Genomic DNA, 272,060 nt, shown 5'->3' on the forward strand with positions numbered 1-272,060 from the left:
GACTGTATAACTTCACTGGCTCTAAATTCTAAACCAGAGGTCGGCAAACTTTTGTCGTTTGCGCGCCAAAATTAAAGGTTGCAAGTCATTGGCGGGCAGCACGTATTTTAGAAAGTTAAAAACCAAAGGAATGGCCAATGAATCCCATTTTTTCAACCAGAAATTTCAAGCAGTGCGCGAAGACTGAACATTTGAATATTTTCAGCGTCATTAAACTATTTGCGCTCAGCATCAACTTTTTTACGTTCTGTTGCCATTTCTCTAATTATAATCAATTATAGGCTCATTAAACGAGTGATTGTGAATTATATACTTGTTAGGGTATAGTATAATTTAGTTTCTCAAAACAAATTTTGTTACGTAAAGAATATATTCGCAATAAAGCTGTTTTGTTAATATCATTCAGTGGAGCGTCGCGGGCCGCGGGCCGTAGTTTGCCGAACCCTGATCTAAACCCTTCAATGAAAGTTTGATCATTTTACTTAGTCTGCCAATATGTGTCCCATCACTGCATGTAGAAATCACTGATACATTTATGAATAGACCGAATTCGATATGAAGGTATCAACTATAATTGGCTTCATAACTGCAAACTCTCCCTTAACAACGAAACATTGCGATAATCCTAAGTGCTGAAAGAGCAACTCAAAAATACGATTTTAGTCCATATATTGCTAGTAGACGGTTTAACAAGTATTTCATGGTTGCCGTAGTATATTAGTTAACTCAAAGTCGAGCAACAATGAACACAATTGAATTGATATGACATGACATTTTAAATTCTCGGGTTGGCCATGGGTTGAGCGATGAGTGTTGCTCGGAAATTTTCTATTCTGAAACCCCTCCCAGCTAGAAAACCATGGCTGCTGCGGCCTTGGTTATAGATATTGTTATATTTGAGCACTACCACATTTCGACACTACCATCGTCAAATTTTATTAGTGATAGTGACGTTAATGCTTCTTCACAGATACAAAATAACCAAGTCAGTTTTTCAAGTGAGCGGATAGCCCATTCAAAGAGTATTTCGTGGTTGTGATATTACCTCGTTTTGTCGGTTTTCGCGTGTTATTTGTTAGATTTAGTTGTGTTTTGGTGACTATAAGTCCTAAACTCGCCAAACCATTCTTGAAATAAGTACCAATAATTTTGCAATGGTAGAGTGTAAAGAAGAAGAATTCAAGAGATCAAAAGTTGGGGAAACATTCGTTACTTAGTTGTTCGCATTGTTATATCTTACTACGTAGATTTTGGGTTCTCAAAGTGCTCCCTACGGAGCCTCAGGACCCGACCTACTACGCTATCTCCCTATCCTCGACCCACTGCCCTATCTCAATCTACTCACCTATACTCGACGCACTGCCCGACCTCCCTCAACTTTCCTATCCTCGACCCACTGCCCTATTTCCCTCAACCTTCCTATCCTCGACCCACTGCTATACCTCCCCAACTTTCGCATCCTCGAACCACCTTCTCGACCTACCCCCCTCAACCTACCTATTTTTAACCACCTACCTATTTTTAACCTACGGTGCTATATTATTCGGTACCTGGCCTATCGGCGCTTTATTCACGACTCGACCGCCACACCGAACTATACTATTTTGCGACCAACTTCCATGGGTTATACTGGTCGTGTATGCCAATGAGATGATTCAATCGTACGTCGACAAAACATGATTCACAGCATTCGTATATGTAGGCTGGAATCTCAAATAGTAAACAATAACCCTAATTGGCAGTTTAAAAATGTTTTACTAATTGGGCTACTGATGGTTTTTTATTGGGAATAACAGTTTTCTAAATTTTAACAAGGCGTTTTATGCCCTTAATAATTGGCCATGTCGTGAGTCTTGTGACAATATGATGCTGATCCGAAATAAGCAATAGTACTCTGGTCCGTATAAAGTATTATTCTTCACATTTTATAGTAAAAGCGATGCGAAAGATTACGTACTGACTGCGTCGTTTGCAACTTCATTAAGTTGCAGATACGATAATCTCAATTTTGGGACTACACGCTGAATTAAAGGGCAGTTGGCAACGTTAGCTACGACAAAACATTTCATGGCTTAAACATAGTTTGGAAGGGATTACACTCGCTGAGCGACTTATATTGTTGACTGTTTTTGACTTTTCAGCCTTCTCAGTCACGTAAAAGAAATTTGTATATACAACAGAATATGGCAGAACATTCGTTGAAAATGAATAAGCGTGCAAATATTTGATTATTTCCTCATCGGTTTGCCCTGAACGGAAACACAGGCGAACTCGAATGAGTTTCTTAAAATGAACTCAGGTATGTCGATATCGAATGGTCTTTTAAGATTTTAAAAATGTCACCTGAAACCCGACGCCATCAGTAGCTTAATTAGTAGCACATTTTTAAGCCACCAATTATGGTTATTGATTACCAATTGAGATTCCAGCCTACATTTACGAATGCCGTCAATCATGTTTTGTCGACGTACGATTGAATCATCTCATTGGCATACTCGACCAGTATAACACATGGAAGTTGGTGGCAATATGGTAGAGTTCATTTTGACGATCGACTGCTGAGTGGTATAGCGTCGTGGGTCGAAGACAAGTAAGTTGAGGGAGGTCGGACAGTGGGTCGAGGGTGGGAAATTTGAGGCAGATAGTGCGGTGGATAGAGGAAAGAAGAGTTGAGGGATATAGGGCAATGAGTCGAGGATAAAGAGGTTGAAGGGGATAGAAAGGTTGGAGAAATGGGACAGTGGGTCGAGGATAGGTCGGTTGTGGGAGATAGGGCGGTGCGTCGAGGATAGGAAGGTTGAAAGAGGTGGAGCAGTTGGCCAAGGCGAGGGAGACAGGGCAGAGGATCGAGAATAGGAAAGTGGAGGGAGATAGGGCAGTGGGTCGAGGATTTGAGTTTGGATGAATGTATAACTTCACTGGCTCTAAAGTCTAAACCAGAGGTCGGCAAACTTTTGTCGTTTGCGCGCCAAAATTAAAGGTTGCAAGTCATTGGCGGGCAGCACGTATTTTAGAAAGTTAAAAACCAAAGGAATGGCCAATGAATCCCATTTTTTCAACCAGAAATTTCAAGCAGTGCGCGAAGACTGATCATTTGAATATTTTCAGCGTCATTAAACTATTTGCGCTCAGCATCAACTTTTTTACGTTCTGTTTCCATTTCTCTAATTATAATCAATTATAGGCTCATTAAACGAGTGATTGTGAATTATATACTTGTTAGGGTATAGTATAATTTAGTTTCTCAAAACAAATTTTGTTACGTAAAGAATATATTTGCAATAAAGTTGTTTTGTTAATATCATTCCGTGGAGCGTCGCGGGCCGCGGGCCGTAGTTTGCCGACCCCTGATCTAAACCCTTCAATGAAAGTTTGATCATTTTACTTAGTCTGCCAATATTTGTCTCATCACTGCATCTAGAAATCACTGATACATTTATGAATAGACCGAATTTGATATGAAGGTATCAACTATAATTGGCTTCATAACTGCAAACTCTCCCTTAACAACGAAACATTGCGATAATCCTAAGTGCTGAAAGAGCAACTCAAAAATACGATTTTAGTCCATATATTGCTAGTAGACGGTTTAACAAGTATTTCATGGTTGCCGTAGTATATTAGTTAACTCAAAGGCGAGCAACAATGAACACAATTGAATTGATATGACATGACATTTTAAATTCTCGGGTTGGCCATGGATTGAGCGATGAGTGTTGCTCGGAAATTTTCTATTCTGAAACCCCTCCCAGCTAGAAAACCATGGCTGCTGCGACCTTGGTTATAGATATTGTTATATTTGAGCACTACCACATTTCGACACTACCATCGTCAAATTTTATTAGTGATAGTGACGTTAATGCTTCTTCACAGATACAAAATAACCAAGTCAGTTTTTCATGTGAGCCCATTCAAAGAGTATTTCGTGGTTGTGATATTACCTCGTTTTAATCGGTTTTCGCGTGTTATTTGTTAGATTTAGTTGTGTTTTGGTGACTATAAGTCCTAAACTCGCCAAACCATTCTTGAAATAAGTACCAATAATTTTGCAATGGTAGAGTGTAAAGAAGAAGAATTCAAGAGATCAAAAGTTGGGGAAACATTCGTTACTTAGTTGTTCGCATTGTTATATCTTACTACGTAGATTTTGGGTTCTCAAAGTGCTCCCTACGGAGCCTCAGTACCCGACCTACTACGCTATCTCCCTATCCTCGACCCACTGCACTATCTCAATCCACTCACCTATACTCGACGCACTGCCCGACCTCCCTCAACTTTCCTATCCTCGACCCACTGCCCTATTTCCCTCAACCTTCCTATCCTCGACCCACTGCTATACCTCCCCAACTTTCGCATCCTCGAACCACCTTCTCGACCTACCCCCCTCAACCTACCTATTTTTAACCTACGGTGCTATATTATTCGGTACCTGGCCTATCGGCGCTTTATTCACGACTCGATCGCCACACCGAACTATACTATTTTGCGACCAACTTCCATGGGTTATACTGGTCGTGTATGCCAATGAGATGATTCAATCGTACGTCGACAAAACATGATTTACAGCATTCGTATATGTAGGCTGGAATCTCAAATAGTAAACAATAACCTTAATTGGCAGTTTAAAAATGTTTTACTAATTGGGCTACTGATGGTTTTTTATTGGGAATAACAGTTTTCTAAATTTTAACAAGGCGTTTTATGCCCTTAATAATTGGCCATGTCGTGAGTCTTGTGACAATATGATGCTGATCCGAAATAAGCAATAGTGCTCTGGTCCGTATAAAGTATTATTCTTTCACATTTTATAGTAAAAGCGATGCGAAAGATTACGTACTGACTGCGTCGTTTGCAACTTCATTAAGTTGCAGATACGATAATCTCAATTTTGGGACTACACGCTGAATTAAAGGGCAGTTGGCAACGTTAGCTACGACAAAACATTTCATGGCTCAAACATAGTTTGGAAGGGATTACACTCGCTGAGCGACTTATATTGTTGACTGTTTTTGACTTTTCAGCCTTCTCAGTCACGTAAAAGAAATTTGTATATACAACAAAATATGGCAGAACATTCGTTGAAAATGAATAAGCGTGCAAATATTTGATTATTTCCTCATCGTTTTGCCCTGCACGGAAACACAGGCGAACTCGAATGAGTTTCTTAAAATGAACTCAGGTATGTCGATATCGAATGGTCTTTTAAGATTTTAAAAATGTCACCTGAAACCCGACGCCATCAGTAGCTTAATTAGTAGCACATTTTTAAGCCACCAATTATGGTTATTGATTACCAATTGAGATTCCAGCCTACATTTACGAATGCCGTCAATCATGTTTTGTCGACGTACGATTGAATCATCTCATTGGCATACTCGACCAGTATAACACATGGAAGTTGGTGGCAATATGGTAGAGTTCATTTTGACGATCGACTGCTGAGTGGTATAGCGTCGTGGGTCAAAGACAAGTAAGTTGAGGGAGGTCGGACAGTGGGTCGAGGGTGGGAAATTTGAGGCAGATAGTGCGGTGGATAGAGGAAAGAAGAGTTGAGGGATATAGGGCAATGAGTCGAGGGTAAAGAGGTTGAAGGGGATAGAAAAGTTGGAGAAATGGGACAGTGGGTCGAGGATAGGTCGGTTGTGGGAGATAGGGCGGTGCGTCGAGGATAGGAAGGTTGAAAGAGGTGGAGCAGTTGGCCGAGGCGAGGAAGACAGGGCAGAGGATCGAGAATAGGAAAGTGGAGGGAGATAGGGCAGTGGGTCGAGGATTTGAGTTTGGATGACTGTATAACTTCACTGGCTCTAAAGTCTAAACCAGAGGTCGGCAAACTTTTGTCGTTTGCGCGCCAAAATTAAAGATTGCAAGTCATTGGCGGGCAGCACGTATTTTAGAAAGTTAAAAACCAAAGGAATGGCCAATGAATCCCATTTTTTCAACCAGAAATTTCAAGCAGTGCGCGAAGACTGATCATTTGAATATTTTCAGCGTCATTAAACTATTTGCGCTCAGCATCAACTTTTTTACGTTCTGTTTCCATTTCTCTAATTATAATCAATTATAGGCTCATTAAACGAGTGATTGTGAATTATATACTTGTTAGGGTATAGTATAATTTAGTTTCTCAAAACAAATTTTGTTACGTAAAGAATAAATTTGCAATAAAGTTGTTTTGTTAATATCATTCCGTGGAGCGTCGCGGGCCGCGGGCCGTAGTTTGCCGACCCCTGATCTAAACCCTCCAATGAAAGTTTGATCATTTTACTTAGTCTGCCAATATTTGTCTCATCACTGCATCTAGAAATCACTGATACATTTATGAATAGACCGAATTTGATATGAAGGTATCAACTATAATTGGCTTCATAACTGCAAACTCTCCCTTAACAACGAAACATTGCGATAATCCTAAGTGCTGAAAGAGCAACTCAAAAATACGATTTTAGTCCATATATTGCTAGTAGACGGTTTAACAAGTATTTCATGGTTGCCGTAGTATATTTGTTAACTCAAAGGCGAGCAACAATGAACACAATTGAATTGATATGACATGACATTTTAAATTCTCGGGTTGGCCATGGATTGAGCGATGAGTGTTGCTCGGAAATTTTCTATTCTGAAACCCCTCCCAGCTAGAAAACCATGGCTGCTGCGACCTTGGTTATAGATATTGTTATATTTGAGCACTACGACATTTCGACACTACCATCGTCAAATTTTATTAGTGATAGTGACGTTAATGCTTCTTCACAGATACAAAATAACCAAGTCAGTTAGTTTTTCAAGTGAGCCCATTCAAAGAGTATTTTGTGGTTGTGATATTACCTCGTTTTAATCGGTTTTCGCGTGTTATTTGTTAGATTTAGTTGTGTTTTGGTGACTATAAGTCCTAAACTCGCCAAACCATTCTTGGTATAAGTACCAATAATTTTGCAATGGTAGAGTGTAAAGAAGAAGAATTCAAGAGATCAAAAGTTGGGGAAACATTCGTTACTTAGTTGTTCGCATTGTTATATCTTACTACGTAGATTTTGGGTTCTCAAAGTGCTCCCTACGGAGCCTCAGGACCCGACCTACTACGCTATCTCCCTATCCTCGACCCACTGCCCTATCTCAATCTACTCACCTATACTCGACCCACTGCCCGACCTCCCTCAACTTTCCTATCCTCGATCCACTGCCCTATTTCCCTCAACCTTCCTATCCTCGACCCACCGCTATACCTCCCCTACTATCGCACCCTCAAACCACCTTCTCAACCTATTTTTGACCTACGGTGCTATATTATTTTTTTTTTTTTTTTTTTTTTTTTCTTTTTTTTTTTTTTGCGGTGCTATATTATTCGGTACCTGGCCTATCGGCGCTTTATTCAAGACTCGATCGCCACACTGAACTATACTATTTTGCGACCAACTTCCATGGGTTATACTGGTCGTGTATGCCAATGAGATGATTCAATCGTACGTCGACAAAACATGATTGACAGCATTCGTATATGTAGGCTGGAATCTCAAATAGTAAACAATAACCTTAATTGGCAGTTTAAAAATGTTTTACTAATTGGGCTACTGATGGTTTTTTGTTGGGAATAACAGTTTTCTAAATTTTAACAAGGCGTTTTATGCCCTTAATAATTGGCCATGTCGTGAGTCTTGTGACAATATGATGCTGATCCGAAATAAGCAATAGTGCTCTGGTCCATATAAAGTATTATTCTTTCACATTTTATAGTAAAAGCGATGCCAAAGATTACGTACTGACTGCGTCGTTTACAACTTCATTAAGTTGCAGATAAGATCATCTCAATTTTGGGACTATACGCTGAATTAAAGGGCAGTTGGCAACGCTAGCTACGACAAAACATTTCATGGCTTAAAAATAGTTTGGAAGGGATTACACTGGCTGAGCGAATTATATTGTTGACTGTTTTCGACTTTTCAGCCTTCTCAGTCACGTAAAAGAAATTTGTATATACAACAGAATATGGCAGAACATTCGTTGAAAATGAATGAGCGTGCAAATATTTGATTATTTCCTCATCGTTTTGCCCTGCACGGAAACACAGGCGAACTCGAATGAGTTTCTTAAAATGAACTCAGGTATGTCGATATCGAATGGTCTTTTAAGATTTTAAAAATGTCACCTCAAACCCGATGCCATCAGTAGCTTAATTAGTAGCACATTTTTAAGCCACCAATTATGGTTATTGATTACCAATTGAGATTCCAGCCTACATTTACGAATGCCGTCAATCATGTTTTGTCGACGTACGATTGAATCATCTCATTGGCATACTCGACTAGTATAACACATGGAAGTTGGTGGCAATATGGTAGAGTTCATTTTGACGATCGACTGCTAAGTGGTATAGCGTCGTGGGTCGAAGACAAGTAAGTTGAGGGAGGTCGGACAGTGGGTCGAGGGTGGGAAATTTGAGGCAGATAGTGCAGTGGATAGAGGAAAGAAAAGTTGAGGGATATAGGGCAATGAGTCGAGGATAAAGACGTTGAAGGGGATAGAAACGTTGGAGAAATGGGACATTGGGTCGAGGATAGGTCGGCTGAGGGAGATAGGGCGGTGGGTCGAGGATAGGAAGGTTGAAAGAGATGGAGCAGTTGGCCGAGGCGAGGGAGACAGGGCAGAGGGTCGAGAATAGGAAAGTGGAGGGAGATAGGGCAGTGGGTCGAGGATTTGAGTTGGGATGACTGTATAACTTCACTGGCTCTAAAGTCTAAACCAGAGATCGGCAAACTTTTGTCGTTTGCGCGCCAAAATTAAAGGTTGCAAGTCATTGGCGGGCAGCACGTATTTTAGAAAGTTAAAAACCAAAGGAATGGCCAATGAATCCCATTTTTTCAACCAGAAATTTCAAGCAGTGCGCGAAGACTGATCATTTGAATATTTTCAGCGTTATTAAACTATTTGCGCTCAGCATCAACTTTTTTACGTTCTGTTGCCATTTCTCTAATTATAATCAATTATAGGCTCATTAAACGAGTGATTGTGAATTATATACCTGTTAGGGTATAGTATAATTTAGTTTCTGAAAACAAATTTTGTTACGTAAAGAATATATTCGCAATAAAGCTGTTTTGTTAATATCATTCAGTGGAGCGTCGCGGGCCGCGGGCCGTAGTTTGCCGACCCCTGATCTAAACCCCTCAATGAAAGTTTGATCATTTTACTTAGTCTGCCAATATGTGTCCCATCACTGCATCTAGAAATCACTGATACATTTATGAATAGACCGAATTCGATATGAAGGTATCAACTATAATTGGCTTCATAACTGCAAACTCTCCCTTAACAACGAAACATTGCGATAATCCTAAGTGCTGAAAGAGCAACTCAAAAACACGATTTCAGTCCATATATTGCTAGTAGACGGTTTAACAAGTATTTCATGGTTGCCGTAGTATATTAGTTAACTCAAAGGCGAGCAACAATGAACACAATTGAATTGATATGACATGACATTCCAAATTCTCGGGTTGGCCATGGATTGAGCGATGAGTGTTGCTCGGAAATTTTCTATTCTGAAACCCCTCCCAGCTAGAAAACCATGGCTGCTGCGACCTTGGTTATAGATATTTTGTATATTTGAGCACTACCACATTTCGACACTACCATCGTCAAATTTTATTAGTGATAGTGACGTTAATGCTTCTTCACAGATACAAAATAACCAATTCAATTTTTCAAGTGAGCGAATAGCCCATTCAAAGAGTATTTCGTGGTTGTGATATTACCTCGTTTTGTCGGTTTTCGCGTGTTATTTGTTAGATTTAGTTGTGTTTTGGTGACTATAAGTCCTAAACTCGCCAAACCATTCTTGAAATAAGTACCAATAATTTTGCAATGGTAGAGTGTAAAGAAGAAGAATTCAAGAGATCAAAAATTGGGGAAACTCTTGTTACTTAGTTGTTCGCATTGTTATATCTTACTACGTAGATTTTGGGTTCTCAAAGTGCTCCCTACGGAGCCTCAGGACCCGACCTACTACGCTATCTCCCTATCCTCGACCCACTGCCCTATCTCAATCTACTCACCTATACTCGACCCACTGCCCGACCTCCCTCAACTTTCCTATCCTCTATCCACTACCCTATTTCCCTCAACCTTCCTATCCTCGACCCACTACGCTATCTCCCTATCCTCGACCCACCGCTATACCTCCCCAACTTTCGCATCCTCAAACCACCTTCTCAGCCTATTTTTGACCTACGGTGCTATATTATTCGGTACCTGGCCTATCGGCGCTTTATTCAAGACTCGATCGCCACACTGAACTATACTATTTTGCGACCAACTTCCATGGGTTATACTGGTCGTGTATGCCAATGAGATGATTCAATCGTACGTCGACAAAACATGATTGACAGCATTCGTATATGTAGGCTGGAATCTCAGATAGTAAACAATAACCCTAATTGGCAGTTTAAAAATGTTTTACTAATCGGGCTACTGATGGTTTTTTGTTGGGAATAACAGTTTTCTAAATTTTAACAAAGCGTTTTATGCCCTTAATAATTGGCCATGTCGTGAGTCTTGTGACAATATGATGCTGATCCGAAATAAGCAATAGTGCTCTGGTCCATATAAAGTATAATTCTCTCACATTTTATAGTAAAAGCGATGCCTAAGATTACGTACTGACTGCGTCGTTTACAACTTCATTAAGTTGCAGAAAAGATAATCTCAATTTTGGGACTATACGCTGAATTAAAGGGCAGTTGGCAACGCTAGCTACGACAAAACATTTCATGGCTTAAAAATAGTTTGGAAGGGATTACACTGGCTGAGCGACTTATATTGTTGACTGTTTTTGACCTTTCAGCCTTCTTAGTCACGTCAAAGAAATTTGTATATACAACAGAATATGGCAGAACATTCGATGAAAATGAATAAGCGTGCAAATATTTGATTATTTCCTCATCGTTTTGCCCTGCACGGAAACACAGGCGAACTCGAATGAGTTTCTTAAAATGAACTCAGGTATGTCGTTATCGAATGGTCTTTTAAGATTTTAAAAATGTCACCTCAAACCCGATGCCATCAGTAGCTTAATTAGTAGCACATTTTTAAGCCACCAATTATGGTTATTGATTACCAATTGAGACTCCAGCCTACATTTACGAATGCCGTCAATCATGTTTTGTCGACGTACGATTGAATCATCTCATTGGCATACTCGACCAGTATAACACATGGAAGTTGGTGGCAATATGGTAGAGTTCATTTTGACGATCGACTGCTGAGTGGTATAGTGTCGTGGGTCGAAGACAAGTAAGTTGAGGGAGGTCGGACAGTGGGTCGAGGGTGGGAAATTGGAAGCAGATAGTGCGGTGGATAGAGGAAAGAAAAGTGGAGGGATATAGGGCAATGAGTCGAGGATAAAGAGGTTGAAGAAGATAGAAAGGTTGGAGAAATGGGACAGTGGGTCGAAGATAGGTCGGTTGAGGGAGATAGGGCGGTGGGTCGAGGATAGGAAGGTTGAAAGAGGTGGAGCAGTTGGCCGAGGCGAGGGAGACAGGGCAGAGGATCGAGAATAGGAAAGTGGAGGGAGATAGGGCAGTGGGTCGAGGATTTGAGTTGGGATGACTGTACAACTTCACTGGCTCTAAAGTCTAAACCAGAGGTCGGCAAACTTTTGTCGTTTGCGCGCCAAAATTAAAGGTTGCAAGTCATTGGCGGGCAGCACGTATTTTAGAAAGTTAAAAACCAAAGGAATGGCCAATGAATCCCATTTTTTCAACCAGAAATTTCAAGCAGTGCGCGAAGACTGATCATTTGAATATTTTCAGCGTCATTAAACTATTTGCGCTCAGCATTAACTTTTTTACGTTCTGTTGCCATTTCTCTAATTATAATCAATTATAGGCTCATTAAACGAGTGATTGTGAATTATATACCTGTTAGGGTATAGTATAATTTAGTTTCTGAAAACAAATTTTGTTACGTAAAGAATATATTCGCAATAAAGCTGTTTTGTTAATATCATTCAGTGGAGCGTCGCGGGCCGCGGGCCGTAGTTTGCCGACCCCTGATCTAAACCCTTCAATGAAAGTTTGATCATTTTACTTAGTCTGCCAATATGTGTCCCATCACTGCATCTAGAAATCACTGATACATTTATGAATAGACCGAATTCGATATGAAGGTATCAACTATAATTGGCTTCATAACTGCAAACTCTCCCTTAACAACGAAACATTGCGATAATCCTAAGTGCTGAAAGAGCAACTCAAAAATACGATTTCAGTCCATATATTGCTAGTAGACGGTTTAACAAGTATTTCATGGTTGCCGTAGTATATTAGTTAACTCAAAGGCGAGCAACAATGAACACAATTGAATTGATATGACATGACATTTCAAATTCTCGGGTTGGCCATGGATTGAGCGATGAGTGTTGCTCGGAAATTTTCTATTCTGAAACCCCTCCCAGCTAGAAAACCATGGCTGCTGCGACCTTGGTTATAGATATTTTGTATATTTGAGCACTACCACATTTCGACACTACCATCGTCAAATTTTATTAGTGATAGTGACGTTAATGCTTCTTCACAGATACAAAATAACCAATTCAGTTTTTCAAGTGAGCGAATAGCCCATTCAAAGAGTATTTCGTGGTTGTGATATTACCTCGTTTTGTCGGTTTTCGCGTGTTATTTGTTAGATTTAGTTGTGTTTTGGTGACTATAAGTCCTAAACTCGCCAAACCATTCTTGAAATAAGTACCAATAATTTTGCAATGGTAGAGTGTAAAGAAGAAGAATTCAAGAGATCAAAAATTGGGGAAACTCTTGTTACTTAGTTGTTCGCATTGTTATATCTTACTACGTAGATTTTGGGTTCTCAAAGTGCTCCCTACGGAGCCTCAGGACCCGACCTACTACGCTATCTCCCTATCCTCGACCCACTGCCCTATCTCAATCTACTCACCTATACTCGACCCACTGCCCGACCTCCCTCAACTTTCCTATCCTCTATCCACTACCCTATTTCCCTCAACCTTCCTATCCTCGACCCACTACGCTATCTCCCTATCCTCGACCCACCGCTATACCTCCCCAACTTTCGCATCCTCAAACCACCTTCTCAGCCTATTTTTGACCTACGGTGCTATATTATTCGGTACCTGGCCTATCGGCGCTTTATTCAAGACTCGATCGCCACACTGAACTATACTATTTTGCGACCAACTTCCATGGGTTATACTGGTCGTGTATGCCAATGAGATGATTCAATCGTACGTCGACAAAACATGATTGACAGCATTCGTATATGTAGGCTGGAATCTCAGATAGTAAACAATAACCCTAATTGGCAGTTTAAAAATGTTTTACTAATCGGGCTACTGATGGTTTTTTGTTGGGAATAACAGTTTTCTAAATTTTAACAAGGCGTTTTATGCCCTTAATAATTGGCCATGTCGTGAGTCTTGTGACAATATGATGCTGATCCGAAATAAGCAATAGTGCTCTGGTCCATATAAAGTATTATTCTTTCACATTTTATAGTAAAAGCGATGCCTAAGATTACGTACTGACTGCGTCGTTTACAACTTCATTAAGTTGCAGAAAAGATAATCTCAATTTTGGGACTATACGCTGAATTAAAGGGCAGTTGGCAACGCTAGCTACGACAAAACATTTCATGGCTTAAAAATAGTTTGGAAGGGATTACACTGGCTGAGCGACTTATATTGTTGACTGTTTTTGACCTTTCAGCCTTCTTAGTCACGTCAAAGAAATTTGTATATACAACAGAATATGGCAGAACATTCGATGAAAATGAATAAGCGTGCAAATATTTGATTATTTCCTCATCGTTTTGCCCTGCACGGAAACACAGGCGAACTCGAATGAGTTTCTTAAAATGAACTCAGGTATGTCGTTATCGAATGGTCTTTTAAGATTTTAAAAATGTCACCTCAAACCCGATGCCATCAGTAGCTTAATTAGTAGCACATTTTTAAGCCACCAATTATGGTTATTGATTACCAATTGAGATTCCAGCCTACATTTACGAATGCCGTCAATCATGTTTTGTCGACGTACGATCGAATCATCTCATTGGCATACTCGACCAGTATAACACATGGAAGTTGGTGGCAATATGGTAGAGTTCATTTTGACGATCGACTGCTGAGTGGTATAGCGTCGTGGGTCGAAGACAAGTAAGTTGAGGGAGGTCGGACAGTGGGTCGAGGGTGGGAAATTGGAAGCAGATAGTGCGGTGGATAGAGGAAAGAAAAGTGGAGGGATATAGGGCAATGAGTCGAGGATAAAGAGGTTGAAGAAGATAGAAAGGTTGGAGAAATGGGACAGTGGGTCGAAGATAGGTCGGTTGAGGGAGATAGGGCGGTGGGTCGAGGATAGGAAGGTTGAAACAGGTGGAGCAGTTGGCCGAGGCGAGGGAGACAGGGCAGAGGATCGAGAATAGGAAAGTGGAGGGAGATAGGGCAGTGGGTCGAGGATTTGAGTTGGGATGACTGTATAACTTCACTGGCTCTAAAGTCTAAACCAGGAGTCGGCAAACTTTTGTCGTTTGCGCGCCAAAATTAAAGGTTGCAAGTCATTGGCGGGCAGCACGTATTTTAGAAAGTTAAAAACCAAAGGAATGGCCAATGAATCCCATTTTTTCAACCAGAAATTTCAAGCAGTGCGCGAAGACTGATCATTTGAATATTTTCAGCGTCATTAAACTATTTGCGCTCAGCATCAACTTTTTTACGTTCTGTTGCCATTTCTCTAATTATAATCAATTATAGGCTCATTAAACGAGTGATTGTGAATTATATACCTGTTAGGGTATAGTATAATTTAGTTTCTGAAAACAAATTTTGTTACGTAAAGAATATATTCGCAAAAAAGCTGTTTTGTTAATATCATTCAGTGGAGCGTCGCGGGCCGCGGGCCGTAGTTTGCCGACCCCTGATCTAAACCCTTCAATGAAAGTTTGATCATTTTACTTAGTCTGCCAATATGTGTCCCATCACTGCATCTAGAAATCACTGATACATTTATGAATAGACCGAATTCGATATGAAGGTATCAACTATAATTGGCTTCATAACTGCAAACTCTCCCTTAACAACGAAACATTGCGATAATCCTAAGTGCTGAAAGAGCAACTCAAAAACACGATTTCAGTCCATATATTGCTAGTAGACGGTTTAACAAGTATTTCATGGTTGCCGTAGTATATTAGTTAACTCAAAGGCGAGCAACAATGAACACAATTGAATTGATATGACATGACATTTCAAATTCTCGGGTTGGCCATGGATTGAGCGATGAGTGTTGCTCGGAAATTTTCTATTCTGAAACCCCTCCCAGCTAGAAAACCATGGCTGCTGCGACTTTGGTTATAGATATTTTGTATATTTGAGCACTACCACATTTCGACACTACCATCGTCAAATTTTATTAGTGATAGTGACGTTAATGCTTCTTCACAGATACAAAATAACCAATTCAGTTTTTCAAGTGAGCGAATAGCCCATTCAAAGAGTATTTCGTGGTTGTGATATTACCTCGTTTTGTCGGTTTTCGCGTGTTATTTGTTAGATTTAGTTGTGTTTTGGTGACTATAAGTCCTAAACTCGCCAAACCATTCTTGAAATAAGTACCAATAATTTTGCAATGGTAGAGTGTAAAGAAGAAGAATTCAAGAGATCAAAAATTGGGGAAACTCTTGTTACTTAGTTGTTCGCATTGTTATATCTTACTACGTAGATTTTGGGTTCTCAAAGTGCTCCCTACGGAGCCTCAGGACCCGACCTACTACGCTATCTCCCTATCCTCGACCCACTGCCCTATCTCAATCTACTCACCTATACTCGACCCACTGCCCGACCTCCCTCAACTTTCCTATCCTCTATCCACTACCCTATTTCCCTCAACCTTCCTATCCTCGACCCACTACGCTATCTCCCTATCCTCGACCCACCGCTATACCTCCCCAACTTTCGCATCCTCAAACCACCTTCTCAGCCTATTTTTGACCTACGGTGCTATATTATTCGGTACCTGGCCTATCGGCGCTTTATTCAAGACTCATCGCCACACTGAACTATACTATTTTGCGACCAACTTCCATGGGTTATACTGGTCGTGTATGCCAATGAGATGATTCAATCGTACGTCGACAAAACATGATTGACAGCATTCGTATATGTAGGCTGGAATCTCAGATAGTAAACAATAACCCTAATTGGCAGTTTAAAAATGTTTTACTAATCGGGCTACTGATGGTTTTTTGTTGGGAATAACAGTTTTCTAAATTTTAACAAGGCGTTTTATGCCCTTAATAATTGGCCATGTCGTGAGTCTTGTGACAATATGATGCTGATCCGAAATAAGCAATAGTGCTCTGGTCCATATAAAGTATTATTCTTTCACATTTTATAGTAAAAGCGATGCCTAAGATTACGTACTGACTGCGTCGTTTACAACTTCATTAAGTTGCAGAAAAGATAATCTCAATTTTGGGACTATACGCTGAATTAAAGGGCAGTTGGCAACGCTAGCTACGACAAAACATTTCATGGCTTAAAAATAGTTTGGAAGGGATTACACTGGCTGAGCGACTTATATTGTTGACTGTTTTTGACCTTTCAGCCTTCTTAGTCACGTCAAAGAAATTTGTATATACAACAGAATATGGCAGAACATTCGATGAAAATGAATAAGCGTGCAAATATTTGATTATTTCCTCATCGTTTTGCCCTGCACGGAAACACAGGCGAACTCGAATGAGTTTCTTAAAATGAACTCAGGTATGTCGTTATCGAATGGTCTTTTAAGATTTTAAAAATGTCACCTCAAACCCGATGCCATCAGTAGCTTAATTAGTAGCACATTTTTGAGCCACCAATTATGGTTATTGATTACCAATTGAGATTCCAGCCTACATTTACGAATGCCGTCAATCATGTTTTGTCGACGTACGATTGAATCATCTCATTGGCATACTCGACCAGTATAACACATGGAAGTTGGTGGCAATATGGTAGAGTTCATTTTGACGATCGACTGCTGAGTGGTATAGCGTCGTGGGTCGAAGACAAGTAAGTTGAGGGAGGTCGGACAGTGGGTCGAGGGTGGGAAATTGGAAGCAGATAGTGCGGTGGATAGAGGAAAGAAAAGTTGAGGGATATAGGGCAATGAGTCGAGGATAAAGAGGTTGAAGAAGATAGAAAGGTTGGATAAATGGGACAGTGGGTCGGAGATGGGTCGGTTGAGGGAGATAGGGCGGTGGGTCGAGGATAGGAAGGCTGAAAGAGGTGGAGCAGTTAGCCGAGGCGAGGGAGACAGGGCAGAGGATCGAGAATAGGAAAGTGGAGGGAGATAGGGCAGTGGGTCGAGGATTTGAGTTGGGATGACTGTATAACTTTACTGGTTCTAAAGTCTAAACCAGAGGTCGGCAAACTTTTGTCGTTTGCGCGCCAAAATTAAAGGTTGCAAGTCATTGGCGGGCAGCACGTATTTTAGAAAGTTAAAAACCAAAGGAATGGCCAATGAATCCCATTTTTTCAACCAGAAATTTCAAGCAGTGCGCGAAGACTGATCATTTGAATATTTTCAGCGTCATTAAACTATTTGCGCTCAGCATCAACTTTTTTACGTTCTGTTGCCATTTCTCTAATTATAATCAATTATAGGCTCATTAAACGAGTGATTGTGAATTATATACCTGTTAGGGTATAGTATAATTTAGTTTTTGAAAACAAATTTTGTTACGTAAAGAATATATTCGCAATAAAGCTGTTTTGTTAATATCATTTAGTGAAGCGTCGCGGGCCGCGGGCCGTAGTTTGCCGACCCCTGATCTAAACCCTTCAATGAAAGTTTGATCATTTTACTTAGTCTGCCAATATGTGTCCCATCACTGCATCTAGAAATCACTGATACATTTATGAATAGACCGAATTCGATATGAAGGTATCAACTATAATTGGCTTCATAACTGCAAACTCTCCCTTAACAACGAAACATTGCGATAATCCTAAGTGCTGAAAGAGCAACTCAAAAACACGATTTCAGTCCATATATTGCTAGTAGACGGTTTAACAAGTATTTCATGGTTGCCGTAGTATATTAGTTAACTCAAAGGCGAGCAACAATGAACACAATTGAATTGATATGACATGACATTTCAAATTCTCGGGTTGGCCATGGATTGAGCGATGAGTGTTGCTCGGAAATTTTCTATTCTGAAACCCCTCCCAGCTAGAAAACCATGGCTGCTGCGACCTTGGTTATAGATATTTTGTATATTTGAGCACTACCACATTTCGACACTACCATCGTCAAATTTTATTAGTGATAGTGACGTTAATGCTTCTTCACAGATACAAAATAACCAATTCAGTTTTTCAAGTGAGCGAATAGCCCATTCAAAGAGTATTTCGTGGTTGTGATATTACCTCGTTTTGTCGGTTTTCGCGTGTTATTTGTTAGATTTAGTTGTGTTTGGTGACTATAAGTCCTAAACTCGTCAAACCATTCTTGAAATAAGTACCAATAATTTTGCAATGGTAGAGTGTAAAGAAGAAGAATTCAAGAGATCAAAAGTTGGGGAAACTTTTGTTACTTAGTTGTTCGCATTGTTATATCTTACTACGTAGATTTTGGGTTCTCAAAGTGCTCCCTACGGAGCGTCAGGACCCGACCTACTACGCTATCTCCCTATCCTTGACCCACTGCCCGACCTCCCTCAACTTTCCTATCCTTTATCCACTACATTATATCCCTCAACCTTCCTATCCTCGACCCACTACGCTATCTCCCTATCCTCGACCCACCGCTATACCTCCCCAACTTTCGCATCCTCAAACCACCTTCTCAGCCTATTTTTGACCTACGGTGCTATATTATTCGGTACCTGGCCTATCGGCGCTTTATTCAAGACTCGATCGCCACACTGAACTATACTATTTTGCGACCAACTTCCATGGGTTATACTGGTCGTGTATGCCAATGAGATGATTCAATCGTACGTCGACAAAACATGATTGACAGCATTCGTATATGTAGGCTGGAATCTCAAATAGTAAACAATAACCCTAATTGGCAGTTTAAAAATGTTTTAATAATCGGGCTACTGATGGTTTTTTTGTTGGGAATAACAGTTTTCTAAATTTTAACAAGGCGTTTTATGCCCTTAATAATTAGCCATGTCGTGAGTCTTGTGACAATATGATGCTGATCCGAAATAAGCAATAGTGCTCTCTGGTCCATATAAAGTATTATTCTTTCACATTTTATAGTAAAAGCGATGCCAAAGATTACGTACTGACTGCGTCGTTTACAACTTCATTAAGTTGCAGAAAAGATAATCTCAATTTTGGGACTATACGCTGAATTAAAGGGCAGTTGGCAACGCTAGCTACGACAAATCATTTCATGGCTTAAAAATAGTTTGGAAGGGATTACACTGGCTGAGCGACTTATATTGTTGACTGTTTTTGACCTTTCAGCCCCCTTAGTCACGTCAAAGAAATTTGTATATACAACAGAATATGGCAGAACATTCGATGAAAATGAATAAGCGTGCAAATATTTGATTATTTCCTCATCGTTTTGCCCTGCACGGAAACACAGGCGAACTCGAATGAGTTTCTTAAAATGAACTCAGGTATGTCGTTATCGAATGGTCTTTTAAGATTTTAAAAATGTCACCTCAAACCCGATGCCATCAGTAGCTTAATTAGTAGCACATTTTTGAGCCACCAATTATGGTTATTGATTACCAATTGAGATTCCAGCCTACATTTACGAATGCCGTCAATCATGTTTTGTCGACGTACGATTGAATCATCTCATTGGCATACTCGACCAGTATAACACATGGAAGTTGGTGGCAATATGGTAGAGTTCATTTTGACGATCGACTGCTGGGTGGTATAGCGTCGTGGGTCGAAGACAAGTAAGTTGAGGGAGGTCGGACAGTGGGTCGAGGTTGGGAAATTGGAAGCAGATAGTGCGGTGGATAGAGGAAAGAAAAGTTGAGGGATATAGGGCAATGAGTCGAGGATAAAGAGGTTGAAGAAGATAGAAAGGTTGGAGAAATGGGACAGTGGGTCGGAGATAGGTCGGTTGAGGGAGATAGGGCGGTGGGTCGAGGATAGGAAGGCTGAAAGAGGTGGAGCAGTTAGCCGAGGCGAAGGAGACAGGCCAGAGGATCGAGAATAGGAAAGTGGAGGGAGATAGGGCAGTGGGTTGAGGATTTAAGTTGGGATGACTGTATAACTTTACTGGTTCTAAAGTCTAAACCAGAGGTCGGCAAACTTTTGTCGTTTGCGCGCCAAAATTAAAGGTTGCAAGTCATTGGCGGGCAGCACGTATTTTAGAAAGTTAAAAACCAAAGGAATGGCCAATGAATCCCATTTTTTCAACCAGAAATTTCAAGCAGTGCGCGAAGACTGATCATTTGAATATTTTCAGCGTCATTAAACTATTTGCGCTCAGCATCAACTTTTTTACGTTCTGTTGCCATTTCTCTAATTATAATCAATTATAGGCTCATTAAACGAGTGATTGTGAATTATATACCTGTTAGGGTATAGTATAATTTAGTTTCTGAAAACAAATTTTGTTACGTAAAGAATATATTCGCAATAAAGCTGTTTTGTTAATATCATTCAGTGGAGCGTCGCGGGCCGCGGGCCGTAGTTTGCCGACCCCTGATCTAAACCCTTCAATGAAAGTTTGATCATTTTACTTAGTCTGCCAATATGTGTCCCATCACTGCATCTAGAAATCACTGATACATTTATGAATAGACCGAATTCGATATGAAGGTATCAACTATAATTGGCTTCATAACTGCAAACTCTCCCTTAACAACGAAACATTGCGATAATCCCAAGTGCTGAAAGAGCAACTCAAAAACACGATTTCAGTCCATATATAGCTAGTAGACGGTTTAACAAGTATTTCATGGTTGCCGTAGTATATTAGTTAACTCAAAGGCGAGCAACAATGAACACAATTGAATTGATATGACATTTTAAATTCTCGGGTTGGCCATGGATTGAGCGATGAGTGTTGCTCGGAAATTTTCTATTCTGAAACCCCTCCCAGCTAGAAAATCATGGCTGCTGCGACCTTGGTTATAGATATTGTTATATTTGAGCACTACCACATTTCGACACTACCATCGTCAAATTTTATTAGTGATAGTGACGTTAATGCTTCTTCACAGATACAAAATACCCAAGTCAGTTTTTCCAGTGAGCGAATAGCCCATTCAAAGAGTATTTCGTGGTTGTGATATTACCTCATTTTGTCGGTTTTCGCGTGTTATTTGTTAGATTTAGTTGTGTTTTGGTGACTATAAGTCCTAAACTCGCCAAACCATTCTTGAAATAAGTACCAATAATTTTGCAATGGTAGAGTGTAAAGAGGAAGAATTCAAGAGATCAAAAGTCGGGGAAACATTCGTTACTTAGTTGTTCGCATTGTTATATCTTGCTACGTAGATCTTGGGTTCTCAAAGTGCTCCCTACGGAGCCTCGGGACTCGACCCACTGCCCTATCTCAATCTACTCACCTATACTCGACCCACTGCCCGACCTCCCTCAACTTTCCTCTCTTCGACCCACTGCCCTATTTCCCTCAACCTTCCTATCCTCGACCCACCGCTATACCTCCCCAACGTTCGCATCCTCGAACCACCTTCTCGACCTACTGCCCTATCCCCCTCAACCTACCTATTTTTGACCTACGGTGCTATACTATTCGGTACCTGGCCTAACGGCGCTTTATTCACGACTCGATCTCCACACTGAACTATACTATTTTGCGACCAACTTCCATGGGTTATATTGGTCGTGTATGCCAATGAGATGATTCAATCGTACGTCGACAAAACATGATTGACAGCACACGTATATGTAGGCTGGAATCTCAAATAGTAAACAATAACCTTAATTGGCAGTTTAAAAATGTTTTACTAATTGGGCGACTGATGGTTTTTTGTTGAGAATAACAGTTTTCTAAATTTTAACAAGTCGTTTTATGCCCTTAAAAATTGGCCATGTCGTGAGTCTTGTGACAATATGATGCTGATCCGAAATAAGCAATAGTGCTCTGGTCCGTATAAAGTATTTTTATTTCACATTTTATAGTGAAAGCGATGCCAAAGATTACGTACTGACTGCGTCGTTTGCAACTTCATTAAGTTGCAGATAAGATAATCTCAATATTAGGACTATACGCTGGATTAAAGGGCAGTTGGCAACGCTAGCTACGACAAAACATTTCATGGCTTAAGAATAGTTTGGAAGGGATTACACTCGCTGAGCGAGTTATATTGTTGACTGTTTTTGACTTTTCAGCCTTCTCAGTCACGTAAAAGAAATTTGTATATACAACAGAATATGGCAGAACATTCGTTGAAAATGAGTAAGCGTGCATATATTTGATTATTTCCTCATCGTTTTGCCTTGCACGGAAATACAGACGAACTCGAATGAGTTTCTGAAAATGAACTGAGGTATGTCGGTATCTAATGTTCTTTTTAGATTTTAAAAACAGTCACCTCAAACCCGATGCCATCAGTAGCTTGATTAGTAGCACATTTTTAAGCCACCAATTATGGTTATTGATTACCAATTGAGATTCCAGCCTACATTTACGAATGCCGTCAATCATGTTTTGTCGACGTACGATTGAATCATCTCATTGGCATACTCGACCAGTATAACGCATGGAAGTTGGTGGCAACATGGTAGAGTTCATTTTGACGATCGACTGCTGAGTGGTATAGCGTCGTGGGTCGAAGACAAGTAAGTTGAGGGAGGTCGGACAGTGGGTCGAGGGTGGCAAATTTGAGGCATATAGTGCAGTGGATAGAGGAAAGAAAAGTTTAGGGATATAGGGCAATGAGTCGAGAATAAAGAGGTTGAAGGCAATAGAAAGGTTGGAGAAATGAGACAGTGGGTCGAGGATAGGTCGGTTGAGAGAGATAGGGCGGTGGGTCGAAGATAGGAAGGTTGAAAGAGGTGGAGCAGTTGGCCGAGGCGAGGGAGACAGGGCAGAGGATCGAGAATAGGAACGTGGAGTGAGATAGGGCAGTGGGTTGAGGATTTGAGTTGGGATGACTGTATAACTTCACTGGCTCTAAAGTCTGAACCAGAGGTCGGCAAACTTTTGTCGTTTGCGCGCCATAATTAAAGATTGCAAGTCATTGGCGGGCAGCACGTATTTTAGAAAGTTAAAAACCAAAAGAATGGCCAATGAATCCCATTTTTTCAACCAGAAATTTCAAGCAGTGCGCGAAGACTAATCATTTGAATATTTTCAGCGTCATTAAACTATTTGCGCTCAGCATCAACTTTTTTACGTTCTGTTGCCATTTCTCTAATTATAATCAATTATAGGCTCATTAAACGAGTGATTGTGAATTATATACTTGTTAGGTTATAGTATAATTTAGTTTCTCAAAACAAATTTTGTTACGTAAAGAATATATTCGCAAAAAAGCTGTTTTGTTAATATCATTCAGTGGAGCGTCGCGGGCCGCGGGCCGTAGTTTGCCGACCCCTGATCGAAACCCTTCAATGAAAGTTTGATCATTTTACTTAGTCTACCAACATTTGTCCAATCACTGCATCTAGAAATCACTGATACATTTATGAATATACCGAATTCGATATGAAGGTATCAACTATAATTGGCTTCATAACTGCAAACTCTCCCTTAACAACGAAACATTGCGATAATCCTAAGTGCTGAAAGAGCAACTCAAAAACACGATTTCAGTCCATATATTGCTAGTAGACGGTTTAACAAGTATTTCATGGTTGCCGTAGTATATTAGTTAACTCAAAGGCGAGCAACAATGAACACAATTGAATTGATATGACATTTTAAATTCTCGGGTTGGCCATGGATTGAGCGATGAGTGTTGCTCGGAAATTTTCTATTCTGAAACCCCTCCCAGCTAGAAAACCATGGCTGCTGCGACCTTGGTTATAGATATTGTTATATTTGAGCACTACCACATTTCGACACTACCATCGTCAAATTTTATTAGTGATAGTGACGTTAATGCTTCTTCACAGATACAAAATACCCAAGTCAGTTTTTCAAGTGAGCGAATAGCCCATTCAAAGAGTATTTCGTGGTTGTGATATTACCTCATTTTGTCGGTTTTCGCGTGTTATTTGTTAGATTTAGTTGTGTTTTGGTGACTATAAGTCCTAAACTCGCCAAACCATTCTTGAAATAAGTACCAATAATTTTGCAATGGTAGAGTGTAAAGAGGAAGAATTCAAGAGATCAAAAGTCGGGGAAACATTCGTTACTTAGTTGTTCGCATTGTTATATCTTGCTACGTAGATCTTGGGTTCTCAAAGTGCTCCCTACGGAGCCTCGGGACTCGACCCACTGCCCTATCTCAATCTACTCACCTATACTCGACCCACTGCCCGACCTCCCTCAACTTTCTTCTCCTCGACCCACTGCCCTATTTCCCTCAACCTTCCTATCCTCGACCCACCGCTATACCTCCCCAACTTTCGCATCCTCGAACCACCTTCTCGACCTACTGCCCTATCCCCCTCAACAAAATTAAAGGGCAGTTGGCAACGCTAGCTACGACAAAACATTTCATGGCTTAAAAATAGTTTGGAAGGGATTACACTGGCTGAGCGAATTATATTGTTGACTGTTTTCGACTTTTCAGCCTTCTCAGTCACGTAAAAGAAATTTGTATATAAAACAGAATATGGCAGAACATTCGTTGAAAATGAATAAGCGTGCAAATATTTGATTATTTCCTCATCGTTTTGCACTGCACGGAAACACAGGCGAACTCGAATGAGTTTCTTAAAATGAACTCAGGTATGTCGATATCGAATGGTCTTTTAAGATTTTAAAAATGTCACCTCAAACCCGATGCCATCAGTAGATTAATTAGTAGCACATTTTTAAGCCACCAATTATGGTTATTGATTACCAATTGAGATTCCAGCCTACATTTACGAATGCCGTCAATCATGTTTTGTCGACGTACGATTGAATCATCTCATTGGCATACTCGACCAGTATAACACATGGAAGTTGGTGGCAATATGGTAGAGTTCATTTTGACGATTGACTGCTGAGTGGTATAGCGTCGTGGGTCGAAGACAAGTAAGTTGAGGGAGGTCGGACAATGGGTCGAGGGTGGGAAATTTGAGGCAGATAGTGCAGTGGATAGAGGAAAGAAAAGTTGAGGGATATAGGGCAATGAGTCGAGGATAAAGAGGTTGAAGGGGATAGAAACGTTGGAGAAATGGGACATTGGGTCGAGGATAGGTCGGCTGAGGGAGATAGGGCGGTGGGTCGAGGATAGGAAGGTTGAAAGAGATGGAGCAGTTGGCCGAGGCGAGGGAGACAGGGCAGAGGATCGAGAATAGGGAAGTGGAGGGAGATAGGGCAGTGGGTCGAGGATTTGAGTTGGGATGACTGTATAACTTCACTGGCTCTAAAGTCTAAACCAGAGGTCGGCAAACTTTTGTCGTTTGCGCGCCAAAATTAAAGGTTGCAAGTCATTGGCGGGCAGCACGTATTTTAGAAAGTTAAAAACCAAAGGAATGGCCAATGAATCCCATTTTTTCAACCAGAAATTTCAAGCAGTGCGCGAAGACTGATCATTTGAATATTTTCAGCGTCATTAAACTATTTGCGCTCAGCATCAACTTTTTTACGTTCTGTTGCCATTTCTCTAATTATAATCAATTATAGGCTCATTAAACGAGTGATTGTGAATTATATACCTGTTAGGGTATAGTATAATTTAGTTTCTGAAAACAAATTTTGTTACGTAAAGAATATATTCGCAATAAAGCTGTTTTGTTAATATCATTCAGTGGAGCGTCGCGGGCCGCGGGCCGTAGTTTGCCGACCCCTGATCTAAACCCTTCAATGAAAGTTTGATCATTTTACTTAGTCTGCCAATATGTGTCCCATCACTGCATCTAGAAATCACTGATACATTTATGAATAGACCGAATTCGATATGAAGGTATCAACTATAATTGGCTTCATAACTGCAAACTCTCCCTTAACAACGAAACATTGCGATAATCCTAAGTGCTGAAAGAGCAACTCAAAAACACGATTTCAGTCCATATATTGCTAGTAGACGGTTTAACAAGTATTTCATGGTTGCCGTAGTATATTAGTTAACTCAAAGGCGAGCAACAATGAACACAATTGAATTGATATGACATGACATTTCAAATTCTCGGGTTGGCCATGGATTGAGCGATGAGTGTTGCTCGGAAATTTTCTATTCTGAAACCCCTCCCAGCTAGAAAACCATGGCTGCTGCGACCTTGGTTATAAATATTTTGTATATTTGAGCACTACCACATTTCGACACTACCATCGTCAAATTTTATTAGTGATAGTGACGTTAATGCTTCTTCACAGATACAAAATAACCAATTCAGTTTTTCAAGTGAGCGAATAGCCCATTCAAAGAGTATTTCGTGGTTGTGATATTACCTCGTTTTGTCGGTTTTCGCGTGTTATTTGTTAGATTTAGTTGTGTTTTGGTGACTATAAGTCCTAAACTCGCCAAACCATTCTTGAAATAAGTACCAATAATTTTGCAATGGTAGAGTGTAACGAAGAAGAATTCAAGAGATCAAAAGTTGGGCAAACTTTTGTTACTTAGTTGTTCGCATTGTTATATCTTACTACGTAGATTTTGGGTTCTCAAAGTGCTCCCTACGGAGCCTCAGGACCCGACCTACTACGCTATCTCCCCATCCTCGACCCACTGCTCTATCTCAATCTACTCACCTATACTCGACCCACTGCCCGACCTCCCTCAACTTTCCTATCCTCGATCCACTGCCCTATTTCCCTCAACCTTCCTATCCTCGACCCACCGCTATACCTCCCCAACTTTCGCACCCTCAAACCACGGTGCTATATTATTCGGTACCTGGCCTATCGGCGCTTTATTCAAGACACGATCGCCACACTGAACTATACTATTTTGCGACCAACTTCCATGGGTTATACTGGTCGTGTATGCCAATGAGATGATTCAATCGTACGTCGACAAAACATAATTGACAGCATTCGTAGATGTAGGCTGGAATCTCAAATAGTAAACAATAACCTTAATTGGCAGTTTAAAAATGTTTTACTAATTGGGCTACTGATGGTTTTTTGTTGGGAATAACAGTTTTCTAAATTTTAACAAGGCGTTTTATGCCTTTTATAATTGGCCATGTCGTGAGTCTTGTGACAATATGATGCTGATCCGAAATAAGCAATAGTGCTCTGGTCCATATAAAGTATTATTCTTTCACATTTTATAGTAAAAGCGATGCCAAAGATTACGTACTGACTGCGTCGTTTACAACTTTATTAAGTTGCAGATAAGATCATCTCAATTTTGGGACTATACGCTGAATTAAAGGGCAGTTGGCAACGCTAGCTACGACAAAACATTTCATGGCTTAAAAATAGTTTGGAAGGGATTACACTGGCTGAGCGAATTATATTGTTGACTGTTTTCGACTTTTCAGCCGTCTCAGTCACGTAAAAGAAATTTGTATATACAACAGAATATGGCAGAACATTCGTTGAAAATGAATAAGCGTGCAAATATTTGATTATTTCCTCATCGTTTTGCCCTGCACAGAAACACAGGCGAACTCGAATGAGTTTCTTAAAATGAACTCAGGTATGTCGATATCGAATGGTCTTTTAAGATTTTAAAAATGTCACCTCAAACCCGATGCCATCAGTAGCTTAATTAGTAGCACATTTTTAAGCCACCAATTATGGTTATTGATTACCAATTGAGATTCCAGCCTTCATTTACGAATGCCGTCAATCATGTTTTGTCGACGTACGATTGAATCATCTCATTGGCATACTCGACCAGTATAACACATGGAAGTTGGTGGCAATATGGTAGAGTTCATTTTGACGATCGACTGCTGAGTGGTATAGCGTCGTGGGTCGAAGACAAGTAAGTTGAGGGAGGTCGGACAGTGGGTCGAAGGTGGGAAATTTGAGGCAGATAGTGCAGTGGATAGAGGAAAGAAAAGTTGAGGGATATAGGGCAGTGAGTCGAGGATAAAGAGGTTGAAGGGGATAGAAACGTTGGAGAAATGGGACATTGGGTCGAGGATAGGTCGGCTGAGGGAGATAGGGCGGTGGGTCGAGGATAGGAAGGTTGAAAGAGATGGAGCAGTTGGCCGAGGCGAGGGAGACAGGGCAGAGGATCGAGAATAGGAAATTGGAGGGAGATAGGGCAGTGGGTCGAGGATTTGAGTTGGGATGACTGTATAACTTCACTGGCTCTAAAGTCTAAACCAGAGGTCGGCAAACTTTTGTCGTTTGCGCGCCAAAATTAAAGGTTGCAAGTCATTGGCGGGCAGCACGTATTTTAGAAAGTTAAAAACCAAAGGAATGGCCAATGAATCCCATTTTTTCAACCAGAAATTTCAAGCAGTGCGCGAAGACTGATCATTTGAATATTTTCAGCGTCATTAAACTATTTGCGCTCAGCATCAACTTTTTTACGTTTTGTTGCCATTTCTCTAATTACAATCAATTATAGGCTCATTAAACGAGTGATTGTGAATTATATACCTGTTAGGGTATAGTATAATTTAGTTTCTGAAAACAAATTTTGTTACGTAAAGAATATATTCGCAATAAAGCTGTTTTGTTAATATCATTCAGTGGAGCGTCGCGGGCCGCGGGCCGTAGTTTGCCGACCCCTGATCTAAACCCTTCAATGAAAGTTTGATCATTTTACTTAGTCTGCCAATATGTGTCCCATCACTGCATCTAGAAATCACTGATACATTTATGAATAGACCGAATTCGATATGAAGGTATCAACTATAATTGGCTTCATAACTGCAAACTCTCCCTTAACAACGAAACATTGCGATAATCCTAAGTGCTGAAAGAGCAACTCAAAAACACGATTTCAGTCCATATATTGCTAGTAGACGGTTTAACAAGTATTTCATGTTTGCCGTAGTATATTAGTTAACTCAAAGGCGAGCAACAATGAACACAATTGAATTGATATGACATGACATTTCAAATTCTCGGGTTGGCCATGGATTGAGCGATGAGTGTTGCTCGGAAATTTTCTATTCTGAAACCCCTCCCAGCTAGAAAACCATGGCTGCTGCGACCTTGGTTATAGATATTTTGTATATTTGAGCACTACCACATTTCGACACTACCATCGTCAAATTTTATTAGTGATAGTGACGTTAATGCTTCTTATCAGATACAAAATAACCAATTCAGTTTTTCAAGTGAGCGAATAGCCCATTCAAACAGTATTTCGTGGTTGTGATATTACCTCGTTTTGTCGGTTTTCGCGTGTTATTTGTTAGATTTAGTTGTGTTTTGGTGACTATAAGTCCTAAACTCGCCAAACCATTCTTGAAATAAGTACCAATAATTTTGCAATGGTAGAGTGTAAAGAAGAAGAATTCAAGAGATCAAAAATTGGGGAAACTCTTGTTACTTAGTTGTTCGCATTGTTATATCTTACTACGTAGATTTTGGGTTCTCAAAGTGCTCCCTACGGAGCCTCAGGACCCGACCTACTACGCTATCTCCCTATCCTCGACTCACTGCCCTATCTCAGTCTACTCACCTATACTCGACCCACTGCCCGACCTCCCTCAACATTCCTATCCTCTATCCACTGCCCGACCTCCCTCAACCTTCCTATCCTCGACCCACTACGCTATCTCCCTATCCTCGACCCACCGCTATACCTCCCCAACTTTCGCATCCTCAAACCACTTTCTCAGCCTATTTTTGACCTACGGTGCTATACTATTCGGTACCTGGCCTATCGGCGCTTTATTCAAGACTCGATCGCCACACTGAACTATACTATTTTGCGACCAACTTCCATGGGTTATACTGGTCGTGTATGCCAATGAGATGATTCAATCGTACGTCGACAAAACATGATTGACAGCATTCGTATATGTAGGCTGGAATCTCAGATAGTAAACAATAACCCTAATTGGCAGTTTAAAAATGTTTTACTAATCGGGCTACTGATGGTTTTTTGTTGGGAATAACAGTTTTCTAAATTTTAACAAGGCGTTTTATGCCCTTAATAATTGGCCATGTCGTGAGTCTTGTGACAATATGATGCTGATCCGAAATAAGCAATAGTGCTCTGGTCCATATAAAGTATTATTCTTTCACATTTTATAGTAAAAGCGATGCCAAAGATTACGTACTGACTGCGTCGTTTACAACTTCATTAAGTTGCAGAAAAGATAATCTCAATTTTGGGACTATACGCTGAATTAAAAGGCAGTTGGCAACGCTAGCTACGACAAAACATTTCATGGCTTAAAAATAGTTTGGAAGGGATTACACTGGCTGAGCGACTTATATTGTTGACTGTTTTTGACCTTTCAGCCTTTTTAGTCACGTCAAAGAAATTTGTATATACAACAGAATATGGCAGAACATTCGATGAAAACGAATAAGCGTGCAAATATTTGATTATTTCCTCATCGTTTTGCCCTGCACGGAAACACAGGCGAACTCGAATGAGTTTCTTAAAATGAACTCAGGTATGTCGTTATCGAATGGTCTTTTAAGATTTTAAAAATGTCACCTCAAACCCGATGCCATCAGTAGCTTAATTAGTAGCACATTTTTAAGCCACCAATTATGGTTATTGATTACCAATTGAGATTCCAGCCTACATTTACGAATGCCGTCAATCATGTTTTGTCGACGTACGATTGAATCATCTCATTGGCATACTCGACCAGATAACACATGGAAGTTGGTGGCAATATGGTAGAGTTCATTGTGACGATCGACTGCTGAGTGGTATAGCGTCGTGGGTCTAAGACAAGTAAGTTTAGGGAGGTCGGACAGTGGGTCGAGGGTGGGAAATTGGAAGCAGATAGTGCGGTGGATAGGGGAAAGAAAATTGGAGGGATATAGGGCAATGAGTCGAGGATAAAGAGGTTGAAGAAGATAGAAAGGTTGGAGAAATGGGACAGTGGGTCGAAGATAGGTCGGTTGAGGGAGATAGGGCGGTGGGTCGAGGATAGGAAGGTTGAAAGAGGTGGAGCAGTTGGCCGAGGCGAGGGAGACAGGGCAGAGGATCGAGAATAGGGAAGTGGAGGGAGATAGGGCAGTGGGTCGAGGATTTGAGTTGGGATGACTGTATAACTTCACTGGCTCTAAAGTCTAAACCAGAGGTCGGCAAACTTTTGTCGTTTGCGCGCCAAAATTAAAGGTTGCAAGTCATTGGCGGGCAGCACGTATTTTAGAAAGTTAAAAACCAAAGGAATGGCCAATGAATCCCATTTTTTCAACCAGAAATTTCAAGCAGTGCGCGAAGACTGATCATTTGAATATTTTCAGCGTCATTAAACTATTTGCGCTCAGCATCAACTTTTTTACGTTCTGTTGCCATTTCTCTAATTATAATCAATTATAGGCTCATTAAACGAGTGATTGTGAATTATATACCTGTTAGGGTATAGTATAATTTAGTTTCTGAAAACAAATTTTGTTACGTAAAGAATATATTCGCAATAAAGCTGTTTTGTTAATATCATTCAGTGGAGCGTCGCGGGCCGCGGGCCGTAGTTTGCCGACCCCTGATCTAAACCCTTCAATGAAAGTTTGATCATTTTACTTAGTCTGCCAATATGTGTCCCATCACTGCATCTAGAAATCACTGATACATTTATGAATAGACCGAATTCGATATGAAGGTATCAACTATAATTGGCTTCATAACTGCAAACTCTCCCTTAACAACGAAACATTGCGATAATCCTAAGTGCTGAAAGAGCAACTCAAAAACACGATTTCAGTCCATATATTGCTAGTAGACGGTTTAACAAGTATTTCATGGTTGCCGTAGTATATTAGTTAACTCAAAGGCGAGCAACAATGAACACAATTGAATTGATATGACATGACATTTAAATTCTCGGGTTGGCCATGGATTGAGCGATGAGTGTTGCTCGGAAATTTTCTATTCTGAAACCCCTCCCAGCTAGAAAACCATGGCTGCTGCGACCTTGGTTATAGATATTTTGTATATTTGAGCACTACCACATTTCGACACTACCATCGTCAAATTTTATTAGTGATAGTGACGTTAATGCTTCTTCACAGATACAAAATAACCAATTCAGTTTTTCAAGTGAGCGAATAGCCCATTCAAAGAGTATTTCGTGGTTGTGATATTACCTCGTTTTGTCGGTTTTCGCGTGTTATTTGTTAGATTTAGTTGTGTTTTGGTGACTATAAGTCCTAAACTCGCCAAACCATTCTTGAAATAAGTACCAATAATTTTGCAATGGTAGAGTGTAAAGAAGAAGAATTCAAGAGATCAAAAATTGGGGAAACTCTTGTTACTTAGTTGTTCGCATTGTTATATCTTACTACGTAGATTTTGGGTTCTCAAAGTGCTCCCTACGGAGCCTCAGGACCCGACCTACTACGCTATCTCCCTATACTCGACCCACTGCCCTATCTCAATCTACTCACCTATACTCGACCCACTGCCCGACCTCCCTCAACTTTCCTATCCTCTATCCACTACCCTATTTCCCTCAACCTTCCTATCCTCGACCCACTACGCTATCTCCCTATCCTCGACCCACCGCTATACCTCCCCAACTTTCGCATCCTCAAACCACCTTCTCAGCCTATTTTTGACCTACGGTGCTATATTATTCGGTACCTGGCCTATCGGCGCTTTATTCAAGACTCGATCGCCACACTGAACTATACTATTTTGCGACCAACTTCCATGGGTCATACTGGTCGTGTATGCCAATGAGATGATTCAATCGTACGTCGACAAAACATGATTGACAGCATTCGTATATGTAGGCTGGAATCTCAGATAGTAAACAATAACCCTAATTGGCAGTTTAAAAATGTTTTACTAATCGGGCTACTGATGGTTTTTTGTTGGGAATAACAGTTTTCTAAATTTTAACAAGGCGTTTTATGCCCTTAATAATTGGCCATGTCGTGAGTCTCGTGACAATATGATGCTGATCCGAAATAAGCAATAGTACTCTGGTCCATATAAAGTATTATTCTTTCACATTTTATAGTAAAAGCGATGCCAAAGATTACGTACTGACTGCGTCGTTTACAACTTCATTAAGTTGCAGAAAAGATAATTTCAATTTTGGGACTATACGCTGAATTAAAGGGCAGTTGGCAACGCTAGCTACGACAAAACATTTCATGGCTTAAAAATAGTTTGGAAGGGATTACACTGGCTGAGCGACTTATATTGTTGACTGTTTTTGACCTTTCAGCCTTCTTAGTCACGTCAAAGAAATTTGTATATACAACAGAATATGGCAGAACATTCGATGAAAATGAATAAGCGTGCAAATATTTGATTATTTCCTCATCGTTTTGCCCTGCACGGAAACACAGGCGAACTCGAATGAGTTTCTTAAAATGAACTCAGGTATGTCGTTATCGAATGGTCTTTTAAGATTTTAAAAATGTCACCTCAAACCCGATGCCATCAGTAGCTTAATTAGTAGCACATTTTTAAGCCACCAATTATGGTTATTGATTACCAATTGAGATTCCAGCCTACATTTACGAATGCCGTCAATCATGTTTTGTCGACGTACGATTGAATCATCTCATTGGCATACTCGACCAGTATAACACATGGAAGTTGGTGGCAATATGGTAGAGTTCATTTTGACGATCGACTGCTGAGTGGTATAGCGTCGTGGGTCTAAGACAAGTAAGTTTAGGGAGGTCGGACAGTGGGTCGAGGGTGGGAAATTGGAAGCAGATAGTGCGGTGGATACAGGAAAGAAAAGTGGAGGGATATAGGGCAATGAGTCGAGGATAAAGAGGTTGAAGAAGATAGAAAGGTTGGAGAAATGGGACAGTGGGTCGAAGATAGGTCGGTTGAGGGAGATAGGGCGGTGGGTCGAGGATAGGAAGGTTGAAAGAGGTGGAGCAGTTGGCCGAGGCGAGGGAGACAGGGCAGAGGATCGAGAATAGGGAAGTGGAGGGAGATAGGGCAGTGGGTCGAGGATTTGAGTTGGGATGACTGTATAACTTCACTGGCTCTAAAGTCTAAACCAGAGGTCGGCAAACTTTTGTCGTTTGCGCGCCAAAATTAAAAGTTGCAAGTCATTGGCGGGCAGCACGTATTTTAGAAAGTTAAAAACCAAAGGAATGGCCAATGAATCCCATTTTTTCAACCAGAAATTTTAAGCAGTGCGCGAAGACTGATCATTCGAATATTTTCAGCGTCATTAAACTATTTGCGCTCAGCATCAACTTTTTTACGTTCTGTTGCCATTTCTCTAATTATAATCAATTATAGGCTCATTAAACGAGTGATTGTGAATTATATACTTGTTAGGTTATAGTATAATTTAGTTTCTCAAAACAAATTTTGTTACGTAAAGAATATATTCGCAAAAAAGCTGTTTTGTTAATATCATTCAGTGGAGCGTCGCGGGCCGCGGGCCGTAGTTTGCCGACCCCTGATCGAAACCCTTCAATGAAAGTTTGATCATTTTACTTAGTCTGCCAATATGTGTCCCATCCCTGCATCTAGAAATCACTGATACATTTATGAATAGACCGAATTCGATATGAAGATATCAACTATAATTGGCTTCATAACTGCAAACTCTCCCTTAACAACGAAACATTGCGATAATCCTAAGTGCTGAAAGAGCAACTCAAAAACACGATTTCAGTCCATATATATCGCTAGTAGACGGTTTAACAAGTATTTCATGGTTGCCGTAGTATATTAGTTAACTCAAAGGCGAGCAACAATGAACACAATTGAATTGATATGACATGACATTTTAAATTCTCGGGTTGGCCATGGATTGAGCGATGAGTGTTGCTCGGAAATTTTCTATTCTGAAACCCCTCCCAACTAGAAAACCATGGCTGCTGCGACCTTGGTTATAGATATTGTTATATTTGAGCACTACCACATTTCGACACTACCATCGTCAAATTTTATTAATGATAGTGACGTTAATGCTTCTTCGCAGATACAAAATTAACCAAGTCAGTTTTTCAAGTGAGCGAATAGCTCGCGGAGCCCTGAGGCTCCGTACGGAGCACTTCTAGCAGTGGGGATCAACGCCCGACAAAAGACTCCTCTTCTCACCCTCATCGGATAGAAATACATCACTCAAACCATACATATAAGCGAAATAACAGCGAATAATGTATAAAGATTGGTTTCACGTGTAGCTTACAGCAAAGCATCCAAAATTCTTCAAAAAACCAATACATTTTTTTTCCGCCTATTAGCGTTTTCATACATAAAATACAATTACAGATCAAGGCTAGAAGTAGAAAAATATCTTCGAGTTGCCGTCTCCCAAATTAAACCTCGATTTGATATGTTGTGTATTATACACAAAGCTTATAATTTGCTGTAGTCATAATAAACGCTATTATTCACAATTTTATGTGATAAGTTTCATATAAATTTGTGCAAGAAAATGCTAGTGTCGACAATAGTCTTAAAATTGATAACTAATTACATGTTTACCAAATGCTTGGATCGCGAGAAGTTAGAATTTTTTTGGGGGGTCGCGCTAAAAAGTAGTTGCGGAGTAGTCTCCTGTTCTAGAGAGAACATGACTTTTGTGCAAAGCGTCCTAGACTACTGTAACTTTCTGGTATAATCATACACGAACAGAAGTTCATGGGTAAACAATGTTTAATAAATTTACTTCATTTTTGTACAAGTATGTGTTCTCGCTGCAATATGGTGCTGCAATGCGTGCTCAGTATCACAATCATTAAAACTATAAAAATATGGTAATTCTGGGAGATAACAAAAATATATTTTAATTGATATTCGATAATATTTAATGTTTGTTTTAATAGATTTCATCTTCAGATTGGTATCTTTCGCTCAAATCATCAGATGAAATATTTTCGAAAGTTGTCAATTGTCAAGTGGTAAAAAATATCACAAATGACCTCGAAGGCATGTGAAATTTCATTTTATGAACTAATATTATTTTGGGTAAGTTACTATGATAATGATATTGTTGAGTTTAATGGGCATTTTAACATCGCATTCCCGCGGCAGCAACATTCTGTTATTAGGGCGCCAAAGCATATCGATTGTGAAGATAAATAAATTTTGAGTGTATCCAGTGAAGGACTGTGCGAAGCACATTAACAAAATTGGATGTTCACCCGCTATTTCTTTTTGAGTAGATAATGAGAAACATTGTTTTAGAAAGCTTAATATAAAATGAATCTAAAGCAGCTTCATAATTTTATTTTGACAAGCAGTCTATTATACGTTATTCATATTTTTAAACATAGATCTGAGCCTAAATAATTCGTGGTCGCAATTTTCAAAACCAAGGAAACAGCAACATATCGAAAAATTCGTGAGTTCTCAGTCGTTAAACACTACCTGATTTATTAGTTGTAAATTGTAACTATTCCTATAAATACAGAAGACGCAGATCATAGAGAAGCCGACTCTCGATTTTCTTCACCCGTCCATGACACAGTAGCTGCGCAGGAAGGTATTGTGTTATTTTCAAAAGGAATTCATCAGAATTTAACGGCGATTATGTTTCACAAACTTATAGATATCATGAGGCATTTCATATAAATACACAAAATATATACATGTTCGAAAGCAGCAGACAGGGGTAGCTGAAGAATGAGATCATGGTTGCAACCGACTATTCAACATACCTCGTTTGTATAGATTGTAATATATTTTAAGGTAATTTGTTTATGATTTGGAAGTGGCAAGCAACGAATTAGCTTTTTTATTCATACACAACCGTAAGTTTATGAAAACGAGTAAAGCATCTTATTTGTAAATTAACTGTTTCAAGTTACAGCAAATGCGTTAACTGAAATCGAAGTAAAACTTTGAAATGTGGTTTTGAGTATTGTGCTGCCAGGGCAATCAGTCATGCACAAGATAACAGCTGCCATTATCATCTACTGCTACATAATATCTGAAATGGTATGCCACTTATTGTTGATCAATTCATACCAATATAAAATATGTGATATTTTAAAATACAATGTCAATAAAAACATAGTTAATATCTTGAGGGGATTCGGTTGATCGGAGTGTATACATCAACACCATATCCATCAGCAAAAGACCTTCTTGACATTAGGAATGCTTTGATTGATTTGAACGTGACATCACGTCTAAATAATTCTCAATGCTCAGATGTTATTGTTGCTTCCGAAATCTCAACAAAATATTGCAACGACACAAATATTACATTGTCTGACTTATAAATATCAACTTATTTTATTATTATAGAACAGGGGTCGGCAACCTGGGTCGGCAACCTTTTGAACTCAGCGTGCCATTTTATAAACAATAAGCACCTTCGCGTGCCAAACATTTTTATTTGTTTGATTTGCATAGTAAACTACCTGATTTGAATAGAAAGCGGGTGAAAAATAAATTTATTTTATAGGATAACGTGAATGGAAATTAGCATACGAGAGATTTCAGCACATGTCATCTCTACCTTCGACCTGTCTTTGCACGACCTAAGTAATAGGTATTAAGGCTGCGGTTAGTTTTGTAGCTAGAAACAATGTGAACGCGAAAATACTAAAGAAGATAAAATTTATTTCATAATTCTTGTTAGGGCTTCATGTAGATCACGCTGAAATGATGAAAATTTTGGCTTCCGTGACCGTGAGGTACCTATAGTTAGCCCGGCGCGCAGCCAGGATTTTCAAACGGGTGAGGGGGTTCAAAATCAGAAATTTCTATTCTCTTCTGAAACAGTCGCCGCGATTACGCGCTCGTGAAAAAAGTCGACCCTTTCAGCGTATATCAACTTTTATGTCGCGTAAAATATTCAATTCATGACAGCTGAGAGAATCTATATATTTATTGTGTCCAACGTAATTCGCAGTTGCGTCTTCTTGCGTCGAAATATAAACATTACTAGTCTAAAATAACTCTCAATCTGTTGACGTATAAAATATAAAATAAATATGCCTAATTGTATATATTTAGTTTCGATGCTTTTTTGAGAGCTTGCGAATCCGTAATCGACGCTGGAAAAATCCGAAGATCTGTAATAAAAAATCCGGTAGAAATTATTGAATACATATAAAGTATATAAGTAATCAAAAATACATATTTATCGATTTTATGTTGTGCGAAGTAATCAAAAATTCTGCTAGTAATTTATTTCATTGAAAATGTCTTGCTTTATCATAATTTTCTTGTCTTCAATTTACCTGCGGTTGCGTTGACAATGTAAGCGAAACATATAATAGAAAAATCCCTAAGTCTGCGACAAAATCTCACGAATGAAAAATTTATTTTGGTACAATGAAAACTGATTGAAGATACTTTGTAATTATCTTATATTATTACCAGGACTCCGGAACAGGTCGCGTTTCCAACCTTATAATATAATTCTTATAATAATATCGCGAAATTTTCCGACGGCAATTTAAAGTGATGGATAAAAAGACAAAATCCACGAACAATTTACTGTGTTTCGATTCTAGTGACGCTATGATCCTCAACGCTGCCCAAGCTTATGTGTGAACACGAAATTTTGCAATTTACAATGCCTAAAAAAGCGTTTTTAGTCTGTTGCGGGCCTCCTACAACAAATTGTTTACGGTTTAATTTTTAGTATTTTATCTTGCCGCTTTTCAATGGAAAAATTCGATTCGTCGCGGATTCACCCCTTTATTTGACTTATGCAACTCACTCAACGCCGATTATTGTATAATAACTCTCAGCAAATCCACAATTCTGGGCGAGTACAGAAAGAAAGTATGTATTATCGTTGTCGTAAAATAATTTTTGTGATTCAGGGAGAGAAAATAAACACCACCTTAAAAGTGTTTATGGCCTAAATAATACGCCACGCTAACAAAAACAATCGGCGATTTTAGCAAAAAGCTGTACGAATTGCCCAAAAGTATCAATTAATATTCAATATTTCACGAATTTTAAAGGACAAAAAGTAACCCGACAGTGGTACAAAAAGTCGCCAGTAGTTGAACGAGTAGTTTCGATTAGCGAAGCGTTTGCGAAAGTAGCCAAATCTGGCAACGCCGCACCGCACATGCTTGTGTACACTGAACTTGGCCTCTGAATCATCGTTTTTTCAAAAGAAGCGAATCTGCCACAAATTACTTGGCGTGCCATGAGAAATCCTCTCGCGTGCCATAATTGGCACGCGTGCCAGGGGTTGTCGACCCCTGTTATAGAACAATGTAGCAAATAAATATTCAGACGTAGGGTATAGTAGATTGTTTCTTTTAGAATAGTAACTTTGCTTTCGAAAGGCCTGGGAAGCGTTATTTTGACCTTTTGTATAATCTGATGCGATCGCTCAATTGTGGAAGTGGAAATAAGTTGAGAGCCAACAAACGAAAGTCGATAACTCGGGAGAGGTAACAAAATTTGTCGCAATACCACAGGAACGCTAATTAATGCTTTACATATTATCAGTAATTCGCTATATCACAATGCGAAACATATTGAACATAATTGCGTTTGGGTCACCGATTTTAATGCTCGTTCGATATACTTTGTTCAGAATAGCCTACTTTCCATATTTCAAAGAATTTGATTCTATTCAATTATCTGGGAATTTTGATTTACATAAAGTCGATCAAGTGCTTTGCTATATTTAAACAGCAATGGTCTAGGTCTAGGTGAAGTATAGGGTCCCATAGTAATCGGGGCAAAATTTGAAAAAATGAATAAATTTAATAAAGCTGCTCTGGCTGATGCTGTTGACAATCTATGTTAGGGTCGTCAAACCCGTGGCCCGCGGGTCACATGAGACCCGCCGAAAGCTTCCGAGTGGCTCGCGTGGTATTATTCGAATCTCAATGTCTTTCACAAATCTGAGCCTGTATTGAAACCTCTAATAAAAAATGTCGTTCAAACGCACGAGAAGCACCACCTAGCTATCGAAAGCTTCTTTTATGTCCATTTATGGTCGGTATTGCTAGTGAGACATGTTTAAATTTATTTTTATCGTCTGCCATGTATTTCAATCTGTTTTCCTGTATTTTTTCTGTGAAGCTAGAAGAGGCAGTTTTATGACCTCAATATTTGACAGCATTCACTTCTACGAGCAATTTTTTTCACAGATGAACCAAGTAAAATCCCCCGTGAGACACTAATTTCTGACAGCCACGTGAAAAATCCGCTCCGCATTTCTACATCGTCCATTACACTTATGATTGACAAACTTGTCGGATAAACGCAGTGCCATACTTCCCATAAATATTTATGTGTGGTTAAAACTTTTGACTTTACTGTATCTTCGTATTTTCGTTGTTTTTATAAATTAGGTGCTTTGTTTCTTTTTTCTTTGAAACTAGAATATAACTACCATGTCAAGTGGACCGCGCAATCATTCGTAAACTAAATGTGGCCCTTCGTCCAAAAAGGTTGGACAACCCTGATCTATGTTATTGGGTTGTGTCTTTATAATTTATGTTACATAAGCTGAGTGAGGACACACTTCAATGGTGAAAAAGTTGATGCACCCCGAAACAAGTTTGAGATCAATCATATTCATAACTCATTTGATATTGGTCATGAAGGTTAAAAACAGTACTGGGAGCACCAGCACAAATGTGGCAACAATACTCCATAATAGACTCCATCTTCAGATTGGTATTGTTCGTTCAAATCATCAAACGAAGTATTTTCGAAAGTTGTCAGGTGATAAAAATTATCACAAAATGACCTCGAAGGCAGTGCAAAATTCTGAGAATTATTAATATTATGGGTGAGTTACTAATCGTCCTAAGCGTTAGGAATACGCTCGCCAACGCATCTCTAATTACTCTGTATGGGTTCGCAGGTTCGAATCCCATGCGGGGATAGTTATGTGCGAGAGGATTGCTGGACTCCTCGCCACCGTAGGGTGATTCACGTAACCGCTGATCGGATACGCCTTCCTCCACCAGCAAGTCCATGGTACCGAAGACAAATAACTAACTAATCCCATATCCGACATGGAATGGTAACCGGACGAGCGGCCATGGTTCGCCATATGGTTTAAGCTTATTTTAAAATACAATGTTAATAATGACATAATCAACATCTCGCAGGGATTCAGTGGATCGAAGTGTACCTACCAACACCATATTCATCGGCAAAATACCTTTATGACATTAGGAATACTTTAATTGATTTGGACGTGACATCGACTCTAAATAATTCTCAATGCTCAGATGTTATGAGTGCTTCCAACTTCTCAACGAAATAATGCAACGACGCAAATATTACATTAACTGACGGTTCTTAGGACTTATAATTATCTACTCATTTTATTATAGAACAATGTAGCAAATAAATATTCAGACATAGGCTATAATAGAATGTTTCTTTTAGAATAGTAACGTAGATTTCGGCAGGCCTGGAACGCATTGTTTTTAACTTTTGTATGGTCTTATGCGATCGCTTCATTGTGGAAGTGGGAAAAAGTTGAAAGCCATCAAATGAAAGTCGAGCACTCGGACGAAGTAACAAAATTTGTCGCAATGCCGCAGAAACACCTATTAATGCTTTACATATTATCAGTGATTCGTTATGTCACAATCCGAAACATATCTACCGTAAATACTTTTGGGTCACCGATTTTATTGTTCATTTGATATATATACTTTGTTTAGAATACTTTCCATATTTACTATTAATTTTGAAGGTAGCTTACCACGGAAAATTTATTTTCGAGAATTGGATTCTATTTAATTATCGAGAACTTTTGGTTTACGAAAGGTCGGCTAAGTTTTCAAGAAATGAGGAATTTTTGAGGAACACTGAGGAAAAGTGTGCGAAATGAACTAGAAAGTGTCTTACTATAAGTAAACAGCAAAGTACTAGATTAAATATCGAGTCCTGTAAGAATCAGAAACAAATTGAAGAAATGGATTTATTTAAAAAACGTTGCCTTGACTGCTGCTGCTGTTAATCATCGAAGTTTTGAGCCAATGTGACTCACCACTTCATTGGTGAGAAAAATGACGCATCCCGAAACAAGTTTGAGACCAGTCATATTTACAACTCTTGATATTGTTCTAAGTTAAATATCGAGTCCTGTAAGAATCAGAAACAAATTGAAGAAATGGATTTATTTAAAAAACGTTGCCCTAACTGATGCTGCTGTTAACCATCGAAGTTTTAAGCCAATGTGACTCAACACTTCATTGGTGAGAAAAATGACGCATCCCGAAACAAGTTTGAGACCAGTCATATTTACAACTCTTGATATTGGTCATGAAGCATAATAACAGCACTGGGAGCGCCAACGCAAATGTTGTAACGATACTCCATACAGCGGCAATTAGGTGAATAGTTCAAGTAAGGCTCTAATTTCCAATCATTGTTCTATTTGGCCTAAAAAAGGGTCTTCACCCCTTTGATTATAATCTGAACCAGACCTTGTAATATCTTTCATCAAATTATGCGAGGAATTGATTTTAAGACCCATCTATAAATATACAACTTTTATTGATATGTCAACAATATATTTTATATAAAAAGATGTCTGACAGGAAACGTTACTAAACTTGAGATATGTGAACATTGACAGCTTTTATCCCGAACTCTTGATCACTCGACTCGAAAAACAGGTGTTTCGTGACAAATTGTGATCAACGATGAGAACAATATCATTCTCACACATATTTTGTTGAGATTAATTCGACTTTTTTGTTGTAAAAAAAGGGATATATTCTTTTTGTTTTTTCCATCTTTGCCAGAAAATGCTGCACTTGTTTTCAACGTTTCATTGAATATACATTCCTTAGTTCTAACAAACCTGGTGGAAGTACAGGCTTCCGTTTCAATAATGATAACAAATCTGGTAATATTGTGTCATTTTAGTAATTGGGATCAATAGAAACTGTAGTTATTTACGCCCAATAACATATTCACGTTCGCACATCAAGATCTTTAGAGCTTCATCGCTTAAAGTGTGTTCCTGACAAATTGAATTGAATATTTTTCTTACGTTTCGAATTTGCCTTTCAAAGTTACCACCCTGATGTGAAGCAAAACATGTTTGAAATATTATAAACATTTAACATTCTTCTGAAGCGAAAAAATCATAAACCAGCTTCTGATTTCAACAATTCATTGCTTGACAAAATTCATGTTCAGCAGATACAAATTTTGAGTCGTTTTCACTTTGAAGTTCTGAGACCTCGCCTCTACAAGAAATAAATCTTCTCATGGCAATTTTAAAAGAATTCATGTTTAAATTTTAAGGAATTTTCACATGCATTGCATGGTTAGTTAGACCAGGGTTCCGCAACTACTTTTTAGCGCGACCCAAATTTTTTTTTCTAATTTTTCGCGACCAATCATTTGGTAAACATGTAATTAGTTATGATTTTAATATTTTTTTAATGATAACTTATTTTCTAATTATGAAATCTTGATTTCTTTCATATATTAATAAAGTAATATATAGTATTATAAAGTATTGAAAATGCCTAAAAAGGCATATGCAATGCCTCTTTACTCTTTATTAGGTAAAGTTACGACTATTATTGACACTATCAATTTTCTTGCACAAAATCATATGAAACTTATCACATAAGTTCGTGAATAATAGCTTTTATTATGACTAATGCGAATTATTAGCTTTGTGTTTTGAACACAACTTATCAATTCGAGGTTCAATTTGGGAGACAGCAACTCGAAGATCTTCTTCTACTTTTAGCCTTGATCTTTATTTGTTTTTTATGTATAAAAACGCAGGAAAAATCTTTTCACATAAGTAGGTAGTTCTAAATGGCAACAGAACATTCATTGCAGCAGCTGATAACTCCGGATATTCTTTTGCAACTGAAATCGAAAATTCAGCCAAACTTCTTTTGCCATCAAATGCCATCAAAATCTTTAATTCTAATTGTTGGTCCAATGTTTTGCTAGCCAGATTTTCCTTATGAAGAATGCAATGCGTAAAATTAATATGAGGCGCAATTTGCAACTTGCTAAAAAAAACTTTGTTTTCCCGCCATGGCCCCAGCCCCATCAGTACAAATGCTAATACACCGCTGGCGCTCCCATGATAATCCATCATTCTGTAGTCTCGTCGCCACTGTTGAGAGTATGTCTTGACCAGTGCATGTTCCAGAAAGCGCCACGCACATAATAACGCCTTTTCAGCCTTCCCATTGGCTATATACCTATTGAACACAATCAACTGCGCTAAACCAGACGTATCCATGGATTCATCCAATTGCAAAGCGTATTTTCCTCCTTTGACTCTATCAATTAGTTGGTACCTAATATCTTGCCCCATTTCGCTGATACGTCGGCGAATGGTATCTACATACATTAATATTTCTTTCATTCCCTTAGTTACCTTGACTCCATTCATACTTTGACTAATTGCAATAGTTTTGATTAGTGGTTCTCCAATGGTGTTTTTTTTTTATCTTTTGCGATTAAATATGCCACTTCATACAATGCTTTTTGAGATTTTTCTAAGATTGTGAGATACTTTGTCATTGTTTTCTTTTCGCCTAACAATTATTTTTCTGATCGGCGGAAAAATGTATTGGTTTGTCAATGAATTCTGGATGCTTCGTTGTAAGATGGCGTTTCAATCTCACTGCTTTCAGGCTCTCGTTGGCAAGAACACCGGAACAAACAACAGATTGAGGACGTGACTCGTCATTTATAAAAATACACGTGAAACCAAGCTTTATAAATTCTTCGCTGTACCTCCGCTTATAAGGATGGTTTGAGTGATGTATTTCTATCCGATGAGGGTGAGGAGATGAGTTTTTTGTCGGGCGTTGATCCCCACTGCTTGAAGACGCAAAGATGTTTGAAGGTGCATGCGGTGTTCTGTTCTCACTTAATTTCTCCGTTGTATTTTCCGCTAGCGTTTTTTTTTGGGGTATTCTTCAGTGACCAGTTTGTCAACATTATTTGTGACTAAAACTACTTTTAAAAGTTCCTAACCCTGCTAAATTTTGAATTTAACCAAAAATATCTGACAATAACAAATGTAACAGCACCCTAACTATTTAATTTAGAATGGATAAATCTTATTATCTGTCCAAACAACACAATTGTCTACCTACGTAGTAGGATAATACCAATTAACAATGCAAACAACTACGTAATGAATGTTTCCCCGACTTTCGATCCCGGCAAAATTCTTCCGCTTTATACTCTACCATTGCAAAATGATTGTTACTTATTTCAATAATGGTTTTGCGAGTTCGCGCCTATAAACCGGTTTATATGTTTCAACCTATCATTTCAATTCAATACATCCAACAACCTTTCATTTAAATGTGCCGGTAGAAAAGTTTGCCTAGTCTATCACATCTATTTCTAGATTAATTTTTGATTACTGCATTTAAAATAAAACTTCGACACAGCAAAATGATTATTGAGTTATTTGATTAGGACTTATATATACCAAAACGCAACTAAAACCTAACAAACAACACGCGGAAACCGCCAAAACTAGGTAATGTTCACAACCACGGATGACTGATGTGCGCTTCTGAAACTTTATTGTAACTTCAAATTTTGTACTTATGCTGATTGGCCAATGTTACGGCAGTAAATAAGGAAGTTTATACTCGGGGAAACATCCATAATTATAATCAGAGATTTATAAAGTTTTTATACATAAATGCGCTACGCAGACGCGATGCTCATATTTATGAAAAATTTAAATTGTTTTGCGACCCAGAGCGGAGGGCTTCGCGACCCAAATTTGGGTCGCGACCCCGTAGTTGCAGACCCCTGAGTTAGACAAGTAAAGAGAACCCAATATCGCCTTACACCACTTCTTTCTTGACAAATAGTAAAAGGTTCGAAAAAAATCCAAAGTCACTTATGAAAATTGCGGCTTATCTGTAGTTATAGTTCCTCGATCAACAGGCAAACCCGACATTTTCAGATATTCAGGACTATGCTGCTTTCTTCCTCACATAACACAATTATTTATAATTTTCTGATAAATGAAGTTTCATATACAATCATTTTTCAAAAAGGGACGTTTGAAACAAACGTTTTTTTTCACCAAACTTTATGATTGTTTATAATCGAAAATTCATAATTCAGCGCTTGGTATGAAAGCACTTCGCTCTGTAATCCACTACGTGGGACATGCATTATTAGTAACACTTACTTGTAGACATTGATCGGTAGGTTGAATGTTCGTCCAGAAATTCACTCTCAAATATGAAGGGCCACCCTGTCTGAATGTCTACAATCGGGAAACTGATATCACGTCTTTGTTGCCCATATTATGCTTTTATCATCTCTCTCGCCATAACAATGTCTTTTACTGATTTATTATATTTTAATTGTAATTTTGATGGATTTTCCGAAATGACCAGGGGCTGGCAATTTCGACAACCATATGACTTTCTCTTTGTACCTTGCTTCTTTGCTGAGCCTTCTGCCACTGGATGGAATTGGTAAATCTGCTTGTTAAATTATTTAGTTTGTTGATCAGCTGATCCGTCAGAGATCCATAACCCGATTTAATTTTTCACCATCAACCATATATATCACTGAAAGACGTATTAGTTTCAGTCTAAATTTCTTCTGCTTGTTTTTTTCGTATATTGAAAAGCATGTTCCATGACAATCCGAGATGAGAGATGGCCTTAGTCCATCATTGTATATATATTACAATTAAATCTTGTGGAAACGCCTGTCATGTAATATTAAAGTTATACGCCCATTCTGAGCTGTTTTCATTTGAGTGCGAGTGATATGGCGCATATATGGAAAATATCGCTCAAAATTATTCGCGAATCGAGATACCGGTAGTTTCGTGATTGCTCTGCTGCAGCGTGCTTCGGACATATGGACGTATTTCAGTATATCCCGATTCCGTTATCAAATGTCATTTATGTGACAAATTTTCACTATTCAATGTGCAAATTCCAATTGGAGATATCATAACGAAAAGTAGCATCAGCTGCGCACTTGTTGAATGAATTGATATACGATTTTGCAATAAAATCGTTAACAACATATTTTGAGCGAAAACTGATTCTGAATTTGACATTGTCAAATTTTCATAATCAGCAATCTTGGTCTTTCAATTATTTTTCACATTTACTGAATCCGTACCATTACAGTTAGTGATATTCTTTTGACTTAAACGCCACATGAGATAAATTGCGATGACTTGATCATTTTAGAAAAAATTGTACATTATAAACATGATTTGTATCTGAGGTGTCAGTTAACGGTTAAAATAAATCGTAACCGTTAACCATCTAAAATTGGTTAATCATTCCCAACCCTTATCCAGTACAAATCATCTTTTCTCAATGCGTCTGATATAATATCCGAATACATTTCTTTACATACCTCCTTTGTCCGCAACTCAGGAGCAAACATTCCTGCTTCCAGTAAATACGATTGAAGCATCTGATGAACGTGCAGGAATGAATGGAAATCTATTTTTACAGCAGTTACATATAGGCCTATAAGCAGGGTTGCCATAAAATCCTTATTTCTAAGATTTATCCTTATTTTGAAGGTCATTGTTTCACATTTTTGTCCTTATTTCTAAGAAACGTCCTTATTTTGACATGTGTCCTTATTTTATGAGTAGAGGTTCTTACACCAGACACTTAGATTCGTTAATTCAAATGATCGATTTGCTAGAAATGATATTTTACAACCTCATTAATTGCTACATGCAGTCATTACGTAATAACATCAAATTAATTGACAAAACAATAGTCTACCGGCCAAAATTAGTTCGTGTAACTTGAATCAAAATACAACTTAAAAGTGAGATGAAACAGATAGTTTCTTAGAATAAAGACCTGCTGGTGCAAATCCTTTCTTGTGTAAAGTAGGTAGACACTGGTTGCACTGACACTAAAACATTTTGTTTATTACGCTTCGTTTTGTCATTATATTTCCCCGATGTCCCTATTTTAGGGTTCATGATGGCAGCCCAGTCTATATGTCATCTTAACTTTCTGACAATATATAGGTATCGCATAGTTCGGTAATATACTGGTATAGTCCAACATAGCTTAAAACCTACAGTGATCAACTGCCTCATTGAAACGGAACACGTTGACAAAGATCATCCGCAACCCGCCTACCTGGCCAACGGCGGATCGTGACGGTAGCCAGTAGAAAGAGAATTTCTTTCAAGAACTCTCAGTATATTTTACGGCTTCGCAAAAACAGGAAACTGAAACGTATTTTAAACGGTCATTTCTTTTTAAAATTACAAAAAAATAAAATTAAACAAACATCCGCGAAAATGAAATTTCAGGCTTTTTTGGACTGCATTTTTTAAATTGAATCCCATACCTGATTTCTCATTATAACCACTGCTGTTTCACTTTGCACTTCCCCATAACAAAATAATAGACAATTATATATTCCGCAATATAGATTGAAATTTACTAAAAGCAATAAAATGATTTTATAGCATGATAATAGAAAGCAGATGAATAGTGTGTTCAAAGACAAGTCAAAATTAGTCTTTAATTAGGCTTGGCCGAAGTAATTTAATTTCAACATAGTGTAATTGATTTCTAAATTATATGATTGTATAATTTTAAAGAACAACGTGAATAGGTTTAACTGCAAAGCGTTTTTTGTGGGAAAGTTTCCAGTCTTTATCGTTCAGATTCTTGAGTATAAAAAGGACTTTACTCTATAAATCTAGAAATAGATTCAATGAATGATAATAACAATAATGGATGAAAAATTAGAGCAAAATCAAATAAAAATATAAAGTGGACACTTAAAATGGAATGTTTAACATTCGGTAAAATAATAAAATAGTAACTAGTTAAATGGCTGAAGTGGTATTCTTACAGAACAAGCATTTAAGCATGAATTATGCATAAAACGTGCTACTATAGCGAAACTCAATATCACACCATACAAGACCGGAATGGGATTAATAAAGCATTTCAAAAGCTACAATCCTGCAAATATTACGATCAAAAAATCAATGTATGGAGTCCCGGAGCTTCAAATGAAACTTTTGAAATTATAAATATCAGAACGAAAAAGAACACATACAATACAAAGAATAACCAAAGCAATTCACAGTTTTCATTAAACCAACTTAGGAAGAAATTGCTCATGCTATTTAACAAAAAGTAGTTCGCAGGATTGGAAATCAAATTTTGCTCTTTGGTTAATATTTACTTATTTAGTCAGTAATGAATCAAAAACTGGGGCGTGTTTAGAAGTTAATCAGCGTTTGGTGAAAATTCATCTGGTCTGACAAATTTCGTCAGTAAATGATCGGTAAACTGTTGTTAGTGAAAGATCGGGCGAAATTCTCGGAAAATTTAGAGCCTTCATAAAGCGTGATAATTTGTAACAGAGTTTGATAATCCGAATGCGATCATAAACGGATTACACCATATTGAGGAGATTTATTTAAAATTCATATATATCTATTTGGTCAAATAGTAGTGTAAATTTAGATAGGCTATTACAAAACCATAGCAATGTAGAAATCTTGGATATAGCAATATGTGTGATGCGGTGTGCTCAGGCGTAAATAAGTTACGTTTAAAAGTAAATAGACGCAAAAATACATTTAATTCATGGAACAGTGAACGTAACAATAGGACAAAATAATAACAATAATGGGAAACAGCATTGGAATTGAGCGGTCTCCATACAACTCTTTTATCTCAAGTTTAGAAGATAAACCCTTTTTCCATCACAAACCAATTGGTATAATCTTTTACCAGTGACCACAAAAAGATTCCATTCTCAAACATTCAAATTTCTTTCCACCAGTTCTTAGTTGCGTCATGATTTATTTACTTTTACGCAGTTCGGTATCTCCCTCTTTGGTACAAAGCAACAGGAAAGCGAAATATTGCATTGAAAGTTTTCTTAATTTGCTCGTTGATGACGATAAAAGCGATGAATTACATTTCACAGGAACTTTATCTACCTAACGCTGGACGTTTCGCTGTTACTGAACATGCTGCAAATGAAAAAAAAACGCGTTTAATTTCTGAAGTCTTGAACTAGACTAGAAAAAACGGGACGATTTAATAGCTTTTATCTACATATAACACATTCAAACTTTGAGCTTGAAAGAGATTTATTTAAACATTAAATTGACGACATAAAAACAGAAGCCATTCCCATTAGCACATACCAAGCCCGAAATATATACCACTGTCTTAACTAATTTTAATAATCGTAAACGGAGCAGTTTTAGAAATAAATCAAAAAAAAATCAGCAATCCAATAATTAAAAATTTGAAGACAAGTACCTTCCAAAAGTAAAGAAGAATTCTTTCATCTCTTTTTGCAACTGGTTATTTCTTTCTTCGGCAGCTAGTCTTCCTCGTTTCTCATTTTTCAATTCTATTTCCGTCATTTGACGTAGTTTTCGCTCTTCAGTAACACTAGAATAAAAATAGCTCGGTCGTTATTTCAAGGTCGGATTATTTTCGAAGCATAACTTTTAAATAATAACTTCCCAGCTACCACCTACAAAAATATCAATTTTCTTATCTTCTTACCATTTCTGCAAATATTCTACGTGTTCCTCGGACGTTTTAAATTCTTTTGGGCTGCTTGATTGCGATTCAGTGTCATATTTTCCTGTCACAGTATCATGTTGTATAGGTGCACTAGTGGTAGTATCTGCGATACTGCTCCTGTAGCTCACGGAGTCTGTTGAATAGAAAAGATACACGATTAAGAATCATCTTCAAGACACGTAAAGCGATGCGTCAAACTTCATAGGTCTGTAATGTTGTTGCGTTTTTCAGAACTTTGCAGGAGTAGAATTCTGTGGGTCCAAATTTTTAGCAGCACAAATTTACCATGTGGAGTCGGATAATTTTTCCGTCCCATCAGATTTCGACGGAAAATATCAATCCGAACATAATCCAAATAAGCTGTTTTAGGATGAATATGTGATTAAGTACTTTGAATCAGACATGCTTAAATAAGTCGTTCAAAGTCGAACTCATTTGGAACTATGCTATATTGCTTATTATACAAAAAATATACTCCGATCTCACAGGTGAAACCGATATGGACTGAAACAACTTCGGATAATTATAAAAATGAAAACCTTCGCAAAGCTCAATGTCGAAAACAAATGTGAGTTGATCTTTAAAGATATACGTTTGAAATGTCAATAAAGGGATAGCTATTTGGACCAGCTTAAAAACGATTAAGAATATGAAAATTCGATTTGTCAATATTGACCACTAATCCACTATCAATTTTTAAATTCGATCTCTCAACATCAACGCAACTATTTCACTCCATTTTAACTAGAGCTATTTTAGATTACTTAAAAATGAATATTGTTGAAATTACTGTCGGTCATCAGACTCATCACGTACCTTCATTTACATTCGAAACGACGCCTGAGTAATGGCCTGGTGAAATTTCAAATTCGCTGGTTGAAGATAATCTTCCGGATTCGGGTCTGAACACAGACGATTGTTGATCACAGTAATTTAACGATGTAGATCGAAGCTCTTGTATATTTCGAATCAATTGCTCTTCCATGAATCGCGTTCGCGCTTCATATTCTCCGCTTTGTTTGTGAAATCGATCCTGTAAATATGAGATGCGTACAGCTCCTTATGCAAGTCTGTAGTAAGTTTTTTAATAACAGGAAAATGCCCAGTTTGGATATATAATTGCCATTACGACATTATACTTCTCAATAAGTACAGTATGGAATAGATTTATTGTATCCTGCCTTGGTAGGGATTCATAATTTATATTCACCACGATACAATAACATAATCTGAGAGTGCGTCAATGTCAAGCTATAATTTTTTCAGATTTGTCGACCAACCTACCTGCAATATTCTATAGTCTTCTTGTAATTCTTCGTACGTTTGTTGACGATCTTGAGTTTGGGATCTAGTACGTTGTCCGGCAGGGTATGGCGGTGGAGGAGGTCTACTCGTTGGCCTCTTGGGGGCGCTGTTGGATCGATAACCTCTCGGATGGTCATTAATACTGGACAACGAACCGTTTCGACTAGACCGAATGGAACGAATTTCGCTTCGGTCGTCCGGTGGCACGGATTCCGTGTTAGATTCCTCGTCTGATGCGTATTTATTATGTAGTTGCTGTGAAGGAGATCCGTTGTTGTGACTGTTTTTCTTCGATCTACGTTTCCGAGCGGGTGGTTTAGGTCCTTTAGGATTGTCAACATCATTCAAAGGTACCCTGCATGTAAAATATTTATGAAGATGAACTTCTCACAGAAAAAACTTCTTCTGAACAGCATTATCAGCAAATAAATAGTGTCCGTAAACAAACGAATACCCATATTCTGAAAATATAGTTGACCTAATATTATTAAGAAATATGGCCCATTCGGCAAGAATAACCTACAACATCGATTATATACCATCGCAATCAAACGGCACAGATCAGTGAAAACACAATCACCTCCATATAAACAAACAATGCAGTTTATGTGTAGCAAATAGATGAATGCTATTTTTTCCTATATCACTCGATGCAGTTAAGGATAGGGCGGGAAAAAAAATATGACTAAACTCACTTCGCATAGCTTGCAACCTCTACCAGTTATAAGCTTGTGCAATGTGTTTGTGTAATACCGAATAAATATAAATCAACCATATATATTTGTAGATTATCGTAACAAAAATATACCTTCGACCGACTTGTCCTTCGTGAACTGATTGCGTTGGAGAATACGGAAAGGTGTCGATATCAAATGAATTGAAAGATTCGGCAATACTGCTTCCAGCTACAGCATTCGTTGATGAACGCGTTGACGACACACCGGGTGACGTCTGATTCACATAAGACGATCTTTGGGATGGCGATGCATTCTAAATTTTATTTTAAAAATTTAGATTTTGACCCAACCAAATGAGGGCATAGCAAACATGCAATGAGTTGAAACAGTATGTAGTACATCTTGAGCAGATATCGAAATTGGAATCACAATTATTAAAGAACGTTGGCCGAAATCAATACCAAGAAACTTTGCGTAATGGCTCATAGCAATTTGATAAGAATAAACGAGCAAGATACTCACAAATTTATGTTCATCACTTCGTCTCCACTCTTTTCGCTTGCCAGCAAACGAACTTGCTTCGGAGGACTGGGTAACATTATCGTAAAATGATTGCCTTCTATCGACATCGTTACTAACACCGGGTCGCAAGGGCTTTGTTGGTTTCATTGGAAGAGCAGGCTTTGAACTTGGTCGATCAACGACACTATGTACCTCTTCATAAATGGCGCTGGCTGGTTTGGGTCTGTTACCCCCGTTTCGGTGTTTAACAGGAGCCAGGTGTGGTGGAGCGATCCTCCTGGACGTATTATCCGGAGTAGGGCCCAAAGATCCGGTCCCGCTGTCATCTGTCACGTGTCTAAGCCCCATCGTTCCGGGCGGTGAAGTCGTGGTTTGCGTTGTCATGGTATTGAAGCCTTCGGTAGAAGTCTGTGCCGTCGTGTCAGTAAAAGCGTTGTGATATCGCGGTGAAGTGATAGGAGATGGCGTCATTACGTTATTGTTACGTAAGTGTCTTGACGCAGCGTCAGCAGCTACGTCGGGAATCGATGATTGCGGCATAATTTCTCTAACTTCACTTGGATCGTCGTCGGGAAAGAAATATCTGAAATTTAGGAAACCGAAGTGAAGAATTTGACATCACTGCATACAATCCGCATGTGCTTTCCACTGGGTTGTATGAGCCGCTAACTTAGCTGTACCTTGAACGGCTGCTAAACGAACAAAAACACTTAAACTTACATATGATTTTGTATAAATTCTGACATGATATATTGAACATATGTTGAATCGGACATCATGGCCATGGGATCTTCTTTCTCGGCTCTCATAATATTAGGTCCAAACATCAGCGCCAAATTGGCGACATCCATTTTATTTCGCTCCGAGTGTTGCTGAACTTCGTCCAAAAATCGACATAGATATCTAAAAGAAAAAAGAAAACCATGAGAAAATAATATATTGTAACAATGAATAGCCAAACCAGAATAACCCACCCAGATGAAATACCTTGTCAAGTTACCTGATTTGACCGGAGACAACCAAGGGTTTTTCCCTAATACGTCGGTTTGAAGAACGCTCTCAATAACAATTAATAAAACTATTATTTATTTAAAAAAATTATACTTCGTTAGATTTTAAGTAAAATATAGGATAGTAAATAACACACCAACTCCAATTTGCATAACCATACTTTGGCAGGTATAAAGAAATCTATTCAGAGACAGACATTTGATATCTATTCCGTCAATAGTACACATTTCCTTTATGGAATGTTTCACACAGTATTCACACACCATAATACCCGATATTCGTCAGTCAACCTTATATCCGATTGTGTACAAGTTCAACAAAGAAATTTTTATGAATGAGAGTGAAATGTGTATAGCGACAAAAGAGCCGGTCTGATGCCCCGCCTTAACCTATTCACCATTGTGAAATTCAAAGTATAGCGACGGTGTTTAATTAAGCGAAAAGACAGTTAAGAGTTTTATCTTACGGTCGTCTAACTATGAGTGTTTCATATCAGCAAAATCCTATGTGATGGTATCCTGGGACAGGTGTTTGGCTACAAACCATAAAAACAGACAATAACACTGATTTAAGCTTTGCGACGCTATTACAAAATCCGGGTAAATAGCCAGGGATAGAGATTATTGTTTTTGTCTAAAAAAAGGAGTTTCCCTCTGGCAATTACCAAACCAACACGACCAATGTGAATCGAAACAAGGATTCATAATAGATGGACAGTTCTGCGAATACATCTTCAAACCATAGGATTTTGAAGTGCAACGCAGCCATATGCCAATAATTATCCATTTCTGGCTCATGATGGGAAATAATATATATATGCCCAAATATCGAAGGTATTTCTGATAGAAACGAAGCTTAGAATAAGGCCAGCGTTCTGTGTGCCAGGAAGAAACTAAAGACGTTATCAGAAACTAAAATTTCCACCAACCCAAATTGAATGAAATTTGATGAAGTGATGTCAGTTTTGCCAAAGAGGTGCTTGGGCAAATATTGTATGACATTGCGTATGAGGGCAAACAAAACGATTCTCTAAGACTAAGTACAGGACTGGCAATTTGAATAATGGGTAATGAATTGAGGTCAATAACATTTTGGTCGTTGCTATGATACGATGGGGTTTGGATTAAGTAGTTGACATAATATATTTGTCATTCTTCGTACATTACTTCAGGTAAAATAATACATTTTCCTAAAATATATATATATATATATTTGAATATCAGCCGTGAAGCTGATATTATCACACGATGGACAGGTCGAAACTGATGAAGTCATCAAAATTTCACCCTTTTTAGCTCACCAAAAACAATGAACAAAAGAACCGTCGGCCCCGTGTCCGTTCCCGACTGCCCGCCGGCAACATAGCCGTCCAAAACGTCTATTTCCGCCACGTCTCGCTCTTTGTTTTAGCCCGTCACCACCAATTTGTATCAATTTTCCAATGGTTCTCCGGAAGACAATGGGAAAGGTAAACCTACACTCTTAATGAAACCTGGTACTCGAAAATTTTTCGGTGCTGGCAAAATTTGCTTTCAAAGGCTGGAACTGTCACAATGCAGGGATTCGATGTAATTTACAAAATCATGCCAAGTTTCGCGCATATCCGTAGTATGGAATAAAAGCTACTAGAATTTTCGCGTAATCCTTGGCCAAGCTTGATGATAAGCTACCTGGTTTGTATCACAACAGATGGAGGGAAGCACAAAAAATTAGTGATTTTACAATCAATGCGACAGCTTTTCAACAGTTCCGTCTGCGATGATACAGAGAGGTTTCAAATTTTTAAATGTTCTATACGTCTAGACAAGGTTTAATTGGTAACGGGAAATTACAACCGTCGCCTGATCATTTTTATCATATGTCTAAATTAGGAGTTATATACCTACGAATACGCATGGTTGATACATATTTATTATTATTCATCTGGTTTAATGGTGGCCCATGGCTATTAATTTATCGTCTCCTAACCGAGCATGCGTTCCTCGGCAACAGCTAAGTGAACGTGTAAATTGGCAAATATCCTCATCAGGAAATAACCGTCGTCTGCGTGGCCAAAAATATCAAGTTGAAACCGGTCTTATACCAAGTTGTCTGAGTTTTATATCCGAAGGCGTAGCTGGTTGGATATAACCAGTGTTTTGAGCATGGAAAGAGATAATCCACCACAGAAGAAACAAAAGCAACATTTAGCAAATGCGATCTTATTTGAAAATTAAAGTATTTGGTCTATCATAACTAGTATGCCAATTGTCATGAAGGCGAGGTGCATAAATATTAGCTCTTTTAAAGTTTCCTGTACAACTTGTGACCAATATTATTGAGGTTAGTTGAAGTTGGGTTACTGTTTTGCAACAAATCTCATATGAAAAAAACACAATTTTCAATTATTTCTCGGTCCACAGCTTACGTGTACAATGTATATAACTAAGAAACTAAACTTTGTTAAAACTTGTATTATAGGGAATGGAATTTTTCAACAGAACGAAAATTTTGCCGTCAGTTTGTCTTTAAAAAACGGAACAAGAATGCCGCGTGACTGAGTGTTAAAGGTACAACAAGATGGAACGATGACAATCTATCGAATTTCCAGCAATGTTTTCAGTACAAGAATTTCACTACGAATTCCAATGAAGTGATTCATATTACACGTATTTACGCTCAGCACAACCTAACCGGAACTTGACGACCATGTTGTAAAATTTAGGCGTTTTCTCATATTTAACGTGAACATATACTAGCCTTGCAAAACAGAGCTGACTTTTGGTTGTGCATAAAAAATAATGGATTTAAGAGACTTTGTATCATCTTATCCGGTATTTGCCGCGGTTGACTTGAATTTCAGCGCCATCAGAGTGAAATCGAATTCTAGATTTTCCATTGAACCAGGACGGTGACCTGATGTTTGATCCGGTTTGGACAATGCGAGGCATCAAGTTAGGGTATACGTTACCGACCCAACTTCAAGAAAGACGAAACAAAATAAAGTTGCACACTTGAAACGACCGCAACTTGGTTATATAAATAGTCTCGGGGTTAAGAACGGCTTTCGCCTTCCTGGTTCCAAGTTACAGTGGTGACAACGATGAAACATATGCATATCGGTATTCTTGAACAATCATCTTCTTGAATATTTTCTATGACCTAGGTTAGAGCAATCGTAATCGCCGGCAAATGAATAAAACTTTTTGAAGTTAAGTCGACTTTTGAATAATTTTGGGAAGTGTAAAATATTTAAATACTCACAGGCATCATTAACATAATTCCTGGAGGAATATGCCTGTCTTCCAATATTAACACGTTGGAAATAACCTTCATCATGTTTCAAAATAAATATCACACTCAGAAAATCACGCACCTCAATAAATCAAAATTCGCTTTTGGTAGCATTTGCAAATTGCTTTTGATCACATCTCGACATTTCAAAACATTCGGTTCTTCCACGTCTTTTACAGAAGTAAAATTCGTTCTTCTGACGGCAGACTGGCTTCCGGGGTTCACGACCTTTGCTGCATCGATCAATGGCGAATATAGATTGAACGGAACTAATGGTTCCGGTAATTCACGCAAAAAGCTCTTCATAAGAGATGTCACAGTGTGTACGTCGGTAGATCTATAAATATGAAACAAAAAATACAATAAATATGTTGTTAAAAAGTGAATTCCCAAAGTACTACAATAGCATTCGTGATCCTAGCAACGACTAAACATTAGCTCATACAGACTATAGAGGGAGTTAAAAATCTTTCTTTTCTTTTAGGTCAAGTTCGAGTCTGAATCTGGTCTTGGTGGGCGATTGATAACTCTGAACTGTGTAAAGAATTACGCCCAATTTTATCAATTTAATGAAATAATAATAATTCATGTCAGATGTTGAAATACAACTTTTTGTAAAGTGACGTAAAATTAGATCATTCACACATTACCGTAATCGGATACCAAATTTGGAAGTTGTGAATGGTTATTTGGATTACACTTAGTAATCGAAAAAACAATTAAACGCAATTAAGCAATAAACCAAGATTGGTTTGGTAAGCCTTTAATTACAAGACCAAGGTGACGTTTGATTTTGAGAAGTGATAAATTCTTCAAAGAGGATCAACTATATTCAATGAAGAAATAATAGGTAGGTTTTGAGGGAATACAAGAAATTTATGATTACTTCGTGCACATTATTTCATTATACCTGTCGGCCCTGCCCTGATGTTTGCGGTTTATTCCATAATATTAGTTTGGCTGGAATTCTAATATTACGTGATGAAGCTGGCGTCGATATTAAAAATTGACACAATGGTGATGAAATAGCAACGTAACTTTCGGAATAAATGTGTTAACACACAAGGGAATTTTTACTGGTTAATACAATGATTATTCATTTTGATTTTCTTTGTCGATTCATTAAGGTAAATAAGCACAAAATGTACTACTTTTAATATGCATGCTTATATGCATGCACCCATTAAGCTGTATTTATTATGACTGAATCAGACGCTCAATAAAAATTCTTATAATTCACAAAAATCTGATTTTGTAGAGAATTTTTAAAACAATTTTGCAAAATTGAAAAATTTTTATTCAGATTTGTGTATTTACTCAAGGTTAGGTTTAAATTGTGCTCGACATTACACCAAATGATCATAAAAATCACTAACTCATCTTTGTGCCATAAAATAAACGAATTTTTTTGTTACTGATTGATTATTCAAAGGTAGAAATTTCTACTCAGTTCATTCTGTATAAATAGGGTTTATATATTCTAATTTTAAATTAGGGGTTGAAAAATGAACAGAAATGTTTCTTCTGCGTCCACTGATACAACGAACAGAAAAAAATGGTTATAACGTTTAAAGGTAAAACGGCATTCTCGTACTTGTCGAAATCGGGTCGTTCTCCCATGTCAAAAGAATCTTGCAGTTCTTTGACTTCGTTAGCTTGTCCTGGTAACCTAAATAATCCTTCTTCGTAAAATCCGCCACTTTGACGAATAAATTCACAGCATTTGATAATAATATATGGAGCCTCTTTTTTAGTTTTCATCCCATTATGAGATTTACTGTCGACTTCTTCTTCATACTGAATTGTCCTCATCAGCTCTTGTCCAAATATACCTGAATTTTTTTCGAGATGACATCAGTTACAGCGAAGTAGTAATCGAGGAATCACTTTTGATAGTAACGTAATTACCGGTATTTAAATAAATTCGATACGATGCCAAAAAATAGCTACTTCACTCTAATTTTGACACCAATTCTGATTTTGATGACTAACGAATAAATCTGTCTAATCAAAATGAATTACTAAAAAAATTCTAGAATACTAAAATATTCGGATATCAATTTAATTGGGAGATTCCGTTTATGGCATTCAAGTAGTCAACAGAAAAGTTTGAGTGTTAGTTGTCAGCGTGAGGAATAAAAAAGTTTGGTGTAAGATACAAGTGCGCATTTGAAAAAAATTGCTAATATTATTTCCTCTCGTAATTTATATTACTAGTGACTACTGATTTGAGTTAAATGACATACCTCCACCAGGGGGACCTTTCATTACTTTTTTCATAACTCTCAGCCACTCTTCCTTATCATTCTGTGTTGTGGTTGACATCATGTAACTGTTATGATTCTTGCTCAAGTTTTCTTTGTCCCCACCTAGAACAGAAGAAAATATTCGTAACAATCGTGAAGCAGTGCATTAGAGCAAATGTAAATAATTTCAGCTACAGAAATAGCCGTGATTATAAACGTACCCGCACAATGGAAACGTGAATTCACATTGTTGAGAATGAAAATAATTTCAATACATTTCACACAATCCGCTACCGCACAATGTATATTCACACATGGTAATGAAAATACACCAAGCCGAAAGCAAAAATTTTTTTGACCATATGTTATATGAATTTCGATTAGGCTTATTAATTTCGGAAACGGTCAGCGTTTATTACAGCATTTTTGAGGAATATTTCCCGTGATCCGGACTAATTTCAGCGTATCCAAAAGTCCAATTGTTCAGATATGAATCATATTATATTATGAGCAATATAAACTTCATTTTGTTACTTCATTTGTACGCGAGGTCACAGTCACAAATACCCTAACTCAACGATGTGAGCTGCTAAATTTTTTACGATAACAAAAGTACAAATATACATTTTACGAGTTTTTATAAGCCTAGCGATGTCGCAGAGCTTCCGAGCAAAGTCCGCAATAAACGTGTAGATCTTTCCACAGTTGTATTTTATAGTGAAACTCCCAGTTTCGACAACAATTAACGAATTCTTTGCTATTATACAACAGATATATATATATATACGTATACATCCCTGAATACTAAGTTCAGGCGATTTTAACATACCAGGTCATATAGGTATGTTGATCGATGCTTCTAATGTACAACAATTATGATATTCAAAATAAGATTTTACCAATGTGGTAGCGTCACTAAAGATAACAAAGTGTTATCTGAAAATGTGGCAATTATCACATTGGGCCCAAAAACGAAATCCTTGTTCCGGTACGATTGCGAGTAATTTTATATAAAAAAAATATGGGTTCAATAGATCTTTTTAAATCTTTGTCCAGCTTCTTTACAGACTCTCAAAGAAGTTACATTGGGTCGTGTTCTATCACAATTATGGCCGTGGTAGCAGCTGGAACCCAGCAGGTCCGAACAAATATACGCAACCCACTTGGCCCCAAACAGAAAAGAAATATAGTGGCTCAAATTCTATGACATGGCAGCACAAAGGATAATAAAATTAACAAAATGGTGAATTCTGATTAATCATGCAATATGGAATGCTATTATATTTTCCGTTGTAGAATAAATCTCTTGAGGTAGGCTTCCCACAATTTTAATGAATCATATTATTGTTATTTAGCCGACCACATCCTTCCCCGAACAAAGTTTTTAAAATAAGTAAAACAAAGTAATCGACGAAGTTCAACATATCGCTTATCTACAAACATGTTTGATATTCTATAAATAATTTATAACACAGGATATAGCAGACCCTTCAAGAGGGTGGAGTATATTTAACCAAATGTGTGGTCGGACGCTCAGATATGGTGTGATGAGCAAACGATGAATAGTCATTACCTGAGTCAGCTTCAGTCATAAAAATCTCCCCTACTCAATACGCCGTTCTCACGGAAAGGCAAGTTCAAATACTAAGAAAGCCCACACCTTGAGTTGCGATCGGAGTAAGCCTTTTAATATGGCAAGCGCACACTATTTTTGTTGTAGGTTAAAAAGAATGGAGACTATATCAATTTTTTTAAATCGAATATTAGTCAATTCATTTTCTAATTTAAATCCCAGATTTATTCTGAATATTAATTATAAATAGATGTAAAAATCATGATCCTTCACGCCCTTTCACGTGTAACACACTTGGGGTCACGCTACAACACCTTATAAAAGTAAGATTCGACTTGAAACGAAAAACACAGCCAATGCGACCAGATTCAATTAATGACTGAGAGAATTGAATGATATCCGTATGATACACATAGCTAAATTTAGATGAATGGCGAAAAGTGCAATAGAAGCGATTTCCTGAGAGACCAATACTTACTATTAAGTACAATGATGAACGAGCGCTTGAAAGATAAAATGATAGGCCGGGAAAACAAACATAACTACTCCCTAATTATGTCAACTATGTGAATGATATATTGTTTTAATTCGTGGGATCTTTCACGCTGGGATTTAAAATTAACTTATAACTAACCACACAGGCTATTATTTAAAAGTACTCCCTTGCCCCGTCACAACTGGTCAGAAACAAATGATATTCAGTTCTAATATAGTAAGTACGGTGCAGTCGGTTAGAACACTAAACAAAAGGCTGCTATCACAATCAAAGTTGGTTCGATATCTTCGTTCACATAAATTTTTCTTTTCATAAATCATCTTTAGATTAGGAAGACCATAGTATTCGTATATATTATACAGAATTTTTAGTCCATTTCCGTTAGTGATAAAACTCAAGATTGTCTTCTTGGGCTTGAAAAACCATGAGCGAAAACGATTATAATCGGTCATCAATTCTGGAAAATTTAAACTAAACAAAACCAGCACGAATAATATGTCACGACACGGGTGCCAATCGGAAGCGTGAAATTGGAACAAAATGCTCGATTCGCTACGGGTAAAACTTAACAGCGAAAATTTAGATCAAACTAACTAATAATGATCGAGTGCGAGACACAGAAAAAGCAGCGAATATAGCATAGCAGCGAATGCCTTTAAAATTTCAAGTCGGTGACCGGTTGTATATTGGTATTATGGACATACGATCTTACATATAGTAATAATATGGTAATACGACATTAGTATATATTTTTATCTGAATTTAATCCATCTTTACGGAGTTATGAATATTCAAAAAAGAGAAGCAAACGCGTTAACTGAAACTTACTGATTGTTTGGGGTTTAAAACATCTGTGGCATCATCACACCGACCTAAACCAAGAGCCAAGTGTGGACATAATCAACATATTTGCTATTTGTAACGCATGTTTTGGTCTCCGAACTCCAAGAATGAGCAATATGCCCTTAAAGTACAACCATTTATACAGGGTTAAGTATGATCATTGGCTAAATTAGACTTGATAAGTTATCCATAATTCACTCAGACAAAGAGAAAAATTTTGAAATAGTTATTAAACAAACATTTGCATCTGGTTCTTCAAATATAATAGGAACGAGCAATTATTACGAAAGCGAACATTCCCAGACAAATGTAAACATTATGAACTGTTAGATAACAAATTGGGGGCAACGCTATATTTCACGGTTCCCGGCTTTGAAATACTATTTCGAAAAATATTTACTCAGTTTGGCCTCGATCGTTTTATTCAATCATACGTGAATGTTAGGAGAATGTTTTAGGAATGATCGTTTTAGGGTTAATATTGGGAAAGCGTAGAAGGTCTGGGAATGTCACAAATAATATTATTTAGGAGGCTGGATTTAACGATGACGTTTTCCACACTTTTGATGAAATATGGGCGGATGAAATATGCTTAGAAGAACCGGGATATTTCAGTGTCGACGTATATCCTATCCATTTTATCACATCACGAATGATAATCTTAGATCTTGAACTAGAAATAATTAATCTGCGATACCAACATTAGTTAAACGAGCCTACTAGTCCACCGCGCCCCCAATATCGGAATTCCTGGGGTTGGCTATATTTATTGCAAGCGTGAATTGCTATAGCTTTAAATCTTAGAATTACTTTCATATAAAATATTTGAAGCGTGCCACAACGCTGTAAAAATGGATCAAGGTATTCCCATCTTTTGACACTGTATGTTGATGGACGAACAGTCGGTTTGCCGCTTGTGTGGTGTTAAAATTTAGACACCCTATATAGCATAGACAGATTCTACGTTCTAAACAAACGTCCCTTATTCATTTTGAAATGCAACCAAAGTTTTTAGTACTACACCCACGTTCGCAAACAATCAATTCAGAATAATTTACGATCTTAACTTTGTCTGACTGAAAGTATTGTATTTCATATAACATGGAACATCGCGGGGTGGTCGACGAGGTAATTAGGCGAATGAGAAGACGTGCGAGTCAAACCAAATACGATTAATTTTAATTTGCAGTTTTAAACCATTGTCATAAAGCAGACATGTCATATATCCCACTAATAAATTCGAAGAATTGTGTGATGCTGATGGAAGCTCAAAGCAGGTACGGTAACCACAAGTGATGTCGACAGACAGATCCCAAGACAAGTGCCCATTTGGGTGGAGAATACTGCTACACAACAGGAATTTTATTCGAAACAATATTTAGTGATTATTATCATATATAAATTCTAAACTTCCAATTTATTACAACTATTATAGGATGTTCATACAATACACTTCCATATGCGCGATATTCAAATTAGGTAAAGTGTACGGAATTTTAACACGCTCTTTGTGCCGACTGATAAGCCCAAGAATTATGTTGGAAATTCCACGTTCGTTTTTACGCCCTTCCTAAATCATAGACAGCAGTTATGTCAATTTTACAACTTATTTAAAGAGTTCAAGGACTAATACGTACTAGATAAATATTTTCGACTTCTAATTTCGATGATATGATAATCATTAATTAGTGTTATGAAGAAGGGTTTGTAAACAAATAGGCACATATTGCGGAGTCACAAACGATGATTCCACCACAGTGTTAGGGCGCGTACCAAGATGTGATGTACGATTTTCATGTCTGTTTTGTGCACATACATTTTTTTCTATATCAATATATTCCGACAAATTCGGTCTCATTCTGGGTTAAATATACACTTAGAGATAAATATATATCCCCAATCGCCTTCTACTCTGAGAGCGATACATTCAATCAAACATAATAATGGTAATTTACTTTTATAATAGAGTCGAGTATGTAAGCATGACAAGGATAAAAAATTCCCTGAAGTTCACAAATCCATCTGTCGTCAGTTGCCCTGGACAAAGTGATCGAAGCCACTCAAAGAGACAGACTGGAAATACAAAATGCAAGACGGTCCCCATGAGATTTAGCCATTGTGTACTGCTATATCTAATGAACTTGAAATGAAATCAAGTACCGAACTTCATTCGCCTATCAGGGTTGTATACCATCATGTTCTACCAAATGGTAAAACAGATAAACGATCAACATCCTGAATTTAGGCAGATGAATCCAAGCCTTTTATTTGGGCGTAATTCGAATTAACTGTTATTTATTTCATCAATGTTGATATATAACACAATTTACCAGCGAAACGAATTCATTCCGATTTTGGGAATATTCGAAATCGAAACCATTTGCTTGCGAGAATACCAGAATATCTAATTCAAGTTAATTGTATTTGAACTTCCATAGTCAGGACCCGATGATTTCTTGTACAAACTGTTTCATCATATGATTCATCCATATGAATCGACGACGAAATCGCCTTTAGTAATATCACCGTCTAAGAATCAAGGAGCCGCCAACGTTATAAAACTAATGCCCCCAAAATAGAAAACTGCCGGCGTTCTGACAGACAGAAATTTCGATTAAGACAAAGCGACGTAATGATCATTTACTTCATATGATAATAATCACTAAAACTCTTTTCACCATGTATCAGTATTACCATTGAATGATAATACAAGAACTTGTGAACCTTGACTAGATATTCAGATAAAGTTTGAAAATTTCAATATGTGGAAAATAATTTTAAAACCATAGATATCGTGCTTATAAAATTTTAAGCCGTAATGTGATATGTTACTTTTGACATTGCTACAGTATCGCGAGTTTGTAAGCTACAAAATGTTAATTGAAATAATTTATTCCTGGAACATACGCAAATCCTAATCAGGCCAATTTGAGAAAGGGCAATTTTAGCAATAAAATATACGACACTTTCTACTATCTTCTCCTCAAAACCAATTTAATTTTACGATGCAGTCGGAAAATGATATATATCAAATCTCTGTAAACTACTGGTTGGCCGCCTCTGAGAACGTGGTCGTGAACTTGTCCCATAAATATGATGCATTGCAGGGTGCGCGTGCCAGCAGGTGTTGTTTCTTTGTATATAAAGTACTAACTAAAATATAAGCATTGAAAGTCGGTACCGTTTTACGGGAATTGGTAAATTGAAATGACCAATATACTTAATACATACTGTTACAAAAAAACTGACAATCTGCGTGTCAACCAGTTTTACAATCACGCTACTTTTTATTCAGCTTTGGCCTGCTAAATTATATTTAGAAATAAAACTGCACGGTGCAGTTTTTAGTAGAATTATAAAGTTTATGGGGAAAGTGACGCGGTTCTTTGTGGTATATAACCATAGGTATATTATATTGCCGGTCACCGAGACAAAGAAATTCTAAAATTTCTGAGAAAATAACATAATACAAGTCGTATACTGCGTTATGTGAAAGGTAGTTTCTTCAAATGAATGAGACCAATAGCAATCGAATATACAAACATTTGGGGCCAAGTTAAGAATGGATATTCCATTCCAATCTGGTAAAGATATTCTCAGCTGCTTCGGTAACTATCCAATCTCAGAATCTTATGGAATTTACTATCCAATAGAAATTGGATACGACAAGATCGGTAGATTATCCCAGTATATTATGTATGCCATAAATCCAATTCGTCACATTACTAATCAGTCTTGTGACAAGGTAATAACTCTTTGTCAGATTATCTAAACTACAGTAATCCTAAAACGCTGAAGTAATTTCAAAAGGGGAAATATCTGTCAACAAACGGCTTAGTTATTTCCTGGGTTGAAAATGGCGGCCCAACATAAATAAACATAGTAGGTGTGTATTTTACTAAAACATAGTGAATGTCGTACGTGCGTTACTTGACCAAGAATAACAAGGATGAATGCGGAAATGGTAAATAGAAGTCGAATTCGTAATTGAATTGATGAACAATGGCAAAAATGCTAAGGAAAACCTTGCGTTCATTTTTCTTAAACCACGGTAAATTGCACATAACTATATCGAGCTGAAAGTTTGCCTGGTCAGTAGGCACGAGTCTTCCTTCACACAGGAGACCATCTGAATACTATCCAGACTTTTTGTTTGGTTAGCGGCCTTTATAACACAAGAAATGAAGTTCGCTAATGTGCACACTTATTCGTTTATTTTCGCGGACGCTATGGTGATAATATCATTATTTATTAAGAAAATCGTGAAACTATTTTGGTTTAAACAGTATTTTTTGAGTTCCAACGGCACAAACTTGACTAAGCTGTCGAGCATTTGGTCTGTAATTACAACTTACGTATATTTAAATCCAAAGGAAACGGTGGAACTCCGCGTGGATTCCTCTTGCCATGTCTAGAAACACATCCTGTACTACCAAATGCCTTAGCTCTGCGTTGACTGAACATGTGTTTCTGACACAGCCCTACATCCGAAGCACGTCGCTGTGCAGCACGTTGTATTCCAGAATTCATTGAAGAACGATTAGACTTGTTCGATATATTGCTCGAAGGGGCCCGACTATATAGTCCATGTTCGACGGGAAATGGAGGCACTCTTCCGCCGCAAAATAATGCAGGGTTGTCGGGGAATGCAGTTTGAAATGTGAACGACGACCGTTTTTCTTCTTTCCGATTGATATCGCCAATGTAGGACTTTTTATTGCGCTTTCGTCGACACTTTGATGGACATATACAAAAACAGCTAGTCTCCTCTACGAAACTGTACAAGCTTGCAATATCACAGTGTTCTGATAATTGTGGAGCACACGGTAAATCGTCATCGATTTCACCCCCTTCACTAGAAAACCCCTTCGATGACGCCACTCCGCGACAGGTCACGTGATATCCATGACACGGACAGCAAATTTTGCCGTTTGTCGCACCCATCGCTAAACAAGCCACAAGTTGTAATGGTAACCAAAGATGCACACAAAATAAACAGTTATTAGCGAGACAGGTCAATTGCAATGATTCCTTTTGCGTACGACTAAATCCCGTACATGACAAGGCAAACTGAACTAAAATACTTTTTAGAGAATGTTGATGCAATACACGATTTAAAAAAATCCACTCTTATCAATGAAATATGATACTAACTGTCTGGCGGTATATTTCGTAAGCGCCCTCCCAGCTCCGGACTACTCAACGCCTATTATATCACTGACTGGCGACAGGACCGACCAGCCTATTTAAATTCGAGCATTCGCTACCTACTTCTTATTAGCTCCAACACTCATCAACCAAGCGCCTCTCACTTTTCGCGACAAAGGCTACTGGACTCGACATTTCTCAACAGGTTACAATACGTTTACGTTGATATTGCACTAGAACACGTAACGTCTTGTTGAAACAAGTACTCTAACAAAGGCAGGCGGCGTTTTTCGCTTGATGGCGTTACACGGGTTGACATAAAACTAACTTTACCGATCAAGGCCAAATATACACGGGCTCTACCCATATACTAACCAGACGGAGGCAACATATTCGACTGATCATCTAACCAAGAATGAAGTTGCACGAGTCACAATTTACGCCAATTGCTTTAATTTTCATTAAATCTTTAAATAAACCTGTATGAACCATTGACCATTAGTATTCGGTTAATGAAGCCGCAGACTAAGATTTTATCTCCAAATGTATTATAATCCGATTTGTATATTCTGTATTTTGCTGTCGCAACAAAAACTGAAATTACAACATGCTGTACCTCAGACACAGACAAATGGGAAATTCCTCGTAAAAGCATAGCTAATATAACAACCATAAGATAAACACCGCTACTATTTCGAATATTAATAACCGGTTTTTAGAATAGGCATGAGCACAATAATTCGCTTATGTATATTTTAAAATCAACTGTCAATAAAGGGTTTGTATTTAACTAGAATTAAACGTTTCGCTTAGACAAACTTGGGCATACAATCTAATCGAGCTATGTATTTGTTGTACCCCACGTGCTAATTGCATTCAACGCACGAAGACACTCCCATGCGTCTATCAAAAGTTACAATATGTCAGCGCAAGGCAAAGCGAGAAATACACCGGAAGATATAATTCAAACCAACAGTTTTTAGGGCGGACCCTAACAAAATAATAATTTGTGATTTTTCAGAAATTGACGATTCAATTTCATAAATGAACTTTTTAATTATAACAGACATTTGACAAATTAAAAACATCACGAAATACTCAATATTACTGCCAACTAATATTACTAAAGGGATACAACATTCAGGCAAGCTGAAATCTACGAATCCTAAGGGCAGGCCGCGACAAACATATAAAAAATTTCCGCGGATATCCAGGAATTTCACGCTAACTGGAGTGGGTCGTAAAATGCGAGACACAATTGCGAAAGTCAAATATACTGCATTGTAAAAACCTAATTGGAACGGCTATTACGATTCATCAGTTCTATCCCACAGGCGATACGTTACCGGCAATTATAAACTCACAATTGGAAACAAAGGCGCAAATTTGCACTAAGTTAATAAATTGGAAAACGATATGTAAATAAACACAATAGGCAGATTCAGTCCTACATTACAAATTCGATTGAGATGTAATCATTTTGCAATCACCCGGCGTCCTACTACAGTACTAATCATTACCGGTACCGCTATATGCTCTTGAGCAACAGGCAGGGGTGTGGCAACATAAATATTTGAACTTAATATGAAAGACCTCATTCTGTAGTGGACCACGATACCTACAACACACCACACGTACCTAAAATTGTTCCACATACCAAATTAAACATCTATTTTTACTGGTCTGGCACAACCACACTAGGTAAGAGGCGAATCCTACTCACGTTTCGGTAATTTATAGGTTACTGAAATTGCTCAGATAATTCAGACATATATACGGTAGCAACCAAGGCGTATCATTAGTCCTATTCTTATGCACGAATCCTTGCCCTGACTCCAAGCTCGATGGCGACCGCACAAAACCTACGGGCAAAATTTACAACACTGCGGCATTCCAAACTCGTCTGTCCTGAGCAGCGTCGCGCGCCACCACTACTGTCGGGTGGCGACTGGCATTTCTATTTGCACAACAACGCGTTTTTTCTAAAGCCGGCAATGCCCGAAGGTTCGGATATAAACTTGAATTGACGGTTGCAAAATGTAATGAAACGTTAAGCACTTTACGTAATCATCAACAGATATACAGTAAAGCTAAAGAAACAGAAATTAGCACATATTTACTCGTTAAGTCTTTTAAAATATCATAATGAAAAAGACCTTCAGACCTACTGATGTTACATTTAAAATAGGAACTATTTCAACTTTCGCTTAAATAAAATAAATCCCGGTATAAGCACTGAAATTTCCATCTCTCGTGAATTCATTTATTTTCTATACTAAACCTATTATTAAAAATTTATTTGTATTTAAAGCGATTTAAACGAAGTCAGACTCGAAAACTCGGAATTTATTCTGAAGCTCCGAGGTAAATTAACCATTCGTTTTCAATTTGCTATCACTTGGAGCGATTTTCTGGTCATAACACGCATCGGTGAGGACAGTAATGACCGTAATTCATCTTGGCAGTTATTGGTTTTGTATCAGGTAAATGGTATATAATATGTATTAATAACCCCCTTTATGCCTCAAAATATCTCCAAAGGTATCGAAGATTTGATAATTATGTTAATCATAGAACTGTAATAGCCGTATTCACATTATTACGAAACAGGTTTCAAATATATTGAGTTTGGAAATATTATATTTCGTAAATTTAATAAGCCGATAGGGTTTGCGATTTTAATTTTTAAGTGTGTCTAATTTTAGAAAAGCGATCAGCCAATGGGAATCAAAAAATATTTATTCAAAGGTCTAAAGCGTACCAGTAGCTAAAATAGTTTAATCCATAGCCACGCCTGCTATGGGACTATGTTGATAATCTCCTATAATGAATATAGTGATGAAAATTATTAATTAAAGTTGTTTCTTGTTGCTAGAAGAGAATTTGTTGTTACATATGTTTCCAACCCAATACCTAACCGTGAACATTTTTAACCCGAATACGATTAAAAAGCCCAAATTGAGTCACGTATTGGGCCTGGGAGTGATAAAAGCGACCGAAAGAGGGATATGGCGTAGAAGAAAGGACAAAGGAAACAATTTGGGAGTTATAAAAACAAAATAGGAATGAAGGCCAAAAGTAGGAAGCGGAGGTAGGCGATGAGAATTTGTATAGATATAGCAGAACGTATCACCAAAACTGAAAGCAAAACAATTGAAACCCTCGAAAATCATTCGCCGGTTGTGGAATGCACGCACTCTCGACTGACGACAAAACTGAGGTTCAAGTGGTGATTTACGGGATAAGTGTACAGTTTGCGCAGCCGAGAAATTGATTTCGGATGTTTATGAGGTTAACAAAATAATAATGATATCTTTCTTTAAAACGGTTAGAACTCGCTGGCCTTTGCTATAAAAATTTGCTCAAAACATGGGAACATGTAATAACTCCGGAATGGATTAAATGAAAATTTCATGCGACCATTGAGAGAGTAGAAGATAAAAACTAACTCGCAAATAGGTATCTACACCACGAAGTCATAATATACTGTTGAATCACAGTTAAGGATTTTAAATTTTGCAATCAGACAACTGCTATACGATACAAAATTCAACTCCGATGGCATGAACCCTTGACTTGATTGAATGACAAACGAGTATTGTGGTTTACGTGGTAGATATTAAGATAAAGCATTTGTTTTAAAATATGAACAGCAGTTAAAAAAACATTACGTGTGACCAAGTATATACCATACATATATATCATTATTACAAATATAAACTACTTTAATATTTTTATTTACAAAGCAGAGAGTCACTCAAGATGAGTGCAAACTCTCCACACCACTGTCCCCCTAAAGGCCTAAACCTACAAGTCTACACGACCAATATGTTTTGGTTCAAAGTATAATATTGACAAGAAAATGTATTTTATTGCTTTTTTTCAAACATTGTCCAGATTGTCTGACATCATGTCAAATGTTGACTTTGTTCTCACATTCTAGTCATAGTTCTTCCTCGCCATTGTTATTACAGTGCGTACGTCACCCTCGAGTTCAAAAGCTCTCTTGTAACCCTTGTTTCCATGAGCAAGTAGGGAAAATCACAGATTAGGTATGCCGTATACCCTCAATCGACCACCGTACAAACCGTAGGCGTCGTTGGTTATTGATAAAAATTAACTGAGGGCATATTTGAGTCACTTGAAAAACGTGGTAAAGAGTCGCGGTTTATATAAGACCCATGCGTTGTTTAATAAAACGGCAGTTTCGATAATTTTCGTATCGGTGGGTAGGGTGACTCACCTTCGAATCGGTTCTTCAGATACTTCAATGGTCTCAATAATTGAAATTGGGATATTTATTTACGCAAAAATTAGTCGAAACACATGTCTGACGCATCAAACAAGTGCAGTTAAGTTATTTTATTTTAAAAATAGAGCAAAATCAACGTGTTGTTTTACTGCGATGGCATTGGTATAGAACACATTTGACTGAATTCATACTAGAGATAATTCATTTACTTTATATTCAGTCCTGGTTAAAATTTGACGTTTTTTCTCTTCATGTCACTTGTATAATGGAAACAGAACATATATAACCCTGAACTGCCTTACCGAACACAACAAATATATGGTAAAATTTCATTTCTTGGTATATATGGATCTGTTTAAAATTATCCGTGCTATAACATAGCTGGCTAAATTTCGGAATATCAATAATACAACAAATATTAATAATTAATTCAAATATAACACCTGCAGGAAAGCATCAAACCACCATTTGCAAAAATCTTGACACCACACTGACCTCAATCCGACTTTAGGGTAGATTAATATTCATGAAATGTGGTCTTATGCCATGATTCTACATGATAACGGAAAACGGAAAATTGACGCAACGTTTAAATTGATTCGATCCATGCTATAGATTGTTGATCATTATTCTTCAATCTAAAATACCTATCCGTTTTTCCTACTTGTTGTGTTATCCACATTGCATGCGGAAAAGTAGTCTGTTGTACGTTAATGGTTACAAGATGCGCTCGATACCAGATATCGTGGTCTTAGAAAACAATTCACCCACAGTTTTAAACTTTTTGGGATTCAAAAAAGCTTGAAATTGTAATACGTGAGGGAGTTACATGATATCACCATTTTTGTTGCCAAAGTAACGCTTGGCTGAAACAAATCCCATAAGTAATCTTCAACTTATCAGCAGAGGTGGAAGTCAAAACAAATCTTTTAGAAGTTTACAACAAATGTAATTTTTCTGTCATCGCTTCTAAATCCACAATATTTTGCTAAGGATTATCTTTTCATGCGCTACCTACAATATAAAAATATCTGCAATTGTATCGGCATATCAAAGTAAACGTAGCATATAGATGTACTTGTTGAAACCACTTTACAATTCAGCACTTTATTCAAAATAGGATGAAGGCTCGTTAAAGAAACGTTATTTTGCAGTTCAAAACTTCATTAGCCTGGTTGAATTACTGTGAAATTTCATAATATTACACTTCTTCCTTGCAGTAAAACCACAAAACAATAATTGAAGTTATCAAATGAAATGTAAACCCATTAAAGGAGCCGACTATATCTTACTATGAATTATGTACTTCCTACACTCTGCAGTGTTTTTAACGGGGTTGTTTTGAAAAAGGTGCTCAATTAGACTTTTGTCGACAGATTGCCGATTTTGTTGTCAACTATTTTGTCGCGTTAGGTGTTTGCGAAATGACAAAAATAAAATAAAGTTGTTTCTGTGGCTGATCGTTCTGTCAATTCTAGTCTAGACAAACTGATAGCAAAAAAGTTTAATTCATTTACTAACTTTGGTAGCATTGTAGGGTTAAAGATCCATGTGAAAAGTCATGCTCACCAATTGTGTAGTAAATTTTGTTAAAAAACGTGAAATTGCCATATGCACACTTCACATATTATGGGATAATTTACTTGTTGGCATACAAATCGTCGGCTTTTTTGACTAAGAAACATAGCATCGGGGCATTAGTGCCGTGTATGAGTTTTACTTCCCAATAATTACATTGTACGTAGCATCTTATTTTTGTCCTTTACATATATTCCGTGGCGTATATCATCCTAATAATCAACCTCTATAGAGAATCGAGATCAGCTTAATTTGGTGCATACTAGGTTGGCAAAGCTGTTGAAATCAGCAATACATTGTAGATTTAGGAATTTATGTAGGCTATGTAGAACGATAATCTTAAGTAGATTCTTGACTACAGGGTGAGTTGCTAAATGTTTCTCCGTGGTAACTATGAATCAATGTCAGTCTGTCCCATTCGGGACTGCACCATGATGTTTCATAATTTCAAATTCGTGCCAGGCCGTGTACGTAGTGAAAGTAATATTATTTAATGCGAGCATATGACCGTGTGGTAATATAATTTAATATTCTCCATAATAGTGTGTCATATCTTTGAAGATTTTTATGGAATATTTGTTCAATTGTCTGACATTCTAGGGAAAGTCAATCCGGTGTAATCAACAAATATGTGTAACTTACACACATTACATAGTATCTTTGCACGCTCAGTATATTCTTAGTCAGACTCCTTTCAGAGCAAGCCGGGAGTAAGAAGAAATTTAGGCGATGGGAGATATATTGTCAAAGTTTAAGGCAATATATACAAACATTTTATCCAACATTATATAAATCAGGTCCCAAATCGGGTGCGTGAATTTTTCAAGTTCTCAGGTTCACAGACAGTAACATTCCAAAATTATATAAAATGATCAAAAGTCAAATTGACCGTCGAATATATATGCAAATTCACAAGCTGCGCACACAAATAACATAAAAACGCAAATAAAGAAGTAAATTTATTCATTACGTAATCATTATGCAGTAAAATAAAACACACAAAGATGAAACGAATTAAACAGATATTGGCGCCGTGTCAAGAATTGATTTGCAGCACTAAAATGGCTCAATTAGGACATATCAGGTACAGGTTTGGACTTGATTATTTACCGACAATGAGATAGTAAAAAACTCATCAAATGAAACTGTACGTTTCACTTACATCCGAATGCAATTGACATACAAGGTTTGGTCCTAATTTTGTTGGTATCCAAGTAACAACAATTCTTCTCTATAAGTGAATCCAAACCGCTTCAATTTGAGTGTGAAAATATGTCAGGGCAATCCAAATATTCCTATTATTGCAACACTAAACATGTCCCGTTAATACAAAGAATGTGGAGAGCCTTATTCGCGGTGGAACGCGTACAAAACGTCCGAGTAAAAATATATATCCCCGAATTTGTTTGATTCGAGTAATCAATGGTATAATATGTAACATACTAGATCAACAGTACGTGTTGTTAAGTCACATTTACTGACAAATTAGCGCAAGGTTTTGCGAATATTTTTGTAAAATTATCTCTTTCCATCACTGCATTTGCCATGCATCCAATACGCGATTAAGCTTAAAGAGACAAAAAAGAAATAGAAATATTCAGTTTTCAAATTATGTCGTAATCTTATATCGGGTTACATTTAATGGAAGACTATTCAATGCCTAAATTGGGACATTGATAGAGATAAAGATTTTCTTTCCAGCTAATGTTGACGAAAACACGATTTTATACCAGGTTCGTTGACCGCGGCAATGACATTCATTTTGAGAGCGATAATAAAAATGAATGTGGGAAATATTTTATATATTATATAGTCTTTCTCCGGTTATAAATATATTGATGATGGAATGCAGATACTGGGAATTGAACTTTACGATCCTCGTTTGTGTCACAATTTATTACGACTACAGAGAAGAACAGCTTAAAAAACACCCTATATGTAAATAGTGAATATTCACAATGTCCAATTAATGATGAGTGTAATCATAAGAAATTATATGAGTATTATTATTATAGGAGTGCTTCCAGATGGTCGCTGATGATTGGAAAGATACGAAAAAAATAAAACCGAGTTTCCCATGTATGTTGTTGCTATGTTACCCTGTCGTTTCCCAAGTTGATGGTCCCGCTCGTCCCTGGCTTTTGGTTCGATCAACAATCAGTGGATTTATTGATTTTAGATGTCTATTTTGGAAAAACAATTTGAATAGCGGATTGAATCTCTTGCATGTGACCTTGAGTTATAATTACCAAACCTTTTCATATTGGAACATTTATCGCTATCAAAAATGAATCCTGCTCTAAAATAGCAATCTACGAATAAAATCAAAATCAAAGAAGATGTCAAAGATAAGCAATTCAAATTCAACGTTTTTGAAAAACAGTGACATTTTTAACTTGGTAAAATTGGGCAACGGAAAGGGTATGCATACTTTATACTCAATACCTATAGCAGACGTCCAAACAAGCCGACAAGTCTCCCAGTTGTAATTCAGTACCAGTATCATATATTTGATTGCAAGTTCAATCGACAAGCATGAACAGTAATAATTATTTAAATTTCGTCTAATTGTATCACAAGGTTTAACGTTGGGTTAGCGTTTAACTAGAAAGTTGTCTGTCTAATCCTTTAATTGTCAAGTTAACTTCCTGTACCTTAATTTAATTGGGATTATCCACCGCAATTTCGGCGACATTTTTATAATCTTTGTTCAAACATGTTTGGAGATAGGCGAATGGTGAAATAGTATCCGATATTTTAGAATAAAAATCTAAAATTAACTTCGATGTGAAATATTTAGAATAGCTGTACTCGAAATGGCTTTGTGTTGGTCAATTTATCCGATAAAACAGTTATTTAAATTGATAAAACAATTCGAAAAGAAAGTTTTTTTTTCAAATTACAATGTAACTTCAAGTTGTTTATATGCCGATGAATGTCTACTCATCATAAATTACTTATTTTTAACACGCGTGCAAAATTTAAAACCACTAGAGGAGATTTTCAATAATATTCAGAAAGACCTTTCAAAATTGTAGAAAAATAACAGAATAAGACAACAGAGTAACATTATAACACTTGTGAGAAAATCACGATACGTTATTATTTATCTACGAGGCAAATAAAATACATTTCTAAAAAATAAAATAGTATTAAGTTGACCGTCTTATCGTTATTCTGTCAAGAAATTAATGAATTTTCTCTAAAATTATGAATCCTATTCGTCACGGTGAATAAAACAAGACTACCGGTAATTACCCCGAACAATTAAATTTCAGGGATAATACGAGACAAAATAAGGCAATTTAGGTAAAGATCGAGCTTGATTTATAGATCTTATCGCGATTGTAAATAAAGGAGTCTTTAATTCGACTTAAACGGCTTACGACCCAAAACACCTGTCAAACATAAGATAATATTTCACGCTTGTCGGCGCTTGTTTTTTCTGCGAAATACGATTCGTTTAATGATTTTGACTTTTCATCGGAAGCTATGATTGTCTCACAAATCATGTGATCAAACTGTCGCCAATTACCTCAATTCCCTATTGCTATGGCAGAAAATTAGAAGTTCTTTATGGAATTGAAATTCGGGCAAGGGTATTGAGAATTGATTCAGGTCGGTTTGAGTTTGCTTTCAAACAATCAATTTGTGTTTTTACCATTATGATTCATCTTTTTACAAACCTGCTAACTCCCTGCGAACAATATTTCCAATTTGCAAGAAAAATTTAAGTTTATACACTTTTCAGCAATATAAGTCACTGATATAAGTTGAAACGATGGAATTACACATAGGAAGAATTTCTGCAATTATGGTAAACAATAGAGCAGAACTAGCATTATAAGCATAATTTCCTATTTTAAAATTTCTAATGAAAATTGTAGCAATTATTTCACATTTTATACAAGGATTGCTTTTTGAAATCTTAAAAGTTCTGGACTAAGAATCGATTCGTTGAGTGTGAATAATTTTCGAGTCACGTACGATATGCTCCGATATAGGCAGAATGATAATTTGTATCCAAGCAAAGAATGTAAACTGTCTGGCAGTTATCAACGTTACAGGTTTCTTAAACGAAATTACCAGCAGAGTAAAGTTGTGGTTTTTAACTTAATCAAGTAGGTGATCGTCTCAACCTCAGAAGTTCAAGTAGGCTATGGTTTACTTTGAAACTGATACCGCGTTCTACCCTCAGAAAGTGTTCGTTGTTCTTTCGTGGTAAACTGGTTTGAACGAACTTGATGATTGCTATTTTGGTGGGCTTTTTATACATTTACTGAGCTTGATAAAAATAGTCTTCCACCCAAACATGTAAAACTTATATGTACATTAGACCCATTCACGTTCATCCAGATACATCACAGCAAAATTTATGACCTTGATCCTATATTGATGTAAAATATGGAATATTCTATTTGCAAAAGATGTTATGAGTGTGTTTTACTACTTTAACCTCTGGTTAGCTAAAGGTTTCTGGTTAGTATTGAGACGACCGCCAAAGTGAAATATTCGAGCACCAAATTTTGGAAACAATGTATTAAAAAATTGTGCGAGACTGTTCAAGGCAAAAAAGAGTCAAGATTGAACTTCATAAACTAGAGTCACTAGACCAACAAGTCTAGCTCAAACGAACAAAAATTAATAAAAAATTATATCACCATACAACGACGCAACACCCACGAACGTATTGTTATCGGTAGAGCAGACATACTAAATTTACATGAATGCCACGTACAATAACACATTATCGCGTATCTAATGATATATTACCCAGACGAGATAATACCCACCTACCGATTCGTAAAAATACCGGTCTACATCTTCCTCAATTTTTTCTAAAATTCAAAATCTGATTAATCTGATCAAGAATGGGCAACTGATATTCTAAGCTCGATTTAACATAACTGGTATCATACACAAAACATCAAAAGACTAATCATCAAAAATTCGACGTCAAGGCCTACAATATGACAATAACTAGACCACCCACAAGCAACCCAACCCTTGTCGTCAGAAAGTGCTGTTTCGATTCCAGTATTCGGCAGCTGTATTTACCCAAATTCCATTCTACGATTACACTTGCCAACTTCTAATGAGATATCGACTATAAAATGTCAAGTTCGCTATTCAACGACCTATCGACGATTATCTTGATGTTGTCATAAGAGCCATAGCCAGCGTTAAAAATGTCGAGGACCATAATAGAGAATGTTTTTAACCAAAATCGGCTCCCGTCGGCCTTTGTGGCGCTTTAAACGTATCGCAATCTGCGCTTTTATGGCCGGGAGAAGCCAAAACCCACAGAAAGGCGGAATGTTATTATTCAGCTTTGAAGGGCCTACATTTTTAGGAAGATTGCACGATAGAAACACCACATGAACACACAAAATTATTAATATGACTGAAGTCTCAAATGCCAGTGAGTCTCAAGATGCGTTGAAGCGCAAAGGAGTAATCAAAACTACTACAGCCATCAATTACTCAAACGAATTGTCAGACTGGTATTAAACATTTCAGATCCAGGCCCGGATAAGTCGACTGTTCAGCTCAACCCCATCCATATCTGGCTATGCCAAACACAGGCGGATATAATACTACTATTCGTGAATGGATGTTTGGGCAATGCCCTATTCGAAGCGATAGTATTCAACACAATTAAAAAATCGGTGTCAATGATTTCTGAAATGATTCCCAATAGAGCATCACGATGGTCTTCATCATCTATTGTACATACCTGACTTGGTATTGCATATCTCAGATACAAATTCAAAACGAAGTGTTAATTGCGTAAGAAATGAATGAAATAACCGTGGGAAAATACTGAGCAAAATGAAACTTTAAATAGCCTAGGGAATGAATATACGTTAGATTTATAAGTTAATTAGTGTGTTTATTCCGTCAAAATTCAAAAACGTTTGTGTTATTCGACTATAAGCATTCTTTTGCAATCGAATCCAAAAATATCTGTCAACGTCAAAAATTTGATTTTGCTTCACGCCAACAATTTATTTGCATTGGAATTTACAGTTAACAAGAATGAATCATAAAATATTGAACAGTTTAGTTTAATGTCGTTGTTCTAAATGTTATATAAAAAGTATATGTAATATGTTGCCTAAAGCAGTGTTCTTCAACCTATTTTTTATCGTGGTATACCTTTCACAAATTTTCAAAAACTTTGTATACCTTACAAAAACCAATGTTTATTTAAGGCTTAAATGAACATTAAATTTTAAGCACATATTGTACTGCAATATCATCATGCAATCTAATAGGCTAGTATCCGCAAGTTATAAATTTGACTGACGGCCTTAGCGTCAACAGGAATAATGTTCAACGTAAATCAAACGAAGTGCATGGCAGCCGAAATCACCAGCCCAGACACGTGACCGCATTATCTATATAATTTGTGATGTAACTTTGTGCTCACGTCGGTTCTTTGCGTTAACGACATTTTATATCTCACGTGCGCAGCGTTTGCATTGTTGTCTCCGCTTGAATATTTTATAATTTATCATATTAGAATCCCTGACTTACGCTGTATACCCTTTATCAGCTGTATACCCAACTCCTGGTCCGGTATACACTTTTTTATAGCGTATACCCGGTTGAAGAGCACTGGCCTAAAGAGTCATTTCAAAACTATTATTTTGTAAAAATAGTCAACAAAATGAAATAAATCAATCTGAACCACAGTATCACGACCGTTTTATACTCCCCATTACAACTTCCATTTTGTCTTTTGCAAAGAACGTGTTTTCATATTGAGACAATTTGGGAGAAGTGTATAGACTGCGAATATGAAATTGCGAATTTTTGATACATGAAGTTGGTCTCAAAATAGAAGGAATTTTGCGTATTCCTTTGCTGCATTTTGCCAATAGTTCAGATAAATATAGCACGCTCCACTGCATTTATGAGTAGAATTTTTGCAAAGTTTTTTGTGCTAATAAAACAAATAATAGTATCACAAAAACATTAAATAAAACAAAGTTTCATTTGCAATTATATTTGGCCAATCGTGGCTCATATATATATTAATACATATGAGTGCGTATTTCCCACACTCCACAATTGTCCAATGCTATATTTATGCAGCATGGGTCAGTCTGTGAATCTATTTGTTCAAGTCATTTCACAAGTGATGGTACGTATTATATATCTTCAAATCGTTCAAACTGGTTTCCTTAGTTGAACAAAGAACCAGCCACAACAGTCCAAGAACAGGTAGCACGCCACCCCCTTACTATTCAGCATCACCAAAACAGATTTACTCATCTGTGACTGATTCATCATTGGTTTGTTAGTTTTACTAGGTCAACCATGCTTGAACAAAATCTACACTTTTATTTACAATTAAACACCTCACGGTACCGGGAACAAAACGCAGCATTGGAAATTAATTATATGATTAAAATTCCTAAATGACCGAAGCATTGTGCGCTGGGAAGTATTGACTCCTGAAAAATGTAATTGTTTGTTGCTCAATTCAAAACAAGTTTATATTCAAGGCTTGCCGTAACGGTGTATAACAATTTAAATGGAGATTCAAAAGTGTCGTTCACAATGATTATAATACTATCGCAACGCAAAAAGAATTTTTTTTTTTCAATCTGGTTAGCGTTAAAATATTTAATCATAACTTATTTATTTATAGCTCGGAACGATTTCAATCTGATATTTTGAGCTACAAATGCTACATATTAATAACAAGAATTTCGGTCGACATTAAAATTAGGTTTACATCGAGATTAACATAACGATTGGCATGGCTTCTCTTCTTTTCAAGTCCAGAACGACCTAGACGTTGACAAAACTTGAAAAGTCAAAAATGTGTTTCAGGAAATGTAACAGATGTTCAAAACTAATTTTCAAATACCAACAATGTGAATTGCGTGAAACTGTTCCGTACATAACAACTTCATCAAGATTTGATCCTTTTCACAGTATGTATTGCTTTGTTTTTGTTCATTTTTGTTATCAATAATATCCGAGAAATATTTATATTGTCAATTACATTCAGTAGTCATACGCTTAAGATTGCAATAACCAAGTCATTACTTAAACCCAGGCCGAGGCCAAGAAACTTACAAAGTTTCATGACCGGTTTTTGTCGATGTGTTTTCTAAATCTAACCATAAATAATTCCGAGTTAAATCCGTAACCATGCTTGTCCGGGTACAAAACCAGAAGGCAATTAACTTTGCAATGCCAGACGGTACCAATTCACAAAAGTGCAAATTATGTGACGTAAAGGACGACGCTATTGTTCAATTTTGCCACAACTATTTGAAAAACGCGTCGCCGGCGACGTTGAGAACTTCTGAGCCCTCTTAACAGAAAATCACATAAATCACGGAGTTGTTGACGTTGAAAATTAACTTTACGATTCAACCAGACAGCTGTTTTGGGGCGATCGAAAGAACCAACGAAGGGTGCTTGGAATATTTGACTCATTGCTGGTATTTGAAAGCAATTAAATGGCTAAGGATTGTGCATATGAGGTATATGAATATAACTGGAGTTGCAATATGACTTTGAAAAGTAAAGTATCAAACACGGGACGAAGACAGAGAGAGAGAGAGATATCCCTTGTATGTGGCGTTCTAAAAGGTAGTAGCGTCAGTGTAACCATATTAGCAAAATATATTAGAAATACGAGAATTTGGACTCCAATTCTGATAATTTTAACGGCAAGTCAGTCTTGCCATCTCAAACAGGATACATCAAAGTGGCTCAATTACGATACTCCATACAGATCGTTGTTCTAAATCGAAAAGAGGACATGATAAAGGGGAATGAAATACGAGAATTTGCAACGCAATAATTTGATTATCAGATAAAAACGTATGCATCATTTTCACATCTTAAATTTGAAATACAGCGATCACACTAGGCATGACAGAATTTTAGATCCCTGGCTTTGCCTCATGCAGTAACATTTATGTAAGTTCGTGGTCAGTAGTGAAATTCTCAACAAATATGTTTTGCTGATAAAAATCTAATGTTTGTTTCCAACTACTTTTTGGAGTTAACAGAAGATTAAGCGAGTCTTTACTATCTGTATATCAACTCATAAATCCGATTAAACACACGCCCTGATCACATAAGAACACATAATCCCAACCAACTGGAATGGTGTCATAAGTTGGAACATTTATCATAACATAATTAAAATCAAGTTCAAAGATGACGTTTATATGACAATGTTGATATTTTCTGGTTTTGATGAGTTTTGCTTTTGACACGTTGCTTTAAATTCTTGACAGATGATACGTTGGGTACGATACAATGATACTTCGTGGTATAGTGGTGACTAAAATATCATACTTTTAATTGTTAAATACACAATGCTCTCAATATTGAAAAATATGACAATGCCCGAATGTTGGTTAGTTTAGCCACTAATTTTGATTTTGAAAAAAGTAAAGGTTTTATTTTGACTTAAAATCATGAAGAATGCTATTTTACAGCGTCTTACATATATATACTGTATAATATATTGAAGTGATACTTTTTAATTTAGTTTGAACTAATTTTTTTCGCATCGTCGATCGCTGCAATCTGCAGTATCATTTTCAAAAGACGTTATTATAATCGGTATCAGTGTTTTCCATCAAATTTATATTCCCAAAACATACCAGTACGTTTTCAAAGACATTTTACTTCAGTTATAGTGTAGGTTCTTATCAAACTTCTTGTATAGGAGTGTTCACAACGCCCACAAAACTCCTCATTGTATGCCGACTTCAAACACCTGGTTTTCGATTAAAGCATTTGTAATACTGAGTTTTGGAAACAAAACACTATTCTGAGAATGGACAACGGTAATGTCGGATTTACAGACACCATTGGGTATTTATACACAAATGATTGCGGGAAATAATGGCTCGTTTAAGCAATGAACTATATACAACAAAGAGCAATTCTTGTCAAGAAAGCAAAAGGAAAACGGATCTTTTTTAATGAAAAATAAATACGAAAAAAATTCTGGTACGTTTGAGTACCCACATGTATTCAATTCAACGGTAATGTTTTGCTTAATTGATCTTACACTGGCGCTATATGACAAAATCAAATGCTGCTGGAGTGGGGTCAAGTTGAAATATTAATATCACAACACGCGTATGATCTTGGATTCAGCCCGTATATCCGCAGGGGTGAGAATTGGATATGTTCGGCCGAAACGCGTATATCTCGGTTCGTCCAACTGCAACGAACATCACTCATCAACTTCCAAACGACAGCATATTCAGAGTGAAATGACAATTTAATACAAATTTTAATTCCCAAATGGTCTCGTATATTGTATAAGCAAATGATTTAGCACCGGCAATTTAACTGGTTTACTGAAAACGATTATACAAAACAATGGAATCTTTCAATACAAAGCACCTTAATCCTCTGCAAATTTGATACATAAAGTGGAAGTTATGCAGTGACAGCTGTGACTCCCGAGGCAGAATTTGTGGTTTAACCAAAACAAAGATCTGACTGCTCGATTTGTTTGAGGTAAAGAAGGCGAAGAATCACGTTTTTCGATTCAAGGATAAGGAGAATATTCCTAAACACTGCAATGTCATTAACACCTAAAATGTGGGTTAAATTTGACTAATTAGGTCTACAAATCAATCACTGTGACATTTGATAGCATATTCTTGACACTATGAGGTACATGTGAATTTTAGAATTGTGAGTTTTAGATTACATAAATGCATCCCATATGTATAACGACATTTTGTAACATATATTAGTGGGGTAATTCAATACGATTAAACAATATTTTTACACGATAAAATATCGAGTTGGAAAGTTATAATATGCTCGAGTGTTTCCCCTAGAATATTCAAAATATGAGTTGAATATTTAATTAAATAATCCTTACTGTTATAGAAAGTGTTGTTGATGCCATGCTCCGCCATCAAGAAAGGGAAATATTTCACAAAAACAACAACAAACCCAATAACAACAATTTCGCAAATTAATCCATAGGCTCAAAAATTTACATTTTATTCATGATATTCGTGCAAATCTACAGTCGTTATGTACAGGAAATATGTAATGGGAAGAAATTCAGAACATCGAACTGAAATCCGCATCTCAATTATTTGATTCCTGATGGTGTTTATACTTACACACACGGAATCGTTTACTACATGGACACGACTTTGAACTTGTGAGTCAAACGTGATTGAACTCACTTTGGCCTTGCACACGTGAGCTACATAATCCGCTGGATTAGGAATTTATATAGGAGTAGTCTTCGTGGTGTATCTCTGTGATGTATCTGTACACAGCTGACGCACAATCTTGTTTTTGGTTGTTGTATTTGATCTACAACTAGTAAGGTCGCATGGGGTTTTTGATTGATAATACTGATACTGGTAAAACGTTTAAAAAAAGTGAAAGGTTAAATCGAATATAAGTTAAAATTTCAATTCCTATATCACTGGTGGTAGTGATGCAATCGAACTGTCTTTTACAAGGATAACGACAATATAGTCTCTGAATTAACTCGGTAGTATAGCAAATTTGTTTGACATTCGATTGATATCTGGACATTAAAATACAAACAACCTTGTAACGTTAAAAATAAGACTGCAAGACAGGGTTTAAATAGATAATATTTTGACAATTTTGAGATTTATCGGCATTGTAGGAAGTGAATGCAACATTCGTGAATATGAAAAGTTGGGGTTATAAGATAATTTTGACGCTTGGTGATAATTGAGTGCAAACTTTGTGCAAACAAGCATCGTTTTTAGCAAGCATTAATATGAAAACTATCCTTGGACGTTTGAAACGAACTTGAAAATATTTTATTTATCGCTCCTGTAATGGAATTTTTCAGAAATCTTTCTTCACAAATATAAAATGCAAACCTCGTTCCATTTATCAAACGAAAAGTATAGTCATCCTCCTGATATTGGCGTAAAATTCAATAACATAACGGTAATTAATTTAAAATGGGCGTGAGAAACTATTTTAAAAATATATTCTATTTTGTTTTAACTGATAAGAGGTAGACAAAATATGGTGGGAAATGATAATGAAATGGAAATATATTGATAAGAGTCATAATTGATACAGTGGTTATTTATATCGAGAATGTAACACATTGGGCATGTGAATTTGGATAATGATGTCAAATGGGAAGAAATCACTTAGTATTTTAAGATAATGTATGCCAGTGATTTTAGTATTATATACTTGATACATAATCGTCTCCTATGCGACGGATATGGTAAAAACGAATACAGCTGCCTTGAGTCTACTTCCTAGTTTAAGTTACGATTTTCTAATACACAAAGTAATAAAGCTATACGAACTTTTCACTAGTACGTTTTCTGGGTACCCCGTCGAAATCGGATGGTATACGAGAATAATTGATGATGTCAGTTCTATTTCATAAGAAAGTTTACCCAAAGCAAGGTAACACGTTCTTACTCAGATATATAATATTAATGGGGTATTGATTTCTGAGTGAATTTACGGGCGACCAACAAAATTCCAAGAGCTAAAGAGACTATAAATTATTACAATGTTAAGGTATTTGTTTGTTCTCAGTCATCACTTATCTGCATACATACTATTAGACGCCAGAAAAATCTATATTTGATTGCTGAAACTCACATATTATTTACCTTTATACTTTCAAGCTAATGTGTATGCCCGCGGTGCTATGTCATGCCATGCGAAAAATATAAACAAGAACGATATAATCCGAACTAGAAGATTACTGGCATCAGACTGTTTGTTTCGAAAACATTCCCAAATCTGCGACAATCACATCAATGTGTATAAAATAATCTAATTAGTCAAGACAAAGAGAAAACTACTTAAGTCAGTGATGGCAATATTGAAAGAATTTTGGAGCTAAGTTCACAGTTTCGCTTGGAAAACAAATCAGTTTTAGCACGACCTTTGTATTTCGTTGGATTAAACACTCTTAAGGTAAATCACTATGATGACAAAACATATTTGTAAAAATATCAACTCAACACTTGCTAGTATCATCGTAATTAACCAAAATTATTTATCCAAAATATAATTGTATACCTCAATTGAACGTTGGCAACGTTTTGAAATCGTGCTCTAACATTGCTATGATAGACTAAAGAGAATCAAACTTTGATGCCAAGAAAAGGTGATGCATATCCCCCATTCGTCAATTGCAATGAATATAATAACACAAATTTGGCAATGTAGGGTGATCGAAAAGTCTCGTTTCGACAATGGTAAGATTACTACATGCAATATCTACTAAAATCTAGTTGAGTAAACGCCTTCATTTATATGTAACTATGTGACATCACACACTATTAAATGATGTCACTCATTTTTTTTGCCTCATCTAGGTATTAGATGACATATGTCTTCGGAGGCTTGGATAAAACAAGACACTCTCCAAATTTTGTTAATGAGAATCATGCTGCTTATTACCTCACTTCAGTAATTTAAAAAATGCCTTTTTAATTAACTGTTTACATTTATCTGACTTCAAGTTTTATGTTTATCATACATTGACAAAAACGTACGCTTAGAGCCTATAGGATTTGTCCGACCCGTCGACGCCTTGCTAAAGATTTGCTGGCGATTTTACTAACCGCAGTTATGTAAATTGATTGTTTTTATTTAGTCGTCAAATATGTTATGGAAACATGCCTATGACGTTACAATTACATTTTTGATCAGAGTAATTAGAATTTTTCAAATATTTGGTATAGCACACCAAATTTCATTTGAGAACCTCTTAATTTTTTAATCTATCATCATATCAGACCTAAAAGGGCGTGTCCTGGGTCAAATCATCTATATTTGTGGATAAGAACGAATGTATAGAGCCAAACCAATTTTCATTTGAATGGCTGTTCCACGGGCTGACTGAAGCTTCCGTGCAAGCAACTCGTTTGATTTTTATAGTAGCTACGGCATATTAAACGCTAAAAGTTCGAAATATATTCATTCATAAATATGAAGAAATATAATAAAAACGAGGCTATAAAAGGGAAGCATAAAAAAAATCCAATTTTGCAAGAACAGTTTTTAAAATATATATATATATATATAAAAGTGTTGTTGCAAATCATGTTGCAGCTCTGGAAGGGCTCCATACGCCCGTTCAGTAGCTTTTATTAAATGAAAATTTTTGAAATCATCATTCCAGGTCAATTAAATTTTGTAGAGCAAACCAAACTTCCTGTCAAAAATGATAAATGCTATATATATGTTTGATTTATTACATTACAATTACAGCTGTTGTGTCATTTCTGTGAAAAACTGAGTATATTTACTAGTTTATTTCCTAGTCGATACGACTTTTACGTGAATCTTCATTCAACTTCTGTTTATTAGATGACACAAACTGACAGGTATCGCCATACGGCTAATTAGACCTGATGGTGTGAATACTACAAAGAGAAATTGGATACGACTGTTTAAAACTAGATTCTCTGACTTTTTACTCTTCACCTATATTATTAATCTACTTTGTGATTCTAGCAAGTAACTAGTCTCAGTCAGTAAAGCAGATGAACAAAAAAAATCATGCAATCGACGTCCGCACCATAAGCTACGAAGAACCGAAAAGATTGCAGTCTTCACAAAAAGGATATCTCCTTATATATATGTGGATGCATGTACTGAACCTTCTTCAGGGTGAACAAAGGGGAAAGCGTGTATAAAAAATGTCATAAACACATAATTGAATTTGGAAATCATTCTGAAGCCACCGGTAGTTCTAGTTGCACAATATTATATGAATGAGAAAAAAACACACCATTTTATGATCATATCTTGTGTATAATCTGAGTGGTACATTTCTTCCCTCAAATAGGTGAACAAATGTTCAAACGGTATTTTTGTGTCAACAACACAGATTAGGGTAACGATGCATACGATACCTAGCACTGCTGTTTCATGGGTCGGCGCATATGGTGGCATAGAGGTCAAACAAGGTCATGAGATCTATCTGATTTGTCGATCAACGATAGATTTAAGTTCTTGATTTGATTGTGGTTTCGAAGTGGTATATTTATATATACGTACGTTGCTTTTATTTCTTCACCAACTATTTGATTTACTTGAAGATTTTAGTGAAACTACAAGATTTTTAAACGTTCTCGATATGCTTTTCAAACAATTCATAACCAAAGTAAACCTCGCTCAGCTGATGGAATAATGAATGGGTATTAGCAGACAGCTGTTTTTGTGATGAAACAAAGCCTTACCCGTAACAGACTAAAGGCGCTCGGGGTCTATGAAGACCTTTACGGAGGTTATAAGTGAAACATTTACCCAAAAACATTACCCATAAAAAGATTGTTAGAGGTCAGCTTACAGACAAGCTCAAGAACATGCAGGCCGTGAAACATGCAAGAATTTCGCTTCCTATAATGTACAATAAACATAATGTTTTTTTGCATATGTGCCTTGCCGCGAGATATCCTATTACCTGATAAAAAAAAATTGCATATATGCAATGGTACATTACAAGTTACGCTTCTTGTTATACAAATATAGTACATGATACTTTTGTTGGATACTCCAAGTATCAATGGCTAGTTAGTTAGTTATACGGGAATGCAGAAACTCAAAATATAATTTTCATGTACAGCTCTAGTGGTGTTGCTCCAAACAAACAAATTTATAATTCACAATAGGCGAGTTATGCATCCTAACCGAGGCTGAAAACAGCATTGCAATTATGCTAAATTTACCTTAACACACAACTTCAAAAGCTGTTTACGATCCATTAAAACTTCTAAGTGCATTTCCGCACAAATATATCAACAAAAAGATGATAATACATTCCATTCATGAATAAGAATGCATATTAGGGCATTATTGTTTTATTTTGCTTTCAAAATAATACGTAATTGCAAAGCTTTTTTTGTAAGTGGAGTGGGAGATATGGATATTTCTCTGAAAGTACACGTTATGAATTATACTTATTAACAATTTTCTTCCTCAGCTACCTGAGAACGCACCATTTATTTTTATGATGTCTGTGCAAAGAAATAATGTAGAGAAACGCCGACTCCATGGCGTACAATAGCACGGTATCAGATGCTGTGCAGCAAAACATCGAGTGTACGTTCACAGCAAATAGTCAAAAAATACGATTATGATATTGGTGCATTCAAGACTTATTGATACCTATCAATTGTGATATTGATATATATCAAACGTGCTTTCTCTCGTCCGGACAAAAGCGCGGCCCGTCCACCGATATCCGAAGCAAATCATGAATACAAATTCCCCCAAACCTTTTTGTAACTGTTAATTACATACTTACAAGAGTCATGAAATGTATTACATAATTGTATGATGCATAGTATAACACTGAGTTTTGTTTTCAAATAATTGGATAATTCGAATATCTCGTTATTCGGTCAATTATTTGCTATTAATTCTTAATATTTATCAAATTGTTCACGCAAACGGGCGTCCAAATTATTGTTATATCTATCTTATCATATTCATTCATTACATTTAATGGTTACGTTTTACTTTTGGTAACAGCATCATGGCAGATATAGCGGAGTGAAGAATCAGGAAACTCGAACATTTAGGCGAGATTGAAGATCAATCCACCTGGAACGATCCATAAACATGACTCACGTATTGGAAACTTTGATAAAGCCGAGACAAGGTTAAAGAAAGCGTTTTTTGAAACAAGAATCGAGCGGGATATTTAACCGAACCTAAATCTACGCAGGCCACAAACAGGCGGGGCGTACCATGATCAGTCAAAACAAGACTTTGTTACAGTGGTATCATATGTACAAACCCATCTGTCCATATTTTTGACTGAATGCTACCGCAACACAAATTAAAAAATGGTATTCTATGCAGTCATATATTCCTAAATGTATAGAAAACCAAATAAATCACACAAATGTAAACTAAGTTTCGTGTGTTTCAGATAAAAGTAAACGTTCTTTTTTATTTCTTCTTCGTGTGAGATTGTCAATCACAAAATCACAAAATCCTCGAGCACCAATATTGATGGAGAATATAAAGCTGCAAATGACATTCCTACCTAATTATAGGATGTTAATTCTTTAATCTGCAAGATTAGTAATTTCCCTATTTCTGTCCAGAATTAAACCAAATTGAGAGTGAGTTTCTTTCCACTTGAAACAAAAACAATCAATACGATTTTGCAAAGTATTCTCTGCAATCTTTTTTTTTTTAATTTTTCTTTGTTATAAAGCATTACATCGCAAAAAAATTAATAACCCAGCGGTTGCAGATAACTTAGTAATTCACGAAATTTAAAGCAGTCCGTAAATAAATCACTTGAGAAAAAACCCCAGCGATACATGCTTTCAGACATAGCATGGAGTATTTCTGACAGGCTCATGCCCCAGTAAAGCCATAGATCGTCAATCACGGTTTAGAGAGAGACATAGCTGCTTATTACCTCACTTCAGTAATTTAAAAAATGCCTTTTTAATTAACTGTTTACATTTATCTGACTTCAAGTTTTATGTTTATCATACATTGACAAAAACGTACGCTTAGAGCCTATAGGATTTGTCCGACCCGTCGACGCCTTGCTAAAGATTTGCTGGCGATTTTACTAACCGCAGTTATGTAAATTGATTGTTTTTATTTAGTCGTCAAATATGTTATGGAAACATGCCTATGACGTTACAATTACATTTTTGATCAGAGTAATTAGAATTTTTCAAATATTTGGTATAGCACACCAAATTTCATTTGAGAACCTCTTAATTTTTTAATCTATCATCATATCAGACCTAAAAGGGCGTGTCCTGGGTCAAATCATCTATATTTGTGGATAAGAACGAATGTATAGAGCCAAACCAATTTTCATTTGAATGGCTGTTCCACGGGCTGACTGAAGCTTCCGTGCAAGCAACTCGTTTGATTTTTATAGTAGCTACGGCATATTAAACGCTAAAAGTTCGAAATATATTCATTCATAAATATGAAGAAATATAATAAAAACGAGGCTATAAAAGGGAAGCATAAAAAAAATCCAATTTTGCAAGAACAGTTTTTAAAATATATATATATATATATAAAAGTGTTGTTGCAAATCATGTTGCAGCTCTGGAAGGGCTCCATACGCCCGTTCAGTAGCTTTTATTAAATGAAAATTTTTGAAATCATCATTCCAGGTCAATTAAATTTTGTAGAGCAAACCAAACTTCCTGTCAAAAATGATAAATGCTATATATATGTTTGATTTATTACATTACAATTACAGCTGTTGTGTCATTTCTGTGAAAAACTGAGTATATTTATACATGCAGCGATACATGCTTTCAGACATAGCATGGAGTATTTCTGACAGGCTCATGCCCCAGTAAAGCCATAGATCGTCAATCACGGTTTAGAGAGAGACATAGTCGGTTTAGGCTTGTCAAAGCATGTATGTTTGTATTTACGAAACTGTCAAATGAGAAATGACTTAAAATTTAATCAAGTATTGTTGCAAGTAAATTGCCGCTTTGTGCAAAAAGGTGCTACGACAATTCACTATAGGATATCATTATCTGAATGTTTTCAAGGTGTATTTTCTTGAGCTTGCGTGGCCTAATGTGTATTTGCTCAGAGATTATAAAGTTTTTAACGTTCATCAAGTACTGATGCCGGCCATCGACTCAACAAATCGAAGGATTTTTATCGATGTACCATGATAGAACGATCGTACATTGTAAAATGAGTCATTTTCGTCGCAGACGACCGTTGTGTAATTTGTGACCGGGCAAACACCCTCTTTAAGTCTACGGAAAATAAAAAGCTGCCTTCTTTAAGCTTGTTGGACTTATTTTATATTAAATAAAAATAAATTGATATCTAAATTGTCCTGAGGTAAGCCGGTCTGTGACGCTACAAAGCCAAACAAAGAAGGTAATATAAACGTTGAAATATGACTCATGTGCAATAAACGCGTGCGAGTAAACTAAGAAAACGCGTATGGGTGATTTATTACCCTTTTTATTATGATAAGCTACTGACAAGTCTAGTCTATCAAAATAATACAATACAATCTACAATCGATGACAACCTAAAGGGTATTCAATATTAGCATTGGTATGTCTATACTATATCATTCATGACCAATAACAGCTACAGTGCAAGGAGTTCACTTTAGAAATTGTATAGAAAGAAATGAACCTTGAAGTCAGTAATAGCCGTTTGTGAGAAAATTGTTTGCACGAATTTTATGTTTGAGCCATTGATCTTTATGTTTATATATAGTTTGTTGGTATAGTATGTATATGACCTTCCTAAGTTTGGTTTTACCGTAAAAATAATTGTTCGATCAAATTGTTTCAAATGGCCATGATACTCATACTTAAAGGCGAGGAACAAGAGCGAGTAATGAAGGTATGACCAGCCTTAATAGTCTACCTTTAACGAGCCTTAGATAATTTTAAAGTTATACCAAAACACTTGAAGTCCATCATATTGAAAAATCGTAGCGATCGTTTTGCCCCCTCGAAGAGTGACTCACGATACTGTACCCGTATTATCGGGAGATAATCTTGATAGAGTCATTATTGATAATACGATCAGGTCGCGACTTGACTAATATTAGTCGATCTCTCGCATTTCATTCAAAAGGATATAAATTAAGGCCAATTTTTGACTAGACGAATAACTTTTTTCATTCATAGCAATAAGCAAAAAACAATGTGCCAGTGGTTAGCGCTTCGTACTTGGCCAGTTGGTGACGCAGGTTAGATATATCTGGCCCAGTCTCAGCTCCGCGATTAGTGAGTAAAGAAATGCGGTATGTAATACGGAACCAAGCAAAACAAAGGCCTTTTAAAAAACAAAAAGCGAAGCGCCTGCTTATCTGAAGCCTCTGCATAAAACAGCATCCCGATTGTTCGATATCAATGTTGAATCGTTTGATCAGTCTATTTCTTTTAATAAACAGAAAACATATTTTTGGGCATCCATTGAATTTTCCACATATTTGGCTATCTTCCCTATATCCCGTGTCGGAGATACTTAATTTTGTGTACGTTTACATTTCTATATATCACATTAACAAAAAATATTCAGACGTATTCAATGCTTTCAACGCCTAGTCAATAAAACTGTAACTTAATATACTTTTATCAACTGTACTACAGTGCTTGCTTTACCAATGTGGAACCGAGGCGTGGAGATTGTGCTGACCATCAGTGATCTTTTACAAGTAATTTACGTTTTAAAACTCTCATTGTTGTATTTTCTGATATTCGTTCCCAATAATCTTCGAACTACGTAGAATAGTCATCCATGACTTAAAACAGTTTCAAACAATTCGCTAACTTCGTTGTTAACCTTTACTCCAGGAGTATTACAATATTACCTAGCCTTGAACTTTACTAGTAACCAATAGACTGCCCCATACATTGCATCGTTATTGAGTATTTCGTTCCTTTTCCCACCCTCAGATTGGAATGATACTGTGCAATCCTATTTTCATGTACATAATCGTAAAACAGATAATGTATCCATAAAAGGATACATCCTATAAAGCAACTATCATGTAGAGAAAATAGAAAATATCTAACCTGGAATAATCTCGAAAAAATATTTATTTGGTTCGTTCATTTTGTTCGGATGATCTACTACTTCGTTTCCTCGGAGTGTAATCGTTCCCTGAAATTAACATAGGCTATGACAAAAATTTCTTTATTCGAAAATTAATTAAAAGGCTGGTCGGGATGTCAAGAGAATAGCTATCCCGTTGTCCATTCCAGGTACAGAATGACTCCAACTCTTGAATGTACTCAGAACAGCCAGTGAAGAGAAAAACAAAAATCGTACCCAAAAACAGTATTTCAACTCAACAGTTTTTTATTAATTAATAAATTATTGTATTGCCTATACACCATGAGACGATTCCACACAGAGAAAAGTACTCGAATAAAACTGGACAAAAATTATAACAAAGCAATAACATCTTACCAGCAATTTGTTTTCTTCTTTATCTTTGTAGTAGAAAAGAACATCTCCGCGCAACACGAACCATCTTTCGTTCCATGTTTTGATCATGCCCCCTTGTTTCTTCAACCAACCGCTCCGCAGCACCCTTTGGTGGCTAGCGTTGAACACTTTATCGTTACCGTAAGCTGATAGTGTCGAGCTGCTGGACTGAGACGAATTTTTCCTTTCGTCATATGCATTTTCGTCTCCGTTGTGTCGATGGTTTCCAGGGCCTACACGGGAATTACTTCGAACGCCGTTTGTTTTTGTTGGGGTTCCCCTGCGAATAAAAAGTGATTGTTTATAAAAATGCATTAAGTATTGAAAAAGTAAGTTCACGATATGTTGAATGCTACTGGATGCTGAAATGCACAAAAAATATGGTTTTTGGATGCTGAAATATATACCCGGGACGTTCGATGGTAGTCCTCAAAAGAGCTGATAAAAATCTTGCATAAAATCGAGGTAAAAACGACTTTGAAAACTTTAAAGCCTAATAAATGAGCAAATATATTTCACAGAATAAATAAACGGATGGTCGTCTCTGTGCCGTCACTATGAAGATTCATAATTTTTTATGAAATTTCTGCTTTAAAAGTTTTATTACTATCTTTGATAGTAAGTTCGGTAACGCTTTCGTTTTAGGCCAGAGCACACCATCTTGTATTTATTACTCAATTACGCTTTGTTTTATAATTGTGGAGGTCATCAGGCTGTAAGTAATTAAAAATAAGTTACATAATTCTACATTTACTAGATGTATAGTATATGCGTTGATCTGCCAAGATATGAAATGTAATAGAAATTTTAAATTTACCATTGGCAAGAAAATGCGAAATTCATCTAACTATAGTTCTTGGGGATTTAGTTTAAACTAGTTCATTAACCTGTTGGGCTATATACTGAAATGTAGTTGAGCATTTCATTAAGGCTTTCTATGCAGCATTACAGCCATTCTTGTCAACCTTGCCGGAACTTTTATAAGCGTGGAATACGTCGGAGATTGTTGAAGAGGACGTTTACGTTTAGTGTATTGATCTGCTTCTAAATTAAGGCGTATCAATGTCCATCTCATAATCACATCATACAGTGAACACCAATACGTACAGTCATTTAACATTTTATACAAGGTTTCAATCTCGCACACCAAATAGTTAAAAAGTACTGTCAACTAATACGCACCCACTAACGAACTATAAGTTATATATAAGTTAATTTTGCGACAGATATGCCAGTAATTTGCACAGATTGACACCTGTAATAATTCAACACCATCAGGAAACAAGATATCGAAAAGGAATTACCAAATGGAAATTCTCGAATAAACATTTCTACCAATTTGTTGATAAATGGAAACCTGTATGTACATTTCTACAGTATATGGACTATAGTACTAATCGGAGACAATGTTTTTTTTTACATGGGTATGAGGGGAGAATGTTCAAACTAACTACAAGTTCGTTATAATATCTATAAATTAGAAACATGTAAGTAATATCACACTTCTTCGACCAGGAAGCAATCCTAAAAGCTATACCAAATTCACATTTACCAATGGCTATAGATATCAATTTCCTGTAACCAATCGTGGTCCAAAGAAGGTTAAATGGTAACAGGCGGAACAATGAATCACGTTTTCAGTTTTGATTTGATCACTCTCTGTTAACATATGCTTAATGTTTCTCATTTGGAAGAACAACAAAAACGAAATTATGTTACTATGACCAATAAAAATTCAACGTTACTGTAATCAATGAATCATTAATCAAATATTTTCGCACCGGAGGGAATTGATTGATTCCTTTGAGCTGCTGTGATCGGATAGCTCCAGTTTCCCTCCAGATAAAAGATACATAGCACTTTTCCGACGATTCTTTTTTACTGAAGTTTTTTTTTCTTCAGCGTCAGAATGTTCTGCTTCATTGTCAGAGCTAGCTTTATTGTAAGATCTCAATTTCACTTGATTTCTCTCTAATTTTGGAGAACGAACTTTTAGAGATTGACGCACAGTGCGTCGAGCGACATCGCGAAATCTAGTTGCCATTTGTACTTCCACGTCAAAGTTATCGTGATATTTAATAAAGCTTGTTTGAAGACAATATATACTGTAATATTGCTCAAACTAAAATCTTTATTACTCTATCAACAATGAGAACGGAAGCTTAAGAAATATCAATAGGTGAGGCAGAGACATTCAAACCTTACAACTCCACTGCACTAAAGTAATGTGTAGCACAATTAATTGCAATAATATTCTTTCCTAATATCATCGAACACAGAGTCCTATATTCTCTGAATTCACAACCATCTGCTGAGTCATTGTCAGCCTTACTTTCCTCAAGCAAATGCAAATTTAATGTATCGATTTGTTACAGCAACGAGAAAGCAATTCTACAATGCAACCACGAAATGGAACGCTGACAAGCTGAACTTCCGGAACGCGTCGACTCAAATCGAGACATAAAAATAATAGCGTGAGGAGAGAGGTATTTCGTACGCTTGGAGTTTAAAATAGAATTCACGCGATCTCGCCACATAAAAACTCGCGACCACGTGTCATATTTTAAAGTGTTATAGGTTTGCAACTTCACCGTCAGGTCCTCGCAACTTTATTCCAATCCTGTCCTTGGATAACGCATTTCAGGCAGTTATTCCTGATCTCATATAGCACTAACAACATAACTTTCTGCACTGCGACACTATGGCTATTAATCATATAGCTGTAGCTCGGGTCAATCGAATTTGGATTAAAACCAAGTTTTACAAATAATCAATAATCATTCGCCTATGAATGTAGTGAAATGCATGGGCACCAGGCCTAATGAAATACCACGGATAAAATTATCTCAGATGCAAAATAAAAAATCGAATTTATTGCAATAGAAACCATCATTTCCGTTCAAAAATTTTATTTTGGTATGATTCATTATGGACAAATTTTAGCTTGACGGTATTTTTCTGTGATGTAACAAATTCATTAAAATGAAATATAAAAAGTTAAATGTGCCATTTTTCATTAAAAGGTCAGGCATTTAATAACAAGTAATAAACTTCTCCATTGGTCATGTTTTGAAAATTCAAAAAATTCGATGGCTTTTTTATTGCTTCAATATAATTTATGCGATAAAAAGATTCTTGACTGTCCCTATCATCGCCAACGTATGCAATTTCAAACATTTGAATAAGCCAGTTTCGTGCAATGTTATACGTCTGGTTGTTCGGTTCTGATTCGGGCCCTGAATTGAATTGTGGTGGGGCCTCTATAACTCTAGTTAAATTTTCCCGAACACACAAATTTCGGTACTCCCGAAGTATGCGCACCAAGATGTCGCACAACCTGAACCCTAACCTGGTACACAACCTGAGTTCAGGTTGTGCGCCATCTTGGTGCGCATACTTCAGGAGGACCCAAATTTCTGTATACTAAATATAGTCCTGCAGCGCAATATGAGTATTTAGCGCTAGAAATTTGATTATATCGACTTTTGATGCTACTTTTAACTTTTAGGAAGTGAATTCGAGTGCTGATGGGATTTGATCCTAAAAGTTAAATCTCTTGCTTACAACTCTGTAATACACACCATTCTTTTAACGACAAATCTACCTTCCGAAAATGTTCTCTTGCATGCATGTTTTGCTCTAAGCTTATTGTTTCCTGAAAATTATACCCGATACGGTTATTACAACGTTTACAAATTACAATGTGAACTGCCTTATGAGCTATTCATAACCTATACGACGGTAATGAAGTGACTTATTACGGGAACTATACACCAATCTTGTAATACTGCAAATGTCTCAGACTACTAAGTCGATATTCAAATAGGCAGAATAGACATTTTCTTTCTCAGTATGCCACAGTGATCCAACATAAAGAATTAAGTTAATGAGCCATTGCGTTGCTGTTGTGACATTTCAATTTCCACTTTCTACGTGATATGGTGACGACAAAAATAGTAAAGGTGGGCACGAGCGGATAGGTAGGCAATGGCGTCATGCGTAGAAGTATAAGGCTTACTTAACATTACGCGAGCCGACTGTAATATAAAAGAATGTAAGATTCATTTATCGATGCCCACATGATTCACAATTGAATTTTGCGACCATTTTTTAATGACCATCTCTGGAACGATGACAAACGGTGCGAGCTTGGTTGTTGCATAGAGTGTCACCGTAACTAATAAGCACAAATCAAACTTGGTTTAGTAATGTTTACATGCGGCCATTTCTACCATTGGCGGATTGTAAGTATTCCAATGATGACGTGTTTTACGTATAAAACGCAAAATTGAAACGAAATATTAATATCGTTCTTTTTGTAAGCCGTATGAAGCAAGATGCACGTTCGCTATGTGTTTTTAAATTAAAAAAACATTTTCAGACTTCTCTAATGTATTTTGAAGGTTAAAGTCCACTTCAATATTATAACATTTTCTTAACAATAACTTTAGAAAACGTATAGATATCGATATTTACAGCTTTATAATATGTTTTCGTCGCGGTATACTCTTCTTGCGTACATGGGAGCTACTGGGCTCGGGAAAGCCAGAATCGTTAGCTTAGTCATTCCCTACCCAGTTTTTAAACCTTACCACAAGGTAAACTAGAGATAAACATGATCTCTAGAAAACGGCAAGAGCTCGAATCGACATCTCCAAATAGTGATAGATGACAGAACACCAAATAGTGATAGGTGACAGAACTCTGACCAACATGCCATAGCTTTTTTAAATCATTACTAAATGCAGCACCAGCAAAACTAGACAGAAGATGGTAATTTATTATGGAGCTGGGAAGTGCGACGAACCACTGTAAACGCTGCATAAAAGTGTCTTCCCCGGATTATCTTGTCCATAGATATAACGCACTTAAAATAGCTTTTGAAACTTGTTCAAATTTATTTTTATTATTATATAAAATTAAAATTTTATATCTCAATTTAGCACTTTCTTTTAAAATTGGTTTTCCGTGCCCTAAGATAATTACATTTGAGTGAATGCATGTGGCCTTGCGTCCAGCATTTTCTTTTAAAATTATTAATCGTGATAAAGTTTAAAAATTAGTTAAAGGTTGATATGAAGTTTCATACGTCATTTATGATTGCCTGTATCATTCATGTTATGTGTGTTGTGATTAAATGTCACTCGCATGGAGCTTACAGTTCCAGTAAGTAATGTTCAGTTATGAAATACCAACATTTTCATTCATTTTACAACAATTAAAAGATGTTTCTGCATAAATTAAGACATGCAATGTAACAAACGATGAAGCTATTGTGAAGATATTCGTCTGCACGTATATTGCATTGAAGATGCAAAAATGATGCACCGTCTCGATCGATTGCTTCAAAGGCGGAAACTCGCAAGAATGACTACACTGACTAGAACACAACAAATCGAATGACGTAAGGCACTTGTAGAGTTATAATAATATGATTGGCACCAGGCTCAACCCTCTACACATGTGTAGGTATAGGAATCCATAAACATTTATTTTCATGACTATATCAATATTAAGACAAATTACTGTTTATCATTTTTAGCAACTTGTATAATCTCGACTTAAATATCATATATTGGTAATGTTAAAATTAATCTTAGTGATTCACAAGACTCTTGAATTATTTAGGAAAGTTATCTTGACTTGCTACATCATCCTTGCATTATATGCATACGATCCACAGGCACAACAGCATAGAATAATGAAAAGTAGTTAGTCTCGTAGAAACCCAATCGATAGAACAAGTTAATGTTAAATGTTTCTGATTTGAAACCCAAACCCGATTCGACTTACAGTAACAATTGGACAACCACATGGACAACGTCGTGAAATAACAATTGATTGATTCTTATTCTTCCGAAAGATAGATTATGTAAATTGAAACTCCAAGTTCACAATCATCATCAATGTAAGGTCAGGGATACAAGGAAATCTCACAACGGACGATTCAAAAACGCGAGTTGGTTGCATAACAACATGGCTGGTTGCTAAGTAGTTCTTAACGGACTTGATGTTATGAGATTGAAATATCACGTGTTTCTATTTAATTTCAATTAAACAAAAAAGCTATTTCGAAAAGTTGAGCATATGCATGATAATTATGTACATCAGCTTGACTGTATATGCTAAATATGTCAAAAAAACTATTAAATATGCATTGATTTCCCTTTTATAAGTTAATTACTTTTATTTTTGAACCGATATTCTGTGTTGTTACATAAAATTAATGCAGTTTTCTATTTGATACAAATCAAAGGCATTTTCAGTTTGTGCTACAATTATTTAAATTGCCTCTATGAAGCCATTATCGCACGCCCTGAGCTTTTGTGTCGCTATGCTAAATTGTTGTTGTTTCCAGTTTTTGTTAGGGTTATTATTGTTATTCTTGTTGTCAAAAATACTTTTCTGGCACTAATGCACCAATTGACTTCAAAGAAATTAGCCAGAGAGCTATAAGTTTATTCCCCCCCCCCCCCCCCCCCCCCACCCGCACAATTTTTCTCAGTCCCACGGGGTACAATATTTCACCTCAAATGCGAACCAACCTTAATATTACTTAAATTACTTTGATACTTGGCTCTAATTTTAGTCATTTGACCTCTGTGTCCATATATTTGAGGAATGTCGTCTTTTTGAATATTAGAATATATCGCGCAATGTCACAAAGTTCAGAATAGTCCATTCAACTAGAGTACAACAAAAATACTGAAACGTTTAAATTAAGTGCAATCGGAACCGTTTCTGATTACAATATCATATTATGTTAATATGTGTGTTAACCGGTTGATACGTGGTTCCCCGTGATGAAATCATCCCAGACCGAAAAATACAAATAAACGAGTTGTAATTTAATAGATGGGGAACTTGAGATTATACAGTTATTTACTTTTCGACTAATCACTATGATTTCAGTTTGGTTGAGTACCAGGAACTATTTAGCAAATTTAAATTTTCAGGTAGCAATATGAATCTAACAAATCGATTCAAATCATGACATAGTAGTATACTCTAATTAACTTCCATTGGAGGCCTGTATACTGATTATTGATTAGCGATTTAAAAAAAATTGTTTTATTGTGTTGTTAGGATTAATTTGGCCAACCCGCTATGCATATTCAAATTGAAAGATATTGAGATAGATTGATATTGAAATATATTGTTTCGCAAAGCAGAGTCATTACATAAACTATTAATTACAGTTTTTGAGATTTGAGAAATACAATAAATTCAAGAAATTACGCGATATAAAATATCTGAAAAGTTACATTACCGACCACCACAACGCAACGATCGCAAACGCGGAACAGCCACAAGGTGCGAAATGTGTGATTTTGATTACGTTTTCACATACAAAAAAACAAATACCATGGAAAAAAATAATAGTCTTCTAGCGACAACAACAATTTCAAAATGAAAAAAATTCTCAGAATCAGCATCCAAATCAGCAAAATAAGACTATACTGTTCAAATCACCTAAATTTGCCAACGCTCAAAGGTTCAATAGCATCAATTATCGGAATAAAAAAGGATTGCTATATTAGGGAGATATATGCACTTGATACTGGTTCATTATTAATTTACGAATTTATGGCATGTGTTAATCTGTAATGTACAGTACTAAGAGCTTCTACCAAATAAACACCTGAGCAATAACTGAAATATTAATTTGTTGAACAAAAATATAGCGCAACGCGTTCGCATACAATGTTTAGAATTTAAATTGTCGATTGCGTCAAAAAAGTTTGTAATTTTTATCGTAGTACATTAGTCTGGAAAACAGAATCGGAACCGCTCCATCAATAAATATGTCAAAGAAGTCGGCCAAGCTCAACGATACACAAGAACCCTTATTCCAGAAAAAAGTTATAAGTTTGTTAATAACTTGAAAGCGATGTAATGGCGTTAAACTGATATGAGAACATCTCCCATAGACGTAATGCAACGTAGCCAGGTTAGAAGTGTTCATTGTTTCACTTGTAGCAATTCGCATTACATGATTGCAATACTATTGTACGTTGTGTTTCTAACCGTGCAATTTGTAAAATAATTACTATTGTAATTCAAATCAGGGGTGTTCAAAGTGCGGCCCGCGGGGCAAATGCGGCCCGTGAGTGAAAATTGTGCGCCCGCGGAGGCAACTGGAGAGCAGTTTAAAATATATTAATATTAAAAGATTTAAAAGCTAAATGAGTTTTGGTTTCAGCCTATCAGTTGATTTTGTCTAAATCTAACCTAGAATGAGATTTGACAGCAAATTATTTGGAAATGAATCTTGGCGTATTTTACTGAAGTCATCTCAACCAAGATACCTTTCCACATTTGAAAAAAGTCACGGCTCCAAATATGGCACTTTTCGGTAACATATTTTTTTCTAAAATGGGCGTCATATCGAATTGCTAGCACTCCCATTTAATTAAGCAAATTTGAATAAAAGTAGTCGGGAAAAGAACCCACCAGCAAATTTCTCACTGAATTTGTTTAAATTGAGTGTGACAATATATTTGAATTACAGACCCCCAATGATGACATGAGATCAATAACAAAAAGACACCATGTTGTGCTTACAAATAATAGAAAGTCAGCGTTAAATGTGGGTGCGTCCCGCGGTTTCACCCGGGTATTGATATTTGGCCCGCCTGCAAAAAAAGGTTGCACACCCTGATTTAAATGATTGCATATGGTGCACATTGCTTCATGTCTTTTTTAATAATCAAATGTAATATTTTAAGTCACAGACGAATTTCATGGTTGACGTGACTGTTTTCCTAATAACAAAATTGGAAACAAAAATCGTTCAATGGATTTAAATTATTCATGAGTCGTATTTTCAAAATTGATCGACGTGATTTTGAAATTCATCGAAGGGAAATATCTCCACCGCCACGAAATCACAACCCAGTTTGCAAACTTGAAACAATTCCACTTTACTAAACTTTACTTTTGGCAGATGCTCGATTTCAGACTATTCTCATACAGTATGCATTGAGAACGGCGTGAACTTTGAAAATCGCCTGGATATTAATATTATCAAAAGGTTTGATAGGTTTCTTCCTGCGGAAGTATTTGTATTTGGCCTTTAGGTAGCTTCGCTGTATTTTACTTAAATGCGGGATTTTAAATGATGGCAATGCCATTTTGTCTTTTTTCTAATTCTGGGTTGAATGTAATATAATCAAGCAATGCAAACTATTAATGAAACTGAATAGGCTAGAATGAAGAACTCAGCTAACCAATTTTGTCTGACCAAACGATTATTTGGACCAAACTGTCTCATCAAACAAAGAATCGAAACATTTGCTTATAACTATTTATCTGTATGTCGGTAATTTTTCCTAGATAATTGTAGGTGATCAAACGAGAAAGAACGTATATCACCGTGAAGATAGTCACATATAGTGTTTAAAGTATAACAAACTACTTACTTTTTAGGACTGACGTCAAAAAGTCCATCACGTTTCGCTTTTATATCTCTGATTTTGTCTTTTTTAAATTGTCGTATTTTGGCATATGCGTTGCTTGCATTGGAAGCGGCTACATCCAGAAATTGAGCGATTTCCTTTTTGGTACTCTTGTCCTCCTGTTCTGCAGATTTTCTTCCGCCTTTATATCTAGTACTCCGAAATCGATTAAATCTTTTCCTTGGACTGCATTCTACTCCCACTAAATTAAGATCACTTTGCACAGATTGTGACAGCATACTTTCCAGTGGTCGACTACTGGACTCATTTTCATCGCTCATTCTACTTTCAATGTTTAATCTTTTGTCAGATAGCTGTCTTCGATAAATTTTACTCGACGATGATAAAATGTGTTTTGAAAGATCTGCATCAGCAGCAGTATCACTAACGAGGTCCTCGTCACCCGACATGTTATGCATTTCCGGACCATCGCTCGCAAATGAGGTATCGTCAAACCACGTTTCTGATGTCATCAATCTCGTACATTCAGCTTCTAGCTCGCTTGAAGACGGACGAGTTTCACCAAAGCGGAGGGGTTGTGCGTCTTTCATTGAATCTGTCGAGTATAGCTGACTGGGCTGATCTGTGTCTGCTATCTCAACTACAATATTTTCATTTACACCATCTATGTTCTCAATATGTGGAGTTGTAATGTCAGTTGGGGACACGGCCTTCTCAGTCATAACAGAGTTTACAATAGATTGTATATCGAACGGTTCACCTAAGTCCAGTTCAGCCATTATTGCTGCTGATGTCCGCGATTTACTCTTTCTTCGGGGCTTAGATGGAGGAATTCTCTTGCCAAATTGTGCTGGTAGATCTGGGAGTTCGTCAGTATTCCGCAGCTTTTTTTGAGATAGCTTCAATTCCTGTATTACAAGTCCCCCGTTGCGAACTGGCGAAATATGAATGTCGTTCCCTGCATCATTGCTGTCCGATATAAGTAAACTACTTCGTGTGCTATCCGGAACTTCGTCTATATGACGCTGTCGGTTATATGCATTAAGCACTGTTTCAAGCAAATTATTGCCACCAGAGGCTTCCATATCCGTTCTACAAACCCCGCAATATTACGCTATTCAAAACAGATAACATATCAAGAACATACGTTAAAATTTTCATCGGTGATCCTAAATGAGTCAGTTATGCGCAATCGACATGTGGCATTCACCCGAAACAAGCTTGATTGACTTTAGTCGTGATTTGACTTGCATGAACGTCACACGCGCATTCAATGCAAGCTCAAAATCCCGAGAAACAAATTTGTACGAAAAACAAGTAATACAGCATGCCTTAAACATAAATATAGCATGCAGTGCTCATGATATATATAGGCCTAGCCATTCCGGACTGGAATGCAACCGTTAATTTGGAATATAATACATAACCATTTCACAAAAGTAGATTTTGTATTCTCAAAAACTTAGGTCTAATCTATACCAAGATATGACGTAAACGGTTTCGAAACAATCGGTAAAAGTCCTTCGCCTCCTCGCCGAAAAGACGTTGTTCGACTTTAAACCTTCTATTAACTATTGGTAGTTTATTGGGGCCTAGAGGTCGTGTACACGGTATCATACTTATTCCCTAAACCCAGCAAAAATGGCGACATCTCCTAATTTGTCATAGATTATCATTTGAAGTTAATTTGGAATGAAGTCGAGTATACGCTGCAGTATATTTATCGCAGCTCGCTTTGCAGTCAGAAAAATTCCTTTGATGAGAAAGGTCGTTGAAATGTAAGGTACGCGACAATTTGGCTACAACTTCCTGAATGATGAATAATAAAAGCAGCAATACACGGCCTAGTTTCGAGTCGAATTGAGACATATGAACGCAAATCTGATGTTTAATTCAACAAATAAACCTAAACCAGTAGGTTACGGAATATATAGTTAAGTGAAGCAAACGTTAGTATGCAAGACATGAAACATATCATTACTCGTCATAGAAGCACTAAAAGTTTTATTGACGTGTACTGAAGGGAAAGGTACGTCTGTTACATCAAAGTCACCAATTTGGTATCATTCAACGATTTGAATTCAGTTTATTCAAAACTGTGATTTCCCCAAATTTTCTGAACGGAATCGAACAATTTTGCTTCTTAGTCACAGCAGGAGTGGAGGCTGGACTAGATCAAGATACTCCGTTAACTACATAATTTTATTTGAAGAAGCAACCACCATAGACGTATACATTGGGTCTGAGAGAATCGAAATTATTTCGACAAAGAATACCTAATTTCGTACTTCATAAGAATTTGACCACTGGAGTGAAAGCTCCTCAACCACCAATATCAACCTACAAGTTACCACTTACCAATGGACAATACTAGCTAATCCTGTCTATTGAACAGTGATATCTTTCACATCGACAATGTTATATCTCATCGGATATGTAAAACCTAAGGCAATGTGTCGCTTATTCATGTGGTCAATATGTTTCGCAATATAAACGTGACTTCCAAATATGGTACATATAAAGCGATTGCATGACGTCGCTAAGCCGGTTGATTACAATAAACTTTCAACTAGTCTATTCAAAGTAGAAAAAGCATAGACTGTTAATACGCGCGAGTCTTATGAGCAATTCTGTGCACAGGTTTGGTGAAATCTTCCACTAACTCGAACTTTGTATCCTATTACTTTCGTCTCACTACTATTACTTTCGTCTCACTACTACTTACTATTACTTACTTGTATCCTACTTACTTTCGCATGCATGGGATTGTCATAAATCCTTCATAAATCTCACTGATTGTCTTAAAACTGACTTCGATATGAGATTCTGTACTTCTATTTTATAACCTCTATTTCTTTTTGAAAATTTTAGAGGGAGTTATTGCAATATTTTATTCTATACTTCGTATATCTGCTTCAAATAAACTCACCAACAACAACCATAAATTTCTTGGCATTGGTATGCTGTGGAGGAAATGAAAATTTCGATTTCACGATTGAAAATGACATATTCTTTTCGTATAAATAATGTGTTTCATGCCAAAACGGCCTAATTGTTTGTTCAGAAAATGATCTGCCTATAATAACTGACTTTCAACTAATTAATGAGTAGGAATTTAAATGTTCTGCAACCTGTCAGTTCAAATGTCGTTTTTTTGTAATCTTATTCCTTAAAATTTTAACATTTTGAAAAAATATTTCCTTGTTTTGATAGCTATAGCTAATATACAATAATATGCTCTCTCGATGAGTGTGTGGGCGTGCGACGCTAAGCAGTAAATTGAATTGTGAAATATGGGTTGAATAAGAGGACGACTGGTAAACACAAGACTATTGAAAGTTCCTGATCAATTGATTAAATTGATTAGCTAAATAAAATAAAAAACATTCTGTAGCATAGAAAAAAAAGCTAAGACGTTGAAATGTGACTATTTTATAATCATATGGCCTATCAGCTGTTGCACTTTCTACCTCCACAAACTTCGTTTCCCCCGTACTATGCTGCTCTTTCTGATTGAGTTTATGATCGAGTATTTGTAGATCTGCAAGCATTCTATCAAACCGGAAACATGCATTACTGCTTTTCTGGCTATTTTAGTCGATCGAAGCAAGCCTATAGATTGTTGTAAAAGCACGTGCAAATGGTGCTCAGACGAATTTGGGAGCGAGGTAGCGAATATCAGATCAATAAACTATCATTTTAGTATAATATAAAAGCGAACAACCGTATGAGGCCATGCGCTCGTGGTTCACAGGGGAATTTTCTGCTTTAATTAATCGGGAAGGAGCCTAGACGGTGAAGCAAAATTACAATAAGCCGGGCAAAATTGCTTTTGTGTGAGTCAAAAAATCTATAGCCGAGTGCATGCAACATGCGGTCGATTTATTACGCGTGCAACTCTCACTGCGTGAAACAGTAACAATATAATACACATAATATTTATATCAATATTTTTTTTTTATTTGACAAGTTTATTTTCATATGATTCCCATCGAGCAGAATAATTCATGTAACAGCATTCATTTCACCTTGTTGTCTTAATCGCCTTTTACCTACATTCTACATAAAAAATAATATATAAGGCGAAAGTATGCTGGAATGTACTAAATGACAAATTCATGTAATAATACTAAAAAATGTATTAGAAAACAGGGATCGTCATGCTATGTTTACTATTCAAATACACTACTACTAAAGACTACTTTTCTGGGATCTGTGCTAAAAAAATACATGAACAGTACGAGAAATAACTATAGCTCAAACACCGACAAATCTGACAATCACAAAAACATTCATCCGCTTCAACGCGGTTGAACTCACGCTTAATAAATATAAAGCGAAATATGAATGATTATATTAATGCTAAAACGGATATAATTCGATAATTTTACTTTTCGTTCATTTTTTAAGTTTTACTTTACCACGTATTCGTACCTCTTTCAATAAAAATATGTAAAGGATTGATAACCTCAAATCTTAATAATCAATACTTTCGACCCGTTCGTAAAATACGGCAAAAAGCATTTTCATTACTGATATTTTCAACTATAGTTTCAAATGCCATTTCCAACAAGATCCGGCAGCCATGAAACGAAGCTAGCTGATCTATCACGAAATCATGACTCAAGTTTCTGCAGGCGAGAGAAGGAGACAAATATTGTGGAAAGTAGAAACTTATTGAGTACCGTCGTATTAACAAAATTCATGCTGCAATCAAATACACACGTAAAACGACGAGTGAACTTCCGAAATGTAAATCAAGTCTGACAGAACCAATAATCCCCTTTCTGCATCAGGACGAAATCAGACATACGCGCTCCTGGACCATTATTGGAGAGCACTTAAATACTCGACAAGGCATGATACTTGTATAAATTAACATTTTCTAAACCGCATGAATAATCACTTTTGTTGTTATCTCTCTCGATTCAATTCAAATTTACTACAATACAAGTTTACCACTACTCTGTACTGCTTTGGAATTTTATTTAATTTACATTATTAATACTTTTCCCTACTTTTCCATCTAATAACTATTTTGATTTTGAAGTTACATTAAATTTCTTATCTTTTTTTCGAACTTTGCGAAGGACATCGCTCGTAGTTCTCTCGAGCTACCTACTGTAGCTACCACCTCAGCAACATTTTCCCAAAGGAATGCAAAAAGGGAAATCAGTAAATCACAATCGTCCATTCCATTAATCTCTGACTAACGCTATGAGCGTAATGCTATTTCTCATTTAAACGTTCATAATGTAATTCAATAACCATCTAAAACACGATAAGATATAAAAAGAAATCGATAAAATCCACTGATGATTAGATTTTTGAATACACGTTTTGATGGTAATGTTGGAAGTAATGAGAGGTCGCATGTGTAATTCAGTAATGCATAGGTAACGGGCGTATAGTGGTACATCCTAGTCTTCGCTTATCAAGAAATTGGCCCTCAAAGCACAACAATCTAGAACTTTTTTGAATTAACAACGTAAGATCAAGACAATTTCCTCAACGTGAAATGACGACCAACTGTTATAGTGAGGCTGCAGACGACATATTGGTAATGGAAAACCATATTTAAACAACCACGTCACTGATGGATATATATATTTATATCTATGGCATTACAATAAAATATATAAAACTACTAGCATTTACCGTTTTGACAAATCATCAGTGGAAGTATTATCACCAGTATAGGAAGTTTGAATGAAAACTAATCAGTAACTTATAGTTGTTAGTTCGACCGGACTTTTCGGATCAGCTTGAGGAACATTGCTTAAACAATACGGCTATGCCGTTTTAGAACATGTGGTCAAACATCTCCAATGATTAATAACTATTTAACTATAATCACCATTTGCCAAAGTTCAGTTCACAGCAATATGTATGGCAGCAGTGTAGTAGCTCATGAAACATATTTTAAGAATGAAAACAAAACAACATATAGTGTATTTACCTCTTGAGTGTGTTCATCTTCTTATTCGGCCCCACGCCACGAGGTGATAATCCACGTTTTATTTAGTAATATTCCCGTTAATATAAAATTTCGCGGTCACAGAATTAAATTTTATAAAAAGAGTATACTTGAAGAAATGTCAATAATACCAAACTGAAAATTAGAAAAGATAAGCATATTACATAATTTTAATGCAATTCAGGCTCCAGGCCCTTAAGTTGGGAAGCCTCCAGTCAAGAAAATGATTGGTGGGGTCGGCAAAAAGAACAACATCTGACAGAACAGTGACCCCATCTTGTCGAAAAATAAAACCCTCTCAATATAAACAATTATATAATATTTTCAGTGTGCTTAATCTATATAAATAAAATATATTTGTGAGTGAATGATATTTCGTTCTGAAACAAACACCCCGAATTCGACGGAAATAATTTTACAGAAAATTCTAATTCGTTCACAACAAAAACAGCTATTAAATTGACTCAAGATACCACCCCTGTTCCCATATTTCCCCTCAAAGGAATGAAGTTCAATAATAGCGACTGAACTATTTCATAGCGTGATTTCATCGTTTATATACACCATCTGTCAACTCTGAAAGAATTTTCAAGTGTACTCATGAACTACTATTCCCTCGGTCTGCGACCATTGAATCATATTTTCCAGTAAAATATATAACAATTATATCCGATTATACCTGTTGATACTCTCATCACAACAATAGACTTCAATGATTGTTCATTAAGGAATGTGTGAAGTTATAATTGTATGAATGAATTCAGCTGGATTAAATTTGTTTGTTGGTCCGCGCAATGCCGCCAATGTGTATCCGCCTTAATAAGAGCTCGAAAATAACCAGCGGAATTACCAGAATTTTGTGTTATTTGAAGAACGAATGCTTGCATGGGAAGTCGCATTATGGCAAACATTGGGTAGAAACGAAGAAGACATCAAACGTAGTCTTGTATAAGGCAGCCGGAATTGTATTTCATTATGATTCAACCAGACGATGTAGCTAATTTTTCAAAACACAGTCAACTATCATGTAACACAGAAATTGCAATAACAAAAACTATATATCTGGTAGATGGCGAAGATACCGATTTTACCGATGGAAGGGCAGATCAGGTATGTTGCATTCTCTAGGGAATTATGCCCTTTTCTACCTAAATAAACGAACAATCGAATGACGCGATGGCTAATGGATTTTACTATCGTATATAAGCAGCCTCCTTGAAGCAGAACGTTTACCAAATCTTTAGAATTATTACACCATCTTAATACTTACAGGCCGACTACGTCGATTAGTTTCTTATCAAAAATCCATTTTCTTTTTCGCGCATCTATAATGTGTCGTCAGACCCAGTGTTGATATATTATCAAAATTTTCGTTACATATATATATATATATAAGTTTCCAATACGACGTGCAGAGATGATTTCATATGGTCAAAATTTTTAATCAAGGACGAGGTTCTACATTTTCTATACCTTCAACAGATAAAATCTGCCATTATCTTGGATACCAGGTTATCGTTGCAATTCCATTATATGGTTGGGGTCTGTTCACAATAATTTCTACTGCCTTTACAGCTGAATTCACTAGATATACACTTCACAATGGCGTGAAGTTAAGTCTCCTTTCAGATCAATTAGGTATCAGAAAAAAGACGAAGTTTCTGATGAAGCAAGCATTGGCTCAATTCTCAGCCAGTTGTCTCGGCGCATAATTTCTGAAAGGCAGCCATATCCCCTATTTCGAATTCTCAATAACTACTTCTCAAAAGCCTACCTTCTCTCAATTCAAAATTGAACACTTTTAATACATTTATTCACACATAAATATAGTAATGAATAATGTTTCTATTGATCATCAGCGCTCGTTCCACGTGCTCATATCAAAACAAATGAAAACTTGTTACAGAAAATAAACTGTACAACAAAGACCAGCCTAGGTTGCTTTGAAATACAACACCATTTCTACACATTTTGTTAGTAGGGTCATTCGTATGAAACAATGGCTTGTATCACGGGTAACTGCTTTGCGTCAAGAATTCTATTCAAACTGCAACGTGGTTAAAATATAGTTTACGATTGTTGGAGTGTCGTGTTTGGGTTCAGTAACATCCTATTCCTTTGTTAGGCGACCCTTGCCTTACATTTGTATTATACTTTCGCCATTACGCGATATGTTGGTTAACACCTTCATTCGTTGCATAGTTCACCGAAATGCTTCGCGCCCGGGCTCCAATATACATACCCACTGGTAATATTGAAAATTTGGCAATATCATTGGCCTAAAACGACCTAATTAAAAATGCATGAGAATGAAAACGTATAGTGAAGCCAAAAAATAATCGTTTCTTGTAACATCATGTTTATCAATATGCAGAGAATCATAACCCCTGTTTTCTTTGACATTCCTATCGCCTTCTTGAGTGTTGCTACAGTGAATATTCATGAGAAAATATCCCGAAGAGAATACCTACCATGAACACTTCTTCAACGTATAGAGTACAGCTGCAGTAGATTATTACAGATAGATTTCAGCATGCATGCATTAAGTCTGATCGGTAATATCCAAACCGGTGAATATATCTGAATCGCGAAACAAAATTGAAGGATTTGAAAATGATCCATACATAAAATAGTTTGTATAACACGTTTATTGTTGCTGTTGAATTTTAAAGTTCCTGCTCATAGAATATGTGCCCTTTATCAATATCCATACAACTGCGGTTTGTTTCCCGATGTGCTAATACAAATAAGATAATAGATATTTTATTCGACTGTCTCCCCAAAAATAAGATCTTCTCACAGCTGCATATGAGTTACATACCATAGAATAGAGTATCCCCCCCCCCCCCCCAAAAAAAAAAAGAATAAATTAAAAAAAAAACAGAACTAAGAACATTTGGAAAAAAGACTATGGGTTCTGTTTTTTGGGGATTCACCCTCTCTTATATCGCGTAGCACTGCTCCTGATATGCAATTCAACCGACATCCAATCCGCAAAGTTGATCTCCTTCATCTCCAGTTACTACTGATCATTAACATGTTTGGGGCCGTTGCATACAGGATGAAATAGGTACATTCAACAACTAGATAGATATGTTTAAAAACTCGACGATCATAGAATTCAGTCTTGATCAAATATATATTATATTTCATGATATCACAGTGATAATTGCAAACAATATAAGCTATCATCTCTACATCCAACCATAATTTTCAACGTCTTATCGTTTGCTTCAATGTGAGACTTGCGAAGCACCACTACAGGTGATGAAAACACTGCTTTAGGTAAAATGTGCTTGGAAATAACGTCGCCATTATGTTGATCTAACACGTAAACGTGGCCGGAAGTTGAAGCAAAAACGATGATGTTCTAAAAAGAATTGATTCCAATATGAGTAGAATGAAATTTACATTTATATCAACTATCGCAGTAATGTCCGATTGACGATTGTTCATCTAAACACACTTGTCGACAAGAACTGTAATAGTTTGCGGTTTGCAAATTCAAATCCAGTGTTTACAACTATATGTCGGAGTGGTGGACTTATTGCCGTTGTAAGGCTTTCGAGCTAAAGCTTTTTCCGCAAAATTTACAAGATACAGATAAGAGGCTTTGGTTTGGAATATATTTGAGCTGTCTTTTATATTCTTCGAGATGAATATGCAGAAAAAAGCAACCCAGAGATGATACAAAAAGAAAAAACTGATTGCAGAATCATGAGAGCATATAAAAAGCCTTAATTAAGTAAGGTACATAATTCAAATTACAAAGGATTACCAAAAGAAGTGATTTACTCAAAAGTATTAAATAAAATCACACCCACCGAGTATCATGAAATAGGAAAAACAAGTGAAACTTAGGATAAATAAGTAAACAAAAAAAGAGAAAAACTAGGAAAGAATCTACTCACTTTTAAAATTTCCTTGAAGTATACAACGAATGGTGTTGAATACACTGGTGATTTGTCAGAAGATCTTGTTGACCAAACAAGAGATCCATCATTTGAGTTGATATTATACAAATAACCGTCATGTGAGCCAACAGCTATCGATCGCCCGTCTTCCGAAAAACATGGGGATGAAAATATTGGACATTCAGTTTGAAAGGACCATAACTGTAAAAGAGTAAATACCTAATTTATAACGACATATATTCTCTTAAGAGAATTGCTCAAAGCATGGCCAAACACCCACTCAGATATATATCAGATTGCTCTCTGAGCGAAGTTAAGGGCGACAACTAAAATCCATGAGCTACTGAGACTATATCATTATGATGTACGCGTCAGTAATTGACGTGGAACTTAAAGCAGTTCAGTTCATTCATGTCAATATAATCAGCAACACAGTCACTCTGTTTGAAAAACAAAGTTGGGAAATCTCAGAAAAACACAGTACATAATACTTCCTGTATAATAAACACATCGACTCAACATTTCGTTCACAGGAAAGAATTTGCCGGTCGGACGCCGAACATATTCGATATTTATTTTTGCATTCGGTCTAGGTCTAGGAGGTTCAATTCGTTCACATGATCACCTATCCTAGATGTTGCCTTTGCATAAATGAACAATTGCAAATATGGTTATCTTGAAGATATTCAATGAATATTAGGAACGATGTAGGTCCAATAATTGAGCCCCGAGGGACTCCAGAAAAAAACTGGATATGTCAGGGAGCGTTTATCATCAAGAACAACGTCGATTTTGCGATAACATGTTATCGAATATGAAAAAAATACATAGTATTTGAGGTACCGGTATATCAACTCGTTTACAGTCAATTCTGTTTCAATAATCTTGCCGTCTGCGGCAAAAACATTTTCAAACTTTTCCACAAACGTTATAAAATTTCTGCACCTAGTCAGTTTTGATGTAAAAGCACTTGGAATATCAGTCAGTACTTGTGTTATAATGATAAAATACAATAAAGCCAGATGGCGCCAACTCCAATGCGTTGGGATATCATATTATTTTTGTCCGGAAAACATAGTATCATTTTATATCTTAACACCCAGTTCATAAATTATTCATATAATACAGTGATAATCTGAAGAGCTCTAATATTCAGTTGAGATAATATTTCAAGATATCAGGGACATAAAAATAAAATTGCAAAACTAGTGATACTTTCAAATCCAGCATACCTTTTCTCCTGTGATTATATCAAAGAAATAAACAATGCAGTCAACACATCCAACACAGACTCCATACTCATTCACAGAAGGTGATGAAAATACAGGTTTCCCAACATTATATTTCCAAATTGACTTCCCATCTACAGCTGAGAGAGACAAAACTTTGCCTCCAAGTGTTGCAATGATGACCACAGCAAATGACTGAAAACACAAATATGTATGTATGTGTGATTATTTGCCTCAAAAAGTTAACAGTATCTGCATAATAATTAAACAGTATAGCAGAGACAGGATACATGTTCAAGACCTCACTGTCTTGAGACACAGTTGTGTGACAAGTATAACAGCAGTTCAGCCTAGAGTCGAAACCTGTTAAGCATCATCATAAGAAGACATTGACTAAGAAATGACCACTGAATAGAACAGATTTTTTGTCTCTGAAAACAACTTTTTAAAGCGAATATTTTATTTTCATTATTTATTATCGTTCTCAGTAAAATTGTACAATGAATTTTCACAATGAAATTGAGAAAGAGAATTTAGTGACATTTATTCAAGTAATTCAAAAAAGTTTGTAAGGCCAAGGTTTTCAGATTAAAACTATTTTTGTACAGAAGTATCCCCGGGATAAGATGCCAGTGGCTTAGAAATAAAACACACAAAAAATTAAATTGATTCACCTGTTTGGGTGCCTGGTATGTAACAGGAGAAGAAAACACAGAACCTCCATCACAATTAATTTTCCATTGACATTTTCTTGTCTGTTTGATATACCAAAACATGAAAATTAATCTTACAAGTCTGTGTTATTTTCTCATTTGAAAGATTTTGATTTTAAAACATGTAATTATATTCATCCATAGACAGTCAAAATATCCAAAGTCTATTCAGTTACCAAATGGAAAACCTATCTGGAACACAATTTACTGTAATAAAAATATTTTATTATAAAATTATTATTATTTTAAGTAAAATATAACTGGCCTGATTATTCCCGAATCAAGCCCAGATCCAGATTATTGTCCAGGAGGCCAAACCTTGTGGTTAGCCAAATTATTAAATTGTGTCAATTTTTTCCCCTGCCAGCCGAATATAAAATCCTATGCTTTATGAATATCTAACAGAATAACATCAAAAATGAGCTAAGACACCGAAAAAAATATAAAGACATACTTCAATATCTAATGAATATAAAAATCCATCATGCGACCCAACATAAACAAATGATGTTCCTTCCAACCAACAAGGAGATGATTTAACATGAGATCCAGTTTGAAATTTCCATGAAATCTGCATTAATAAAAAAAAAACCACAGATTAATACCAATTTGTCATATGCATGTAATTAATGAAAAGTATGAAGCATTGTATCATCTGTTATACTGAATTCCTAAATACCCTTTTAGAACATGTAATGTAACTTCTTTATTACAAAACCATTGAATATTACGGTATATGTGTGGGTGTGATTGCTTGTCTATTACTTCTCATGTCAATTGGTTAGTCAGTGTTGGATTGGTCAAACTCCGTCATATTATTGCGTAGGGTATATTTCTATGCGAGTTATTATTGAAGAACAATTGTACTATAATTTAAATGTAAAGCTTATATTTGGATATAAAGGAAAAATACTATATTTTTGAGCAAAACTCAACAGACCAAAATCAATATTTTCAACACTGATCCAACAAAAGAAATAGAAAATATTTATTCACTATAATCCCAGCAATTAACTTACTTCACCACATAAAGCTTCAAAGAAATAAATGCAACCATCATTACAACCAACACAGACGACTCCTTCATTGTTGACTGGTACTAGACAAGCAGATGATTCTATTCTGTCAGGTAATTCATGATTCCATACGCTGCTGCCAGTTCTCAAAGAAACAGCAGAAAATAAATGGCTGTGAGATCCTGAACATAAATATAACAATAACGTGTGAGATGATTAATAAACAATACAAATTAGAATTTTCTTAACATCAAATAACTTACCCAATTACGCAACAAAATAGGTAGGAATGCTCAAAACGAATAAAATACCCCAATGCATTGTAAAAAAGTTACAGTTGATATAGTAAATATACAGTATTTGAGAAAGGATTTAAAATATTTATATTTGAAGATTAATTTTTATCAACATTTGACATCTGATGATCAGACAAAAAACAGACATTGTTTGATTTATGATATTTTTCAAATCAGTTTTAATAACTATTCTACATTACTAAATTTCATGGATTTACATGAGCTTTCGCAAAATCACCCATTCAAATATTACTTCAGCATGTATTTAGAGGAGCAGATTGTTCATTTTTAACATCCTTGCTAACAAGAAATAAATTCAAGCCTTCAGTAACAGAAAACAGCAAGTTAGTTAATATCACACCTATATAACATATTCCATCCTGATATTTGTAGAAAGAAATTAATGGTGAAGCATCAATGCATTTTCCTGTATCATATTTCCAAACCAATTTCATTTTGTGAAGAACATTATGTTGTGCAGGAAGTGTATTCAATGTTGAAACACTATTCTTGTTTTTAGCAACATGGTATAATCTTCGTCCTCTACCGATAGCAACAACCTCCATTTCTGAACTATTGAGGTGATTTATTGCAGGATTGTTTGTGTCTGTCAATGTTGTTTTCCGTTTTTTAGATTGTGATTCCAAGCAAGAATCCTCTTTATATATTCTGAATTTTTTTGCTAATAATTCAACAAATTCTTTTATTATGTGATTGTGTAGTATAGACATAATATTAGGTTCAACTTTAAAAATAGGAGCTCCAAGAAATGTTTCCAGGCAGTTGAGAAACAAAACTTCAGCAAAAGAATCCCCACCCAGTTGCACAAAACTTTTTTCAGAATACTTCTGAATATTGTCAATTTTGGTCATATCTTTGCGAAGGACTATCGGCAATATTGAAATAACTGCTTCATTTATAATTTCCTTTGTAATGGTTGTGACTTTTTCATGTTGTTTTGCAATATATAATCTTTTCAATTCATTTTCGTCAATTTTTCCATGCAACGTTATTGGAACCATATCAATTGCAATAATTTTGTCTGGCATGAGGAAGGGTTCAAGTTCCAGTGTCAACTTTTGGAAACATTCATATGTCCATCTCTTCATATCTTGAGAACTACTATCAAAAATCATTTTTGACTGACTACTTTTTGAAGTTTTAAGAGGTGAGATGAAAGCAACTATCTGTACCCCTTTTATGTTGTCGCAAATTGGCAATACATGACAAACTGTGCTGTTTACAATGCGACATATTGTTTTAGACATGCTCAACAAGTTCAATTTCTTCCCATTTCTCTTCACCATAGAGTCACATCTTCCAACAAAAGACAATTTCAAAGTTTTGTCATTCTGTATAGTAGCATTAACAATATCTCCAGTGTCTTTGAATTCATGATCTTTTTCACCCAATATATGACAAAATCGATCTTTACCTCCTATAAACAACTTCCCGCAAATTGTTATACCTTTATCTGCACCACTTTGATGGTTAGATTGTTGATATGAATAAGACTTATCGAAATTTGATTCAAAAAGATTGCAATCTGGAGTCTTTGGCGAAGAAATTGTACACAAAACCGTATTTGTTGTTTCATCTCTTACTTCAAAAAATGTTTTCCATAATGGAATTCCTATTGGAATTGCAGAATCATCAGCTGATAAAATATCACTTTCTAAGATTTGATGTATGGATGCCCATGATGAGACTTCAGTAATACCATATATATTAAAAAATTTACATTGAATATTTATTGCATCAGGGTTTATCCATTCTCTCAAACTTTTGCAAGATGGACAAGATTCACCCCCTAAAGTCATATATTTCAAACTTGCGGTTTCACTAAACACAACAGTTCTTAAATCATCAATATGGAATCTTCTCATCAAAGAAGGTGTTGCCTGAAGAATGGTAATCTTCGCTTTTTTGAATAAAACATTTATTAACTCAGAAGGTTGCGATTTGATCATTTCAGAGGGTATTATTAAAGTCGCACAATTCGATAATGTAATGAACATTTCTACTATACTTGCGTCAAACGTTGGAGGTGAAACCATAGCAACTTTACTTGATTTATCGATATGAAACAATTTTGCTAAATGCACAATGTTTGAAACAATGCATTTATGAGGTACTGTGATTATTTTTGGCACACCAGTCGTTCCAGATGTATGAACAATATAAGAAATATTTGACATATTAAGATCAATTCCTCTGATTTGCGAGCTTTCGGCTATCTTAAACAGAATTAAGTGTTTGAGATAAATTTCTGTTGATGCATATTTCATGAAGTCTGTGTTTATTTCGATAAATCTACCAAATTTTTCTTCCACTGTCTTTTGTTGTCTTGAATGTACAATCAAATACTTCATTCCTGCTTTGTTTATCATCCTTGTGAAAAAATCTGTCGAAATCTTCACATCCAGAGGGGCGAAGATACATTGGGTTTTCATGATTCCAAGTATGGAAATAACCAACTCTAAACATGGCTGTACGAATAGTCCAATAACACAATTTGACGAGCAAGTTACAGACTGAAGAATTTGACTCAGTCGGTTGTATGCAATCTTTAATTCTTCATAAGTTATTGACTTCTTTTTAATTTCTTGACTTCCGTTGTTATATTGTTCCACATAGTACTCAACAGCAGTTTGTAAAGGAGAGGTATCAAATAAAAATTCACAAAGGTTCAGAAGACTAACATTGTCTGCAAGCCCGGCATTATAATTTTGCATTTTACTTATACATATAGTCACACTGTGAAACGAAATTTGACAAGCTCAAAACAAAGAAATTGGGAAAAAAAAAGAAGATTTTAAATCACGAAACAAGAATGCTACCAAAGAATAGATCTGACATCATATTTTGACAGTTTTCCCCTTCTCCACAAATAATGATTCAATTAATTGTTCATACAAATCAGAATAAAAATTGAAAGTATTATTGGCAATCAATCCATTCAAATACCTTTTACAGAGCTTTATAGAAGTAGAACTTCGGTTAAACAAAGGAGTGAAACTTATATATTTATTTTTCTAATACCATATCTTTTGAACATTTCTAATTAAAAATTCGGAACTCCTGTAATATGAATCAAGAAGGCGGACACCAGAATGTAGTATGTGTACTAGGTTAAGGTTAGGCCATAATTTCAGATACAAATACTACGGGAGTCACTTGGCTAGTCTCTGAACTGGTAATAAAACTAAAATAAAGAAAATTGGAATAAAAGTATGGCCTAACCCTAACCTGGTACACATACTACGTTCCGGTGCCCGCCATCTTGGTTCACATACTAGGGGAGACCGTAAGTTCTGCTAAAATATAATTGTATTGATTGCATGACAAAATTATGATTAAGTCAAAGTTTGGCATTAGCAAAAATAAATATTAATCGAGAAATCAATACCAAAAATCAGCAATTAGAAATATTCTGAAGAAGTCTGTTTTGGGTAATTGAACTAGTGTTAAAAAATTACACCATCAGCCAGTTTTTGTGATTTCATGATTGATTAACAATAATCAATTCATGAAATAATACATATTTTCTTGTTTCCAATTTTTCATCTTTTGTCGTAAAATGTCTTTCGTAATGTCATTGGAAAATATATGATCGATAGATTCAAACGATAAATTGTAAATATCTTCTGAAGACATTCCACCATTTTGAGCTGCAATGAGATATTCATTTGATAGTGTGGTGCTGAAAACACCCTTGTCATCAGTGCATATAACTACAGGTTGTTTGTCTTTTAACCACTTGTGCATATGATGATGATCTTCAGCATAACTTTCCACTGTCCCACCCTTTACATTCGATGTCAAACAAATTTCAAATGGTATTCTAAAATCAGATAATGAAAATACCTGTAAATGTATGAATGCCTGTAACTTAAACCTAGGGCTGGGAATAGTTATCTGGTAAAGTGTTTTTAAACTTTCAATGATTGCTACAATTAATTTTGACCACTAACTAGCATTATACTCTCCTCTTTCAATATACATTCCCTTAGGAAAAATAATTCGCACATATTTTACCTTGTGGTTTTTCATTAAACATGATATCACTTATCTCTTCGATTTAGGCAAACACCAAGAAAATATAACAACTTGTTAATCATAGTAATATTGTAATGAGTAGTTTATCGTTTCCAAATTGCCTCTCACTCATTAAATATTCAAATTGGTTGGCATTTTTTGTAGTTTATGTGGAAATGCTTTAGAATTGTAACATTAGAGGCCTAATTTTTCCATTACAAAGCACAAATTTAGGCAGTGTCATTTTATGCTGCACCTCTGACATAATAAAAACAGTAGTTAATTTTTTACCTGGTCAAATTTGTGTGGTTAAAGATCAAAGCTTCTCACTGAAATTCTTAGCTTTATATAAAGCACATATCTTTGTACAATCATGACTTTACTACATGTATTTTTATGAGGTGCTTTCATTTTAAACAGTCAACCAATGACATATATGTAAAGAGTTTTGTAAAGTATGTAAAGAAACTTTCCCAATCTCGCATTGCCCATCTACGTATGTATTACCCCCTGGGTGAGGTGCATGGGGTTTTAAACTAGAGGTTTATAACCTGAGATGCCAACTCTTCCAACTACTTTGCTTATCACTATTTTATTGAATTTTCAAATTAGATAAATAATATTTCAAGTAAAGTAAAACCTTCTCTTCAGCACCAAGTTCCTGCATTCTTCATTTTCGTACAAGAAGGTACCATGACCAATGCGATCAGGTGGCAATCCTAAAAGTTTTATATTTTCATCATCAAGTCCATTAATTTCGGCCATATGTAAAGATAATTTCAGTCCTGCTGATTTTGCATCCTCCAATAATGGAAAATAATCTTCTGCATTACCAACATGAGGATCTCCACTCAGATCAATACCTGCAAAATGAATTTCCATAGCGAGAATATTAAATATTGGTACTTCTAGGATAACACTCCTGACATGAAGGAAGAGTGCTTCATTACATATAATAGAAAACTAAAACTAGTATGAAAAAATAAATTCAGTTATCAATTCGCCAATTTAAAAATAAGCAGATGCCATCAGCTGCTTTGATTTGATTTCAATTACCATCACCACCATTACAAGTCTGTAGTTACTCAGGCTTCAACTTCCCACTCTGGAGTTGAAAATTGAAATTATGACTCTGGCTGCGACTCCAATATTCGTAAAAATATTATAAAATGCGATTCAATAGTCCAAATGTGAAACACCCCACATATATTTATAGCTATATTTCTTTGAATTTGAACAGGAAAATTCAGAAAAGTTGCAAGAGTACTAATCCATATGTTTACACTTCTTATGAAGTCTTTCTAGTAACAAAAATTGATTATTCATTTTTTGAGATGGTTAGACCAACCAAAAAAATATGTCGAACACATTATTGCCTCTGTTAATTATCTAAATGGGTATAATCAGTCATGAAATTCATGGGCATGGTTCAAGCTTTAGATTTATTAATGTTGTTAGCATTGCAGGCTAAACCTCACTGGTTCAAATCCAACGCCTGCTACAACTACACCCGGCTTGAAATAAATTGGGTAGGCAATGTCGTACAGGAAAGATTCCGGTTCTTTCAAAAGTAGTAGCTCATTAAATATCGGTGACAGCTTAGTTAGTGCTTAGTTAGTCTTATTATATTATATTATTTATATTCATATTCTATAGCCTCACCTACAACAACATTATTTGACCTATTGAAATATTCTTTTGCCAATTCTAGATTTTCCTTTGCTTCCACCACTCCACGCCTTCTATCGATTGAAACCAGAAATTTTACAATGATGGATTCATTATTTTTTTGTTGATATTCATTAATACCTAAATGAAGTATCATTAATTATTTAGAAATATGTTTAGCTTATTAAAGTGAAGCACAAATAAAAAAAAGGGACTATAGACAAACAGCTTCAGCCAGTATCCTAGGGAAGCTGGTTCAAAAAAAGTACTTTACATGAAAAGGTACTAAGCAAAAACAATGATAATAAGATTCTCCGACGGGGATGGCACCTTGCTAGTCCACAGAGAACAAGAATGATATTTTGCTTACCAGTCAAAATAGCTTCTATATAATTTCTTTTGGTCAATCCAGTTTCTAGATTATTTCGTGGAGTGCTCCTCAATTCTAAATACATCACATTATCTTGTGCAAACTCATCAATCACACTTTTAGTCACTTCTGTAATTATCTGAATTAAATTGCATAAAGGTGAGTAACAGAAATGAACGATGTATTTCATCAATATTAATGTATACTTCATTCAGAATATTGTACATAAATTAGAAGGTGTGAAAATGCTACCTATAAACAAAAAAAATGATTTAAAATATTGATTCAGATCCAGATATTTTATTTTCGTCGTGCATGAAATATTGTACAAAAAAACATGAAAAAATAAATCAATCGAGAGAGAAAAATATAACAAAAATACAATATTTCAACTGCAATAGACGAAGGGCCACGAATGAACTATAAAGGAAGAACGTGCAAGAAACATGTAAGCAGATGACGTCAATAATGAAGGCAGATTTCAAGCAACCACAAGAGGGGAGGAGTTTTGGAATTATGGCTACATACATGAAATTTGGGAAACCGAATCAACCACCGTATTAGAGGTTTGGTAGAGGTAAATCATAACAAGGAAATTTAGAGCATCAAGGCATGCAAAGAATGATGGAAATATCCAATAACAATCAAAACAAATGATATGATAGATTTTCTATGATTAATACCTTGGAAATTTTTGGAAAAACGGTAGAAATGTCAAGAGATTTGATTTGCTGCAATTCATTAGTATTCGGTCTCTTGTTTTTCTATTGATAAACTTAGCAATTATTGGTGATGGTTTCTTTTTATTATTTTTTGATGATCCGTGGCAGTTCGAGATGTTGAATGATTGTAAGGAAACATCAATTTTCGATAATCAGGTTTCCACAGTTTTCACTCGTTGTATATGGTATGCTGCAGAATTGGAGCGACTTTCTTGGTCTTGCTGTCACTCTGTCAATTTCCTCCTCTAGTTCTTCCACTAGAGTTTTCGAATTAGCCACTCTTTTTTGTTTCGATTGCTAATTTGTTGAGCTCACTTTGGTTGGAAGAAAGTTCATCAATCGAAGCTCATAAAATCCTGGCTTTCCTTCATTTCATGGATCTCATTTTTAATTTGACTGAGGGATGTTACTACTGTTTTGATCTCGTTGATTGAGTCTTTCAAAGTTGTTAAAGATTCTTCTAAGCATGCACTGTTGGTGATGGCTTGTGTCGTGTCAAAAGTAGATCTTTCAAGTTGTTTTTCAATATGTTGTTCAATGATGGCAGGAATCTCAAGGCGTTAAGTCTCAAGAACTTAAGACCTCAATACAACCACATACTAAAAATTTTATTCTCACATTATACATTCTCACAAATACACACATTCAAAGTCAGTGTACTTGGTGGACAAAAAATAATTTATACCTAGTTTTTTCTAAGAAATTCAGTTATTTGGTGTTCACTACCCAATAACTGTTTTCATGATCATATTGGCTGCTTTATGTATTGCATCATTTCACATATTTACTAACACACAATTCTGCACTATAATTCATTAGCTCTTGGCAATTTAGTGGAAATATTATTTAAAAAAATAAATACATTAACAATTCCACACGAACAAACTGTAAATAAAAATCTAAAACAATCTAGGGATGGGCACTCCAGAAGATCCAATCCGGAGCATCCGATAACAGGATTCGGTTTCCGCCAGTTCGGCGCCAAGTGTCAATTTCTGTATTTCGGTTCGGGTTTCTAATTTATTAATCGATAACGAGCATTTTTTCTCACTTTCGTTCATTTTTTGCAACCTACGATTTTATCCCAATGAAATGATATAAACCAGCAGCTAGGCGTTATAAAAGTTATAATATTATTTTTGATTAATTTTGTATAATATATATTATGTATAATATTTGTGCATAATTTAAATGCTTTAATGACAGTCCTTCCATGAAAATACAAAGTTATATCGCAATCAAGGCACATTTATTTTTTCACTCCCAATTAATTATATATTTTTGAAAACCACGTCGATGATCCTATCGCCCAAGATCGACACACGTTTGGTTGAGTGCTGTGGTATTTTAGTCAGCGGTAAATCAAAAAAAGTTGCCGCATTTGGTAATAACAGTTAGTTACGGTAATTATATCTGGCCTAACTATTGCGGGGTATTATGCAAACACGTATCGAGTAGGGCCAAGTATCTCACCAGTTTACTATTGAAATATATAATGCATGTTCTAATTTGGAAAATCAGTATTTAGGGATTACATGAATTTTATACAGTTCAAGGAAAAAAAATATTGTTACAATTCTTAAATTTAATTGTCCTGAAAAACGACTGTTTGGTATCCAATGATCAGGACATTTCCAATTAAATACAAAAACAATTTTAGGACATTTACTATTTTCCTTAAATTTCAATTCAGAAATATGTGGAAATCTCACTATTTAAATAAATGAGTATAAAAATAGAATTCGGTATTCGATTAAGGTATTCTAGAACAGGGCTACTCAACTGTCGGGCCGCGGTCCGAATCCAGACCTTTCGATCATTCAATTTGGACCGTCTGCTTATTTATTTTAGCAGCATAAGCCTCTTATAAGCCTTTTATAGTTTTAGATGATTTTTGATACCATTTACATACACAACTACACAGTTTGTCGTACTGGTACCGCTGTGCGACACTTGTATCCATAATTGTGAGTTATTCATTGCTCTTGTATTTAATTTAATATTGCATTTGAAATTTTGTTTCTTTATTGAAATAATTTTTCTGTAATGTCCGGACCCCAGTAAGTTTGAAGTTTTCTTAATGGACCTTCGGTAAAAATAGTTGAGTAGCCCTGTCCTAGAATATTCTTGAATAGTAAATTATTCTACATTGCCCATCCCTGATAGCACCTCGTATAAATGTGTTTTAAGTCACCTGAGCTCTGTCTGTCAACTTTTGAATAATTTTAAACATTTCAAAACAGTCATTTAAAGTTCTTTTTGCTCCCTTCTCTATGGATGTTGAGTCTAGAATATGATATATATGGATTTTCAAATACCATAGCATGTGCTTGATTTTTAAACAAGGCTCTGTATAGGCAGTTACTGATAGTAATATATGAGAAGCAGTTATGTTGTTGATCAAGTTATTAAAAATAATATATATGTACATTCAAGATACAGTAAGATCTTGTGAAAGAGGAGAAACAGTGGTCTGTTCTTGTGGTATTGAATAAAATGTAATAATAAACAACTAGCTTTGAGTAGAATACTTCACAAATATTTAAAAAAAAATTAATGAAGAAAATGTGGAATTATATCAAAATATGAGTAAATATAGCCTAATGGCATACCAATTTTAATGTCCGAGGTTGAATTGTCTTTAAGCAGCTTATTCACAGTTACTTCACTGAGACTTCCATTCAGATGTGCATGTAATTCAATTTTAGGCAATTGAATGCAAAAATTTGACAAAATCTTCATTTTGTAATAATATTCAATATTAGCAAAAATACCTGTGAAAAAATTTGGATACATCTTTAAAAGATGATAACTGATATTCTGTACAATATATTTTCCTCTTTCATTTTTTAGTTCAGATTTCAAATGTTCTGCAGTTTTAACCAGGAATGTAGATGAAAGACGTGAAAAACAGCTAAAGTAGGAAAAAACGAACTGTGTTTCAAAGTATGGACTCGAAATATGTACATTAAATTATCCGCAATATCCTGCTGTTTTGTGTTAGTTGAATTCTGGATTTCAGATTTGCTAATTTAAGAATTCAAGATTGAAAAATATTTGCAGTTGAAAAGATGCAAATCCGAAGTTTGGAACTTAAAAGTGCCTCCAGTGATGGGCTTTTTGTTCCAAGATGCTCATAAAATTCTCATCATTTAGAGAAAAGAGAGAGAGATTTATTGCCACAAAACAAAGTCAACACTATTATAAACATAATACAATAACGAAAAAAATTTCAGCAGTAATAACAGTGCTTGATTATTGCTTTGTGCGGGTCGGTGTGCAAGATCGATTAAAGCAGGGGTGGGCAAATTAGGCACGTGGGCCGGATCCGGCCCACTTGTTTGTGCTGAAATTAGGCTATAGTTTTCATGCATAAAAATTATCGTTGAAGAGATCGGAAAAACAACAAATCGTCCGCAAATGTAAATATTGTAATTCCACACGTACTATCAGCCCTGAATATAAACATAAAACCACCTGAACAATTTCTGTACAATAATTCAAAAACGCCAGCTCCTGACATATCAGCATTTTGGTCTATATATTATATTATTATATTAAATTGATATAGCAAGACAATTATTAATTCTCGTAATAGTCTTGAACTGAATACTTTGCGCAACAGAAAAACCATCAACGGTGAAAAAGTCGGCAAAATTGGGTAATCCCGTCGACTTTTGCCATTGGAATTTCCATTTCTTATTTTGGATACAAAATAAAATCAATCAAATAACACTTGCCTCCTAAATCCCAAGTTACAGTAATTTTGTTCGTAAACGACGGGAATGCGCATCATTTATTCTCTTTGATTTGAATAATCTATTTATCAAATACGGTCATCATGACCGCAATTGTTACATTGTGCTATCTTTATTATTAACGTTATACTAGCCCATTAGCCCAGCTGTTAAGCTTTTTTTTCTATCAACTTTCTTTGCGCTGCTGCCGTTATTTGCCAGCCCCTGTAATAACGGCCCATTGATCATTGTGTCTAGAACTCTAGGTATTTGCAAATAATCGTTTCTGATCATACTGAATTTTGATCATCCGGCCCAGTAACCAAGTCTGTTATCCGCATCCGGCCCACTCAGGAAAGTAATTGCCCACCCCTGGATTAAAGTCATCCAGGCTCCCGACCCTTTTGTATATGCTGTATATAACCTCATCATGGCATAAAATAGTACTATAGGTGGATGCAAATGGGAATAAATATAAATATATAAAATAAAATAAAGAAATGAGTCAGCAATTTAATGATATTAAGAAGTTATTAAGGGCAATTATGGATTTTATAGGTCATGTATTTGTTGAAGCTGGATATGTCCAATGGAGAGATTTTCACAAAAACCTTTTTTTTTTATTGGGCACATACCGGGATCAAAAATGTAATTTAAGGATAATATCATCACAGATTCAGCAATAGAGCGAGAGCATGATATAAAAATAACGGCTTCCTCCACCATCAAGTCCATGCTTCAGAAAAGCAAATACCTAACTAATCCCATACTCGACATGGAATGGTAACCGGACGAGAGGCCGTGGTTCGCCATATGGTTAAGCCGCCAAATCGACTTTCCTCTCCCCCGGGATAAATATGTAAATCTTATCCTTATCTTATCATTTGACACCTTAATTACGGACACGGTCGAGAAGAATACAGGGAAATAATTGTAATAATCACTGAATATTGTCAGTATAGTAGCTACCAACATTCATAAGTATCTATACATAGCCTACTTGTAAACGAACTGGAAAATTATTATATGATTCACAATTAAATATACAGTTCACTTTGTTACATCTGTACATAGTGATTTTTACAATAGTCTATAAAGAGGTCATTACCGCATATTCTCGAAAGTACGCCTATCGGGCGAATAAGCCTACTCTCTGAAAACGGCCTCAAAACGGCGATTTTATGAAAATTCGCAAATAAGCCGGTCCGACGAATCGTTACACGCCATGAGCCTTAAAAAAGGCGTAGAAGGATAACAAAATTACTGTAACGCAAACATTTTCACACCTTCATCGTTTCTGCCTGTTATCGAGAGCTGTTGGTGGATTGTTACTTATAACTCTTACTTGAAATTTATGTTAATGAAGTCTATATTGCTTTTCAATGCGTGTCGAGAGTTTAAAAGTAAGTTCCTGAATCAGCATAAAACAAATTATTTTGATCGTCCACAACAGCGGTTAATTTCGTTCCATGTCTGTTTCAAGGAAAGAAATAATCTGTATTGACACATTCTCATAAATCGCTGATTCGGAAATCGCTATTAAAGGGATTTTCAAAACTCTTAGAATGAATGTCCTTTTGTGGCATATTTACAAGACCCATTCCTTATTTATCATTCGATATTGAATATAGAGTCATTACTTCAACAGCGTGAGCAATGTCATGCATGATGTACAGATAAATATTTCAATCATAACGAAGGCGATACGGCTGCCCGTAAATCGTATATAGAGGTGATTAAAAGTCGGGCGGCGTTTTTGCGTTACAGCGATAGCGCTCCAGATAATAACGTTTGACCACGGAACGGCTGGCCGTAAATCGATAACATGAGAACTAAGCATGGTTTGTAGCTGTTGGAATTACAGACAAGTCAGCATAATATCATCTTGTTACGTGATCAAAGTCATGCGCAAATGTGCCGATTTTTTGGTTTGATCTGAGTTATGCGTGAATAAGCCGGTCACCTAGTTTGGCAACCTTTTTTAAGTTTTGAACTCGGCCTATATGCGCGAATATACGGTACTTGAAATAGACAGAAATATTAATGTATGATCAACAATCAAATATACATTTCATCACTTATTACACAAGGAATTCTAACAATATGAAAGGTTATAAATTTATGAAAAGGAACCAAGGAAAAAAAGAGACAGTGATAATTTATGAATGGTTATTGCTAGTCCATTATTGCTTTCATTATACAAGGAATTCTAACAATATAAAAGGTTATAAAGTTAATTATGAGAAGGAACCAAAGAAAAAAAAGACAGTGACAATTTATGAATGTCTTATTGCTAGTCTATTATTGCTTTCAAAAGCACACCGGTACCGCGTAACGTACTAAGTTGGATTACATGAAACGTAGATTCATTTTGTACAAGTGCGTCACACTTTACAGTAAGATAATCTGCATAAATACTGTCTCACTGGTCCGATAATACTGTACATCTCAAAGCAACATCGTAAAATATCACATTGCTGCATTGCAAGTTTTGCCTCTTTTTTTATTTTTTATTATTAGTTTCCGAATTAGATCAAGATTTTTAATCATTTTTTAGAATTTTGAATATCATGATTTTAACCCTTTTCGTGCGGTGGGCACGTATACGTACCAAGGACAAAAGTCGATAGATTGCGGCGGGTACGTTGATGTACTCCACTGTTTTATTTAGCAATCGGTCGCGAACTGTTGGTCTGGTTTATCTGGGTTTTAGTTTATTGATAAGAAGTCTTCTTTGAGATTAACATAAGCGACGGTAAATCTCGCTTTCGTTTACGACGGGAATTTTATTTGCGGCGGAACAAGGGAGTGTTTTTGAAATTTATGCAAATTTTGGTGTTTTTTGAGTGGTAATAGAAGACATATTATCCCTTCCATCTAAAAAAGTATTTTGAGTTAGATCACGAAATTGCTACAGCAATATTATGCTATTGTTCGCCAACCACGAAGCGGTAACAGTACAGGATTTAGCGAATATTTCTATTTTTTATCTCGGTTTGAAGTTTCAACTCCCAAGAAAAAAAAATGCCTTTTTTCTATCAGGTTTGTGACTCATACCACCACTTTTAGAAAAAAATTTTTTTTTGATCGCCAATTGCAAGCTCTTCAAATAAGCTTTCCAACAAGCCGTCAGTGGGCAGCAGAGGATCATTAGTTTTTCGTTTGTTGATCGATTAGTTGTGGGGGTACAAATGCATAAAATCGGCGTAGCAAATACGATTATTTAATAAAAAATAAAAATCGCATGAAAAGAGTTAATTACCACCATTTAAAAAAGTCATATTGTATATACGAATTATAAAATCATACAATACCAATTTATCAATCACATATATATACATACTACATCCATGTCTATTTGAAGTTAAGTACTATAGTTGATCGGTGTCATTCTATTAATTTATAATTATATAACCATCAGTAATTAATTTGCATGAAAAAATAAAAGTTTTCAATAAATTAGATAGAAATAAGAAAAACTTCCATACCATGATTATAGCTTTTTTTACTTTCTATCCATGTTGATGATATACCGGTACCGGTACTATAAATACGGTAGATAACTTTGAAATTCAAATGAAATAACACTATACATATTTAAAGCATACCGGTAACAGATTTATCAAATAATACATTAATGGTTTCATGCTTATTATTTTCAATTTTGTTCCTTCCCCCATATATTTGATGACGGCTTTCAGCTTGAATTTGAAAATCGTTCGCATGGTTGATTGGTAAGTACCGGTACCGGTATGCCTTTCTTCAAATATAATATAATTTATGCCTCTTGAGCATATAAGTTTTGCCTCTTAAAGCAGTTTTGCAGGAGAAAATTATAAGGGGAAATCCCCGATGCAACAGCGCCTCATCTTGTCATTCAAGAAAAATCTCCCCGACCTTTAAACCGAGAAAAAGTCTCCCCATACTGTACGGTACTTTACGGTACTGTAGCGAGAGAGAGAGAGAGATTTATTTTTTTAGTCAACCAAAAATAACAGTCATCGTAATAATAATAAAAATAACAATAAGAAATAACAAGAGAGTTACGCACAAATATATGGACACGTTAGACCAGAGCGAATCAGTCCTTACCGGTACCTTTGACGCTACCGGTACCCTCAAATAAGTTCTGAATTTCCAGTAGCAAGAATTTTGCAGAATCAAAACGTACAGCAAGTCATGACACTGACTAAAATCCGTGTTCCCATGGATAAAAAAAAATACAGCAAAATTTTAGACGAAATATCAAATTTCATAGAATTCACGCAAAATTTTGAAATAAATAAAAGTAATAGCCTTCTGGAGAAAAATTTTATCTTCAACCACTGAAAATTTCAAAGCAATTGGTCCAGTATTCGAAGAGAAAAGCGACTTTTTAAAAACGTGTCAAAGAACAAGAACAAGAACAACAACATAATATTGAAACGATCGTTATGTCCACTACGTGTCCAAAAATTAGTTTGGTATAGACAGGAGGGAGTGATACGACCAGAGGGTCATCAAAGTCAACTCCCCCCTTCAAGCTTAAGTTTCAAGTTTAAGATCCACAGTTTCAGATGACTAAAATATTGGGGAGGAACATTCTAGAATTTAAAATTATATTCTCAAAATGGAAGAATAAAATTGGGGAGGGGAATGGTAGAGTAAATCATTTTTATTTATTTATGTGGGGCGGGTTTTCAAAGTCTGAAGAGATTCCAAAGGTTACTGAATGAATTTAAATAATTTAAACGCATATGTGATGAATTTGCAGAAATGCTTCATTTCATGGCATAGGCACGCATTGTAGATGTAACGAACATGAGAGCAAAATGTAGAACATGTAGCAAAATTTCTGATACTTATTTTGAGAATGTTTTGCAGAGTGGACGTTTATAAACCGGTCTGCATGTTCAAAGCTACCATTTTTATTAAAATATTTCACCACGTGCCGTTTACGGGTACTGATAGCTAATTGTAGCCTAATCTATTGCAGCTATTTTTGTACTAATTTTTGATTGTTGCGATTAAACGAAAGCTCTTCTTTGATTTACAATTACTTTTAGAACACACAATTAGAAAATGAAAAATAGCCAATGTTTTACAATCATGCTCGAATATCTGCTCTGGAAAACAACCATATAGACTATAGAGGACTTGCACGGGTCACGTGACATTGTTACTGGACGGCAATAAAACAAAAACGTCCATTTGGCTCCTGTCAGTTGCAAGTCGGATTATACGTTTGCGTTTTGTTTGGCTGTTGAAAATGGTTATTTCGTTGTTCTGTTGGCTGTACGTATAGTATAGACAACGAAATGGATCTTCAGTAATATTCCACTGATTTCAAAAGATCCTGAACGTCGCGCAATGTGGATATCATCTATTGCCTATTGGCAGAACTGCTTGGTGTCAAGTCCAGAAGCCATTTTACTTGTGTTTCACTGTTTGCGGACAGCACTTCGTTGATGGTGAGTGATAGTGTGCCGTTATCAATTTCTTTAAATATTCACAAGCTCCCTCATTTCAATGGAAAGCAGATGACAAACTACTGTTATCAGTAGGCCTAGGCGTGGGCCTATTTGCAGTTGCAGACTTGACTTGTGTAAGACAGTAAGGAATTAATAATCTAATAATCAACTACTGTTATTAGTAGGCCTAGTTGCAGACTTGACTTGTGTAAGACAGTAAGGAATTAATCTAATAATCAACTACTGTTATTAGTAGGCCTAGGCGTGGGCCTACTTGCAGTTGCAGACTTGACTTGTGTAAGAAAGTAAGGAATTAATAATCAATTGCTGTAAGGTATTGTTTCCCTAATTAGCAGGTAATCTTTTACTAAGTGTGAAAGGTTGAATAGATAACTAACGTTTAACACCAGGGGTCATGCAAAAAATAACCAGAATTCAATTGAATTCACCATCTAGGCATACGCTCGCCACCGCATCTCTGATCACCCTGGTAGTTTCACAGGTTTCAATCCCATGCGGGGATAGTTATGTGCTAGAGGATTGCAGCTCCACTCCCACCAAGGGTGGTTCACATGACCGCTGATCGGTTACGACCATTCCCCACCATCCAAGTCCATGATTCTGAAAACAAATAACTGCATGGGTCAGTTGGAGTCACTAACCTCAAGATATCTATAAGCAAGGATAAGATAACCTGGAAGTAACATTCCATAATTTAGAGTAAAAAATGTATCTGCCTCCACAGCCCTTTCAAAGAAAGATGATGCCTCGGGGGTAATTTATATCAAATATTTTACAGTATTATGGTTCTAGTGGAAAGGGGTGTAGGCGGCTTTTTTTTAAAGTGTGGTAGGTCTAGTCAAAAGACACATTAAATGTTTATGCTAACAACTGCGAATTAATATTGCAACGCATACAAGTTAACAGAATTTGTTGAAATGGTCCTGCCTTTTGCCTTTCTTCAAAATCCTCCTTTTTTTAACTATTCTCTTCTTCTCTGGGGATGGCGAAAATTCAAATATCGATGGGACATGTAAGCAGCTGTTAATGGGTTATCTTCCCTTTTTCCTGAAAATAAATTAAACACTAATCATCATTTGACAGTGCCAAGTTTGTGTATCAGATCAGTAATAAATTACCTGCTAACTAACAAAACAATCAGACAACACCTTCTGACCATTAATGAAGATTTCTTTCAATTTAAAACGCAACTATGCCTACCAATGTGGTTAGTTTTTAGGATAGAATTTATCTGTGGTTGGGGACAGATTGCAAGGTGCAACATCGTACGATTACCATTCTATGTCGGGATTAGTTAGCCAGTTATTTGTTTTAGAAGCATGGACTTGATGGTGGGGGATGTCGTAATCGACCAGCGGTCGTGTGAACCACCCTTAGTGGGAGGAGAGCTGCAATCCCCTCGCACATAACTATCCCTGCATAGGATTGGAACCTGTGAAACTCCCAAAGGGATCAGAGATGTGGTGGCGAGAGTATTCTCAGATAGAGAATTCAATTGAATTCTGGTTATTTTTTGCATTTGCACTGGCGTTAAACTTTAGTTATCTATTCAAATTTTCACACTTACTAATAGATTACCTGCTAACTAGGGAAACAATACCTTATGGCAATTATTGATTAATACCTTACACGAGTCAAGTCTGCAAGTAGGCCCTTACACGAGTCAAGTCTGAAAGTAGGCCTAAGCCTCCCAATATCAGTAGTTTGTTATCTGCTTTCATTGAAATGAGGGAGCTTATGAATATTTAAAAAAATTGATAACGGCACATCATGACTCATCATCAACGAAGTGCTGTCCGCAAACAGTGAAACACAAGTAAGATGGCTTCTGGACTTGACACCAAGCAGTCCTGCCAATAGATGATATCCACATTGCGCGACGTTCCGGATCGTTTGAAAACAGTGGAATATAGCTGAAGATCCATTTCGTTGTCTATACTATACGTACAGCCAGCGGAACAATACGAAATAACCATTTTCAACGGCCAAACAAAACGGAAACGTATAATCCGACTTGCAACTGACAGGAGCCAAATGGACGTTTTTGTTTTATTGCCGTCCAGTAACAAGGTCACGTGACCCGTGCAAGTCCTCTATAGGCCGCGAGACGGGGCCGTTTGTCTTTCAGTTTCGTATCGCACATAAGGGAACTACCTGAAAATGATTTTAAAATGCTCAGTAAAAATTTAGTAACAAGTAATACCTTGTTTTCATTTCTGAAAGTTACACGTTTTACAAAAAAGACGCTTTTACTAATAGAAATATGTGTTACTATCTGTCCTATATTCTTTGCTTTTCCGGTAACAGTGGCCAATGAACGCAGACTTCTGTATGACGTAACAATTAAAATTTGACAAGCTGTAGGTCAGGGGTGGGCAATTACTTTCCTGAGTGGGCCGGATGCGGATAACAGACTTGGTTACTGGGCCGGATGATCAAAATTCAGTATGGTCAGAAACGGTTATTTGCAAATACCTAGAGTCCTAGACACAATGATCAATGGGCCGTTATTACAGGGGCTGGCAAATTACGGCAGCAGCGCAAAGAAAGTTGATAGAAAAAAAAGCTTAGCAGATGGGCTAATGGGCTAGGATAACGTTAATAATAAAGATAGCACAATGTAATAATTGCGACCATGATGACCGTATTTGATAAATAGATTATTCAAATCAAAGAGAATAAATGAAGCGCATTCCTGTCGTTTACGAACAAAATTACTGTAACTTGGGATTTAGGAGGCAAGTGTTATTTGATTGGTTTTATTTTGTCGTCGTGATTACCCATTTGTTGAAATTGCCGACTTTTTCACCGTTGATGGTTTTTCTGTTGCGCAAAATATTCAGTTCAAGGCTATTACGAGAATTAAAAATGTCTTGCCATATCAATTTAATATATATTATAATTAATTTAATATTAAGAAAAAGAGCGATCTTGGTCATTTGATTAATTTAAGCCACTTGAGATTATTTTTTTTAAGAAATCACCATTTGCAAAATTCCAAGGTCGGTCATAAAATCCCACGAGTACAATTCATTACGATAAAGTAAAAGCATTGCAACTTTGAAATAATGCGGCGATATGGCGCAGCACAAACACATATTTGGGAACCGCTGGGATTTGCTATAGTTTCCGATCCGATGGAAAATACCGAAATTTTTGGAATTTACCAGGTCAAAAATAGAGTTTTGAAAACGAAATTTATGAAGTTCTGCATTATGTTGCGGACGATTTGTTGTTTTTCCGATCTCTTCAACGATAATTTTTATGCATGAAAACTATAGCCTAATTTCAGCACGAACAAGTGGGCCGGATAAAACACTAAAGTGGGCCGGATCCGGCCCGCGGACCGTAATTTTCCCACCCCTGCTGTAGGTGGATTCCCGTGGTCGAATAAATCTCAGATGTACTCTCACTTGGGCGTCGAGTTGAGTAGCCTCTCCATCGTCTTTTTCAGTTATTATTAGTTAAGTTATTCTAAGAAGGTGTTAACTCTTTGAACCCTGAAAGCCGCTAAACCGGCTTTCCCGAGAAAGTCTTCTGACGCTGAAAGCCGGTTTAGCGGCTTTCGCATCCCGTAAGAGGTATGCAACTTTGAAACCTCATATCTCGCGAACCATTTATTATATTTAGACAAGTTTTACATCGTGTGAAAGATAATCTACAGGACTAAGTATAATTTTAAAATTGAGATAAAATATTGTGATCATCTTATGAAAATTGGCAAAATTAAAAAGCATAAAAAACTTCTGAAAATTGCTCAAATCTAATTGACAAAACTTAAATTTGTTTTCGATTAAACCTAGTACATTATCGACAAAATTTGTAGAATTTGAAGATAGCTTTTCAGTGATACCATTAGATTGAACTTATGTTGCACCATTCAAATTTTAGAAGCTTTTTTATTCGTGATTTTGTTTGTCGCGAGATCGAGGCGACGTCAAGGTGACGTAAATAACGACCTAACACATTTACGCCGTTACGCAGCGACGTTAAGCAATTACGTTGGCACGTAGCACGTTTACGTTTCATACGAGAAACACTTTTCCTCGCATGCTCGTAACGTCATTTACTTAAGTTCGTACTCGTGAAGCGACTTACGACTTGTAAACGATACACGGGGAAATTTACGCATTACATCGGTTCGACTAAAACACACAATACGCAGTGTTATTGCCGTTTTAATTGCATAAAGATATGAAAAATACGAATAGCCAAAATAAGGATTTTTAAAAACAGAATGATGGAACATATCGATGGATGCATTGTTTAGCGCCATTGCTGAGTTTTATTGTGCCATATTTTCTTCTTCCGATAGATGAATACTATCCAATATTTCATCTAGACAAAGCTTTCGTTTAAAATCCATTGTAAATATAGCGATATCAGGAGTGTAGCGTATATGCAGTAATTTCGAAAATCTAATGAGGCTGCAAAATGTAAAACACTGACCAGGTGAGCTACTGGTGCCACCATGTCTTCCGTGTACCCGTTATCAGTTTTTTTTTATTCAATCTTCATGATATCCAACGGTGAATAATTAGCCTTGATGTTTCCGGCGGAACCTCATAAATTTATGAGGATCAAATATATATTTCGTTTTGGCCATTCATTTTCGTCCCATATCCAAATAGTAAACGTATATAAAATGGCCTTTATATTCTAGCAATTTTACTATGTTCGATCAAAATTCGTCTGAAAGGGTTTTATCTGCGGCCGAGGATAAGATACTAATGCAATGAAGCCACAATCTGCACTCAAGCTGTGAACGACCAGATGTGCAATTGCGCAATATACCTCACGCAAAGAGTTACGCACGATACGTCGCATGAACGTTATCACGACAATGTCGTCGTCGCCCTTTGCGTCATTACGCAAACTTGGCGTCAAATAGTTGATAAATTTTGTTCGCAAACCATTTGAATCGATAGTACAAATTCTGCAATAAAATGAGTTATGCGTATGTTAAGAAAGTCATACGTATATTCTCCGAAAGGTAATTTTGTATACTTTTCAAAATTGTACTTATATTGATGATACATTTCTAAGAAATGTATTAAATATTACCAAAATACAAAAAAATAGTAGATGGGGCTACAAATAGGCATACACATCTCATCAAAACATCTCGTGAAAAATAATGCCAGTTAAAAATAAAAGACTAGATAAGCTTTTATATGATATATTACAGACCATCTGATATCTAATGGTTTAGAAGTTATTTTGATTTAAAATTAGGGATATTACAATTTTTTAACGCGTCAAATCGATGCGACGCCGTGGGAGGTCAGGGTGAGAGAGTAGCATCGTTCTGGGGATTCAGAGTTCAAAGAGTTAAAAAGTATAAGTAAGCTAATAAACACTTTTGGATACTGTACTACAACAGAAAACGGCAATGTTCCATCAATCCAACTTAACGCACGCTATCATCGTTGCTGCTATCAGCGCTATATCTGTAAGAATAAAATGGATCGAAGAAGAAGTATTGAAGAAAATCGTCAAGGTATATGAGAATCATAACAGTTGCAAACAGCTTAGATGGGCTATACCTATTGAAATACTTTGGCATTCTTCTGCACTTTAAACTGCCCATCAAACTGATGTTGGAGGACTCAAAATTCATGGAGTTTTTTTTTTCTCAATTATGAAGATTTTTCGGGGTTAACGAGGCATTAATAAATAAAGCTGAGGAATTTGTTTGTTTACTATATGGAGGTTACTATAGGTTATGAAGAATGTAAATGATACCAGAACACGTCTTTCCAAAACTGGCATATATATGGAATATACTTTTCCACCCAACAATGATTCAATAAAGAAGCTGTTGCCTAAAACCTACTTTGGCATTCTTCTGCACTTTAAACTGCCCATCAAACTGATGTTGGAGGACTCAAAATTCATGGAGTTTTTTTTTTCTCAATTATGAAGATTTTTCGGGGTTAACGAGGCATTAATAAATAAAGCTGAGAAATTTGTTTGTTTACTATATGGAGGTTATTATAGGTTATGAAGAATGTAAATGATACCAGAACACGTCTTTCCAAAACTGGCATATATATGGAATATACTCTTCCACCCAACAATGATTCAATAAAGAAGCTGTTGCCTAAAACCAAAGCCAAATATTGGACACGTCAGTGTAGGCTAAATAACGATCGTTTTTATGTTATGTTGTTGTTCTTGTTACTATTCTTCTCTGTCCTGTTCCTATTAATAATATTGCATTTGTTTCAAATACACAGCCACATAAACTGAAAAAAGATTAATTGTAATACTTCAGTTCACTATGTTATGTACATACTGTATTTATTAAATTTTCTTGACTTTTCCGTGTAAATTTCTCAGTGAGAAAAAACCGATTTATTCGTGTTTTTTATGCTCACAATGTTAATTTGTAATTACATTGTAAAGGAGCCCTGATGGTCATCAGTCTGAGGAACTAATAACAGCTGCTGAAATAGAAAATGTAATTTTATTGGCGTTAAAGCCCCATACCACTCATGTGTGCCAACCTTTAGAAGTTGCTGTTTATAAAAGTCTAAAATCTAACGTATCCGCGTTTTTAAATTCCGGCCAAGCCATTCGCGGTGCACTGAGGGTCGCGAAAAAAGAACTGCCAAGAATTCGGAAAATTACCTTTGAAAAGAGTCTGTCTAGGCACAATATCGTGTGAGGTTTCAAAGCACGTGGTATTTTCCCTTTCAATGCAAATGCCGACAATAAGTCCAAGGTATTTCAAGGAAGTTCTTGGGCTGATGTTGATTTGTCTGAACATTCGTCTCCGTAGTAAATAGCAAATGAAATTGCCACGCAAACCGAAATAAATAAAAAATAAAAATTTCTGGATCATCTCATTAACATCATTCATTTGTCACTCTTGGTCTGGTGCCAGCGGAGCTAAGTAATGTTTTCACGCCACCCAAAGAATTCATTATGAAATGTAGAAAAAGACATCTTAGTGTGAAAACAAAAGCGCGAGTACTAACAGAAAATCAGATTTTTTCAAGATACCGAGTGCCCGCAAAAATTAATTGAAAAAAACAATTTGAAACGAAAGCGCATAATTAAACCTCCTGCTACTGAAAATGTACACTTATTTTGTAGCTATCAAAATAAATCGTCGATTGACTGGAATGGTAATGATGAAAGCCACATTTGCGACAGGAACTGGAATGACGAATCTCGACAAGAGCATTTGTTATGAATTGGTACCAAACTTTTGGATGTTCAAATTGGACATGCCCCAAATCTATGCCAATGAATTTGGGCTAATCTAATTGTATTTAATTAAGACTGTGACTACGTAATATTTTTTCTAAATGTAAGTCAAATTAACAGTTGTATGTCATGTAAAATAATTCTTAATTCCTACGTCACAAGTAAATATTGAGTGCATTTTAATACAACAACATGCGTAATGCAACAACAAGTGTCACAATGAATGTCTCTTGTAAATTTTTTGTCTAGTAATGTGACCTGAGTCCACGAGCCGTCGCAGTGCTCGTTATTTTAAATTTCAACTCCTGATCTGTGTAACAAATGTTCATCAGCCACCCGTTCAGTTTTCAACTTTCCTAAAAAAACATGTGCGGCCCGCCAAGATTTGTAATCTTTCATTTTGGCCCGCGATCGACAAAAGGTTGCCGATCCCTGCTGTATTGAAAAATGAAAATAACCGTCCACGAGTTACGGTTCCGTACTGCAGTACTGACTTACCTGTCAATTATATTTGAACAAAGTATATTCTCAATACAAATAATGATGAAAATGCGAAAGGGGGGGAGGTGGACAACTCAATTACACCGAAAATCCACTGAGACAACTCGATTACAGAGGCCAGCTGTCCGTATTTTCGCACCGTTTTGAGACTTGGGTGTTATTTCGATCTTTTCATGGCGATAAAAACACATTTATATTATCGAATGGCATTTTTATGTGCATAAGTGACATATTTGCCAATATTGCACAAATACAGAGACAGTCTACAGAATAAACTGGGGTCTGTTGCAATGTTAGCGATGTTAGACTGCTGACGTTATAGGGCTGTTTGCAATAGTATTTTGTGTTCTGTATCATTTTGTGATCTCTTGCATGACGAAATAACCGTTTTACATATATACTGTAGGAGTATACCTATAAATGGGTAAATTAAGGGCATCAAAATTATCTGCAAATCCTAAATATACTATATTGGTCTTTGCTTCAAATAATGGAAATCGTTCAACTCATTAAAAAACTTGCAACTTGTATTCAAAATTTTGAAGATTCAACGACAGTAGAGTTGGGTGTTAAATTAACGTAAGGTTAATACTTCATATCATAACTACCGAACTATGACATAACAATTTTATCTCTATCTGAACCAGTGAATTGAGACGCAAATCAGAGATAAATCGGCTGCCTCTGTTAAAAAGACAATTTTGTAATTGTAGAAATATTGAATAAAAAAATTATTCATGATGTCATACTGCAAAACCGGGACATTCAAATCTACCGCCGGGACGGCGGAGAAACAGGCTAAAATCGGGACTTAAGCCTAACTGTGCCTCCAGTTCCAAGCTAAAGCGAATGAGCTCTTCTATAACGCAAATACGCAATAATCACATTTGTTCTGCGTGTTTTGTGATGTAATAGTGAAGTTCGCTCTGGGAGATGTCAGTCCCCACTTAACAAAAAGATAAAAATCACTATTGCGCATATGCATTGTTGGACACGTAGTGGACATAACGATCGTTTTGTTGTTCTTGTTCATTGACACGTTTTGAAGAAATCGCTTTTCTCTTTGATTACTGGACCAATTGCTTTGAAATTTTCAGTGGTTAAAGATGGAATTTTTCTCCAGAAGGCTATTACTTTTATTTTATTTTTCTATGACGTCATCAAAATTATGTGGGGCTACGTGTCCATATATTTTAGCATAGCTCTCTTGTTTATTGTACTACTCTATTCCGGTTAACCGTCACAATAGTATCCGGATATCAGATATCGTAACAACTCCCGGTTAACCGGATATCTGCTATCCGGATAATCCAACCATATGGAGTATGGACCTTTCCCCAAGCATCGACTCCCTTGTTTACTTCGTGACATTGGCCAATTCGCAAGATGCAAAAAGTGACGTTACAATGCTCCTATTTTTCTCACTTGAACAGATTTTCAAGCGTGGTCGTAAACATTACCTCGTTTTTGCGTTTTCGAACTCTATTCGTTAGTTTTCAGTTGTGTTTCGGAAACTTAAATATAAATCAGAATATTCAATGATCACTCTGTCTTCCTAGGAGTTTTAATTTAATTGCAGTAATAAAAAAAATAAGTGTAGAAATAGCTGTGATATACTAGGCTAAAATTCGTTACCGGTACTTTTAAAAAACAGATTGTTGTATGCGATGAATCAAAATGATGGTTCGAAATAGGGTTAGTTCGGATACCTATAATTTTCACTATCCGGATAACGGATATATCCGGGTATTCCGTATTTTAAATATACGGTTAACCGGATAGTTACTGCTGATTTTAGAGAACCGATTTCGCAGGATTTTTCGCGGTGAATTGACCGAATACCACCACACAGTTCTGTTGTAAATACTCAAATATGTATTACTTTTCTTGAATATGAATTATTGTGCATTTTAATATTGCATGTGTCAATAAATAATAATTTAAGCTCAGTAGTCGTACCGATGTACAACGGAATAATAAAATGAAACTTTTTTGAAAATATTGTGTCCTAATTTTTTTTCCCCGACTGCTAAGTTATTTTTTCCTATTCAAATAATATGTAAAGATTTATATTATTTCTACTTTATTGTAAAGTTTTTTAAAAGTTTCTTTTTGTGTCTAGAGCCTCTTTTCTTTAAATTTTGACTCGTACTAAATTTTAGTGTCGCAGACTCGCAATGATCATTTCTGATCATCCGCCACCTTCCTATCAATTGCAATGAAATTTAATATTGTCATGTATAGTACTTTGTTTTCTATAATATTTGGTGATTTCTTGCACGACGAAATAAACTTTGTTAATTATACCACAAGAGCATACATATAAATAAAATCATGAACACAAAAAATCGTGCATTTCGAACATTTTATTTCGGTGAGAGAAGTATCCAAAAAAATAGAATATAGGGGGAACAAATTCCGTGAAGTTTATAGGAAAATATAAGTAATTTGAACAAAAATTTTAATAACAAAGCAAATTGATGATTATGAAAAAACCGAAGTGGTCAGAAATTTCTTCTAATTTGAAAACTTTACTTATTTAACATGTCACTGTGAATATTCTCGCGTTTGTACTAATTAGGCCACAACTTTAAACCTATTTCCATTCGAATACCTTTTAAACTAAATTAACAGAGCCAAAACAATGCTGCGCCAGTTTTTGAACAACTTTACTTACCACCCTAAATGAGTAAACGAAAAGCATGACACGATACAGAGTCTGTCACATTAAACTTTTCTGAAATATTATAGACCATTTTGCAAACAAATTTGTTTGTGAAAGTTCCATGAAAACCATAAATGTAATAACAGCCTTTCCTCCTCCTTTTGAAATTTTCGAAAACGTCACTAATAAAGGCGGTCGAATTTCACAGGCTAATTTTGTTATCATCGCCGATCGTTTTCTTCGGCGTCGCGTGATTATTTGGGGAATTAACATCGACATTAGGCCAGTTTTAATTTGAAAAGAAGTTACATCCCGTGAAAAGTTACCCTTGTTGTAAATTCAGTAAATACGATTATTACGAAATTTTGGCGATTCAACAGCGCCTAAAATAGAGTCTTGTTTTATCTATCACTGGCTCATAAATTAAGAGTCGTGGTATTTTCGTTAGCATTCACTTTCTAATTTTCAGTCAAAAATGTGTGTTTCAGATCTACTCTCTTAACGATAGATAGATACGACGATAGATAACATACTGCGGCCATTTCAGTTCCGGGCGAAATAAAACAATTATCGGCGTTATATACCGACGAAACTGAACCCGACTTTTCTCCCGAAAATGTTGATATATAACTATAAGCTAATTAATATCTGCATTTATTGTACTAAATAAATTATACTCATTGGAATTGCAATAATAGCTCAAATTTGATGAATTTTCAAGATCGCAAAAATAGGAAATTGGATTTGTTCGTGCAGCTTACCATTTATTTTTATATCTAGAGTAGAAATGCTTTTATTTTAAGGTAAGTCGGGCTCTTCTATACCGCAAATACGCAATAATCACATTTTTCTGCGTGTTTTGTGATGTAATACTATAGTCAAGTTCACTCCAGCATTACACGGATGACTAAAATATATGCAGAGTGGTGAGGATATAAGTGAATATTATATGCTCTGAGAGATGTCTTGCTAGTAAACTTGCCCATGGAAACACACTTATTGGCCACTCAACAAAAAATATAAAAATCACTAATGCGCATATGCATTATTTATACTGCTCTATTATCCGGTTAACCGTAATATCCGGTTATCAGATAGCAAAATACCTCTTGGTTAACCGGTTATCCGCTATCCGGATAATCCAACCCTAGTTCGAAACACATACCCCATACCCCAAAAGTTTTGCAATGGTAAAGTATAAAAAGAATTTTTCGGGGGTCAAAGGTCGGGGAAAGGTTCATTGCTTACACGCAGATATTCAAGACAGCAATTATTTTTCTAACGCTGTACTGCTGTGCCGTAACAGCTAACGTTAACCTCAGGATATTTCGTATTAGGATAGGAATTTACATATTTATCCCGGGGGAGAGGAAAGCCGATAAGAGGGCTTATCCATATGGCGAACCACGGCCTCTCGTCCGGTTACGGTACCATTTCAAGTCGGATATGGGGTTAGTTATATTGTTTGTTTTTTCGGAAGCATGGACTTGGTGGTGGATGAAGCCGTAACCGACCAGCGGTTACGTGAACCACCCAACGACGGCGAGGAGTCCAGCAATCCTCTCGCACCAGACTGGATTCCATGGCAGGTGCACGCCCGAGGGCGCTAGCGCTCCGCAAAAATGCACGCGAGCGAAATCAATTTTGCACGCCGAAAATTTGCAATTGCTCACCAATGTAAATCGGTTTAAATGGTTTTAAAATCAATAATCCAGTAATATAAAGATGCCAAAATATTATAACTCCACAATTGTCGACAAATACCAGCCTGCAAGATTTGGTCTGATCGAAATATTGCGAAGCAAAAAGACCATGGACCTTTCCCCAACCTTTGACCCGCGAAAAATTCCTCTCATTGTTACGTCCTTTTTTGCATCTTGCTGATTGGCCAATGTCACGAAGTAAACAAGAAAGTCGATGCTCGGGGAAAGATCCATATCATGTTGAATGATAGGAAATAGGAATCCCGTGAGAATAGTTATGGACGAAAAGATCGCCTCCGCACCAATGGCCAAGTACGGCTCTGATTCAGCGTATTTTTCATACAATAATTTTACACGAATGTACTGAACAGTACCGGTATCTAAAGTTGCTCAAACACTCCCAAAATTAGTGACAAAGTATGAAAATAATGTTTGGGGTCAAAGGTCAAACGTCCATTTTGCTCTAATTTGACGTATTTTTTATCCATTAATTCTACGTAAAAACACTACCAAAATTAATGACAAAGTATGTCCATTTTGCTCTGGTTCAACGTATTTTTTATCCAATAATTTTACGCGGATGTACTGAACAGTACCGGTATCCAAAGTCGCACAAACACTCTCAAAATTAGCGACAAACTGTAGAAATAATGTTTGGGGTCAAAGGTCAAACGTCCATTTTTTCTCTGATTCAACGTATTTTTTATCCGATACCGGTAATTTTACGCGGATGTATTGAGAGGTATCTGATGTCAAAGTCAGTTGCACGCGAGTGCAGTTGTTTTGCACGTCGTGAGCTATAATTGCACGCCAGGAATTCTTATTTGCACGCGGGAATTTCTGATTGCACGCCCGATTTCTCGTTCAAAAAGGCCATGAAATCCAGACTGGCTCTCGCACATAGGGTGGCTTACCCACTTTGTGGTCACGACCTATTTGCGGCCATTAAATTCATCGATTTAATTAATGCTGAAAAAATTAACGAACCGCGACGATATTTCTCACGCGTTATCGTCCACTTGTCCCTCATAAGTCATAGCTCTGCGAAATTACACTAAAATGCGGTTACAAACAAAAAAGTTACGACCGAAAACCCGACCGAAGAAGAACAACGGACCATTTTTTCATGTCGCCAACTACCCAGTGTCCTTTTAAAAAAACTTGAAAATCCATACAAATATAAGTGATAAAAAGATGAAACTTGGCAAGAGGGTAGAGTTGGGTTTCTTTCAACCATCTTTAAATTTTCGCGTTTTTACATTTAAAGGAGGGGTAATAAGGGGGTGCGCATTTCCAATTCGTCGATAATATCTTTGTCGAGCAATTTGCGACCACCATGTTTTTGTCTGTTTGATTGCAGTGATGCGGTACTTTGGATATAATTTGACGAGTTTTGTTCGAAATGACCGTGTTCTTAAAATATATGACAATCAGAAATGCAATTAGAAGCCCAAATTTTTCACGCATGGCTGCGTATGCTCTAGTCTCGACGCAGCAGAAACGACGTTCAAGGCTTGAAATCCGTGGTCGCACACTGGTAGTTCGTTCGCAAATACGTCTTCCGAGTGTCGTACTTCGGTAGTTTGTATAGCTTTAACCCCTGGTCGTAGAAAGTCAATTCGCAGTTCAGCGTGTAGAATAAATGCCAATGCACCTACGGTGGAAAAATTAACGGGTTAGAAATATTGGTTTTTGTTTTATAGCGGTTTGAATGAAATCGTCCGCAGACTGGCTTCACCACCCTAACCATCCCTGCATGGGATTCGAACCTGCAAACCCACGCAGAGTAATTAGAGGTGCGGTGGCGAGCGTATTCCTAACGCTTAGCCCGTTGAGCCACACCGCCGCGTGTTTAAAAATTTTGTATATTTGTTTTTATATAATTTATATTTTTGAATAAATTGAATGGATTTCACTGCTGCTACTGCTGATTATGGAGTCGAAATAAACTCATACCGGTACCGGTAGCCTACTTACCGTATATTTCCCAACATGAATTGTTTTGCATTGATAAAAATATTTGTCCGGCCCGTTTTCAACACAGTTTGTGTCATACCTGGCTTACGGTCAAAAAAGTTTGGTGACCCCTGCTGTAAATGATAATGATCTTGACTTGAAATCATATTAAAAAAACAACATCACAAAAATTCATAACAAATGAGGAAATGTTCACTTACAAATGTTAGATTTTCAATAACTTAATAATTGCTATGCCTATGCTACGGTATATTCTATCATACAGTCATACCATGATTGAATAGTACAGTAATAATTGAATTGTGTAGCTTTTCAATGAACTAGTCAATTTTGTGATTTATAATTTATTCTTATCAGTTTGCAGCCAAGTCTGTCAAGGTTATGCTCATGAGTAGGATACCACCCATGTATGTTATGACAAAATATGTCATATTCATAGCCTTGCTACCATGCATTTCATGTCAACTTATTTCTGAGATGTACTGTGGAGAGGATACATGTTATGATGTTCTTGGAGTTACTAGAGACTCGTCTAAATCAGAAATTTCAAGATCATATCGTAAACTTGCTAGAGAATATCATCCAGATTATGTACAAAACAAAGGTGCTTCTCCGCAAGAAATTGAAGAAGCTATCGAGAAATTTCAACAAGTTGCTACTGCATATGAAACATTAAAAGATGCACAAGCAAAAGAAGAATATGATTATTATCTGGATCACCCAGAGGAATATTATTACAATTACTATAGATATTACAGACGAAAAGTGAATGTTGATGTCCGATATGTAATTTTCGGGACCATAACTGCAATATCGGTATTCCAATATATAAGTTGGATGACATCTTATAATACAGCCTTAAATTATATGCTGCATAATACTAAATATAGAAATATGGCAAAAGAAGAGGCAAAATCTAGGGGATTAATTTTAGAGAAAAGGTATTTGTTTATTTTTCTCATTGAGTTTAGATTTTCTTGACACAATTTGAAAAGCAGTAATCATATTCACAAAATTGCAATGCTTTCATTGTTCTATTAATTCTCAAATTAGTATATGGTCAATTATTTCAAAGTAGAGTGAATTCATTTTTGTTCAATATTTTCATTGTTTTTTATATGTGCAAATTGATGAATTTAAACAAGAGCTCCATAAACTGATCTAGATTTCGTGATGATTATATACATGAGACCAATTAAGGACTTCATGAATGATATGAGTTTGGGCTGTTGTTGTGATCTTTTACTAAATTCTTGACGAGAATGATTTTCAAATCCAAACTGTGTGGTAGATTCATACCAGTCTGGATTTGATGGCCTTTTCGAACGAGAAATCGGGCAAGCAATCAGAAATTCCCGCGTGCAAATAAGAATTTCTGGCGTGCAATTATAGTTCACGGCGTGCAAAACAACTGCGCCCGCTAAACTGATTTCGACCTAAGATACCTCTCAATACATACGCGTAAAATTACCAGTATTGGATAAAAAATAAGTTGAATCATAGCAAAAATGGACGTTTTACCTTTGACCCCCAAACATCATTTCTATATTTTGTCACTAATTTTGAGAGTGTTTGTGCGACTTTAGATACCGGTACTGTTCAGTACATCCGTGTAAAATTATTGTATTAAAAATACGCTGAATCAGAGCCATAACTGGCCAGCGTCGGTGAGGAGGCGATTTTTCTCACGGGATTCCTATCATTCAACACGATATGGTGATTTTTGCTTCGCATTTTTCGATCAGGCCAAATCTTGCAATCAAGTATTAGTCGACAATTGTAAAGTTATAATTTTTTGGCATCTTTATATTACTAGATTATTGATTTAAAAACTATTTAAACCGATTTACATTGGTGAGCAATTGCAAATTTTCGGCGTGCAAAATTGAATTCGCTCGCGTGCATTTTTGTGGAGCGCTAGGCGCTAGCGCCCTCGGGCGTGCATCTGCCATGGAATCCAGTCTGGGATTCATACATCTCAGTTTGGACCTTATCTCTTAGATTTGTTAATATTGTAGCCCTAAACCTATTAGTAACATATTTATTTGAGATCGAATTAATTTAAAAGCGCTCTAATATATGAGTTGTATGTAACCATAGATATTCCATCCGTTGTTTAATATGGGTATTATAACTTTCCATTGAGAATTAAACTTTATTTATTATTGCAACAGTGCACAGAGAAAAAAGGACAAGTTTAAAACCCAAGAGGAAAAGAAAGAAGATGAAAATGCAATATTACGTAAAGTTATTGAAGAAAATGCAGATATTAAAGGAGGTTATCAAAAGCCAAAAATTTCTGATGTTTTATGGATTCAGATATTTCTTCTTCCATATCATGCGATCATGTTAGTCAGTGTATTATTGTTATACTATGTTTATTTATGAGGTATTGGCTATTGAGGGGCCCTGCCATTTGTTTCAATAATTCTTCTCTTTTTATTAACAGATGGACAAAATTCTATGCCAGGTGGTTTTATAGGTACTCGTATTTGAAGGATGAATATACAGAAGAAGATAAAATTTATAAAATGAGAAAAAACTTAAAATTAACTAAAATGAGATGGGACGTTTTGGAGGATAAAGAAAAACAACTTTGTACTAAAAGAAAATTATGGATTAATGAAAATGCGAAGGTATTGAGTAATTTTTTTTTTATCTCTTCACAATTTTGTTGTTACTGTAATTTGGGATTTTGGGAGATTAGAAATAATGAGTTAAATGGTTGATGAAGCTCATTTAATATACCAGTAATTGAAATGATCCAACAATAATAGGAAATTAAACACTATTTTAAATCACAATTTATGTCTGATTAAATTATGAAGTTAAATCCTATTAGTAAAAGAGTACCGGTAACAGATTATTCCATTTTAAATTTGTAATGTCTCCAGATAAAAATTCAACAAAAATATACCATGCCTTTCCCAACTAGTTTGATTAATTCCTGGTGGTATTGGGGAGACTTGAGTCATATTTTCCAAAGACTCGATATTACTCTAGTCATTTTAGCTGAACGAATATTGATCTTGTGTAACTTCCAGACTTGACTCGAAACCTGATAAAATTTTTTGTCAAGTTTTCTGAAATTCAGTTAAATGCAATTCATCATGCATATTCATAATGTATTGGAAAAGTTTACAAAGGTATGCTAGTTGTACTTGTGACATTCGATTAACATCAAATTTTTTTAATAATGGTAGCTATCTAGCATACACAAGCAAGCAGTCGGGTATGGTCATGCATTCATGCTATATTCACAGATTTATTGTTGAGTTTTGTCAATCAACTCTGTGACATTTTCTTCATTTCAGCAATATATGGCAGAAAAAGAAGAGGAAGCTAAAATTAAAATGGCTGAAGATCCGAGATGGAAGAGATACAGAAGATTTATGAATAAGGGTGGTCCAGGGAGAATGACGTTTGAAGATTAATGCTGGCTTTACTTTCTGTAATACATTGTTACACATAGGAAATTTTATATAATATTTATTTAATGCATAAATATCCAAAATACTGAGTTCTCACAATATACCTATTATTTATGGCCAGTAAAAACATTTTTCAAAATTAAATGAGAATTTTTGACTAAGCAATGGGCTGAACAGCAAATAAAATTGAAGAAAGATACTAAACTAAAAACTACTAAAAGTTTCAATGTAATGAGTTCAGTAGTTTAGGCAAAATTTTAATATTAGTACAACAATTCAAAAACTTGTGCAATGAAGATTGTATCAAATATGAAGCAATATTCAACTAATTTAAATTTGAAAGTTTACCTGTTAACTGCGAAGCTGCTACTAAAACTTTTATCCTCCTTAGCCTCATTTTGTAATATTGATGTCCAATTTTGTGCAAATCTTTGGAAACGTACATCTGGTTATTGGTGATATCTAAATAAATGAAGCAATTTTAGCCTGTTTGGTATTATTTTTTGTAAAATTAAGCTGCGTGTTCATTCTGCTTTGTAAATAAGAGATATTTTCTTCTTGTGTTTGTTGGGACATGGTCAATATTGAACGGCTAGATTAGTATTACTGGTGATGTCCAGTGAAACAATATTATTATTGATTGGCACGGTGTGCAGTACCATCATGTGTGCTTGCCTTGCCGTATGACGTTTGTTAGCCAATAGTCGCAGCCGCTTGACTGCATTAGATCCCTGACCGAAACAGTCGCAACCGCTTCATTGAACATAATATAGCCGGATGATGAGATGATTTTGACACATAGTTCTAGGGCAGGAGTGGCGAAACGATGGCCCGCGGATCATAAGGTGATCCAGTGTCTTTTTTCGGTGTTCCGACTAGTCGCGAATTATTACAAGAAACATACTAGAAATGCGAGTGATAAAAACTGATGAATGAAACCGCCGTTAATTCAATCTTACAATAAGTGGAACAGTGTATCTACATTGGCAAAGACAGGGCTGCGATTAAGATAGAATGAAAATATTGTCATTAACCTGTCCGGCCGCGTTGTGGCTCATCGTGCTAAGCGTTAGGAATACGCACGCCAAGGCATTTCTGGTTACTCTGCGTGGGTTCGCATCCCATGTGGGTATAGTTATGTGCGAGAGGATTGCTGATCGCCGCCGTAGGGTGGTTCACGTAACCGCTTGTCGGTTACGAGCACGGCTTCCCCCATCATCAAGTCCATGCTACCGAAAACAAATACTGTAACTAACTAATCCCATACCCCACATGGAATGGTAACCGGACGAGAGGCGTGGTTGGCCATATGGTTAGGCCGTCGTATCCGCTTCCCCCTTCCTCTGAATAAATATGTAAATCCCATCCTAAATAATGATTTTGGTGACGACGAAAAAATGTTTAAATTCGAGCTGTGCAATACGCTAATTTGCATATTAAAATGAAATCATGCACGCTGTGAATTAAACGAAAAAAGTATCATAAACACTGCGCGACAAATAAAAAATGGCTCAACTAATTACCGCTATTTTAGATCAAATTGTAAAAATTTCGCGCGCCTCCGGCACTCATTTTGCTTAGTTACCAACACGAACGATACAGTACGCACTGAAGATGAAAAACGCCAGCTCCGCGCTTCATGTCCCACTTTTATCTATTGTCGGTTTCAAATTGAATTTGCCGCCGCAAATTGAATTCATTCCGGATCACGATGAAATTAAATCTATTCATTGTAATGCATGTTCAATCAATTGTTTGAAAGCCGCTTCAAGGGAATTTCCAGGGCGTGGCATAGTAATTTTCGAAACTGCTCTTTTTGTATAAAAAAATTAAAACTTCATAATATATAATAATGCTTATCGCGTAATTCAGTGTGTTTCCAGATCTGAGAGTGTCCGTCACAAAATGGTATCTTGGAACATTCCCTCTTTCGAAGCACTCCATATACAAAATCTGTGGTTGTTCATGACAAGATGCAGGAACTCCAATAACATCCTATTACAATCATTAGTTGATTCCCAGATACTGGTTGTGACGGGCTATCTTGGATTCTATACTTCACTTTTGGCTTCTTAGATTACAGTATTATATACATCTTTTTTGAGATCTATTGTAAATATGATTGTCGTATCAGGTATTTTATGTATATATCTATTGTGTTATTCTTGCTTATGTTTATTCGTTTGTGTTATTTTTATATGGACCGCAGCGGTCTGGAGTAATAAACGAATTGAATTGTATCACTTGTCTGTATAGCGACACTAGGCTCAGGTCACATGACCCGTGACGCGCTGCCACGTTTTTCGCTTTTTTCGAATCTTACAAATTATGGGACTCAATCCTGGCACTGGATAACGACACTCGTCTTCTGGCACTCGGCGACAACGCTCGACTCTCACGCAGCTCAACTACCTCTATCATCGCAACTCAACTAAGTTAAGTTTCTTTATTGTTTTAAATATCTATTTTGTGCTTTTATCATTGCTTTTATAATACAACATACAACAAAGATCTTACACGTTTTATTAGAGACTTGAAAGCGGGCAGGAATAAGAAAGCGTAGTCTCGGCACGCGGGGTTTGGGGAACAACAGCAAGAACCCTATAGAAAGTTGAACTTAGATGTCGCTATATGAGGTCCCCCACTTCGTAAAGGCTTCGTGGACGAATACGTGAATCAAAGGGCAGCGCAGAATAAATGAACATGAAATGGAAGTGGGTAAAATATTTCAATCAATTATCATTAGTTAGAAGTGGGTACAGGTGTGACGACAATTGAACAAATAAAAAGCGATTGATTTACAGTTAAGTAATAGCCGATGAATATAGCAATGTATAGTACAATTGTATACATAGCAGCAAAACCTGGTTGTCGTCAGTGTATGACAGTAATATTTGTCAACACCAAGTGCAATGAATAGGAGGTGAGATTTGCAAAAATATGATTATATGTAATATTCTATGCATGTGGTGAGGTAAATAAATATTAAAAATACGAATGAATAGTTAGTTAGAATAGTGAGTAAACAGTGAAATGGTGAACCAATTAACTTGATATGCCGAATTTCACCATTCGGTGCACTTAATTGACGTGGAGATAAGGGATATGACTGCTGGTAATTAAAGATCTTTCCAGATTGAACTTTTTTTATAAATCTACAGTTCTCAACTATGCATTACGTGGGTTGGGACTAGTGGAGACAAATATGCGTGAATTATGTAAACAACATATTGAAACCTTATTACATTTGTTTTATTATTGTCCCATAACAAGTCAATTTTGGTCTGAGGTAGACCAATGGATAGTTTTCAAAACAGACGATATATATGAATTTTTGTCTTAAAATGAAAGAATGTTTCATAGGGTTTGATGATATTCTTAATTTACAATTTGGTAACTGGCTGAACGTTTCTATATATATAGATGCCGAATTCAAAAGCACAAACCGATTTTTGATGTGTTTCTCAAATTTTTATGTGATATTCGTGATAGTGAAAAATATGCAGCATTAAAAAATGGCAAACTTCACATACATAGAAAAAAATGGAATTTATTTGAAGTTTGCAGTAATATTATTATTCTAAACAGATAATTGTTATTATATTATTATACCTATTGTATTACCTAATAATTTATGTATATGTAGGCTATAGGGTCGTCTGGGATGACATTGTTATTGAATTAGAGATAAGATTAAATAGTATTTATTAATATTGTATACTGCAATAATTTTTTTATGAAAAACCAAATGAAGGGCATGCATAGAATGATTTGCCATGATATTGTTATGTATTACTGTGATGTATTTATTATTGATTGATACTGTTTATTGCAATTTAAAAAAAGCTCTCGACAACGACGCTGTTGCATCTTTCACGGAATTACCATACAATCGATCTGTCCATTTCGGAGAGTAACGACCCAGAAATCCGAAATAACAATGTAACAGGATGGCAATGCCTTTAATACGACTGAAAGCCAATGGACAGGTATGGATCTACCGGTATATATATATATATATATCAATTTTGATCCATTCATTGATGATAATATAATTCATGTATATCACGTAGTTTAGCATATTTCTCATAAATTTACTTACAAAATCCATGTAAACTCTGAATAATTGTTAATGTGTACCTTGAAACCTGGTTATTGATAAACCTTCATTTCCTGATTTCAAATACAAGTAAAGTTATTGCGGTAAAAGTTTTCAACGCCCTATAACTACAGGGTGGTCGCCAGAACATCAGAAAAAAAAATCGGTAACACAGCTAGACATCTTGTCAGTCCCCAAGTCTGATGTTCACTTTCGAAAAGAATAATTACTTCCTCTCAAAGTCTGAAAGCTGTTTCCTGCGTTTGTCTATGATGTGGGTTTCAAAATAGAGGTCAAATAAAACTTTATAGGTATACTATAGATCAGGGTCGTCCAACCTTTTTAGCCGAAGAGCCACATGTAGTTTACTAATAACTGCGCGGACCACTCAACATGGCATTATGTTCTAGTTTTGCTACACTGACTACAGGTTATTGAAAAAACAAACAACACCCGCACACCAAACTTTCACAAATATTATACCAATAAAACTGTTGTTTCCCAACCATTGATGGGGCACCATCAGTATTTATTTCCGTAAGTTTCGCCAAAGACATGCCAAGACGCTTTGTTATTTTCATCACAGCTCCCAACAGACCAATACCTCTAATAGGGACAATGACCGCGAGCTCTGCGGTAACTTCCAAATCATTATTAACTCCCCGCAAGAAGATCGCCAACTGAGCAGTAACCTTAATGTCAGTGCTCATAATAGTATACCGGTAATACATAATATACATTCTCAAATCTGAGAATGGCTGCGATTGTTTTGCGATAACGTTATATAGAAAGACCAAGTGTATAGGCGGCTATGGCATCTTTATTTATCGATATATCCTCCCAGTTGTTTTCGATTAAAAATGGCACTAATGGCTAGTTTGAATGGGCTGGCAGAGTGAATTTCAGGAAAATAAACAAAATCGTTTGTATCACATCTTTGTATACTACATCATTCGAAAAATAGCTTTACTTCAATTTTTTTATTCAATTCTGGAAAACACAGCGCGGGCCACTCAAAATGCCTCTGCGGGTCACATATGGCCCGCGGGCCACGGGTTGGACGACCCTGCTATAGATGTTTCCTTCACCCTTGGATAGATTCTCCATATATATATATGTACTTGCTCACATGTTCAAAACTAACATTTTTATTCAAACACAATCGAAAACTGACAATAACACTGACAAAACTTCCAAAAAGAGGCAATGTTTACAACCCGCTTGAACATCTGTCTGAGCGAAAGAACGCATGGCTGCCACTTTTGCCTGACTAAAAACATCTAGATTGACCACAAAAAACATCTAGATTGAAAAATGAAACATCTAAAAAATACATCTAGATTTGAAGTCATTGAATTTAATGAAAATCAATGAAACAGGAGCATACAAAGTTTATTATATATATCACATAATATTAGATCTGACATCTGTTAATGTTGTTGCTTCGAAGGAATTTTTATAAGTTTTTTCTGTACCTATTCTCTTGGCAACCGAATCAGCAACTTATAAGAAGTGCAGCATTGTTTTTTCAAATCAGGCGGACTTTGATAACCAGTATTCAGGTATTGCATTCAGTAAATCTGTCTTCATGCTGTTTCTCAGATTATTTTTTGCGTAGTTCATATCACCAAAAAGTAAAGGAAGACAAATTTAACAGCACTTGAAAAACTTTATAATTTTAAAAACCTAGAGTAAGCAACTTGTACTACACAAATTATTCTCATCAATTGGCAACGATGCATTACAAAGCACTGACTCATCGGACCAACGTCGTCCTTTCTATTCAATTAAAACGTCACATGTTCTAAACATGTTTAAATCGTTATTCGAATAATTCAATACAAATGAGTTTTATCAATATATATATTTTTACATCAATATTAGGCCGCGAGCCGAGGCCCTGAAAAACGCCTAGAAAGTGAGTTTCGTAGCGCACATCAGGTAACTACCTGAAAATGATTTTAAAATGTTCCTTAAAAATTTAGTAACAAATATTGCCTTGTTCCCACTTCCAAAAGTTGCACGTTTTACGGAAAAGACGCTTTTACTACAAGAAATATGTGCTACGATCTGTCCTATATTCTCTACATTTTCGGCACTGAACAATGACTTCTGCATGACGTAACAATTGAATTAAACCAGCTGTTAGCGAGCGGATGAATATTAGTTATTTCTGCTCGACCTTGCGCTGTGTTGGGCAGGCTTTCCATAGCCCTGTTTAGTTATTATTAGTTAAGTTATGCTAAGACGTTGTTGAAAAATGTATAAGTAAATTATTAAACACTTGTAGATCCTTACCACGGATATGGGCCGTGAGACGAAACCATGAAAACGCCCAGAAAATGAGTTTCGTAGCGCACATCTGGTAACTAAATAAATTCTTCAGTTTTGTGTGAAAACGAACATAATGAACGCATTACAGCTTGTTCCACAATCCTGGTGCGAAATTGAATATAAGAGGTTCCCGGAAATTCAATAACCATAAGTTTACAACGCATACATAAGAACTATACAATTCGAGAGCCCTACAGCACACTAACACAAATGTATTCCTGTAATGTTTTGCCTGACCAAAATCGGACTTCCTCAGTCAATCATAATTTATTAGGTAGATTACGAAAAATATGGCATACATGTAACCAACAACAAAAAATACTTTAATTGTGTGACAGGAGTCGGGAGAGACCTCGAAAGCAGCGACACCAACAACGCTGATTCACATTTGAGAATAAATTTTATGTAATAACCACAAGCAGTTTACAACAAGAACAGCATAAAAAGCTACATCCATTTTATAGAAGCTATCAAGTATCAAACGTATTTATTTTTAAGCAATGAAGTCACAAATTAACATCGTGAGCACGAAAACACAAATAAATCAGTTATTTCTCACTTAGAAATTTACCGCAAAAGTCAAGAAAATTAAATGAATGTACAATATGTACATAACATAGTGAACAGAAATATTACAATTTACAATTAATCTTTTTTTAGTTTATGTGGTTATGTATTTGAACAAAGGCAATAATATTTCTAGAAACAGGACTACGACACTAACAAATGTCCGAAAAAAACAACAAATGTATGATTTGTGTGACAGGAGTCGGGAGTGACCTCGAAAGCAGCGACACCAACAACGCTGATTCACATTTGAGAATAAATTTTATGTAATAATCACAAGCAGTTTACAACAAGAACAGCATAAAAAGCTACATCCATTTTATAGAAGCTATCAAGTATCAAACGTATTTATTTTTAAGCAATGAAGTCACAAATTAACATCGTGAGCACGAAAACACAAATAAATCAGTTATTTCTCACTTAGAAATTTACCGCAAAAGTCAAGAAAATTAAATGAATGTACAATATGTACATAACATAGTGAACAGAAATATTACAATTTACAATTAATCTTTTTTTAGTTTATGTGGTTATGTATTTGAACAAAGGCAATAATATTTCTAGAAACAGGACTACGACACTAACAAATGTCCGAAAAAAACAACAAATGTATGATACTTATTAAATCAACTGTAATATCTAATTCACTTTCTTCTGAATTGTTTTCGAAATCCACTATCTCAAAAATCGACTTTTCCTCTATAGGTGTACTGTGATTTCTGCAGTCAATACAAAAACAAAAATCTGTGCAATTTAAGTTGATTTTGGCACACTTTCATAAATTATTTTGACTATTTTTCTTTGCAGTTTGCCAACTCAAGAACTGATTTGAGGGCCACATGCTTCTTCAGTGAATTATTGTTGGGTGGAGAGTATAATCCTTATGTTTGACAGTGTTAAATAGACGTGCCCTGGTATCATTTACATTCTTCATATTCTCTTCAAATTCCTCAGCTTTATTTATTAATACCTCGTTAACCTCAAAAGATCTTCATAGTCGAGGGAAAAAAATGAATTTAAAATCTCAATGAAGTCTCCAACATGAATTTGATGGGCAGTTCCAATTGCAGAAAAGTGCTAAAGTATTTCAATATGAATAGCCCATCTAAGCTGTTTGCAACTATTATGATTCTCATATACCTTTAAGCTTCAAGACTTCTTGTTTAATCCATTTTATAGCACTGATAGCAGCAGGGATCAGAGCCTGCGTTAGGTCGGATTGGTGGAACATTGCCGTTTTCTTTTGTAGTACAGTATCTAAAATAAGGAAGAAAATAATGTTTGGAGCAGCATGATTTTAAAAATACCCCTAAATACTAACTAATACCTTGAATACATAATGCATTTTATCTGATGTACTAAATGAGCGTATATATGCTCATTGCATGTTCTACAGTCCAGCAGTGTTTGCATACCATTACTAGACTATATCTACACTAAATTTTGATATATCACAGTCTGAAATGTCCTATGACAGTATGAGTATGGACTATAGACTATATTTTGAAACATCAACTGTTTGTCTACAACTTCATTTCTCACCTCTCAATCATTTCCAATGCTACCTTTCTTTCCACTCCGGCATAACTTATCATTGCTTCCCAGGTTCTTGTCGACTCTATGAATTTAGATTTAGACCAACCGACATTAGTAAAATTGATTAATTTCTTCTCTTTCACACAACCGTGCATTACAGAAACAGCCATTCATTTCTATTTCCAAATATGCTGTGGCCTATATAGTAGTATAAGTCTGCTGAATAGTCAAGAAGAGTCATTAAATTAATCATAAACATTTCATGCAAGCCAGAAAATATCGTTGTTTGTGACATATTATTCTAGGTCTAGCCTTCCTTGGAGTTACCGCACCGTACCTATTTAACAACGTCTTATGAGCTAGTGCTCAACTAAAATTGCTATTTATGGCAAGGATATACAAGTGTTTAATATCTTACCTATACTTTTCAACACCTCCTTAGAATAACTGGACTAATATTACCGGTAACTGAAAAAAACTATGGAAAGGCTACTCAACGCAAAAGCGAGCAGTTGAGTACTTCTGATATTCATCCGACCACTGGGGATCCACCTACAGCTGACTAACTTGACTGTTACGTCGTGCAGAAGTCTGCGTTCATTGGCCCATGATACCGGAAAAGCAGAGAAAATAGGACAGATGGTAACACATATTTATTGTAGTAAAAGCGTGTTTTCTGTAAAACGTGCAACTTTTGGAAGTGGGAACAAGGCAATATTTGTTACTAAATTTCTAAGGAACATTTTAAAATCATTTTCAGGTAGTTACCTGATGTGCGCTACGAAACTGAAAGATAAATGGCCTCGGCTCGCGGCCTATATATTTAACTTACTTCTTTGTAATGAAATAATATTCATTCACATACTACAGTAATATACAAATCGCTTTATTCATTTCCCACCGGATAATATTGGGAACGTTGAAAAAAAAAATAACTAGATTTTATAGCTAACATCTAGACACCAAATTTTACATCTATATCTCGAAAAAAAAACATCTAGATCTAGCTATAAAACATCTAAAGTGGCAGCCCTGGGAAGAGGTGTCTGAGAGGCCGCAAATACCAATTGTTACGTCATTGTTAACTTGTTGCTGATTTGCAATTGTTACGGAAATAAACAACATATGAAGCTCGGGGAAACATCCTCCAACCTAAAACAAGCTAAATACAAAAGGCGTATAAGAACCCAATAATGGAGTGATGAAATAGTTATATGTATACATGAAATAGAAGCAAAAGTATGAACTGAAATCAAAAGAAAACTGAAGCAGACACCAGACTGATCAACAATGCCGCCATTGACCAAGCTTGAATGTTTCCCCCTGATGTCGTCGTCTCAGGTATTGCCAGCGCTCGTTGTTGTGCAGACCTGCAAAAAAATGTGTGGTATTGTAACAAAATAAAATAATTCACTAGAAATTTTGGGTTTTGATTTTAGCCTAACTTGTTTATAATTAGCAGAACACTATACTCTGGATGATCCTTCGTAATAATATCTATCATTACTCATTCGCTTGTTTTCTCCACGCTAAGAGTAAGACTACGCCACGCAGGTGTCAAACGGTGCGGCAGTCACCTATAAAGCGCCTATTTACGCAATATTGGGGGCTTGTATGAATGCAACACAAAAACGACTTTTAAACGCTTTTCTCATCAGTTATTCGCCGGCTTGAGTGTTTCATGCAACAGGGGAAATAGCTTTATTTTTTTTCAACAATTTACCACCAGCATCATTCCTTAAACTTACATGATAGGATATGTTGCTTGACTTGCTATTCCACAGTTGTTGTTCTTATTTCTTATCATTTTAATATATCCGTTCTCTCCCCATCCTGTTCCCCAACTTGGAAAAGAAAAATACATATATTTATATATATATATATATCAATTTCCACAAAGTGGCAGAACTTAAATTTATATAAGCCCAAGTTGAAAGCCTGACGTACCTATTCTTTACCATCCAATAATCATTTCCATTTTCTGATCCATAACCAGTTGCTAGCATTGCATGATAGCCGTCACCGGGCTGACCAAGCCCATCACACTTCGGTTCATAATAAACACCTAACGAATAATTAGTTGATAATGAAGTAATATGGAAAGGATATTGGCCGTCTGTGGTTTGCTGTTCCCCAAATTTGCACATCAATAATTTAAAGATTTATTATTATTTTACTTCCAAAATATATTTTAATTAATATTATCGAATCATTTCTTTCTGAATATTTGTTTAAATATAGCATCAAATCAAATATTACCTGAATGATAAAACTGGAAACTTTGATAGATTTTGATACTACTGACTGATATCGGTCCAACCTGAGCGATAGCCGTTTGTAGGGAATCTTCGTCTCTTCGTGGTCTTATTAAATCATATGACGATACGGCAGCATACGCTTTGCTCTTGTCAAATTTGCACTTTTGCACCTGAACAAACGTTATGTTAAATTAAAAAAGACCACTGTTATTATTACTTTGATATGATTATTGTGTGAATAAGTTTTTTCATGGCCAAAGTTCATCCATTGTAGGGTCGATCAAAAAATGTTTTACGAGGTAATATTTCCACATTTAGCAACTGTTTGGTTAAAGTTTCTGACGAAAATATTTCCAACTTGTTTTCATACATTTAAACATCGCCTGGATGATGATGTGAATGTGAATGATGAAAGCTTTGAAAAACTTTTCAGAAGTATTATTAATTTTGCCATGTCACTGTATCCGTTTATCACTTCATAGTTTAAGTATTATACATATTATATATATATGATCTTATCTTTAGTAGTTATACAGTATACAGAAGACATATACTTGAATTAAATCGCAGTACATGGTAACAAGACATCTGTGTCTTACCTTAGCTACATATGGATAATCTTGCTCCGTTTGCACTCCTCCGACTCTTTGGATATATTCATAAACTTTATAAGGAATTCCCCCATCACCTCCCTGATCGCAATCAACAATCTGTTGTTCACTAAGCGACACAAGTATTCCGGTTTGTTTAAAATATTGTCCCTCTACGGCCTCGACCTTTTAAAGCAAATGGTGAAATTTCAATCAGTACTATCATAAGTGAGTCATTATAAATATTAAAATTAAAAATGAATAAAATTACCCTGTTAACAAAAAACTGACATTGGTTATTACAGGAAGTCTCACTTAATTGAAATGGTTCTAAGTCAACGAGGTTACCGAACAAAGGTGAAATTTATTATGACGAAACAGGGCCATTATGTCATCAAACGTCCATTCTAACGCGGGAGTCTGGTCAATATTATATAAATTTGACAGTCTAGTCCAGGGGGGCAAGGTTGCCAAAAATTTGGCCCACCCAGACTGCCGAGCGTTGTAAGTGTCACGTAAAATGTTGCATTTTATGAACAATAATTACACTGTTACAACTGCAAAAATGGATAACAGTTGGCCGCGCGACAAAACTAAATTTAATCGCAATCTCAACAAATTCCTTGAGTTATCTTTTACAAAACATCAAAATTTGGTTTTAGTTTGGTTGTGACAGCATCAGGCGGGCCAGATTGAATCACCCAGCGAGCCGGATTTGGCCCACAGACCGTAGTTTGCCCATGTCAGATCTAGTCACTATTGCTAACCTTTGGTTCGTAATTAAACCAATATTGTCATAACGACAAGTATTTGAGATTGAAAATTATTAACTCACTGCTGAAAACGAGTAACAAGATCCAATTTGTCCTTGATTTTTTACCGGTGTAACATAACCTTCACTTCTCCAGTCAAGTATATCTGGTACCGAATTGTTAAATCCCGACTTGAATAAACTTGAATTTCTCAACTGTGCGAATGAACTAGAATATTCCATCAGCATCGTTTTGAATTCATTCTGTGTCTGCAAAAATATACGTGTTACGAATGAATATATATATATACATATTTTATTCAAGTTCTTTTGTTCTCAACAAAACACTCAGTTATGGAGAGTGGATTTTATTTATGCAGTTGTAATGGAAGATTCTAATATTCCATAATTTTTTAAAAACCAGACAAAACTCACCAAATCAGCAAGTCCGTTCATAGACATTTTATACGTTGTTTCTCCCGAATTAAACTTCTCATTGTGTTTTTCAACAAATTCAAGATTCTTTTTCCATGTTGTATATCTTTGATTATTTTCATCTGTGTCGTATCTCTTGCCTAAAGATTGATTTACTTTTTATTAATAAATCAAAGTTAGTCCTTTGTTATTTTGAAAGAAAATTTTGCCTAGTTGTTGTCGCTGTAGCCCAATCGGTACAATCGACTCCGCAAAATATAATTTAGTTCGAAGTAATAGATTTTACTATTTTCTCGAATAATAAAACAAATTATAACATATTGGAAGCATTTCCATTCTGCCGAAAAAATCATTTAAAAATATTACGATGTTTTAGTGTAAAACAGCAAGTCGAAATTAAAGTAGTAGCGCGTCAAATTTTATAGAGCGGTAATTTCTCATTATTTCTAAAATATATTCAGTACATAAGTATATTTGTAAATATATATATATGTCAATTTCGTCCTTACCAAATTCATGTTTCCATCTTTGCCATAGGTGGTAATTCGATTTCACAAAACTTATCTGGATCACGATCACAAACACAAAAAACAAAACCAATTTCATGTTCGTCATCTTACGCTCGTAATTTTGAATTCTGGCACAGTTTCTTATCATGCACGTAGTGCCTCTAAAGAACGACTCAAAATTTTACAACGACTTTATATGTAAGCAATATGTAGGCATGTATTCACCCCGCAGTTCAATTTTGCTGATTGCTCAGACATGGCCAAATTAGATGAATGGAAGTTACTGATCATAGCGACATGTTATTGACATCAACTTGTTGCCCCGAAACGGGTACTTTCATCAAGTCTTATTTACAAACCAGATGTTATTGACATAAAAGGAGATGGAATGAGTCAACAGTCGTAGCTTCACTTGCTCCTCTTTCTCCCCATGAAATCCTCTAAAAACATTATACGTTCTCATCTGTCGCGTTGATAATTTTATCATTAGAAAATGAATATTTTAATGAGAAATACTTTATTGAAGCGTATGATCGCCGATACGCCTAAACATCTGCTTTCCAAAAATGTATCAAATTTTGGTCTGAGAATTCTGTTGAACGTTCAATCATTTTCACTTTATTCAATAGGTCAATATTTGTTTTTCCGCTGGGCTATATCACGTCAGGCTAATAACCGAATTGCGTTAGTCATTTTTGGCGGTTTTGAGGTTTTTTTTATAAAATAGGTATCAATGTAAAGGTGCGCACCTGTCTGTTAACTGTTAAGATTTTATTTAAGAATTCCGAAACCCATAAAAATGGCGATTTTGTATGACATGTAAATTTGTTCATTTGTTTCGTCATAATGAATTGTTATTGTTAACGCAGGACTATTGTGACGTCACAAATGCAAAACAACCTCTGCGAAGGATTTTCGAGTTTTTGCATCTCAGATTCTCGCTGGGCGCTCATAAATTTAAGTTTATACTACAGTATAGGAAGGCGTACACTTGTGATAATCACTGTCCGAGTCCAATTCCTCCTGGTTGACTTTTATATACGGGTACCTTGCTGTTTTATATGTTATATTTAATCTTAGTCTAATTTTGGTGTGTGTGCAGAGTGTGTTATATTGAGGAAATATATATTTTTAAACATAAAAAATAATGCAATTGAAACAGATTAGCTATTTTGGGGATTAGACATCGTAGATACTAAGAATTACATTCGTTTTTGAATTGTTTGGTATTCAGGACTGGTGTATATAGTCAAGTTGCAAAATTGCGTTTGTTCCTAAGTCATAGACACATTTCTGCCTAAATCACAGTGCGCCATTATGACGTCACATGACTGCGTCATACAAATTAACTTAAATCCGGCTACGATCGAAAAATTGAACTATGGCAAATCATTGACTCTCAATGGCATAGCAATATCATTAGGAAGTTTTTTACGTTTTTCTCAAAACTGCTAAAAATGACTTACGCAATTCGATTATTAGCGTGACGAGTCAGCATGTTGATACTGTTGAACAAAATGAGATATATCATAGAAAAATGAGATATGAGTATTCGCGTAGTCAAAATAGACTGGTGACGAAAAAGACTATTTCAAGTCATTAGGTCAACGCCCTTAGGGCCGTTTATCCTTTGTAATAATAAAAAGTGATCTTGTCACAATAGACTCATGAAAATAAAATTTGAAATCTTCAATTCACATGGATGAATATGAAAACAACCTACAAGATGATAAAACATTAGATATCGCGTGTGATTAGTCACGATGATATAAATCAAATATATGCTATGAAGTAAAGCAGTAAAATGAGTATTAGGTTGTATTAAGGTACAGCTAAATAGAGGTCTTGTAACCCGCTCCAATTCTTGGTGTATTGGGAGTGGCCTCGCTCTCTTGAGTAATTTGTTTGAGGCCACCCCGGCGTTTCTTTAACGATTTGTTTTACAATAAATCGTTGTAGTTTTGGTCTAGCTTTTTGTTTTAAATTGTAGTTGTTCAACTTGCATCTAGTCTTCGGATCCTGCACCACCCTAAGTAGAGGCATAGTATCATAATATAGTTAACTATAATAATTGTTCTACAGTATCCTTCCCTTGTTTGATTTTGGTGGTAAACTTAATTTTTTTGTATCTTTATATCTGCCAGGACACATTTGTCTCTTGGCACTGATTCAGTTCAGAGTGTTCCTGGCAATCAGAACATAGTCGCCATGACTACCCAGGGTTCAACAGCAACGATGAAGCCGCTTTTTTCGAGCGTAGCTGCGTCGTTAGCCAGCGTTAAAGGTGTGGAGATCTCTCGCGGCGAGTCGGTTGATGTCGTAACATCACAGGACATATCGACCGTCTCTGCTTTTTACGAGCTTTTCTCCACCGTTGCAAAATTGCACCCCTTCAAACCTCTGGTAGAAGGTATTTTCCTTATCCGGCAGGGCTTATGGAACCTTACCTTCCAGCCCACGGATGGTGGGTCAACGCGAGATAACTTCTTACATAGCGTTGGTAATAACATGGACACTCCTCTTGGTAATTTGAAATTTGGTCTACCTCGTGGCCCCGGCACACGCATCAGTGTGCGGTGTATATCAACAGAGGCCACGTTGGAGCAGATCAAATCGATGCTCAACTCTCTTAATTTTGGATCAGTTAGGCGGGTATTTAAGACCTATCTAAAAATCACCCGGGTGTACAACGGTTATGTGCAAGCCATTGTTTATGACTTCGAGATCTCCCGATTTTATCAACATTGGTGGAATACGCTGTAAAATGCATCTTCCCACAGATTTGTATGTAAAATCCTGTCTTAACTGGGCGACTGGGCATTTGGCTTGATATTGTGTTCTGCCGCCATCTTGTCGTCCGTGTAAAAAGTCGGGACACAATTAACTTCAAATATATCACAATCTATACAAACGAGGTATGTTGAATAGTCGGTTGCAACCATGATCTCCGTGTCGCCATTTTCAATAGATTCAACTGACCGTACGTACACACATGGATTATACAAACGGCTGTGTTACCATAGTGATCACAATCGAAGTAATTGTCACACTATATAGAAATATTGAATCAATCAGATTATAAAATGTTATTTCTTAAAACTGCCCTCGTTGACTAATGAGTTGCTTGGTTTATTAGATATCATATATCGCCTTCTTGCTAAAAATGGATTCCAGTGCATAGTTACTTTTTAAATAAGTCGAATATTTTAGTATCTCGTCCGTTGTCCCAATACCACATTTTCACATATTCATTTCCACGCAAGGCTGTATTTGCGAAAAAACTCATTCTCCAGCTACCCCTGTCTGCTGCTTTTGAACATGTATATATTTTGTGTACTTATCTGAAATTCCTCATGATAACTATAAGTTTGTGAATTATAATCGCCGTTAAATCCTAATGAATTCTTTTTGAAAATAACACAATACCTTCCTGCGCAGCTGCTGTGTCATGACTCATGGACGGGTGAAGAAACTCGAGAGACGGCTTCTCTGTGATCTGCGTCTTCTGTATTTATAGGAATAGTTACAATTTACAACTGATAAATCAGGTAGTGTTTAACGACTGAGTGCTCACGAATTCCTCGATATGTTGCTGTTTCCTTGGTTTTGAAAAGTGCGACCATGAATTCTTTAGGCTCAGATCTATGTTTAAAAATATGAATAACGTATAATAGACTGCTTGCCAAAATAAAATTATGAAGCTGCTTTAGATTCATTTTATATTAAACTTTTTAAAACAATGTTTCTCATTATCTACTCAAAAAGAAATAGCAGGTGAACATCCAATTTTGTTAATGTGCTTCGCACAATCTTTCACATGATACACTCAAAATTTATTAATCTGCACAATCGATATTCTTTGGCGCTATAATAACACAATGTTGCTGCCGTGGGAATGCGATGTCAAAATGCCCATTAAACTCAACAATATCATTATCATAGTAACTCACAGAATAATATTAGTTCTTAAAATGAAATTTCACATGCCTCCGAGGTCATTTGTAATATTTTTTACCACTTGACAATTGACAACTTTCGAAAATATTTCATCTGATGATTTGAACGAAAGATACCAATCTGACGATGAAATCTGTTAAAACAAAGTTAGATATTATCGAATATCAATTAAAATATATTTTTGTTATCTCCCAGAATTACTATATTTTCATAGTTTCAATGATTGTGAGACTGAGCACGCATTGCAGCACCATATTGCAGCGAGAACACATACTTGTACAAAAATGAAGTAAATTTATTAAACATTGTTTACCCATGAACTTCTGTTCGTGTATGATTATACCAGAAAGTAACAGTAGTCTAGGACGCTTTGCACAAAAGTCATGTTTTCTCTAGAACAGGGGTCCGCAACTACTTTTTAGCGCGACCCCCAAAAAAAATTTCTAACCTCTCGCGACCCAAGCATTTGGTAAACATGTAATCAGTTATCGATTTTAAGATTATTGTCGACCCTAGCATTTTTCTGCACAAAATTACATGAAACTTATCACATAAAATTGTGAATAATAGCGTTTATTATGACTAATGCAAATTATAAGTTTTGTCGCAGTGGCGGCGCGTGGTCATTTTGACAACCGGGGCAAGCTACTGCGGGGCCAAGTCACCCCCATCTACGGGGACAGGATGAGCGCTGTAAGTTCTCCCATCATTTTATGAGTATAAAAACCATTCCATCGGTAACAACCAATCTGCAAAAGCGACAATTTTTAACGATAAGAAAGTGTCTTTAAAACCGGTCCAAGTCAAGGGATTAATAAATATAGACATAGTTTATTTTGAAACCTCTTTCAAAAGGAAAGGCAATATTTACCCAGATAAATACAATGACATATTAACAGAAACTTCAGGAAAGCAGACAAAACCTAAAATAAGGTTTAAAACGTTACTATGAAGAAAGGAAAGGTAATGCAAAGATAAGGACATGCGTCGCTCACTCATAGATATATATGCTGCTAGACTTCTACTGCTTGAACATATATGCAATACGCCGCGGTTTCTTGGAAGCAAAATGCTCAATAACGCGCTGATTAAAGTCATGCATCCCAGAAAAAACGGCTCTGTGAATGGATAAAACAGCCAAGGAATTTAATCTATCTTGCTTCATTGTGTTTCTGAGATACGTTTTAATACGCTTCAGCGTGCTGAATGTTCGCTCTGCGTCGGCGGAAGAAATAGGCGTCGTCAAAATGATGTCCAGAAATTTTGCAGACGCTGCAACTAGAGTGTTGTCTATGAGGAACCCATAGAGCGCGCAAGTTGATGTGATGTTCAAAAAAGTTTGATTGGTGTATATACATCGCAATTCATTTTCCAATTTACCCACGTTTATCATGGGGTAAAATTTGGAGACAGTAGCTAACAAATGGATGGGAAATTGACGTGCAAAATTTGAAAAATTGTTGGGGTTCATCAAAGAGAACGCGGCAAGGTGTTCAGTGCGCAGACGATCGCCTATTTGATTCACCAGAATGTCACAGCATTCCTTTGCAGACAAAATCAAACGCTGCGTTGTTTGCCCGCGGCGTAAAGAAGCACTCCATGTGTCGTCGTATTTTATTGTTTCCCGGATACGAGATACAGCATCGCAGAAGTCTGCAATACACGACTGCACAGACGCTCCATCCATTAGTTGCGGTTGCGGCATCAAGATGATCTCTCAATACTGTATCAAGGGATGCGGTGTATTCCACCATATCCAAAAATACCCCTCTATTAGAAGAGCCAGCCCGTTCATCGTGCCCACGGAGGGACAGCTCGTGACAACCAATGAACTTCAAAACATCTATCAATCGACCCAGAACATGGCGGTTTTTCTCGACGTTTTGGTTGTGCCGACGAATAGAAACCGCGCGTCCTTCATCCAACTGTGCTGCAATATTAACATTTCCGAATGTTCGGTATTTTACGTGTATAATACACAACATATCAAATCGAGGTTTAATTTGGGAGACGACAACTCGAAGATATTTTTCTACCTCTAGCCTTGATCTGTAATTGTATTTTATGTATGAAAACGCTGATAGACGGAAAAAAATGTATTGGTTTTTTATTGAATTTTGTTCACCTAATTCGTTACCTATTCGTTCACCTAAAAAACTGACTTGGTTAATTTTGTATCTGTGAAGAAGCATTAACGTCACTATCACTAATAAAATTTGACGATGCTGGTGTCGAAATGTGGTAGTGATTCAAATATAACAATAACTATAACTACGGGCGTAGCAGCCATGGTTTTCTAAAAGGGAGGGGGTTCAGAATAGAAAATTTCCGACCAACACTCATCGCTCAATCCATGGCCGACCCGAGAATTTAAAATGTCATGTCATATCAATTCAATTGTGTTTATCGTTGCTCGCCTTTGAGTTAACTAATATACTACGCCAACCATGAAATACTTGTTAAACCGTCTACAACAATGAATGGGTTGAAATCGTATTTTTGAGTTGCTCTTTCAGCACTTAGGATTATCGCAATGTTTCGTTGTTAAGGGAGAGTTTGCAGTTATGAAGCAAATTATATTTGATACCTTTATATCGAATTCGGTCTATGCATAAATGTATCAGTGATTTCTAGATGCAGTGATGGGTCAAATATCGGCCGACTCAGTGAAATGATCAAACTTTCATTGAAGGGTTTAGATCAGGGGGTCGGCAAACTACGGCCCGCGACGCTTCAATAATTGATATTAACAAAACAGCTTTATTGACGAATATATTCTTTACGTGACAAAATTTGTTTTGAAAAACTAAATTATACTATAACCTAACAAGTATATAATTCTCAATCACTCGTTTAATGAGCCTATTTACTTTTGTAGTTTCGATACCTAGATAGGGTAGGATGTGGAGTCTGGTTTATTTGCAGTCAGTCTCCATGCTTATCTTTTCACTATTGTGTTTACATGGAATAATGTAAACATCCATAAATGCAATACACCACATCTGGTGTATATGATGTATTTTTAATTTCATTCTGTTTATACCTAATTGTGCAGGAAGTCGAATATGATTTTATTTATTAATTTATGTATTAAATCAGTCATGTTGAGTGAATTTAATATCATAGGTCAAAAAAATGACTCAGACCAGTTTCATGCAGCGCCTGTTGTGTGTTTTAAAACAGGACGAATACAGTACGGTACATGCGCAAAATACGATATGCACGTACAGTATTTGAGTGTGGGCCAGTCCGATGGAGCATAATATTACATAACGAATGCAAGTTTCGCCGCTGCCGAAGTTTATAAGTGAACTTGCCGAATATCGTGTGTCTTGACTAAAAAACGATCCTACAATAACCTGCAGTATGCGGAAGTTATTTTTTCACTCCAAGAGTAGTGTGGTGAATTGTATTTGAAACGATTGCAGTGGCTTCAAAATGCGCATTTTGTTTTTTCAATTTCAAGCGAGCCTTGCGAAAATTCTAAATTAGATACCAAAATTTAAACAGTCAAATTTTTGTGACGATTTCATAATAAATGCATGTGTGTAGTTAATTGCATATCGTCACGCTAATAACCGAATTGCGTAAGTCATTTTTGGCGATTTCGAGTTTTTTATAAAATAGGTATTTATGGGATGCTGCGCACCTGTCTGTTAACTCAGATTTTATTTTAAGAATTTCGAATCCCATAAAAATGAAGATTTAGTATGACATTCACATTGGTGCAATTGTTTCATCATAATGAATTATCATTGTTACCGCAGGACTATTGTGACGCCACAAAGGCTAAATAACCTCTGCTAAGTATTTTCGAGTTTTTGCATCTCGGATTCTAGCTTAGCGCCCATTAATTTTAATTTATACTACAGTATAGGAAGGCGTGCACTTGTGATATTCACTTATTCTTTATATTTAATCTTAATCTTATTTCGGTTGGTGTGCAGAACGTCTTATATTGATGAAATATATATTTTTAAACATAAAAAATAATGTAATTGAAACTGATTATCTATTTTGGAGATTAGAAACTGTAGATACTGAGAATTACATTCGCTTTTGGAATGTTTAGTTTTCAGGACTGGTGCATATAGTAAAGTTGCAAAATTGCGTATGTCCCTAAGTCACAGACACATTTCTGCCTAAGTCACAGTGCGCCATTATGACGTCACTTAACTGCGTCACACAAATTAACTTAAATCCGGCTACGATCAAAAAATTGAACCATGGCAAATTATTGACCCTCAATGGCATAACAATATCATTAGGAAGTTTTTTACGTTTTTCTCAAAACTGCTAAAAATGACTTACGCAATTCGGTTATTAGCGTGACGATATGTAGCACCCATTTGTTTTACTTTTATGACCTCTAACCGTTCACTCGATTGCGAGCTATTTTGCGGATTTTAGTCGATCGCGGTCGAAAGCAGGTTGGCAACCCCGGTAATAAATGATTAATCGATTTTGTAGAAAAACTTTAGGAAACGTTTCAAATTACTGTATTGAGAACCAAAACATCGCGTCACTCTACCACTAAGGGCAACGTGCTAACTGTAAAGACTGTCACCTGCGTTTCATTACTGATTTTACGCACTATGGGTTCTCAGGTTATACTATCGAAAGATGAGGACATGTTGAGTTTAAAGTATAATCTTGCGTAAGACTGGAAAGTAATAAAATATAATACTGTTGTATGGTGGCCCATCGTTGTCACGCGTAAAATTGAAAATAAAAATAAAAAATAAAATAAAAAACCGATAATAAAAAAATTTTTGTGAAAAAACATAAAAATAATTAAAAAAAAAATGAAAAAAAAAATTAAAATTAAAAAAAAATAAATAAATAAAAACGAAAAAAAAAAAAAAAAAAATTAAAAAAAAAAATTTGAATAAAAAGAAAATAAAAAGGTTGACAACGATGGTCCGCCTCGTGGCCCATCGTTGTCACGCGTTTTTATTTTTAGAAAATTTGCTTCTGCTTGGGACCAACGTTGTCAGGCATAATCCTACGCGCACAAATGTGTTCCCTGGGTTTCAAACTCACTACTGATTTTCTTGAGCAATATTCAATATGAAAATGTTCTATAAATTCTCCATGCTACAAGTTCAACAAGAAGTAATATATTTATAATAATGATAAGAGAATATAGAATTGAATACGAAAATTCGGAAAATTTGTTTTTACGTGTATAAGGTAATTTGGAGAATGCTGCTTAACTACTCAGTTGTCTGGACACTCGCGATGCCGGTACCGTACCGTCTTACCAAATACCGGTAGTCGGTTATAGTCGCTTTGCGTCTGACCGTACCGGTAGCCATACAATCACTCATCATCTCCCATTCTTTCACGAGTGATTGCATGGGTACCGGTACGGTCAGACGATACCGTACCGGCATCGCACGAGTGTCTGAGCAGTTAAGCAGCATTTTCCAATTAAATTACCTTCTACACGTAAAAACAAATTTTCGTATCCAATTCTATATTCTCTTATCCTTATTATAAATATATTGCTTGTGGTTGAACTTGTAGCATGGAGAATTTGTAGAACATTTTCATGTTGAATTTATTGGATATTGGTCATGAAAATCAGTAGTGAGTTAGAAACCCAGGAAACACATTTGTGCGTGTAGGATTAAGTCTGACAACGTTGGTCCCAAGCAGCATCAAATTTTCTGAAAATAAAAACGCGTGACAACGATGGGCCACGAGGCGGAGATTCTTGTTTGCACGTCAACCAAATTTAAATCATACAAATTGTGCGAATATTATTAAGATATCTATTTGTGAATTAATCTAAATACTAACGGCGTTAAGGCATATTCAAACTAATTATATTTCACAGGACAAGTACGATAAATCACTGGACATTTGCCGCTATTTCTCATTTGCTTGGGGTGGCAAAGGAAAAGCTGACGGATCTATAACAACTCACACAAGAATATTTGTATCCAGGAAAAAAATCTGTATAGGTGAAATAGGGTTTCCTGCCAGCTTATCGTAATAGTTGATATTGTGCGTTATCCACAATAGCATTAGAGTTCTAAATAAGTCTCGTAATCATTTTTTTTTTTCAAGTTTTTGTTTTAACGGCGTTTTCATTTGGTCCTATATGTTACAACGGGTAAATTATTATTGTACCGCACGTCTTCCTACTATTGGACCCCCGACCCCAATAATACAAAAAAAAAAAACGAAAAACTACGGATATGGATCTCAGTGTATAAATTGGAAATATTATGCGTTGATTGACTTTTTTTCAAGGACGTTAATAAATCTACAGTTTTAAAAGTTTCACAACCTAATTCACTAATTTTTCCTTTCTGGTATAATTTTATTTTTGTAGTTATGATACCTAGCTATGGTAAGAAGGAGTCTAGTTTGTTTGCAGCCGTTCTCCGTGCTCATCTTTTTCCTTTACATGGAATATTATGAACTAGCGCTATTTTTGAGGGACATCTAAAAATAGTTTTGGTGAGAACAAAGTAAAAATATTCCGATAAACACACTGCGTTGTAACTTATAACAATTGCACAATCACTTTAATCGAGCTACATTTTATCGATTGCTTGTTTCAGGTTAGTTTATGGGACCGCAAATTATCTACACATGCCCCTTCTGAAACAGTCGCCGCGATTACGCGCTCGTTGAAAGAGTCGACTTTTTTTAGAATATACCGACTTTTCTGTCCCGTCAAATATTCAATTCGTGACAGCTGCGAGAATCGAAAATGTTCTTCTATATCAATATAAATGTGTCCAACGTAACTCGTTATTGCGTCCTCTTGTGTCAAAATAATAACCTTACTTCTCTAAAATACCACGTCAATCTGTTGACATTCAAATATGAGTTAAAACTGCCTAATTGTATTTAGTTTTGATACATAATTTGCGATCTTGGGCATTCGTTATCGCCGTTAGAAAAATCTCAAGATCTGTAGTAAAATCTCGTTAGAGTACAAGGTATACCAGAAAATCAAAAATACATATTCATTGTTTCGAAATCCCTGCGTAAAGACTTTTTCGGTATTAATTGTTCTTGTGCAAAGTAATTAATCCGAAAAGGGCACATTCAAAGTGTCTTGCTTCATTTATTTAATTGTCATCAAACTAGCCTGCCGTTGGGCCGACAAAATAAATGCATCACATATCTAAATACCACGGCAATCCGCGGACATAAAAATGCGTTTTGCACTGCCCGATTATATCTAGTTTTGATAAGTGTTTTTGCCATTTTGCGCATTCGACAAATCTGATCTGTACTTGCAAAACTATCCTATCGTTTTCGTGGCACAAACTTGTGGGACATTTGTGATTTAGAGAAAATAAACACCAACTCAAAGGTGTTCACGCGTAGAACGCGTGACGCTAACAAAAACAATCGGCGATTTTAACAAAATGCAAGCACACGCGGTATTAGCGACTTTTTCTGTTTATCAAAAATTTCAAAGGGAAGGGGGTCCTACCGGGAACACCCTGACTGCGCCCCTGTATACAGTATATAAGCAGCTTGAAGTGATCTCCATTTTTTTCAAATTGTAAAACCTTTAGAAATCAATTTTAGTAAACCCATTTGTTTGTAATGCATATAAAATATATGTTTTGCAGGGTATGACTATAGCCGGGTTCATCATCCTAAGTATGTTCGTCACTGGAAGAAATAATTCATAATTTGGAGATTGCTGCACGACAAAAGTGGACAGCAAAAATCTGTTCAAGTCTCAGTTTTCTATTTGTGGTGTAATTTTATTTTTTGGTGCGCTTTTTTACTCCTGCTACCGTGACAACAATATTCCTTACCCGGTCCGCAACTCAACCTACGAATAGAACATATTCAGTGCATATTCAAGCTTGCTTTTTGATGGAATGAGATACTAAGGTACTGGTTTTAATTTCCTGTCAATCAGTAGCACAAAAGAGTCTCCTAACTTTTTGTTTTCCGTGTTGAGACTAGATATTAATTAACTGAAATACCCAGCCATTTTTCTAAATCTATCGTAAGTACATAAATCACCAAATACTTGGATGAAATAATAAAAAATAATAAATATTCAGCAAAATATTCTGACAGCCTCGGAATGCTTTTGACTCGAAATTCAATAACAAGTCTTTCGCTGGTAGTCTGCTATACATGCTCGAATAAATAAATCTTTAAGCAAAAAAATGAACTTTCAAAATGAAAAAGCAATTTGAAATATCTGAATAAGTCAAAGTTTCCATCTGTATTGGAAGTTGTTGTTTTTGACTGGTAAATCATCAAGCGAAACTAGAATATTGTTTGTATAACATATTATCATGTGCAGTCGTATCTCGTTGTGAAAACATGTCCATTGCTGTATCGACTAGTCTGGCGTATGAAAATATATATATACATATTTTCCAATTTATTTGGAAAATCTTGGTTTCAATATATGTTTTGCATATACAGGCGACGTTACGTCAACATATGTAATATATGCAGTAACTCAATGAAAATCCCTCGTTCAGTTTCTCCAAAATCCACTTCCATTTTAACGTTAATTACCTTGAGAGCAGCGTTAATTTGTTTATAAAAAAAAGTCTCTCCTGTATCGTCTTTGCACACAATATCTGCAGATGACTGTGCAAAGATGATTGCTTTGTCTATGTCATCCATTATTGTCCGGGCATCGACTTATAATTTGTAGTTTTTTGTGTTTTATTTGCTTTCATACTATTAATAGCACCCCAGACCTCCTCAGGAGGTCCCAAGAAAAGTCAAATACGTCTTCTGGTCACAGCCTCGATTGCCTCAGCATATTGAACTTTACGTGTGTCTTTTTTAACTGAGATGGAACTATAATCTAGCACTTTGTATTGTTCCAAGAGACATGTTGGTATTAAAATCTGACACATTTTACTTACTGTTGCGCCGTTTATGTTCCTCAAATATTCCGATTCCACTTCCAGTCTTCGTATTTCTCCTTGCATGTTACTTTGGCATATATGTGGCGAGAATTTTTCAATCTCCATGTATAATACGCATATGGGGTCTGCGTTCCTCTCTTGCGTTGTGGGTGTTTTTTTCGCGGAATCGTTTGGGGCAAGTCTGCATTTTGTTGGCTATGTCTTTCAATGAATATGTTGTTTCATGTATTTACAGTGTAACTGTCTGCCAATCATGATGTTAGTGACATTAATTAAATTATCATGCTGTTATTTGTCTCTGACCTTTTGAAAAAGCTGATAAGGCCAGACGTCAGAGCTGTTTTCGGGCATCGCACTGGTCACTAATTTGAGTGACATATTATGACTCTAAAGTTTTGCCGATTCGGCGTGAAACGGCAAGACAATGACAGTGTAGCGAATGTGCATTGTGTAACTATACAATGCACATTCGCTACAACAGCACTTAACGATGTATAGTTGTCCTCATTACTTTTAGTTCACCGTTTTTTCAAACGCTTGAATTGATTAAGATTCTTGCTGCTTTTACTAACACTAAATTTCGTTGAATAGGGCCTAATCCTAGGGTCTGATCCTAACAGACTTTCCTGAGTGAAATTAAAACACTTAAGATTAATATATGTGAAAATTATTAACCAGTTAGGCATAAAATAAGAATAAATACTTTTTTTGATATTTTCTATGTCAATGCATAATACGCACATAATATGATTCACATATTATTTTTATTCTCTTAAAGCAATTGAGTATTTATTTGGTCTGGGTTGTTGTGTGTTAAATTTGTTCCAGAGCTGTATACATTCACTATTTAAAATTCTATTCGAAAAAAAATATTCCAAACTTGCATCCCTACATGATGAAGAAGTTCTGCAAAACACATAAAAACAATTTTATTATTAATTCAATTATTTGTAAGGTGATTGTTTTGCTACTTTTATGATATTAAGTAACACCTGCTGTTTTTTTCATATCTTTAGACTAAATGCGGCGGTTGCACTACTTTGTCACAAGACTTCCGCCGCGGAGCAATATAATCCGGCCCGCGACGCTTCACTGAATTATAGCAACAAAACAGCTGTTTTAACGATTATATTCTTCACGTAACAGAATTTATTTTGAGACACGTGTAGACTAAATTATATTATAACCTAACAAGTATATAATTCACATTTACGCGTTTAATGAGCCTATAATTTAATTATAATTAGTCAAATGGCAACAAAACGCAGAAAAGTTGATGCTGAGTGCAAATGGTTTAATGGCGCAGAAAATATTCGAATAATCATTTTTCACGCGCTGCTTAAAATTCAACTTTTGATCTGTGCGAAAAAGTGCGATTCATCGGCCATCCCTTCGGTTTTTACCTTTCTGAAAATATGTGCGGCCCGCCAATGACTTGCAACCTTTAATTTTGGCCCGCCAGCGACAAAAGGTTGTCGACCCCTGTCATACAGGGTACAGCGGTCTTTGTGACATACATTGTCATGCAAGATAATTGCAAGATAATCGACAACATTCATGGAATAGCTCGCAGGAGGTTCTCCGCTCCTGATTTGGACCACAGAACTCTTGTTCCTGCCAGCAAACGTAGTTACTTTTTTAACATAACATTCTATTTTTCCTTCATTTCTGTTCTATCTTCACTCCAACTAACTTTTCAATCTTATTCATGAATCAAACTCACATATATTGGAAATTGTGAAATATAAATCTATGAACTTATGAGCAGAATATTTGATTAATAAACAGATATTTACACCATAGGTATGTTTTTAAAACCGTGTTCTCATGAGTAAAAAATGATAGAGCGAAATTTTAAACACTGCCGAGCCAGCACGTTTGATACCTGTGAACACCAGACTTTGCCCATGATGGAAGGGCCACCAATGAAACTGCTTATCAAATCAGACTCCGAACCAGTTGTTCATCACACCCCTGTACCAGTCCTACGTCGCACAGTGGATCGGCAAACCTTGAAAGCCTACGCCACCAGGGAGACCCACTACACCCAGTCCTCATTCTACGAAGCATGCTCAGTCCCAAACGGCTGAAAGAAAACTGTGTTTGATGCGTGGAACGGGCATCACAGTGTACATATCCTCGAGGAAGTCCGGCACCTGACTACCTTCATCACACCTTGGGGGCGTTTCCGATACCACACTGCACCTCAAGACTACATTGCCTCAGGAGACGGATATTCGCGTAGATTCGATGAAATTGCGGCTCACGTTTCAAATAAAACAAAATGCATTGACGACACTTTTCTTCGGTCCAACAACAAAAAAGAAACTTCATCCAAACCACTAAATGGCTTGTAATTTGTGGGAGACATGGCATCACACTTAATCCTGAAAAGTTTGTGTTTGCCGGAGGTTCGCTAAGTTTGAAATAACAATGAACAGCGTAAGACCCAGATCAAGATTCCTAAACGTCATCATCAACTTCCCAACTCCGTAGAACAACACCGATATTTGTTCATGGTTTGGAAACTTTGGACTCGATAATCAAGTATCACATGGGAAAAAGTGAAGTTGCCACTGCTATAGCGACGATCACATGAACAAATTAGTCGAAATAATTGAGGCGGGAATGCCAGATAAGCGAACTGAACTTCCACACCGCTACGAGAGTATTACAGATTCAGGGACGACCTCTACGCCGTGGATGAGGTGATATTTGACAATGATCGAATCGTAATTTCACCCACGTTGCGCGGAGACGTTCTACGTGCCCTTTACGCGCACATCAAGGTGTTTCTTTCTAATGACCTCGAGGGCAGAAGCATCCGTGTTCTGGTCACGAATTACAGCGCAGCGATCTTGACAACACGCAACAAGTGCCGAGAGTCCAATCGCATGTCTCCATCATGTCCATAAACACCATCTTACCCGTCCCAATGCAGTTGTGCCGATTTTTTTTACTGCAAAGGTGTCAACTACCTAGTTATCGTTTATCGCTTCTCCAATTGGCCAATAGTCGAGAGAACGTCGGGTGGTGCGTTAGGACTCATCAGCAGCCTAAGACGAACATTTCCGACAGGGTTCAATGCAGTTGTGCCGATTTTTTTTACTGCAAAGGTGTCAACTACCTAGTTATCGTTTATCGCTACTCCAATTGGCCAATAGTCGAGAGAACGTCGGGTGGTGCGTTAGGACTCATCAGCAGCCTACGACGAACATTTTCGACTTTTGGCATTGTAGCAGAACTGGCTTCTGATGGAGAGCAGGAATTGACCTCTGCTGCAACACAAAAGTTTTTGAGAGATATGGGTTGCCAACTACCAAAAGTTTCAATAAAGGACATAGATTACCGTCATCAGTTATTTTGTAACTTGCAGAAAAGAACAATTTAAAACAATGAAATAAAATGATATACAAGCTAAAAAAATATATTAAAAAAATCTTCATGTGTTTTTCATTTAATGTTTATTTAACATTGACCCAAACAAGCTCTAATTTTGCAGTTGCATAAGTTTATAATTTTTAAAAGTATATTTCTTTTGACTCTTGGCTGACATCAGGAATTGTGGATCAAGATATATTTTTTCCAAAAATTCACGACACGTGTCTTTCAAGTTAAAGTACATTTAAAAGCTCACTTTTCATTAGTTGTGTGAAGCATCTGTTTCTTTCACTGCGTAATTTAGATGATATTACCCTAAAAATGCGTTCACTATAAGCAGAGGTTCCGGGAATTGAGAGCACAAATGAAACTATTTTGAAAACATTAACACACTTAAGATTAAAACTTTTCTAGATATAGTGCCATTTACTGCTTGCTGATTTGCATTCTGTAAACAGTTTAGTGCTTTGAATCGTGCCAAAGTTTTTTGAATGAGTGCAACTTCATCAAATAGGTCATCCATATTCAAATTAAGTTTGTCGTTTAGCTTCAAATGCTGTACAATTTTAACAAGTGTCCGATATTTTGGAAAATGATTATCCAAAACAAGCCGGTAGGCGCCCAGTTGGATCTCCGCCATTGCTTTAGGCCCGCATCATTTCAGTTTACTAACAAATAATAGGAGACACTACTAAAAACGCCAGTTCATTTTGAACGCTGCGCGTTCCGCTGAGTTCATTTGAATCGCTGCGCGTTTCGTAATCTTACTCGCGTGACTGGTATATTGTAGTTGAAAATTAAAAAAATAATCTTCACTAAAATCTCTAAGGCTCCTCCAATTTATAGAGTATTGAGACCAATGATAACTTATTGGAAAGAGTATTTTGCTATGCGGAAGGTAGCGTTCTTGGAATTTTATATTTCGACTTGGTTGGCTAGAAAACGATCGGCGCGTTTTTCGTTGTTTTCATGGAAACGAAACCTCAATCCGGACTTTCCATAAAACGCACAATACTAGGGCTGGATAACCCATGTGAAAAGTTTCATCCAGATTGGTCCAGCCGTTAAGACGCTACATCTAAACAGACAGACAGATACACAGACAGACAGACAGACAGAACGACTGATAATAAGGGTCTCCTAGAAGCGGAGATCCAAGAAATAATTTTGATAATAAAAGAACTAGCTCGAGCAACAGTGCGTCAACACAGCTCTACAGCAAATATCAGCTTCCTAACGAGCGTATTTATATCTCGCCGGTTTTGGTTCTGCCGTGTTTCCCCGAAATTAAGACAGTGTCTTATTTCAATTCTCTTCCTAAATATAACACTAAGGCTTATTTTCGGGGGAAGTCTTATATTTTAATTTATCAAAAATAAAATTACAAAGTAAAGAATTATGATATTATATAATTATGATGATATTTTTAAATATGCAAAATATAAAAACCGATATCCAATTACTTACGAATAACACGTTTTTATTCAAAATATCTGCAAAACGTAGATTATTAAGCATTTAAAACGTGTAGGGGTGATTTTTTTCTATCGACTAGGTCAAAAAAAAAATTGCGTTATTGACTAGGTCTTATTTTTAAGGGGAGGGCTTATATTAAAGTAATTCTTAAAATTCAGGTTAGGTCTTATTTTCGGGAAAACACGGTAGATAATTCGATAACATACTATGATTACACAAGCATTTACAAAAACGGTATTGTTGGATTGTGGACGTCATAGATACCAATTAAACGTATTTCAACAATTTTCAGTTATTGAACTAGAATTTACTCAAACCTGGAGTGTTGCCATTTTCGGAGAATTAATGTAAAATATTTGAAATATTAATAAAATCGTCATTTCCTTGGCCATTCGAGCCGGACCAAAGCGAAATTGAGAAAAAAAATAATTAAAGGTTGCAAATACAAAAACGGTGGCAATTTTTCAAGAACGGAACAATATCAAGCACAGTACTATAACTATCGGGCAAAACTACGTTAGAAATAATAAAGGACAATTAGCATCTTTTCTAAATCCTAAAAAGGACAAGAACCGAAAAGCTTAATTGAAGGATCGTTCTTTAAAATAAAGGACGATTGGCAACCCAAGGCGTACATCATCGCCTGTTATCGGTGGCATTCCCACATTATAACTGCCGCGCAGAAGTCGGAGTAAAAACTGTCAAACGATTTGTTCGCAACAACACTGGGCCAAACGGCGAACTGGACGCAGACTTCTTCAGCGGGCCATTCTGCAATAACAAAACGCATCCGACCCGGACACCAAAACATCACTAGCAGTGTGCGTGTTCGGACGCGCAATCAAAGACTTCAGGCAGAAATAAACCGCATAACACTTGGCGTGAAATTTTGGCAGTCAGAGAGGAAGCTTTTGAGATCGGCATGGAGAAGCTTGGGATCGGCATATGAGATTGACAGAAAGATGGTCAGAACATACGAAAAGGCTTCCTCCTCTGGTCATCGGCGATCACCTAAGGATTCAAAATCAGATCGGCCCAGAACCGGAAAAATGGGACAAAACGGGACTGATAGTTGAAGTAAGGCAATTCGATGCATTGACCGTAAAAGTCGACGGATCCGAAAGTGTGACACTTCACAACAAAAAACTTTTGCGTAAATACACACCCGTAATCGAACCACAACCGCTACGCGTTGCCGACAATTATATCATCTATTATAACATGGATGTAATCTTTAATACAGCAGGGCCACATAGTAATAACAGGATGAAACTGCGGGCCGCGCCTTTATTCAATATAGGCCAGTGGTTCTTAAACTTTTTCGAGCGCGACCCAAATCTGAGTTTTATGAATACTCGCGACCCAATCCTAAAAAACGCAAAATGTGTTTTTAATGTTAGTACAGTTTGACTCAAATACAGACAACTATTTATTAGAAACAGTCCATTGACTCAGTGAGATTGATGAAACTGAAATTTCCTTTTTCATTATATCTTCAATACACAGCTCTATTTTACTTAACGCAATACGCAAGTTGTCACGGGTATCTAAGCGATTGCGAGCTTAGTTTTGATAACCGTCAATGCCAAATATCCTCGCTCGCACAAGTGCCTTGTCGCGAATTGTAGCAGAAAAGGCGTCCGCTGTCCGTCGCAAACACGACATCCTAGCTGGCCTTCGGTATCTCTCGCAATATACAACTTTTTACTCGTCACATGTGCACGCACTGCTTCGTTTGCGGTAGGCTTGCACGTAATTGACAAAAATCAATTCCGTAATTACGGTCAAATCGATTACGTAATGACCCCGTAATTGCGATATTTTTTCACACATTTAAACCTTTCATAACAACCAATTGAATCCACTTCATTTTCGATTGGGACATCGAGTTTGGGTTTTCATATTCCTGGCAGTACTACACGCCGGCGACGGATGTTGAGACAAGAGTAAATTCAAATTAATTTTATTCTGATTTTTATATTTTGTGACAACTTTGATTTCCTTTATCACCTTCGCAAATTAACCGTCCCAATTTTATCATTACCGACACTGGTATACGGATATTTATGAAACGATAGTTGACTTTTTTATAATCGTAGTAAAAAAATGTCGGGTTTCCAATTTACCAATGCCACGACGAGCGTATTCTCTCGTTTGCTTATACTTGCGCTTGCCTCGCGACGAAGACTTTTTTATATTCACTACAGTCAGCATTTTATAATAATTATTGATGCCAACTTATTGACGTTATTCCGATTACCATGCTTCATTTTACATCAAACTTTTCGCGGCCTAAATGTTGTAACATTATTTGCGACAAATTTAGATCAAATATTAATTATTTGCGCATACTTTAAATACCGTACTTATATGACATGGCTTTTCCGAAAATACAAAGTTATATCGCAAAAAAAGGCATATTGTGACATTTATTTTGCACTCACGAAAAAATTAACTCAAGTCGACGATCCTATCGGCCAAGATTGACACAAATTTGGTCGAGTGTCGGTGGTATTCAAGAATCAAAATAAGTTGCTGCATTTGGTAAAGACAGTTAATCATATTTGCCCGAAATATTGCGAGGCATTGTGGAAAATATATTGGGCAAGGACAAGTCCGGATTGATATAAAACCGGTAACAGAACATCAAGGTTTTGTAATTGAAAATGGTTCTCGCACAGAATAAACACGCTGGCTCATACTTGATATTTGATAGTAGTTAAATTGAGAATATTGAACTGTTGAAAACAAAAAAACGATCGTCGAAATTCTTAAATCTCGTTGCCTTGGTTAAATATAATCCAATGATCAGGACATTTTTCAATTAAATACTGCACAAAGATAGTTATATATACATCAAACATTTAGGCTACAATTAAGCTTTTTTTTAATTTTAATCATGCATTGTGGTGGAGAAATCCCACTATTTAAATATGGGTAACTATAAGAATAGAATAGGATTCTGGATTCGATTTAAGTATTCTAAAACAGTGGTTCCCAACCGCCAGTCCGCGGACCGTCAACGGTCCGCAAAGGATTTTTACCGGATCGCGGGAAATCCCGTCATATTGTTGTTTCTCTGCCGTCTCAATCGCTTTACCGATGCCGAAAAGACGAAGTTGCGTTGGTTCATTACGCAATTTTTCTTCCGTCGTCATATTGCTGTTTGATAAGCGCGACATTAATTATCACGGTGACGTATTGGCAAGAGAGAGAAAAGTGAGAAAAACGGCTGCAAATACCGGAGCTCTAACTTCTTCTACTTTTTAAACTTTCACTTCTTACAATCGACGGAATTGACTGCTTTAAAGAGAGCTCATTTCAATCGCGAAAGTGCTCGACCAATAATTACGACTTTACGTAATTCGTAACTTCCCTCTCCGTAACTGGAAATAATTCCGTAAATCTGTAAATTACGTGCAAGCCTAGTTTGCGGTCACATTTTCTCTAGATATTGAATAATCTAATGTCGAGAAGCGAGCTTTTTCCTTGCGTCGTCTGTTACAATTTTCATTACCAAAAGGACACCCATTTTTGGTTATTTTAATCCACTAATCCGACATTCCATGCGGTCAACACAACGACAAGCGACGTGCATGGTTACCGATACCATAAAAATAATACACGTGACTGGCATATCAGTATTGTGATGTAACAATGAGCTCAAGACAGTTCTTTCCGTGAATGAAATTTTTTATTTCATTATTTTTAAATACCAGAGTTTAGAAGCTAAATTGAAACATTGGGAAAGCTGAAAATTCGTCCTTCTCCTCTTAGATTGCCCTTGCATTGACGACCTTGTCGCGACCCATTTTTAAACATTCCGCGACCCATGTTTGGGACGCGACCCATACTTTAAACCACTGATATAGGCTTTCTAGTAGTTGCAGGCACAAACATTTTGGTTATTGATCTTATGATATGCGTTGCTCGCTTCGCAAAAGCTTGCTTTTGGGGCATGGTAACGACATAGACATAGATAATTATTGGACTAGGCTTTGCAATGCAAAGGGGTTTGAATTACTCGAATTTACCAGATTAAACAAAATTAAAAAAAACTTGTTTCGCGGGCAGCACACCGTTCAAAATTGGCACTTTTCCGCAGGCCGCACAACTTTTCTTCATGGGCCGCATTTAGCACATCCCTGATCTATAAGACTCCTCCGAACCAAAGCCAATACACGGAAAAAGAGGGAACGACGTCACACCACAGGGGGAACAATACGAACCGATCGAAGTCAACGATCACGAAACACTAGCAAAAGTCACGAATCCTAACAACCCGTCGACAAAAGTAGTAGTAGAATATCCTTCATGGCCTACGGACGCTGGCATAGATGTGGCCATTTCACCGGGTAGGATTACCCGACGTCCAAATTGTGCTCGAAATGCCCCTAGATGGCAAAAATACTATGATATGACTTAAATTCCTCCCAAGGAACGGCGCTCACAAAAAAACTTGGGGGAAGATAGTGAATATTCATGTAGACTGTGTAGTAAGTGATTCAATGCTAACTCGTGTTCTTTATTCCATTTCAGTTATTATTGAGTTCCGTCATAAAAGTGCAACGAATGGACTGTCAATCTTATCTACTGTTGAACAAAATGAGATATATCATAGAAAAAAGAGAAATGAGTATCAACACTAGGGCTGGGCATTTTCGAATACCTTGTGATTTCAGAATCGAATCGAATAATATTTTTCGAATCGAATCGAATCTCGAATACTTGAAAATATATAATTGTAAGTGATTTTATTATAGTAATTGGTCCTCCCAACACATGAATTACCGAAGACATATATTAAATCACCCAGATAGATTACTGAGCGCTCACACAGAATAACAAACACGTTTTATCAATAACTCACTACAGAAAATAGTCATATGTTAGAATTTCGTTGGAAAAATATGACTCTAATGAAAAAAAAATTGGGGAATTCACCTCGACCATTAGCGGAAAGATAAAAACAAGATGGCGGCGATTCGAAATTTAGCTCTGAACGGATTCGAATAATTTACTATTCGATTCGATTCGAATATTCGACTCGAAATGCCCAGCCCTAATCAACACATAAACTTGTTCGCGTAGCAAAAATAGTCTGATGACAAAAAGACTATTTCAAGCCATTAGGCCAACTCCACTAAAGCCGTTTATCCTTTCTTAATAATAATAAGTGATCTCGTCACGAGAGACTCATGGAAATAAAACTTGAAATCTTCAATTCACATGGATGAATATGGAAACAACCTACGGGATGATAAAATATTAGGACAGTTGAAATACCGTGTGTGATTAGTCACGATGATACAAACTGAATATATGCTATGATGTAAAGCAACAAAACATTTGCGCATAAGCAGAGCGATCGTAAATGCTTTCATACAATATCAAGAACAATCTACGCATAGTTTACAATGTTTCAATGATGACGAAATACAAACTGCAGTTCTATGTTTATTTCATGAAATATTAAATAAGTCCTTTGAAATGTATTTGATGTTCAATGATTCAATTTACAATATAACATTTAAAACGTAACAACTTTGAATTTTATCTCATTGTTATTATAACGTGTCATTCAGTTTTTTGAATCAAACAAGGCTGTAAACAAGTTCGTAATAATTTTCAAATTCACTTTGGTAAACTTTGTGTATTTTTGTCCTTTTTTAATGTTAAACACATTTTTAAACATCGAAATTTCAATTTCATTTTCTTCCTAAAAATATTCCAAATAAAAGAGATTAGAACGACCAATAATATTTTTTATTTACATATAGTTTGGTCTCGGACGTTGTTACATTAATACATCGTGAATCTCCTCTAAAACTGCGTAGGTAAATACGTGGTTCAAAGTGTCCAATTCAGTTAAGTTCCCATCAATGTTTTGTCAATAGCCGCAATAGTATTGACCAATCACATTCTCGGTCGTGTACTCATATCAAACCAAACAATCCACAACAAACGTTGCTAACCTCAGGGCCTCAATTACTATATTTAGTATCTTAAATTGTAAACAGCGCACTGCATGGATAAGAAAATATTAATTGCATAGCTTTGCCTGAAGCTAAGCACTCCGATTATTATCTTTTATCATACAGCTATATGAAAACGCTAACGAGAGACCGAAGAAGACATTGGGCTGTAGCAATCGGCTAGCTACGTGATACTATATGCGTAGTGTTTTGGTACAACTTTCTGATAGCAGTTGAATATAAAATAGTTTCCACACAGAGAGATACATAAATTATCCCTACAACCACCCTATCTTCTCTTCATTTCTATCTCTATTAATTCCAATATTATATTCGTAATCTCAGACATTCATTACCGACCTATGATGTCTATATTGTACTTAAATAATTTTAATGATGAATATTTATAGGTGCAGTAAAATACAGCTTATTTGATAGGTTTTAATGCAACAATAAACTTTTAAACGCGGTTGCAATGGCGCAGAAGTACCAGATTCTGCTTTCTGTTTTTGTCCTATTTTATCTTGAAAAGCGTGTTTCTGGACATTGTAAGTACATTTTTATTTAGCTAGCACATTGGATTGGCCTCAAACATTTTAAAATAAAATTGTTAAGTACACTTTTAACAATTCAGCAATGTTGAATTGGAAAACTACCGAATATGTTATACGGCTCGGTGATAATAAATTCTTGTCTTCTATAGGAACATCTTTTGCACAAACCACCAGTCGTTCTGTAAATCTGTATTCTGTAAAAAAGTGTTCAGATAAAATGTAATATTTGTAGTCAAGATATATGTCTTCTCTATCACGATACGTTCAGATTATGCGATATTTATATCTATCAATGTGTGATGTTTATAAAAAATTTTTGCTCTGGCACAAAATTTCAAATATTACAACACGCATTACTTTTTCAGATTATTCCTCAACTAAACCGATGATAACAATTGCACCAACTGCAGACTACGGATATGAAACAGACAGTAGGTTTAATGATTTTAGGCATAACAGCATAAGAAATATGATCTTGTGTATGTGTGGAACTCTTAATTATATTCAGATTCATTCCGTTATCCAAGTTACTGCAAATCAGGATATTGTGACTACGAAGCCAAATGGCATGCTCATTCTGGTTATATTTTTATTACTATTTGGGCAAAGATCGGCAAAGGTTATTTTGCAGGAATTGGATTTTCGGATGACCGGATGATGGTATTTATTTTTATTTGTGATCACGTTTGTCATTTTCCAAATTGAACCTATTTAATGCAAATGTATCTTTAAATCAGAACAAATTTTATCTTTTGGACATGAAGGAGGTGCGGTAATTTTGATTCTTTTACCCTACACCAGAATCTTAAAATCACCAATCGCTTACAAATATGAAACCAATAAAAAACAATCTACCCGAACAAGACAACAACACTTTTATAATCTTTCACTAATACTTTCGGCCAGTTTTGCATGAATAACTCATGATACTAACTAATTTCTCAAGTCCACATATCTGTGATAGCATTCATCAGCATTTGATAAATATACACTGTAGGAGGTGCATTTGGTGTAAGTATACTTCTCGAGAACAAGGATTTTTTAATTTATTTCAGCCGAATTCAGACTGTATAACGGGAGGAATACCAATGTACGGATACTCATTTCTTTTGACCGATAGATATTTGAGTGCAAGGTCCCTTGCTGGTATAAGAAATGATGAACAGCAGGATGCGATGTTACAGTCTCACTCTCACGTGAATGGAATGTTGAAATTTGAGTTCAAGAGAAATTTATACACTGCGGTTAGTTAATCTTGGACAACATTTTTATTGCTCCTCATAAAAGTAAAATTCTCTCATCATTTTCATAACTCCTGCAGAATGTACTAAAATTAGAACCAAGTATTTCTATTGGTATATAATGAAATGTGAAACATCTAACATAGGCGAATTTGCTATTTTCAAATACTGTTAAAACTTTCTTCATTAGGGGCAAGTTTACACTAATCCAGATAACAAAATTCTATAATTGGATCATATTCGTCCAAATTTCAGGATACATACGACAAATCTCTGGATGTATGCAGATTCTTCCTATTTTCATGGGGTGGAAGACTTCAAAAAAACAAGTTGATTTCAAAACATACAAAAGCATTCGCCACGCGGAAAAAAATATGTTTCGGTAATATTTGCTGTTTTTTTATATAATCATTTCTTTGTGCGCCGTAAATAATGGAGATGGAACAAACATGTTTTGATATTAGATTAGAATCATGATGCTCTCATCTTATATTTCCTCGAGGCCAAATACTGTGTATATACAGTCAGTATTAATATTATAAGTTAAATCACAAGCTAAGATCTTTTCAGTAAATATGAGCTAAAATAATAAATATTTAGCGTTTTTTTTTTAAATAAAATGCTTGGTAGATAAGATAACTTCTTCCTTTACACATATATTTGTTATGTTACAGTTCCTCCGCCTACCATTCCACCTACAATCACAATCAAGCCATACCCAACTGGAAGTTATGTATATGAAACACGAAGTAAGTGATGTATTGTATATATAACATATTAAAATTATGCGTTAATAATCAGCTAAAATAGAAAGTAAAATAGGTCGTATTGCCAATATTTTTCTAGTCACGAGAGGTAAACTTTGATGCCAAAAATACAGTCAGTCAAAAATATCTTTTGTTTGATGATTGAAAACATTATGACTGATTCTCAAAAGTCAAACCTACAAAATAGAACCAGCTGACAATTTCCCCTCATCGTAGTATTTATTTTTTCTTGGGAAAATCAGTAATGTTATAAAATTGAAGGAGTTTAAAATATAGGGTTGCATAAGACTGTGATGATTGAAATATAATATTTTTGTTCTATGACAACTACTTTGCAGATTCCTTCAGTTATCCAGGCAGGTGTGATGCTGGACATTGTGAATACATGGCAAAATGGCATGCAGATTCTCATTTTGTTTATTTCACGATATGGGCTAACGTTGGCGAAGGAATTTGGGCAGGAATTGGATTTTCTGACGACAGAATGATGGTAAGATTTCATATAAATTACCAACGGCCATTATTTGCTTTTTTCGGATTTTTGTTTTAACATGGAAGTAAATTTACTTCTACTGTGAGTAATTGAATTTTTGTAATGCTTATATTTTTTTTAAACTTATACTTTTGAAATTTCTATCAATATTCCGATATTCTGAATAGTTTATACCACTTTCTCTATATTGTATTCACATTTGATTTACAGCCAAAATCTGATTGTATAACTGGTTGGAAATCTGGAAATTCGTTCAAACTGAAGGACAGATATTTGATAGCTAGACGACCAGACGCAGTACCACGTGACCAGCAGCAAGATGCCATTCTGCAGTCACATTCATTATGGAATGGAATGCTCGTATTCAATTTTAAAAGAAAGATAAATACTGGGGTAATTCTGCGAACAGTTTCTCTGAATCTTCAGTCCCAGACAGCAAAATTATGTTTGCCAATTTTGTTCATTCCTATCGCACTTTATATTTTAGATAAATTTCTATTATTCATTAAGTGTGTTAATATATTCAAAGAGTTTATGGTTTTTGCGGCAAATATTCATTTAGTAGAGCAGATATTTATAGGCTACCAATACTACTGCTATTCGACTGATAATGTTCATTTAAATTTCGGAAACACGTTGGGTCTCATGTTATCATCTTCTGGTCAGATTAGAAATATATTTCTTCAGTCGAATTCCGTCTCTAAGACCGACTTAAAAACTATTTTATAAAAGTGATGGACTGGGTACATATTATCAGTTCATTACACTTACAGCACGTCGACCTAATTGGATGATACAATTTGTACGAATAATATTGAAAAATCGACTCGTGAATTAAAAAAAAATCTAAATAGCGTTAATGTATATATAAACAAATTGTGTTTCATAGGATAGGTACGACAAATCGCTGGACATTTGCCGCTTTTTCTTATTTGCTTGGGGTGGTAAAGGAAATGCTGACGGATCTATATCAGCTCACACCAGACAATTTGTATCGAAGAGGAAAGTCTGTATAGGTGAAACACGATTCCACGCTAGTTAAATCATTGTAATGTTATGCGTTGGTCAGTAGCAGTAGAGTTCTATAAAAGGCCCGTAATCACCTTTTTTTGAAACGTTTTTGGGCTTACAGTGTATTTATTTTGTCATATATACTAAATGTTGCTAAAATCGAAATGATTATTTTTACAGCACATCGACCTACTATTGGACCGCCTACTCTAATACCTACTATTGGGCCCCCTACCCTAATACCTACGACAAAGCCGAAAGACTACGGATACGAATCTCAATGTATGTTAATTAAAAAAAATTTCATAGATTGTTTTTCTTTTAAGAACGTTATTAAATCTACAAACTCTGTTGTTCAGTTGCAACTGTTTTTTCGTACATCCTTACGTATATTAATGAAAAAGTGTCGTTTTTGTCTTTTTCTAATTTGTTAATTAATTTTGATCTCAATTATTGCAGACTCATTCAGGTATCCCAGTTATTGTCAGCCCGGTTATTGTACTTTTGAAGCAAACTGGAGATTGTATTCGGGTCATGTTTACTTCCGCATTGCAGCAAAAGTCGGTTTGGGATATTGGGCAGGAATTGGGTTTTCTGACGATAGATTAATGGTAAATGTATAAACATAAATAACGGAATATCATTATTTCCTTTAATATATAAACATATGTTATATAAATATTTTATTTGCAAAGATTGTGTCATGTTATTTAATTTGACCAATGGTACAAAATTAATACAGTTATCTCGTCCACGCAAAAGTTAAATTTTTTCAAAAGTTTTCATTTATTATACGCGGGCATTTTAGCTCGTAATCAGTCCTTGTTCTTACCGTCTTGTAGATTCAGAGAATCGAATGTGAGTTCTAATTTGTACGCAAAAAGTCACCTACTGTCGAAGAGAATTATCTGCTGATAGTATTTACATAGAACCGCTTTCTATGAGATTATTTTTTCAAATTAAACAATTTATTTACACGAACTATTTCTGCTGATGTCTCCAGAGCAACACAGCAGTCATTGGGAATTTGTTTTCGGCCCTGGAACCTCAGGGCTTTTGCGGATCCTCCATGTATTTGGGAATCCTTTTTTCCAGCAAACATTCAGTAAAAACGATATTATTTTAGCCTGATTCTGATTGCATCACGGGTTGGATGACGCCCGGTTATTCGTTCAAATTAAAAGATCGATATCTGTTTGCCAGAAGACCAAACGCAGTGCCAATAGATGTACAACAAGATGCGGTTGTTCAGTCGTATCATCATCAGAATGGAATGCTCAAATTTAGCTTCAAAAGGAAAGTGAACACATGGGTATATGACTACGTTTTCAATACAAAATTATGCTAGAATAATTTACCTACCTTATATTATTTTATTGCCATTACTCGTATTAACTTTAATTTCAGGACAAACATGACAAGTCTCTTGATAGATGTCGCTACTTCTTGTTTTCCTGGGGCGGGAGGGGTTTTAATGATGGAAGGATCACCGCTCACACCGCACAGTTTGCAACAAGAAGACTAATCTGCTTAGGTAAGATATATTGCGACGCTGACAAATTTAGTACCGTGGCATACTATGCTTAGTTGAGGCCTTTGTGGCTGTTACTTCCGACTTATGCCATATATAAATGCGAGACGTCCACATTGAAATCCAATATAACAACTATTGTTATGCTCTATCGTCGTCAACGTGTTATGTGTTTGATTTTAGAATACAATTCTTGCCAGCATAAAAGATGTGGGGCAAATCAACATTGTGTTCATCGCAACGGTCAAGGACATTGCCAATGTGGGATGGGTTATTACAAATCATATGGCGGATATTGTCAGAGTAAGTTTCATAACCTGATATATATACCTACGTATTTTTTCTGGTATAGTTTTCTCTTTTGTAGTTTCGAGACCTAGATCAGGTAGAATGTCTAGTTCAGGGGTGCACAACCTTTTTGCTATTGGCGGCCACATTGCATTTATTCGTATTCAATAGGCCATAAGGCATCCATGGGGTTGATGAGCGCGCCCAAAGCGCGATTCTTTTGCTTTTATGACGTCATAACCGCGTATTTGACACATGCGAGGTGCAGTCTGCCCAATGAAATATGTAGGACTACTTGGAAGTATATTATTCACATTTTGAACGAATTGTTCTTTTTGGTGGACCGAGTCCTGAGCAGATATATTGCAGCAAGTTGCATAATGATTGCCCAATTTTGAAAAAAATTCGAAAGTCGGGGAAGGGGGAGGTTGCCCCCATTTTCTTGTCCCCAAAAGTATAATAAAATGTTAAATATTTTATTGAATTTTTTTATAAAAGTTTGCAAAGCTTTGTAGCAATTTAAGGACTCCCTTGGTCTTGCATGTGGGCTGCCGAAACGCGTGATCAATCTGAACCGTGAAGTGAAATCCCCAACAGCAAATACACCATCCAGATTGTGACGCATCGTGTCGTCTGACTTTTTTGCAGTGCTTCTGTTTTGCTTCAATATACGCCAGCATAGCCGCCAAATCCTATATTTTTAATTTTTTTTTTCTGTTTATAGGATTTTGTATGTGGACGGCCGCAATATTTTTTCACATCGGCCGCAGGTTGTGCACTGTTGGTCTAGCTAGTTTATGATCAGCCGGTTTACATGCTTATCGTTTCACTATTGTGTGTTACATAGAATGCAATACACCTCAGTTGGTCTATTTGTAATTTCATTTTGGTTTTACTTAGTTGTGCCAGAAGTCAAATATCATTTTACTTATCAATTCACGTTTTAACTGAGCATTTGTTTCTGTAGAAAAAAAACTTTAGGTAACGTCTCAATTACTGTACTGTATTAGGAACCCAAACATCGCCTCACTTTAGCACTCTGGGCAACGTACTAACCGTAAAAAATATCCTCTGCATTTCATCGCTGATTATACATTGCGGGTTCCCAGGTTATAATATCGAGAGATGAGAACATTTTTTTAAACAACTTTGCCCAAAGCATGGCCGCATGGCTCAATTAACGGTGAAAGGTGATCAATTTTACAATGAGGGTTTCTTGGTACGATAGCCAACGCTCGCTATTCTTGAGGGGCGACTAAAGATAGTTTTGGGGAGAACAAAGGAAGGAAATCCCAATGAACACAAAGCGTTATAACATCTGCAAAATAAGTTTAATCGAGTTACATTTCGACGATTGACTGTTTCAGGTTGGTTTATTGGACCGATGACTATCTATATAGTATATAGGCAATCTGGATTGGTCTTATAGAAGTTCTCTCTCTCTCTCTCTTGTAAGAAATGAGAAAGTTTAAATGTATCCTATTTTTGATTTCGAATTGTAAAACCTCAAATATTAATCATAGTAAAACCCATTTGTTACCCTTTATATTAAAATGCATAATATCTGTTTTGCAGGGTATAACTACAACCAACATCATTATCCAAAGTATGGCCGGTACTCGAAGAAATAATTCACGATTCGGAGATTGCAGAACGGCAATATTGGACTGCAAAAATCCGCACAAATCTCAGTTTTTCTAGTGTCGTGTAATTTTCTTTTTGGTGCCCTTTTTTCGGACCTCCAGAAGTATGTGCACCGGGATGGCGCACAACCTGAACATAGTATATATATGTACCAGGTTCATGTTGTGCGCCATCTTGGTGCACATACTTCGGGTAGCACTCTTTTTTCTTACTACGTTGTCGCCGCCTTCCCAATATTTTGCATGTTTATTCTGTGATACTAATCTGATGAATATTCTAACATAAATGTGAATTCGGATACCTTCTGTGATGTTCACTGATGGATAGAAAAGATATAATCCTGTATTGAATATACCAAGACAGCAATATTTCTTCCCGTACCGCCACAAATAAGTAGAACATATTCAGTGCGTATTTAAGCCTGCTTGCTTGTCGAATAAGGTACCTATGTGCTGATTAAAATTTACTGCTAATCAGTAGCTCAAAAGAGTCGCCTACCTTTTTTTGGCGCAATGAGAGTGAGACTAGATACTAGAGCAAGAAATTGGGAAGCATGTATTTGAAAATGCATATATTTCAGTAAGAGACTTTTGTCATTCGAATTTTTTTCATAAATACTGTAACCAATGTTCCCTCTAATTTTTTGTAGTATGTGTGCGCAGAAATTTTGGTGTGTGCGCACTTTTTTGGAAATGACTAATATTTGTGCAAAAACCGGGTAATAAGTGGGCCAACAACAAACCTTCTCAACCTGCCAATCGAGCACATTGTTACATTACATCGAAATACGTCTGTGCGCAGTAAATCTATGCGTGTGCGCAGTCTCTGAAAGCTGTGTGCGCGCGCACACGCGCACACCTTAGAGGGAACACTGACTGTAACTATCAAAAATTATAATGACATATCTTCAAACTCTATACTCAACTACGCCACTACGGCACGGCCGTAGTAGTTGTACCAGGTTATGGTAAGGGCATAGTTTTATTCCGATTTTCCTCATTTTAGTTCTATAACTGCATGTGTTAGCCAAGTTAATATACCCCCCACCCATAGGTTTCAGTCCCTTCACACAACTTGATGTAAAGTAGGCAAACAAAATTAGTTACCACCATATTGGTAAACATCTTTTTGGAGGGCCTCAACTACACCATTCAAATAAAACTCAATGACAATTGATTATATTGGCAAATATATACTGTAAGTAATGGTTGTTGTTGTAGTGTGATTCTTCATACTTTTGTTGTCCATTGTACCATTACGTAATTGTGACGTAATATTTGAAAAAGTTATGTGCGTTGCGAGCTCTTGTCTTGTCAGGTTAGCTTTGTATTTATTTCGTTCCTCCAGATTGGAAGAAATTTTACATCATCTCCAAACTCCGGGAAAACCAGATTTTAACCACAAAAACTTTGATGTATATCATTAATTGCGACTGTCGCGAATGACTGGTCAGATTCTTTCTTGGTGTCTATCAAAAATCTTAATTGATTACCACCATTGGATGTCCAAAATTTCGACTCCTGACTCCGCGGAGCTTGGAGATACTACGTGTACAGCTTCGGTAAAAACATGTCATTTGCGACTATACAACTTTGGCTCTCACGTTCAAGTAGGTAACTGGAATACTTACATATCAAATTGAGTAATAAATGCAGTATCCGGCAATCGTTTTATAAAAGTTAATTCTTTTGCTTCTTCGTGAGTGTTTTCCATTCCACTGATATTTTTAATTTTTGCGAATCTTGATCTGACAACACTTCTTACTCGCATGCCTGTAAATCATGATGTTGCTGATCGACCATGTCTTTTCTTCAAACAAATAGAGTTTATAATTTTTTTATACTGGCGTATTCTTATAGATACAAAATCGATTTGCTACCTGTACATATTGTACTATATTGACTATTTTATAAGTCAATAGGTATTGACATATAGTGCAATATTATTCTAAGTCAAATACAAACAAGGGTCCAACCTACCATAAGATTTTTCGACTTCGGAGATCCCATGATCATAAGAGCATGATCTTGTAGTTCAGGCGTTGGATTGGAGTAGAAACCCTGCTAACATTTCCCGCAGTTCGACCACCCGAAGAGCGGTTTGTAGTATGTACCAAAACAAGCATTCATATAGGAGATTCAGAAAATATAAGCGAGTAAACAAACTAATATTAATAAAAGAACAACTCCGTTAGAATGTATTTGTTTTGAAGTATCTGGAGGTTGTTTTGTATTACTTGTTGTGTTGCAATGTTTACAATGTTTATTTTAACAGAGTTCAAGAGTGGAGCCATTAGCAGAGTAATCAAAATGAAGTATGTGAGAGTATTGTTTAACATAGTCAACAAGGACTACCGCTTCCTTGCTCCTCCATAAAACCATTAAAAAAATAACTTCACATTATTGTTGGCATGCAACATAATAGACTAAATTAGGGCATATCTCACAGGAGGTTCTCCAACCCTGATTTTGACCACAGAACTCTTGTTCTTGCCAGCAAATATAGTTAATTTTTTTTAACATAAATTTCTATTCTTACTTCATTTCTGCCCTATTTTCACTACAACTCACTTTTCAATCTTAATCATGAATAAATCGTGAATCAAATTCAGTTTTATTGGAAATTGGGAAATATAAATCTAGGAAAATTATAAACAGAATATTTGATCAATTAACACCATATTTTCAGCATATATATGTATGTTTTGCTTCTCGAAAGTACATTGTTACATTTCAAAAAATAGAACGTCGAGTATGGTCTAAATTAAAATGCGCCAAAATATCGAAATAATAACAAAACTCAAGTCAAAGGTTAATAAAGGTATTTTCACTAGAAGCACTGAGTGAAATACTCTGACACAAAACAATAGATTCACAACTGAAATCATGATTTTTGAGAAGAAAAATATCTCAGATGAATTTTTTGAATCAGTGACCCCTGTGAACAAATTCATAGTACGCCTTAAATCCACTTGTTTCTAAATTTTCATCGCTGAAAAATTTAACATAAACAACTTCTTCGATGCTTGAGAAAATATGGGCCGGTTGAGCGCCGCAGTATTCTGAAACTCCATGGATTGTTGCTGCTATAAGTACTCTGTCATGCGTGCATTGTCCGTCTCCGTTTGTTTCTATGTCCATATCAACAAATGTTATTTGTAATTCTTTTGTTGAGTCAAAATTTTCGAATCGCCAGGAGCAGTGTGAATTACTGGGATAGGCTGAAGGATAATTTGGTGACATGAAGAATCCAGATTCTCCGTCCAACGGGGTTATTGTGTGGCCGCAGTTAGCGCGCTCATTTGTATTCGAAGGTGGAACGATTCCCGGTGATTGAGGCAGTGAATCATTAGGTGAGACTGAAATAAAGAGTATATTAACATAAGTTTAACGTGATTTTTATTCAAAATAATATATATTCTTTATTGTAATATTTCGGTTAACTTATTTTTTATAACTATCAGTAGAGGTGCGCGAGACTAATTCCCAATCCTTTCTCAATGTCTTTGCACTAGTGGATCCGTATGCGTGTGGAAATGAAATATATTTGTGTTATTGTGCAGCAGAACTCTTGAATTGCAACTTATTTTTTGTTGTAGTTTGAATTTTGAATTTTGCAAGATCCGCATTCAGAAAATTTCTTACATTTTTTAAAAGGCTATATCATGTAGTTAGTTGCCTTCGGTTAAAATTTATTATGTTAAATACCCATAAATTAAGACTCATGGGAATCGTTTTCAAGTACAGTTTTACAATTATGCTTGCTTTAAGTTTCGGAAAAACTTGGTCAAGATCTCTAACATTCCAGGTTAATAATTGTGATGTCACAATACTGTTCCAATTCCCTGTCGAATTTAATGGAAGCTGACATTGTTAAACCGGAGATATAAATAGGATTAGTCATAGTTTGGATATTTTACATAACGTTCAATAATAAATCTAAATTTTGTATGTAGTTGCGTGATATTTTCGCTCTTTTCTCCAAGAGCAAGGTCCCCACAGAATGCTTTGCCGTGCCGCATGCGGCAACGAGACGCGTAGTTTGCTCAAACCTATCCTAACCTCCCCAACAATGAATTGTAAGTTAAAGCCCTCATGTCGTGTTTAGTAAAAGCAAATCAAAATCTAAACTCACATATTTGGTAACTCAGTACAATTCCTTGTTGTTTGGTTTCCTCGGGATACACGGTCATTACAACGCTGATTTCGTTATGAGAAATGTAAAAATATTTTGCGGTATTAACACCATGCTGGTAGTTCACAAGTTCTTGTTGATTGCTCTTGATGACAACCTACATTTACAGAATGAATTAAATATTAGAAGGGAAGTATCAAAATAGATGGAAAAATCAGGCCTGTTTTCAAAAGTTTCTGAGGTTTCAAGTACACGATTTTAGAGTTATTCATGACGTTTGAATTTATGATACATGAACGTACAGGACAATGCGTTTTCATGTGTATAAAAAGTATCTTACATCATTTGACGACATGTCCAATTTCTCCACCTTTAAATCGATCCATGATCCTTCAGGCAACTGGATATCCCATTCACAGTACACTGTGCTCAATGAGTGATTTAGTCCAGGCATGGAGACTATTCCACTGTTGCTATTAAGGGTGCCACTGCAGTTGCTAGCTCTTTCTATTAATTTAAAAAATAGTGATTTTCATTGTTGCCGACCGCGCAAGATTGTAAGATGAGTTTAATTTATGTTTTTGTTGACACTACTATTTGGTTAACGTGTAAAACGGCATTATTTGAATTATATGTATAGCTTAGTTTATTCTGTGTTGATAATAATATACTATGAATATAGAATAACCCAATAATACCTGCACTGCCAATTAAGTGCAATGTTTCTGTAACAATTGTTTTTACTAATACACTTACCGATAGTTGGAGCAGAATAGTAATCGTTATAGCCGTACATACTGTCATATTCCATAATGCCTGAAATGTAGAGAAGTATTCATTGATATAATATTATTAATAATAAATGACAAACTGCCACAACAGAAACTCTTTGATAGATTGAATTTGTTACATATGTTCTACAATATAATATGATGTACATATGTACACGAATCGGTATGTGCATTAAAATAAAAGAGATGGTTATAGATTGTTAGATACCCTTTCATTTAAACTTATAAAAAAACTCATAAACTGTGTGGTGAATGTATTGTTAAAATGAATTGTACGCATTTAAGACAAATTAATTCATAAAAATTTCAGCAAAATGCTGGTTTAGTATGGATAGTTTCAAAGTATTCTCCATTTTGCTAGTTAATTATTTAGTCCTAATGACCAAGGATTTGTACGTGGTTGAAAGATCTATACACGATGCCAACGGTATATAAAATTATATTTGACCATACCTGCTTGTTGCGGGCTGTAGTGCATCATCTGAGCACTGGCATGAAAAATTCTACCAAGCGATGCTGGCATTGGCTGAATACCAGCAGGACCTGGTGCAGCCATATATCGACCGCTGAATAGTGAAGGTGAGATGCCTGGACTTGACTGATGAGACGGAATGCTTGCCTCTGCTTCTTCATCAATAACATAGGGACACAAAATAGGTGGTTCAATAATATAATCCGGTATTGGCTGGCCCCTGTCCCAACATGGTGGTAAAGGAGGAAATTCCGTTGCTGTAATTTATACGAAAAAATATTTTGTGTTAATTAGAGACTATTAATTATCTAATTATTTAATACTTTCAGGTAGTAACAGTACGGGGACATGGTGTTTTGCAGTTGTATTATTTTGCAACTGATAAACCTGAATCATGAATTTAGCACGCTTTCAAATGGAAGTTATCAGAGCTTTCAAAAGAAATTTTCTGATATATTTTAATACCGATGTTGGAACTATTAAAAGTCAAAACTTGAATGGTGTAAACCTGGTCTGAATGAAACTAGAATATAAGTCCTGGGTTAAACAGCAACCTTGCCAAATAAAATTGTTGCCTCTTGAAAAGAAAGCTTCAAGGAGCTCAACATTGCACTTACAGGTTGGCGGAGTAGTCGTTATTTCATCCTCTGGTAATACAACAACCAATGATGTCAATGGAGTCACAAAGTGATATTTTAGTGCTAGTGTCATAGCTTCATCAACGAGTTTCTTTACCTCCGCCTAAAATAAAAACATTAGATTAGGACATTAGGGGTACGCTGCATGTATATACGTTCTGCTAGGGTTAGACCTGGCTTGGGTTCGCATTTAAAAAAACCATGAATTAGAAAAAATTGTCGTTTGAATCATAAAGCCCAGTAGAAGTGATTTTGCAGAAAAGATCGGAGAGAAGTTGAACGTAGGGGGTCTTTGTCTGTGTACTATTCTAGATTAATACATTTTACTTTTCATGAAATGCACAAACCTCCATTGTCATAAACTTACTTAATTAATGTATTGTGATTTTTAAGCCACGCATTCTCATACTTACATCACTCTTTTCAAAAAGTTTTTGTTTGAGTTTCTCCTTAATCGTATAATAGGCCCAAATTCGTTCGATGAAATCGTCGAAATCACCGGTATCTTCATACCAATGTTGATAATCTTCATCGAATTCATTACTGACTACACTGTATTCAACGTCACCATCGACCGACGTCCCAACGATTGTTGATTTAAGTGGTTTGTCTGAAACAATATTTTGAAATATTGATTTGTTTATTTGAAATTCGAACTTCAAAAAATTCCAAAGGCGTCAAAACAAATCAATTAACGTACCATGATCCAACTTTGCACCAACTACCATGACTTCCGATCCTCGGAAGTATTTCTCGTAATTCGTTTTGCTGACGTCAGAGACCGCTGATCCAGAGTAAGTCATTTGGACACGGAGTAGCAGAGGAGCGGCAACTTCTTTGAAAAATCCTTCCAGTTGTAAAGAAGCGTCTGATTCTTCATAAATTTGTCTAAACATTAGAATCCGTTTTGTGAAGAACCTTATCAATAAACATCTTGAAATAAGTTTTTATGGCCGCCAACTTGGAATTTACATCGTATGTACATTATACACTAAAATATATATATATGTCGAAATAATGTTACGTATTTGAAGAAGTTGTTCAATAAATGTACAAATATAAATTGTTGGCTCTTGATAAAAAGAAAACAAAGTATCGTAGTCGAAATGAAACGTTTTATAGTTGATTAATTTGATGGAAAGATTGCATGTTTGCATATTTCAAGAAAATTAAAATTTTGAAATGCTGAAAATCAAGACTTTGACAGAAAACCGTGGAATGACAAGTATGACTCTTTTCTCAATTATCAGTGTCATATATGAATTCCAATAACAAATACTATGCTTTCTATAAAATTAATTAGTTGTATATTTTTTTATTTTTTGCCAAAAATGTTTTTCCAATATTACTAGTTGTGTGGTATTTCATTTAACTTCAAATATCTGTTTTCTAATTAAATTGACCTGAACTTATCCAAGTTCCGCACAAATAGGTATTTACTAGTTCTCAATTCACCGCCATAGTTCGTTATAGTTTGAGTAGTACTTTGGCGGTCGTCAGTGGTCCCGTCCAGAAACACATCCTAATTTCTTATGCGTGAGAGCTTGTGATCTTGCTTTGAACAATTATTTCCTATGAAAGTTAGCTTTTCTACCTTGAGATACCGTCGTTTTCATTTGCCATACGTTTCAGGAAATCGTGATTCAAATATTTTCCAAATCCAAGGCAAAAAACGGAGAATTTTCCTTTCACAGCTTTTTTGACGTTCAATCGTATCTTAGTTTCATCCGTTACACCAGAGGTGGGATCACCATCTGATAGTGTGATGATTGCAGAAGACACCCTGTCGCCAGGTTTTACATGTTTCAATTGTTTGGCGCCTCGTAACAATCCATCATTTAAATTGGTTCCTGTACGAAAGATTATTAAACTAATTACTTCTATCAACAACTATTTGTTGACCAAGAAAATATCAATTCAATTTATATTAAATTAAAATTTTAATTCACCTCCTCCAGCTCTAATGTTTCTGACGTAAATAATTGCGTCATTTACATTTTGTTCCGTTACGCTGACTAGCTTTTTTCGCCACAATGTGACATCATTTGCAAACGTCACGATGTTGAATCTACAAAATAATACATTTCATATAGTATTATATAAGATAGCTTACGATATATTTTCAAGCAATCTAATGGCTTAATTTGCATAAATATTTCATTTTTCGAAATATTGGAATTTGGCTTCGTATTGTCTAAAATTAGACTTCCAATCCGTGATGTTAGGTATAATTTTACCCAAATTCAGAAATTTATACAAATCTCATCAAACTTGCTAGATTAGCATTGTAAAATCTCCGATTAATTTCACAATCCCTTTTTATATATACATAATATACTAATCACTCCCATAGTGTATTGTATTAAATTACAATTTCTAGATCGAACTGTATACATTGTTTCGCAAATTGAAATAATGCGCTTGACGGTCTTCCATTAAAAAATTATGTTGTCGCGTAAACTAGACAAATGGAAGCATTACTCATAGCACATGAATTTTTTCACCGTTATTTTTTTTTTGAAAATCCGCATTTGTAGCATAAAAATGCATTAAAAAGTCACAACTTACTCATCAAGTTCAGACATTTCTTTCAAAACAGTTTCAAAAGCTGTTTTTGTTTGTGTCATTTTAGTGCCAGACATTGATCCACTGCGGTCAATCACAAATACAATTTTCTTCGGAAGAACTGGTAAATTTTCTGGCGCAAAATAGTGAACAAAATATCCATTTCTTATTTGAATATCTCCTCCGAGCTCTTCCCTCGTAACATCATAGATCACTGTCATTTTGCGATCATTTTCGGGAATCATAAGCAAACGACGTTGCTGAGTTTGTGAGGGTTTGAATCTGTGTGACAAAAAATATATCTTCATTGATAAAGGGCTAAAAATATTTCAATTCAGCCGTTTTCACATCAACAAACAATTAATATATCATGCAATATTCATCCAAATGTGTACGTTTAGTATTTCTATTGGCCCAACACTATAGGCTCAGTTATTTTCTAACTTTTCTTTAAGTTAGGTTTTATGACCTTCAGACCTTCTTCATGTACTTTCAAAAATTATGGTGCCACATGCATCGATTATCGACCGTGTTGTAGCGACCAAGGGACCGAAACTGATTTTTTTTCTGTTTGTCGAACAATGTTGTTTTTGGTTGAAAAGTCTTGGTCTGAAATTTATAGCATAACCATGAATATAGCCAAACTATTCTTTCTCCTTAAACTACACAGTTAACAATATATGAAAAAATGATGTAGGACGATTATAGTATTATTTTAATTCTTCCAATTTGAGAAAATTGGGATTGTATCACCAGAACAGTACACTGGCAGACTTCCCAACCAAATCACTTATATGTAGATAATATATTATGGTCTATTTAAATGAGAGTAAAATCTACAATATTTCTATGTTTTGTATAAGACTGGGGATGGTTTTTTATTAAAACTTACGTCAATTTAGCTTGATATTTGCTTCGCCTGACATCAATGTCAATCGGAACATTTCCTTCCTCGTCATATCCACTCAAAGGATCGACATCGCCTATCTCGCCTACCTTATGTGGTGACTTAGAGTCCAGAAGAGTAAATCCACTTCGTTCCGTAATGTAAACATCAATTACAAAGTCATCCACAATCTAAAATATTTCAAATGAATTTAGTAATTACGAAATAATATAAAACGATAACGTTCTGCACTAAGGACAAGGCACAAGGACGATATTACACTAAAAAAACATTCAGCGAATTTCTAGTGATAAACCTATTCCATTCACTTACGAATACATAACATTATTGTGCGTCGCATGTCTATATTGAAATGTTTCTATCTCAATAGTTCCGAAATAATGGATGTGAGTAAAGATAGGTTTGGAGATCGGTACGTACAAACGTCCATTTTAAGTACTACTAAATATTCCTTTAATGAATGATGCATGTTACAACGCCGATTTTTATGAAAACAAATAAAGTTAGAAAAATAAAACAAATATTACCTGCCCCGGATGAACAAAAATTTCATGATTGTATTTAGAGAATTTCCTTTTCAAAAGTTCTTGATAAACTAATGTGAATGTTACACTGGAACGTGCTGGTACGTTGGCAGCAACGCTGAACGTATGTGTTTCTCTGACTTTGGCTGTGATCAGACCAGCTGAATGTCCCTGTTTCAAAACAACATGTTAGTAATTAAGTTTATGACATTTTCAATGTTGGCCAGTCAATAACCGAAAAAATCGGAATTTTAAAGTTCAATTTAAAATTGGAAATATTTTAACGCGGATATTTTGCGATGATATACAACTATTTTCTAATAGTCTATCGGGCTTTCGTGATTATAAGGTTTCACAAAAGATAAAACGCTATTCACTCCGTATCAAATTTGAGGATGTCAGTAAATATGCATTGCGCAACACATCATCGTTTTTACTTACACTTTCTGCTGCTTTTTTATATTCTTCTTCTGCAAGAGCCTTTTCTTTAACTTTCCCAACAAAAGTTACTCCGTCCACTAACCTGAATAAAAAGTAGCGTAATTAATCCCATGTATAAAAGCAGCATGGTGATCAACAACATTTACAAAGTGTTTGAAAACAGTCAAGCATGCTATTCAAAAATGTACATTAATTTCTGTAGGTAATTTTTCACTTACATATCAAATCCAGTTATAAATGCAGCATCTGGTAATCTTATTGTAAAAGTTAATTCTTTTGCTTCATCGTGAGTGTTTTCCATTTCACTGACAGTTGTCACTTTTGCGAATCTTGACCTAACCACACTTGTTACTCGCATGCTTGTAATTGAGGATGCTGCTGACCGAGCATGTCTCCTCTGAAAATTGATATAATGATATTATATCCAAAGGCAAATTTATTTTTAAAGTATTAAATCTTGGTATAAATTATTGTTCCAATATAGCATTGTTGTTGCATAGCAGCTTTCTATTGTTTTCACGTTTAAGAGGGAACTTGGTAGATTAGAAATGTAAGGTTGCTTACTTTATGTAGGCTGAAACAGTTCCGAAACAGAAAATAATAAATCCGAACAAAATAGTGGACTTTTATCATCAAGTTCGAGCTCGCCCCAAGCTCGGCTCCAACCGTTCAGCGACACATACTACTGTTACTACAATACTGTTCCAGGTAGCCCTATTTTATATATATATATTTCGAACGTTCTTCCATGCATTTTAAACAAAGCACCTCAATTTGCACCTTAAAGCACAGTAAAATATATATAGCACAACTCACCAAAATGTTCGACGTCTTTTGAGACCCAAAAATCATAAATGCTTGGTCTTTCAATCCAGACAACGATTTTGCAGAAATACATTGTAAGCACAAGCAAAGTGCGAGACCTGCTAACATTTTCGCGCTGTTCGACTTCATCTTCTTGTCTAAAGGTGAATGACGGTTTGATATTTTACTCAGGAATCGCGAATTTATAGGAAATATTGAGAGAAAAAATTGCAAACTAGTAAACAAAAAATATGCCAAATACGTACAAAGGTTTCAGAAAGCTATTTTCTCTTAAGCGTGGGTTGGTCAGTAATCGTAAATCGTTTAAGTAAATATTGTTTTGATGGAGTTGTTGGCGCTGTTTTCTCACGCACGTTCGTGCAAACGATGCAACCATTTGAGACGTAATCGAAACTCGGTCATCCGTGCTGATTTCAGTTTCGACGACCCATTCTCGGCGCCGCGTAGACGAAAACATTTCAAAAACGGAAATAAAAAATAATAAAACGCAGTTAGAAATATTCTCTTGTTAGAAACTAAAAATTCCCAAAAGATTTGTATTTTTTGATAGATTAACTTTCACGGGAACATAAATATCACGAAATAATAGTTACCTCGACGGATATCTTCAGTAGTGTCAATTGGGATTGTACTGTCTCCATTTTGATAAGGTTGCACAGGAAATCAACGAACGATCAAAATATTTTTGTTCGGTACCTGTTAAATAACAACTGTCTGACTGATCGAAACTACAAATCGAAAGTATCAACACCGCGCACAAATCCTCAAACAAAGACCATTTTACCGACAGAATTTTCGATTCCTATTTAATGGCAGCGTTCCAGATATATTTTAAAGATACAAAACGCAATAAATAAACGACTATCTATAGTTCATGTTGTTATGAGGTGGACATTTCCCAATAAAACAGATTTAATGACAACAGAGTATTTTGTTGATATTTTCTACTTTTTTTGTACTAAAAGTCGTGTTCGTCCTTTGCGTTCGTTTCTAAATAAAATTAAATTTTAGTATTTATGATATTCCGATTGATAATGTACGAAATATGATTATTTGAGGGTTAGTTTATAGTTAGTCACGGTTAGTTTATAGTCCGTAGTTTGAAAATATTCGAACGCCTGCTGAGTAGCACCGTTAAATGAAAAAAAAAAAGTTAAATTATACCAATACCTGAGTTACACCACCAGTTTGGTGTTTCCTCTTTTGGGTCTGGCGTTCTACTGACTGATTTGACTGAATGCTATTAAACAGAAGCCAGAGCCCGGCCTTTTTTCGGCAATAAATTCTGGTTTCAGTGCAGTAGAACAAAGTCATAGCGCCTATTTAATCCGGCAGATTGAGCATTTCCGTCGCTAAAAAATTTAACAAAAGCGGCATCGATGGCACTGGTACCGGATTGACTGAGAACCTTGGTATGAATATCATCTCTCGTAAAGATCAGCGCTTTATTCTGCGACATTGTTTGTCTTCATTGATTTCAAGGTCCATGTCGACAGATGTTATCCTATGTGGTTTGGCGACAAACCAGCCAGGTAAAATTGACAAATTCCCAGGTTAAAAAATAAAGGAAAGTTTGTAGATGATACATATTCAGATTTCGCATCTCGAAATGAAATTATGTGTGCTCACTTTGCTCAAAGGCTGGTTATTACGATGTAGAATCCAATATTTTGCATCAAAAATTGCGATTACGTATACAGGATAAAATACCTAGTGAAATCGATGCGCTTTCTGAAAAGGTCGCATTAGTCAGTAAATGCTGTTATCCGTTGTATTTACTGATGCATTTCGGAAACCGAATCTGATCCACCGAATTTCAGTTTCGAGAACTCGTTTCGGCGAGGATAGGAAAAAAAATTAAGTACAAAATATAATAAAAAAAAAGTTTTTTTTTTAAATTGAATCAATTGTTCCGTAGTGATATTTTTAGAAGTATTTCTAGAACGGTGGTTCCAAGTGGTCTTTACTAATTAAATGCATATTTCAGGTGGCAGCGTTTAGTTGAGTCAGTAGGAACTTATCCAATGTACATCAATTTCAAGCAATTTCAATTTCAAGAACTTAATTGGGCATTGGGTTGGTCCAATAGATGGCAAACCAGCCTGATCTAAAGCCACGCGTTGGCGCAATATGCACAAAAATAGCGTTGAATATCATGCCCCGTGAGATATGGGGGACTGAATAAATAAAAATACAAATAATAGCCATATAGCAACTTTTTCTAACTTAAGCACTAATATTTGTAAATCGATTAGTTTATTAGTTTAGAATAAAGTGATTTTTCAGAATAACAGCACCAATTTCACAAAACAATGCATTCATATGAAATTCTTCATGTTCAATAAGTCTTTTTCGCAAACGCTAATAAGGTAAGGCTGTCGAAACTTCAAAGCACGAGATACGGTCAAAATTCAGTCATTCATGTACAAATTATCTCCGAGTTTCGGTTATAATACCGACGCTGAAAATTTTTTTTTCATCTTATTCGAGGGTTTGATTTCGATTTATTGTTTAATTATTAAGCAGATATATTAATAGTATTTCATCGCGATGAAATATAATTTTGTTTTGTGCCATCTAGGTGTTGTTAGGTATTATCTTTTCCCTTTTGTTTAGAGTTGTAGAACGTTGGAATTGGTTTAGTTTATGAAATTGTCTCTCATCATAATTGAATTTTAAAATTATCTGAATGGGTGCGACTTGTTGTGACGACAAGGTTCGGGAAAATGCTTTGGGCAAAACTAGAAACCAGGGGCCCCATTCGCGAAACTTCCTCATCAATTAACGTGTTTGTAAAGCATCCACTTTCTCGTAAAACGAAAAAATGGTCTTCACGACGGATAGTTAATATTCGAGAGAATTTTTTGAGCGTAAAGTGCCGTATTCTCTCATTTTACCGAGAATGGGTATTCACCAAAGTTCTTTGACATGCTGGAGTGCTCGCAAACTAACGAGGGGAAAATTTTCTTCGTTAATAGTAGTTCGGCTTGCTCTTAGCAAGTTGCAAGTTGAAATGTATGTTGTTTATTTGCCTCAAAAATGTAACAGTATCCGCATAATATTTAAACGGTATAACAGAGACATACATGTTCAAGACCTTACTGGCCCAAGACACGGATGTGCGATATGCACCCCGACAAATGCTGTGGCGTTTGCATACCTCATGAAAAATTGGTATCAAAAATCCCTAACTTGTATAAGAGTGACAGTAGTCTAGTAGCTGTGGTCCCACCTATGTATGCCAACTCTATTCACCGGAATACAGGTATCTAAGACTAACTCAATTCAGCAATTGGTACCTATTTTATTGTCTGGTACAGAAGTAGTTTAACAATATGTACGCCAGAACTTTATCCATAGATCACTGCTATATGCCCCAAACTTTAAAACACAGGCTGCAAAAAGTAAAACAGAGACAAAATTGATTGAGAAGTCGTTGCAAAATAGGCTTGTCCGCTTCGGGTAACTGGCGAGCGGCGGTGAGTGATACGGTTGAGTGATCTTACAGTGGTTTTGTTTAACGATGACCGTGCGTGAGATTTCGAGAGAACTTGCGTGGCCGTGCGTAAAGTGTTTACGAGATCTTTCGTGAATCGCACTTAACGAGATTTCGCAACTGGATTTTTGAAAGACAAAGTTACGTGCTCGTAAACGCGGATTTTTACGAAGTTTAGCGAATTTGTTTTATTTGTGCACGTTTAACGAAACATTTTACTCATATTGCATGAGAGGTCAGTAATCATTGCGCCACTATCACGCATAATAAACTTCCCGATTGTTGTTTATACGCACGTTATGGGTCATCAGGCTCACGTTATCGAATTACGTCCATCTCTTACTCCCCAATAACAACAAATAAAAATAGGAGATGAACGAAAAATAATCTAGAAATGCTATGTCACAAGATAAATATATATTGTTCCTATGTAGACATATAAACATGAGGTATAAATGAAATCGAACATTCACGATGACAACGATTTCATAACATTTAGAAGCGATGACGTCGCCACTGACCCTATTGCGTGACAAAGAAAGAGGAACGAGGAAAATATATTGCTCTAATAGAAACTGCTGAATCGAAAGGAAATAATTACAAAAGAAGACAATAGGTATATAACCGCGGAGGTCAAATGTTAAAATCGTGTTTTTATGAATTAAAATGAAACAAAGGCAATATTTGGGGAAATTATTCCGTGAATAAATTCAAAAAATGATAGCAATCTAGCGACAAATTGCTTCAAAATTGCTAATTTTCCAAAATATTCTTGAATAATTTCAAACTCGCTTTGTATCCTAGATGTACAAAGACAACTTTGTCTTGAGCAGAATTTGTGACACTCCCGTAGTATGTGTACCAGGTTCGGGTAAGGCCATAATTTTATTCTGATTTTCTTATTTTATTTCTATTACGAGTTCGGGGACCGTCTGTGTTAGCCAAGTGAATACTCCCTGCCCATAGGTTTCAGTCTCTTTACACAACTTGATGACAACAGGCGAACAAAATTAGTTACCTCCATATTGTTACACATACTTCTGGAGTGCCGAATTTGTTTTATGAAGTAACCACAATGACTTGAGTGTTATCTGTGATTAACTAAAACGTTCTGTGATTTTTTTTACTACACTGGTTACTACAATATGGCTGGGATGAGAACCCTCAGCAAAACTCGAACTCCGATCTAACCCAAAATTTCTAATACAAAAACTTAAATTTTCAAATAGATTTTAAAATATAAATAGCCTCAGATCAATAATACAAACAAGGCGGGTCAATTGGAGTCATTTATACAATCTTTTTGTTGTTTGAATCTCAATTCGATTCACCCGACCCGCTATACAATTGCAACTTCATACATGAGAGAAACCTGAAACCTGATATTAGTTTCTATGTCGTCAGCATAAGATTTCCAATTCTTTTGGGGTTTTAAAACTCGTAACCTAAAACGAAACCCAATACATTGGGACACTCGTAGTAAGGCAATTTAGGTTTTGAATTGTCATGAATGACTTGGAGAACCTGTCTTGTGAATTAATCGGTTCCATAAACAAAATGGCGATGGTGAATAATAAATGGCAATAAAGTGACTAATTCCCTAATTTTATTGAGTCCTAAATTAATATTTACAATTTTAAAACATGCTCTTAGGCGGTTTCTCACAGTATGAAATGGACAAATATTATTTTATTTGATATTTTTCTGATTTCCTATTTTTGTTACAATTAAAACAAAGCTTTATAAATGTAGCCACGTTGTTTTTGGAAGTGTCGGGATTTTTCCGTTTCAGTATATAAAGCCTATACCTATTTTTTTTAACGTGAAACGTGGTGTGGTGCATGGGTTTCGACCCGAGATTTATCATATATTATAGTAGTAGTATCATATCGATTAGCACTCGGAATGCATATACATGTATTGTTACACAATGACGATGTATTCACGAAACATTCACATCGCCGAAACTTTAAGATACAATGTGCAGCACTTTATAACTAACTAATGCATTTGGGTAAACATGTGTGTAGTACTTGACGAACTCATTGTAGTTTTTGTCGATAAGTAAATATCTACAGTTTTTCGATACGATTTGGTAATGATGAGCAAATTTAGCTTAGGAGTGAGAACTTTACGGCAAGGCATGATGCCAGGTATTCACATTGGCTACAGTAATTGTCATAGTATTAGAATACTTTTTACAGTACTAAGTTGTGAGTATAGCACACAAGCACAGTGGTTTTCAACCATTTTGATGAAGCGAAACTCCAATGAAACATCCCGAAGACATGTACAATAGATTTTCATAAATATATAAAAGCAAACCTAATATCGGCAAAACAAAATGGAAGTGAAGCAAGTTTAATAATAGTGGCAAACCTAATATATATGTATTTGAATATATTTAAACAGTATACATGTTTTAATATAGACACTGGGATTGGAATAGAAACTTGCGGAACCTGGGCTGTGCTGGCTGAACCCCAGAGAGACGCGGAACTCCGTTTGAAAACCTCTGGGCCGTATAAACTTTTCGGATTTTTATTGGTTCGCGTAATGTTTCTAACTGTTAATCTACATCAACATCCAACCATATCATTACTAACTTTACAGACCCCCGCCAACGCCTTTTGTAAATAGTACAAGTATATGGGGCAACTTATAAATTATCAACAAAAAAGTCTTTTGAACATGACAACCACATGCCTATAGGAGAGCGTACTGATTCTAACAATAGTGAATATCGATTAAATACTAAACCATCCACTTGGCGAGGAGATTGGCTGATATATTGTATTGTAAGCACAAATCTAAACAAAGACAATTTTATTCATTGAAGAAGATGATTCAAGCTGGACCATCGCAAATATGTGAAATTTAATATCAGTTGTGGATAACAACGAAAACAGTATTATTGTGATGTTAATTTTGAACAGGTTGTGAAATCCTCCGGACTATGATACCATACCACATGATTATATAAGGGTGTGACTTCTGTTGCCACACCCATGACTTTCAGTCTTTCATTCTGTACATACACGAAAATATATAACGAATTATCTAATCGCATTTTATTGTTAACATATTGAGATCCAGAAGAATGGTACAGTGGCCGATTTATTACTACGATCAAATACGTTTTAACTACATTTTAAACTTCCGTAATATAATTTGACCATGTAGTGAAGGTTAATGCTGTTTAAGGTATTACATATGCGAACAATGCTGCTTTTCCTCCATATCAATACTCGAAATAAAATGAAAAAACAATACACAAAATATTTCATTACATGGGGAGATTAAAATATTTTAAATTTATAATAATTCAAATATAACAAGTTGAATTATGAGTTGAATTTTAAGATGAATTTATAATTGATACATTGATAACAATTTATTTCTAATTGAAACAATAACGACAACAATATACCAAAATATTTTTTTTAATTATCTATTATACTATTAGAAAAAAGTGTCGGTTTCGAGAGTTTTTTTTAGGTTTACAAAATTCTTGAAGAATTTTTTTCATGCTCGTGTTGAATGGTACAAGTATCATTAGAAGAAAACGGCTCAAAGCCGAAATCATTGTATGAAGACTTGTTTCATTATTGACCGACGCCCTTGGTTCTTTATTCAAACCGTCGCTTTGTACAATCTACAATATATCTTTGCTTTATTTAGATATCCCCATTTTCCTTATAATCACCAATCATTGCAAGATTTTATGAATATGCAGCCTTTTTTTAAATAACGAGCAACATATATAAATATCCAAATAACACTGTAGCATTGATATTACCGTAAATATTCAAACAAATAAATTATTCAATAGCTTTTGAAAATGAAAAACTTCCAGGTATATTAACAGTCTAACAGAATTTTATTTCTTTCAACTGAAAATATTTGTTTCATTAGAGACAACAATAATAAGGAATCCATACTTGAAGTTAGGGTTTATGAGAGTATTATGGTATTTGCGCGATTTAAATGATAAAAGTGTTTTATCTGAATTTAATTTTATAGTCAATTTTAGGTATTCAAGCTCTTTTAATTTAGTAATGATATTATTTAACAAAATTTGTTGAAACTCCACAAAATTTTAAACCTAACATTTCAATATTTTATAATCATAATTGCTAAATAATCTTATAAATAAAATAACGAATAATTTAGAATACTGCGGAATTGAAACATACAAATATAATAAAATATGGAAATTGGTCAAACTTTATCACTAGAAGTACAGAAATAAATTCATTAACGTGTAAAAGTGTCATTCAATAAAGTTTTAATTTTTCAGTAAGAACAGCAACTAAATATTTGTTGGCATTGTAGTTACTATAATTCAAATATAATATCTCAACTACTTTCTGTGTTTAACTGAAATTTTCAAATGCAATGTATTTTTATACCAATACTTCATAGCAAATTTTTTCAAGCATAACTGTCCAAATCAAAATCATTTCATCTTCTCATTCTGCATTCACATCTTGTTGGTATCGTCAACGTTACGTGATGACAGCTTTTTGAAGGGTTGACAAGAGAAACTCTGGTCGTTGACATTCTCATTTCAAAGCTGGAATAAAGGCAAATAAAAAATGTTTCAACTGTTCACTATTGATTTGTCCACTTGTTGTTGAATAAGGCAATTTTTTCACAACAAAACTCATTATTTTAAAATGACCTATAGTAACTTTTGGACGCACTAAAAGATATCGTTTATATGATAAAGAACTTATGCAAACATGAAGCCTGATTCCATATATTTCTCGTTTATTTTTTATCATTTTTTTTCCTAGCTACACCACAAAGAAGAGTTCTTTCGTTTTATTATTTGGCTTTCAAATTATGTACGCAAAACTCATGCACTACCCGAAATCTTTCCCTGTAACCCTGGTTTGAAATTACTGTTCTAAGCCTGTAAGATCTGAGCCGTATTATATACAATATTACATCATTAATTTACTAGTTAGCTAGCTAATTATACTTACTTATATAATGTGCGCCTTGTTAATGGATTGTGACAAAAATTGTAGCAATTTACGACTTCAACATTTCGCGGATAATGAAGGCATTGCCAGATCCTAAGTTCATATGGCGCAAACGTGTTAAAAATTCTACTCGGGTTCCGTTTCAGGTCACAGTGTTCTTCCAGCCATCTGTAAAGATTCAAATCAAAAATTATTTCTGTTGAAAGAATAGTTGATTTGATTACTTTTTATCACCGTTGGGTTCTTACAGTAAACGTGCAGGGGAGGTGACACGACACACGACGTCAAATTAATATAGGATTAGGGTCTAGAATTCAAATGAGATAATCTCTCAAATAATGACAATCGAGTAAAAACGATCTATAAAATGTAATGAATCTTGGACGATTATAATTTTTTTAAAGGCTGATACTACCTATATCAACATTTGTGTATCGAAAATACCACAGTAAACAATATTACAGTAAAAATAGGTAATATTTCAAGAACGTTCACATTGACATTTGTAATGACATGATGAATGCTCTTTAACAAAACTGCATTTTAATCAATATAAATATTTCTCAAATTTCCTTTCAAGTAATAATTAATAAATCAACACTGTTTACTTACTCCATACTGTCTTCAAGAAGCATGTGTCGATGATATTTTGTTGGTGCAGGGAGTACACCACTTAACAAACTCCAAATAACGCAGCTGATTATGATAAAAGATTTCATCTGAACAAAAATATAACAAGTTGAGTAAAATGAAACAAATTAGTTACTCTTGACACGTTCTGAAAATTTGCTTCATTTAAAATGCTAAGTGAAATTATTAACTAAATTGAAAAAAGAATCAACGAATCTTTCAATCCATCAGTTACACGCATCTCTCTTTTAAATACACCAATACATTTTACGTTGGTTCTAATGATTTAAAAATAAATAGACTTTATTTTCTAAGACTATGAATATGAACAAGATTGCTGTAAAAATTATAAGGTTTAATCATTTCTCTTCTAAAATTTTATCGACGTCATTGCTACGGTAGACATTAGTTATAATTCGTCAATTTTCTATGACAAAATATCCATGCTAATATTGTTGCCGGAGAAATATTTTTCTTTTCTAGCCGTCTCGACCTAAACTTTTTTAATTCTGTTGGCAACCGCTATTTTCCGACATTTCTGAGATGAAAGTATGCGGGTTCATATTCGTTTCCAACTCTTGTATCAGTTTTTAGTTATTTCACATTGAGGCTCGTGACCTTGTTTCGAGCAGAAGAAAAAATTATTTTAAGTTATATTTTATCCTACATTTTATACAGTCCAAGCTTCGCTGTTGATATCTTGTGCTTCCGTCTGTGATAACTGAACATGTGATATCTCCGTGTTGAAGATCCTTCCTTTTTATGCATCACATTCCAATTTTTGTTCACCGCAAATTTCCGGTGAATCTTTCATATGTCTCTATGAATGGAAAACTACATTATATTGTTGAACGTGGTGTGAATTTTCCAAAAAGTTTCTCGTTTCATGTCTCAGCCCAACTAATTTATCTAATTAATTGAAGCGAGAGAAACTTTCCTGGCATATTTCTTAAGAGGTAAAATCCTGAGCCAATCGTTTTGTGTCGTGAACATTTTTGATGACGTATGTCTGACCCTTTTTCTTATTCTTTTGTTCAGAGTCTAACTTTATAACAAAAACATGGGGGTTTTCATTGATCAAACGCGAGTAAAAATGTAAGGGGGATTTTTATAGAAGATGCTCGTAATACAAATTGTACAAACATCATTGTTGTCAATGTTTAGCAACTTTTATATCACATTGCACGCGAAAGGATGCAAATTGACAAAAGATCTTTTATCGCTAATTCCTAGCTAATTCAAATTTTTGCAGCTATAGGTTTTATTACATTGGATGTACAGTTAATGCACTCATATCCACAATCGTCGTTACATGATCAATGGTGTTCATGCTATCCTGGTAACACATTTTTATAATAAACAAACAAGATTTCGGAAATTTTTTTCTCCAATATAAAACCAAAGTTGATATATAACAGTTGGATTTTTCATATAACAACGACATATTCCCGAAAAGACATTCTTCCAAATCTCTTTGTTGACCACTCTTTTCCCCCCAAATGTGTCATGCATTTTTTCTCGTCGCATTCCAGAACGTAAAACATTCCTATTTCTAATCTAAACTCATCATCCCTATATCCCTAAATATTGGAAGTTTACAGGGCAAACAACTCTTTTATTGTCTCTTGTTTTTCATTTAATAGGTGTATTGAAACTTGACACAAAATAGTGACATCCAATAGTTCCATTTTTGAAATCTTTAGTAAAAATAGTGAATGACTGCTACAAAATATTTGTCTCATTTTAAATGTAACATATCTGATTATTCTCTCAAGTGCAAGACAAGTCAATTTATTTTATCAAAATTGTTACAGCATTTATTCGCTTACATTATTGCTATTCATCTTGGTATTACCAAATGGTGATTATGTACGTAATGGAAATCTCGTCGAGTGCTCTAATAACATTATAATATTAATTTTGAAACTTTAACAAATATATGATATTGAAAACATATGTGATAAATTGAACAAAAAATTGTCTAATTAATGCTCAGTATCAATTAATGTAATCATCCATTATGTTTCGTGCAGGGTATTTTACAGACAAGAATTCCCCTGCTTTCGACGCGCCTCAATAGCTATTCACAACTCCGCAACCCGGGATCGTCGACGCACAGGTAGAGTTGGTAACAGTATCTGGCAGGTATTGTGTTATCCGTTTCGTGCAAAAGCAATCATGTTAGTTGAAAACATAGCACATGTTTTTGTGTTTCCGATGGGGAAATTATAAAAATCCCAACTAGAACAACAAGACGCTGCAACATCCGAAGTGTTTTTTGTAGATTGTTGTGATCTTGGGGGATCAGAAAAAGGACTTTCATCAGAAAATTTTAGCGACCGGTTTGACCAGTAAAGGAGAAAATGTCAATAAAAAATATCCAAATTCTTATGTAGTGACATATGCACAATTTAGGTTCACAGGTGACATGTATGCAAATTAGGTGAATCCATGCCTCGGAATACCATTGGCGTTAAGAAATTCTTACTTTCTTCATGTACTTCAATCTTACCATTTTATCCTAATATTCCAGTTTTGGTGTTTTTTATTTATCTCAATTCGAGCATATTTTGCTGGCAAGCTACATTGTATTAACCAAAATTTTCCTAATTTGAGGAAAAAAGCACTACCTCACGGATTCGGTGACGATCGAATTACACGACCTCGTCGTCAAAGATACTGTAGATAAGGTGGAATGTTCATCGTGCATTCTAATGTTATTTAACCCCCTTGTATTATTAGCATGTTGAATTCAATGAAATATGTCAATAGACCAGTCTCTTGTACGAGTGTTGAGAATAATAGTGTTTTTGATATTTTCGCGTGGGCAATATTGAATTGTGCTTCAACTGCATATTTCAATATCTATATATCTGTATTTGAATCATTTCAATTCGATCGTACAATATACGAACATTTATCATTACTATTGTTTGCTTATTTGACTTATGAAGGAGTCAGTTGGGGATTACTCCGCTGAAGTGCGTTAAATAGTACTGGGGTAAGAACTCGTAGAAATAGGATCCATCTTTCACTATAATATCGAAATCTTTGTTTTATATATTTGTGCACTGCTTGCTTGTTGAGGTTCACATAATATATTATCAAATCATCGTGAAATTATGAATTGAAGATTTTACTAATTGTCAATGAAAATAATCAACGCGTGAATTTAATCGATAAATGTAAGTTGACGCTCCAACAATACTTTGAAATTGCGACTCTGTTCCGCTGCCTAGCGATGGATACATAAAAAATACGACTCGCTAAAAATTTTAGGACAAAACAGTGAGAGTAGGAAATGTTATCCATCGCACACAACCTTTTCTTTCATAGTGAAAGCCTTCAAAAAAATTACCCGCGTTTCCGCCTTCTGACATATACATTCATTCCATTTCAGCTGTATCAGAAAGAATATAGCAGTTGATTGATAAGACTTTGACTTTTTCCTCGAGTTCAGAGCGACCTGCCAATAATCACCCAAATTCGGAAAGCCAAATCAAATTTATTTTCAGAAATTTAGCAAGTTTCAAACGGCGATGTTTATTGGAATTCACATTGAGACAAAAATGAAGAGTAGAGTCGTCGGCATAAATGAATGAGAGTGCAAATGAAATTATTTAGATTCCAGAAGATCATTGATAAATATTAGAAACAATGGTGGTCCAAGAATTGAGCCTTGAGGAATTCAAGAAGCCATTTACAACAACAGTGATTTTGCGATCAGACAGAATGAGTCATAGGATCGTATTTAGCACAGAACGGCGTGCCAAACTCTATCAAAAGCTTTTGTGAAATACCAATGACAATTGATTTAGGCTCACCACTTAGATCTAATGCGCGGAATATTCTTGATAAATATATGCCTATATGAGTGATACGAATACTTTGCTTATATTTGTCAAGAAACTATTAGGGTGGTTTACAATGAAGACCTCCGAGTCTGCTGAACTGGCGTCTCGACCACTAAGCGCCTTCCTTAAATTGTGAGAATTGTACTGCTCAGTTAGTCATATGTTCTGATGATCACAATGATGTGATGATGGAAATAAATTTCAGCTGCTTTCATGTGTTGAGATAGCCTTTGTATAATCATTGACTCTTGAAAAAGTTTTTTATAGATTGGTTTGATTAATTTCTTGAGCAGAGCCTTGTGTTTCTGGGTTGCATTGTTAACAGAAATTGCTGCTCTACCTATGGATCCCAAATTGTTGTCACATTCACAAAAGCTGCAGTGCGCAAATCACTGGCCCTTCGTTTCGTTTGACGCCGTTGAATTCTTCCTCATAATCATCACGGCAAATTTTTTACGTTTACTCATTTAATCTCCTATGAAGTTCCAGATCTAAACTAAATTCAAAGTTTAATAATTTACTGGTATATTCATTCATAAGGTTTAAAGATGAGGACACACGTCAAAATAAAGATGTTTCTCAGAAATAAGGACAAAAATATTTCCTAAAACAAAGACCTCCAAAATAGGGACATATTCAAAAAATAAGGACGGTATAGCAGCCCTGATTATAGGTCAAGTGGAGAAAAAACTTCTGTAAAAGCTACAATACTTGAGATGAAGTAAATGACTACCTAAAATCGCATATTTCACCCTAAAAATGGTTTTTGCTAATTTATTATATGTACTCAAATTGGAATTTTTCTAAATTTTGATAGTTTTTGCTTTACATCAATGAAGTCTTGCTCTGGAAAAATAATCGTTAAAGTATGTTTTAAACTTGCCGTAAATTACTACCGAAAATCGCACATTTCACCCTAAAAAAGGTTTTTGCTAATTTATAATATGTTCCCAAAATTGGAATTTTTTTAAATTTTGATATTTGTTGTTTTACATCAATAAAGTCTTGCTTTAGAAAAATAATCGTTAAAGTATGTTTCAAACTTGCCGTAAATGACTACCGAAACTCGCAATTTGACCCTAAAAATAGTTTCCGCTAATTTATTATATGTTCCCCAAATTGGAATTTAATAAAGTCTTGCTCTAAAAAAATATTCATTAAAGTATGTTTCAAACTTGCCGTAAATGACTACCGAAAATCGCCTATTTCATCCTAAAAATGGTTATTGGTTATTTATTATATGTTCCCCAAATTAGAGTTTTTTTAAATTTTGATATTTTTTGCATTACAACAATAAAGTCTTGCTCTGGAAAAATAATCGTTAAACTATGTTTCAAACTTGCCGTAAACGACTACCAAAAATTGCCTATGTCACCCTAAAAATGATTTTTGCTAATTAATTATATGTTCCCCAAGTTGGAATTTTTTGATGTTGATATTTTTGCGTTATATGAATAGAGTCTTGCTCTAGAAAAATAATTAAAAACTTTTTAACTTGCAGTGATTTTTGCATTTCAACTACAAAAATCCGGTATTTTCCTGTGTAAAAAAACTTTTTTTCTCATTTTTCATAACGACAAGGTTTTATTACAAAAAACATGTAAATTACAAACATTTTTTACAAATCCACAAGACCTCATCATTCTCTAGTGCGGCGGACGGAATAGGAGAAGATAAACAGGCCGGATGATACCCTTCTATGCACAAGCTGCACTCTATAAAAAATTCCAACATTGACGGATTAGCAGCCAATTTGCATAGACAGAATACAGGTATTTTTAAATCTTCAAAACAACTTGCTTTCGGTGGAGGTCCTTGGTTGAAAAGTGGAAAAATTTACTTGTTTTTAAGAAAGATATGTTGCCGAAGGTCTAATTCTTGAAAAGTTATGATATTAGGGCATTCGTCAAAGCACAAGGCCGCGTCAAATCCTATTGCAAATGCTCCACGACCTTCTACATCTTCGCATTGACGTTGAACATTCGGAAATCTAATTTTTATGCTCCTGCCAGAGCATCTAAGCAGTTTTGAAATTTGGTAAATGTCGTCTTCGGTGTATGGCGATTGCGCGCTAGCGTAGAGATGGACCTCATCGTTACTTTTACAAAACAAATTTGGAGGCAACAACCCAGTGGTTACCGTGTACCAACAAAATTTGTTCATACTTCGATAATGGCGTGTAAACGGTATTCCACAAAAACTAGTATAAGCCTCTATCGTCTGCAAACCATCAATACTCGGAAATTGGGATTTTAGTATGTTCATTGCATGATCAATTACTTCAGACCCGATTTGTTCCTTCTCAAGAAAAATATTGAAGTCGCTATCAAATACCGTTTTGGCGGTTTGGAGACGGAAACAGAGAGTGTCGAATCGTGAAACCCATGAAGACTGTTGCGGACCTGGTGTTGAAGATATGGACTGGATGTCAGTGGACATGAAACGATGCTTGCGTTGAAGCTGAATTGATGATTTTGCTAATAATTTTGAAGGTTTTTTAATTGGATATTTGAAAAAAGCCGATATACCGATAACGATACTATTTAATTATTACCTCAAGTGCGTAATTATTGACTTAGCCTAGTTACGCTGACTTATCGGCAAACACATAGGGATGAATGGATAAATTTCTACATCTGCGAATACGGATCTTTTGTACGAAGCCCTCGTCAATGGTGGATAATTTATATTATGTTTATAACTTCTGTATCCTAAGGCTGGGCGAAATACGGATCTCTTGCCACTAATGCAAAAATGGGAAATTTTATAAAAACACGTTGTGAAATAACAAATTTATTTATCCAGTTGCGCATTCGGAATAATTTGAGAATTTGAAGTTCCGGTGCATACTGCATTCCTAGCGATCTTCCCTAAAAAACCTTAACTGGATTATTTCTATATATTAGCGGAGGCGGTGGTGTTTTTATGGTGGAGGCTTTGCACAAAATATCTCGAAATACTTATCTGAAGCATTATATTTTCCATATCAACCCGGCATAAAATATCATAATAGTATGTTCGGTAAGACGTAGGTTGAAATAGGGCGCTGTCGGAATTACCGAAAGAGTGGGGGGTGTAAATCCGAAAAAATCCAGAATTTCCATGAAACTGTCGCCGCAATCAGGCAGGCCACTTGTGAAAAAAAGGCCACTTTTTTGACGGATGATTTTCTGTTATGTTATGTTGTCGGGTAATGATTTTGCAGTTGCGCAAAGTATTCAATTGGCGACTAATCCGAGTCTATTTATAATGTCTTGCTTTATAATTTAATTGTCTTTTTAATGTAACCTGCGGTTGCGTCAACAAAATAAGAACATTACTACGTAAATCACGGCAATCAACGGTCATAAAAAGTGTTCCAAAGTGTCCGACTAGATTTAGTTTTGATTCGTACTTTTTCGATGTTATTAATTATACAAATTTGTTCTTGCAATACTGACTCCGCTTTATTGCACTGATACCACCCAAGATTATTTTTAAGATATTAACGTTAGAAAAATCCTTAGGTCTGCGATTTTAGGGTGAAATATGTGATTTTCGGTAGTCATTTACGGCAAGTTTGAAAAATACTTTAACGATTATTTTTCTGGAGCAAGATTTTATTGATGTAATGCAAAAAATATCAAAATTTAAAAAAATTCTAATTTGAGGAACATATAATAAATTATCAAAAACCGTTTTTAGAGTAAAATATGCGATTTTCGGTAATCAATTACGGCAAGTTTGAAACATACTTTAACGATTATTTTTCTAGAGCAAGACTTTATCGTTGTAATGCAAAAAATATCAAAATTCGAAAAATTCAATATGGGGAACATATAATAAATTAACGAAATTAAAGTTGGACTGAAATCCGGGAAACAATACCGTTGAATGCTTAGTGTTTTTGTTTTAAGAAGTAAGATTCTGAAATGAAAAAAATTGGGACTCGTGGGAACATATAAAAAATTAAATTCCGATCAGGAACATTAGTTTGTATAATAAATAAACCAAAAACCCATCTCGATGATCTCATGACATCCGCGCTTCATATGACATCGTGTTACGTTAGTAACAGAATTAGGTTTACGATTTATCTTCTTGCAGAATTGGATGCTGGGAATTGGCGGCCAGGGTAACCCAGGTACATTTTTTGCAATGCACCGCATTTTTGATGCCTTGCTGTCTTTTGACAAAGATGTTGTCACAGGTCACTATATTACAATCATCCTGGTCATTTGCAGGACAGACTGTGTTGTGTCTTCATTTTCACAATTATTTGTTTATTTCTATCAAATTCTCCACGACCTTCAGCAAATATTTCGATCAGTCATCAATGAACAGGGCGAGTTTGCGAGCTGTGATGCAGGAGCGTCGTCGTCGTTAAGCACCTTGTCAGAACTAAACCGGCCGTGACGCCCGCCACTTGGAGGTGCAACATCGCCTTTGTTTGTTTATTATACGGCGAGCAGAGTTGGACATCCAACTCCATTCGCCCTGCGTTGACCATGGCAGATTTTAACAATAAACTTGTTATCTTATTCGCCTGACATTAGTAAGGAAAGCTAATAAAACGAAATTTCTATTACCACTTTATTACCTTGTCGCTCACAATTTTTTTTCAGTTGTGATGAAATGAGTGCGTATCAACTCTATCTCTAACAGGTGAGTCGTCAATACCGAAATCGTTGTTGCCCAAACTTAAACCTTTATAGTCTATCCAGCCGATTGTCAAATTTTTTATTCCAACTAATGTATGAGTATAGGTACTACTTTTACACCTGAAACGACTTCAGTGATATTCATTAGACAGAACAGAAGAGAATAACTGTTCCGCTACTAAGTTAACTAGCGAATTCTGTAGTTTGGACTACGGAAGATTCAAAAACACAGTTATCTAGAAATTTAGCAAACTATTCCCACTGAAACAGGGGAAATTCTCAAATATATGGGTATGAAGGCCCACTAACTAACCGAAGTAGCCTATGCCTATGTGATTTACACAAAAATACTTTGTTTTATCATTCAAATCAAGATTGCAAGGCAGACTGTCGTAGCAATAATTCACATCCGTACCTGTAAGACTTTAGCTGTGCATCTGGTTTGTCGAAAAGATGGCAAACTAGTCTGGCCCAACGTAAAGTGGATACTCTATATGCGTAAAGAGAGCAAATTTTAGGGAAAAATATCTAGCTGCATCGGACTCAGAGTAAAGTTTAAAAAATGAAATAAAACCAATAACTTGCTTCTGACTTCTTCCATCTTCAAGTACTGAAAATCGATTGGCACATTAGTTGCGAAGTAAACCAATTTTTCCGTAATAAAACAACAAGAACAATTTTGAAAGCGATCCATGAGTAGCCTACATTTTCTGCCCATCATATACAAACTCCTGCTTGTGAGAATGCTCAACTGATTGTGCAAAAATAGGGAGATCGAGCGCAAAATATTTCGCCTTGAAGGTAGAATGCCGGAAAAGGTCAGACTCAAACCATGTACAATAAGATCAGACCCATTAGCTAACAGTTAGCTGAGCACAATGCTGATTTCAAAAGTGTTTTAAAGTTCACAGTAACGTGTCCAATCGACAGGTACGAAACTGCGGCACAATGTGCAATCTGGACTACTCCTAATTTTACAAACTATATAACACTTTCCACACCTCTTTTATTGAACTGTATTAAGTAAATGAAGAATGTACGATATAAATGAAGACAAAAATCGAATCCTCACAAGTTGGCCAAATTTTTCAAAATTGGCAAAATTTGAAGGCAACGTAGAAAGCACGAAGAAAATTTGGCAGGAATCAAAGTAATACCTCTTCAAAAACATACTTCCATCTTCAACGATGGTTGTTTGAACAACAGCGAAGTAAAAATTTGAAACGAATAAAAATAGATGAAACAAAAGTTTTTTCATGTAGCGCGGCAGAACTAATGATTAGAAGTGAGAATGCTCGCCAATGCACATTGAAATAAACTCTTCTGAAAAATGAATATTTTTTCATGATTGAAAACACTTATGCTTATATTATTTGTCATATTATGAACAAATAGTTACACGGTGTCTCACGAAGAGGCCCAGTGCGAGGTAGAATAAAGTGCCATTGCGCAATAGTATTGCCACACTTACATCTATACAATGCCCTTTGTTATCAGCCATGTCTGTGAATTAACTGTCTCCAAATAAACATCATTTTTTTTTGTATTCACAGCCATTTCAAGCATCCCTTCATTTTTGTTCTTCTTTGGACAACATGATGGCTAGCATATTTTATATAAGGAGTATGATCCTTCTTGCATAGCACTTCTATTCAGATTTGCTGTGTTTAGTATTGTTCACAAATCTATCACAACAATGCATATATGGAACCAATTTAGGATTTTAGTACTGATTCTGCAATGTTGCACTTTAATGTTTCCAGTATTCAAAGCTTCATGCTGCCTTTCAATCACGCATTTTTCTTTTGTTTTGTACATTTGTTAAATTGTTTGTGAATTTGTGTGTTTCTAAAAGCAAACGATGTGTCCTATAGCTTTCTACTTATTCGGATTTGTGCTATACTATCTATACACAACCAAGAATTTCATAGGCCTACACAGTACTTGCAGTGTTCAAAATCGTCTTCATTTATATATTATTTCTGGTGATCTCCCAATAAATCTTAATTGGATACCAACATGTGGTTCAACTTTTTATCAAACAAAGACGGAAGAGGTTGTCAGAAGTTTATTACATTTACATTTTTTTGGTGGGCGGGCACGTACATTGTACGTTTTCAACTTTATTTTGAGTTATGCCCGTCTTCCAGATATCTCTGTATTTTGTTTGGTCCGTTTACTTTTTGTATTGTTTATGTCAGAGAACCAGAATAAAAGATTGATTGATGTGTGGTTGTCTCCCCGACCTATGACTTTAAGATATTTTTTTCTATATTTTATCATCGCAAAATTTCCGCTGCTTATATTGAGGTGCTCACAATCTGGTTTGTAGGTTATATACCATCATTTTCATTCAAAACATTCAACCGCCTGCCAGTTATAAGTACGTACGGTAGAAAATGTTAGCTCAGCCTAGTGGTTCTTAAACTTTTTAAAATCTTACAATCTTCACGCCCCTCGTTTTGCTTCTTCTTTTCTTTCTGACGGGAAGTGTGCTTTGTTTTAAGATGGCGCTGTAAGCGCGTTGGTCTCATAAAGTCATTACTCAGATTTTCAAAGCACAAAACGCATGAGGTACAACTTCGTCATGCACTGTCGTATGTATAGAGCCATATTTCAGGATAATCGTCACCATACATTCTCTTTTTTCAGCTTATTTCGCAATACCTGGTGAAGTCGAGCTAAATTTTAACTAAAACTAAACTAAATGTAATACACGTATACTTTTTTGCGCTCTAATATATTTTCGGCCTAACCGTTTGAATAACACGCGTAAAATCTCAATCCATTGTTTACTTTATAACATCAATATCGAGCTATTCAAAAATTCATTCAAAATTCACCACGAATACCTTCTGACATGCTTGCAAACACCAGCTTGAAAATACAGTTTATCAAATGAAGAAGTGCAAATAAATATTATGTACATTCTCAACATTAGAAAGAAGTTCATTTTTAACAGTTATTATGCACATGGACGTTTCCCCGACCACTGAGCTAATGCTTGTCACCATACCTGAAAATCTGTTATATATAGTAGATAAAGCAGTAGTTCTCAACAGGACGTAGACAGAGGAGTTCTGAAATTTCTAATTTTCTTCCACCGGGAAGCTTTATCTGCCAAAAAACTGCCTCCTGAATTTCAAACGACGTTATGAACGGTGAAGATTGTAAATGAAATACGTGGAGGAGCATTGTACTCGAGGTTCTTTGAGGGTTTATGTGATACCGTGTTTCCCGAAAATGAGACCTAGCATAAATTTTAAAAATTATTTTAATATTTGTAATTTTGTATTAAATAAATAAAAATGAAAGAAATCCCCCTTAATAAGCCCTAGTGTTATTTTTCGAAAGAAAATTGAAATAAGAAACTGTCTTATTTTCGGGGAAACACAGTAGCATAGGTACGCAACATCGCCATCTGTTGTTTCCTGCGGAAGTGGGGTGGCTCGTGAGTAAAGATGGCGGAATCGAGTCCGGATTCGATTACAGAATCGATTCTTCGCGAAATCGAGTAGAATAGATTCCGATGCATTGGAATCGATTCTCGAGGTTAAAACTTGGATTGAAAACACTGTGTAACATTTTGTGACAATTCCATCACATATATGTGTAAATTGCTTTACTGCTATGTTGAGTTGCTACGTCGCCGCAAACTTCACTATGTATATATATATTTTTCGCTAAAAGGCCTTTACGTTTACTTATTTCTAAAATCTCTGTAGGATTTGAGCGATTCGTTTTTTGTGCGATTATGTCCCTTGTGACAGATTGGATACAAATACTACTTAGTTTTGACCTTTTTGTTCGTCCAGATATATGAACATCGCTCTAGCTCTTGTTTGATTTCATATGGTATCACTTAAGCAGGTATGTTTTGTCGGTAATATGTCGGAATCGAAAATTTAGGAATGGGATAAGAATCGAATACTTGTAAGTAGTCATACCTAGCATCCTTACTCGTGAGAGGACTCGACCTCGTTCGTTTATTTGAGTTGAGACAAGCAGTTTTATGTGAAAGAAATTCTACATTGAAAGAACTCTTAACCGATGAGATGGGGACAGCCAAACTAGCATACTTAGCGACAGGGGTGGATTAAGCCCCTTTGATGCCCTAGACACTGAAGACTTTGGTGCCTCCTCATGTGTAATTTATTATAAAAACAATAAACCATATAAGTGTATTTATTATTCATTAAAAGTAATCACAACCAACAGTAATTAAAACAACTTTTACGAACATTTTTAGTTTTTTTAACTGTTATATATAGCCGATATATTTATCGGCCGTTTACTGCCGATATGATATATCGGCAAACACGCAATATCGGGCCGATATATCGGTTGAGCTGTAATCCTGAGGGAGTGTGACAATGAATATTCATGCCTCCAGTCTAAACGTGAATCGAAATACCTGAGCATACAAGTCACAACTGTAGTTTGAAATTTTACCGGTACCTAGTAGTCTACCTCAGAGTGGTTTAAGGTTGCTAGGTTGAAGAACCGCAAAAACTTTTGAGGAGGTCTCGCGGGCCGCAAGTCGAATAAAACCCAAAAGTGGTAGAAATATCGCGAGTTTACTTACTTTAAATTTAATAAACAACGAGAGTTTACCGTTCTAATCAAACTATTATTATGTTGCATGGGTGGCGATCTTTTAAAGAAGATATATAAAGCCTTCAGTTATTACTTATCGATCGTAAGATCGGTAAGTATGTTGATAGGTATTTGTCTGTTTGTTACTTATCGATCTTACGATCGGTAAGTATGTTGATAGGTATTTGTATGTGTGTATGTCTGTGTGTTAGATGCACGCGATATCTCACGGAAGCGAGGTTGAATCTGCTCCAAATTTTGCATGTGCATTCATCATATCTCGGACCAGTAGCCTATTGATTTTGGATGAATTATGTCGTATAATTAGCGAGTTATTATTTAATTAGTGATGAAGAGATCTGGATATTTACAAAGCGAGAGATTTTCGAGACGCGCTGAATGTGTGTGTGCGTGTCCGATGCGCAAGTTTTCACGCTAGTGAGTCAGAGCGAAGGATACATACCGCTAGATCGTATCTCGTGATTAATCTCTAAGCAATGTCCATATCCCTCTATCAGGTTCGGGGTTGCAGAATTCCTCACCAAAATATCGCTAGGCTGTGTTTGAATAGCCGTCGCAAACCGGTTAGCGCCGTTGTATTTGACACAAAATATAGGATTGGTAAATAGGCTATTGGCTGGAAACTAATCAAACAATCCAGTTCGGATTTGCAGAATTCTTCATAAAAGTATTTCCTCGAGTAGTATTTTGACGACGACATGGGGAGTTGGCTGTTGTTTCCTACATTTTTTTAAATTGGCTGAAAACTATTCAAAACAATCCGGTTCGGGTTTGCAGAATTTTTCGAATCGAAAGCGCAGTTTCTGTTTTGAGGGATCCCCTAATTTTCGATCGATAAGTCTTCGGTCTCTGACCGATATTCTCGTTTTGAAGTTAATTAATTCCCGAGAATTATCTTTGTATTTTGCGCATCTCGCGTTCAATGTCGATCCAAATCATATTCTTTCGTGACAGATATCACTTGAAATCAAACCACTGTGTGATGGGCAAGGAAATACGTTTCCGCCGTGTTTTCCTTATGTCGCCTTTCTTGCGTCACTCATTTTATTACAAATTGTTATATTGAGTAATTTAAAAACTTTCAGCTTGAGCAAGCTTAGTGCCACCGCCAAATACCAACCAAGTCCGTCTAAGTTGGTATTTCGGGACCTAGCTAAAAAAAATGGATTGCGCGGCGTTGAGTCGGCCCTGCGTTTCGTCACTACTGTCACATGGCCGACGCTTGAAAACAGAGGAGTGTTTTTACTAAAATAAAGGCACAAAGCGTTAGAAAAAAGGTTTGAATCTCGGGATCCCAACCCTAGTTGGAATAGCTAAAAAGAACTTAAAAACGTTCCTCTATTAGATACAAATATACGCTAAAATTGTTCTGTGAGTCGAATGCATCAGCATGACAGGGTTTGAATCATCCAGGTCTACCTTATTAAAAAACTCCCGACTTCACTGACCACTAGTCCGTTGAAATGCGATCGTGGAACCGCCACATAGTGTAAATAGTTCATTTTTATAAAAATGCAGCAACAAGGAGAATACTAGAAAGAAAAAACAGCAACAATTTAAGAAAACGACTCATAGGCCCATCTTGTGTCTAATAAAATAGTTTCAGTGTTTATTTTCAATAAAGAAGGTTAATATGATACTTGAAGACGAAAAATAAGCGAACATTTTGAAGTTTGAGTTGCCTGGTGAACTCGTAATATTTTAATAAACACCGATAAACTATATAAAATTCTGCTCTTAAATTTCTGTGGTGCCCCTCTTTGCTTGGTGCCCTAAGCACGTGCTTATATTGTTACTTATCGATTTTCATCGGTAAGTATGTTCATAGGTATTTGTCTGTATGTCTGTTTGTCTGTTAGATGCACGCGATATCTCACAAAAGCGAGATTGAATCTGCTCCAGATTTTGCATGTGCATTCATCTTATCTTAGTTATTAATTAATTAGTGAGGGGACACAAGGTGTCACTATGGAGTAAGAGCGCTGTTTTGGGGGATCCCCTCACTTTCGACCGATAAGTCTTCGGTCTCTGACCGATATTCTCGTTTAATGGTTAATCCGGCGCTGCTTAGCGGACTTATTCAGCCGCTTGAACACTCTAACAGTTCCCTGCAAGGTAATCACACCAACATAACAAAACTGAGCGTCTTGTGTTTTGGGATAGCAATGTGCAGAATGGCGATATCGATATGTTTCCATGTTTGCAAAACATCGTGGCACAGAAGAGTTATTTGCTGTCATAGGTCAACACTTGAAAGTCAGTTTTAGCATTTACTTTTTGCGGATTGTTAATTGTTAATTCTATTGCAAATGATATTAATTCGTACAATCTTAACACGGCTGTGAAAGATCGATGATTGAGCTTTCCTGTGATACCACGTTGATATCGAAGAATAAAGACTTGCCCTTGTCACAGTATTGGATATCGCTTGAAAAAGAATATCCTGAGCTTCGTGACAAGGCCATCAAATTACTGCTTATATTTTGTTCAACTTACTCATGTGCAAAAGGTTTTTGTCGTTATCTCTCATTGAGACCAAAGTCGCGTGAAAGTCAACGTTCTACTTCGCCTTGCAGAAACTTCATTAAATTCGCGTTTAACACGTATGATATCAAATTTCTCAATAAATTGTATTGTCTGCTTTTGGATTACATACTTTTTCGTAATTACATTCTTTCAATTATGTATTGTGTTTTTGACATTTTGGGTTCACCGGTTCGCCCAATTAGTTTTGAAGTTACACCAGCCCGCAAACTAATAGAGGTTGAGATGAAGTGTCTGGTAAAATTTCCATTGTTACGTCGGCATGGCATCCTGTTAGTTGCCCAATGTTACAGAAATAAACTAGTCGGCGCGGAGGAACATCCATTTTTATGTAAAATATTTTTAAAAAGCAGTTATAATAAAGCGAATATCCAGAATTTGCCCATTCGTGCAAATATCGGCACTTAAATTTCCATCGCTTAAAACCCTAATGTTCGCCAAACATGTATCAGGTCAACCTAAAGGGAGGACTGAGACTACAGGTTTATAGGCGTGCTAGTCGGGGATTTCGTGAAGAAATTTGTAGTCTCTAACAACCCTCGGTGTTTCTGTTGGAACGTAGAAAGCTCCATGTCGTGGTGATTATGGTGTCCGCGGAAAGTGGGTTTGCATATTTACATATTGTGTCATATGATATGATCTCGATTCTATATAGGTGCTATAAATATAAAAATTGATAAAATTTCGCCTGTCTATCATAGCCATCTTAGTGCACGTCAGACGATTTTCAGTATTTATGTATTCTGCAATGTGAATAATAACGATTCCTGTAGCTTTAGAAGCGGTAATATGCCTCTTATAGCAATGTGAGTTTTAAGATGAATTTTTAATCTGCTTCGGTTCTTAGAATGAAACACACAGCCCAATCCCAGAATAGATTTTCTCATTAAAAACCCGGGAAAATCCGGTGTCTGACTACCCACACAATGATGAAAGAAGAAGTAGGCAAGTAATTCATCAATTATTGTGAAATACTGATTTGGAACGTTTCTGGCTGAACCGGACTTTAGATGGGTTTTTTGGACGATGATACACTTCGACTTCATTTTAAGTAACACAGTCAACTTTATCAGTGGTGCTGAAATCCCATTTGCTTGGCGTGACCATGTAAAAGTATAAATGTTATGTTAGGCCATATATCCATTTATGGAAAAACAATTGTTTCGACTGCTCAGAAGGAAGTGAACGATGTGACGTCATAGTCATCAATGTGTGGTGATGGTTTCAATTACATTTCAATGGTAATGTATTCGTATTTGTAAGAATAAAATACGAATGCCGGTGGTTATATTTTACTCCGGTCACTATGAATAAGCCGAAATAAGATGTAGCCTATTAGAAATAAACCCGGTACGGGACAGACGTCGCAGATTTGTAGCTATGACAATAAAGGCGGCGACTAAATGATAAAAAAGCATACATCGATGGTTTTACGTGCTATTGGAAAATTAAAACTAATTTGCATAACAACAATGCGTGACACAGGCGTATTGCGTTCTGGAAAACAAAAAAAATACAACTAATTATCGTTTCCCAGCAGTAGCGTAGGTGTGGAGATTTTAACTATCGTGTCCAATATTTTATTAAATTGAAAACACGGGATACGAAACCACGATTTACTTCCGTTAACACCATTTCTACCAATTGAAATATAAAGTAGAGTGATGCATATCACGAACCTACAAACTTTCGAGTATGCTCGTGACGGATTCTAATTGCGCCGAACAAGAGACAGAAACGTGGGAAAGTACAAGAATTTTGCTTAAAAGGAATGGAGCAAATGAGGATTCTCATAATGGAATTTTAGAAAACTACAGAAACACAATAAGTTGTAACCTAGAAATTACTGCTACTGGAATTGCTGAAAAAGCGTGAAAAGAGTTGTCAAGGTTTGTGTTTTTTTCAATATAAATCTACTATATTATAATTATGCTATATAATTATACACTACATAAAATATCTATGACTTGTTTCATTGAAGGTACAAAATATTAGACGTGATGATATAAAGATATCAATGCTCTCATTTGATTATTAAATTGATAAACAAAACTACATTTTAGAAGATTATTTTTAATTCGAATTTAGTGAACAAAAATATCTCAAGAAATGAATTGTACGTATAGGTAAAAAACAAGAATAATATCATAATTTTACATGTGTTTTCAATCATGATAAAACTTATTCACTAATTAAACGATTACATTATAGATCAAAAATGAAAATATTTATTGCCGTGGTATTGATGTCGATGTTATATTCTGGAGAGGTTTCATCGTTAGATTGGATGGATGAAGAATCTAGCTGGAGGTAATTATGTTTGCTTCATTGCACACTAATCCCATCAGAACTTTATTAGCATATATATAAGAATAAGTACAAATTTGAATGAGGAAATTGTACAATTGCACTTTGAAATATTAGAATGCAGTCAGATTTATTTATGTTAAGATTTTTCCGACCTGAGCCCGACAAATTAAGCAAGTATGGTTGTGGGTTTCTGTAACCAAATTCGCACCCCTTCATTTATTCATTTAGTATGTACTATGAACAGACCATTACATCCATACCTCAGTATGTTTGGTTCCGATCCCATCTATTAGAAATTTCTTATATTTATCATTTGCTGCTGGCGGGTGTGTTGCTATTTATGAATCACTCAAAAATAATTGTATCGAATTGGAATGAAACCGGATTCCGCAATTGAGAAATTTGATATCAGAAAAATCGTGCTTTCAAATTAATTAAACAAATCAAATCACAAACAACAATACTAATTACAATACAAAACGGAAGTACAATGTTTATATATATGTATCACAAAGACGAGGCCTTCTATCGTGATCAGTACAGTCGCAACTTGGAGTGCTTGCTTGTAGCAACTTTCGACACTATCATATTCATAGAGGGAGAGAGAGTAAGAAAAGCCAAAGAATAACTTTCATAAAATAGTTGCCGATCTAGAATTGACTGTAGCAACAGTGGAGACCGATTAACAACAAAAAATGTATACTAATATTTACTTACAATTGAGGAATTTTATTTTTTTTGAAAATTGATAAATTAAACCACATATATATCACTTTGTTTCAGATGGCTAGATGAACATTGTAAAAAACTTGGTGTGCTGGCAGTAACTGACAATCCAACAGCTCTCTATACTGTGAACAAATGGAAATGCAAAGACTTCAAACCTACGCGCATTAGTACAGTTGAATGCCGCAGATTATGCCCACGTATTTGGCTGGGAACCCAGAGAACATTGGTAATGCGGAACAAGTGCGACTACATCGGATTAACCCTACGAATAACCTGTGAATGTTTGAATCGCGTAAAATAATATGTATTTTCTAACATATGTTAGAATTGTTGAGACAATACACAACTGATAAATACTGAAATGATAGAAGTCGAGCTTTATAGTAGTTTGGCATATGTTATCTATAAGTAAATATAATAGAAACTGTTCGCGTATGTTTGTGTAACACATAGCTGTATAGAGTAGACTATTTTATTACTAACATTATTGTATATCTTATTTATTGATAATCACTGTCCGACTTATGCAACTATTTAGTTAACAGACTTTCAAAGTTATACATTGTTTTATTTTAGTGAAACGTACCTATTTTACCGATTGTAGTAATTGGAACCTAGGCTTGATTCAAGTATAGTAAGATTAACTTTTTTCATAGGTAATCATTTATGAAATCAATGAATTTTTAATAATATACTTGATTGTGTTAAAGCTTTTCCAGAAGTGTTGTTGGTTTGTATTTTTTTTTTTTGCCAATTTCATGGGATCTGACTCATGAAATAACACATCTTTACTTTGTTGGTGTTTTTAATATATACTAGTTCCACTATTTTATTGTTATCCTTTTTGTTCAAAGTGCTAGTTAGCTGTAGCAAAATAGGTAATTTCTTAATGTATGCTTTTTTCTTATTATTTTCTAGTAGTCCGGGCCTTTTTAAGTTTAGAATGGTATGAAGAAAAAAGCACAATATTTACAATATTTATAATTTTGGCATGCTACCCATCCATCTGAGTATTTTCAGATTTAAATACATGCTATCAAACAATCAACCCAAATGTAGGTTTGTTTTTTTACTAATCGAAATGTTTTATTTAATCTAATTCCTTGTCTGAAATATTTACGTTTGTATATTTATTATATTTATTTTTATATTGATTCCATTACATTTGATATGTGATAACCTATTGGATTAAGAAATTTGTCAGTAATGAGTATACATATACCACATATAAACTGCTTTATCATCGAGAATTCATTTTATTGCTAACCAGGGAGAGTGTCCAAAAATGTGATGTCATTCTTGTTTGAATACCACTATATATGCTTATCTAACCTCCTGTACTAAGTATTATGAAAATGCATTCTAATCTATAGCACAGCTCGAATCACAGATAAATTCAGCTATTTTCCCGCAATATTTCCTTCCTGTGGGAGATATAGGGAAAATTTTCAAAAGGGGACGAGTGTGGGGAATGTGCACATGGACGACATTTTTGAGACACCGAACCGGAAGCGGTTACAGGTGAGCTTATGTGAATAGGCAGCGCGCCCCACAAAGGGATCGTAGACAATTTTTTGAGGAGGTTCGAAGATAATTAAAAATGATCTTGCGCACCATCTCGTTTAGAGCAGGGGTCGGCAACCTTTCGTCGCTCGCGGGCCAAAATTAAGGGCTGCAAGTTATTGGCGGGTCGCACATATTTTTAGAAAGTTAAAAACCGAACGTATGATACTTTTTATAATAAAAATCAAGCAGTGATACATCTCTCTAATATAATATAGATTTACTTCTTCATTGCATTACATCTCAAAAAATTCCCTCATGGAATCCGTCATGGCGATTCCACACTGGAGAATCATGTTCATAATAAAGACATTGGTGGATTTTCATATAATCTGTTCAAAGAGCCCAGGAATTGGGTATTTTTCCTGATATCCACATTTCTTCCTTTGACTAGAAAGATGGCGAACCTATTGACCGTACTTCTTCAGAAAACATCGAAAATCCTGGGGAATAAAAACATCGTCTACGAAATTTATTCCCCGGACATTGGAACGTCAAGACGAAAAGGCTTCAGCGAGATAGTTACTGCCAGAAAATAAGCAAATGTCATCGTTCATGACTGAGAAACAGTCGAATAATTAAAATTTAGGTAGCTCTGAAACAAGTCAGAGTTACCCGAATAATAAATTCAAAGACAACAGCATCAAATTCATGAGCGATAATGAACCGCCGAACCACAATGCTATAAAATAAAGATCTACCGCATCTGCAGGGAAGAATTATTCCGCACAGCGACCAGATGAAAATCATCATTTACCCAATACAAGCGAAACATATTCGTCGCCAGAAAAGAGCCTGTATGATAGAAACATTTCGAATGGAATCGAACAAACTCGAATTGCAACTCCTGATACGGAGACGACGCTGCCCCCTACCAATAATTTTCTGGTTAGTGGAGAGAATCTACAACAAACGTATAAAACGTGAGTTCGGGAATCTGTAAGAAATTTGATACATCTGCTATTGTTGAGGTTCGTAATAAAATAAGCGATTTTTACGAGATTGAATAAATGCTGAGAAAGTTTTGAATTGTACTGTCTTCAATTCATGAAGTAGGAAACAAAACTATTTGAAGTTTTCTATGATAAGGAGTCGACTATGGGGATAATAAATATTTTCATACATATTGAGATTCACTCACCCATGCACTTGACGCTACGAAATGAGAAAATAGCAGTCCAAGACCGGGATAAAAACTAAACCTCGTATCGAATGTCAAACCGACTATTGAAATTGAATATTGTATTTATGTTTAGGGCAACAATGTCTTCGCCAATGTCAAAAATTTTGACAAATTTGAATACGAATTATCAATGATGGATTATTTTGCCAAAATAATAGCTCAGTTTAATTCAATTATAGATAGATTATCTGAATCATTTTTTATTAGATTTTGAGGAAATATGAGAAAAAAAGAAGAAGAATTTCCGAAGATATTGTTTCACTCAGAAAATATCATTGCATGTAGAAAAATCAATTTCATTGAATCTGCTTCAGATTTTGCATGTGCATTCATCTTATCTCGGAACAGAAGCCTATTGATTTTGGGCGAATTATGTCGTATAATTAGCGAGTTATTAATTGATTAGTGATGGGACACAAGGTGTCACTATGGAGTAAGAGCGCTGTTTTGGGGGATCCCCGAACTTTCGATCGATAAGTCTTCGGTCTCCGACCGATATTCTCGTTTAATGGTTAATCCGGCGCTGCTTAGCGGATTTATTCAGCCGTATGAACACTCTAACAGTTCTCTGCAAGGTAATCACACCAACATAACAAAACTGAGCGTCCTGTGTTTTGGGATAGCAATGTGCAGAATGGCGATATCGATATGTTTCCATGTTTGCAAAACATCGTGGCACAGAAGAGTTATTTGCTGTCATAAGTCAACACTTGAAAGTCAGTTTTAGCATTTACTTTTCGCGGAAAATGTTTAGATGCTCGCCAGGGTAACCTCTGGATTGTTAATTCTATTGCAAATGATATTTTTTCGTACAATCTTAACACGGCTGTGAAAGATCGATGATTGAGCTTTCCTGTGATACCACGCTGATGTCGAAGAATAAAGACTTGCCCTTGTCACAGTATTGGATATCGCTTGAAAAAGAATATCCTGAGCTTCGTGACGAGGCCATCAAATTACTGCTTATATTTTGGTCAACTTACTCATGTGAAAAAGGTTTTTGTCGTTATCTCTCATTGAGACCAAAGTCGCGTGAAAGTCAACGTTCTACTTCGCCTTGCAGAAACTTCATTAAATTCGCGTTTAACACGTATGATATCAAATTTCTCAATAAATTGTATTGTCTGCTTTTGGACTACATACTTTTTCGTAATTACATTCTTTTAATTATGTATTGTGTTTTTGACATTTTGGGTTCACCGGTCCGCCAAATTAGTTTTGAAGTTACACCAGCCCGCAAACCAATAAAGGTTGAGATAAAGTGTCTGGTAAAATTTCCATTGTTACGTCAGCATGGCATCCTGTTAGTTGCCCAATGTTACAGAAATAAACTAGTCGGCGCGGAGAAACATTCATTTTTCATGTAAAATATTTTTAAAAAGCAGGTATAATAAAGCGAATATTCAGAATTTAGCCGATCCGTGCAAATATCGGCACTTAAATTTCCATCGCTTAAATTCATAATGTTCGCCAAACATGTATCAGGTGAACGCAAAGGGAGGAGGACTGAGACTACAGGTTTTTTGCTAGTCGGGGATTTCGTGAAAAAATTTGTAGTCTCTAACAACCCTCGGTGTTTCGGTTGGAACGTAGAAAGCTCCATGTCGTGGTGATTATGGTGTCCGCGGAAAGTGGGTTTGCATATTTACATATTTCTAGGCTTATCATACGTCCCGCTTTAGGCGGGACAGTCCCGCTTTTTGGCGTCTTGTCCCGCCGTCCCGACAAGTCAGCCAAAAGTCCCGCTTTGGCGTTTAGCCATCCAGCATAATACACGGACATGTTCTCGTCACTGTTGTTGCTGGTGTAGCGCAACGCTAGCGTACTTACTGAAGGTGAATGCGTTATTTTGATTGTTTCGTTGTTTCCCGCTAACATTGTTAGCGAACGTATCACATGTAAAATCAATTCTAATTGGTCCTAATCGGACGTTCATGTGAATGTAACATTGAACAACGTTTTTTTAAAGATGTTATCTACGGATAAGCATGCTTGGGCGAATAAGTAAATTCTCAATGCTTGAAAACGACACAATATTTCATTATTCTTTATTTCTTTTGCTGTGCATAAAATAATCTAAATTTGGATCATTTGTATCGTTAGCGTCTATTCCTTCCTATTTTTCGAACTGATCCCGATATTTAGACAGAGACTATTATGAGCATGAACTCTTGAGGACAATATATATGGTCAAAGAAGACAGACGGGATGGCTTAAATGTAGGCCTATGTAGTAAAATCGGAAAATAAAGTTACAGGAGGCGTCCCACTTTGAAGTCAAAAAACATGGTAACCCTACATATTGTGTCATATGATATGATCTCGATTCTATATAGGTGCTATTAATATAAAAATTGATAAAATTTCGCATGTCTACCATAGCCATCTTAGTGCACGCCAGACGATTTTCGGTATTTATGTATTCTGCAATGTGAATAATAACGATTCCTGTAGCTTTCGAAGCGGTAATATGCCTCTAATAGCAATGTGAGTTTTAAGATGAATTTTTATTCTGCTTCGGTTCTTAGAATGAAACACACATTGAACATTTTATTTAGCTCAATCCCAGAGAGGATTTTCTCGTTAAAAAACCCGGGAAAATCTGGTGTCTGACTACCCACACAATGATGAAAGAAGAAGTAGGCAAGTAATGGCTGAACAGGACTTTAGATGGGTTTCGTTGAACGATGATACACTGCGACTTCGTAACACAGTCAACTTTATCAGTTGTGCTGAAATCCCATTTGCTTGGCGTGACCATGTTAAAGTATAAATGTTATGTTAGGCCATATATCCATTTATGGAAAACAATTGTTTCGACTGCTCAGAAGGAAGTGAACGATGTGACGTCATGGTCATCAATGTGTGGTGATGGTTTCAATTACATTTCCATTGTAATGTATTCGTATTTGTAAGAATAAAATACGAATGCCGGTGGTTATATTTTACTCCGGTCCCTATGAATAAGCCGAAATAAGATGTAGCCTATTAGAAATAAACCCGATACGGGACAGACGTCGCAAATTTGTAGCTATGCGCATAAAGGCGGCGACTAAATGATAAAAAAGCATGCATCGATGGTTTTACGTGCTTTTGGAAAATCAAAACTAATTTGCATAACAACAATGCGTGACACAGGCGTATTGCGTTCTGGAAAACAAAAAAATACAACTAATTATCGTTTCCCAGCAGTAGCGTAGGTGTGGAGATTTTAACTATCGTGTCCAATATTTTATTAAATTGAAAACACGGGATACGAAACCACGATTTACTTCCGATAACACCATTTCTACCAATTGAAATATAAAGTAGAGTGATGCATATCACGAACCTACAAACTTTCGGATATGCTCGTGACGGATTCTAATTGCGCCGAACAAGAGACAGAGACGTGGGAAAGTACAAGAATTTTGCTTAAAAGGAATGGAGCAAATGAGGATTCTCATAATGGAATCTTAGAAAACTACAGAAACACAATAAGTTGTAACATAGAAATTACTGCTACTGGAATTGCTGAAAAAGCGTGAGAAGAGTTGTCAAGGTTTGTGTTTTTTTTTCAATATAAATCTACTATATTATAACTATGCTATATACTTATACACTACATAAAATATCTATGACTTGTTTCATTGCATGTACAAAATATTAGACGTAATGATATAAAGATATCAATGCTCTCAATTGATTATTAAATTGATAAACAAAACTACATTTTAGAAGATTATTTTTAATTCGACTTTAGTGAACAAAAATATCTCAAGAAATGAATTGTACGTATAGGTAAAAAACAAGAGTAATATCATGATTTTACATGTGTTTTCAATCATGATAAAACTTATTCACTAATTAAACGATTACATTATAGATCAAAAATGAAAATATTCATTGCCGTGGTATTGATATCGATGTTATATTCTGGAGAGGTTTCATCGTTAGAATGGATGGATGAAGAATCTAGCTGGAGGTAATTATGTTTGTTTCATTACACACTAATCCCATCAGAATTTTATTAGCATATATATAAGTAAGTATAAGTACAAATTTGAACGAGGAAATTGTACAATTGCACTTTGGAATATTAGAATGCAGTCAGATTTATTTATGTTAAGAATTTTTTTTTTTGAAAATTGATAAATTAAACCACATATCACTTTGTTTCAGATGGCTAGATGAACATTGTAAAAAACTTGGTGTGCTGGATGTAACTGACAATCCAACAGCTCTCTATACTGTGAACAAATGGAAATGCAAAGACTTCAAACCTACGCGCATTAGTACAGTTGAATGCCACAGACTATGCCCACGTACTTGGCTGGGCACCCAGAGAACATTGGTAATGCGGAACAAGTGCGACTACATCGGATTAACCCTACGAATAACCTGTGATTGCTTGAATCGCGTAAAATGATATGTATTTTCTAACATATGTTAGAATAGTTGAGACAATGCACAACTGATAAATACTGAAATGATAGAAGTCGAGCTTTATAGTAGTTTGGCATATGTTATCTATAAGTAAATATAATAGAAACTGTTCACGTATGTTTGGGTAACACATCGCTGTATAAAGTAGACTATTTTATTACTAACATTATTGTATATCTTATTTATTGATAATCACTGTCCGATTTATGCAACTATTTAGTTAACAGACTTTCAAAGTTATACATTGTTTTATTTTAGTGAAACGTACCTATTTTACGATTGTAGTAATCGGAACCTAGGTTTGATTCAAGTATAGTAAGATTAACTTTTTTCATATGTAATCATTTATGTAATCAATGTATTTTTAATAATATACTTGATTGTGTTAAAGCTTTTCTAGAAGTGTTGTTAGTTTTATTTTTGCCAATTTCATGAGATCTGACTCATGAAATAACACATCTTCATCTTGTTGGTGTTTTTAATATATACTAGTTTCACTATTTTATTGTTATCTTTTTTGTTCAAAGTGCTAGATAGCTGTTGCAAAATAGGTAGTTTCTTATTGTATGCTCTTCTGTTATAATTTTCTAGTAGTCCGGGCCTTTTTAAGTTTAAAATGGTATAAAGAAAAAAAGCACAATATTTACACTATTTCTAATTTTGGCATGCTACCCATATACCTAAATATTTTTAGATTTACATACATGCTATTAAATAATCAACTTAAATGTAGGTTTGTTTTTTTACTAATCGAAATGTTTTATTTAATCTAATACCTCGTCTGAATTATTTACGTTTGTATATTTATTATATTTATTTTTATATTGATTTCATTACATTTGATATGTGATAACCTATTGGATTAAAAATTTCTCAGTAATGAGTATACATATACCACATATAAACTGCTTTATCATCGAGAATTCATTTTATTGCTAACCAGGGAGAGTGTCCAAAAATGTGATGTCATTCTTGTTTGAATACCACTATATATGCTTATCTAACCTCCTGTACTAAGTATTATGAAAATGCATTCTACTCTATAGCACAGCACGAATCACAGATAAATTCAGCTATTTTCCCGTAATACTTCCTTCCTGTGGAAGATATAGGGAAAATTTGTTCAAAAGGGGACGAGTGTGGGGAATGTGCACAGGGACGACATTTTTGAGACACCGAACCGGAAGCGGGGTTACAGGTGAGCTCATGTAAATAGGCAGCGCGCCCCGCAAAGGGGTCATAGACAATTTTTTGAGTTGATTCGGAGATAATTAAAAATGATCTTGCGCACCATCTCGTTTAGAGCAGGGGTCGGCAACCTTTCGTCGCTCGCAGGCCAAAATTAGGGGCTGCAAGTCATTGGCGGGTCGCACATATTTTTAGAAAGTTAAAAACCGAACGTATGATACCTTTTATAATAAAAATCAAGCAGTGATACATCTCTCGAATAGAATATAGATTAATATAGATCTCCATTGCATTACATCTCAAAAAATTCCATTTGAATATTTTCGGCGCCATTGAACCCTTTGCACTTAGCATCAATTTTTCTGCGTTTTGTTGTCATTTGACTAATTATAATTAAATTATGGGCTCATTAAACGAGTAATTGTGAACTATATACTTGTTAGGTTATAATATAATTCAGTCTACACGTGTCTAGCAATAAATTCTGTTACGTAAAGAATATAATATATTACTATAATTCAGTGTGAAGCTTCGCGGGCCGGATCTGGCCCGCGGGCCGTAGGTTTCCGACCTGGCTTAGAGATTGCGGAGAGCTGTTGTGCTTGTATCTTTATTATCTATAGAGTTTCCAATATTAAAGTTCCATTCACGTATTTCCAACGCATTTTTGAATAAAAGAGCTTATTGTTAGCTAGTTACTTTTGAGGTGTACCGCGAGACTTGACAAATTTTAAAAAGGGGGCGCGGTTTGAGAACCACTGATCTAGACCAAGGGTGTTCCATATTTTTTGTCGGTGGGCCATATACCCAACTTCAGACATCGTTAACTTTGTTTCTGTAGTTTTAATCTTCACTGAAGTCAATCATCAGAGGAAGGCAGACAATCTTTATCTTAGAGCAAAATTTTTCGAGCAGCATCGGAATCCCTCATGGCGATTCCACACTGGAGAATCATGTTTATGATAAGGACATTGGTGGATTTTTATATAATCTGTTCAAAGAGCCCAGGAATTGGTTATTTTTTTTTGATAATCACATTTCCTTGGACTAAAAAGATGGCAAAGCTATTTACCGTACTTCTTCGACATGATAAACTCTCGATTTCGTTTATTGCTAAATTGCTAGGACAAAACTTTGATGATGCTCGCGTCTCGAAACATCGTCTAGGAAATTTATTCCCCGGACATCGAAACGTCAAGGCAAAATTGCTTCAGGGAAATAGTTACTGCCAGAAAATAAGCAAATGTCATCGTACTTGACTGAGAAACAGTCGAATAATTGAAATTCAGGTAGCTCTGAAACAAATCATAGTTACCCGAATAATAAATTCAAAGACAACAGCATCAAATTCATGAACGATAATGGACCGCCGAACCATAATGCTACGAAGGAAAAATCTACCGCATCTGCAGGGAAGAATTCTTCCGCACAGCGACCAGATGAAAATCATCATTTACCCAATACAAGCGAAACATATTCGTCGCCAGAAAAGAGCCTGAATGATAGAAACACTTCGAATGAAATCGAACAAACTCGAATTGCTACAGTCCACTACCAATGATTTTCTGGTTAGTGGAGAAAATCTACCACAAATGTATAAAACTTACTTGAGTTCGGGAATCTGTAAGAAATTTGATACATCTGCTATTGTTGAGATTCGTAATAAAATAAGCGATTTTTACGAGATTGACTAAATGCTGAAAAAGTTCTGGATTGTACTGTCTTCGATTCTGGAACTAAAAAGCCGTATAGGAATGTGATAAAAGCGATGCAAGTTCGAAAACGGTTGAAAAACAACCATTACAAATCAGATTTGGACAATAATTTCAATGAATGTGCCTCTGGATTTCATGATACAGAAATTCGCAAAAAACATTTTCGCAAAATTGAAAATCACCGGTACTGTGGCCCAACGGTACCGTATCGCAGAAGATTTGAACTTGAACAAAAAATGTATCCTATAGTACAGAGCAGTGTTTCTTAACCTGAGTTCGATCAAACCCCTGGGTTTCGATGAAGTTGTTCCAGGGGTTCGACGAACGTCGTTTGAAAGAGTTGTATATATATATATATATATCATGAAACCTTACTGTTACCCAGCCTACTAATAAGTAAAATTAACTCTAGATTATCTTAGGAATATATATCCAAGCTTACACGTTTGAACAACCCACTTCATCGAAACTCATATCGTCACCGATGTCGTACGCTTCGGTGTGCTTTCTATTAATTAAAGCGCTTGTTGATGCTTTCTGCATACTGATGGGCACGAAATGTTTTAGGTCGTTATAACGTGGGGTTTTAAGACAAGTAATGGACAAGTAAGTAAGTAAACAAGCGGACAAGTAAAAGATAGGGAGTAAGTGTACATAAATATAAAAGTGATAAATTTAGGGCAAAGAATATTTCATTGCACAGCTTTGCTCAAAATTCTCAACATTCGTTCTGGAAAACCTCAATATGGCGTTTAGTCACGTGATATCTTTATATCTGTGAAACGGTGGACAAAGGCTTTTATCCGCATTTCAATACAGATTGAATAACGATAAACGAATGAATTAGCTACCGACGTTTTTAGGCGGCTTATCGTTTTTCGGATTTCCAAAGTTGCAATTTTTGTATAATCAGTTTTACGCTATTTCACCTGCTAGGACGTTTTTAAAGTATGCGTACCAAGATGGCGGACACCGGAACGTAGTATGTGTGTACCAGGATAGGCCATAATTTCAGGTACAAATACCACTGGAGTCACTTCGCTAGTCCCCGAACTCGTAATAGAACTAACCCAAGGAATAAAATTATGGCCTAATCCAAACCTGGTATAAAGTGTCCACTTTTGATGATATGATGTAAATTCAAATTTATATGCGCTCATTTACAATCGATGATGCACAGGAGTGTAGCCAGGGGAAGGTTTTTCTTCCTCCTTCCTTTTAAAATGTAAAAAAATAAAGCACCTTTCTGTATCACACGTACCAATTTTTTGTAGCTTGAAACGCTTTTTAGACCCTCAAGACTCATGAAAACACACGTTTCATGGCGTTCGGCCGGACCCGCTCACTGTTTCGATCTAACTTCGCAAATAGAAATTTCAGAACCCCCTCCTTTGAAAATATCTGGCGATATGATGCAAAAACTCGAACAATGCTTCGGCGAACTTATTGGCCTGTGTGAAACCACAGCGGTTTTATGTTAACTAAAGTGTGGCGAATTGGAGCGAAAAAATCTAGAAGCTTACTCCTAAAAAACTTGCTGATTTTGAACAGCACACAGATATGCAGTGCTATGCACAAACATCACATCATTGACGTTGAAATCATTCATCAAAGACTCCTGTCAAAAGCGGATTTCCGTTGGTACACGCTCTGAAAGATCTTTCGCTCACAAATGACATCGACAAAGAAATATTTTTGAACATTGAAAATTTAGTACGAAAATTAAGGCACTTGCACTGCAGTGTAAGCATCAAAAACAAAAAATAAATAGCACCATATGATTGAAGACAACAAACTCATAGCAGAACAAGGAAAAACAAAAAGGTACAGGCCAAATCTAGCAGCACAACAAATCTCGGCTGGTGCGGTATCTAGCTTAAAACGTAAAAACTTGATACCAAAGTTTCAAGGACTGAAGAAGAATACATAATGAACAACCATTGTACAATAATTAATATAAAACATCGAGTATTTGTCTCTAAACTCTCATGTAGTATGCATTAAAGTCTATGCACATGAAAAAGGAAAAAAATCTATGGCGATTGGAAGCGGAAGGTGGTATCCTTTCAACATAGCCACATCATTTTTTACAACAAAAAAGGAATGTTAATCATGATTTCAAATTTATTTTATTTTCCCAAATGGTTTCTACAGCTTTTATTCACTTTCTAATTTTCAGTCGCTGAAACAACTGCTAATTAATATCAATACATCCCTGATCTATCATATTCCTAAAAAATTATATATATCACGGTAAAAAACAATTAATATGAGGAGAGAAAAGATATGACTGCCAAGATTGAAACATAACAATAAAAATAGAATAGTCTCTTCGTTGACATTGGTAATGCATCTAGCTAGGGCAATGGTTTCCAAACTTTGTAAGCCGTGTCCCTTTTTAGGAACTTGTCAAGTCTCGCGCCCCACCTCAAAAACAATAAACTAACAATAAGCTGCAAATAACAGTTAATGAGGCGAAAGCATGGTTTCTTCAAAAAACACGTTAAAAATTCGTGGATGGAACGTAAATAATAAAATGAATGGAAAGTTTCAAAAACAAGAAAAAATTGTTGCTATTTTTATTGGTGCAGTTGTTTTTGGCTGACAAAATAGGAAATGTAAATATCCAAAATAAGGTGTGCAAGATCAAATCTAACAACAATAAAAATATAAAAATAACTAAATAAAGAAGCACATGTGTTCAAAATATGGTCTTTTTGAGTATTCAATTAGAATTTAGCAGATATCAGTGTTGTGTATTTTGAGTGTCATGTGTATTACTGTCAAAAAATTATGAAAACTGTAGCAATATTTTTAAATATATAAAAGTACGATTTTGAATTTAATGCTAGAGCAGTACAAATTAGAAAAAATAAAAGGCATGCACACTTTGAAGCTGGTAATTCTTACTAAAAGAAACAAATATATTACATCAAAATAAATAATTAACAGCAAATAATTGTAAAGATTCTGTACCAGAAAAAAGTTGACTACAAAAGTAGCTTTAGAACTTTGCATTTAGCCAATAAGCAGCAAAATAACATCACGCTTAGTGTTATGATTTAGTATTACTAACATGTTCATGTTTTTCTATGTTCAACAAAAAAACTTGACAGAAGGAAAGTTGCTGAACACAAAGTAATTATACATGTAATATGGGCTTTGAGAAAACCTATCAAAAAATCTTAGCAATATTAATGTATTTAACATTTCAAATCTGAAACTGGGTTTGTAACAAAATACCCTATAGTACGTCACAATATATATTCAACGTGTCAATCTCTAGTAATTAAGATTTTTTATCAGTTTCCTCCTCTGTTTTATTTACAATGGATTTCTCATACTTTTTAGCCTTATGTTTGCACCACATATATATCCTCATTGGGTGGAAGAGGGTTAAAAGAGAAATGAAGACAAACATTATATTCATAATGAAAAAATCACCATCCATTTTGCGTAGAACAAGAGCAAATAACGGAAACTGAAGCAACCCAAACAAGCCCCCGACGCACATTGTGAGTCCATATAATTTTCCAAAATGTTGTCCTGGAAATGCAATCGCAATAAAACTCATGCTCCCACCATAAAGAAATGACCTGAATATGACTTGTAGAATGAACGACACATACTGTAAAGGCAAGGACGGTATTACAATAACAATAGAGAATAGGGTCCCAAGGAGAGTGGTAGCAAGAGCAGAAAAGCTAACCGCCTTCAAAGGAACCAAATCTGGAAATTTAGCATTTTTCCGTAGAATTCGAGTAGCTGCATCAATTAACAATCCATTAAATGGGGCAAACACAACACCAAACAACTGACATGTTCCAAATGCTACCAAGTAGGAGTTTAGAGTGTTTGAGTCTCCAGTGAGGGGTGTGAGCCAATTTACCAGTGAACTCATGAAAAAGTAGTTTCTTAGTTGCAGGAGTGAAAAATGCATGGTATTACTCCAATACAAGCCCTTTTTTATATAAAACGAGGCAGGACCAGCAAAAGTAGATTCCTGATTTTCATTAGTCAATTCGGTTAGTGCTTCAACTTCTTGATTTTCTTTCATTTCAATTATTTCCAATTCTTTCTTCCTGGATTTACAATCTGCCAATCCAAACTGATAATCTTTTTTGATAGGAAAAGGAATGTGATTTCTTGGTAACAGTATGAAAGTTCTCACCCAAAGGAAAATCGTACACCAAGCTGTGACATGAAATATCGTGTTTAAACTTACACCTTCATCATACAGCATCTTGTACATTAGAAAAACGAAAGAAGATGAATCCAGAGCACCACTCATCATTGTGATCACAGATGATCGGAATCGCCCAAACAAATTTCCAATCTGTAGATTAGTCAATAACATGAGAATTCCACCGATCGCAAAACAAGTCATAGCTGGGAAAAGCAACCAAGACGATTCCACATTGGATACTATCATTAATATACAGCCGATGGTAAAAAGGGTGATGGAAATCACTCGTGAAACCCAGGTCCCAAATTTATCGTATATATATCCATTGATCAATGTAGAGAATGAAAGTAGTGACGAGGCTATCGTAAAGACTAAATTAAGCTGTTCAGATTGAGCATCACAAGTGATGATTTGACCTAAATTTTCTTCATGAATTTGTTTTGTGGGTTCCGTTGTGTTAAATCCATTATACGAAGATATTCCTTCAACATCAAGTAATGCGGTTGCGTTATAGCTGAGAGCACTTGCTGTTGGGACTACATTGTTGGATGACTTTGACACGTTGTGTGGATAAGTTTGATTTGATTCATCACAAAGGTTGCTGAAATATCCATCTTGTTGCAGCACATAATTTAAAGAAGCCCATCCAAATAATATTCCAGAAAATAGTAGGCATTCAAGTACGCCAGTAAGTAAAGCTAGAAAGTATTTTAGATCCATTTAATGGAGCTCACTACAGAACTATAATGAATAGAGCAAAAAAAAGTATTACTCCTAAGTCAGTAAGTCCAATTCTGTCAGGTGGTTGTTTGATCAGATAAACAGCAGATAAGGATTCTAATAAAATAATAGATATGGGCAATTATCTATCTCAGGGGTGTCAAACTCGTGGGTTTTCGAGGGCCGCATTGCATTTTGGAAATTGTGCAAAGGGATGCAGACAGTTTTTGATAATGTATACTTGAAGCATATTTTTAAATAGGTGTGGTTTGTGACATATATTGTGATGCAATTAAACAGCCAAATACAGTTTTGTTATTTTCTTAAATTTCATTTACCGTACATATTAATTTTTGCATTTCACTATTATTGCAATTTACTATAGGCTATTTATTACAAAAAATCATAAATTTTTATGTACAACTATCCAAAAGATTTTTGAACAGAGTTTTGATGAGGATAAAATAATACATTCACTAAAAATGACAAAATATATGACCTAAAATTTTCAAAAATATTACATAATAAACTCAATGTTTTTTTATTACATATGTCTTGGCGTTTGGCATCTCTTTTTGTGCCACCAGTTTTATAATATCAGGCTGAAATGATTTTACAGTATTGCACAAATATTACAATACTACATTTATCATTTCATGTATAAATCAGTAAACAAACAAAAATGACCGACTTTCCGGACCAGACATTTCCCGACACATTTCCAACCATTACGTGGCATACCACTTGAGTTACGATTGATATTGATTTTTAGTAACTAAGTAGTTGTATAATTATAATATTATACAGACACATAAAAATGTTTCTGTTCGAAGTTGATCTTTAAATTTGTCATATTGTCTACTTATATTGTATTCTTTCATTGTACTGATGTAAATGTGACAAATTAAACAATGTGCTTTACAATTTTGAGAAATATTGCAACTCCCCCTTTTCTTCAAAAATGCCACATTCCTCATGTACTTTGCGTTTCATTTAATCTCTGAAGTGTTTTTTTGCAACTATATTTTTGCTAGCTCGAGGTGTATTCATAATTGGGTCAAAAATGGACAAAAAAAAATTTTCGAAACTAATTTCAGTAAATTGTCGTTTTCTGTGTAAAAAATCAATTTCATTTCAAAAGGTTTGAAAAATGTATTACATTTAGATAAAAAAAACTCACAAAATATTACAATTATTGTAAAGCGTTTGAGGGCCGCATTGGAAGTTCTCTGGGGCCGCATGCGGCTCGGGAGTTTGACACACCTGTTCTATCTGACATAATAGATATAGTTCGTTATCGGCGGCGCAATGCCATTTCGGGCAATCGTAATTGGACTTTGGCAAGCCTTATTACGTGATGGTGACGTCGTAGTGACGTAATTTTTGGATGACATAGTCAGGTGGGGGTTAGGAATAACATATGCAAAATGCGTTATGCTACGTGCCAAAGTATAATTACGATTGCCCGAAATGGCATCTGCGCCCCCGATAACGAACTCGCTTAAGCCGGCGATCTCTCTCCTATCGTGATCGCTGTGACGATGAAACGAGAGAAATAGCTTGCTCGATTTCGGGTGATCTTATGCGCGTTTTGGACGACCATCCGCATATATTGGTGGGCGTTATTACGCCACTGTGACATGACTAATTTTTTCCGTGACATAGTCAGGTGGGGGTTAGGATTGACATATGCAAAAATTGTTGAGCCAGGCCAACTTAGAAGTGGGGTCTAGTATAGTTTAGTACTACAAGTACTTCCAGTGGGCGTAGCATACCGGTAACGATTTTTGCATATGTTATTCCTAACCCTCACCTGACTATGCCATCCAAAAATTACCTCACCATCACGTCATAGGGATTGCCAAAGTATAATTACGATCGCCCGAAATGGCATCTGCGCCGCCGATAAGAACTTGCTAAAGCGTTTTGTCGTCTGCGCGTTTTGTACGACCATCCGCATACTTCGGTGAGCCTTATTACGCCACTGTGACGTCGGAATGACGTAATTTTTCGGTGACGTATCAGGTGGGGGTTGGGATTGACATATGCAAAAATTTTTCAGCCAGGCCAACTAAAAGTGGATGTGGTACTACCGGTACTGTACTAAACTATACCAGAGCCTAGAAGCGCATGTGGTGCTAAACTACGGTATACCAGACCCCATAAACCTCCACTATTTTTTCAACCATCTCAAGCTTCATTAAAAGGTAAGTACTGTACATTATACCCAACACTGTTATTACACAGTTATACCCAACATTGCAACATTTCAGAAATGGCTTGGTTATTTATTACGGTACTTCTGCTATTTCATTAGACAGTCCAGCAATTTAGGCAGCAGTATGCCTTCATGTGGGGAGTGAGTGGTGAGTTGTCCGTGTAGTCGAGTTGTCCGTCAGCCATGTGGGGAGGCGGACAACTCGACTACACGGACAACTCACCAGAGACAACTCGACTACCTGGAGACCTGGTGAGTTGTCCGTCTTTTCGCATTTTCTACGGTGGTGTTTTAGGTCTATAGAAATGCGTTTTTGATATTTTTAGTGCTCAAATGTTGAGAAAAATACATAAATATTCTCTAGAAAGCATTTTTATTTGTATAAGTGGCTTATTTTAATCATGTTGTATGAATACAAATACAGTCTACAGACGAAATTGGAGTAACGTTAGCGAAGTTAGACTGTTGACTTATAGGACTGTGTTCGTTTAATTTTATGAACTTTATTGGTATTAATGTTTTGAATGAGCACATTTGAATATATTAAAACCTTTATACTTCACAGTAACACTTAAATATTTATGAATGTGAGCTCAGTAGTCTGTGGTTGCAGTAGTCTAAACTCGCTTACGGCAGTCGCCCGTCAACTCACCAGTCGAGCAAACGCTCTGCGACGTGACGTCATCGATGCTCGAGGTAAAGACAACTCGACTACCGAGCAACGAGAGTCAGACAACTCACTAGTCGAGCAATCGCTCTGCGATATAGATGCTCGAGGTAAAGACAACTCGACTACCGAGCAACCTCACTAGTCGAGCAATCGTTCTGCGATATCGATGCTCGAGGAGAAGACATTGCTTTGCAAAACGCAGACTCAATAGTTGCATAGCATTTACTTAGTGCCGACTGATATTAGTTGTAAGCCAACTTACCACGGCACGGTTTCAGTCATAGAGTTTGAAATTCTTTTTGCAGAAAAAAAACAGGAACAGATAGGCACTGTCGCTGCGCCTGGCAAAGAAACTGGGCCGAAGAATAGATAAAAGATGTTTACTTTTTGTTACGATTAATGAATTTATTATGATATTTAAATACTAAACGTTATGGGGAAATTTAATGGATGGAAGGTTTTGTTTTCTTTTTCGTTACGAATATTGAATTTTATTTGAATACTGAACGTTTGGGAAATTTGCTGCGTTACATACTTACTCTTTGCAATACTGCGGCCCGTAGATCCTTGAACACCTCCGAAGAAGAGAGTCCACAGATAACTCTCCTTCCTTAAACTGTTCCCAAACATGTTGCACCCTCTCGTTGGCTTCCGCATGCCTGCCGTTGACACGCCCCACAACATTCTCTTCTAAAATATCCACAACGTCCGCCTCTATCCCTATACTTACCTCGTACATTGTTGAGATTAAACTGTAAAAAGGCATATTTTTCCGAGTTATACTGTTGAAATGATATTTATATATGTCTTTGTACTTCTTCCACTTCTTTTGTTTTAACATGTTTTATTTTGTTTTAGGGACGCTGGAACAAGAGACCTGATAAAGCACACCTACACCACTAACACCAGTGGTTCCCAACCGCCGGTCCGCGAGATATTTCGTTGTTTTTATGCCGTCTCAATCGCTTTACCAAAAACGAGGCTGCGTTGGTTTATTACAGTATTACGCAATTTTTCTTCCGTCGTCATATTGCGACGTCTTTCGCGACATTTTGGCGCCGAGTAATCACACTTTTCGCTTTTTCGGCTCCGATTCATCGCGGATGCGCTTCATCAAATCTCGAAAAAATCAGAAACCTAGAAATCGGCACGAGTGCTTTTTCTGTTTAGCATGCTTTTCCTGATTACTATGACCATCCATATAAAACGTTACGCATATTTCTTTGTTTAAAACAGAAAACTGTCAAGAACAGTATAATATTTCAGTAAGATATGAACTCGTTGCGACCATAGGCGTAGCTAGGGGGAGGGGGGGGGGGGGCAGAGGGGCCATGGCCTCCCAAAAAATGTTCGAGAATTCCATTCTTAATGGACCTTCCCCCGACCTTTGACCTTTATTATTATGATTTTGGTCGCTCAGACAAACATTGCAAATATTCAGGCTTGTGCAGGGCGATAGAGTGGTACGTTGCTCGTTTTAAAGGCCTTCGAATGGCATTTCACTGGTGATGGCGGTATTTTCGTGCTTCTAAAGTTATAACAAATTGTCAAGTGATCTATTATTAACGTTATTCCGCCTTCACATTGCCGTTAATGTACCTAACTTAGTTCTAAAAGCCTATTTAACATACAAAAATGTAATCACTCAGATATGACTTGGTTCTCCAAGAACTTTTCTTTTCCCCAGCAGGAGAAAGATACAAAACTTTTCATTGAAAAGTGATATTTAAACTTATATGGTTGAAGAATGTCAGAGGGTGGTGATAGGACTAGGAGACCTGCGTGACTACCGGTACGATACCGGTACCATATCCCATAGTTCATAGACTGATAGATAGCGTCCAAGTTAGGGCTGAATTGGTGGGTTTAGTATTGAAACAAATGAAATGCAGGGGCAGTTTAAAAAGTCTTTTAGATACATTCTTGGAAACATTGCACAAACTACAGAAATCTGTAATTTTGAACAGGTGAATATTTTTTTCAGATACATTTATGATGGTTCAGTCGTCAATCTTGGTTCAACGCTAGATTTCAAAGCCAAGTGCTATAGATAAGTTCAGGAGTCTCTGCCACCACATCATCTCCAAATAGTGGTGTCGCTGGATAGTCACCAAGTCTTTGATGCAATTTGTACATGCTAGGCACAGTGAGGGCACTTAAGTTTATGTCGTATCATAGAAACACAGATTTATTAGCTCAGTAAGACGGGTGCAAATATACTATTGAAAGATTAGATTCAACAGGTTTATTGAGGTATTATGATCGATTATATACCACATAAAATTACAAGACCAATAATGTTATAGTGATAAACATGGTTTAAATGGACTAACCAAGACTATCCAACAGATGAAATTGAGGGGAATAAAGATTTTTCACTGAGCCAAGCATGTACAAGCCTTCCCCAGCATTGGTAACAAACCACCTATATAAAGGGAACAAAATAGATCCAACAGTTTTGTCGTCTGTAGTTGGTGCTAATCCCACAAAGTTAGATCGAGCCAGAGTTCCAATCATACCGGTTCAACCAAAAACAGTCTGTTATGTGATAGGTTTTACAATATAGTTTATTCATTCAGTGTAGAAATAGAATATAACAGATTATAAAAAATATATGATGAAGGAACAAGCAAGTAAATCCAAGAAAATTACTACAAATTATACAGTTTTGCAGATATTGTGTTGTATAGGATAAAAATACACACCAGATATATGCTTTTGGGCACAACAAACAAAAAACATGGAAGCAATGGAGCGTCTGAGGTATTTTATTGAAGCTGCCTGGTTTCATCCCCCGATAATATGGAAGAATTGCTCTCACTGGGCACTACCTCATTGTTATGTAGTCAGCCCATAGTCAGATGGGCAAACACCCACCACTTGGTTCGGTTCTAAAGTTATCAGGTGATTATGAACAAGTTGTGATTTATATGACAGTGATAAATGCAAAACAACCTAACAAAATAAGGATATATTCATCACACACCACAGTTACTACCAAGTGCAGGGCCAACTTCTGGTATCAGGAGCAGCTTGGTGTGACTTTGCAGTTGCAGTTCCGATTCTGAATCTTGTTAATTCTTTCGCGCCTTTTTATTATTATTATTTCTTTTTCTGGTAGGTAGTCAAGTACTTTTTGAAATCTATTTTAAGTTATGCTCGACTTCCACTTTTCTCTGCAATTTGTTTGTATGTTGACTTTTTGTGTTGTTTTATGCCAGAGAACCAAAATAAAATGATGATGATGCTTGCTCACATTTTTCTGCTGTCTGACAAAGCGCTGTCTTTTTCATCAGCGGCACTTGAGGTAGTTTCAACTAAAGAGTCTGGGGGCAGATCTGGTTGGATCCCTGACAATCCTTTCTCACTTTCGTCAGATTCACATGTCTCTGTATCAAATGAAGTATCTGGTGACAGATCCTGTTAAAGTATGATCCAAAGTTAAATTATGGTATAAGTAATCCTTACCTCACAACTCGATGGTGCTTTTCTGTTGGGTGACAAGAATCTGATATAGGGTCAGGGTATTCATCAGTTGGTCCATCGCCTCCATGAAAATGCATGATGGAACGCATTGTTGTATTAAAATTTATTTCATATAAGAATTAACATATTGAATATATCATAGGTATCGAAAACAATATTTATGTTGGCCTACCTTGGTACGCACGAAGGTATTTCTGGTGATTTTTCCTAGATTGAATATACTGTGAGTGTGAGGCCTGTTGCATTCCTTTATCCACCTCATTACTTTTTGGCAGTCAATATGTGGCTTCCGAAAAGGCACAAATCTTACTCCATTTGAACGGTAGGGGTACCGTACCGTACAGGTTGTCAGACCGTCAAATACCATATGCACAGCGTTTACACATAGTTACCGTAGTCTACTAAAATAATTCACTAATAGATTCTGTTTAATAAAAATGCAACATCGTATCGAAGACAAATTCTTCCGCACTGACATACGGTAGGCTACCGGTACCCTTGATTGCATCAGCATGACTGTCTACTATTTTTTTGGTTCGAAATAGCAGTTGCGACCTGTACAGTACCGTAACCTGTTACCGGTACCTGTAAGGTGCCTGCAACGCCAACGGGTACAGCCTTTTAGTATAGATATATAGATTTCGTGAACGTGATTTGCAACAAGTAACATACAGTATTACAGCTTTCTAATTCTCGCGGCCTTGTGAGGAAAAAAAAGCGAGAAAAAGGACAAATATCTTCCTAAACCGCCAGCAACCTGTGCGGAACGCGTCCAAAGTTGTCTGAGCGACTTTTCAGCGGAGAATGTTTGTTTACATCTGCTCGCCTGTGATTGGTTGAAAATACGGATGTTTTGATGTCGGGAAAAGGTCCATCCACCAGTTTTGTGGCAATCTTGTGTCGTCACGCTTGCTGATTGTCCTTGTTACGTCACAAAGACTTGGCCGTTCGCTGTTATGAGCAGTTTGGTAAAGACTGTTTCGTTAGCTTTCGGTCAGTTACTCGGTTTGATTTGTTCTCGCCGGTTTTATATTCGAAACGCTTGGATTGATGACCAAATTACTTCCACGGCTAAATGTAAACAGGCGAAATGCGATAGTTTTTTTCAGCGAAATAAAGAGTCGCTTTCCTCAAAAACATCAATGAGCGCTACTCAGGCTGCGGATGCACCGGTTACGTCAGTTAACGTTACGTCTATTACTTCTATTCCCGAAGATAAACTAAGATTCAAAGAAGGGAAAACAAATGATCTTGGATTTATTCTTAAGAAACATATCGATGCGGAGAGATACAGGCTTCTAACTTCGAATGGTCCGAAAAACGTGACGATTCTGGATACCGTTAGACAAAGTCGTCGTAAATTTCTCAAAAAATGGCTTGACGATGACAGATTTTGCAGTTGGTTAGTTTGCACCCAACTCTCTGATGGGGGTGGATTTTGTATTCACAAAAAGCCAGCTGAGTTGTTGAATCAGTTTGCTTACTGATAAACTGTTGTTGTTTCGCGCTTGAAGAAGGGGTGTCTTAAACCCAATATAATTTCTGAAATTTTCAAGTTTGCCACCCTCCCCCCCAAAAAAAAATTTTGGGCTGGCTACGCCACTGGTTGCGACTCTTCAGGTGGTTACGAGAGGCGGGGAAAAGCATGGGCCGCAGAGATCTTTTCCAGTATTTTGAGCAGGCACAGTAGGATTTTGAGCCCGGTGCCAGTTTTTGAGTGTGCCTTTTTTGTCTAGAACCATATTGAGTGACATTACATTATAATACGCAAATATATGTTAATCTTTTTTGTTCAGGTCCTTTAATTTTTTGCCGGTCAGCGAGGACATTTCATTTTACCGGTCCGTTAGGGTAGAAAGGTTGGGAACCGCTGGTCTACATCACTGTGAAGTGACTCTCACGGTGACCTTTGTGTGCAACCAAGCGAAAAGTTCAAATATCGTATCAGATTCGGAGGCGGAACTAAATTCCCATACGCAATAAAGAGGCAAATGAAAATAAAAATGCCAAAATAAAGTTATATTCGGTATTTCTGTGAATTTAAATAATAAAACCGTGCCAGAAAAAATGTAAAGTGCGAATCATCAAACAACAACTTATAAATATGAGTTTAAAACTAAAAAAATACAGCACGAGTAATTACTTTAAAAGTAAATATCGTAAAACATACACTTTTCAAATCTTAGTCACATGTCTCTCCGCCCAAGTGGCGCGAGATTTTATTATTAGATATTGATAAGCTTCTTAAACTCTACACAATATGACAAAATTTTATAATTATGGGGAATCCATTGCTGAAAAGAGCCCATTTTGCATATATCGGAATAGGTGAAAAATCGAAAAAATATACACTTTTCAAATCTTAGTCACATGTCTTTCCGCCCAAGTGGCACGAGATTTTATTATTTATATTGACAAGGTTCTTGAACTCTAGACAATACAACTTGAGTCGTCGGGAACAAAATTTTATAATTATGCTGAATCCATTGCTGAAAAGAGCCCAATTTGCATATATCAGAACAGGTGAAAAATCGAAAAAACATACCCTTTTCAAACCTTAGTCACATGTCTTTACGCTCAAGTGGCGCGAGATTTCCTTATTTGATATTGATAAGGTTCTCAAACTCTACTCAATTAAGTAATTAGTATTTCATTGTTTGGAGATATAATTGCGAGCTTCAGAAAGGATCTATAATAAATTTAACTTCTTCTGAGAATTGAATATAATATAAATCTACCACTTTGCTAATATAATCATTTTACCCCAGCAGATCAAGTTATATCATATGTTGACCTCTCACTCAACTACTTGTTTGCATTTTATATCAGCTATGCCATTTTTTTCCAGCCAAATAAACAGCCAGTGAAATCAAAAAGTGCAAGAAAAAGTGACAGGGGCCACTGCAATGTTGAATCTATTGGATGGTTTCCATCTATTTGAAAGAGATGAAATGAACTATTTTGCTGGCGGAGACAATCACTTCTCGAGTGTATTTGATACTATTTTGTTGTTGTGTTTGATCACATATTTCATTGAAAGTGATTTCTTTTCAATTGTATTTCATTTCTTCGGGTGGTGGCATGAGGGTTAATCGAGTTACTTTGCGGATGTTGTTTAGTTTTACAACTTTTTCTTGTGGTTAAGGTTAGCATCGCTATGGCTGTAAAAATCGGAGACATCCAACCCACTGCTTTTGAATAGTACATACATTTGGTTGTAAAATTACAACCGTTCGCAACGATCCAATACATCTGAAGTTGTATATATATGGTGTTTACAACGAAGTGCATGGCATCGCTGCCACCGCGCGTTTGGTTGTAAATCGCCCTCAATATTTTTTACAGTGCAGGTGGTAATCATGGTTCCCAAAATTTTAATAGTATACTTTTTGAAAGGAGAATTTGCGACATTAGCAATGAGACACAAATTCGTATATTTTTAACACTACTTCGCTCTATGCGCCAGCGATTCACTGACAACCCGACGTTTTTGGGCTCACTAAGAACAATCCCTCCAAATGAACCATAACCGAGATGGATGAAATTGTGCGCTAAGATAACTTCGACTGCAAAGTCTGCGGAGAGTTCCTTCAATATATCGTTCGATATCAATGGCTACCTATACATTGCCTTGTGCAAAGAGAAAAGCGCGAACAAAAGTTCTTTCAAAAAATGGGGTTAAAAAAAAAACCGAAACTCGCAATAACAGTAAGTGCAGTTCAATTAGAATGTTAAACAACATGGAGACAAGAAAATATACCTGCACTTCTTTGCTGCGCATGCGTCTACTCGACAGCCTAAATAACCATTCGTTGGTTGTGACATCTCGAGTACAGTTATGCAGGAGACTTTTTATGGACTTGTCACTTTTAAATAGCAGATAAACGTATCCAGCTGCACACAATTTTTTATTCAATCAATGAGTAAATTTAAAAACAATGGGAGTGATGGAAAATACTGTCATAGCCATGAATGTTTGTTGCCACTCTTTTTAATTAGCGCCTGTAAGGAATATTAATGGACATATGGTGTATACAGAGCGTTGGTTTTCAACCGTGCCGCCGCGGCACCCTAGGTTTCCGCCAATACAGTTCAGGGGTTCCCGCCTCCCTATTCAAATCATATTGTTTGAATATATTCAAACACCTATTAGGCCTCATATTTATTGTTCATACAATTCAGACATCAAAGGACAATTGGACTACTGCACAGGGTTTTCTAGGGATGTTTCACTGGGATTTCATTCTAGAAAAAAGATAATGAGATACTTTTATATGAAGTGATATACATTCAGATTTCAGAAATAACAGATATCAACCAACCTCGTAGAAGATAGCGAGGTCCTTTGGTGTCTTTTCCTGGCCATTTCACCCGAACTAGTCCGTATGGTTTGAAAGTCAATTGAAATGACGCTGCAAGATGCTAAAAGCAAGATGATTTTACAATACACTTATAGCAATTCATTTTTATGTTGTGTGAAATGGAAGCATTTTGTACAAGAATATTATATTTTCCATACCTTCGGTGATGTCCCACGGTACCCCACCAAGAAACACCTTTGGTGAATAAGTGGGCGTAACGTAAAGTCGAATAGGAAGATGTCCGCTCCAAGTAAAGGTCGCCTCACACGACACTGTAATGCGAGTGACATGAAATTAATAATATCATCACCATCATTTTTACTCATCAAACTTTAAGAAAACAATTCAACTCCCAATTATATAATATTTATTTAAAATATCATATCATGATGGATATTCATCATATATCAAACTACAGAAAAATTTTGTTGACCTAATTTAGGAGACTTGGGCTTTTTGATTGCTCTGGCAATAAAATTAACATTCATATTTCTGCTTTGAAAATCGATAAAATAAACTTTACCAGCAGCGGAACGATGAAGTCTTGCGTCATATTCCATTTTGTCAGAGACTCCATATAATGAAGCAACATCCAACAGTTGCTCTGAGGAGAACGGGTTAATCATGCCATTGTCGCCATCGGGGTTGTAATATTGTCGCGGAGTGGACGCATCGCACCAGTCTGTAGTACTGGGCACAATTGTAGTGGATCGACCAGATAATGAATTGCGACTTGGTCCCATATGGAGACCTTGAATTCCACTCTGAAAATGAAATCCTTTCGTTGTATTTATTCCAACTATAAGAAAGTTAGTCTTAATATATAGAGTACACGCACATGCCTAATAAAGCACAATAAAAACAGTTGCCACTAATTCTGATATGGACATCGGATCAGATCCAGAACTGAAAATGCTGGAATTCATACTGGAGCCACTTGCGTCATGAGATGAAAGTGTGCTTAGCCCATCGCTCTTCAATGTACTAATATGGAGCGGTGCACCTTCCATGCTCTATGACAGGGTTTGTTGGAGTTCCTGTGAAGCTGGGAGAGTCATGATTTATCATATTTAAATTAAATATTAAGATACCATTAGTCAGTATGGTATGGAGCTTATATAATGTAAAAATGACCTAAGAAATCCAAATCGCATGTCAAAAAAATAATGGATCGGAGACCATTTTGAATTTTAGGAAAATGTCTAACTGAAACTGTATATATATATATTAGAAAACCGCTGGGGAGTAGGTACGTAAAAGCGACCCGATATACCTCGTTAGTCGCTTTCTAACAATAATCTAATTAAAGTTTGTTTGCCACTTTCATTTCTCTCGCAACTGACGACAATAACATTATTGAATGATTGAATTGATTCAATGGGAGAAACATACTGAATTGTAACGAACATGAATAAGGTTGCGAAAAAGTGGGAATACATGTGATGATCATAAAGGCGTAACGTGGAATAGGGAAGGGCGAGCAAAACCGAAGCGCGTGATCGGCGGAGCGTTTGATGACCACGTATCACCCGTGCGGCCGCGCAACTTTTACAATAATGTAAGGTGCTCCGAAGACGCTCTCATTTACGTTAATGTAAGAAAAAATTTCTAATACCGGTAACTATTAGCCATTTGTTCGCGTTCGACTATCGCACTCTTTATGGGTAGAATATGTTCGTGTTTTGTGATAGGTGTGCCGCGAATAATTAAAGAGCTAAATAGAGTGCAGTGACATAATAAAGGTTGGGAACCAATGCTCTAAAATTTCTGCGTCGATATTACATGAAAGAAATAAGTGATTTTCTTGTCATGCAAGTTGTTTCAATCTTTTACCGTAATCCCAAAAAATTTCGGGATTATACAGCGTAATCCCGGGATATCCCGATACCGGATTTCAAAAACTGGTCCCGAAATCCCAACCCTAGTTATCAGGGTTGTTTGTTTGTGGTTTTGTGACTGCGGGATGGGGATTTTTTGAATGTTTTAATGCTAGACAGTAGTCTGATATAATTGTTTAGTACATTGCAGTTATTTTAGCGTTGTATTTTTGGTTGTTGTCAGGGAATTAGCTATCATCAGTACTGTTCAAAGTGTTTTTATTGGTGACCGTACATTTGAACCCATGTGTATATCCGCGGGTTCAATCTATATACGGGGTCTAAAACCCATGGGTCAGGGTTAGTATGGGTTCAAATATCCGCAAAACAAAAAAATTCCATAGGTGCAATATATGCAGGTGCAATTGTCGTGGGTTCTAATGTACGGGAACCGTTTTTATTGTGTATATTCTGTTTTCTTGCATCGTGCTGCCCGGTAATTGTCGCTTTGTTGTATGCTTGTCGTTTTGTTTGGAGTATTTGGTTGTGTTGAGATTGGTAATTAATAAATAGAACAAAATAGCATAAATTGAAGTGAATATTGAGAGGAAACTTGAAAATATTGGAATATATTCTGAACTTGAATCATTATTTCATAGACTACGCTACACATGAAGCTTATTGTGCAGTTTACAATATAACACCATCCACATATTCAGAGCCTAACAGATTTTTCCAAGTATTCATCATTCATTGTTTTCCATTTTGTTCCTTGCCCCCATAAATTTAATTGCGGGTGTCAGCTTGCATTTGAAAATAGTTCTTATTGTCGACTGAAAGACATCCCCGAAATATGCTGCCTCTTATACACACGCAATAATTAGTTTCAGTGTTGGTATATATCAAATTTTGGAGAAAAATTATTACTTTGACATTGTAATGGGGAGGCTCATTATTACATCATTCCCAGAATTGCCTAGCATATATAATACATTCAAAAAAAAATAGATGTTTACGTGTTTTTTATGTGCATCAACGACAACCCTCTGATATCTGGTGTAAAGACCTTTATGGAGGGAACATAGTCAACACTAAAGTATGATATTATATGTATAAAATATGATACCCTCATTCAACCTACGAGGACGCTTATTTGTTCAACATTCTTCAACTGCTATTTAATGCATGTAGAGATATCTGTTTATTTTGTTTTTACTCTTTGAACTCTGAGTTCCCAGAACGACGCTACTCTCTCACCCCGAACTCCCATGGTAAAGCATGAATTTGACGCGTTGCAAATTCGTAATATTCGTTGTTTTAAATCAATGTAACTTCTAAGCCATTATATAACGGATGTTCTGAAAGATCTCATTGGAAAGTTTATTTAGTCTTTCATTCATGACTGACATAATTTCAAAGAGAAATGTCGATGAGTTGTGTGTAGTCTCATTTACTATTTTTTTTTTGTATTTCAGTAAGCTTTGACAAGTCATTTAGGAATCTTTCATCCAAATTTGCTAAACCCTCTGATATCTGGTGTAACGACCGAAGCCCTTCACGGAGGGAACATATTCAACACTAAAGTATGATATTATATGCAGGGGTGGATTAAGCCCCTTTGGTGCCCTAAGAACTGCAGACTTTGGTGCCCCCTCATGTGTAATTTAATTATAAAAACAATAAACAACATAAGTGTATTATCCATTAAAGATAATCACAACCAACAGTAAATAAAACAACTTTTACGAACCTTTTTAGGTTTTTTAACTGTTATATATAGCCGATATATATATCGGCAAACACGCAATATCGGGCCGATATATCGGTTGAGCTCTAATCCTGAGGGAGTGTGACAATGAAGATCCATGCCTTCAGTCTCAACGTGAATCGAAATACCAAAGAATACAAATTACAACTGTAGTTTGAAATTTTACCGGTACCTAGTAGTCTATACCTCAGAGTGGTTCAAGGTTGCTAGGATGAAGGACCGCAAAAACTTTTGAGGAGGTCTCGCGGGCCGCAAGTCGGAGAAAACCCAAAAGTGATTGAAATATCGCGAGTTTACTTACTTTAAATTTAATAAACAACGAGAGTTTACCGTTCTAATCGGACTATTTTTATGTTGCATGGGTGGCGTTCTTTTAAAGAAGATATATATAAAGCCTTCAGTTATTTTAAAGTTAATTCCCGAAAATTATCGTTGTATTTTGCGCATCTCGCGTTTAATGTCGCTTCAAATTGTATTTTTTCGTGACAGATATTACTTGAAATCAAACCAGACACTGTGCGATGGGCAATGAAATACGTTTCCGGCGTGTTTCCCTTATGTTACCTTTCTTGCGACACTCATTTTATTACGAATTGTTATACAGGGGCGTAGCCAGAAATTTTGAAATGGGGGGGGTCTAATTTTTTTTTGCCAAGTTAGATCGAAACTGCTAGCGGGTCCGATCGAACGCTGGAATACGCGTGTTTTTAGTAGTATGGGGGATCTGAAAAGCATTTCAAGCTAAGAAAAATTGCTACCTATGATAGAGTATTTTTTTTACATTTCGAAAGGGGGGGGGGGGGTCGACCCGCAACGTAGTACAAACCTTCAACGGTTTCAGTACCCGGGGCGACATTACCGCTTACGTATATTTCACGTACTGGAGCAGGTTGGCAGAATGTCATGGTATAGCGAGAGTTACGTCAGTGAAAACACCACGCCTATTGAAATTTCGATGAACGATTATCATAAAACTTGACCGTGTTTATTGTGATAAAAAATATCGAAAACTATCTGAAAAATATGCTATCTTCAAAACTGCACACGCCCATACTAAAATATTGCTGGAAAATCCCCAAAAAATGCAAATTTCTGCTCTGGTGATCGCATTTACTATAAGAGCTAATGTTAAAAAAAAAATTTTACGTCATTTTTGTTTTTGCGCGTAGGATGGGTTTTAAATGACTAAGGTCTATTATGAACCGTTTTTATTGCTAGGAGAGGAGTGGCACTTTTCAATGAAACGTTATTTGGACATTCGCAAGTAGATGTGCATCACCTAAGTGAGGTTATATTTGCTCTTTTATACGCTTACGAGTCGTAGTGGGATTCAGCCGATTCGCACCGCTTCTATAGAACCGTCTCACGGAGTTTTATGAGATCAGCAAACCGGTTAGCATTACCAAAAAAATATGACTTTTTGTAACAGAACCGGTTGAAAATATGACATTTGTGTGATGGAACCGGCTGAAAAAAATTTGACAGTTACTCGTTATATATATGTACACTTTATATCTATTTTGTCATTCACATCGCACAAAACGTTTTAGAAACAACAGATTACGGGAAACTGATGCAATCATCGGGATGGGTACACAGGAGAGTTGATTGAAGAATAATAGCAGTGTTTTGTAAAACATCTTGTAAGTGCCGTCGTGATTCAAAAGTTGGAAAACTGGGATCGTGAAATAATACCCGTCGATGTTTCATAAATATGATTTAAATATGATAAATATTAAATTGATAAATATGATTTCTTACAAACATAAGGGCAATTTTGTTTTGTAAATACATACTCGGTATTAATTAATAAGCAACTTGGCAAAGCATCTATATAAGAATCATAGCATTGGCAATATACTCTGAGTAAAACGTCCGGAACCGCACTAATAACAATTAATTAGGCTAGAATATATAAATAACGTTGGGTTTATGGAAAATATTTAGTTTTTATTGTCTGTTGTTGGTTTGAATACTATTATCTAGCACTTTGGAAAAATCGTCATAAAACTTCATCATATTTAACGCATTTCAATGTTATACATTTCTTTATTGATTTTAGGTTGCCCTGCTTGCTGCTGTATGATACAAGTTCAAGGTTTTAAAAAACGCCTTTCTTGTCCACGACGGCATGAAATCTTCGAATCCTGTAACTGGACAAAGACTCAAAGCAGCATGGGAGATGTACGCAACACGGAAAGCTTATTTAAATAATTTGGACAAAAAAATCGACAAAGATAACATATATATAAATTTCATATTTGCTAGTTTACAATCGACCGTTATAAATATATTCAATGGGTGCATTGGCTTTAATATAATTTTGGTAATTTAGAATACCACGTGCTATTTTGTCAGTCGGTTTTGGAGTGCTCGTTTCAAACTAATTTCATAAGAAGAGGAGGGTGATGTGTTAATTGCAGTACATGTTATGAATTTGCTCAGGATCGCAATAATAGATGTAAAGTTCGACTAGTCCTATTATAGTAGCATCCTACTATTTACCTCTGGAAAGAGGAAATCTAATAACAATGATTAACGTATTGCAAACCCTGTCAAGTCAATCAGTACATTTGTGATCATGACCATTCCAATATATCGTATTCAAAATTCATATATTTAATGTGAAAATTGTGGTGAAGTATACGAATTATATCAAGAAAGGTTGAAACATCATCAATTTAGAACTTTACTCGAAGAATATAAATCAGCACATAGACAAATTTTTTTATTCAGTTGGTAATCTTGGGGATAATACGGGGATTGGCATTCAGTTTTCGAGAAAAATATAGCGAAGTGTTTATGTTACGTCTGCTACTCGTGAAAGATGATTAGGATGTTCGCCGCATAAGAAGTTTGTTCATTCCTTCCGTATGCAGTCCAGTCACTCAAAAATATAGAACAATAATCTCTGAGCAAAGTTACAGGAGACAAATGAAGTTGAGCGAACTACTGATACTTTAAAAAATCACGGCGTAGAAATAAGAATTGTAATTCGTTAGGACTGCAACACGAAATAAAAACTTCATCACAAAACTTAGATTTAGAAATGTTCGTTTGTCGAATACAAAATTTATCACGAATGTAAAATTCGAATCATTCGTTTGCTGAATATGAAAATATTTACAAAACTTCGAATTCTAAAACTTTGTTTACTGATTATGAGATATAATCTTCACAGCTATTTGCAAATTTACAAAGTGTTTCGTTTTTGCACTTGTTTTAGTCCTATACATCGTTCAAAAGAATATGTGACAGAATAAGCATATGGTTTGCCTTGAAGTGGTGGGAGTGACGGTGCCGTAGCAATTGTGTTCATCAGACAGTGAACGAAGCAATTGTGTTCATCAGACAGCGAGTACACTGTGAACAATCAAATGGGGATAAACAAGATACTATGCTCAAATATATAGGCACATAGTGGCAAAATTGTAATGACGTCATATCACGCAAGGAAACGAATTCCTTACAGCTCACCAGAATATTTGAAATAAATAAAAGTACTACCTTTCTAGCGAAAAATTTAGTCTTTGAGCACTGAAAGAGCAATCAAAGAGAAAGGCGATTTTTCTGTTACAAAGAACAACAACAACGTAATAACAAAACGATCGTTATGTCCCCTAACGTGTCAAACAAGGCAGAATGCAGCCAGCCTTGCACAATGGATACGACGGCAAAATAAATGACAAGAAAAAGTAAACACTTAAAAGCTTGATATCTAGATTCATGTTGAATGGATCGTAACGTAACGATTTGTATATATATATATATGAAGATTGAAAATGTAGTTATGATGAGTCTCCGCGGTCATTTTCTCACGGTGTCTCGTATTTCCACTCTGAACGTGGCTTTACGAAAACTGTAACTCTTACGTAGAAACCTTGAACTTTGGTAGGAATATACTGCTAGACCAAGCAGATTTTGAACCTTAAATACTCGATCAACAACAGCCGTGTATAGAGGCAGGATTTGTAGTAACTACATATGCGTGTTGTTCGGGTTTTTAAAAAACTTCGAAGTCTTCTCAAGATCCACTGCACATTTTTAATCTGTCTCCTGTTCATTTTTATCGGTGTATATATCACTCGATTCCTCACTTTTACGCTTTAAATTGAGCAAATTGGCAGATGTCTATCTTTATTATATCCACGTTTTAGCAACGGCTAAAATTACTTATCTAGAATTTAAAAAAGTCGGTGATTGGACATCCATTTTGATTTATAAGTTTACCGCAGACAACTAACGTTACACTTTAATTACTCATTGTATTTGTAGATTTAACAGCTGATACATTTCAGCATTTCAACCCATTTTTTCTCAAATGTGTGATAATTATGATAGAAATACATTCGGTTATTATCAATTGTTTGAGCAAAAATTCATTTCACCAAAAAAGGATTCTAAGATATTAAGAGAAAGTAAATATCTACCACGAAGGGTTAATTCATACTAGAAAGGATACTTAAGTCCATAATATGCACCATTTCTTACGGGGATGAACGAGATCCGTCAAAGATTTTAGACTAGAGCGAAATGTTAATAGGAAAACATGTTTCTGCCTGGGCACGAACCACTTTGTGGGGACCGTTTGCAAACGCGATGACCACAACACCACGGAAAGACATCAGGGTCGGTTTCAAGCCGATTCGACGAACCACAGGTATATGCGTTTCCCTATGTAGAAGTCCTCACGTTTGCCTAACACGCGATCAATTATTGTTAAGTTTCCCAAGTATATTGTTCATTATAATATGACCCACCGGCGTATGCGTTTTTGTAGTGTAGTGGTCATCACGTTCGATTTACACGCGAACGGTCCGCATCGTTTCAAAAATTAGTATTTATCTAGAAATGATTTGAAAATTGGAATTTCTAGCGCAATCTCCTTTTTTAATTTTGAGTGGTAGCGAGGGTGTTTATTTTTTTGCCTTAAGATCCGAAATTTTGAAACAAACGATTACATGGCATTTAAAGTAAGACACAGGTAAGTGGTCTAAGGACGTCTTCTTCAACACTCTTTTGCTCTATTCTAGAGCTATTCACTGATATAATTGGCCGTTTTGGGGCTTACTATCAATTCATCCTCCAAATTAATCATCCGATTTGGCAAAAGTGCGCAATTGCATAGCCTGAAGAACTCCGCGGTGAAGTAAGTCTATGAAAGGGATTTTAACGTGACATTAGATATCAGTGGCTGCTATTATCTTGCCTTGTTCGTAGCGAAATCGGCGAATAAGCATCCGTAATACGTCATATAAAAAAAATTGGGCCAAATTTTGGGCTGGCTACGCTCTTACCGATGTAAATAAAGAAGCCGATAATTACGGAAACATCTCCTTATCGATACTTGGAAGTATAAGATTGGGATTTCAAATTTGAGGATAAAAAATGGAAAAAGTTCACACATTCATTTCTTGTAGAAACTCAGCATAAAGAACAGACAGGCTATAAATGGGATGTTTTGTACAAAGCTTCCACCAACGCTTAAAATGAGAAAATTAGTAAGTATCCAGTTAGAAATGCATATTGCGCCGAACATTACAATTTTTTTTTCATTGCGAACCAACTGGATAATTATTTTTATTTATTTCATACATTTCAGGATTGTTTCTATCAAATCTTACATTTTATGAATGGCGGAAGCTTTGTACAAAAGATCAATTGAGAGCTCCCATATAATTTGAAAGCAGGATCATGAATATTTTGATTGTTCCGTAAAGTGAGATTTCTTTTAAACTACGTTGGTGGAGAAATAGTCTTCGACATATAAATGCGAAATGTATATTGTATTCCAAGCGGGGAAATTGTTTGCAATCCAATCTTAACTAATCTGACGGGCACAGCCACAGGGCAACCCAGCTTTTTTTTTCATTTCACTTAGTTTTATACCCTGGTGCTGACTCTCTGTCTGGTTTCTGCCATTGGCTCCGACCTGCTCCACATTGTTTACAACTTCCTTCGTGTGTTCCGACCACTATGTCTGCATTCTGCCACTGACCTAACCACACTACTTGGATTCTAACTTCCTTTCTTCGTCATGGCCATTCTGTCTGCTTTCTGCCACTAACCTTATCTTTCTCACGCTAACACCTATCTGGATTTGAACCCAAAGACTTACGCGCAACGGCACCTAGTCGCTACTCCTGCGCTACGGTTACTGACGAGGACACCACCGTCAAAATAATACTTAATTAGCAAATTTTCATCGAGGCTAATTCGGTAATTAACATGCTGCGTTCGCTCGTGCGGTACCCTGTATGATGCTCATGGAATGCATCCGACCAAAACATCAAAATATATATGTTTATTGTATATTATTACTAAAAGTTTGTAAGAAAGGGATAGGATTTACATATTTATCCGCGGGGGTGATGAAAACCGAAATGACTGCGTAATCAAACCTGAGTATCACACCCTCTTGCCAGGTTACCAGTCCGTGTGGGTTATTTATGAGCAATGTTCCCTCTAATTTTTTGTAGTATGTGTGCGCAGAAATTTTTGTGTGTGCGCACTTTTTTGGAAATGACTAATATTTGTGCAAAAACCAATGAAGAAATTTTGGCGTTCTAACCGGGTAATAAGTGGGCCAACAACAAACTTTCTCAACCTGCCAACCGAGAACATTGTTACATTACATCGAAATACGTCTGTGCGCAGTAAATCAATGCGTGTGAGCAGCCTCTGAAAGCTGTGCGCGCGCGCACACTTTAGAGGGAACACTGTTTATGAGATTAGTAAATCGGTTATGCTGTCCAGTTAAACTAGTTATCAAACATGGAATCATTTATTGATGCAACCCAGTGGTTTTGAATTTTTTTTTGGTGAAGCATAACCCCAGTGAAACATTCAAGAGGCCAGAGAAATCCAATAGTGCCATAGTTTAGTTGTTTGAATGGAAGGCTACATATCGCAAATCTAATACTGGAGACACAAAATTATTTTTATCCAAGTGTTAGGCTTTTTCAGCTCATCCTCGCATTGGACACTGAGTGTACAAATGGATCGTTACAAGTCAGTGTATTAAATATGCATTATCCAACTGGAAATCCAGAGTCCAGACCTCAGTCGCGCTTATATGAAGATCCTACCCTAAGCTAAACCCATAAAGGCACAAGTGAGCTTTCCTTACTGCTTCAACTTGGAATGGCCGGAATCAATTTTCTTGTGTCTTTCCTTAGCTTGATAAGTTGGGAGAGAGCCTTCAAATGATCAATGAAATTGTGCATGAAATAACAAAATCCGACAGTCGATGCATCATCCAACTGAGCCAAGTCGGGCCAATTTACCAACCAGTAAAATCTAGACTAGCCCTACACGCGGCCAAAGTTATGAAGTTGAGCCCTAGTTTGTGAAGCTGATGACTTTATGTAAATGTTTAATCTATGGCTGCAAAAAATGATATATATACCATGAGATTTTTTCCGCCATGTAGTGGGAAAGCCTACAAGAAAGACATCCTTTTCATATGGCGTTCGCTTAGGGCTGAATTGGTCGCCATGTCAATCACGCCATCGTAAAGTTGTCGCCCAACTAACGACCGTTGAATATCGCGTCACCGTCGGCCTAAAGCTGACCAACAGGTTTACAGCTTTTGGTTTTGCTGTACACAAACATGTATGCCTGAAGAATAATAGCAAAATGTCAACTTTTCTTCCTCCACCTCTGCCTGGTTTCACTTTAAAATGCGGAATAAATTACTCATGTTCGCTAAACTCTATTCAGCAGATAAATAATAATAGATAGAGCAGATAAATAAAATAAAGTACCTCATTGTTACGTAACAATAAAGGCAAACACTAAGTATTGAAAAGTAATCGACATAGGAAGGTAAAATGAATTTATTGCTTCATACACACAGCATTCAAATTAAAACAAAACAAAAAATATCCAATCATATTTTAAGTATGTTTAACACAATTATGTTTTTGCGGCGCATTTGGCAACTCGCTGCATTACATCATTTTTCTTTATCAATTTCATTTCTAGTGTTCCGCGAGGCGACATTAAAAGTGCAAGTGTTCCGTGGCGAAAAAAGTTTGGGAAACGCTGGCTTGGGGTTGGCGTGTCGGGAGGAAGCCGCCAGCAAACCTCTGGTACTAGATTATCCCCTACGGGATTTGAACCTGCGAATCTAAGCGGGGTAATCTTAGGTTAGAAATCAAGCGTACTCCTAACTAAGGATTAGCACGATGCGCCACTCAACGTGAACGTAGTCAGCTGCAGTGCACTGGCTGACATAGATACTAAATACATTGAAATACGTGTATACCCTTACCCTGGATGCTGAAATTTCAGAATTGTCCTTTACGGACGTACATACCTGTATCATGATCTTTCTTTACCACGAGGTCTAATCTAGAGACAGACTCAAAGTGCTCCATACGGGCCTAAAGTCTCCACGATCTATTCGTTTACTCAAAATGACATTAATAAAATTTAAGAAGCAGCAAATACATCCGAGTTATTACATAGAGTAATTTCAATTCACTCATTGATAATCGGTAAGGAACAATTTGTTTTTTGTTACGTTCTCCACGTTACGTTCTCTGTTACGTTGTCACGAGCTCCATAACACCAAATATTTGGATGGTCTCGAATAGTTGATCTATATATTATTATTTGTTGTCGTCGGTATGCTCTTGTCTTGAGCAGTTACTATACAGTAGGCTTCGGAGCAACGTCACATTATGACCTCCCCTTTATCGACATCGCCGGCACGTCATTGTATGAAAACTTAAGATTATTCTTGGCTGCGCAAGTCAATGAGCTAATTTGTACGCCAATGCAGAGAATGCATTGTACCCGCCGTTATTTTTTCATTGAGTTGTAGGAAGGT

General features: G+C 36.0%; 11 protein-coding genes and 1 long non-coding RNA gene across 17 annotated transcripts; 4 read left to right on the plus strand and 8 right to left on the minus strand.

Moving 5' to 3' along the window:
• Positions 1–48,430: 48,430 nt before the first annotated feature.
• On the minus strand, positions 48,431–109,886 carry LOC120347891 (uncharacterized). 4 transcript variants are annotated; one of them, XR_013478813.1, is made up of 15 exons: positions 103,899–105,007; positions 94,459–94,756; positions 94,062–94,149; positions 59,620–59,742; positions 58,968–59,205; positions 57,456–57,710; positions 53,810–53,992; positions 53,090–53,672; positions 52,699–52,880; positions 51,870–52,245; positions 51,402–51,618; positions 50,565–50,718; positions 50,313–50,447; positions 49,773–50,017; positions 48,431–49,714 (listed from the first exon to the last, which is right to left on the minus strand). XR_013478813.1 is itself a non-coding variant. In XM_078117579.1 (14 exons), exons 1-14 carry the CDS (start codon positions 109,869–109,871, stop codon positions 49,981–49,983), a joined length of 2,886 nt encoding a protein of 961 aa, XP_077973705.1. In that variant the 5' UTR covers positions 109,872–109,886; the 3' UTR covers positions 48,431–49,980. The 4 variants fall into 4 exon arrangements, 3 of the variants coding, with proteins under 3 accessions (XP_077973705.1, XP_077973703.1, XP_077973704.1); XM_078117579.1 differs by lacking the exon at positions 103,899–105,007 and adding an exon at positions 109,855–109,886 and having other exon boundaries at positions 48,431–50,017; XM_078117577.1 differs by having other exon boundaries at positions 48,431–50,017.
• Positions 109,887–112,994: 3,108 nt separating this feature from the next.
• On the minus strand, positions 112,995–119,792 carry LOC120328920 (beta-alanine-activating enzyme-like). Its single transcript, XM_078117731.1, has 7 exons — positions 117,402–119,792; positions 116,748–116,926; positions 116,183–116,299; positions 115,690–115,770; positions 115,019–115,210; positions 113,784–113,987; positions 112,995–113,242 (listed from the first exon to the last, which is right to left on the minus strand). Exons 1-7 carry the CDS (start codon positions 119,773–119,775, stop codon positions 113,030–113,032), a joined length of 3,360 nt encoding a protein of 1,119 aa, XP_077973857.1. The 5' UTR covers positions 119,776–119,792; the 3' UTR covers positions 112,995–113,029.
• A 5-nt stretch (positions 119,793–119,797) lies between these two features.
• On the minus strand, positions 119,798–126,631 carry LOC120332269 (N6-Methyl-AMP deaminase-like). Its single transcript, XM_039399480.2, has 6 exons — positions 126,451–126,631; positions 126,033–126,124; positions 123,117–123,255; positions 122,741–122,887; positions 121,719–121,941; positions 119,798–120,884 (listed from the first exon to the last, which is right to left on the minus strand). Exons 1-6 carry the CDS (start codon positions 126,578–126,580, stop codon positions 120,563–120,565), a joined length of 1,053 nt encoding a protein of 350 aa, XP_039255414.2. The 5' UTR covers positions 126,581–126,631; the 3' UTR covers positions 119,798–120,562.
• A 20,555-nt stretch (positions 126,632–147,186) lies between these two features.
• On the plus strand, positions 147,187–151,022 carry LOC120347389 (dnaJ homolog subfamily C member 25-like). Its single transcript, XM_078118088.1, has 4 exons — positions 147,187–148,048; positions 149,282–149,455; positions 149,557–149,743; positions 150,422–151,022. The coding sequence occupies exons 1-4, from the start codon at positions 147,489–147,491 to the stop codon at positions 150,539–150,541; spliced, it is 1,041 nt and encodes a 346-aa protein (XP_077974214.1). The 5' UTR covers positions 147,187–147,488; the 3' UTR covers positions 150,542–151,022.
• Positions 151,023–157,352: 6,330 nt separating this feature from the next.
• On the minus strand, positions 157,353–163,818 carry LOC120347559 (digestive cysteine proteinase 1-like). 2 transcript variants are annotated; one of them, XM_078118082.1, is made up of 10 exons: positions 163,618–163,818; positions 163,109–163,248; positions 162,758–162,943; positions 161,932–162,108; positions 161,334–161,502; positions 161,022–161,139; positions 160,823–160,918; positions 159,081–160,444; positions 158,679–158,795; positions 157,353–158,257 (listed from the first exon to the last, which is right to left on the minus strand). In XM_078118082.1, exons 1-8 carry the CDS (start codon positions 163,763–163,765, stop codon positions 160,327–160,329), a joined length of 1,152 nt encoding a protein of 383 aa, XP_077974208.1. In that variant the 5' UTR covers positions 163,766–163,818; the 3' UTR covers positions 157,353–158,257; positions 158,679–158,795; positions 159,081–160,326. The 2 variants fall into 2 exon arrangements, with proteins under 2 accessions (XP_077974208.1, XP_077974207.1); XM_078118081.1 differs by having other exon boundaries at positions 157,353–158,795.
• A 23,885-nt stretch (positions 163,819–187,703) lies between these two features.
• LOC120332279 (uncharacterized) lies at positions 187,704–195,302 on the plus strand. Its single transcript, XM_039399491.2, has 15 exons — positions 187,704–187,836; positions 188,208–188,273; positions 188,351–188,502; positions 188,898–189,086; positions 189,339–189,465; positions 189,758–189,832; positions 190,189–190,340; positions 190,554–190,736; positions 191,233–191,359; positions 191,535–191,636; positions 191,814–191,965; positions 192,481–192,666; positions 192,762–192,888; positions 193,069–193,188; positions 194,749–195,302. The coding sequence occupies exons 1-15, from the start codon at positions 187,764–187,766 to the stop codon at positions 194,802–194,804; spliced, it is 1,887 nt and encodes a 628-aa protein (XP_039255425.2). The 5' UTR covers positions 187,704–187,763; the 3' UTR covers positions 194,805–195,302.
• Positions 195,303–197,407: 2,105 nt separating this feature from the next.
• LOC120348087 (inter-alpha-trypsin inhibitor heavy chain H3-like) lies at positions 197,408–207,307 on the minus strand. 2 transcript variants are annotated; one of them, XM_039418203.2, is made up of 18 exons: positions 207,285–207,307; positions 206,708–206,810; positions 206,106–206,251; positions 205,508–205,686; positions 205,290–205,371; positions 204,852–205,019; positions 204,310–204,494; positions 203,421–203,699; positions 202,802–202,920; positions 202,447–202,702; positions 201,553–201,740; positions 201,266–201,462; positions 200,832–200,955; positions 200,196–200,471; positions 199,708–199,767; positions 199,292–199,458; positions 198,952–199,108; positions 197,408–198,175 (listed from the first exon to the last, which is right to left on the minus strand). In XM_039418203.2, the coding sequence occupies exons 3-18, from the start codon at positions 206,241–206,243 to the stop codon at positions 197,745–197,747; spliced, it is 3,006 nt and encodes a 1,001-aa protein (XP_039274137.2). In that variant the 5' UTR covers positions 206,244–206,251; positions 206,708–206,810; positions 207,285–207,307; the 3' UTR covers positions 197,408–197,744. The 2 variants fall into 2 exon arrangements, with proteins under 2 accessions (XP_039274137.2, XP_039274138.2); XM_039418204.2 differs by lacking the exons at positions 206,708–206,810; positions 207,285–207,307 and adding an exon at positions 206,360–206,376.
• A 5,235-nt stretch (positions 207,308–212,542) lies between these two features.
• LOC144429910 (uncharacterized) lies at positions 212,543–216,023 on the minus strand. The gene is made up of 4 exons (XM_078118154.1): positions 215,899–216,023; positions 215,214–215,320; positions 214,602–214,769; positions 212,543–214,186 (listed from the first exon to the last, which is right to left on the minus strand). Exons 2-4 carry the CDS (start codon positions 215,318–215,320, stop codon positions 214,075–214,077), a joined length of 387 nt encoding a protein of 128 aa, XP_077974280.1. The 5' UTR covers positions 215,899–216,023; the 3' UTR covers positions 212,543–214,074.
• Positions 216,024–232,271: 16,248 nt separating this feature from the next.
• On the plus strand, positions 232,272–234,708 carry LOC120347783 (uncharacterized). The gene is made up of 3 exons (XR_005570140.2): positions 232,272–232,775; positions 233,098–233,196; positions 233,980–234,708. It is a non-coding gene; the product is annotated as an uncharacterized LOC120347783 (long non-coding RNA).
• A 4,857-nt stretch (positions 234,709–239,565) lies between these two features.
• Positions 239,566–242,139, plus strand: LOC144429877 (uncharacterized). The gene is made up of 3 exons (XM_078118099.1): positions 239,566–240,211; positions 240,536–240,634; positions 240,832–242,139. The coding sequence occupies exons 2-3, from the start codon at positions 240,543–240,545 to the stop codon at positions 241,076–241,078; spliced, it is 339 nt and encodes a 112-aa protein (XP_077974225.1). The 5' UTR covers positions 239,566–240,211; positions 240,536–240,542; the 3' UTR covers positions 241,079–242,139.
• A 3,532-nt stretch (positions 242,140–245,671) lies between these two features.
• LOC120347525 (equilibrative nucleobase transporter 1-like) lies at positions 245,672–248,943 on the minus strand. The gene has a single exon (XM_039417542.2). It carries the CDS (start codon positions 248,902–248,904, stop codon positions 247,288–247,290), a length of 1,617 nt encoding a protein of 538 aa, XP_039273476.2. The 5' UTR covers positions 248,905–248,943; the 3' UTR covers positions 245,672–247,287.
• A 5,359-nt stretch (positions 248,944–254,302) lies between these two features.
• On the minus strand, positions 254,303–255,931 carry LOC144429935 (uncharacterized). The gene is made up of 2 exons (XM_078118183.1): positions 255,451–255,931; positions 254,303–255,212 (listed from the first exon to the last, which is right to left on the minus strand). The coding sequence occupies exons 1-2, from the start codon at positions 255,643–255,645 to the stop codon at positions 255,045–255,047; spliced, it is 363 nt and encodes a 120-aa protein (XP_077974309.1). The 5' UTR covers positions 255,646–255,931; the 3' UTR covers positions 254,303–255,044.
• Positions 255,932–272,060: the final 16,129 nt, after the last annotated feature.

The sequence above is a fragment of the Styela clava genome, chromosome 11 (assembly GCF_964204865.1).
Source record: "Styela clava chromosome 11, kaStyClav1.hap1.2, whole genome shotgun sequence".
NCBI classification, from domain to species: Eukaryota; Metazoa; Chordata; class Ascidiacea; order Stolidobranchia; family Styelidae; genus Styela; species Styela clava.

What these genes read in the sequence shown, in the direction of transcription:
- LOC120347891 (XM_078117577.1), bottom strand. Translation starts at nt 104,980, where the DNA reads ATGGAAGCCTCTGGTGGCAATAATTTGCTTGAAACAGTGCTTAATGCA. An exon ending in GAAAGGTCCCCCTGGTGGAG is followed by an intron (nt 59,206 to 59,619) that starts GTATGTCATTTA and finishes AAAAAAATTCAG; the next exon opens with GTATATTTGGACAAGAGCTG. An exon ending in GAAGGACAAGTCGGTCGAAG is followed by an intron (nt 52,246 to 52,698) that starts GTATATTTTTGT and finishes TTTTACATGCAG; the next exon opens with GGTACCTTTGAATGATGTTG.
- LOC120328920 (XM_078117731.1), bottom strand. Translation starts at nt 119,775, where the DNA reads ATGCAAAATTATAATGCCGGGCTTGCAGACAATGTTAGTCTTCTGAAC. An exon ending in GGATGGAATATGTTATATAG is followed by an intron (nt 116,927 to 117,401) that starts GTGTGATATTAA and finishes ATTTATGTTCAG; the next exon opens with GATCTCACAGCCATTTATTT. An exon ending in TTGAAGCTTTATGTGGTGAA is followed by an intron (nt 116,300 to 116,747) that starts GTAAGTTAATTG and finishes TTATTAATGCAG; the next exon opens with ATTTCATGGAAATTTCAAAC.
- LOC120332269 (XM_039399480.2), bottom strand. Translation starts at nt 126,580, where the DNA reads ATGAAGATTTTGTCAAATTTTTGCATTCAATTGCCTAAAATTGAATTA. An exon ending in AACCTCGGACATTAAAATTG is followed by an intron (nt 126,125 to 126,450) that starts GTATGCCATTAG and finishes ATCATATTCTAG; the next exon opens with ACTCAACATCCATAGAGAAG. An exon ending in AACTTGGTGCTGAAGAGAAG is followed by an intron (nt 120,885 to 121,718) that starts GTTTTACTTTAC and finishes ATCTGATTTTAG; the next exon opens with AATACCATTTGAAATTTGTT.
- LOC120347389 (XM_078118088.1), top strand. Translation starts at nt 147,489, where the DNA reads ATGCTCATGAGTAGGATACCACCCATGTATGTTATGACAAAATATGTC. An exon ending in GGATTAATTTTAGAGAAAAG is followed by an intron (nt 148,049 to 149,281) that starts GTATTTGTTTAT and finishes TTATTGCAACAG; the next exon opens with TGCACAGAGAAAAAAGGACA. An exon ending in CTTCCATATCATGCGATCAT is followed by an intron (nt 149,456 to 149,556) that starts GTTAGTCAGTGT and finishes TTTTATTAACAG; the next exon opens with ATGGACAAAATTCTATGCCA.
- LOC120347559 (XM_078118082.1), bottom strand. Translation starts at nt 163,765, where the DNA reads ATGATAAGAAACTGTGCCAGAATTCAAAATTACGAGCGTAAGATGACG. An exon ending in AAGATGGAAACATGAATTTG is followed by an intron (nt 163,249 to 163,617) that starts GTAAGGACGAAA and finishes ATCAATCTTTAG; the next exon opens with GCAAGAGATACGACACAGAT. An exon ending in CAAGCAACATATCCTATCAT is followed by an intron (nt 160,445 to 160,822) that starts GTAAGTTTAAGG and finishes ATTTTTTTGCAG; the next exon opens with GTCTGCACAACAACGAGCGC.
- LOC120332279 (XM_039399491.2), top strand. Translation starts at nt 187,764, where the DNA reads ATGGCGCAGAAGTACCAGATTCTGCTTTCTGTTTTTGTCCTATTTTAT. An exon ending in AAAGCGTGTTTCTGGACATT is followed by an intron (nt 187,837 to 188,207) that starts GTAAGTACATTT and finishes TTACTTTTTCAG; the next exon opens with ATTATTCCTCAACTAAACCG. An exon ending in GCGGAAAAAAATATGTTTCG is followed by an intron (nt 189,466 to 189,757) that starts GTAATATTTGCT and finishes GTTATGTTACAG; the next exon opens with TTCCTCCGCCTACCATTCCA.
- LOC120348087 (XM_039418203.2), bottom strand. Translation starts at nt 206,243, where the DNA reads ATGAAGTCGAACAGCGCGAAAATGTTAGCAGGTCTCGCACTTTGCTTG. An exon ending in TTTTTGTTCATCCGGGGCAG is followed by an intron (nt 204,495 to 204,851) that starts GTAATATTTGTT and finishes GAAATATTTTAG; the next exon opens with ATTGTGGATGACTTTGTAAT. An exon ending in AAACATTAGAGCTGGAGGAG is followed by an intron (nt 202,703 to 202,801) that starts GTGAATTAAAAT and finishes TCTTTCGTACAG; the next exon opens with GAACCAATTTAAATGATGGA.
- LOC144429910 (XM_078118154.1), bottom strand. Translation starts at nt 215,320, where the DNA reads ATGAAATCTTTTATCATAATCAGCTGCGTTATTTGGAGTTTGTTAAGT. An exon ending in CTTCTTGAAGACAGTATGGA is followed by an intron (nt 214,770 to 215,213) that starts GTAAGTAAACAG and finishes GAATCTTTACAG; the next exon opens with ATGGCTGGAAGAACACTGTG. An exon ending in ACAAGGCGCACATTATATAA is followed by an intron (nt 214,187 to 214,601) that starts GTAAGTATAATT and finishes CCTTTATTCCAG; the next exon opens with CTTTGAAATGAGAATGTCAA.
- LOC144429877 (XM_078118099.1), top strand. Translation starts at nt 240,543, where the DNA reads ATGAAAATATTCATTGCCGTGGTATTGATATCGATGTTATATTCTGGA. An exon ending in GATGAAGAATCTAGCTGGAG is followed by an intron (nt 240,635 to 240,831) that starts GTAATTATGTTT and finishes ACTTTGTTTCAG; the next exon opens with ATGGCTAGATGAACATTGTA.
- LOC120347525 (XM_039417542.2), bottom strand. Translation starts at nt 248,904, where the DNA reads ATGGATCTAAAATACTTTCTAGCTTTACTTACTGGCGTACTTGAATGC.
- LOC144429935 (XM_078118183.1), bottom strand. Translation starts at nt 255,645, where the DNA reads ATGGTATTTGACGGTCTGACAACCTGTACGGTACGGTACCCCTACCGT. An exon ending in ATACCTTCGTGCGTACCAAG is followed by an intron (nt 255,213 to 255,450) that starts GTAGGCCAACAT and finishes ATACTTTAACAG; the next exon opens with GATCTGTCACCAGATACTTC.